Source organism: Chelonia mydas, chromosome 6 (assembly GCF_015237465.2).
Source record: "Chelonia mydas isolate rCheMyd1 chromosome 6, rCheMyd1.pri.v2, whole genome shotgun sequence".
NCBI classification, from domain to species: domain Eukaryota; kingdom Metazoa; phylum Chordata; order Testudines; family Cheloniidae; genus Chelonia; species Chelonia mydas.
Genome location: NC_051246.2, coordinates 115,712,619 through 116,000,976, shown reverse-complemented (window position 1 = coordinate 116,000,976; position 288,358 = coordinate 115,712,619). Strand labels below are relative to the sequence as shown.

Sequence of the window (288,358 nt, the reverse complement as noted above, 5' to 3'; positions counted from 1 at the left end):
AGGTCTCAGCAGAGAGAACTTCTGGAATGCACTTAAACATTCATGGTAGATGATGAATGATAGCTTTAGCTCATTATACATCCATGGGTTCTGGCAAAATTAAGGGTCCCCCCCTCGCCCCCCCCCCGTGTCTGATTTACATAATACACAGCACATGCTACACCATTGGCATTGAGTATAAAGTGATAATGCTATTTTCTCTAAGTGATAATAGTACCATCAAAGGCTACATCCTCATGTCCTTCCTAAGGACTGGATCATTCTCTCTAGGGGTGAAACCTACCTTTTTAGGGAAACTTAAACTCTGTGAGGCTGCTTTCATGGAGTTTCCTCCAGGATCTCCCATTCTCGAGGTGGGGTTTGCCTTCCTCATGGAAGAAGCAACATAGCTGGCTCCCAAGCCTTGCTGATTACCCCACCAAAGTCCAAACAGATGTCAGAGTGTCTATCCAAGGTTAGGGTCTTCCGTGTGCATACCCTATACCACTGCGCTAGTTCCCAGATGTACTGCAGCTCCTCCAAACCCCTGGCTGGCTTCCAGGCCTTTTTCCATGAGTGGATGTCCCTTGAACCACACTCCCTCCAAAGGATGTTTTCATTGCATGTAGGTCTGGTGTATCACCTCAGTGGTTAAGTTCTCACTGGGTGGTGCTGTTGGTGAGAAATATGCATCCTCCTCGGTCTCGTCTCCATTTCTGACCTTTCCCTGGACCTGCAGAGGGAGCTCATTTCTGGAGTTTGGGGAAAGGGAGAGCTACAATCCCATAGCAGCACCCTTCTATGCAGGAGTGATGGCATTCAGGCATGGAGGGTCCTCTCCATGAACAGATGTACAGGACTGATTTTCCTCCCTTAGCTTGTACACAGGCCAAAGTCCCACTGACAACAAGTAGTGGCTTACTAGAGTAAGGGCTGAGTACAATCCATGTAAGGACTTCAGCTTTTGGCCCAACCTCTGTTATACAATGAACACTAAGAAGAACACTACCCATTCACTACCCATTATGAAAGGGGTTTTCCAAATAGTCAAGAAGTGGCAGCTTCTTCCCCAAAAGAGCTCATAGGTTAAGAACAATATTTCAGTTCCCAAGTCAAAAAACTAAGGGACCAGTCTGGCAATATATTAAAGCTCTAGATAGAAAATATGTAGAAGTCAATGGCAAAACTATTTTCCAAATAAAATTCTGGATTTAGGAATGCAAAAGGGGTCCAGTGATTTGAATATCTGATCTCAAATGAGTCAGATTTCTCCCCATTATGATGCAGAGCACATGCATGGGTTCAAACACGGGCATACTGCCTCCCCCCACACCCAGTTCAGTCCTATGCTAAGGAAATGACTAACAAAATGAACTAGCAACTAAGCCTTAGGTAACTGCATATAATAAGACCCATAAGCAGCTTTTCTCTTTCTCTTAGCCCCAAAGAGTAATAAAGACTGGGCACTACTGTACAATGCAATAATTCCCAGGCTTTGGCTGGAGATAAACACTTTGTGTAACTTGAGCTCTTGAAGATAGCTAATTAAAACAGCGTCTGCCTGTGCCTTTGGAAAGCGTAGATGCATTTCTTGGCAGCATTTAACATGTTTTTCAAGACAGATTTCCTGCACAGATTCAGGCATTGGCGGTCTGCCATGAATATAGCAGATATAAACTTACCTGTTCAGGAATCTATAAAAGGACAAAGCAAATGATTTTGTTTTTCAAACAGAGTAGCTGTAAAATCTGATCAAACAATTTGGGAGTTGTCACTGTGTGATAAGGAGAGGTGTGAAAATCATAACGGGACAGACTGATGCTGGGCATGCAGTGGTTATGCAAAATTATGTGGCTTACATACCAAAGAGCAGAGGTGTAGCAGCAGCAACTCAGAAGAGACTAGGATAATACAGTCGCACCTCCACCTTCTTCGTGGGACTAAATTAAGTGCTGGTCTAGAGGGGATCATTGACTTTAGTGGGAGATATACCTTCTTACCAGGGATCTATCCCTGCAGGAGAGTCATAGAATCATAGAATATCAGGGTTGGAAGGGACCTCAGAAAGTCATCTAGTCTAATCCCCCGTGCTCAAAGCAGGACCAATCCCCAACTAAATCATCCCAGCCAGGGCTTTGTCAAGCCTGACCTTAAAAACCTCAAAGGAAGGAGATTCTACCACCTCCCTAGATAACACATTCCAGTGCTTCACCACCCTCCTTGTGAAGAAGTTTTTCCTAATATCCAAACTAAACCTCCCGCACTGCAACTTGAAACCATTACTCCTTGTTCTGTCATCTGCTACCACTGGAACGGTCTAGATCCATCCCCTTTGAAACCCCCTTTCAGGTATTTGAAAGCAGCTATCAAATCCCCCCTCATTCTTCGCTTCTGCAGACTAAACAATCCCAGTTCCCTCAGCTTCTCCTCATAAGTCATGTGTTCTAGTCCCCTAATCATTTTTGTTGCCCTCCACTGGATGCTTTCCAATTTTTTCACATCCTTCTTGTACTCCATCAGATGATTTTTGTCCTCTAAACTTTTTTCAGTTTTTCTCCAAACCAATCCAATTTTCCCCTTGATTTATACCTCCTCAACTAAGGCTTGAATTCCCAACATATAGGGCCTTGTAGAAGAACTCCCCTAACCCAATGTGACATAACAGGGCACGATCCAGACTAATGAGTAGCTATGTCTACTCTAACCTGGTATGCCCTTTACTATGGCCTCCAGCCTGAATGGTTCACAAACAGCCTCCAGCATGTAAGTCACTCTCAGCTATTTCTGTGTGCTGGCTGCGGCCAGCCAGCCATGGCTTGGCTCTTACCAGCCTGGGTTATACCCCAGGGTGACCCCAACACACCCCAGTCCCAGATCTTTCCTCAGAAATGTGTGTCGTGTCCTGTGCTGCCCAGCCCTCTCCTGGACAGTACAAATATGCTAAAGCCATTATTCCTTTAAGGGAATAATATGCATAGAATTTGTCACTCCAAATGCAGCTACCCAGACACTCCAACTTAAACACACTAGATTAGATAAAACAATAAAACAAGTCTATTAACTACAGTAACTCCTCACTTAAAGTCATCCTGGTTAATGTTGTTTTGTTGTTAAGTCATTGATCAATTAGGGAACATGTTCGTTTAAAGTTGTGCAATGCTCCCTTATAACATTGTTTGGCAGCCGCCTGCTTTGTCCACTGCTTGTAGGAAGAGCAGCCCGTTGGAGCGAGCTGGGGGGGGCTTGGAACCAGGGTTGACCAGCAGCCCCCCCATCAGCTCTCCTCTCCTTTAAGTTCCCTGTGCGGCTGCAACCCGGAGGCTATCAATTGTCCAGCAGTTCAGCTGTTCCTCCCACCATTGCCATGTGCTGCTCCTGCTCTCTGACTTGGTTTTCTCACCACATGCTTCAGCAGATTACTGGCTGAACTCTTTAGGTCAGGACCCTGAGGCCCGCCGACAGAAATTCTGGGCCTCAGGGCCAGGGCTGTCCCTGCAGGGGGTGGGGCCCAGGGCAGAAGCGATGAATCTGTCACCTCCAGGACTGCTGGGCCCTTTTAAATCTCTCGGGCCTCTGGACAATTGTCCCCTTTGCCCCTCCCTGTTGGCAGGCCTGAGGACCTTCCCCCAGAGTCCAATAGCTGCTTCCTTTGTCTCTTCAGGTGCAGTGAATGCGATGGGCAGGAAGAGAGAGAGGCATGTTTTGGGGTGTCTGCCCCTTCTCTTTATAGCCCCCCCCCTTTAAGAACATTTCCAGCTGGGAGCAAGGTGAGTGCGGCAGGAAACTTCATACTGTTTCTTTGCTCAGATGTAGATTTTTGCCCCTGCCCCCTGTCCTGCCAAAGAATGGCCACTTTATGGGTAACGGTCCATCAGCCTTCTTTACACCTGGATGAGGCATCAGCTTGCGCTTTGCCTCTGAGAAACTGGTTTGGCCACTCTCCAGACTTATCTGGAAAACATATTTTTAGTCATGATCTCAGCTCATGTTTATAACTTTACATATAACACTGCTACATGCATTTTGCCATGATATTACTGAACAGCAAATTATGAGTTTTAAATGATGCCTCACAAGGCATACCTTATACCAGTGGTTCCCAAACTTGTTCTGCCGCTTGTGCAGGGAAAGCCCCTGCCGGGCATGGTTTGTTTACCTGCTGCATCCGCAGGTTCAGCTGATCGCGGCTCCCAGTGGCCGCGGTTCGCTGCTCCCGACCAATGGCAGCTGCTGGAATATATATATTGGCAATTGACCAATCAATACAGAGCCATGTGAGGGAGCTGTCGTTAGGTAACTGTTCTTAGGTAAACTAGTCAATCAATCAATCAATCAAGAACTGCTGTTTGGTGAACAGGTAAAGATTCTGAATTCTGTATATCTCAGGCCAGGTGTCTCTTCTGCACATATGCAGACCCACAATGGTCACAAAATGGATACCTTCACTGACAGCTCTAGGCTGCACTTTCTCTACTGCCCACATCCTGTTAGCACAACCTACACTGGAGTGTTCAAGTGCTTGGAAAACAAGACATGGGAGAGGAGCATGCACTTAAAAAAAAATTTTAAAAAGGGCCATTGTAGGAACTATTTTGAGCTGTGCTCCTTAATTGCAACCACGAGTTAGTGCATCCATTTTTGCATCCAGATTTGCATGCACCATTAGCAGTTGTGCATGCCTGTAAATATTTTCAGAGGGCTGTTGAAAACTTCCTTCTCCATTCTGTTCTTGCAGTATTGCTTAAAGCAGTGAGAGCTACAATATGACTAAAATGAATGATGCATCCATTTGGCTCTAATGCACTTAGTTGCGTTTATATTCAAATGGCAGTTATGCCAGAACAGGTTGGTACATATGCAATTCAGAACAGCCCTCTAAGCAGCTTTTACCTGGTGAATGCTACAGGGCTAATATTACCTAGGCAGGAAAATGTGCATGGTAGCAAATGCCATCAGAGAAGAAAATGAACCTTTCTGTGACACACGCAAAATAGGATACAAAACAGCTAATATCTCATGTCTCCCCCTCCCGAGACAACCAAAACCAAAAAAACCCAGAGATGCAGCAGAGTAATGCCCCAATTCAGTCAGTAATGCAGTGGACGTCACTCTATCCATTATATTGCCTCCTAATATTTCTGGCCTGGAGTTGCTAGAGTCTTAATATTAGCCAGAACACAAGTCTAACCAAAAAATAAGGATATTGACCATACAGGCAAAGATTCTGTCACTATAAGAAAGTTATCGGCAAAGTGAAGGGAAATCAGAGAAGGGCAAGAAATATTATTAGGGACTGGAGAGGCTTGGCTGATACGAGGAAAATGAAAGCACTAAACACTGTGGGCCATATTGTGCCTGGCCCTTTGTGGTGGTGCAAAGGGTGAAGGAAGGTACAAGGAGTTCCCGGCTACTTTACCTCCACTGAGCAGGGGCCAGGCACAGTTGTCTCTGGATTACAAGGATTGCTCCTTCTCTCTTGCCCAGCTTTCAAGCCACCACAAAGGGAACACAGAAAAGGTGAGGTCACCATAGCAGAGTTGGTAGGTTGAGGCGGCGATGCACATTGCACCTTCCTAAGGGCATGGGGCAGTGGATGAGTTCCACACTGCCCCTAGTCGGCCTTAATGGCACATTCTAGTCCTGGGCAGACAGCTTGGCTATGCGTTGACTAAAGGAGTGTCATCACTAAGAGGAGAGAAAAGGAGTACTTGTGGCACCTTAGAGACTAACCAATTTATTTGAGCATGAGCTTTCGTGAGCTACAGCTCACTTCATCAGATGCATACTGTGGAAACTGCAGAAGACATTATATACACAGAGACCATGAAACAATACCTCCTCCCACCCCACTCTCCTGCTGGTAATAGCTTATCTAAAGTGATCATCAAGTTGGGCCATTTCCAGCACAAATCCAGGTTTTCTCACCCTCCGCCCCCCCCCACACAAACTCACTCTCCTGCTGGTAATAGCCCATTCAAAGTGACCACTCTCTTCACAATGTGTATGATAATCAAGGTGGGCCATCTCCTGCACAAATCCAGGTTCTCTCACCCCCTCACCCCCCTCCAAAAACCACACACACAAACTCACTCTCCTGCTGGTAATAGCCTATCCAAAGTGACCACTCTCCTTACAACGTGCATGAAAATCAAGGTGGGCCATTTCCAGCACAAATACAGGTTTTCTCACCCCCTTTTTCCAAAAAAAGGTAATAGCCTATCCAAAGTGACCACTCTCCTTACAACGTGCATGAAAATCAAGGTGGGCCATTTCCAGCACAAATACAGGTTTTCTCACCCCCCCCCCCCTTTTTCCAAAAAACACACACACACAAACTCACTCTCCTGCTGGTAATAGCTCATCCAAAGTGACCACTCTCCCTACAATGTGCATGATAATCAAGGTGGGCCATTTCCAGCACAAATCCAGGTTCTCTCACCCCCCACCCCCCTAACACACACACAAACTCACTCTCCTGCTGGTAATAGCTCATCCAAAGTGACCACTCTCCCCACAATGTGCATGACAATCAAGGTGGGCCATTTCCAGCATAAATCCAAGTTTAACCAGAACGTCTGGGGGGTGAGGGGGTAGGAAAAAACAAGGGGAAATAGGCTACCTTGCATAACGACTTAGCCACTCCCAGTCTCTATTTAAGCCTAAATTAATAGTATCCAATTTGCAAATGAATTCCAATTCAGCAGTTTCTCGCTGGAGTCTGGATTTGAAGTTTTTTTGTTGTAAGATAGCGACCTTCATGTCTGTGATTGCGTGACCAGAGAGATTGAAGTGTTCTCCGACTGGTTTATGAATGTTATAATTCTTGACATCTGATTTGCGTCCATTTCTTCTTTTATGTAGAGACTGTCCAGTTTGACCAATGTACATGGCAGAGGGGCATTGCTGGCACATGATGGCATATATCACATTCGTGGATGTGCAGGTGAACGAGCCTCTGATAGTGTGGCTGATGTGATTAGGCCCTGTGATGGTGTCCCCTGAATAGATATGTGGGCACAGTTGGCAACGGGCTTTGTTGCAAGGATAGGTTCCTGGGTTAGTGGTTCTGATGTGTGTTATGTGGTTGTTGGTGAGTATTTGCTTCAGGTTGGGGGGCTGTCTGTAGGCAAGGACTGGCCTGTCTCCCAAGATCTGTGAGAGTGTTGGGTCATCCTTCAGGATAGGTTGTAGATCCTTAATAATGCGTTGGAGGGGTTTTAGTTGGGGGCTGAAGGTGACGGCTAGTGGCGTTCTGTTATTTTCTTTGTTAGGCCTGTCCTGTAGTAGGTGACTTCTGGGAACTCTTCTGGCTCTATCAATCTGTTTCTTCACTTCCGCAGGTGGGTATTGTAGTTGTAAGAATGCTTGATAGAGATCTTGTAGGTGTTTGTCTCTGTCTGAGGGGTTGGAGCAAATGAGGTTGTATCGCAGAGCTTGGCTGTAGACGATGATCGTGTGGTGTGGTCAGGGTGAAAGGTGGAGGCATGTAGGTAGGAATAGCGGTCAGTAGGTTTCCGGTATGGGGTGGTGTTTATGTGACCATTGTTTATTAGCACTGTAGTGTCCAGGAAGTGGATCTCTTGTGTGGACTGGTCCAGGCTGAGGTTGATGGTGGGATGGAAATTGTTGAAATCATGGTGGAATTCCTCAAGGGTTTCTTTTCCATGGGTCCAGATGATGAAGATGTCATCAATATAGCTCAAGTAGAGTAGGGGCGTTAGGGGACGAGAGCTGAGGAAGCGTTGTGCTAAATCTAAATCTGCTATGGGTACCCGCATGGCCCCACAGTATGCCAACATTTTTATGGCTGATTTAGAACAACGCTTCCTCAGCTCTCGTCCCCTAACGCCCCTACTCTACTTGTGCTATATTGATGACATCTTCATCATCTGGACCCATGGAAAAGAAGCCCTTGAGGAATTCCACCATGATTTCAACAATTTCCATCCCACCATCAACCTCAGCCTGGTCCAGTCCACACAAGAGATCCACTTCCTGGACACTACAGTGCTAATAAACAATGGTCACATAAACACCACCCTATACCGGAAACCTACTGACCGCTATTCCTACCTACATGCCTCCAGCTTTCACCCTGACCACACCACACGATCCATCGTCTACAGCCAAGCTCTGCGATACAACCACATTTGCTCCAACCCCTCAGACAGAGACAAACACCTACAAGATCTCTATCAAGCATTCTTACAACTACAATACCCACCTGCGGAAGTGAAGAAACAGATTGATAGAGCCAGAAGAGTTCCCAGAAGTCACCTACTACAGGACAGGCCTAAGAAAGAAAACAACAGAACGCCACTAGCCATCACCTTCAGCCCCCAACTAAAACCCCTCCAACGCATTATTAAGGATCTACAACTTATCCTGAAGGATGACCCAACACTCTCACAAATCTTGGGAGACAGGCCAGTCCTTGCCTACAGACAGCCCCCCAACCTGAAGCAAATACTCACCAACAACCACATAACACACATCAGAACCACTAACCCAGGAACCTATCCTTGCAACAAAGCCCGTTGCCAACTGTGCCCACATATCTATTCAGGGGACACCATCACAGGGCCTAATAACATCAGCCACACTATCAGAGGCTCGTTCACCTGCACATCCACGAATGTGATATATGCCATCATGTGCCAGCAATGCCCCTCTGCCATGTACATTGGTCAAACTGGACAGTCTCTACATAAAAGAAGAAATGGACGCAAATCAGATGTCAAGAATTATAACATTCATAAACCAGTCGGAGAACACTTCAATCTCTCTGGTCACGCAATCACAGACATGAAGGTCGCTATCTTACAACAAAAAAACTTCAAATCCAGACTCCAGCGAGAAACTGCTGAATTGGAATTCATTTGCAAATTGGATACTATTAATTTAGGCTTAAATAGAGACTGGGAGTGGCTAAGTCGTTATGCAAGGTAGCCTATTTCCCCTTGTTTTTTCCTACCCCCTCACCCCCCAGACGTTCTGGTTAAACTTGGATTTATGCTGGAAATGGCCCACCTTGATTGTCATGCACATTGTGGGGAGAGTGGTCACTTTGGATGAGCTATTGCCAGCAGGAGAGTGAGTTTGTGTGTGTGTTAGGGGGGTGGGGGGTGAGAAAACCTGGATTTGTGCTGGAAATGGCCCACCTTGATTATCATGCACATTGTAGGGAGAGTGGTCACTTTGGATGAGCTATTACCAGCAGGAGAGTGAGTTTGTGTGTGTGTGTTTTTTGGAAAAAGGGGCGGGGGGTGAGAAAACCTGTATTTGTGCTGGAAATGGCCCACCTTGATTTTCATGCACGTTGTAAGGAGAGTGGTCACTTTGGATAGGCTATTACCAGCAGGAGAGTGAGTTTGTGTGTGTGGTTTTTGAAGGGGGGTGAGAGAACCTGCATTTGTGCAGGAAATGGCCCACCTTGATTATCCTACACATTGTGAAGAGAGTGGTCACTTTGAATGGGCTATTACCAGCAGGAGAGTGAGTTTGTGTGTGGGGGGGGGGGCGGAGGGTGAGAAAACCTGGATTTGTGCTGGAAATGGCCCAACTTGATGATCACTTTAGATAAGCTATTACCAGCAGGAGAGTGGGGTGGGAGGAGGTATTGTTTCATGGTCTCTGTGTATATAATGCCTTCTGCAGTTTCCACAGTATGCATCCGATGAAGTGAGCTGTAGCTCACGAAAGCTCATGCTCAAATAAATTGGTTAGTCTCTAAGGTGCCACAAGTACTCCTTTTCTTTTTGCGAATACAGACTAACACGGCTGTTACTCTGAAACCTAAGAGGAGAGAGGAATTGTTTAGGGTATTAAAAAGTATGACTGGGAGAAAGGGGTGGAAACAAGAAAAGGAAGATATAAAGTGACTGAGGACAAAGTTGCTAAGACTGAGATTGTAGAAAGGGAAGCCCTTTCACTTAAGAAATTAAAATCTAGAGCAGCTAAAGTGCTGGAAAATATATAGTAAGGATCAATTTTGCACAGCCCCTTTGGAGATGGAGGAGAATGGCCTGTCAGTTCTCCTCCACTTTAGATTCAAAGGGCTAAAAATATTCCCAGTGTAATTCCAGTGACTGCAATGAAATTACATCTGGGAGAAATTTATCTCTGTGAGTCTTTCAGTAGTTTGAAAGTGACAAGGGTAAGAAGAGTGCTGGAATACTTTCTCCCTCTAACATGGTTCAAGTGTTGTGCCATGGGAAAGATACCATTCAAACACAGTCATCAGTCCATGTAAATTCTGTTGGGACACAGTGAGGCCTAAACCAGCTGAAATCACAACCCATGGAGAGGTCACTTATAACAATTCCAGAAAGCTGGTTTCTAGTGTGCCAACTCTACCCTGGTAGTCTTATTTTAAATGGGAGTTTGGTGTCGCCATTAAGCTTTGTGTCCACTGGCTTCGCTGTGAAATGGTTTTACATCCGCTCATAACTAATCTGCCATTCTTTGCTGTGACCTCACCTGGCCATTGTGCTGCTGCATATGGTGCCCTGTGCACACAATACAGAGGGAACTCAGCGTGCAGGGACAAAACTATAAATCAGACTGGAGGCGTCCTACCTTGCACATGAAATGACAGCTTCTTGGCTAAATTGATTTGGAAATAGGTGTTTAGCAACTAAGTATAATTACTGTCACCAGCCACTAAGGAGATCCAAGAATAGACACAAAACAAAACAAGGGGAGAGGCTGATCTTTGTTTTAGTTTAGCTTTTCGCTATTAAACACATTATCTGGTAACCGTTTTCTGGTAACTATGGCTTGAGCCCCCACCCACAGCTGGACTCCTACTTCTGGTTCTGGGAAATTAAAATATAACCTCCCTGATCATCTCTGCAGGTCCCCACTCTCAGTTACTCGGAGTCTGTGGGAACATGGGACCGCAAGTACCTTTTATTTGGGGGAAAGGGAAAAACCAAATAAAAGAACCATTATAACCATACATATAGTTACAAATGAGCAAATGACCAAAACCCAGTCAGTGTATTATGAGTGTGGCCAACCCCAGAGGTCTAATGTAGTAACTGGCTGGCTTATTGAGGGCCAGAGCTCTTAGTCACAAACAATCCTCACCCTACTAACACCTCACTCACAAATCCATTCAGACCAGTGGTTCTCAACCTGCAACCCAAGTAGCACACAGCTGTGACCCAGCTGTGTGCTTAAAAAAAAAAAAATTCCAAATTTGCGGTGCTAGTCTGGCAGGGGGCAGGGCTGGCTGAGCGGGAGAGAGAGAGGAAGGCAGCCTGCAGGAGTGCGCTTGCCAGCAGGGGGCTCTGGTGGGTGCGGCAGGGGCGAGAGAATGGGTCTGCGGGTAGGTTTGTGGGGGGAGGGGGCTCTGGGCAGTGAGGGGGTGGGGGGAGCTGGGATCTAGAGTTTTGCAGCACTCCAGGTTTTAAGTGGGGCTCCGCTCCAGGGGTTGGGTCTGTCTGCCCGGCCCCATGCTGGGGCAGGGTCCCAGTTCAGCTGCCAGCTGCCTGGCCCCTCGTGGTGGGGTCCCAGGGTCTGGCACGGTGGGGTCCTGGGGTCTGGCTGCCTGTCTCTACACGGAGGGTATCTGGTGGGGTACCAGGGTCCGGCCGCCCAGCTCTGTGTGGGGGTGTCCCACAGTCCGGCTGCCTGGCCTCACGTGCGGGGGTCAGGGGGACCAGCTGCCAGGCCCTGTGCCAGGGGAGGGGTCTCGTGGTATGGCACAGAGGGTCCAGCATCTGGCCCCGCTGCAGGATCCAGGGTCTAGCTGCCTGGTCCCAGGCTGGGGTCCAGGTCCCGGCCCAGCGCTCTGCTCCTGGCGGGGGTGCTAGTTATAGGGGATTGTGAAGGGGTTGGGGGGGATGCCATGGTTCTCAGCCTGCAGCACACATAACACCTTGATAAACATGTTGAGAACCACTGATTTAGACACAGAGGTAGTTAGGGAGCGACTCTCTACTACTTGGTTCAATTCTATGATATCTGCTACTGGTCCAGTCAGGCTTCACTGCGAAGTTAGCTCTGTGCTACCACTGCCAAGTCAGCCTGATCTACTCCTATAGAATTGCTCCAGACCAGGTTCAGAAGAATCTCCCGCTGAGGAACTCAAAACATGGTCATTGGACAAAGTCCCTAGAATAGAGCTCCTAGTCTTTAGCACAGATCCTGCTAGCTGTTCCTTGAATCTTGTTCTCAAACCAGAGTCCATTCCTGTAAGGTCAGGGTGAACCACTCACTCTCGGGCATATCTTGCACAACTCATATGCCTTTTTGAAAGCAGAGTCACAGTAACAATCTATTCTCATTTACACAATCAGAACTTAGACAAATTCTAACTAAAGCAACAACACACATAAGGTGGAACTATGGGTAAGCAATGTTGTAATTTATGTAAATAAGGTCCAGGATGGATTTTCCCCTATAGAAGGAGCAGAGAGTTCTGTCCTTCTCAACCTTTTAGCTCTGGGGCTTCCAGTATCATGAGGAAGGGTTGTTTCCTTGTCTATTCTTGTTTTCAGTCTCAAAGGGAGCTTTACCACACAGAAATTGCTTTCTCTGTTCTTTTGTTATCTGTCAGTTTTTCCATGATGCATATGTCCTGAAGCCTGAAGAACCAAGCTGTTAAGAGAGGGCGTTCTTTTGGTTCTGAACACCTGTCTGAGGTTAACAGGTCAGACACTAACATGATGTTTCCAGAGGTATGGCAACACAAACAGAGGGTGCATGTATTATTATAAAAGTAATGTTGTATCTTTATTTACAGGTAAAATAATCTCCTGGTTGTACAGAAAGGTAGAAGAGCTGGGAATAGGCTAGAAAGTAGTAGCTCAGATTTTGAACCTGTGGAAATTGGATAGTGGATTTCTCTCTCTTGTTCTATAGCAACTGAAGGTAGATTACTAAAAAACTCACTGCATCTGGCTGGCAAATACAAATTTCACTCCCAGGTGGCCAGTAAGAGCAACTGTATGTGTGCAATACAGTTTCCAAGGCTTGTTCTCCTTCACCATTACCTCAGACAAATGCACGTGCCCACAATGGTGAAGTTTTGATAAGATGTAACAATGTCCTGTACATCAGAGGAGTAGAAGAAGAAGAAGATGGAGAAATGAGAGAATAAGTTTGTATATTTCTGGAGAATAAAGATCAGTTTTTCACACAAAAAAAAAAGAAAAAAGAAAATGCTGCTCCTCCCCCATGCAGTGACACTGCAAACTGGCTCAAAGGGGAAGGAATTGCTGATTTTTCACCAGGTCCTCTCTAAAGGGACAGTCACTTCCCCTGTACATATACAAGATCAGGCCTGTCGGAAAGGGCTTTACCAGCAATGCAACAAGAACTCCCATCATCCTGCCAACAGCTGCAACTTCCGGTGAAGCACGTAAGATGGCTGGTTTCCTAAAACCCATCTGCGTTATTCTATAGTCAGCTAGCAGAGGGATGTGTTCAGTATCTATTGCGCTAGCTTAAGGTGGTCATTCATTTCAAATGATGTAACAGGTATGTAGCTCAGTGTCCCAACTGATGCAGATTTTACAGATAGTTTTGGGTAACCTCATTTAACTAATGATTTAGGGACATTAGACCAAATTAGCTACATAGCAGATATATCTAGAGCTGGATCAAAATCTCCAAGTTATGACAATGCTTCTGTTCCTCCCTATACAATTTATCAAGTGGAACAGTTATAGCCCAAGCATATGCAGCTTCTGCTGACTTCAGAAGGAGGTTTTGGTATATGATACATCAGAAAATCAGGCCAATGAAGCCAGATTTTCACAAGACCTCAGGTCCACTTTAGGCATCTAAAAAAGGGCCAGATTGTCAAAGTGCTCAACACCAAGCAGCTCCCATTGACGCTTACAGCCAGAGTTTCAAGAGCTCAGTATCCACTGTGCTGAATCTGTTTGAGATTTTGGCCACTTGTTTAGATGCTTAAATGGAGAAATCAGGATCTTTTGAAAATCTGGCTGTAGTTGTCAGTGTGGAGCCCTTCCAGTTAGTGATATCTCTTAGAGCTTGGCCTAAGCCACAGCTGTAAATCCCAACAGCTCTGAACTCAGGGAAGTTTGTACCCAGATACAGCTCTGCACTTTGACTCAGGAGGTCCAGAATTGTGATCCCAGTGTGACAAAGTGGGAATTTTCTGTAAAATTTGTATGAAGCCCATATATTCCTCAGTTTCTCCTCTATGCTGAATTGTTACCCAGTGGGTGGAAAAGGACTGATTGCTCTTAGTGCAGGCTAAGGACATAGGTATGAATGTCACTTAGTTGTCTGAGGGCTTGGCTACACTTGCGAGTTACAGCACAATAAAGGAGCCCCGGGCGCACTAGCTCACCACCCGTCCACACTGGCAAGGCACGTAGAGCGCTCTGACTCTGCAGCTACAGCATTGCTGATACTCCACCTCAGGGAAAGAAATAATGTTTGCTGCGCCCCCGCTGGAGCGCTGCAGTACCAGTGTGTACGAGGTGTTGCATTACTGCGCTCTGATTGACCTCCAGAAATGTCCCATAATCCCCTTAAGTCAAGTGGCCACTCTCGTCATTGTTTTTGAATCGCCGCAGGAATGCGGATATACCCTTTGAAAGCTCTGTTTCTGACAGCCAGCTGCTTATCTGCTCCGAGACAAAGCAACCATTACTGTGGAATGCTGTGTCTGAGAGAGAGAGGTGCGAGTGGGGAGGGGTGTCTGCTGCTGTCTGAACTTACAAGACAGCATTCTGACATGCTTTCAGCCCCCCAAAAACCCACTCTCTCTCCCCCCACATACACACAACACACTCCCTGTCACACTCCACCCCACCCCATTTGAAAAGCACGTTGCAGCCACTTGCATGCTGGGACAGCTGCCCATAATGCACCGCTCCCAATGCCGCTGCAAGTGCCGCAAATATGGCCACGCCAGTGCGCTTGAAGCTGTCAGTGTGGACAGATTGCAGCGCTTTCGCTACTGCGCTCTCTGAAGGCGGGTTTAACTCAAAGTGCTCTGCATCTGCAAGTGTAGCCATGCCCTGAGGCAGGTTGGGTCATTAAAAAGGACTGGCCAACGTTGATGCCATATCCATGGAGAGTCTGAGAGGACAATGGCAAATCCAATCACCAGGACACTAGCAACCAAAGACCCAGAGGCAGATAGATTTCCCCACCTAACAGCTGGGAAGCTGAGCAACATGCTTCAGCCGAAGAACAAAGGGCTGGAGAGGTGTGTGGTGGGGGATGAGAGTTGGCTGCTGAAGAAGTCAGGGTTCTCCTCTGGAGTCTGACACTGATGTTATATGATTAAAATATGACCATGTAGATCATTGTTGCTATCGCTGTTATACAATTACAACTATGCTTGTACAAAGTGTGTCATGTAAGGTGTCAATGGAAAAGTTATGGTTTGCTGAATGATTATCCTATTTGTATGCATGTATCATTTTTGTATATGAAGTTATGAATATTGACTACGTATCTGTATTTCAAATGTGTTTGCTCCTGTGGTAACATGCACAAGGTAGTTTGCATCCAGTCTAGCCAGTACATTGTGAATTGACTAGTCAAGTTGATGGCCCATTAACGAACACAATGGGCCATGGAAGAAGTTTATCCCAACCTGATGGACTACTCTGTGGACGCTTCAGCCAGAATATGGGTAATGGCTGCCATGACTCATCGAAGCATGCAAGGGCATGTGACTAGATCATGTGACTCTAAACTGAATCTTTTCCACTGACTGTAGCGGCCCATCACATGGAAGAAGGTATAAAAGGCGCTGGAAGCATCTCCATTTTGCCTCTTTCTGGCTCTGATCTCTGGACTATGGACTTATACTAACAGGAGCATTACAACCAAAGGACTGAGGACCTTCCAGTCTTTTGGATGTTACCTGAGACATTATAAACCATCAGTTTATTCCATCGCTGCTACAAACCTGAAACAAGAACTTTGCAGTGAGTGTATGTATTTGATTCCTTTGACCATTTTAATGCTCTCCTCTTTATTTTCTCTTATAAATAAACCTTTAGATATTAGATACTAAAGGATTGGCAACAGCATGATTATTGGGTAAGATCTGAGTTATATATTGACCTGGTATGTGGCTGGTTCTTTGGGATCAGAAGAACTCTTTGATGAAGTTGCTTTTAAATAACCACTCATCATTAAGTCTAGTGTCTGGGTGTTGAAAGGACTGGGATACCTAAGGAGGCTGCATTTCTGACTTCTTGTTAGCCAGTGTGGTGAGACAGAAGTTTACTTTTGTAACTGGTATGGTATAGTTTATGGAAGAGTAACCACCAGTTTGGGGTGAGTCTGCCCCATTTCTCAGCAATTTGTCCTGGATCTGGTATTCTCAGTTGTGACCTACTGAGGCACGGTGACACTGACCAAGGAGGTCAGACTGAGAGACACACAGAGCTTGAACAGTGGGGTTCCAACAGCTTGGCTGGGTTTTGGGCTATGCTTTAATCTTCAGTTCTCTATGCTAACCTAAGAACTTCCTAGGCTGTGTTTCAGTTGAGTAATAAGCCCAACTGTTCTGACAACGCTGTTGGAGTGTCACTGCAAATGTTTGGTGCGGTGCATTAATCCCTAAAGAGTGTACAAGTCCCTAGCTTGGGTCTATCTTAGTTGGACTCACTCAATAGAGCTCATGGTGCGAAGCAGGAGTGGAGTAAACCCAAAGGTTCAGTCTAAGGAGATGGTTACTCTGGAGGAAGAGTGAGATCCCTAGGGAACACTGAAGGGGTTTCTCAAAGAGACTGTTTCAAAGCTGGGGGCTAGCATCAGTCCTGTGGCTCCATGACACCCAGTTCTGTCACTGACATGCTTCATAGCCTTGGGCAGATCACGTCACCTCTCCATCTCTAAAATGGTTCCCTCCCCATGAGCTTGTTGTCCAGCTCAATGCTTTGAGCACATCACATGTTGTGAAAGTTTTGTTATTATCTAAACACCCCCAAGCTTTGAAGAAGTTTGGATCTGGATTAGAACATTATAGCTCTTGCCCATCCAGAATACTTATTTGGAAATATTTATATATTTACAAGTAATACATATTTATTCATCCTGATCTTAGAATCATTGAAGTCCTTGCCTCATTTGCTTTCTGTATTGGATGGATGACAAAGAGGGGAACTGCACAAAAATGAGGAAGCTAGTTAAATGGAAATTAAAGGGAACAATCAGAAGAGTGAAATGCCTGGAAGCTGGATGGAAGCTTTTAAAATATCATATTGAGTCTATATAAATCCATAGTACATCCACATTTTGAATACTGCGTGCAGTTCTGGTTGCCCCAGCTCAAAAAAGTTATATTAGAATTGGAAAAAGTACAGAAAAGGGCAACAAAAATTATTAGGGGTATGGAACAGCTTCCATATGAGGAGAGATTAATAAGACTGGGACTTTTCAGCTTGGAAAAGCGACAACTACGGGGGGAGGGGAAGGGATAGGATAGAGGTCTATAAAATCAGGACTGGTGTGGAGGAAGTAAATAAAGACGTGTTATTTACTCCTTCTCATAACACAAGAACTAGGGGTCACCAAATGAAATTAATAGGCAGCAGGTTTAAAACAAACAAAAGGAAGTATTTCTTCACACAATGCAAAGCCAGCCTGAGGAACTCTTTGCCAGAGGATGTTGTGAAGACCAAGACTATACTAGGGTTCAAAAGAGAATTAGATAAGTTCATGGAGGGTGGGTTAATCAATGGCTATTAGCCAGGATGGGCAAGGGTGCAAAACCATGCTCTGAAGTTTCCCTAGCCTATTTGCCAGAAGCTGGGAATGGGCGACAGGGGATGGATGGCTTGATGATTCCCTGTTCTGTTCATTCCCTCTGGGGCACCTGGCATTGGCCACTGTCGGAAGACAGGACACTGGGCTAGATGGACCATTGGTCTGACCCAGTGTGGCTGTTACAATAGATGCTCAAATTAAATGTATACCCCAAATTTTAAAAAATAATAAGAGGACCAAAAAAAAAAAAAAAAAGCTAAACAACAGAGTAACAGAGGCAGTCAAAGACACAAAGGAACCCTTTAACAATTGGAAGTTAAATCCCAGTGAGGAATATTGACAGGAGCATAAACACTGGCAAGTCAAGTGTAAAAATATACTAGGCAGGCCAAAAAAAGAATTTGAAGAGCAACTAGCAAAAGACTCAAAAACTATCAACCCCCAGCAGCTCCCATTGATGCTGATGGTCAGAAAATATCATAATGCAACAATATGAATCCATGGTATGCCCACAACTTGAACACTGTGTGCCCCATCTCAGAAAAGATATATTAGAAATGGAAAAGGTACAGGGAAGGGCAACAAAAATGATTAAGGGTATAGAACAGCTTCCATGTGAGGAGAGATTAAAAGGATTGGGACTTCAGCGTGGAAAAGAGACAACTAGGGGGACTCTGATAGAGATCTACAACATCATGAATGGTGTGGAGAAAGTGACTAAGGAAGTGTTATTTACCCCTTCACAGAACACAAGAACCAGGGGTCACCCAAGGAAATTAATAGGCAGCAGGTTTAAATCAAACAAAAGGAAGTACTTCTTCAGACAACGCACAATCAATCTGTGGAACTCATTGCCAAGGGATGTTGTGAAGGGCAAAAGTATAACTGTGTTCAAAAAAGGATTAGATAAATTCCTGGCGGATAGGTTAATCAACTGCTCTTAGCAATGAGTCAGGGATGCAACCCTCATGCTCTGGGTGTCTCTAAGCCTCTGACTGCCAGATGCTGGGAATGGATGAGAGGGGATGGATCACTTGCTGATTTCCTGTTCTGTTCATTCCTTTGAAGCCTCTGGCATTGGCCACTGTTGGAAGACAGGATACTGAGCTAGATGGACAACTGGGCTGACCCCGTATGGCTGTTCTTATGTTTTTATGATATAGTAGAACCTCAGAGTTACAGACAGCTCAGGAATGGAGTTTGTCCGTAACTCTGAAATGGTCCGTAACTCTGAACAAGATGTTAGGGACTTTAGCCATGGGGGAGTTGGGTCTGCAGCCACAGGGTGGGGTTGGGGTGTCAGGGCTCTGGGCATGGGGGTGAGGGCCTCTGTCCCTAGGGGCTGCCAGGGCTCCTGGTGGGGGGGCTCAGGGCTTCTGCCACCTGGGAGCACCAGGACTCAGGACTTTAGACCTGGGGGGAGCACTGGGGCTTCAGCCCACGACTCCATTCCTGGCTTCAGCCCCACAGGGGGTTGCCAGGGATCAGGGCTTCAGCCCCACAGCTCCATTCCTGGCTTCAGCCCCCACAGGGGGTTGCCAGGGATTGGGGCTTCAGTCCTGCCACTCCATACCAGGCTTCAGCCACACAGAGGGCGCCGGAGCTCAGGACTTTAGCTACAGGGGTGCGCTGGGGCTAAAACCGACGCTCCCCTTTTAGCGAATGCCCCAAATCCCGGAACCGCCCACTGGGCTGAAGCTGGGAATGGAGCCGCAGGGCTAATGCCCTGAGCCCCAGTACTCCCCCTAGTCTAAAGCTCTGAGCCCTGGTGCTCCCAAGGGTCAGAAGCCCCCAGACCCACCCCTGCCCGGAGCCCTGAACCCTCCCCACAGGTGCAGCCCCAAACCCACCATGGCTGAAGCCAAGAGTCCCAGGGCTAAAGCCCAGAGGCAGTACAATATTTGCTGGGTTCTAGGTTTTTTTTTATCTCTGCTGCTGCCTGATTGATGACTTCTAGTTTCACATGGTGTCCGGTTGACCGGTAAGTCTGTAACTCTGGTGTTTGTATCTTTGAAGTTCTACTGTATATATTATGCTGTTATATCTCAAACTTCTCATGCTGCACATATATATTGGCAGGCAAAAATCAACTGAACCAACAGGAACTTTCAACAAGCAAATATTTCAGGGTTGTGACTGAAACATGGTTGAAGTGAGTAAATAAACAGAGGGTTCCAGCTGAGCTGCCTTCCTGGGTTTGTTCTGCAACAGTTGTCGTCTTAAACTCAATGTTAAGCTCAAAAGCAAAGTCTGTGAATGATTGTTAACAGGGACTGTCATGGTTCTGTGTTTGTGTAGTGTCTACCACAAGGAGGCCGTGGTCTCTGTAGTAGTGCAAATAATACATAATAATAATTAATAAATAGGAAATAGCACTTGGATTTTTCTTTCCCTTCTCCACTAACAATAACCCATTTGTTGCATGCCACGTGCCTGCTGCTCATACTCTCCAATCAGCTGTCTCTGCAAATATAGAGGATTCACATCAGATGCAACTGGAAAATCCGTGTGAGTCACTTCACCGTATTTTCTGATTCATATTTATAGTATTCAGGCTGTGAGGCTCAGAGCTTGGAATGGCCTGCCACTACAGGGCTGTGTTCAGTAAGGCTTTTGAGACAGAGAATCTTCTTGCCTCCTAATGGGTCAGATGCATCACTGGGTTAGGGTTCTGGAATCTCTTGTGCAACATAAAGTTGTGCAAATATAATACACTGGCAAAGAGTACGTTATCTCCTCATCTAGTGGCTGGATCTCTAAAAGCTAGGAGCCTACTACTGCTCTCAGCTAAAGGAGCGACCCTTTTAGCTCAAGTGGTAGAGTTCTAGGCTATGGTGTTCAGGCCCTGCTGATGACGCATGTGGATGTAGAGGAGGCATTGCAAAAACAGTTTGACTAGAACCTTACAACCACTCCCATATTAAGGTAAGTTCAGATTCTGGTCCTCTCACGATCATCAGTCCAGAACCATGAATGTTTGTGAATCTGGGTTGATGTATTTCACATAACCTCTGGCCCCACAGTTCTGGACCTTTACTTGGCCTCCTCAGTCTCACTTTACCCTCGACATTTGGAGCCCCACAGACTTTGTAAAGAGAGCAAAGGAATGATCCCACACATCCCATTTCGGTCAGTGAGCCCTCCCTGGAATCTTTGAGGGGTATCAAGTCTCCACTCTCCCATCTGGGTACTTCTATGTACTTTAAGTTGACTACAGTCTTCTTCACTTCCTGTCCTCTACTGTTGTCTATCACAGGTCTATCTGTTGTCATCCATCTTTAGTATGAGACTCCATAGCAATGTTCCCAAGCAAGCAGCAGGGGTGACTTGGCTTGCACTCTGATTTGGATAACTACAATCTTCCTTCCTAAATTACCCACATGTATATATTGTTCACATTTTGTGATACACTGTTTATTGCTCTTGGGCTCAATCCAGATCACACTGAGATCAGTGGAAAGACTTCCACTGATTTCAGTGGGTGTCAGATCAGACATTTTGCATTGCTGTTAAACAGCTGCCATGTTCTGCCACAGAGGTGGCTGCATTTGTGGTGAGCAATGTCATTCCTCTGGATCTTCTATAAACAATTAGTAAAGATTGTAAAGGGCTTTGGGATCCATCTGGCTGAAATGCACTGCATAAATCTGGCTGAAATGCACTGCATTATTATTATTCCATAGAACCAGCACTGTCATGTAATTCACACCCCACTGTATTTCACCCTTGATGGCTGTTAAAAGGGCCACATGTGAAATTAGTTCTCCTAATGCATTTCTCCTTCTTTTGTTAAGATACAGATGTTTAAACACGTCAAACAGGTTTTAATCAGTCGAATGGCCCAATCGACAGGCCTACTGAAATCAATGAGAGTCTTTCCACTGACTTCAATGGGCTTTGGATGGTGCCCTAAATATCAAGGAGCACAAAGGCAGAACACTGGGGTGTCCATTCCCCTGCAATAATGTTTTTTTCAAGCTCCTGCTTCCCTACATCGAGACTCGTGGGACCTTGACACTTTTAGATACACGACATGCACCATCTCACTTTCAGGCTGTTCCTGAGCTCTCACTACCTCACAAAAGCTGCTGCACTCCCTGTGTCAGTTTGCTCTCTCAGTTTCAGCTACAGGAAAGCAGTAGCGAATCAGGTGAGTGAAGCAGACTGGGTCTCTTCAATCAATTTCCCTAAGCCTCTTTGGTCCCTGAGAGGAGTATCTACATCACTCTCTTTTCTTTCTCTGCAATGACCTGAGGCTCCAGCACTGCAAGCTGTGATCACTCAGGCACAATGCAAAGCAGGCCAGCCTGGAATAATTTGGTTGTTATCCAAGGAAATACATTTAGGGATGAGTAGGGAGTGTGTCAGCATTTAGTTTCAGTCTAGCTGCACTTTTCCTGCATCGCAGAATCACAAAGTCTCCGTCTCCTCATCTGGAGTGGGATTGATTCAACACTCGGACCCTCTGAAAAGACAAGTTTTCCTCTCTTACTATTGCTGTGCCACTGCAATCTGCCAAGATGTGTGACTGCTTTCATCTAGTTCTTCCTAACTGGCAAGGATCTCCAGCCAGTGGTGGGCTTACTTTTTCTATTCTTTGCTGTATTCTGCTTCTGCTTTACTGTGCTCTGCTAGCTGCAATTCCTCCTCCTTTGAAGCAAAGCCTGCAGCTCCTAGGGTGTGGCTTTCTCTGATGCGGCATGAATCAGATAAGAAGGAATAGAATTAAGAGACTCCTGTAGTTATTCAGTCTAAACTTTCCTCAGTTATGCTGGAGCCAAGTTTAAGGAACCCTCCAACATTGTGTATGATTAAATGAAATGCTTTCTAAATTAGTTGTTTTCAGACTGCATGCCTTAAATGAAAGTTTGCCCTTCATTTCTCATAGCTCTTAGAAAGTAAACAGCAGGATGCAGTGCATGATGCAAACAAGCTGGCTTTTATTGTAGCTAAAATCCATGTTGTATATTGTGATTTTTAACATTTCAAAGTGTCCTGTGCTTCGTATTTGATCCGATGAGTGAACCGTATGGCATTCCAGAAGGTTTTTCTCTCTGTTTCTCTACAACAGAGTAGAGTGGAGAGAAATCAGAAATTTCTTTTGAAAGAAAGTATTGTACAAACTTTAGTGTAAAATATTTCTGAAACAGCACATCAGTGACTGGATTTAGTCCAAAGACATTAAAAACTATATAAAATATCAAAAACCAAATTCTAAACTGGCAGAAGCATGTTGATCTATTAGAATTTTGTCCTCTAGTGTGTAGTTAGGTCAGTACTCTGATAAGCAACTAGTAGTCTTAAAGTTGTGCCTTCGTTTCTTCCCAGGATCTGAGAGTCCTGTAGTACCTCCTTTTATCCTAAAGCATAAATAAACTGCATTTATCTATATGCTGCATTAAACTGACCTTTATTCATTCTGGGGGGAAGGCCATTTAAAGACTGTGTGAAACGTTTTAAACAGATATAAAAGGGAGTGGGTTTTTTTTAATTAACATGCTTGAATATTTCCGCTTTCTGTTTTGTACATATTTTAGTATTCTATTTTCCATAGCACAAGATATTAAGGAGTAGCTTGTCTTACCCTTATTTGTTGAACAAAGTAATACATTACACCTTGAGTAGTCCCATTGAAATCACTGGGATGGCTCAAGATGTAAATTATTCCTCAGCATGAGTGAGGTAATTACAATGTAGTCCTCTATTAACTCATTGATGTTTTGTTTAGACTGTTGAGTCAATAATTTAAGATTCTCTTTTAGAACTATGCACAAGCACTCATTTCATTTGGTTTACTTAAAATATACCGTACTTATGCTTCCAGAACATTGTTTGATGGCCTTTAAGGGAAGATTTTCCTTTCTAAATGTGACTTTTTCAAACAACAACATTCTGTTGGTATTTGCTAATATGTTTATCTCCTTAAACAGAGTCACTTATTTAACAAAGTCACCACCTTTGCGGGTATTAATATTTCCCACTGTCCAGAGAGTATTGATTGCGGTCTCTAGGTGCTATGTAATACAGCTAAATAGGAAAAAAAAATACTAACACACCGCTCTCACTTCACCGTTTGGGCCTCACCCATAACTGATACTTCTCACAGCCATTACCCTAAGAGATTTTGTGTTAGCAAAACAATCATTCTGTTATTCCAATGGTGTCGTTTCCATAAAATTGCTATTCATGTTCCTTAAAATGACTGATCATCCATACATGTAGAGGGGTCTCAGATTTGTATGGATTTCTTAGACAAGCTATGTAATGTCATCTTTCCTGTCTAGGATATGACATGCATCTGAGAACCTTTGCCAGATAAGGAAGGGAGGGGGAAGATAAATGTGATTAGGGGTAGGCACATGTTGACCAGAGGGCAGGGAATTTCAGTACAAATAAGGAACTTCTCAAGAAGAGCACACAACACATATTCCTTCCTTTTAAAAAAAAATGTTGAAAATAGATAAGGTTCATAGTTTTTAGTCTAGTTCACTGCATTTAGCTTCGCTGTGTCTCATGATGATACCTAACCCAGGTGGCAAAAAGATAAACAATATTTTGCATGTTTCCTGTATCAGAAAGGCAAGGACACATTTGTGACCAGAGGTGGGGAAGGATAGCTCAGTGGTTTGAGTATTGGCCTGCTAAACCCAGGGTTGTGAGTTCAATCCTTGAGGGGGCCATTTAGGGATCTGGGGCAAAAATTGGGGATTAGTCCTGCTTTGAACAGGGGGTTGGACTAGATGACCTCTTGAGGTCCCTTCCAACTCTGATATTCTATGATTCTATGATCAGATATCTGGGGAGGGGTTGGGACACATGCATGCTGCACATTTTGGAATTGTTAATGAAATATTTTTCATGGATTAATTTTTTTTAAGTTTAAAAAATAATAGAAGAGAAATGCTGTCTCAGCAAAGCCGGGAAATCACCGAATCCCCAAATAACAACCATTAAAGGGCTACCCAGCACAATGTTCTTTTAACTTTCCATCTGCTGGAACTTCTTTTGGGGCCTGAACCAAAGCCCACTGAAGTCAATGGGAGTCTTTCTAGGCCGTGATTCAACAAAGCATTTAGGCACATGCTTAACTTTGAGCGCGTGCATTTCAATGGGATTTAACAAAGTGCTTACTGTTATGCACGTTCCGAACTTCAAGTGCTTTGCTTAACGGAGGCTTCGGTTCTCAGTGTTGCTGCCTCTCAACGGCCAGCTTCATCTTTGCCCTGTATGGGAGGAACACACAACTGGGTGTGCCAGTACACATGTGGCTGATGTCCACAGCAGCTATGAACGGGGCCAGAGACAGAATTCTAATGCAAGTAATAAAAAACGAGGAATGACAAATAAAAACAGAATTTCCTTTCCCCTTTAGCCAGATTGTCTTCTCTGTTATATGATACCATTGGCCCACTGAATTTTTGGATGTCCAGTATGAGTAAGAAGCTGCTGAATACGGGCATCAACTTTGCAGATCTAAAGTAAAATAATAAATACAGCTGATGGAATGCCCCTTTTCTCTGAAATGCCCTCTGCTTATGTTTGTCTATTAGAAGCAATGATTTAACATCATGTTTTCCAGTATAGTTAGGAGGCAATGATAAGGAAAACGTTTTATGCTATTGTAAACTGGCATAACTCCATTGACTTCAACCAGCTGAGGGTCTGTCCTTCTATGCCATATTTCCCTTTTCCTTATTTAATTCATTCAAAGTGAGTATACCTGTGAAAACAACACTGATCCTTTACATTTTCAGCAGAAACATTATCGAATCTCAACTCCCCATTTCTCCAATAACCCACCACAAATCCATGCACACTTGTATTCATGCTGACACCAAAACAACTGAGTGTCAGCATTGTCTGCAAAATAATCGGATTCATTTTGGCTTCTGGTATGGTGATGGTTGCCAGCTCAGTGGGGCAGGCTATTAAGTTATCTCCCTGTGGGTTCTTTCCCCCTCCTTCCAGGGTCATCTCACCACCTTGTATTTTTTGCTAATGATTTTATGTCTGTGTTTCCACTGGACACCCTCACGTTCTTTTGTACATTGGTAAATATATTAAGTAACATGTGGAATGGAAACCTCAACACCACAGAGGCTCATAATCAACGAGACTTTGTTTGTCTGTCATCGCTGTGCAGTAAACACTATTACTATTTTGTACTTAATTGGGCAAAAAAGGGATGGTATGTTCTAGTTAGTGGAATAATAGGTTGCCACTGCCAAGATTTCTGATTCATAAGGGAAATGAGCCTGATGTAGGAATCATTCCAAGCTGAATGAAAACGGGGATTCTCCTTAGCATGTTGTTTAGAAACTTCAAGAAAGGGGGACAATTTCTAGAGGATCCGCAAGCAGTCTTCGTAGCAAATTTCCTCCGGGACAATTTGTCTTTGAGGTGGTAAATGTTCAGGCCTCATCCGCATCTCTCCAACCTGCTCATTATGGGACACTACCCTTTTAAATATTGTTGTTACTGCGCAAGAAGTCTGCGAATGCAGGGCCAGGGCAAGAGTTAGGGTTTGCCAGCTAGAGCCGCTGGGGCTGTTGTGATTGCTACTTGTAATGGTGAAGGCTGTTGCTGAGTGAGATAACTGCCGCCCTTGATTCCCGTGACTATCTGCTGTCAATGGAAATAATCACATTTGAAGTTCTTAGGGCCTGATCTCCAGCCCACTGAAGTGACAAGATTTCTTTGTGTTGACTTCAGTGGGTTCTGGATCAGGCCCTTAAAACAGTGGTGCCCAAACTTTTCCTGTTGCACCTCCTCCACGTTTACCAGTAATGGAATCCGTCCTCCCCTCCCCCAATGCCACAGAGCCACGACTTCCTCAGCAGAGGAGTTTGGGCAGAAGGCAGAGCTGGGGAAAGATCCGGGGATAGGGAAGGAGCCCAGGGCTGGAGATGGAGCTGGCCCGTGGGCGGAGAGGGAATGAGGGCAGAGCTGGACTGGGGGTGGAGCAGGGGGCAGAATAGAGCTGGGCTGGAGGTGGAGCAGGGCTTGGTGGCACTCCCTTCCTGCCCCCCCCCGGGGGGGGGGGCTGGCCCGGGCCCCACTGCACGCCCCACCCCGAACTTTTCTCTGCGCCCCCTTTGAGGGGGCATGCCTCTCAGTTTGGGAACCATTGCCTAAGTGAATGCTGCAGCTTTAACCCATGCCACAGAAAAAGTGACATCTTAAGAACACACCTTTGTTTCCCCCTTTAACGTGGATGTTTATGTCATCTGATTTGGTTACTAGACACTGGCAGGTCTTGAAATACCCCTTTTGTCCTGATTTGATATTCTTACCCCTAGAATACCAGGTAACAGAATAAACTGGCTTATGGGTACTGAACTATGTCTGAGACAGAAAGTAACTGATCAAATTACTGTGTCTGAGGGCTTGCTTCCATGGGGAAATTTACTGGCAGAACTATAGTGATACAGCAATACGAGAATAAATCCCCATCTGGATGCTCTTATTCTGGAGTTATACCACTACTGCTGTAGCAGCATAAATAATTATAACGGTATGGTTCTGTTGGTAAATTTCCCTGGGGAGACAAGCAATAAGATATATTTGGGGTCGGGAAGGAATTTTCCTCCAGGGCAGATTGGAAGAGACCCTGGAGGTTTTTCGCTGTAGCATGGGCACGGGTCACTTGCTGGAGGATTCTCTGCTCCTTGAAGTCTTTAAACCACGATTTGAGGACTTCAATAGCTCAGACATAGGTGAGAGGTTTTTCGCAGGAGTGGGTGGGTGAGATTCTGTGGCCTGCGTTGTGCAGGAGGTCAGACTAGATGATCATAATGGTCCCTTCTGACCTTAGTATCTATGAATCTATGAATAAGATATGGGAGCTTAAGGGAAAACAATACGTCTCCTCAGTTGTCCTGTGTTATGGTGGGACTTTGTCTCACCTCTAAATGGATTCTCTCTCTTAAAACATGCAGCTGGCATGTTGGGTGCTGCCCTAATGCCTCAGCCTCAGTGCACTCATATGCAGATGTGCTAATTCGGGATACATTCAGACCACATTAAAAGGAAAAGAGAAAACAGGCCAGTCACCTTCATCATCCTTGGAGGCACAAATCAGCGGTGGCAGGAACTCTGAACAGTCTGGGAAGTTTTCCAGACTCATTTTTTAAAAAGAGAGCTCAACACAAGCAGCCCTAAACCGAGTGCTTGAGTCCAGAGCAGCACCATGAGTCGCATTGGAGATGTGCTCTGCATATGGATGAATGTAGAAGACAGTCTGAGGTGTCCACAGTCAAGATCACAGTTTCCATTACACAAAGGCATTCTCTGACACACGGCGACCTTTCTGCATGAAAATATTCTTCCACTCAGTGCAGGCTTCTTTTATTCCACGAGTATTTGCACTCCATTTTGGAATCAGACTAAATGTATCCCTATGGTCTACAGCATTTACTGTGTCTCAGAAGAGACACCAACAGTTTTGCTGCAGCCATTGTTACAATGGCTGTTGACGTGTGCGAGTCGGTGTTGTATTTGGTTGGAACAGGGGACTGGGAGTAACGACTGCTAAATTCCATTGATTAATCTGCCACAAACCACGAGCCTGGCCTTGCTTCCAGTAAAACCAATGGGAGTTTTACCATTGCCATCAACGAGAGCAGGACTGGATCCTAGATACGTGGCTTTGGCAGTGTTGCCAACTCTTGCAATGTGATCGTGACTCTAACAATTTTGGTTCTTTTTTTCACTTGTCTCATAAAAAAAAAAATGATGAAAGGTGCCAACTCACTCCCTTATTCAAAATGGCCACCATTTCCTGTCTCACCATCTCATGACAGTCTTTGGGGCTGAAGCCAGCAAGAAGGCTACCATTTCCCTATGGTCTAGCTGCATGTGGGAGTTAATAAAGTGGGCTGCCAACTCCCACTGTTTTGAATGAGATTTAAGTCATGCTCACAAGCAAAATGGCTGCCACTGTACAGTTCAGGGGGCTAGATAAGACATTTTCACTGCCATTTTTAGTTGTGCTAGCTACATTAAAGCTGGTGTGGGTATGCCTCCAGAGCTGCAATCACACCTCCGTTTGCAGTGTAGACATACCTTGGGAGAAGAATTTGTCACACAGTGAGATTTAGTGGGTGGGGATGAAGTCAACAACTAGGAAAAAAGACTATTAGTCAAGGTAGCAAGAGCTGTATGTGTAAATTGGAATAAGCTGAAGTCACTGGAGCTAAGTCAATTCACCATAGCTGACGATTTGGTCCAGTTAATTGTAATGGTATCTGTACATTCAGAAGCTGGTCTCTGAGTTACGAAAAAGAACAGAGAATCTTGCTGGGTTGTGAGCAATGTTCCCTTTAATTTTTGACAGGCCGTGTGCGCAAAAAATTTCTTCTGTGCAAATTGTTGTGCTTCTGTGCAAATTTTTGTGTGTGTGGTGTTTTGCCATGTGCGTGGGGTTTAGGATCTGTGTGCGCGCGCGCACGCACTCAGCTTAGAGGGAACGGTGGGTGGGAGAGCAATGGCTTGGTCTGCAAGTTGAATGCAAAGGAAGGAGGGAAGCAAGAGAAAGCTCAAAATTCAGAGCTCTCAGATGATGAGCAGTGCAAATAAGGGAATAGTACTAAAGGAAATAAGAATAAACAAGTCCTAGGAAAGTTCTGTCATGGTCAATCATGCAAATACATGTCAAACCATCTTAATGATTCGGAGTAAAGGGAAAGATGGCAGCTGCACTGACAAAAGACTAAGAACACAGCCTCTCTCCTTGTCTCTCTTCCACCCTCTCCGTGTTGTCTTTCGGCTTTGAGTCACATTAGTATAGCAATACAAGGATGCTCAAGCTCCACCTAGCCAACTCCCAAGGTGACTTACCTTCCCCATTCTATTTTCATGCCTCCACCTCTTCTTTACGTGTGTGGTGTGCGTCTCTGATGCTCTTTTCTACACCTTATGAATGACAGTAGAGAGTAGGGACAGGAAGACACTTCAAACTTTCCCCAGCTGACCTGACCAGTAATGGGGGAGGTCTCGCAATGCCTTTGCTTGATTAATGAATTTATTCGATAATTAGAAGGAAGCCGCCATTTGCACATGAATATGTTGTTAATCAGCAAAGACAGAAGAAAAATGGAAAACACCAGTCCAGCAGTGTTGTAGCAAAATATTTGCTGGGCTAGCTGTATAGCTAAGAAGCAGGACTGCTTGTGAGGGGGTTACAATTTTCACCCCCCGAGAGGGTTTTGGTGTGGAAAGCAAGATGGGCAATGCTCAAAAGGTTCAGAATCAGTCCCACTCAGGTAAACCCTTAAAATACTGGATATGCTTGAAAATCTTCTGGAATCTCTCTAAATTGTTGGTCTCTCCCTCTTCACCCTTCCCTCTGTGCTACCTGTTATTCTTTTCTCTTTCTTCTCACAGTGCTATGGACTGGCTCTGTGGGAACCAGAGGAGGCTAGGCAGTGAGGATGGGGCAAAGAGCTAGAACTCCTGGCTCCACATCTTGCTCGATCATTGACAAACCATGTGACTTAGGCAAATCACTTGACCCCCTCAATGACTCAGTTTCCCCACCTTTCGCCTGTGGACAATACAACTTACCTGTCCCACGGGGAGGATAAGAATTAATTAGTTAATATTTGTGCAGGACTTTAAAATATAAGGTGCTGAGCCTTAATTTGCATTCACTGGAAGCCCGGAAGGATGTTTGAACTCAAGGAACAAGCAAACAAAACCCTGGTTTGTGTTCAGAGACAATACAGACACATCAGTGTTCTGTAGTCTTCTTACAAAAGCAGAAAAGCTCATCAAAGCCAAAATGATATTAAAAAAATCCTAGACAAACTGAAATGGCTTTTGAGAACTCTTTCTTTAAATCTTTAAACTCTTTAACTCTTTAAATCTCAGATAGTTCACATGATGCAGGGTGTGGTTTCAAAACTAAAAGCACCTCACCCCATTGCAGGAAACTGCAGATGAATAGCTAAAACACCTAACCCATGGGGTGGGAACATCTGGCAGACTCTGGCTAGAAAAGTATCTATATCTCCTCAGGTAGATGGTCACTTTTCACCAGGACATGCTTAAACTTTGATGGACTGGTTCAGTCTATTATGCTGTAGTCACTCTTGTAGATAAAAGGGCTAGTCAGTAGTTCTTGAGAGGCTCAGTTTCATGCCTCTCTGAGTGAACTGCATATTGGTTGGAGCACTAGTGATTCTGAGTGTTGGAGAGCTCTTGATTTTTGTAATTCTTAATTCGTCTGCTGTCAGGTTGGCATATTTTGCTGGATATGTGCCCAGATTATGAGATTGTTTTTCTTTTCAATGACATTGCTGCAAGCTGTGGAAAGGATAATCCCACTGTTCTGATAGATAGAATCTACCCATTACTGTGTCATGTAAATGTGCTCTCTGAAAGAAGAGAAAATGGAGAAGAACTTCTTTAATTGATTATGAATCATTGAACCTAACTGGCATCTAGTCCTACTCCAAAATGGGGAAAAGATAGCTATTTTTAAAGACACTTGTACATTCCATTAAAAATACAAAGTACAAGTTATCACTACTTGTCTATTTGTATGGCCCAAATTCAGAGGTGAGTCTAAGCAAGTCTAAGAAAGTCAAGGGGAGTCAAACTTGGAGTAGCTCACACATTCTTTGTCTGTCGACAGTGAGTGTGTTTTATAAATTTATACTCCCTCTGGACTTGCTTAGACAGCCTGTAACTTAATTACTCATTTAGGCTCTCTTCGACTCACAGGGCCAAATGCATGAGTTGGATCCTAGTACACTAATTTGGGGCTGGTCTACACTACAAAGTTAAGTCTGCTTAACTGCATCGCTCAAGGCTATGAAAAATTTCACACCCTGTGTGATGTAATGAAGCCAACATAAGCCCTGGGGTAGACACTGCAAGGTGACTGAAGAATTCTTCGGCGAGGTGGATTTACTACAGTGACAAGAGAACCCCTTCCCTCACTGTAGTCAGTGTCTACACTACCCCGCTGCAGCTGCGCTGCTATAATGTTTCTATTGTAGATGGGCTGGGGATTAATACACTCACAGAGGCAAAATGTGTGAAAAGCCTCTGAGAGAGGAAGTATGGTCTTGAAATTAGCCACATAACTAGAACACAGGAGGCCTAGGTTCTAGTGCTTTGCCACACAATTCCCATATGATGGCACACACTTTGAAACGTGCCCACTAAATTTGGATGCCCTCATTTTTTGAGGTACCTTACCTGCCACAGGTTACGCAAACGAAAATAGAGACACCCAAAGTTAGTGGACAGTTTGGGAAATTCTGGCCCCCGTACTGCAGTCAGGTGTATGTATGTGGACCAGGATCTGGGAAGCACAGGTGCTGTTCGCTTCTGTTTTTCCTCTGGGGGGCAGGTTGCCAAAAGGGGCTTGGGTGGGGCAGGAATAAATTGGGGTCATGGTCCCTCTGAATCAGCCCCAAGAGAGTTTTCTGCTCCATCCCAATGGATCAGCCTTGGAGAGGCTGCACAGTGTGGGGAGGAGGTGAGCAGCCCTCAGTGGTGAAAGAACAAGCGAAGGACTACTTAGAAAAGCTGGACACGCACAAGTCCATGGGGCCAGATCTAATGCATCCGAGGGTTCTGAGGGAGTTGGCTGATGTGATTGCAGAGCCATTGGCCATTATCTTTGAAAACTCGTGGTGACCAGGGAAGGTCCCGGACGATTGGAAAAAGGCAAATATTGGGCCCATCTTTAAAAAGGGAAGAAGGAGAATCCGGGGAACTACAGACTCACCTCAGAAGAAGTGCAACCAGGAATATAACCCTCCTTGCCAGAGCTGGATTGGCTCTGCTGTGCTAGCAGGAGTAAAAACTAGTAAAACCTATCCTTGCCCCTAAACTCATCAGATTGGACTGACGGAGCAGATCTGTTGATTTCATTTGCAAGCAGTGGCCCTGTACCATAATTACCAGGCCCTGTACCATATTTACCAAATTTATATTGTTCAGGTTAGAGCTCAGCTTTAAAGGGAAAGACAGGTATTTCTACGGATGGGGCCAATTGTCAGATGTTGTAAATCAATAGAAATCCACTGAGACCAATGGCACGACATTGACACCTGCTGAGGGTCAGGCACATGATTATCGCCCACAAATTTCTTTTACTCACTAGTTTTACCTTTTAATTTTCCATTCCCCGTGGCTTGCCTTATGCTGATGAGTAACGGACCATTTACAGTGCATCAAAATAGTACAGCTGTGTGATGACAGCTTCGTTCCGTTTAATCTGTTCTGACAGCTCATACAGCAGTACACTTCCTTCGTTCGCCAGATTATACCCCTCTAATGTGAACCCGCTGCCGAAAGCCACATCCTATTTTTGCAAAGAGGACGCCAGCCTGGCAACTTCTTCCCACAAGATCATTTCTAAAAGCGATCCTCTGCCATTTTAACAGCTGGCAGTGGCTGATTAAATAAGAGGAGCCCGGGATAATGAGAGATCCAGTAACTGATGCCCAGCAATCAGCGGTGTTAACAATTGTAGAAGGCTTCAGACACCAGACATCAGTTTATCGTAAGGCGAACTGAGCAGACTCAACAACTGTAAATAATTGTGTGGATAATCTTTATTACATCAGAATAAATAAGCCCCTGCTATACAGCTTTGTTCTCCTGCGTTAGGTTGATACTGCTTTCGCTGACTACTGTATGTAGTTCTGTTGGCTCTCGCGGGGCTACATGCAGAGATGCAGGAGTGAACGCGAACTACTCATGTATCAAACTGAGTGAGACGACTTCAATGGTAGATGTGGGTAGATTTGATGTTTATTTTGTTGTATCTATAATATGCTTCTCCTGATGCTTGTGAGTATTCTTAAGGGCTAAAAGACTGTAGGATCAGATCTTTAATTCTTAAACTCACAGCACAGACTTATTATAGCTGTGCCTATAATGATAGGGTTTTCTTTTCAATCATAAAATTTCCCTCTTCTATATACTGATTATTGCAGAAAAATGAGTATTTGCAAAAGGAAAATGTTTCTGTGAGTATAAGACTATTTCATGTAATGCAGGAAACAAACCCTTTATTTTATTTAATATACTGCATCAAGGACTTTGCTTTTGGAAACATATGGTCTGGTCCTCCAAACTCTTGCAAGAGGTGTTCAACACCTGTTAGAGTAAGGCCATAAATCATACTCACAGATGGCACAAAATGGGAAGAATTAGTTTTTGAATGTTGAGGTGTGTTTATCTCCTGAGTCATTCTGGGTCTCAAAAGCATAAGCTCTGATCCTGCATGTTTCTGCACAGGTGGACCTCTCGTCGCACCCGTGTAGAGCCCCGTGGAAATCAGTGGGCTCTGTGTAAGCGGGCAAGGCTTGTCTGTGTACAGCTCATTGCAGGATGGAGGCCATAAGGAGTACATGTGCACATTGGCTCTAAATTCATAAGTCATTAGAGCTCACTGAAAAGTGGGGAAAAAACCTGAAAATTTTGAAATAATTTGTGTTGTGTTAGTTTATGATCAGAGATGACTTCTCATGTTGTGACATTTTTCACAACATTTGCATTGATATTTTTATTTTTGAAAAAATTATGAATTTCATTTTTAAAACAGGAATTTTTTAAAAAAATGAAAAATATTCACCATGTGCCTAAGATGATTAATCAAAACGTTACACAGCAGTAAAGCAAAAAAAGTGGGGAGGTGGAGGAAAGTGAATTTCTCTCTTCTTTTCTCTGTTCTAGTGTATAATCTTTGATTGATTAGCTTAAACGCAAGGTTGAATTTTTAATAAATAAACATTTCTGAAAATTTCCTGTTTTGAAAATAATTAAAACATCAGAAAGATTTTAAAAATGATAAACACTACTAAGTTTTTTGAATAATTTTTTTTGCAAAAATTTGATTACAATATTTGGAAAAAATCATTATTTCCCTCTCGAAATGTTTTTTTTTTTTTTTTGACAAAAAACAAAAAAGTTTGAAAAACTTCAACCAGCTCTAAAAGCAATAGATTATAAAAAACAAAATCAGTAGGTATCCTGGATGATGGGCTCTGGTGACTGTATACCAGAAAGGGTTTGTTTCCTCTTTTATGAGCCTCCTCCTTTCACAGTAAGAGCTCCCCTTTGTTTTTGACTTTCAGGCCCTTTCTGTCTGTATGGTCTTTCCATTTAACACCACGTTCATTGAGTTGATGTAAGAGACTGACATCAAACTTTTATGATGGAATACTTCTGAAATGTTTAATGTTTAACCTATTTTCCCGAAACAATATAAAGTCACTGTCTCTTGTGGTTCATTGATTTCTATCTATGAACAACTGCAGACAATGGAAGAGAACAGCATGCACTATAATGATTAAACATTAGCTCAGTGCACCACTTCCCTATATCATCAAATCATGTTCCATTAGTTATTAGCTCAAGAGTTTGTTCTAGGGTGGATAACAATGGCCATTCAAAAGTCACTTACAAGCAGTGGCCAATAGACAAACTGAAATACACCAAATGTAGAGAATTTTAAAACAAAACAGAGGATTTCTTGGGGCTGGCGGGGGGAGGGGGGGAGGCAGAAGGGAAGTGGGGAAGCAATGAGGAAAAGGGATTTCTCAATATGTCAGAATTATGAGCAGTCCCTCCTTTTGGTGAACACTACCTGACACAAGTTGTGCCACTGATAAGCATCCCACTTCAAACAACACGGGTTCAGTTCAATCCACCGGACGCTATGATTGTTCTGTGGCTCTGGCAGATACCCAGTGCATCTTACTTATCACACATAATCATGTCTTTTAACTCTAGTCATAATCACATCCTGGACCTTCTACTTACGCTGTTCGAAATGACTCTCATGGCAAGCAGCATCTAAAATCATTAGAATTTCTGTCCGCATACATAGCAACCAGCTGTGCTTCAGTGCTAATCACAATAAGAATGTTTTACTCTTCTGTGGCACCTTCTTTCTGAGGATCTCAAAGTGCATTAAAAACATGAATGAGATAGATAAGCATTGTACTCCCCATTGTTCAGATGGAGAAGCTGAGGCAAAGAAAGCAGAGGGCTCCACTCTGCTCCCATTGAAGTTAAAGGCAAAACTCCCATTGACTTAAATGGGAGCAGACATGGGACTCTAAGAGCCTGGTCCTACAAGATACTGAGCACATCCTGAGAGACTCAACTTCCATCAATTTCACTGGGACCTGAGGGTACCTTAGAATCTCACAGGATCAAGCCAACATCAGCAAATCTATTGCAGAGCAAGCAATCCTATCTGGACACTTTGTTGCAACTGCCATTTCCCACAGACTGGTCTCTAGGGCCATGTCTTAGCCAGTCCAATCAAACCAACAAACCAAACAAGCAGAAAGCAAGGAAATGTGTAGTTCTGAGCTATCTTGCACGGGATCCTATCACCCTGGCTTCTTCCTCCAAAAGTGAGTTCCTCGCCATCACAGGTCCTAGAGAATTTATTTACAGTATGTCATATTCAGCCCATGAGTGGGCCAGCCCAAGACCCAGAGACGAAGCGTGGGAGGGATATGGGGGGGGGGGTCAGGTGCTCCCCCCAGATTTGCTGCTTGGCTTGTACTGAGCATACTCAGTGACACTGCTGAAGCTGGTTGCCCTCACTCTGCCCCCCCCCCCACTATTTGCAGGCTCGGTGGTGTCTGCCTTGGCCCATGTCAAGTCAAGTCCTATTTTGAGGGCTTAAGTGGGGCATGGGGCTTTGGGATAAATTTCACACCATTTGATTATAAATTTCAGCTCTCAGGAAATCAAGACACCTCCAATCCTCAAATCTAATTAATTAAAATCATATCCACATCCCAGGGATGTCGCATACACAGAGATTTAACACGAGCAGTGAATGCCAGATCTAAAACATCAAGGTTCGCTGACACATGAATCTACCCAGTTCCATGAATACCAGGCGGACACTTGACACCAATGAGGTGACTCATTTTATTAAGGCGTAAATCCTACCTGAACTACTGACTTCAGAATGGGAACAATAAGTCCTATTGTCACTTCCTGAATCTTTCCACCTGCCTAGGCCATGTTCACACTCACACCCAAAAAGCATTGGATACAAAGCCCTTCTACTGGGTGAGCCTAGGGGGAGTCTCACCCTGGACAAGCGAAATGGAGCTGTGTTAAGCTGTTCTCAGTTAGAAGGTGCTCCTTTAATTTCTCTCACTTTCCTTGCTTTCTAGAGCCCCTCTTCACGCAGGCGCTAGTTCCTTCCTTGCCAACAATTGCCAAGTCTACCAACTTATGACTGAAAATCAGAGCAAAACTATGAGCCTTAGTGATCCAGTAATAAGTGACAGGCAAGGGTACCACCTCCTAGGGTCTGTGCTAAAGCTGTCTCCGAAAGTAGTCACTGTGGATGAAATTCACCCCTGGTCAGAGAGCCACCACAAGGGACCACTTAAAAAACCATGTAAGTCCAGTTCTGATTGGGACTTAGTGGTGCATGGGCCGAATCCACGGTGGTGTAATACCACGTGACAAAATCCACTTCAAATAAAATAAAAGGCTGCAGCCTGATGTTCGCCCTCTGCATGGGGATCAACTTCACCCTTGTTGCATTTATAGCACCTATTCCACTGCTAATGCCATATCCAGATGAGACCCCCCCCCCTCTCAGGGTAACCCAATCGTTTTCTCTTTCTTTCCCAATTATTCCTTTGCCTTTCTCATGTCAGCATGTCCTCTATAGATTTCATGGGAACCCCAGTGTTTAGCCCTTCTTTGCTGAGATCTTTTGATTTAGGGAAAGGACTGAAGAAGGATTAATTCGGAATCACTTCCACTTCTGGTTATAGTCTTTGTCATATGAGCTGATTGTAGCCGTACCACTGTCAACAGCTTTACTTGCGCAAGAAGCAAAATGTTTAACTCTTTGTAAAGCCTGCGAAGGACAGGAGAGCTCAATCCCAACATTTGATGCTTACCTTATTCCTGCTCCTCTAGCTACAGCTTCAATGGTTTAGAAAAACAAAAAAGGGGTGGATTTTATTTATCAATTATTTTATTCATTGCATTTCCATAATAGGCTATTCAGACGAAGCTGTAAAATTCCATGGGAATTTGTTACATAAAATACGGTAGTTAATTTACCGTACAAGATGTACCAGTGAGAAAACACAGATACATGGCGATGCAGATGTACAGAGCCCTCCCCTCCAATCACCATACAGCATGGGTTCAGTTCCCCAGCAACTGTTCAGTTCAGCTGAGCTCAGAACTTAGTCAGGGTTTTTGTTTTGGTTGTATAGGTAACACTAGAACTATATCTGTACGTAACAGTGAAATATGGTCAGAGGGCTAATGACAGGTAGTGTTAAGAAGAACACACCAAGTATCAGTAAGGAGGTGGATAGGGGTACGTGCACAGCTGGTAGGTCTGGAAGGCGGTACGCAATAAGAAAAATTTGGCAACCTCTGAACTAGAGCACATCTTTCAGAAGAACATTTAGTGTTGATTGAAGAATCATGGTAAAGCCACCAACATTCAAAATGTGTGTTTATTTAATTTGATTAACTCATTAAATAATTATTTTTGTTTTGTTGAATACATCCATACTCTGGCTCCAGGTGGTTGCACCATGTTAAACATATTTTCAGAAGAAAAGCATCTCTCTCTCCTAGCTATGTACTGTTCTACTTTGATATATGATCAGGGAATACCAGTGACAAAGTCCCTGGAACTGTTGATTCGATAGAAAAAGCCTGTTGGTCAAAAACAGAGCTGGTTGGGGAAAAAGGCGGGAAAACATTTTATGAATTTTTAAAAGAATTCTTACCCTTTTCTTGAAGAATCAAAACATTTCAAACACCCGTGTAGTTGGACAAAAGAACAGAAAAAAATGAGAGTTTTATTTAAAAAATGCCTTGGTTTTCCCCCTCAGATTTCATCAAAATTTCAAAAATATTCACCAGCTCTAGTCAGGAACTTGTCGTAAGAAAAGAGCTGAGGCAGTCAAATGCTATATTGATTAATGACATTGTGCAAAATAGAGAAATCCTTTGTCTTGCACCACTCTTATTTCAGTGGTTTGAACACTGCTGTTTAGGTCACTCTGGGCAGGGACATTTGTAGGGAGCCATCCCATTCTGGTCTGTTTCCTGCAAGAGGATGTTCTTTTTCCTGTGATGCCCTCAGTTCCTCATCAATTTTCTCTTCCCAAGTGCAAGTCTGCTTACATCTTCAGCTTGCCAGGATAGCTTTCAGGTGGGGATTCCAGGCAGCGAATCCTGAACCCAAGTTGCCTGAAGAATTAAGACAGATGGGACAAGTAGGGGAAACAGGAAAAAAATACTATGGAATAAATGATGCCATTTAGTCACAGCCCTTTACTGAGGGCAGTACAGGATCACATCACCACTGGGGGAGCTCCCTATGCTCCCAGGTGAGTATGGGGATTACATTTGGTACCATCTGGTGGTGTTCATGGCCTGCTCTACATTCAGGTGTGGAGAGTCACCACACCATAGCCCCACTTCCTCCTCTCCCTTTCCTGCCCCTTCTGGGGCAATGTGCACCCCATGGGTGCACTGAGAAAGCAGCCCTGGCACTTCCATGAGCAATGGGACTTTGATTTCTTCCCTAATCCCTGTCAGGAGCTTTCAAGGCATTGGGAAGTTTCTTTAAATCAAGAGCTGATCCTCTCGGGCCACTGGGCATCTACATAAGAGCCTGGAACAACTGGGCCATAGGCTGGGGGTTCGTTACTGAGCAGGAGCTTTAATCATAAACCAGAATAGTTTGTTGCCATGGTTGCAATGTCAGTTGATCCAGTTGTCCTCCTTTTTCTGGTTCACTCTGATCTGGTCTTTCTGGTTTCCTGAGGGTCTGTCCTGGTGCTCTAATGTCCAAGAATTCAGGAGAATCAGAGAGCTAGAGTAAAAGAGAGAATCAAGACAGGACAAAGAGAGAGACTGTCCTATGTGAGATCATTTTTTCCTCTCTTCTCTTTCAGGATATTTCTGGATCATTCCAGAAATGTTCACACTTCGTTGTTTCATTTCTAGCTAGCTGCTTTGTATACTCTGTGTTTACATTGCTTAATAATCTGAATATTTGGGTTTTGGTTTTTTACTCATTAGTAAGGATAACACAACCAGCACCAAACATATATTTTGGGTTTAGTTTATGCCAGAAAAGGACTTTTGACTGTCTTATGATACAGGTATGCAGTATAGTCATAACCATGTTGGTCCCAGGAAATGAGAGACAAGGTGGGTGAAGGAACATCTTTTGTTGGACCAACTTCTGTGTAGTTTGAACGCTTGTCTCTCTCACCAACAGAAGTTTGTCCAATAAAATATATCATCTTGTCTCTTTATGATACAGGTGTCTGTTTTTATTGATTTTAATTAAGCTTTTAATGCTTAAAGTTGTGTACTGTGGACATCTTGATGTTAGTTTATCTTTCCCAGAGATCTGAATATCTGTGGCTTTATCTGACTGGCAGAGCAGTGAGTGATTAGGTGAGATTATAGAGATTTTAGTCTCATTTGAGAGACATATATAAAGGAGAGGACATGCAGGAAGATTTGGGACCAGATTCTGATCTCAGTGACACCACTGTCATTGAATTATATACCTATTAATTACACTGGAATTACTCTGAGTTTACCAGCATCAGAATCAGGCCCTTGATCTCCAACAATAAGACTTCTTGAGGGAGACAGCATTGAAACCTAACTTGCTATACACAAACACTCATGGTTTGTGAGATTATATGCCTACATGCCATCTGGTTGATTTTATACAAGAAAGGCTGATATGGAGACATTAGTATTGTAGCAATAAGTACATGTGTTGTATAGTGGTTATTAGTACTAAAATCAATAAGTTTTTTTAATGTAACATGCACAGTAAACTAGGACCGTTCTTGTTCATGGGTAAAATTTTCAAAAGCACCTAAGTGACTTCCTAAGTCCAATTTTCAAAACTGCCTGATGCATTTGGTGTCCTAAATCCCATTGACTTTCAATTAGGGCTTGTCTACATTGCCCACTGGATTGATGGGCAGCAATCGATCCAGCGGGGGTCAATTTATCACGTCTAGTCTAGATGCAATAAATCGACCGCTGAGCGCTCTCCAGTCAACTTTGGTACAGTTTACCTGAAGCCTGAGAATTGTACTCTTGTTAGTCAGTAGCCTTAAAAGTTGTACATGCATTCAATATAGAGACTAATTTCTATTTCCTCAAAGCAGCCTGCAGAATCGCTTCTGGTTTTTCCTTCCTATCTATCTGTGACAGAAGTGGAGTTGCTTTGTAATAGTTCATGAAGACTGTATGTTGACCCAGTATTTGGGATCTTTAGTGTATAGATATATTGATCTAGTTTAATAGAGGGCTGTAAGGAAAAACAAGCAGGAAAAGAATGGCTCAAGATAAGCCACTCCTCAGCAAACACTGAGGGTTGTTAAGGCATAATGGCAGAACCACTGGCTCTGAGGACTGTGATCAATCTTCTGCTGAGCCTACCAGATTAGTTTTGTCTAGAAGGACCAAAGCCAAGGGACACAGAAGAACAAAGGGACTAGAGCATTTTTAAAAGGGGTTCGCTCTCAAGAGAGGGGGAAGTTGTTCAAGGGCAGCTGGTTGAAATAGAGGCATCCGCTGAGACATCTGAAGAAGCTAGGCCTACCTAGATTACCATCAGGGGCTGGTAAGCCTTTAGGTATGATAGACAAGTGTAGACTGTTTTCTAAAATCCTTTTTTCTGTAAATTCTTTGGTCCTACTGTTAAAATGAACAATACACTGGTTGTCTAATCACTGTACACCTCTGGTCCCAGACTCCCAAAGGAAAGAATCTCAGACCTGCTGGCTAAGCACAGTTGATGCATAGGGCACTACAGTCCAGGGCTGGTCTAAGACATTGGAGAATTGTGAAATTCCACTCCAGACAGATAAAGGCATGAGGCCTGATGACTGAGGGTATGCAGAGAGACCAGGAAAGGGACAGAAATGTAGCTAGCCCTGTAAGCGTGACACTGTCTATCTATCTAGGTTTTCAGAGTTTTCTCATCTTTTCCGTCAAAATGTCCAAATGTCCACAATTCTGAAAAGAATGAATCAAACATTCACATACTTCACATGACATTATGTGTACTTAGAAATTGAATGTGGTATATTTTGTTATCTCTCTGACCATGTTGTTTCCATTTTTTTGCAAATATCTAACAGGTTATTTTATTATAATTTCTATTTATTTAGTTAGTTACAGAAAAAGATAATTGGAGAAACTTCCCATTGGGTCTAGTGTAAATCCAGGGGCATCAGTGAAGTTACACACATCTGACACCTGATCAGCCCATGGGGGGTTTGGTATTATAATGAAATTTACATATAGAATGTTCGTCATTCTTTTACATCTTCTAGTCTTCCCATGAAACCTAAGTGAAGACCACAAATCTGTAAGAGTGAGCCATGAAAGTGCTATTGGAGGTGGGGCAGAGAAGGGGAGAGGAAAGATCAGATCATGTAACAAATCTCACTGGCATGTCAATGCAGAAGCCAAGAACTTTCATCATTGCCTCTGCATGCTGCAAAGAGTTTCTCTTAACATTTTCTTGACAGATGTCTCAAAATTAAAGAGACATTTTAAAAGCTTTATCTAGAATCCAACCCTAAATTAGAGCAGCTTGACAGAGTAAACTCAGAATAGGCCACTTCTATAGAATTCACAAAAAGAAAAGGCATACTTGCGGCACCTTAGAGACTAACAAATTTATTTGAGCATAAGCTTTCGTGAGCTACCGCTCACTTCACGAAAGCTTATGCTCAAATAAATTGTTTAGTCTCTAAGGTGCCACTAGTACTCCTTTTCTTTTTGCGAATACAGACTAACACGGCTGCTACTCTGAAACCGTCTGTAGAATTGGAATCATTAAGGGAATTAGTTGTGACCAATTTGGAGTAATCATGACTCAGTAGGGAAGTTATTGATTACATAAACCTGTGCTGCTCAATCACCTGAAGTCTCCTTTTCTTAATGCTCCTATGCGTTAGCGGTAATATAAAATGGTTTAGTACCAATAGAACAATGCAATATAGACTGAGATTCTACTATAGCATAGTCCTGCCTGAAGCCAGAGTTACAAATACTTTGGGAATGGAGGTTGTTCGTAACTCTGAGATGTTTGTAACTGAACAAAACGCTGTGGTTTTCTTTCAAAATTTACAACTGAACATTGGCTTAATACAGCTTTGAAACTTTACTATGCTGAAGAAAAATGTTGCTTTTAACCGTCTTAACTTAAAGGAAACAAGCACAGAAACAGTTTCCCTACCTTGTCAAATCTTTTTTTTAAACTTTCCCTTTATTTTTTAATAGTTTACGTTTAACACAGCACCGTACTGTATTTGCTTTTTTTAGTCTCTGCTGCTGCCTGATTGTGTACTTCCAGTTCCAAATGAGGTGGTGGTTGACTAGTCAATTCGTAACTCTGAGGTTCTACTGTATCTATTAAACCAGTGCAATAAACTAGTTGAAGTAGTGGGATTATCTGTGTAGCACTGATGGCCATCTGTTCAACTCTGATATCAAGTTAGAAACAAGATACTAATTGATGTAAATATATATATATATATATATATATATATATATCCCCAAATATCCTTAATACAGAACATGCTCATTCCCTCCAAGTTCATTTGTGTTTTGGAGAAGCAGCCTGCTTCTGTCAACAGAGCTGTCAATCTCTTTTCCTGTGTTCAGTAGGAAATCTACCCCTGCAACAAAATATTTAGTAAATGTTCTTGGAATAGACTGTTAAAATGGGAAAGCATGCACACTGCTGCTTTTACAAATGCCATCAGGTCCCTGCTAGAATACTGTGAATATATGTGTGTGTATTATGATCTGGGTTAATCCTTGTTATGGGTTGACTTAAAACCATATTGAAACTGATGTGTGAACACGCCCTTCATTTAAGATAGTTGTAAGAGTTAAAGGGCCATACCTAAAACAAGACCTAACAGAGTCCCCAGAAACCAGCATTATGTGAGCAGAGGGTTCAACTCTGTGTGTGTGTGTGTGTGTATGTGTGTCAGAGAGAGAGAGAGAGAGAGAAGCAGCAACCTGTAAGCACATTGTGATCCTGGAAAAAGCTAGAGAAAGAGCTTTTGGGTCTGGCGTTGGCGAAAGAGACTTGGGGCTGTAAGGTAAGAAATGACTTCTTTTGCTTTTGGTTCCTCCGGCACTAAGAGAAGCAGGAATTTTGTACATTCCTTGTTAATAAACAAGACAGCATCAAAGAACATACTAGTCTCCATCCGTTTTTACTCCCACCAGGGAGTAAAACATCCCCAGGGCCTTGAAATTTGACTAGCCAGTCAGGTCAAAAATAGGCAACATATAATGGTTGGCTCCAAAGAGTCAAATGTCTGAATCCAGCTGATCCATCTTTGACTTCTGTCAGTTTGCGGTTCTTAGTTTTGCAGCCTCATGTGAGAAATCTTTGTCACATGCTAACACCCTCCTGACTGGCTAGTCAGAAAGGCTGCACCAGAGGTTACATTTTCATATTCCAGACAGCGAGTGCCAAGGATTGAAATGCCAAGCTCAGCCTGCGATACCAACGAGTAACCATATTATCGGATTCACCCACCCATAAGAAAAGGCTAGGTGCATGGTATCCAGACAAAGGGATATTTCTGTGGGAATTGGGCTGGGCTCGGCTCATGACACAGTACAAATGCTCTTCCTCGGGTATTGGGCATGGAGAGGAAAGAAACTAGCTAGTTATTAAAGAGCCCTTGTTCAATTTCTCATCTTCCAGAGTTCACTCCTGTTATTTCGGCTAACTTCACCAAAACTCTGTTGCCCAGATCTTCAAAGGCATTGGGTGCCTAACTCTTATCGAGTTCACTAGGAGTTAGGCAACTAAATACGGATTCAAATCTGGCTCACTTGGTAAACTGGGTGCAAGCAAACTATCTGTGTTTTAGCACAGCTAAATGTAAATGTGTACATATGGGAACAAAGAATGTAGCCACACTTACAGGATGGGGGACTCTATCCTGGGAAGCAGTGACTCTGAAAAAGATTTGGGGGTGGTAGTGTAGAATCAGAGGAACATGAGCTCCCACTGTGACACTGTGGCCAAAAAAGCTAATGCAATCCTGGTCTGCATAAACAGGGGAATCTCAGGTAGGAGTAAAGAGGTTATTTTACCTCTGTATTTGGCACTGGCTCAACTGCTGCTGGACTCCTGTGTCCAGTTCTGGCATCCACAATTCAAAAAGGATGTTGATAAATTGCAGAGGGTTCAGAGAAGAGCCATGAGAATGATTAAAGGGTTAGAAAACTTGCCTTATAGTAATAGACTCAAGAATCTCCAGCTACTTAGCTTAAGAAAGACTAAGTCAGGGGTGACTTGATTATAGTCTACAAGTACCTACCTGGGGAACAAATATTTAATAATGGGCTTTTCAGTCCAGCAGAGGAAAGGTATAATAGGATCCAGTGGCTGGAAGTTGAAGCTAGACAAATTCAGACAGGAAATAAGGTATACATTTTTAACATTTTTAACATTTTTAGTGAGAGTAATTAATAACTGAAACAATTTACGAAGGGTCATGGAGGATTCTCCATCACTGAAAATTTTTAAATCAAGATTGGATATTTTTCCTCTAGGAATTATTCTGGGGAAGTTCTCTGGCCTGTGTTATACAGGAGGTCAGACTAGATGATCCCAATGGTTCCTTCTGGCCCTGGATTCTATGAATACCTTCGAAGATTTTGGGCCCATGCTCTTTCTCCCCGATGCCTGAGACCATCTTCATGCTGCCTCTGTACCATAGGCCTCACATAAAAACACATTACTTTAGGGAGGCTTATAAATCATAGCAATATACCGTATGTAATAGACAGGTGTGACTGACAGGTGCACTGCTTGCCCAAGCATCCACGTAGGCTCACCCTTGGTCCTCCCCTCCCTTAAACTCTTCCTGCATTTGCTACCTGCACCTTCTGTATTGGTCTTGGCTTCGATGGCAAATTTGTTAGGACAGAGACTCTGGGTCCATAAATACCTTTAACAACCTGGTGCTCTGCCTTTATTTGATCTATAAAGTGCCACTTGCGGTGTTATATAAACAACATAATTGGTTTTATCCTGTTCACATTTCCGTATTTGGGACCGGATTTTTATAAAATAAAATAAAAGCACAAAATAAAGCACAATTATACAGCTGATTTTCATGAGCAAGTACCTGTTTGCCACATGGAGATGCAAGAAATGTGTGTGCAGATTAGGCACACCTCTGTTTTATAAACTCAGGTCCAAAGAATATTTAATGTAGAGAATTCCTCATGTTTAAACATCTTTAAAGCTCTAAAAATGCCAAACTGTACAACATCTGCCCTGATGTGAAATGAAGCAACCCTGCAAACACAGCATTTCCCCCTCGCTAGCATATTTTTCACCTATTCCAGTTCTGCTCTGGCGTGTTGGCAAAGTAGCTGGACACATTGTGGGACACTCCCAACTCTGTCTTTGTTTCCAGTTTGCATTTTGCAGTATCCCCATGGCCTGTACATGTTTTAGAGAATGCAAAAATTAGTACAAATCTTTGGAGGAAACAATGATGCATTGCATTTCTTTTGCCCTGATTTCTGGAAGCGTAATAGTTGCTGTCATGTTATCGAAGACTTCTCTTGGGGAGAGGGGAATTAGAGAACAGGAGGAGTGGGGAGGAACTGTGAACTTGAGCAAAGCAGTTTTTGCCAAGGCTAAACAACTTTCCTCATGTATTAGTATCCGGACACATTGCCAAGACAGCAGTAAGAATATAATGGCACTCCTTAGCTTTAAGTCACAGTACCACATAAGTGGGGTAAGCAAATGATGCAGCCAGATCTGTTCATTTCAGTGCTCAATTTTTAAGAGTAATAAGCTGTTGACAATAAAAGAAAATCAAAAGAATTGTGTGTTTGAACTGAGCTCGTGTGAGAAGCTATATCTAGTACAAATGTATTGTTAATGACGCAGTTATGCCTGGGAACGGATCGTAGGAAAAGAGATGTTTGATTGCTTTCTCTCTCCTAACCAATGTGTTTTCAGTCACAAGGAAGTTGTGCTGTCTCTCCACCCTGTATACATACAAGTGCTTGCAGTCGTAGGCTCACAGTGGTACAAAGACAGAGCATGTATTGAAACCCACACACCACTTTCCTTCTACACCCCAGTGTGAGTTCCTAGCAAGGAACAAGCACAGAGTTCAGTCCTGCCCTAAATGAAGCATTACAGCTGTTGCTTCAGTACAGCGGGTATTGAATTTCACAGGCTGTGTAATCTGCGACTGCACTCTTTGGCTTGGGGTATGGCAACAAGCCTCACCGGGGCTCAGCCACTCCCTTTCTGACTGTAGAGAAACGCCCCAGTCTACATAGAAGGAAAATTGTTTTGCTGGATTTCTGCACTGCCCTTATTCCAAATGCAATAGAGAGACAGGGAGAAAGAGCGAGAGCTTGGGGGAAGGCTCTGGATTGGTGTTCTGGGCTATTTCAACTTCAGGGCAACTTTTGAGAACTTCAGTTATTTTTGGTAAGTTTGTTTAAACATCCCTCTCTCTTTCGATGATGCAGTTTGCTCAAGTTTGCAATAAATGAAGGGGATCTTAAATTAGAATTGTAGCTGTGTGTGTGTGCTTTGATATAATGAGGGTCATAAAGTTGCCATGCTACCAGCTATGCACTTGATCAGTGAAACATACACAGACATGCACGTTACCGACCCTCAGAAATCTGCTGATGCTGAGGGAGGAAAATAGCTGAGACTTAAAATAAGGTGCACCCAAATATAACACATGAGGCTGCATGGAGAGTTAAATGCTTCCACATCTGATTTGTCTTGTTCTTGCATTTGGAGAAGCCGTGCTACAAATTAGCAAGCAAGTTCACAGCACGATTGAGAATGTTCTGATCTGATTTCTTGATACAGGTGACTTTGCACTCATGCATATAGATATCAAAAGCTTTCAGGGCATGATCAGTTTTGAGTCCTGCACACATCTTAAGATTCAACAACTTGTCTATTTCAGTCACATTTCTTTCCCTCCTCCCCACTCTATATACTTTACAGTGAAACCCCTCATAGTGAACTAGGACATAGTGAAACTGTTTATACTGAGTTAAAATCCTACTCCCATATTGTTTCAGTGCACCACAATTTGCAATTTGCTTGCAAGTGAAGTTGTCTTATCATGAAGATGATTCTTCTATGTGTGGTTTCCACTGTATACATACAGTTGAATTTTACAGTAGATAATATGCTCCCACAAGAGGGATACTGTTATATGTGCACTATGTATAATAAATACCATATGCATAGAATCATAATATATGTGCATGGCACTAAGCACCCTATATATTGGTAGTATATGAGGCTAAAATCAACCTCAAAGCTTTTAAAGACAGAGATGCACAACCTTGCTGGTGCAAATGGGATCTCATATATCTTTCCTATGGGAGATTGCTCCAGCAAAACCTGCAAATAAAACCTGCCTAAGAGCTGTCTGTCTACCTATCTAGGTTCTTATATAGTCCCATCAACACAGTTACTGTGCACCTTAAAGATCTTTGATCAGATTAACATAATGCTAAATTCAATGCCAAGGGATTTGAAGTGGGGCAGCATTGCATCTGTGGCTACTGGTAGAAAGATCTGGCAGTTTTAAAATCTTTGATAGAAAAGAGAAAATATTTAAATTAGAAAACACCAGACGGATGGGCCTGTACCACAGAAGTAACAGTTCTTCTCTATGATTTGTGAAACAAGACACTCTGAAGATTTAATTCTACTCCATATAATTATCATGATTGGTGTCATGGTAACTGTAATTATTGTTTTTCTTGTACAGATTGTTATACTAAAGAATAACCGTATATAAATTATTCACAGTCTTAAAGAGAGTTTTCTCCCAAAACTTTATGCTAGCATACTCCTTGTATATACAGGGTTTTAGGAATTTAATCTGCACCACAAAAGTGCATCATGCTTGAGGACTTTTTATTGGGCTGCTGATCTTTTCTTCTTTTTAAACTGACAGGTGGGATTGAAACATTTATTTCAATAACCTTAAAAGTTAAACTATAGAACAGCACTAGTCCTGCTACAGTGTTCATAAATTCTATGCTGGCTTTAGCTTCTCTGTTGGATAGTGTAGAGTTTTAGCTGAAATAGCATAAACAAACTTTCTTTGCTCTCGTCATTTTACTATTTTTGGTGTGGCACTCTCGTAAAGGACACTCAACTACTAGATTTGTGTAAATCTTATTAAAGTCAGTTTGACTGTATACTCTGCACTTAAAAGTAATTCACTGAAGATGGCTAAATTCCAGTCTACTGTACAGCTGTGTTTAGTATGAAAGATGGCAAGGTCTTTCAATCAGAAGGGGTGTCTGTAAGGTTTGCTAGTAATAATTCTCCAGGTTTGGAGACAGTGAATATTTTAGGTTTTTAATCATCTTGGGAGATCAACCTGAATTCCCCCAAATGAGGTCAACATGCCTTTATTCACTTTTGGCTGAACATGGAGCTCAATACTCAATACTGGAGCAATGAAATCCAGCTGTCTGTCTATAATGTAGAGTCAAAAAGAAAAGGAGTACTTGTGGCACCGTAGAGACTAACATTTATTTGAGCATAAGCTTTCGTGAGCTACAGCTCACTTCATCGGATGCATGCAGTGGAAAATACAGTGTGGAGATTTATAAACACAGAGAACATGAAACAATGGGTGTTACCTGATCACTCTTGTTACAGTGTGTATGGTAAGGTGAGCTATTACTAGCCGGAGAGCAGGGGTGGAGGGGGGAACGTTTTGTAGTGAGAATCAAGGTGGGCCATTTCTAGCAGTTGACAAGAACATGTGAGGAACAGTGGGGGCGGGGGGGACACACACAAACATGGGGAAATAGTTTTACTTTGTGTAATGACACATCCACTCCCAGTCTTTATTTAAGCCTAAGTTAATTGTATCCAGTTTGCAAATTAATTCCAATTCAGCAGTCTCTCGCTGGAGTCTGTTTTTGAAGTTTTTTTGTTGAAGAATTGCCACTTTTAGGTCTTCAAAAACAGACTCCAATGAGAGACTGCTGAATTGGAATTAATTGCAAACTGGATACAATTAACTTAGGCTTGAATAGAGACTGGGAGTGGATGGGTCATTACACAAAGTAAAACTATTTCCCCGTGTTTATTTCCCCCTCCCCCCCCCCCGCCCCCACTGTTCCTCAGACGTTCTTGTCAACTGCTGGAAATGGCCCACATTGATTATCACTACAAAAGGTTCCCCCCCACTCCCACTCTCCTGCTGGTAATAGCTCACCTTACCTGATCACTCTTGTTACAGTGTGTATGGTAACACCCATTGTTTCATGTTCTCTGTGTATATAAGTCTCCCCACTGTATTTTCCACTGCATGCATCCGATGAAGTGAGCTGTAGCTCACGAAAGCTTATGCTCAAATAAATTTGCTAGTCTCTAAGGTGCCACAAGTCCTCCTTTTCTTTTTGTGGATATAGATTAACACGGCTGCTACTCTGAAATATAGAGTCAGTGCTTCACTCTGTAAGAGGTGCCATTGTTTATAAAGGCACGATATTACTCAATGTAAATAAGGTTGGCAGAACCTGGCCTTTAATTATTTATTCCAAGAAGTATTCTGCTCTTCACAAAGCAATAAGAATTTCTACTTCTTGGTTTGAGTCTTTAAAGAATCACCAAAGCTCTTGTTCTTGAATGTATTGACTTTGAAAAAAGGGTCTCTGTTGTACTGTAGAACCAAAAAAAAACCCACTAGGGAGTTAAAATAATAACCCATCCGGGAAGAAAGGGGGGCATTTTAAAGGTTGGAAAGTAATCTACAGTGTATCATATATAGGTATATTTCTGTGTGCTATAAAATCAGTCCATGATATATATCCAGCAAAACGCGCTTTGGAAAAGTCAGAGCTGTCACCCTCAGGAAGACCAACCTAGCATGCTGCTGTGGGGTCTAAGGCTGTGGGTTCAGCCTTACAGTACTGGGTCATTTAAAGAATGGCTCCATAATGCTGCAACCTTCCACCAAGAAATCCTCTAGCCAGAAGCATGGATAGCTCTGCCTGAAGGTGGGGACCCGACATTCCCTACAAGCAGGGGTAGCCCCATAGCTCAGGCAGGACCAACCTATGCCGAAGGCAGGAAAACTGGAGCTCCCATGCTTTGCTTCCTCTCTGGGTCCTAGTGCCAGCTCCCCTTCCCTGTCCAGGCCACCCAACAACAGCGGCCCATCCCCCTCCCTGTAGCTCCTAATGCCTGCAACACTTCCTCTCCCTCCAGAAAAGGCCCTAGTACTGAGGGTCTAGCTAGCATCTAGCTCCCTCTGCCTGCTCTGAGGCTAGGTCAGATGGAGATTAGGGTACTCAGCCTGGAGGCCCAGCAGGTTGGAAGAGATCAGGAGGATGCTTCAGCTCCATCTTTGGGACAAGTGAGGAGAGGGATCCCTCCTGTGAACGGCAGCAGTGCCTGGCCCCTGCACAGGAAGAGTGGAGGTGTGAGAGGGGAGGACACCTAAGGCCACTCAATAGCCAGGTACACTTTATCCTCCAGATATTGTAAGGCGGGGCTTTACTACCGCGAGTGGTGGAAACAAAGGACAAGGGAAAGGACGGGGCCCTCCATGTGCTAAATTCTTCTTAATGACCTTCCTATTTCAAAAAAGGGGTCTGGCTCCATTGGAGCTGGGAGGGGCAGGACCAAGCTCACCTGGACGTACCTGAACTAGCTGTGCTCAAGCTAGCACCTAAAAATAGCGTGTCTGTGGCGGCATGGGGCTGCTCAGGCCAGCTAGCCAAGTACATACCCCATGGGTCAGGTGGGCTTGTATTGCGGGGGGGGGGTGGGGGGTGGGGGAGGGACTAGCCCACGCAGCTGCTGGGGCTGCACTATTTTTCTGTGCTAGCTTGAGCACAGCTAGCATGGGTCTGCCTACGCGAGCTGGGGATCACCCCTCCCAGCTCAAATGTAGCTGTACCCACCGAAGGCTGTAGGTGGGCAAATAAAGTCACTGAAGGACAGTGCCTTCTTTCAGAGTAGCAGCCGTGTTAGTCTGTATTCTCAAAAAGAAAAGGAGTACTTGTGGCACCTTAGAGACTAATGCTCAAATAAATTGGTTAATCTCTAAGGTGCCACAAGAAGGGAAGTCAAGGGAATCGACACTTTATTGTCAGAGGGCAAGCAGTGACTAAAGGGTCATTCACAATCTGATCCACAGTGGTGGGCCAAAGAGGGAGATTTCCAACACACCTCTGAACAACATATTAACCCACAGAGACCTTCCTACCAAGACTACAAAAAGAAGGATTCCGGGTGGACTCCTCCTGAAGGTCGAAACAGACCGGACTTCTAAATAGAGTGCTTCCACCGACGTGCACGGGCTGAAATTGTGGAAAAGCAGCATCGCTTGCCCCATAACCTCAGCCGTGCAGAACACAACGCCATCCACAGCCTCAGAAACAACTCTGACATCATAATCAAAAAGGCTGACAAAGGAGGTGCTGTCGTCATCATGAATAGGTCGGAATATGAACAAGAGGCTGCTCGGCAGCTCTCCAACACCACTTTCTACAAGCCATTACCTTCTGATCCCACTGAGGGTTACCAAAAGAAACTACAGCATTTGCTCAAGAAACTCCCTGAAAAAGCACAAAAACAAATCCGCACAGACACACCCCTGGAACCCCGACCTGGGGCATTCTATCTGCTACCCAAGATCCATAAACCTGGAAATCCTGGATGCCCCATCATCTCAGGCATTGGCACCCTAACAGCAGGATTGTCTAGCTATGTAGACTCCCTCCTCAGGCCCTACGCTACCAGCACTCCCAGCTATCTTTGAGACACCACTGACTTCCTGAGGAAACTACAATCCATCAGTGATCTTCCTGAAAACACCATCCTGGCCACTATGGATGTAGAAGCCCTCTACACCAACATTCCACACAAAGATGGACTACAAGCCATCAGGAACAATATCCCCGATAATGTCACGGCAAACCTGGTGGCTGAACTTTGTGACTTTGTTCTCACCCATAACTATTTCACATTTGGGGACAATGTATACCTTCAAACCAGCGGCACTGCTATGGGTACCCGCATGGCCACACAGTATGCCAACATTTTTATGGCTGACTTAGAACAACGCTTCCTCAGCTCTCGTCCCCTAATGCCCCTACTCTACTTGCGCTACATTGATGACATCTTCATCATCGGGACCCATGGAAAAGAAGCTCTTGAGGAATTCCACCATGATTTCAACAATTTCCATCCCATCATCAACCTCAGCCTGGACCAGTCCACACAATAGATCCACTTCCTGGACACTACAGTACTAATAAGCGATGGTCACATAACCACCACCCTATACCGGAAACCTACTGACCGCTATGCCTACCTACATGCCTCCAGCTTTCATCCAGACCACACCACACAATCCATTGTCTACAGCCAAGCTCTACGATACATCCGTATTTGCTCCAATCCCTCAGACAGAGACAAACACCTACAAGATCTCTATCAAGCATTCTTACAACTACAATACCCACCTGCTGAAGTGAAGAAACAGATGGACAGAGCCAGAAGAGTACCCAGAAGTTACCTACTATAGGACAGGCCGAACAAAGAAAATAACAGAACGCCACTAGCCATCACCTTCAGCCCCCAACTAAAACCTCTCCAACGCATCATCAAGGATCTACAGCCTATCCTGAAGGTCGACCCATCCCTCTCACAGATCTTGGGAGACAGGCCAGTCGTTGCTTACAGACAGCCCCCCAACCTGAAGCAAATACTCACCAGCAACCACACACCACACAACAGAATCACTAACCCAGGAACCTATCCTTGAAACAAAGCCCGTTGCCAGCTGTGTCCACATATCTATTCAGGGGACACCATCATAGGGCCTAATCACATCAGCCACACTATCAGAGGCTCGTTCACCTGCACATCTACCAATGTGATATATGCCATCATGTGCCAGCAATGCCCCTCTGCCATGTAAATTGGTCAAACTGGACAGTCTCTACGTAAAAGAATAAATGGACACAAATCAGACGTCAAGAATTATAACATTCAAAAACCAGTCGGAGAACACTTCAGTCTCTTTGGTCACTCGATTACAGACCTAAAAGTGGCAATTCTTCAACAAAAAAACTTCAAAAACAGACTCCAATGAGAGACTGCTAAATTGGAATTAATTTGCAAACTGGATACAATTAACTTAGGCTTAAATAGAGACTGGGAGTGGATGTGTCATTACACAAAGTAAAACTATTTCCCCATGTTTATTTCCCCCCCCCCCCCCACTGTTCCTCAGACGTTCTTGTCAACTGCTGGAAATGGCCCACCTTGATTATCACTACAAGAGGTTCCCCTCCACCCCCGCTCTCCTGCTGGTAATAGCTCACCTTACCTGATCACTCTTGTTACAGTGTGTATGGTAACACCCATTGTTTCATGTTCTCTGTGTATATAAATCTCCCCACTGTATTTTCCACTGCATGCATCCAATGAAGTGAGCTGTAGCTCACAAAAGCTTATGCTCAAATAAATTTGCTAGTCTCTAAGGTGCCACAAGTCCTCCTTTTCTTTTTGCGGATACAGACTAACATGGCTGCTACTCTGAAAAATGGCTTTAATGGTTGCTGAAAATAATCCAGACTGGTTCATATGCAGAAGAAATAAAGGATGGAACTGGTGCAGGGCCTTATCTTGCTCCCCATGGCAAAACTCCCATTGACGATTAGCAGAGCAAGTTCAGGCCCACGATGACAGCGCGTGATCGCAAGCCAAACTTAAGAGAGCAGAAACACAAACACATGACATAGTAGGTGTATCAAAGGGATTGGTTTCATCTGCCAAATAAAGACTTCTCAGTCTCTGTAGAAAGTAAATCTTTTTGCCCAATTGCAAATAAAAGTAATCAGATTAATATCATTGCCAAGCCAACTGAAAAACACTCGGCATTAGAAAATGGTCCAAGGAGATAGTAAATATCCATTCTGCTGTCCACACAGCAGAATGAATATGCCCTCCACTTAACTTGGGTAGCATTAGGCTGTAACTTTTGTATACAAACAGCGTAACTGTAACAGCCATGTCATCACTGCAGCTATCTGGTTTTAAAGTACGGCTTCACCTCGCTTCTGCCTTCGTCCTTGCTCCACATGCTGAGAGCTAAGGACCCTCCTGTTGAGAGGTGAATCCTCTGAGGTGCCTGCTGATTGTGGTTCTAGCTTGGCCTTCCTCTGCTCCAGAGTTAGGGATCAATCTGCTAAACTTTTCTCTCTCCTTGTTTAGTACCAGGAGCCAGGCAATCTGGCCACCTCCCCCTACCTAAATTAGCTTAATGAAGTAATGACAGTTCCCATGGCCATCAGTATTACCTGCTGTACCAGAGCACCTTGCAGGCTGCAGTCACAATTCCAGAAATCTGATGTATTCAACTAGTCCAGCTACCCATTTTCCTGCCCACTCCCTACCCCTGTGGTTCTGCACTAGTCCTGGAAGGGCAGCCTCATTCAGCTTCTCCTTAAGAATCTCCCTGGACCCCTCACATGCTCTCTTTCCAACTGTCATAGAATCATAGAATATCAGGGTTGGAAGAGACCTCAGGAGGTCACCTAATCCAACCCCCTGCTCAAACCAGGACCAATCCCCAACTAAATCCCTTGCTCCCAAACCTTTCACCCTAAGCCAGTGCTGATCTAAAGTTCTTTACCATTCCACCAGTGCCCAGATGCCCAGTCTTTCCTTGCCTCTGCCATGTCTGGATCTCATGCTGCTCCAGCCATCCAGCCCCATCAGAATTATTTGGAGGGCGGTGGTGAAGAATATGAGTCTTAGACTAAAGCGAATTCTCCAAGTACACGTGCAAGAACTGAAATCCTGTGGGAACTGTGATAGTCCCTTACCTGCATTGTGAGGACTATTTAATTAATAGCTGTACAGCATTCTGAAGATGAAAAGTGAATTAGAAGTAGTAGTTAATCATTTTTAAGTATTGGTTCTATCCAACAAATGCGGTTAAAACTAGTTGAAAGTGAACCTCAGAAAGGTTTGAAGTGTCCATTTAGTTCAGATAAGCATCCAAAAATATCTGTATGTGAAATGTACCCAAGTTTATTAGAAAGTCCAAGGTCAGAAAAAAAAAAAAAACCAGTCCAGAAATTTCAAAAGAAGCAGCTCTCTCATGAGATGGCTAACATTTTCTGGTTCTGACTGAGCCTTTCCTGTATTATTTCTGCTTCTAATATCAGCTGTAGGCAGATTAGAGAAGCATGCAAAAATGTTATTAAACATTGTCTGAGCTCAGATTTTGGTGTGGTTCATGCTTTAAGTGAAAGTTTGAGTTGATTATTATTTTATCTGAACTGTGTCTCCTATCACTAGTTAAAGTTGACATCGTGCACATTATGGGCCTGATTATAAAAAAAAAGAGGCATGTAATTGTGCAGGAAAATGTGCATACAATTCTGTGGCTAACTAAAGTAAACAGTTACTCCGCCCCTATTGTATTGGCAGACTGAGTAATTACATGACTATTTACACAGTTGTGGTAGTGGTGTGCAAATTAGGTGTGCAATTGTGAGCCTAACTTTTTATAAATCAGGTTTCATATTGACAGCTATTCATTGCGAGAAAAAATAAGAGTGAGTGGTGACATGTCTCTATTAACCTCGTAACACACGATTGCACTGGGGCATAATATGACCATTAATTAACTATTATAATAGGGTAAGCAGTCGAAAACAAGATGTTTTTTAGAAATATTTCACACAAAATATTCATAGAGGGAGATTTCAGTTACTTTGGTGATTTGCTGAGAACTGGATGGAAACATTGCATGGGACAATTGTGGAAGGCATAAATGTAGGGATACCGCTTAGTAAACCAGTGTTAAGTTAGATCCATATTTGGACTGTATATCCATAATGGATTTAACAACTGCTTCAGTCAGTCTGGCAGGAATTTATGAACAAAATGGATTGGATAAAGTTAACTCAGGAGTGATCAACCTTCACTTTAAAAACTGTCCCTCTTTAGAGGTTTAAGAGAAGCTGATTGGAATAATTGTAATGGCTGATGTAAGGAAATCAGACGTCTCAAATGTTATGACACCAGTTACAAATTAATTGGTAAATTTTATGTTTTATGGGCCAAATATGTAAACCTTGTTTACCCAAAAGAAAACCAAAAAGCCACAAAAGGAAGCCTGGTGCTTGCAGATTTGTTTCAGGGGTGGGTAATCTCCTGCGTATACTGATTTATTTTTAGGAAAGTAAATAGAGACTCTACTATATACAGCTACTAACGATGTGACTCTTGTAAGAGGAGGTTACTGCAGAAAGTGGCTCTGTAGTAGCCAGTTATTTCCAGCAAATATCACTGGGCGTGCCAAGCCTTTTGTTTGCAAAGGAGCTCTCTGCCTTGTTTTTCTCCTCCTCCCGACCTAGGACTATGAATCCCGAGTCAGCAGAATTGCCCACTTCACAGCTGCACAAGTCCATTTTAGTCCACAGGACTCCTCCTGCAGAAGACCGGAGCAATATTTCCATACTGTTACCAGTGAGGAGCACAGTATGGATGGGAGCGTGGACATTCAAAGGGTATTCTTGTTAGAAGGTCCTGTTATACAGGGAATGTTAGAACATAAAAAACCATATAATGGAAATAAGAGAGGTGACATTTAAATATAGGAAGGGGAGGCAGGACAGCAGCCCAGATGGCTGTAGAACAGTAGTGATTTGTAGGTTCCTAAGACTGAATTCTAAGGAGAAGCACGGACACTGGTTTTGGGTAATTAACCACTGAAACGACTTAGTAAGGGCTGTGGTGGATTCTCCATCACTGGCAATCTTTAAATCAAGACTGGATGCTTTTCTAAAAGCTTTACTGCAGTTCAACCACAGCTGTTGCACTTGAAGCAGGAATTAATTCTGGGGAAGTTCTTTGGCCGTTGTTATGCAGGTGGTCAGACTAGATGATCACAATGATCCCTTCTGGCCTTACAGTCTATGACATTTACCATAGCAGCTGCTACCAAATGTGGCTGATGACAGATGCAGTAGCGCGTAGGTACTGTCATTTACTGTAGGTCTGCACAGTGTCTGGCACAATGACACCCCAACTTAGTCAAATCTCCTGGGCACTACTGCAATTTAAATGTGAATGCAGCAAGGTACACATCTGCCGATGAAAAAACAAAACACTCCTTCCTGCTAAAGGGTGGGCCACAAACACTGTGAGAAACAATTTCACAGCAAAGTATCAAGCAGCAGCAGTGAAGGACGCTGGATGGCAGATGTATTTTCAGCTGTGTTACCAACAGGAGGAATTCACTATGTGTGCAAATGTGTGATGGAGGAATCTCATAGAATCTCATAGCAGGATTAGATTATAAGATTAGATGCCTCTGAAATAGATTAAATTAGATAGATAGGGGGGATTTGAGGCGAGGTGGTTTTGGGGGGAGAAGTTGTTCAATTTTTTCAGTTCTGACAATGCTCTTGAAGGAGATTTCAAACTCATGCAACATCTGAAAAGAAGGTTATTATGGGCCCAATCCAGCAAGTTCTGCACACAGAACTCCCGAGTCAAAGACAATTAACTCTGGATACAGAAGAACGTACCAGGAAACCAGAAGAGAATAAGCATTGCAGTAAGAATGCCAAATAGCTACGCCCATTGAAAGTTGGCAAGCATGTTCGCTTTCAAACAGAGAAGCATCTGGCGCCTTGCCAAAGTAGCAGCTATCTCATGCACACCAAAGTCACATGTCATAACTACTTGTGAGGAGCACTCCCAGAAGAACAGAAAACATCTAAACCCAGCCAAAGATAACTCTGTTCTCTCTTTCTTGAGGACGGTGAGAATGCTGACAGGAGCAACACATCCCAGTCAGTGACACTGGAAAAGCCTGCAAGCAGCAGTCTATGGGCAATGGATCCACCTCAGCAGTCAGACAAGCCATTGCAGAAGAAACTGTGTTGAGAGGTGGCCATGTGATCAGAGAGCCTTTGAGGTTCATAGACCATATGTACTAACACATGACCAATAAGAAGCAACATAATTCTCTCATCAGTCAGGAGGTTCAGGTCATTTGCCCTGACATCTCCGTTTGTGTTTGATTAATTGGCCACGTTTGCTGTGCTTGGACTTTTTGGCTGGTTTACAATTTGATTTATTTTTTTAAATGGCAGCTGTAACAGTTATCGCTGGAGCCTGCAGATACTGACCCCTGCCACATGACGGGTGCGTGGTCCTTTTGTAACACTGACCGAGCCATATGACTGGGACAAGGAAACAAAGCTCTGTCTCTTACCAGCACTCCTGTGGGTGGGGAACTGCAAGTAAATTCAGGTGCTTTAAAACACCAACTGACAGCTGTATTGGTGCTTTAAAGCACAGCCTCCGAGTAGGGTGGATAGAGAACTGCAAAGCCCCAGTGAGTGCTCCCAGAGATACACACAGTGCGTCAGATTCTCCCCTGCCCTGCACCTTGCAGGGTAATTTACCCACTGCAAAGTGAGTGCAAAACAGGTGTTAGGTGCCACCAAATCGATCAAAATTTGACTCCCCCACCTTTTTCTCTTTTAAAAGTGTATAATAGTGAACAAACACCACTCCTTCCAAAACTGGGCTACAAATGGCTGTAACAGCCCAGCACCTGGGCTGGCTGACATGCCAACAACAAGCAGGTTGTGCGGACTCTGTTCTTCTGAGATTAGCAGTGATCAGATTTTGATGCACTTGCTTGCTTGGAGACACATATGAGTCTAGTCAGTTTCAAGCACACCAATTTCAAGCACAAAGAAGGGAACCGGGGCATCATGAGTTGGTACTAGGAGAGCCTGCCTATGTGCTAATAATACTACCTACCTCTGACCTAGTGCTCTTCATCAGCCGATCTCAAAGCGCTTCACAAATTAGGTCAGTATCGTATTTTACAGATAGGGAAACTGAGGCACAGAGCAGGCACATAACCTACCCAAGGTTACCGCGCAGGCTAGGGGCAGAGCCAAGACTAGAATTCAGGTCTGCTGACTCCTACCCCAGTCTCAGTCCACTGAGCCAGGACTGTAGCCCTATTTTTGAAGGAAGGACTAATAAAGACTCTTCAAAGGGTTAAAAATCTAAGATAGAAAGTGTCCCTGTGAGGAAGGAGGAGTCAAAACTGGGGTCTAGTAAGCTTGTTATTGTTTACAGAAGAGCAATAGTCAGATTGCTTATAGTCTTATTCCGATTACATCTTTCTACTGATCATTTATATTATGATGGCACCTCTCAGAGCCCCAAACAAGGATCAAGGCCTTCATGCTGTTAGATGCCATACAGACATATAACAAGACAGTGTCTGTCCCACAGAATTTATCATCCCAGTGTCAGAAAGGTGGATAAAACAGACAAATGGGTGAAGGTGGAGGAGGGGAGGGTGAGATATAAAAAAAAAAAAAGCAAATAGAGGTTTAGCAGAAAAAAATCTTTTCTGGAGGTGTTGGGTTTGTTTTACTATCTGTGGGGCTTCCAAGAACGCTCAGTGATTTCTAGTCATCTTTGGCCCCTGCTGCTTGGGGCAAAGCGACAGCTGCACTTATTCAGTAAATCCCTTAGTCCAAGTTTCTCCTCTCAGAGCCACACAGTAGAAGTTAGCATCAGTGTTCTGATCCTGCTACACGTGGGGCTGTCATCTAGAAGAGCAGAATGTCAGACCCGAGGGCTACCTTTGCAGCACTGACTTCTCTGTGCAAGAGAAATCAGGAGTGCAGGATTTTTGTAAAGGAAGCATTTTACGCGATCTGCAGCTTTCAGCGTCAAGTGTTTTTGTCAACACCAGCAAAAAGGTGGGGGTGATAAAATGCCTGTTACCTGCATCTGCCCTTTTAGCTACTGACCAGCTCCTCTGGAATAGCCTTCTGCCAGAGCTACAGGCAATGAACTTACAGCAGCAGCACCACCAAACCTGCCTGTCCAGCATTTCTTGATTCTTACAGTGACTGGCAGTAACAATGAAATGGCATTTGGCCTGAAAGGAAAAAAGGGAGGCAAGTAATAGAATACCCTAGCTGATGATCACCCAGACATCCAGGCTTACCCAGACAGGAATATACTGAGGATCTCGTACGGCGCTGAAGAAGCAGTAGATACCAACACGTCTCAATAGAAATACACATCCGTAGCTCCTAGGAAGGCTGTGAGAGTGACCCCCTAGACAGATACCGTGTCTTATGCTGTATTTTAAAGGGGATGTGAAATTAACACTGATTGGACCATCAGTTTTTAAGGAGAACTCCTCACTGAGGTCAGTGCCAGTGCCCCACTGCTGTGGCCCACCTCCCCTGCCAGTACAACACAAATGCATTGAAGATTTTTTGTTATTGTATATAATAAATCCTAGGGCATAGTTACCAAATCTTGATCCAGTAGGATTTGAAAGAAAGGGAGATAGATCAATCATAACATCATAGAATATCAGGGCTGGAAGGGACCTCAGGAGGTCCTCTAGTCCAGTCCCCTGCTCAAAGCAGGACCAATCCCCAACTAAATCATCCCAACCAGGGCTTTGTCAAGCATGAGCTTAAAAACCTCTAATGAAGGAGATTCCACCACCTCCCCAGGTAACCCATTCCAGTGCTTCACCACCCTCCTAGTGAAGGTTATCATTTATCATTGTTGTTACTACTGTCACACCCGCATCATATTCCAGGACTCCAGCGTACTAGGCGCTGCACAAACTCATCAAATCTCCACAAGAATGTTTTAATAGTAATGGAGACAGTGTGGTCAGCTGGACTGAGCACTATACTAGGACTCAGAATACCCAGGTTCTATACCTGGCTCTACCACTGCTGATACGCCCGTGCCTCAGTTTCCCCATCTCTAAATGGGGATAATGATACTGACCTCCTTTGTAAAGCGCTTTGCGATCTATTCAGGAAAAGTGCTATATAACAATTAGGTATTAATTATTATTTGAGTAAATATATTGTTTTCAGTTTTTTATATATATAATTAGAGGACTCTTTCTATAGCTGGAAAAGAGATGGTTTCCTAGCTCTCTATTAGGGCTGGATTCAATAAAAATGCTAGCTGACTTCCTTGCCAGTGTTGGAAACAATTGTGTTCTCAAGGCTTGGTTGGTACAGTTTCTGTTGACAAAGGGAGAGCGCGGAAGACATGGAAGAGTGAATATGAAGCATTTCCTTTCCCCAATGAGCTGAGGGAGGGAGTGTGGTCCTGTGGAGCTAGCCGTGAGCTCCAACACAGCGGGGTTCTAGTTTTGGCTCTGCCACTGATTTCTTCTGAAACTTTGTGCTAGTCACTTCACTACGTTGCCTCAGTTTCCATCACTGTAAAACTGAGATAGTGATACTTATCTTCCTTTGTAAAGCCCTTTGACAGCTATGAATGAGAAGTGCCCTATAAGATCTAAGGAACAATAATAATAACAGTGATGTTAAGCTAGTTGCTTGCGCTTCTCTCTCCAGGAGGGAACAAGCGTTTGTTCTGCGGACCACCTGTCACCCATTCACAAGTGGACCACCTCTACCCCCTTTTTGATTGCACCGACCATCTCCCCTCCTAGACCTGACTGTATGGCATCCCTCCATCAACCACAGCAGTTGTTGACGTGGATAAATAAATAGCGTTAGGATATTGAGCTATTTTTAATTGTTATGCTGGTGGCTTCAGTCACCTGAAGGTGCTTTCAGATGCTCGGTCACAGCATGGTGCCTGCTGGGCTGGCACTTGTTCAGACATTTAATGAAAAGCCTGGCCTCCTATAGAAGCAGCTGAAAGCGGAGAGGTGGAGCCAGCATCCTATGACCGATCAGCTCTCAACAGACCCCCAGTAAGTGCTCCAGAGTCCTGTCTTTCAGAGTAACAGCCATGTTAGTCTGTATTCGTAAAAAGAAAAGGAGTACTTGTGGCACCTTAGAGACTAACCAATTTATTTGAGCATAAGCTTTCGTGAGCTACAGCTCACTTCATCGGATGCATGCAGTGGAAAATACAGTGGGGAGATTTTATATACACAGAGAACATGAAACAATGGGTGTCACCATACACACTGTCCACAATTCGATAAATCACTGCCTTCTAGCTAGTGGTGTTTGGTCTTTATTTTGTACCTGGCTCAGATGCCTCATGTTAGTTGCCCTATAAATAGGGCCCTACCAAATTCTTGGCTGTGAAAAACGTGTCACAGACTGTGAAATCTGGCATCCCCCGTGAAATCTGGCTATTGTAGGGGGGCCACAGTATTACTACCCTTACTTCTGTGCTGCCGCCAGAGCTGGGCAGCTGGAGAGTGGTGGCTGCTGGCCAGGCACCGAGCCCGGAAAGCAGTGCTGTCACCAGAAGTATGGTATTGCCGCTCTTACTTCTGTACTGCTGCTTTTACGCGAAGCCTCCTACACTACCCAAGGATAGCCTGGCAACCCCCCAATCTCTTTTGGGTTGGGACCCCCACAGTTACAACACTGTGAAATTTAAGATTTAAATATCTGAAACCATGAGAGTCAAGATTTTTTAAAATGCTATTTTTTTAAATGGACAGTGAATTTGGTAGGGCCCTACCTATAAATGAATTCAATTAAGAGTTAAGGAACAAAGTACTTTAACTTTAAATATTTTCACAAAAATTCAACAGATTCAAAAGCTAGCCTTAAACAAATTCAGTAGTTATTACTGGGCACAGGGTGGAAATGATCATGTAGCTTCCCCTTAGTATTTAACGTGTCATAATATCAGTTTCACAGGAGTCCAATGAAGCTTTGCTCGACAGAATGAAATCTGGGTAGTGGAGGATTTGGTCCTATGTAATTAAATGATTAGCAGCTACCACAGAAGCCCCATGAAACGTACATTTCAAATTATAGCGCTACCCTGTATCCCAGCCATTTATCTTGTGTTCACTAGTTAAAAAAAAAAAACAACAACCAGACACTTCCAAATGTCTACAGGGAAGTCAATGGCCGCTTGGGATCAGACTCTGTTGGAATCTCTCTCAACAGAGCTATACATGGAGCTCAGATAATTTTCCACCAAATGATGAGACCCTTTGTTTTGATAATGGAAACATTCTGGACAAAGGGGCAGCATGCAGGCTGGGGTCAGATATCTAACGTCAATAGAAAAATGTTGATTTTTTCTATAGACAATAATACCTCACCCTGACATTTGTATAGCCTGGAAGAAAAGGAAAGGAGTACTTGTGGCACCTTATTTGAACAAATGTATTTGAGCATAAGTTTTCGTGAGCTACAGCTCACTTCATCGGATGCATTCACTGAACTGTGACGCAGGGCACCAGGGTTCTGTCCCTGACTCTACCGCTAAGCTGCTGTGTTGAGCAAGTCACATCAGCTCCGTTTCCTCTTTCGCCATGTGCCTCGTCCATTGCAATGGTAAGCTCTTGGGGGCAGAGACTGTCTTTCACTTTGTGTTTGCACAGCGCCAAGCACAATGGGACTCTGATCTTGGTAGAGGTTTCTCGATGCTACCAAAATACAAATAATAATAACAGAAACTGAGAAAATTAAAACCATTGGCTTATGTGTCATTGAATCAGATAAAAGTGAGTGAGCAGGCTGTGAATGCCTTGGGGTCTGATCCCAAGCAGCCATTGATTTCCAAAGGCTTTGGATCCATCCCGTAATGCCTGGGGAGAGCTCCCCAGTACTACTCCCTGCACAAATAAGACAACTTTCCAGGTTTCATTTTAGACAGAGGCTCTGTTTGGATCACTGTAGGTTAAAGTCAACCCAGCCACACCGTTCCCCATTTCCTAATGGTTTCCACTCTCAGTATTCTTCTTTTTAATGTTGGTGGATCCTGTGCCAAAAAATGTGTTTCCTCCCACAGTCTCCTCAGATTGTTTTGTAATTCCATTTTTCAGCCCCCCAGGGAGCGAAGGTGAGTCATAAGAATGCTTTTGGCTGTCAGATTCATGTGTGGTTCGCTATAGCAACAAACAAAAGCATTAGTCAGAAACTGGCAGGGAGCTATAAACACATATTTTTAGAGATATTACCCAGAGTTTGCTTAATTTATGTGGTACTCTGTTGCCACACAACAGCACCCTCGTAGGGCTTTTTATGCTTTTTGAGTAAAAACCTTAAAGAAAATTTGCAAAAACATTCTACAGTGAAATTAAAGGGGTTTTAATTGATACTGTACTTTAAAGATCACAGGCCAAATTCTGCTGTTATACCCATGTAAATTCAACCCTGTTATACTAAAATCAGTGGAGTTGGTCTGAATTTACACCATAGTACCAGAATGTGGTCCTAGACACATTAAACAACGAGAAGGGCATAACAAATGAAATTAATCCCACTTCTTTGCTGTATTCTCCTCTCTAATTTGACTGCGTCACAGGGATTAGGTATAAAGGAAAGTGGTTTGCAATCGGTGGTTTAATCTCACTGCAGACACGCTTGGAAAAGAGTATCTTCAGCCATACAGTGAGAAGTGAAGAATGATGAGCTGCAGGGGCAGCATGACTTAGCTAGAGACGGTCTCTCTGGTAATGCCACAGCCCAACCATTTATCTTCTCTTTAGCTCCACCACTTCTGGAATCTAAACCTTTCCCTTTTTCTGACAGCTTCACTTAATAAGAAACATATGCATGTCAAATGTATCTTCCAGCATCCCTGGGCTGGAACTGTTCAGCCGGGAGATTCTCATGTTAACTGGAAACCGGATGGGTACATTTTCAGACTGCTCCCTTCATACATGTGGTTGCAAAAGTGTGCATGCATCTACATGGGGAAAACATCTCTGCATGGAATTTCAACAGCTTAACAGCTACCGGTTCCCTTGAGTTAGAATTTGCACTTATAAAACTCATTGAGCCCGCTTGCAGCTGCAGTAGACTATTCAAAGCGTGTGCACAGATGTCAACGTTTTTCAAGCATGTGTGTAGGTCTTGTACATGTATATGTTCAACATGCATTGCACACACACATGAAGGCTGTAGGAAGGCCCACTGGAAAGTTTACTTCTAAGTAAGGTGACCATATTTCCCTATGCTGAATACAGGACAAATGGTAAAATTACTCATATTCAAGTGGGTTCAACGGCAAACAATCAGAATTATGAAGTACAAACATTCAAATTAACATCGAGTTGACTGAGCCCCCGTTAAAAAGAAATACTGCGTAGCTGGATTCTTTTTATTTACCTTCTTATCTTAAGGATTTAGGGTTCACACAGGTAGGGGTGACACACAAATTCCTATTCCCCCGCACACGCACACACAGACAGGGAGAGGTCTCACACACACACACACACCCCCGTACACCTCTCTCACACAGGTGGGGGAGTATGACCGACTGACCTGACCCTCCCTGCCCAGCAATCTCTGCCCTCCATACCTGGCTGGGCCCCCCCTAGAGGACCCACCTCTACCAGTACCTGGTGCTGCATCTTCCTGAGGCAACATGTGGGAGGATGGGGGTGGGGGGAGTATGCAGGGTCACATGCTCCCCCTCCCCAGATTTCTGCTAGAGTTCACACCAGAATGCAGCCAGCAGCAGCCTTTCGGCGCTGTGCAGGAGGGAAAGGATGTGAGCTACTTCCAGCCGCAGGGGAAGTCAGTGGGGGTGCGGGGGGAGAAGATGACCTGGCTCGTGTCTTTGCAGAGCTTATCGCTTCTGTGCACCCCACCCCCATCCCCACCCCGTGGCTGGAAGCAGCTTATCCCTTCCTGCCCACACACTTGCACAGTGTCAAAAGGCAGCCAACACCTCCAGGCTGCTGCTGGCCATCGACACAACCCAACTGCTTCCTGTCTCCCAGCTACAGTGTGGGCAGGAAGGGGTTAAGCACTAAGGATGCATTGTGCACCAGGGAATCTGACTGGGGCGGGTGGCAGGGGCTTCAGTGAACCCGGACAGAGAGGTGGCTCAGCAGCGGAGGGTATCCAGGGTACAGAGCAGCCCCCCTGCTCCCTGGGGGCAGGACCCATAGTGGGGGAGTGGCATGAGGGGGTTAAGAGGGCCCAGGGGGCTGCTGTGGAGCCTGCAGGTTCAGGGGATGAACAGGCTGGAAATCCCCACCCCACCCCTCACCACTCTACAGCTTATCTGAGGGGCAGAAAGGCTTCCTCTTGTCAGCTCTGTGCGGGGTTTTGGCACATGCAGGGCTTGGCTCCTCCTGGCCAGCCCAGCCAGAGGCAGTGGGGGAAAGAAGGAGCCTGCTGGCCAGGCTGTTGGTGAACTGAGTGCTCTGACCAGGGGCTGGTTCTCCTCACAGTGCTGGGAGCAGGACATGCCCTACCAGTGTGGATATGGAGGAGCAGCAGGACTGGGGGGTGAAGGGGCAAAGCAGGGAGAGGACAGCAAGAGGGGGAGCATGTAAAGGGCGGATGAGTGGGCAGCAGAGACAACATGTAACTGGTTGCTGCCTGGCACGTGCCCACACTCACCGGCCACCGCAGCTCACACTGTGCAGCAAGTGCCGGCCAGAAACAGGGGGGGGGGGGGGGGCGGGGGGGAGGGAGATCCGGCTGGCCAAGAGCCGGCACGCAGCAGGGGCTGCGCTGATGATCAGCGGAGGAGTGTCCAGCCCCATGCGCTGCATCTTCGCCCCACCACAGCTTTGCAAACCCACCCCCATCGTTGGCCACTGGACCCCCCACCCCTGCAATCACTGCTGGTGGCAGGGCGGCTGGCAAGCGGGGATCTGGTCAGCAGCAAGACCCACCGGTACTGATGGGGGGGAGACAGAAAATATGGAACAATTTGCCTGTTTTTAAGAAAAAGTCAGGAAGCCTGTAGGAGGGCTTAAATATGGGACTGTCCCTTTAAAAACGGGACATCTGGTCTCACTACTTCTATAAGGGTATGTCTACACTACGAAATTAGGTCAAATTTATAGAAGTCGGTTTATTAGAAATTGTTTTTAAATAGTCGATTGTGTGTGTCCCCACACAAAATGCTTTAAGTGCATTAACTCGGCGGAGTGCTTCCACCGTCCCGCGGCTAGTGTCGACTTCCGGAGTGTTGCACTGTGGGCAGCTATCCCACAGTTCCCGCAGTCTCCGCTGCCCATTGGAATTCTGGGTTGAGATCCCAATGCCTGATGGGGCTAAAACATTGTCGCGGGTGGTTCTGGGTACATGTCATCAGGCCCTCCTTCCCTCCCTCCCTCCGTGAAAGCAACGGCAGACAATCGTTTCGCGCCTTTTTTCCTGAGTTACCTGTGCAGACGCCATACCACGGCAAGCATGGAGCCCGCTCAGCTCACGGTCACCGTATGTCTCTGGGTGCTGGCAGATGTGGTACTGCATTGCGACACAGCAGCAGCAACCCATTGCCTTGTGGCAGCAGATGGTGCAGTAAGACTGGTAGCCGTCATCGTCATGTCCGAGGTGCTCCTGGCCGTGTCGGTCAGGAGCGCCTGGGCAGACATGGGTGCAGGGACTACATTAGGAGTGACTCGGCCAGGTCACTCTCTTTAGTCCTGCAGGCAGTCCTATTGTACCATCTTTTGCCAGGCAGGCAAGAGATGAGGATGGCTAGCAGTCCTATTGTACTATCTTCTGCCGAGCAGCCAAGAGATGTGGATGGCTTGCAGTCCTTCTGCACCATCTGCTGCCAGCCAAAGATGTAAAAGATAGAGGAGTGGATCAAAACAAGAAATAGACCAGATTTGTTTTGTATTCATTTGCTCCCCCCTCCCTCCATGAAGTCCTGCCTGAAATACAAGAGGGAGGGATAGCTTAGTGGGTTAAGCATTGGCCTGCTAAACCCAGGGTTTTGAGCTCAATCCTTGAGGGGGCCATACTGTGTGACAGTTGTTTTTGTTTCTCCTTGATGTAAAGCCACCCCTTTTGTTGATTTTAATTCCCTGTAAGCCAACCCTGTAAGCCATGTCGTCAGTCGCCCCTCCCTCCGTCAGAGCAAGGGCAGACAATCGTTCCGCACCTTTTTTCTGTGCAGACGCCATACCACGGCAAGCATGGAGCCAGCTCAGATCACTTTGGCAATTAGGAGCACGTTAAACACCACACGCATTATCCAGCAGTGTATGCAGCACCAGAACCTGGCAAAGCGATACCGGGCGAGTAGGCGACTTCAGCGCGGTGACGAGAGTGATGAGGACATGGACACAGACTTCTCTCAAAGCACAGGCCCTGGCAATGCGGGCATCATGGTGCTAATGGGGCAGGTTCATGCGGTGGAACGCTGATTCTGGGCCCAGGAAACAAGCACACTCTGGTGGGACCGCATAGTGTTGCAGGTCTGGGACGATTCCCAGTGGCTGCGAAACTTTCGCATGCGTAAGGGCACTTTCATGGAACTTTGTGACTTGCTTTCCCCTGCCCTGAAGCGCAATAATACCAAGATGAGAGCAGCCCTCACAGTTGAGAAGCGAGTGCCAATAGCCCTGTGGAAGCTTGCAACGCCAGACAGCTACCGATCAGTCAGAGACTGCGCCTCCTCTACTTCCTTAAGGGAGCAGCTCAAGGGTGACTTCTGGATGGACTGTTTTTCCCCCTCCATCAGTTGCAGGTTGGAGAACAGAGGAGCAATGCTGGTGACAGGAGGGTGTCAGACCTCTTGCCATCACTGTGCAGCTGGCAGTGAGGACCTCTAGTGCATGTTGCTGCTCCTTTGTGAGGGACCAGCATGTGCCTCGCTTTAGAAAGGAACTGTTCACTGCAGTTAATGAACAGGAAGCTGCGGTCATGGCTATGTTCGCATGCTTGCCGATCATGCCTCCTTGAAGGCAGGGTGGAAGAAGTTAAAGTAGGCCACCCTCTCCTATAACCTACACTTTACAGTTCCTTAGTGAGTATATTACCCACTCTTCCGCTCAAAGGATCTGATTTTCCACTGCCTTGCAGTGAAGTGTAGTCATTACAACTGTGCACAGTGGGTGTAAATCTGTTTTGAACAGGGGTAAATGACTACATAAGGTGCAAGGTAGTGGAGACTCCAGCCCACACACTGTTAAACAGGAGTCTAAAGGAGTCTGAGGCTAAGTGGGTCAGATTCTCCTTTCACTTACATTGGTGTGACCCCATTGACTTCAGTGGAGTCAATCCTGATTGACGACGAGATCAGAATCAGGACAAGGAATCTAATTTACGCTCCTGGTTGAGCTCCCCCTGCTCACCAGGAAGTTGTGTTTGGGTCCCAACACACCAGCCCCCTATTCTTTAAGCTGCCTAAGGGCTTGTCTACACTTAAAAGACGACAGGGGCACAGCTCCGCTGCTGTAGTACTTCAGTGTAGACACTATGAACGCCAACAGGAGGGGTTCTCCTGTCGATGTCGGTAACCCACCTCACTGAGAGGTGGTAGCTAGGTTGATGGAAAAATTCTTCCTGTCTATACCATGGGTTAGGTTGGCTTACTTACGTTGTTCAGGGCACACCCTGAGCGACATAGCTGGGTTGACCTAACTTTTTAGGTGTAAACCAGGCCTGAGGCTGGGTAGGCTCCAGCACTGTCTCTTTCTTTGACTTTTCTAGCACACTCCCTGAGTGCAGGCTCTCTGTCTGTTACCCCTTCAAGGAAATGGGGCCACACAGTCCAGCTGCCCTAGGCTCTCAGGGTGAGTGCTGAGCCCCAGAAGACACCATAGTGGTTTACACACACCCTCTCCCAGAGCACCAAACCTTGTGGACGTGCTAGTTTACCATTTAACTCGTCAGGGACATGCGATAATTGTTCTTATGTTCACATAACCCAACAGGTTTGCAAGGGGGAATCTAAAACAATTACTCTTTACATTAGATAGCCGAAAAAAGATGCAGATTCATGCAAACTGAGAAATGTCCACACATATTTCCCTGCCTCAGTTTCCTTACCACTTTGGAGAGTTCGTTGGGATTAAGGCAGAGTTCTCTAAAGTGTCCAGATACCCACTCCTGCAGCTCATGGCTTCTCTGAATCATGGAGTCTCCCTCTCTTTCTTTTCCGAATCAGTTTCCTTTGGTCTTGCCCTGGGCTGAATCGATCCCTCAGTCAGAAAAGTCCCTCTGCTACAAAAACACATGCCCCTTTGTTCCTCCCTCTTGCCCCAAGCTTCCTTTTTTGATTCTGAGAGTGTTTCTGTGCTTGTAAGTAGGACCCTACCAAATTCACGGCCGTAAAAAATGGATCACGGACCGTGAAATCTGGTCTCCCCCACGAAATCTGGTCTTTTGTCTATTTTTATCCTATACTATAAATATACCCGATAACAGAGGGTAAAAGTACACAGCGTTTCTTAAACTGGGGGTCCTGACCCAAAAGGAGGGGTCTCAAGGTTATTGGGGGGGGGGGGGGAGGGTCACGATATTGCCACCCTTACTTCTGTGCTGCTGCTGGTGGCAGTGCTGCTTTCAAAGCTAGGCCCCCAGCCTGCAGCTGCTGCTCTCCAGCCTCCCAGCTCTGAAAGCAGCCTTGTAACCCCCCTTTTGGGTCAGGACCCCAGATTGAGAAACACTGAGTCTTAAGGGCTTTACATGTTTATATTTTGCCATGTTTAAATACAAATTCATGTTTTGTTACAACACTGTGAAATTTAAGATTTAAATATTTGAAACCATGAAATTAAAGATTTTAAAAATGCTGTGACCATGAAATTTACAAAAATGGACCATGAATTTGATCGGGTCCTATTTACAAGGTCCTACCGCTAACCCTGGTTTCTTTGTTTCCCCTTTTCTGCTCCCAACGCAAACTTCCTTCAGAGAAGCTAGAGAAAACTAGTTCTAGTTGCAGCCACCCTGTTGTCCTAAGGTGCTTCCATCTGAATGGGAGCCATTCAGGTTAACGACTCTCCATTGTCCCTGGTCTGGGAGAGACATGCCACGGCCCTGGTAGCAGAGGGTGTCATTCAGTAATGTAAAATCAACCAGAATTCATGAATTGTACACAGATTCCCCAGATCATCACAGCTCTTGTATATATTACCTCTGAACACGGGACTACATTTTTTTTGTGAAGAATATGTTAACTATGTAGCTCCAGGAAGAATGCACTTTTAATTCACAAAATGTGTTTAACCTTTACATGTGAATAGTCCTCCATGCCAAGCTACATGATAAAAAGACAGCTATGCATTTCGATAAAGATCCCATTATTTTCTACTTAATAGAACTGCTTTGTACAGCTGGAAGTATTATACATCAGTGTTAGGATTAGTAATGCAAGGCAAGACATGATGTTTTTTAGATTTCTGAAACAACTCCACCCCTCTCAGTTCATTCACCGCCTGCTGGAGCTAGAAAGTACAGTGCAATTATGTTCTCTACTATAGGAGACTGAAAAGGAAACCCAAGACACTATCAAGGAGATATTTTTTTTATAGCTTTAAAAATTATTTTCACTATTGTTTATAATAACCCTTGGGAAACATACAACTGAAATCTGATTCCTTAACTAAACCGTATTTTTCTCTGTTGTGTGTGAACTTTCGTTTGTTATTTTTGGGTGCCCCAGCTGTGCTGGATTGATGGTGCTGACATTGTGTCCAGGGAGCAGGGAGGGAGAGGTGCAGGGTGAAGAACATTACATTATTTACAGTACCCACACAATGTTTCACATGGACTTTGCAAAAAACTATAATAAACTGATAAATTAAATTTGTGATCTTTTCAAGCTCCAGCACTGTCTGTCCCTCTGTAACAGCCATGATCTTATGATCCTAAATGTACTTTCTAATCACTTGAAGATAATTATCTAATTTCCAACAATGTAACTGCAAGTTCAGAAAACAGATTATTTAACAAATACATAAAGATGAGTTTGTCACACTATATCCCCGCATGGTTAGAACATACTGGGCCAAGTTTACCCCCTGTGTAACTAGGCCAGATTTTCAAAAGAGATCAGCTCTCATTTAGGAACCAAAATAAATGGTCAAGATTTTTCAGGAGAGCTGTGTTTTGAGTGCTCTCCTCTTTTGACAATCTGTTGCTTATTTAGGTACCTAAATACTAGCTGAGGTTTTTTGAAGATTGGTGTCAATTGAGGGTTCTGAGTATTTGCAAATCTGTCCCCCTTCAGGTCAACCCAACCAAACTTCAATTTTGTTTAAGTCAGCAGAATTGCACCAGGTATGAATCTGGCTGTATCTAGATTTATCTGTAAAGCTGGATTCCCTTTTGTGAACCCAGAGTTTACAGTTTCCGGAAACTTTCTGAATTTAAAAGTGTTTCCTCCCCATTGAAGTGCATACAGATAAAGCAAGGTGTTCTGTGCCAAATATTATGTTGCTACAGCTTTGGTCTCTTGGCAGAAAAGATTTTTATTTAACTTAAATTTAGGAAACTAATAACTTTGTCAGTGACATAAAATATTTTCCCATAGAAAATTTCTGTTACATTCCCCCCCACGCTCAGACTCTCTCATTATTGCTCTTAAATTGAGTAATTTAAGTTACAAGTCTTTTCTTTTGTAATGTTTAAGATCAAAACAAGTTGCTTTCCTCAAATAACAAAGCAGTTTCCAAGGGCAGATATTTATGAGTCTTTACAAATGGTTGTACAAAAGCTACAATGTTTTGATTGCGTTCCTGTTTTGAAAGGGAATATTCCTAGATACCGCAATGGTGTGCAAAGTATCATCACCTGACTAATATGTTCAAATCCAGTTATGGGTGGCAGTGATGGAAAGTCCATATGTGCTACATTTGGTTTTATATGCGATATGAATTGATGCTGTCAGTATTATTCCTACTGGACAAAGTCCACGCCCCAGCAAACACCATTAGAACTGGTGTTAACTGGTGCGGGGGGGGGGGGGGGAGAAGAGAGAGAGAGAGGGTGTTTGCTTGGTTGGGTTTGGTTTGGTTTTATGGCCGGAGAGAGGACAAGAATGAGTTGTATTACCTTGTCGCCTCTCCAGGTCAGTGCTGAATCACATTAAGAGGACAGGTTCTTATTAAGAGGACAGTGGAAGCTTAAAGCCATGCTCATGCTATACTTGTTCTCTAGTTAGACAGAACTACAGCCTCCAGGGCTGCCAATATTCATTTTTTATTTGATCAATATTTAAATTGGAACCAGACTGAGCTTTGACAGTGAAACAGGAAATCTACTGTAGAAGAAAGCTGGGTTCTTTGGCTCAGTGGGTTGGAGATGCAAAACAATGCAGTATAGATAACATGCTTAAGCTTGAGGGATCTTATTTCACATTAGATACCCACCTGCCTGCCTTTCTAGAGGAGTAATGCTGAATTCACGGCTATCTAGAAGGCAGTATATTAGGGAATTATTCCACTACATTGTGAAGGAAAGGCAGAGACTCAGTTTTACCTGGATAGACTGGTTTGTGATACAGATCAAGGATTAGCTTAATGAGAATCAGTTTAACGAAAAAAGGCTGCAACTTGATTAACCAAAATAACTAGACAGTCAGTTGTTCTGACAAGTTATAACTCCCTTGTAATTCCAAAATTCCCAAGCCTGGTAAGACACTAAGCTCCTACACAGGGTACATGGCCCTGAGGGCCTGCCTAAAATACAAAAATGTCAATAGGGCATTGCCACAGAGTTCCACTCACCGTTGGGCACCTCCTTGTGGCCACATCTGGTGATTAGCTCCCCTTGGGTCCCATATCCCTTTCCTCGCCCCATGGTCTCTCTCTCTCTCTAGGACTTGGTGTTCTCCTTCTTTGTGACTCAGTCCTCTGGCCAGGTCACTGTAATCCTCCCTTCCAAGGTATCAAAGTCCCACTGGACAACTGTCCCAGGCAGTCTTTGGCTCCACTGCCCAGTCTGTGCCACTTCTCCAGCAGCTGGTAGGGGATCCTAGGCCTGGCCTGCGCTCTGGGTTCCAGTCCTATGTCCAGCAACTGCAGTCTGCTTGTGCCCTGACCTACTTGCTATTTCCCTGGACTCCTTCCTACTTCTCTGCTCTTATCTTCTGGGCTCCCGCAGGTTTATCAGCCAAAACTCCTCCTCTCAGTGAATAACTGCAGACTACCTAATACCATAGCCCTGGACACATCTCCCTTCTTCCAGGGAGTGACTGCAGACTACTTCCCTGTCATCCCTTTCTGCTGCCAACTTCTGGCTTTATACCAGCCCAGCCTTCACCTGCACAGCTGAGCTTCATCTTCCATCAGTCTTTCAATCCCTGGCTCTCCCTCAGTTGCAGCCAATCAAGTTAATTAACCTAACTTAACCTACTCTGCCTTGTGTGGGATGGATATCCCATCACAGGCATAGATTCCACGGGCAGAAGGGACCATTGTGATCATCTAGTCTGACCTCCTGTATAGCACAAGCCATAAAACTTCTCCAAAATAATTCCTAGAGCAGATCTTTTAGAAGAACCTCCACATCTTGATTTAACAATTGTCAGTGTTGGATAATCCACTACAACCCTTCATAAATTGTTCCAATGATTAATTACTCTCACCATTAAAACTTCACGCTTTATTTCCAGTCTGAATTTGTCTAGCTTCACCTTCCAGCCACTGGATCTTTTTACATCTTTTCTCTGCCAGATTGAAGAGCCCTTTATTAAATATTTGTTCCCCAGGTAGGTATTTACAAACTGTAATCAAGTCACCCCTTAACCTTCTCTTTGTTAAACTAACTAGATTGAGCTCCTTGAGCGTCTTACTAAAGGCAGGTTTTCTAATTCTTTAATAATTCTCGTGGCTCTTCTCTAAATCCTTTCCAATTTAACAACATTCTTCTTGTATTATGGGCACCAGAACTGGACACAGCATTCCAGCAGTGAGCACACGAGTGCCAAATACAGCAGTAAAATACATTCTTCAGTGCTACTTGAGATTCCCTGTTTATGCATCCCAAAATTGCATTAGCTCTTTTGGCCATACTGGGAGCTCATGTTCAACTGATTATCCACTACAACTCCCAAATCTTTTTCAGAGTTACTGTTTCCCAGAATAGAGTCCCTTCTAAGCATGGGCTACAGTCTTTGTTCCCAGATGTATACATTTATATTTAGCTGTATTAAAACGCATATGGTTTGCGTGCACCTAGTTTATTAAGCAATCTAGATTGCTTTGAATCAGAGACCTGTCCTTTTCATTATTTACCACTCCCTCAATTTTTGTGTCATCTGCAAACTTTATCAGTGCTGATTTTATATTTTCTTCTAAGTCATTTATAAAGATCTTAAATAGCGTAGGGCCAAGAACTGATTCCTGCAGGACCCCCACTGGAAGCAGTCCTGCTCAATGACAATTCTCCATTTATAGTTATATTTTGAGACCCATCAGTTAGCCAGTATTTAATCCATTTAATGTGTGACATGTTAATTTTATATTGTTCGAGTTGATATAGGCTTGATTTCCTGCAAGAAATGAGCCATCTCCCAGGTTTGCCCTCACAAGAGCTGGTTCTTGAGTATAACCTGTGGTAAAACTGATTCTGAACATTTTCACGATATGCCTTGTTTGGGAGGTAAGGCTGTAACCCATTTCTGGCCTTCCAAATTTTGGCAATGAATTTTGGACCAGTCATAAGATGGGACATATGATTTGAAACTTGAAACAAATATAAAAGTGCTTTCATGCTGGCAGTGAAAATGGAGAATGGGCGCATCATAATTTTAAAAAGAAGTTACCATAACTGATGGTAACTTGACTCATTAGAAGATCATCCTGACATCCTTATGGTTATCACTATAATTATGGCATACTATAAAACACCGAGAGAATTCATACAGAAAGGAAGACACATTTTAACATCCCATCCTATCTAGGGTGACCAGATAGCAAGTATGAAAAATCGGGACAGACTGTGGGGGGGTAAGAGGCGCCTATATAAGAAAAAGCCCCAAATATTGGGACTGTCCCTATGAAATCGGGACATCTGGTCACCCTAATCCTATCACATACAAAGACTGAGTAATGTCATAGAAAATTCCTGTATGTCCAAGCCAAAAAAACATGAGAGCACAGGATGCCCATTTATCCAGGGAAATTATTCCTAACCCTTCAGGACAAAGCAGAAATCAGAACAAGCCCTAGCATTAATGAGACGTGGCCATTAAAAACACAAAAACATTGGGTAGATTGACTCCATCCTGCCATTCCCAGCTGTATTCAAACCAATGGAGAAGGGGAAGAACCAGAAGGGACATATTCAAAGACTTACTGTGACTGGGTGGTCTTTATGTCTCTTGGGATATCACTCCTCACGCATTGGTTATAGCCTCCTGAAGGTCCTGCAAATGTGGGGATATTCCCTTAATAAACTTTTGCTGAAGGACTTGTTGCCAAAGGCTACATTACCTCTGGAAAACAATTTTAGTTTTGGGTGTTAGCCTGAAAATGTTCTATTAATAACAGAGATTTCATCCTGGCAAACATAAGAGTTTTGTGGGCCCCACCAAACTGCATTTCCTACAGAGATCAGGAGAGAAAGTGTAATCATGCTGCAGTATTCCTCAGCCAAGTGATGAGGAATGGACGTTCTAGAGATTGTTTGATGAAACACTTTAACCCAGGACCTGGGAAACTTCATTTTGACAATAAAGAAAAAAAAGGGGTCAGAAAAAACCCCCACTAGCATACTGTCCTCGTTTAAAATATGACTCATGCTGAGAAAGCCTGTATATAGCCCAGCCTGAGAACATTAATTCTTGTCCTCCAATATGTCCTCTAAGTCTGTTAAGTTTATCTTCCAAAATACAGTATAGATGTGCCACTGTGCCAGGAAACAGCTCGTTCCTGAGTGAGCGTATTAAATTCCTGGTTCCCATTGCAAACGATAGTTCTTTTCATGAGCAATATGCCTTTTCTGGGGATTTTATTTGTGAAGAGGGCATATCAATTAAAACACAATCATTAATAAAATCATCCATCCCTCTTTCCACCCTTGGTTTGTTAGATCTTGTACTTAGAGTAGTGTGAATATCCATCCTGCTTTGACTTCCATGTTTCTATCTCACCTTTCACAGATAGTTGGTTAAGCCCAAAGAAAATGTTTTATAAGCCGCACGTTCTTTGGGATAGGAACTGTCTTTTTGTTCTGTTAAAAGCACCTAGCACAAAGGGGTCCTGACTGGGTGTCCTAGGTGAATTGGTCATAAATAAATAAATAAATAAATAAATAACAATAAAAGATCCTCCAGAGGTCAGTCCAACCCAGTGGTCCCCAAACTGGAGCACAGAGGAATATCCAGGGGAGTGGAAGGGCCCAGGCCAGCTCCCACAGAGGGTGGGAAGGGAGCACCACCTAGCCCAGCTCTGCCCCCTCCCTGCTCCAGCCCTGCCCCCGGCCATGACCCCTACCCCCAGCCATGACCCCTACCCCCGGCCCCGCTTACAGTCCCCACTTTCCATCTCAAGGTCATTAATAATCACTTCTCCCCCCTCCCCCCCCTTTTTTTTTTAAAAAAAAGATCCTATTCTCCAGTCATACAGTACATGGGATGTTCTAGGAAATCTCTGCTGAAAATGAGCCTCACAGTTCTTGGCAGACATTTCCAGAGCTTTCCTAGAGATGCATATTACAATATTTGATTAACCTGTCAGCGTTCAGTTTCAGGCATACACATACCACATGAAAGCCAGGTAAGCATATGTGCCTTACAGCTCATTGTAGTTTTATCAGGAAAAGCCATTTATTGTTGTTTTTTTTTCACAAATACATTTTACCTTCAGCAAGTGAATCTAGAAAGATGTTTCCCTAACAGCTGAGATTGCTGACTGCCTCAGGAGGGGGACCTGACCAACCAAGACACCCCCAACCCAAACGTGTATCCAAACAGCCTAGAACTTTGGGGAAATTCATACTGGAATGTCATAGGCTCATGCCAGTGCATAGCCACGAGCACCGCTAATGAAAATGGGAATGACACCCAGGGTAAGCAGGAAGTTTTCCCCAGTTTCTCTTTCAAGCAAAATATCCCACTGGGAAGAGGAAATACTAACAGGCGGGCGCTGAGTTACTCTGCGGTTACAGATTTTATTGTTCGTGTTCCTGTGTTCAAACAACATTGTCCTTTAAATAAAAAACCCTCTCAGCTGAATGGTAGCTAAGATGTTTTCGTATCAGTTGAATCAGATGCACTAATCAGTCATGTCACGGCCCTTCAAGACTGCAGTTTCATTAAGCGAGTCTACAGGGGTTTTCTTCTATAACAATAGATCTTGAAGCTTATGAAAGTGTTGGCTTTTTTACTCTTCAGTGTAGCAATGGGTCATCATTTCCATTTGTAACTTGAGCAAAAAAAAAAAAAAAAGAAAGAAAACCAGGAGGAATATTGGAATATTTTAGGCAGCTGATTACAATGAGTACAATAACTATTTTTATGCTGTACATACCATTTGCACAGCACATTTAGCAGATGGACTGGCAAATGCTGACTAGTCCAGCCACATGATGCAATTAGGAAAAGAAAGTGGTTCTGCTTATTGATTCATGAATCTTTATTACAGTAGATTCTGGAAAGTGCAGAAAAGGAACCCAAAGAGCTGAGAGTAGTTTAAATACTGCAGATTCATGCTTTTGCTCAGAAAATGGTAGAGTAGGAGAGATGATGAGGTTGGTCTGTTTCACTGTTGTTTTAACATTGGTTTGGTTTGTTTGTGATGCTTTTTAATTAAATTAAAAGTTCCAATTTAGGCAACTTCCAATTATGAGAACTTTAGGGAGACCAAACCCAAGAATTCACTAGTTTAGTAGAGGCTGGTGGTTGACTGACTGTCCAAAGCTCTGTTGTGATTGGCCACATGAACCTTTTGGAGGATGTCTCAGCTATTCACCAACTCCCCAAAGGGCATTCTGTGAGGATCTCATCATTGAAACACAAACAATCCCTAAGCCCATTAAGTTAATGGGGAATAAAGATAATAAGGGCAGCGGAAGGGAATGCTGGAGGAATGGGTGAAAAGATGCAGCTAAGGGTCTGGTGAAGGGCTGAAAGAGAAAAAGTAGCAAGTTTGAACTGCTCTTATCATCACCTCCACCACAAAATGCCCTTTCAGCTACAGTTAACCCTCTTACTATTGTACAAACAAAAAGTCCAGATTCAGGACAACCTGCCTATCCAAGAAGGGCTCTTACGCATGTGTTTAAATCCCATTGACAATAGTGAAACTCAAGCACATGCTTAAAGTTCAGCGTGGGCGCAAGTGTTTTCCTGAATCAGGAGCTAACCTAGGAACTGTTTCATATCCTAAACTTAGAATTCGTCAGAGACAGTGAATTGAAATTGGCCGTTGGGCCACAAACTGCAGCTGCAAGCGCAGCTAGGCTTCTGGGCTTCTAGAAGGAAAAAGGAAGAGTTCACATAGGAAGGACACTTTGAAGAAAGAGAAAACGGGCTGAGAAAAAATAACAAATAGCTCATATACTAAAAATAATGGAGAAAAGGTGTTAAAAACATTTCTTAACTGTTCTTACTTGTGCTTTTAATAGACACTACTCCTCAGAGCGGAGGAACACATTGCACCGATTGCCCCAATATCGTATTTTGAAAAAGGGTTTTCAAATAAAAATACGTAGAATTACAGAGTAGTTCACTGACAGCAACCAGCCCCTCAAGTGTGTGAGTTAATAAGCACACATCTGGGGTGACTAAAGGCATGGAGCCAAATGCATGTGAGGTGCTTGCACCAGGGTACTACTAATGCACATCTTGGAATGGCTTTATTGGTATAAGAGCTTGTTTAAAACCTTCCAAGATGCTAATTATGCAGGTCTTCTGTCACAGGGTCCACTCACCGCTAGTGGCGCCTCCTGCTGGCCATCCTGGGGATTAGCTCCGGCCAGGCATTGCGCCCTGGTAGTGTGTCTCCCACCATCCTCTCACCCTGCAGACCTCTCCCACTCCAGCCTCCTCTTCATGATTCGGCTCTTCAGCCAGGTCACCATATGTGTTCCCCACTTCCGGGGTATCAGAGTACTTCTTGGCAAATGGGCTCAGGCAGTCTTCCTGCTCACTGCCCTGCTGGTGCCACTTCATTAGCTGCTGGTAGGGGGACCTGGGCCCATCCTCTACTCCGGGGCCTGGCTCAGGGACTCTCTCATCAGCAGCCAAGATTTGACCTACCTCATACCTTGCTGTTCTTTCCCCTGAGCCCTGCCTACTTCTCTGGCTTTCCCCCTTCTCTGGGTTTGCAAGTCCAAACTCTCCCCTCCCAGGGAGTAACCTAGGCTACATGCCTCTAGCCCCAGACACACCTCCGTTCTCCCAGGGAGTGACTACAGACACCTTCGCTGCAGCCCCGTTCTGTTGCCAGCTACCTGGCTTTATACAGGCCTCACCTGTTCCTGTTCAGTGGAGCCTTGTGTCTGATTAATCGATTCCTGCTTCCTGTTTTTTCCTCCCGGTGCAACCTGGAAAGTTAATCGGGCCTAGCTGGCCACCTTAACGCCTTCCAGTCCTGGGGGGAATGGACACCCCATCACATCCTCCTTATACTGTGAAATTATTTATGTGCGCTAATTTATATCAGCTGAGGATAAATACATATTATGGCTCCAATCCTGCAAAGGCTTACACAGATGCTTATAATTAAACATGAGAGAAAAGGTGGGGGAGGTAACAGAAGTTGATCCAAAAAAAGCTATTACTTCCCCGACCTTTTCTCTCTAATATCCTGGATCCAACATGGCTACAACAACACTGCATGCATACATTTAAGCATGTGAGTAGATCCAGTGATGTCACTTGACATTTATTTATATTGTACATGATCTGCAAAATTGCTCTGAAAATCCAGCCCAGGCTCAAAAATCTGCTAACTATTATTATTTTCATTATTGTGTTATTATATGCTCAAAATGTGTTAGGCCCTGTACAACATGCAGTATAGGAAAACATAGTCCTTGCCCTAAAGAGATTGCAATTTATGACTGTATCCTGCAAACACAATGCACGAGTACTCCAGCTGAACTCAAAGTTAATCCCATGAGTAAGACTGCATCCACATCATGAAAAAGGGTGTTTTCTTACCGTGTTCCCTAACATATAAAAAAATCACAGTGAAGACAAAGCAGTCTGTCGTTTTCACACATGTTAACAGGTTGAGGTAAACATGAGAGGGGAGCGTAGCATTTATCTGCTAATATGCTTTAAAACTACAACAGCCTTGTCTTTACTTGTGTTAGGTGCCACATGCCAGGGAACACATGGTAAGAACACACTTTTTTTTCCCTGGTGAAGACAAGGCTTGAGTGTTAGCTTGATTCAGGCTAAGGCTACACTAGGAAAAAGGTGAATTTTTACCCCTTGTTAAACTAACCTGTGTTAATCAACCCATATTAAAATCCTAGTGAAGACAAGAGAATTGAAGTTTTAACTCATGGTAGTGAGGTTTTTTACCATGAGTAGCCACAGGCTATGTCTTCACTGCTCAACAAACGTGTGTATTTACCAGGGGATAATTACCATGCATTAGCTATAACGCTGTAAAAACATAGTGGTGACAAGGCACTGTTAAACTAAGGGTATGTCTACACTACGAAATTAGGTCGAATTTATAGAAGTCGGTTTTTTAGAAATCTTTTTTAGATAGTCGATTTGTGTGTGTCTGCACACAAAATGCTCTAAGTGCATTAAGTGCATTAACTCGGCAGAGTGCTTCCACAGTACCGAGGCTAGCGTCGATTTCCGGAGTGTTGCACTGTGGGTAACTATCCCACAGTTCCCACAGTCTCCACTGCCCATTGGAATTCTGGGTTGAGATCCCAATTCCTGATGGGGCAAAAAACATTGTCGCTGGTGGTTCTGGGTACATGTCATCAGGCCCCCCTTCCCTCCCTCCCTCTGTGAAAGCAACGGCAGACAATCGTTTTGCGCCTTTTTTCATGAGTTACCTGTGCAGACGCCATACCACGGCAAGCATGGAGCCCGCTCAGCTCACGGTCACCGTATGTCTCCTGGGTGCTGGCAGACGCGGTACTGCATTGCTACACAGCAGCAGCAACCCATTGCCTTGTGGCAGCAGATGGTACAATAGGACTGGTAGCCGTCATCGTCATGTCCGAGGTGCTCCTGGCCACATCGGCCAGGAGCGCCTGGGCAGACAGGGGTGCAGGGACTACATTAGAAGTGACTCGACCAGGTCACTCTCTTTAGTCCTGCAGCCAGTCCTATTCTACCATCTTTTGGTGAGCAGGCAGGCAATATGGATGGCTAGCAGTCCTATTGTACCATCTTCTGCTGAGCAGCCAAGAGATGTGGATGGCTTGCAGTCCTTCTGCACCATCTGCTGCCAGCCAAAGATGTAAAAGATAGAGGAGTGGATCAAAACAAGAAATAGACCAGATTTGTTTTGTACTCATTTGCTCCCTCCGTGAAGTCCTGCCTGAAATACTCCTTGATGTAAAGCCACCCCCTTTGTTGATTTTAATTCCCTGTAAGCCAACTCTGTAAGCCATGTCGTCAGTCACCCCTCCCTCTGTCAGAGCAACGGCAGACATTCGTTCCACGCCTTTTTTCTATGCGGACGCCATACCACGGCAAGCGTGGAGCCTGCTCAGCTCACTTTGGCAATTAGGAGCACATTAAACACCACACGCATTATCCAGCAGTATATGCAGCATCAGAACCTGGCAGAGCGATACCGGGCGAGTAGGCGACGTCAGCACGGTGACGTGAGTGATGAGGACATGGACACAGGCTTCTCTCAAAGCAGGGGCCCTGGCAATGTGGGCATCATGGTGCTAATGGGGCAGGTTCATGCCGTGGAACGCCAATTCTGGGCCCGGGAAACAAGCATAGGCTGGTGGGACCGCATAGTGTTGCGGGTCTGGGACAATTCCCAGTGGCTGCGAAACTTTCGCATGCGTAAGGACACTTTCATGGAACTTTGTGACTTGCTTTCCCCTGCCCTGAAGCGCATGAATACCAAGATGAGAGCAGCCCTCACAGTTGAGAAGCGAGTGGCAATAGCCCTGTGAAAGCTTGCAACGCCAGACAGCTACCGGGAATCAATTTGGAGCGGGCAAATCTACTGTGGGGGCTGCTGCGATGCAAGTAGCCAAAGCAATCAAAGATCTGCTGATATCAAGGGTAGTGACCCTGGGAAATGTGCAGGTCATAGTGGATGGCTTTGCTGCAATAGGATTCCCTAACTGTGGAGGGGCGATAGACGGAACCCATATCCCTATCTTGGCACCAAGCCAGCGAGTACATAAACCGCAAGGGGTATTTTTCAATAGTGCTGCAAGCACTGGTGGATCACAAGGGACGTGTCACCAAAATCAACGTGGGATGGCCAGGAAAGGTACATGATGCTCACATCTTCAGGAACTCTGGTCTGTTTCAAAAGCTGCAAGAAGGGACTTTATTCCCAGACTAGAAAATAACCATTGGGGATGTTGAAATGCCTATAGTTATCCTTGGGGACCCAGCCTACCCCTTAATGCCATGGCTCATGAAGCCGTACACAGGCAGCCTGGACAGTAGTCAGGAGCTGTTCAACTACAGGCTGAGCAAGTGCAGAATGGTGGTAGAATGTGCATTTGGATGTTTAAAAGTGCTCTGGCGCAGTTTACTGACTCAGATAGACCTCAGCGAAACCAATATTCCCACTGTTATTACTGCTTGCTGTGTGCTCCACAATATCTGTGAGAGTAAGGGGGAGACGTTTATTGCGGGATGCGAGGTTGAGGCAAATCGCCTGGCTGCTGGTTACGCACAGCCAGACACCAGGGCGGTTAGAAGAGCACAGGAGGGTGCAGTGCGCATCAGAGAAGCTTTGAAAACCAGTTTCATGACTGGCCAGGCTACGGTGTGAAAGTTCTGTTTGTTTCTCCTTGATGCAACCCCCCGCCCCTTGGTTCACTCTTCTTCCCTGTAAGCTAACCACCCACCCCACCACCCTTTGATCACCACTTGCAGAGGCAATAAAGTCATTGTTGCTTCACATTCATGCATTCTTTATTAATTCATCAGACAAATAGGGGGATAACTACCAAGGTAGCCCAGGAGGGATGGTGGAGGAGAGAAGCACCAGGAGGGTGCTGAGGGTGGAGGAGGGAAGGACAAGGCCACACAGCACTTTAAAAGTTTACAACTTTAAAACTTATTGAATGCCAGCCTTCTGTTTTTTGGGCAATCCTCTGTGGTGGAGTGGCTGGGTGGCCGGAGGCCCCCACACTGTGTTCTTGGGCGTCTGGGTGAGGAGGCTATGGAACTTGGGGAGGAGGCCGGTTGGTTACACAGGGGCTGTAGCGGCCGTCTGCGCTCCAGCTGCCTTTGCTGCAGCTCAACCATGCACTGCAGCATATTGGTTTGATCCTCCAGCAGCCTCAACATTGAATCCTGCCTCCTCTCATCACGCTGCCGCCACATTTGAGCTTCAGTCCTGTCTTCAGCCCGCCACTTACTCTCTTCAGCCTGCCACCTCTCCTCCCGGTCATTTTATGCTTTCCTGCACTCTGACATTGTCTGCCTCCACGCATTCATCTGTGCTCTGTCAGTGTGGGCGGACAGCATGAGCTCAGAGAACATTTCATCACGAGTGCGTTTTTTTTTCTTTCTAATCTTCACTAGCCTCTGGGAAGGAGTAGATCCTGTGATCATTGAAACACATGCAGCTGGTGGAGAAAAAAAAAGGGGCAGTGGTATTTAAAAAGACACATTTTATAGAACAATGGGTACACTCTTTCATGGTAAACCTTGCTGTTAACATTACATACATAGTACATGTGCTTTCATTACAAGGTCGCATTTTGCCTCCCCCCACCACGTGGCTAACCCCTCCCTCCTCTCCCCTCCCCGTGGCTAACAGCGGGGAACATTTCTGTTCAGCCACAGGCAAACAGCCCAGCAGGAACGGGCACTTCTGAGTGTTCCCTGAAGAAAAGCACCCTATTTCAACCAGGTGACCGTGAATGATATCACTCTCCTGAGGATAACACAGAGAGATAAAGAACGGATGTTGTCTGAACGCCAGGAAACATACACTGCAATGCTTTCTTCTACAATGATTCCCGAGTATGTGCTACTGGCCTGGTGTGGTAAAGTGTCCTACCATGGTGGGTGGAATAAGGCTGCCCTCCCCAGAAACCTTTTGCAAAGGCTTTGGGAGTACATCCAGGAGAGCTGCGAATGCCAGGGCAAATTAATCATTACACATGCTTGCTTTTAAACCATGTATAGTATTTTAAAAGGTACACTCACTAGAGGTCCCTTCTCCATCTGCCGGGTCCAGGAGGCAGCCTTGGGTGGGTTTGGGGGGTACTGGCTCCAGGTCCAGGGTGAGAAACGGTTCCTGGCTGTCGGGAAAACTGGTTTCTCCGCTTGCTTGCTGTGAGCTATCTACAACCTCATCATCATCATCATCTTCCTCATCCCCAAAATCTGCTTCCGTGTTGCCTCCGTCTCCATTGAAGGAGTCAAACAACACAGCTGGGGTAGTGGTGGCTGAACCCCCTAAAATGGCATGCAGCTCATCATAGAAGCGGCATGTTTGGGACTCTGACCTGGAGCGGCCGTTTGCCTCTCTGGTTTTCTGGTAGGCTTGCCTCACCTCCTTAAGTTTCACGCGTCACTGCTTCGGGTCCCTGTTATGGTCTCTGTCCTTCATGCCCTGGGAGATTTTGACAAATGTTTTGGCATTTCGAAAACTGGAATGGAGTTCTGATAGCACGGATTCCTCTCCCCATACAGCAATCAGATCCCATACCTCCCGTTCAGTCCATGCTGGAGCTCTTTTGCGATTCTGGGACTCCATCATGCTCACCTCTGCTGATGAGCTCTGCATGGTCACCTCTGCTGATGAGCTCTGCATGGTCACCTGCAGCCTGCCACGCTGGCCGAACAGGAAATTGAAATTCAAAAGTTCTTGGGCCTTTTCCTGTCTACCTGGCCAGTGCATCTGAGTTGAGAGTGCTGTCCAGAGCGGTCACAATGGAGCACTCTGGGATAGCTCCCGGAGGCCAATACCATCTTATTGTGTCCATAGTACCCCAAGTTCGACCCGGCAAGGCCGATTTAAGCGCTAATCCACTTGTCAGGGGTGGAGTAAGGAAATCGATTTTTAGAGCCCTTTAAGTCAAAAAAAAGGGCTTCATCGTGTGGACGGGGGCAGGTTTACATGGATTTAATGCTGCTAAATTTGACCTAAACTCCTAGTGTAGACAAGGGCTAGGTTAAGTCAGCCACACGCAGGGAGTATAGTGTGGACGTCACCTACCTACCTCATCATAAAAACTACAGATGCCTTGTCTCCATTAGGATTTTACAGTGAGATAACAATCACACATTTGTTATCTTGTGGTAAAAACACCTTTATGTCAGTGAAGACAAAGCCTAAAGAGGCTGATTGTACAAACTTTTATGCACATGTGTAACTTTAACCCTGTGAGTAGACATAAATGGAACTACTTAAATGAGCAAAATTACTCGCATACATAAAGTGTTTTCAGGATCAGGCCCTAAAAAGACAAGAGATACAACATGCAAGCAAAACAGAGAGGATGATGACTGGTACACACGCAATTCATTCAAGTTTTTAAAATATACCTTTAATGACATTTTATATGAATTTTCTTGTTTTTTCTTATTTTCTTTAAAAATACATGCATATTATTGTAAATTAATTTCCCAGTCTCCAAATTAAATCTAGATGTTAATTAAATGTAAATGACAAATTCAAGCATGACTGACTGTTAGATTAGCTGATACTGTCACACTTTAATTTGACATTTAAATGTTGCTTTTTTAGAAATTGTTACATTGGTAGATTTGAACATTGAAATAGTTACCTGGTTTTAAAGTTTTGCTTTTTTTTTGTTTTCCAAACCAGGCAAATTGAGCTGGCCACACTAGGAAGAAATCATCAGAAAAATGTATTTTAAAAAGCTGATGTGATTTGGAGTCATATGATATGAACTTGTTCTGTTCAATATAACTCCTACTCCCTACTTTCAAAAAAATTCCTCTGTTCTGAAATCAGTCCAGTAGCTATTGGAAGTGGTTACAGACATGAATTCCGTTTTGTTTATGAAAACGTTTTGGACAAAGCGTTGATTGTCAAGGATTTATGCAAAGAATTAAAACCTATGAAATGTTGGCATAACAGCTATGTAGAGCATGAAAATGACATACACATGAATCACAGTTTCTTGGCGCAGTTATTTATAGACATAAAAAAAAGAACTTTGCTTAAGACAAAACTAATCAGCATAGTTCTCATTTTTATAAGTTTGCATTTAGTGTCTTGTGAAATAAGAAATATTTGGGCCAATTCTTGGGGCTAGTTTTACTGTGTCAGAAAGGGACGTATTAGCTCCAGATGGCTGCATAAGGAGGCTGGATACAAGGCTAACTGATCTGGAGGGCAACTGGCCTATGAGTAGGCAGAGGGCAGCAAGGACAGATTCATATTCACTCAGTGGCAGGATGTGCAAAGTTTATTGAGAGGTAGGATATTTGTGCAGGAGACCTCCTCTCTCCATCACCCAAGTCATTTCTCTATGGGTGAGATGGGGTTGGGTTTCCTAATTTTTTCATGGAGTAAATAATTTTAGCAGTACTTCAGGAAGAGATGCACAGGGATACTCCTCACTAACCAAAACTGAAGAAAGAGGTCTTTTTACTTTCGGGAATGGATTTGCTCCTTAAAATACATGGCTGCATTTTGGTGTATCTTTTGGTGAATCTCTAAACACCCCTATGTTCAGAAAAAGGTGAGGGTTTTGCCTGTCAGATGCACAATACCCCTGAATGAGTCAGAATGATGAGTGATATCTACCATCTGTAGGTTGGTCAGGTATTTGAAAAATACCTGTGGGTATCAGGTTTCCCCATCCAGTTGATCCATCGCTGGCAAAATGCAGGAACCTCCCTTTGCTCCATCACTGCTACAATCCACCCACCTGTCTGTGCTTGCCCTGGAGAAGAGATGAACTGAGAATTCAGTCACAGACAGTTAAAATCAGAATTAAAAATAGCAGTCAAGGTTGGGAGATAAGTGCCCAACTGTCACTGAAACGCAGTAGGAACGAGGTGCCTAATTCCCTTGGGCCTTTTGAACATCCCAGTCTTAGTGCCTAGTCCTCACAGGGATTAGGCTAGACCTGCAGGTGATAAAGACCTATAGTCATTATAGGTTTCCTTTGTTTAAAGCATGTGGTTTAACATGTTTTGTATAGTTTCATTGTACCTTAGTCAGAACTTCTAGTGTAAATGCATGTAGTCACCTCATAGGACAAAAAAAGGTGTGGCCTTTTGCCCAGCAAAACAAGCCGACCAAGTACAGTTTATAAGGCCATTCTGGTTTTGAAAATGGAGGGCTTGATTCCCTGCTGCATTGATCCTTTTCGATAAAGGGGTAATTTCACTGAAATCACTGATGTCATACCGGGGTAAAACAGGAGGAACAGCAGGGTGAATCAGCCCTACAGACTGTACAGAGAATTTTTTCCTTTCTCTCTTCCAGTAGCAAATGACAACATTATTGCCAGCTACCCACACTCAACACTATAATTAACCTAGCCATGGCAGGACTTCAAGTGCTACATTTGACATGTCTGAGGAGCAAGTGAGCGAACAGACTGAAATGATAGTCTCTTAAGTCACTTTGCTGGGCACCTGTGCTCGTGGGTGCGTTTTTGTTTTTGTTTTCCAGTGAAAACACAATCATACAAAATGTCCAAGAAAACAGTGAAGACTTGGGCTTACGGTAACCGCCATAAGACTAGGCATCTGCAGCTGCATCTTTAGAAAAGCCAACCAAACTAAACGCTCGGGGCTCAGGCCTACAGCCATGGCACACACAAAACTCTAATTGAATTACAGGTGGGTAAAAGCTCCCCCACCCCCGCCCCTCCCAGGCCAAAATTTTCAAACTTCAGTGCCCACATTTAGGCTCCTAAACACACATTTATGTTTTAAACAGAATTGTATTGATGTTCAAAGATGCCGAACCTTTGCAATGCTCATTAACTTTCGCGAGATTGATAATGGCTCAGCAGCTTTGAAAAATCAGGCCCATAGAAATGATGTAGGCTCTTAGGAGCCCAACCTGCATACCCGCCTTCTTTGAAACCTTGAGCCCAGAATTGTTTTGGATATTTACATTTGAAGAACTCTGTTCTCTTCATTTAAGTGACGCTTTTAATCCTTGATCAGATCATTTAGCTGTTTCTGAGTATTATTATTTCATACCAATAATATTATCTAAATAATTTTTCACATGCAAAGAAAAACCAGATTAGGAAAAACGAAACAACAGCAGGAAGAGCCTGATGAAGATGAGCTAGCAACAACAACAAAAAAGTCACCTTAGACAAAGATTAGCAATATAGAGGGTTAAACATACACAAGTAGGGCTGGCCTCTTCACACATCCCGGTTATCATTCATCAGACTGTACATGGGAGATCTGACCTGGAGATTCTTCACTCAGAGGGGTCAGTAAGTTGGACCATTCTGCTTGTGGGTCTCTTTGCCATTGTCTGAACTGCTCATATATTTATTTGACATTAATAGGATTATTTGTGAGTGAGAACTACTCACATGCATGACAATTGGGCCCTAAATGTGGCATAAAAAACACAAAGTAAAAAAAAATAGAGCATGAGGTTTGATGGGGGTGGGGTAAGAGGAGTGACTAGAAAGGACAAGAAGAAAAGGAATATTTGCTCTTGGGGGAGTATTAGTGGAACAATGCGCACATCAGAGAATACGCAATTCTATCACACTATCATCAATTAGACCTACATTTTCAAAAGTGACTAGTGATTTTGGGTATCTCAATTTTTGGGTGTCCAACCCAAGGCACCTAAAAGGGGTCTGGTTTTCAGGAAGTGACAACAACCCAGCCTCTGAAAAATCAAGCTTTTTAGAGATGTTTCAGTTTGGGCACCCAAAACTGAGGGGTTCAAAATCCCTGGTCACTTCTGAACATCTGGTGTCCTTGGATAAGTGATGGAAAGCCTTCAAACATTAGGAAATTTGGTTCCACCAGACAAAGGTTTAGTTTGCTTTTTATTTTGTCTAAATAAGTTCAGCTATCCCTGCCATGGCTACCTGATACTGACCAATAACAGCTGAGTCTTTTTGTTTATCATGGCCCTAAGCACTCTGCACAAAGCTAGACCTATATTCCACAGCAAGGCCCCCTGGTTCTCTGATACATCCCAGTGCTGAATTTGCAGCACTTTGGAAATTCTCTGGCAGCTTCAAGTAAATTCAAACTCTGATGCTTTTGTTGTATCATATTTGAAAAATAAATCTTGCAACCAGCTTAATATTCCATGTGCTAACTATTTCGGTACTAGAGTCACCTGATTTTATACTGCCCTCAAATTTTCCATTCACAGCAGATTTTTGTATCACCAGTGCCTAACTGCATCAGAATGGTGGTGGCTTTGGTAGAAAGAGAGTTTTAACCCTTGAGAAGCTGTAGGCAGCAGTTTCAGATTTCATATCCACAAGGCAGTTGAATCTGTTGTCAGTAAGGAAGTTCTGGACTTCCTCTTTCATTCACCCTGAGAGGACAAGGTTAGAGGTGACTTGAACACCTTGGAAAGTGGAACTCCAAGTTTCCTACTCCAGCAACCAACCCCAACCCCCATCTCCCAGTCTCAATATCCTCCAATGCACCAAACAATTATGAATAAGCACATTAGCTAGATGCTTCAGCTAAAATGATTTGTGTAAAATAGTTAATGTTGATATTTAAAATGCCATCATTAAGCTTCAGCATTAACACCCACGACATGAGGCAATTCCCACATTTCAGGAACTATTATTTCAGGCTACCTGGCTGCTGTATGCTTTCCTGTCTCTTTGAGCGTGCAAGTCAATTGAAAAGCTTGGAATAGAACTCAGAGGTCCTGATGCTTAGTGCCTGTCTCGAGCCATTAGGCCACAATCCTTCCCATTAATTTAAAAGGTTCCTGCCAGCTTGTAATGTATTTTTCCAGGATTGGGACTTCTTTCTTCTTTTCTCTTTACAAAGTTTTCATCAGTGGAGGTGTGACTATTTTTTGTACCTTTGGGAAGACTAGCAGGATGAAATTTGAGAAACCCTGCCACAAAGATTGGATATCAGGCCATTCTGTGACTTTCCATAACCATACTGCTCTGTAAACTTTGTATTTGTAAAACACACTGCCTTGTGCACTGAGTTGATGGAGCAGCACCTAGATTGATGGCTCATATGTTGTTTCCAGGTTCTGGCATACAGCTGAGACCAGGGGAGCCTGAAACTGAGGCTGATGCAGAAGAAGACGATTCTGTGAGTAATGTTACTGTTTACTTCTGAAAGCTTGAGAATTAATATTTTATTTACAATTTTTTTTCACAAAGATGTGTCTATTATTATTTCTGTTAAGGAGACATCGTGACAGCTGGATTGGCCTTCTGATAAACTGACGTTCAGATATACAGAATTTCAAAGGACAGAATTTGGGGCAGTGTAACGTGCATTAGAGTAGGGCTCTTTGCATTAAAGGGAGGGCTTTTCCCTTTCAGAGATTTGTAACATGCCAGTAAAAGTTATATTCTATGATATAGCAAATTCTCGTTTTCACAGTGGTTGAATTTTTGTTTCAAGGATGGTCCAACTTGTCCACTGACATGATCTTCTTCAGAGACCCCAGAAGGAATTTTGCTGAATCAGCCAAAATTTCTCCTAGGAATTCCAACTGCTATGAGGCTCCACTGCACATCTGAGGTTACTGGGGGCATAATTTAGCCCTAAAGAAAGGGGGGGAAAGTTGTCATAACCTCTTGTGATCATTATTTCTATCTAATCTGTCTGGATTTCAAATTATCCTTAGTTCAGAAAGACATTGTGAAAGCATCATTTCTGTTTCCAAGAACTATATCCTCTGTTGTTTACATCAAATTCTTAAACAGGAATTATGTTTGCCCCAAAAGGAAATAACGAATGGCCATTCTGCAGCCACCATCACTGGTATCAGGCTTGCACAGAGAGGAATTTTATATTATATTTATTGCCTCCCTACTGTTGCTAAATGATGACCATTGTTTCCCCTCATTTCTTTCCCGCAGGTCAATGAAGTGACAATAGAAAACATACGGCCAAGGCCACAAGGATCCTCTCCAGTTTATGAGTATTCCATAGAAGAAGAATATTTTAACAAAAAGGCAAGACATAGATAAGGTTTTCATGTTACACTCAATTCATTTTTAGCTAAATTCTCATCTTTTGGGGCTTATTAGCAAAAATCCCATTGACTTCCGTAGGACTAGAATTTGGACTTGTATGGAAAAGTACTTTGAAATCCACACCCTCACCTTGTCAATCCTTTCCTATCCCTTTTAGTTTACCAAATAGTGCGTATTACTTGTATTTATGGGCAGGAGAGTTTCAGGATTCAGCTGACATTTCATTTTGAAGAAAAAGCATGATCAGTAATATATACATTGCATTAAGAAAATATTTGGTTTTCTATATGAAAATGTAAAGCATTAAAGGATTTTTTCCTAATTCTTTCCTGATTGGAGGGGGGGTGGAGAGTATTAGGAAACAACTTTCTGGAAGATATAACCTGTAAAAAAAAAAAAAGCCTAAGATCAAGTTTATATAATATAGTCTTTGGAATTATCTGTATTTCTTGGTTAATTAAAGGGTAAAGATTTAATTAGTGTGATACTGTACGAGTGTGACTCACCACTGAAGCAACCTCTCATGGCCACATGGAATGCCACAGGATCCTCCCTCTCTTGCCTCTGACAAATGGCTATTTAGGTGCGCCACCTCTTCTTGTGACTCAGCCCTCTGGCTGGAGCATAGATAGTCCAACCCTCTTTGGGGTAACCCAAGAGTCCAACAAACAACAGTTCACGAACCTCATGTTGGGTTTTCAACCCAGCTCCAGATTCATTAGCCTGAACCCTGGGGTAAGGGGGCTTTCCACACACCTTCCTCAACCTTCCCTCACCTCTGGGTTCCAGTCCAGGAACCCTTTAATAAGCAGCCAAGGTGTGTCTTCATAGACCCCCTGCTGCCTCCTTGGACCACATCCTTCCTCCACCTGTCTTGAGTCTTTCCCACAGCCTTGTCCAAGGCTCATTGTCTGTCAGCCTCTCTCTCTCTAGACCCCTTTCACAAGCTCACTGCAGAGCTTTAGCACTTTCTGCCACTCATGTGGCTTTGCTGCAGGAGAGTTTCTCTACTCCCCTAGCAGGGCAGTTCCTGACCCTGTGGGAGTTTTCCTGTCCCTCCACCAGCATGCAGAAGCCTGGGAAACTCACTTCCTCCATCTTGCCTTCACAACTGCCTTGTACTCCCAGTTGCAAGCTAGCCTTCCTTCCTTCAGGGAGTCTCTATCTACCAGCAGGCCAACACAACTACCTGGATGCAGACAGTCTTCTGCCCCTGAATCAGAGCCAGATATCTGCTCTCCTTCCTGGTCAGTACCCCACTGAGCTTTTAGCTCCTCCCTCTAAGTTTGACAGCTACTGCAGGTGTAGTGGGGCGGAGCTGATTGAGCCCACAGGCTCTCATTTCATCCTCCTTGCTCATTGTGGGGTTATACACAATGCCCAGGGTTTCCCAGGATTGTCCCTTTTTTGAGGTAGCTGTCCCAGATAAAATAGTTCAGATATCCCCCCCCCTTTTTTTTTTATCTCAGACATGCATGTTTAGACGAGCATGATGGATCCACAGCGTGACTGACATACAGTTTGTTCCGGCAAAAAAATGTGAAATCAAAATATTTGGGAATTCTTGTCGGTTTCACCTAAATGGCTTGGTTGTAAAAATATTCTGTAAAATGATTTCTCATTTTGAAATGCCTTTTAATTTTATTTACAATATTTAAAAATGTTAAAAATGCTCAAAAACAAAATGAAGCATGGCGTGTTTTGACTGAGCTGAAAGGATGATTTTTTTTTTTTTTGCTTTTTAAGTCACCAAAAATTCAAAAAAAATTTGTTTTCAGTTTGAACTGAAACTATTTTTTTTAATTGCCAGCAAACCGAACAAACTGCACAGCTCCTATCATGTGGTTAAATCCACATACACTGAACTGAAAATTAACATTATAGACTCCAATGGAGACATCCGCTCCTGGTTTTTAAAATAGTAATAGACTTCAGTGTGAATTATGAATTTTAGCTCTCACAAAATATAGGCTAAGAGCCCTGTTTTGAGCAAGGCGGAGGCCATATAATCTCTGTGTGAACTTTACAATACTATCTTAGCTGAACACTAAATAATTACAATTGCTTTTCCAGCTACAAGAAGAGACAGAGAACAAAAAATATTCTACAGAAAAACAAAAAATGAGTCATTCACAGGTGAGTTTAAAAGGTTACACAGAAAGCAAATTTCATTAGAAAGTGCAAATATGGCAGGAGTAAATAGAGGAGAAAGAGCAATGGATTCAGATGAGTTTGGGCAACCTGCTTAATAAATAAGATTCCTATTGTATACTTTTGTATATTGTATACTGTGTAAGTCACAAGAAATTACTGCATCATGGGAATGTATGCACCACTGATATTTTCCCCTTCCCAATGGAAAGAACTTCGTTATAATGTAAAGCTCCTGCCTGAATGGGGTGGGGTAAAGAGAGAGTATGATCTTACATACCACACCTCTGTAAAAACCCCAGAGCAATTTTTTACAGTTAGGCTCTTTGTTTTCTACAGTATAAAAGCTTCACAGGTGTGTGTGACACACCAGGGTACAATCCAGACTAATGAGCAGCTGTGTCACCCCTGCCCTGCAACCTTGGGTGCCTTACAATGCCTTGCTAAAGTAGCTCCCACCTGGTTGCTCACAGTCTTCCAGCATGCAAGCCACACCCTGAGTGTATGTAACTGTAGCCTGCTAGCTACATGTGGGTGACACTCTGGTTCGCACCAGCTTTGACTATACTGCAGAGTAACCGCAACACGCCCACCCCCATCTTAGATTTTCCCCAGAAATATATGTCCTGTACTGCCCAGCACTCTCCTGGACAATACAAGTTATATTAAGTCCATTATTCCTTTATTAGACTAATATGCACACAACTTGAACCAAATGGAGTGGGGGTGGAGTGAGGGCAGAAAGAGGCGGGGCCTTGAGGGAAGGGATGAGTGGGGGCAGGGGGCGGGGCCCAGGCAGAGCCAGGGGTCCAGCACCCCCCGGGCACATTGGAAAGTTGGCGCCTGTACAGCTTGGGACTGGGGCAAATGAAATGAACTTTAAAGAGAGGACCCAGCCCTTCCTCCCTGAAGCTCTGTCTTTCTGCTCCCCGAGCAGGACTGAAGCTGAGCAATCTCGCCCCTATCCAACACAACACTTAAGCATCTGCTTAACTTTAAATATTTGCACAGTCCCACTGGAATGGAGTCAAGGTGTTCAGCACTTTGCCCATATTGTACATATAAGTTCCCATTTTTAAGCAATCTTTCTTGAGGGAGATATGGTAAGTATGTCCGAAGGTGCTCATTTTTTGTGTGAGGAAAATTTCAGTATAGTTTCAAGTGGTCGGTGTGAATTAACAATGAATTTTAACATGACATCTTTCTGGGCATCTAGGCGTCTATGGAGGTGACCCTGAAAACAGAAGTGGAATCTGGTGCTAGCGGTTTTAGTGTGACAGGTGGAGGAAGTGAAGGAATATTTGTAAAACAAGTGCTCAAGGAATCCCCTGCTTCGAAAATATTCAGTTTGAGAGAAGGTACAGTCTGATATTCTGGATTTTTTAAAAACACTATTATCTAGAAATTTGATAAAAAATAAAAATCACAAAGTTTGTGTATAAGTACACACACACAATCATATTTTCAGTTACTAGTAAAAATAGGTCCCCGTCCTGCAAACACCAATACACATGTTTAACTTCACTCCCATGAGCAGTTTGCAGGCTCAGTACCTGAAATAATAATGAAATATGGATTTCCTATAAATCATGGAATACACTACTCTTCACTAGAACTAGTAAGTAATTTATATATATATATATACAATTAATTCATTAAATTTCAAGATAAAAGTAACTTGCATCTATGAAGACTGTGGCCCAATATGCAGTAAGCCTTTTATGAACTATTATGTGCATGAATACACAATAATACAATAAATAATACTATTTAAACAAATAAAACTCCAAAGCATACATATTAAAACAAATCATGATATGCTTTATATAATCATCATATGTTTATGACCCTTCATGTTTATATGATCATCAAGAAAAATGTGATTTGAAAAACTGCATGATATAGCAAACTGATATCTTAAAATAAAATGTCTGGTACCATTTGCAGGTGATCAGCTATTAAGTGCCACAATATTTTTTGATAATATCAAATATGAAGATGCACTCAAGATTCTACAATATTCCGAGCCATACAAAGTACAATTCAGCCTCAAAAGAAAACTTAGTGGGAAAGAAGAGCTAGAAAAAATACATTCTACAGTACAACCCAAGAAGGAAAAAATAAGTCAGGTAAAATTATTTCTGTATCATGTTAGAAAGAATAGGAAAATACTACAAACGTCCATTATATAGTACCATTGGAGATGGGAAAATACAGGCCCTTGTCCCGCAAACACACACATGCTTCACTTTACTACCTTTATGATACTGTTGGACAAAACCTGCAGTGCTCACTCAGGGTGAAATCCACTCCTATGCAGAAAGCCAGCACAAAAACTATGCACCTCTTCAGTCCAAATTAAGCCTTGTCTACAAGGGAGTATTTCACTTAAGTCCTTAATCAAGCTAAACTTACATTGAATATGATGGTAGTTTAGTTTTGTTGAAGGGAGGACTCAGAGTCTGACCCAGCTTCCATTACAGTGAATAGAAACAGGAACAGGTCCAGAGTGAGAAAGGGATTTGGTTCTTCGACTATAAACTAGTGATAGAGAAAATATAAAATCATCAAACAGTAAGGACAAATTTTTAGAAGATATTTTTAGTCACAATGTTTTAGAGTTCAACTAGGTATCCTAGGGATCTGAGACTGCTCCAAATGAAGTCAGTATTAGCCATGGTTGGAATATTTCAACATATAAAATGTCAACAAAAAATGGCTGTTCTTTTGAGCACCTATAGTCAATACTGGTTTAGTCACTGACATCTGTCACAACAGAATCTAATCATGGGTTTCCATCTGATTAAAATGTATCTTATTTCTCACTTTGCAAATTGAATAATCTCAGAATAAAATATATTTAGGAGTTGCTGTTGACTACAAGCCAGGATATTTTACATAGAATCTAGACTTCGGTAGCTATATACATCTATTAACTTAATATATTAATTTCATTTCATGTAACTTTTGATTGTATTGCACGCTCAATTTTTAGTATGTTTATATGTCCAAAAAGTAGCTGATTTTAAACAAAACAAGATGAACATTATACACATTTTATATTCATATTTACAAAAAACAACCTCTTCTTCAGGAAAAAGAGCTTAATGAAAAAATTCCTGGAACAACACTGGAAATTTCAGAAAAGATTATTTCAGAAGAAGACAAGGAAAAGGAAATTGTAAAAAAAAGGTTGGGAAGAACAAAACAACCCAGAAAAGAGAGATTGTCATGGCCCAAATTCCAGTCAATGAAAAATAAAAAGATTTTGGGGCACAGAAGATCTCATAGTACATCAGATGCATATGAGCATGCTATACAAGATATTTCCCCAACAAGCACTGACACTGAGTCACAATTACAAGAAGAAGAATTCTGTGCTAAAGAGAAAAAAGGAAGCCAAAAGAAACTGAAGTTCCCTAATATTGGATTCAAAATGCATAGAACAAAAGCAGAAACAGAAGAGAAGCAGAGATTAGAAATAAAAACCTTGCCACCAACAAAAAAGGATAAAATACGAAAAGAAGATATCAGCATGGAAACTCCAGAAATACTAACTGTACAATATACTACGTCTTCTGCATATGAAACAAAAGCAGGTGAAATACAAGAAAATGTCAAAAAAAACTTAAAAGACATGGAAAATGGCTTACAAATCTATACAAAGAAGTGCCCTGAAGTTGAAATTAACATTAAAAAACAAAAGGACCAGGTAGCAATATCTAAAACTACTACTACAACACCACAAATACCACCAATAACAACACAAATATCAAAACCTACATCAGAAATACAAACACCTGGTCTCAAAGCCACACAAAGCAAACAAATACCGCAAGCATTACCAAGGACCAGAAAAAAGAAACAAAAAGGTTCATCAGAACAAAAACCCACCAAAATTCTTCTACAACGTCCTGGAGAAGGAATAACAAATAAAGAAATGAGGGATCACCTAGAACACAGTTCTATTCAAATAAAAGGTCTAGAAATAAAAACAACAAAAGAAACAGGACAAACAAAACAAGAAAAAGAGAAAAATGAAGAATGGGAGCAGGATCAGATGCAAATATCAGATATACAACAAGAAAAGTTTGGAATTGGCATCAATAAGGGAAAGCAGCCAGAAAATGAAATCACATTACACGAACTGGAAACTGACATGCACAAGAAAACAGTAAAAATGGAAGGACTGGAAATTGATAAGGAGGTCACAAAAGCACCAGTGCAAATTGATCCTATGACAGAAGGCTCAGGCTGGAAAATCCAAATGCCATCACTCAAAATGCCCAAAATGCCTAAAGCAGACCTTCAAGCACCAAAGGTGGACATCACCCTCCCATCAGTAGACGTTTCTCTTCCAAAGGCCGAGGTGGACATTCAAGGCCCAGAAGCAACAGCTAAAGCGGTAAAGATAGAAGGTGAAATAAAAGCCACAGATAAAGATGCGAAAGGAAAAGAAAGTAAGTTCAAAATGCCAAAATTCAGTATGCCTTCATTTGGCTGGTCCACCACAAAAGAGACCAGTGGTGGAGTAGCAGATGTTGAAGCAAGCCTCAAAGAGCCCCAGGTGACAGTGCCGTCAGCTGGGGCAGAAGGAGAGATAACACTGTCAGGACCCGCAATCCAGGCTCCAAGTGCTGAAGTGGAAATCGGGACTTCTGCAGGAAAAGATGGTGAGAAGGGGAAACTTAAAATGCCTGATGTTAAGCTGCCGAGTGTGAAGCTTCCCAAAGTCAAGGCTCCCCAGGTACAGGTCAGTCTGCCAAAGGTAGAGGCAGATATTTCCCCTCCCAAATCACAAGCCGAAATGAAAGAGGGGGGATTTGAAGTGAAAGTTCCCGCCATTGAAAGCAGTATTGAAGTTGAGACAGGGAAAGCAGAGGCAACAGGGATGCAAATACACATGCCAAAAGTCAAGATGCCTTCTACGGGATTTTCTATACCTGAAATCAAAGCTCCCAAAGTAGACGTGGATGTTACTTTACCCAAAGTCGATGTCTCACTTCCCACGTGTGATGTCAGTCTTCAAGAAGCTGACCTGAAAGCAGCCTCCGTTCCTGCAGATGTCAAAATCTCAGCACCTGGAGTAAAGATTCCCAAAATAGAAGGTTCCTTTGAGCTGAAGGGTCCAGGAATTGAAGCAAAAGCACCATCAGCTGAAATTGCGGTGGAGGGAGCAGAGGTGAAAACTGCCGGTTTGGAAGGGAAAATTCAAATGCCTAAATTTGAAAAGCCAAAGTTTGGAGTTTCACTTCCAAAAGGCAAAGTGCCAGAAGGCGAGATCAGCTTACCCAAAATGGAAGCTGATATTCCCAAGCCAAAAGTCAAAGGCCAAGTGGGTGCAATCGGCGTGGAAACCCCAACGCTAGCAGTGGAAGCTGATGTTCCTGACCTAGAGACTGAAGCTTCCGGCTGGAAAATACAAATGCCATCACTCAAAATGCCCAAAATGCCTAAAGCAGACCTTCAAGCACCAGAGGTGGACATCACCCTCCCATCAGTAGACGTTTCTCTTCCAAAGGCCGAGGTGGACATTCAAGGCCCAGAAGCAACAGCTAAAGCGGAAAAGATAGAAGGTGAAATAAAAGCCACAGATAAAGATGCGAAGGGAAAAGAAAGGAAGTTCAAAATGCCAAAATTCGGCATGCCTTCATTTGGCTGGTCCACCACAAAAGAGACCAGTGGTGGAGTAGCAGATGTTGAAGCAAGCCTCAAAGAGCCCCAGGTGACAGTGCCGTCAGCTGGGGCAGAAGGAGAGATAACACTGTCAGGACCCGCAATCCAGGCTCCAAGTGCTGAAGTGGAAATCGGGACTTCTGCAGGAAAAGATGGTGAGAAGGGGAAACTTAAAATGCCTGATGTTAAGCTGCCGAGTGTGAAGCTTCCCAAAGTCAAGGCTCCCCAGGTACAGGTCAGTCTGCCAAAGGTAGAGGCAGATATTTCCCTTCCCAAATCACAAGCCGAAATGAAAGAGGGGGGATTTGGAGTGAAAGTTCCCGCCATGGAAAGCAGTATTGAAGTTGAGACAGGGAAAGCAGAGGCAACAGGGATGCAAATACACATGCCAAAAGTCAAGATGCCTTCTACGGGATTTTCTAAACCTGAAATCAAAGCTCCCAAAGTAGGCGTGGATGTTACTTTACCCAAAGTCGATGTCTCACTTCCCACGTGTGATGTCAGTCTTCAAGAAGCTGACCTGAAAGCAGCCTCCGTTCCTGCAGATGTCAAAATCTCAGCACCTGGAGTCAAGATTCCCAAAATAGAAGGTTCCTTTGAGCTGAAGGGTCCAGGAATTGAAGCAAAAGCACCATCAGCTGAAATTGCGGTGGAGGGAGCAGAGGTGAAAACTGCCGGTTTGGAAGGGAAAATTCAAATGCCTAAATTTGAAAAGCCAAAGTTTGGAGTTTCACTTCCAAAAGGCAAAGTGCCAGAAGGCGAGATCAGCTTACCCAAAATGGAAGCTGATATTCCCAAGCCAAAAGTCAAAGGCCAAGTGGGTGCAATCGGCGTGGAAACCCCAACGCTAGCAGTGGAAGCTGATGTTCCTGACCTAGAGACTGAAGCTTCCGGCTGGAAAATACAAATGCCATCACTCAAAATGCCCAAAATGCCTAAAGCAGACCTTCAAGCACCAAAGGTGGACATCACCCTCCCATCAGTAGACGTTTCTCTTCCAAAGGCCGAGGTGGACATTCAAGGCCCAGAAGCAACAGCTAAAGCGGAAAAGATAGAAGGTGAAATAAAAGCCACAGATAAAGATGCGAAGGGAAAAGAAAGGAAGTTCAAAATGCCAAAATTCGGCATGCCTTCATTTGGCTGGTCCACCACAAAAGAGACCGGTGGTGGAGTAGCAGATGTTGAAGCAAGCCTCAAAGAGCCCCAGGTGACAGTGCCGTCAGCTGGGGCAGAAGGAGAGATAACACTGTCAGGACCCGCAATCCAGGCTCCAAGTGCTGAAGTGGAAATCGGGACTTCTGCAGGAAAAGATGGTGAGAAGGGGAAACTTAAAATGCCTGATGTTAAGCTGCCGAGTGTGAAGCTTCCCAAAGTCAAGGCTCCCCAGGTACAGGTCAGTCTGCCAAAGGTAGAGGCAGATATTTCCCTTCCCAAATCACAAGCCGAAATGAAAGAGGGGGGATTTGGAGTGAAAGTTCCCGCCATGGAAAGCAGTATTGAAGTTGAGACAGGGAAAGCAGAGGCAACAGGGATGCAAATACACATGCCAAAAGTCAAGATGCCTTCTACGGGATTTTCTAAACCTGAAATCAAAGCTCCCAAAGTAGGCGTGGATGTTACTTTACCCAAAGTCGATGTCTCACTTCCCACGTGTGATGTCAGTCTTCAAGAAGCTGACCTGAAAGCAGCCTCCGTTCCTGCAGATGTCAAAATCTCAGCACCTGGAGTCAAGATTCCCAAAATAGAAGGTTCCTTTGAGCTGAAGGGTCCAGGAATTGAAGCGAAAGCACCATCAGCTGAAATTGCGGTGGAGGGAGCAGAGGTGAAAACTGCCGGTTTGGAAGGGAAAATTCAAATGCCTAAATTTGAAAAGCCAAAGTTTGGAGTTTCACTTCCAAAAGGCAAAGTGCCAGAAGACGAGATCAGCTTACCCAAAATGGAAGCTGACATTCCCAAGCCAAAAGTCAAAGGCCAAGTGGGTGCAATCGGCGTGGAAACCCCAACGCTTGCAGTGGAAGCTGATGTTCCTGACCTAGAGACTGAAGCTTCCGGCTGGAAAATCCAAATGCCATCACTCAAAATGCCCAAAATGCCTAAAGCAGACCTTCAAGCACCAAAGGTGGACATCACCCTCCCATCAGTAGACGTTTCTCTTCCAAAGGCCGAGGTGGACATTCAAGGCCCAGAAGCAACAGCTAAAGCGGTAAAGATAGAAGGTGAAATAAAAGCCACAGATAAAGATGCGAAGGGAAAAGAAAGGAAGTTCAAAATGCCAAAATTCGGCATGCCTTCATTTGGCTGGTCCACCACAAAAGAGATCAGTGGTGGAGTAGCAGATGTTGAAGCAAGCCTCAAAGAGCCCCAGGTGACAGTGCCGTCAGCTGGGGCAGAAGGAGAGATAACTCTGTCAGGACCAGCTATCCAGGCTCCAAGTGCTGAAGTGGAAATCGGGACTTCTGCAGGAAAAGATGGTGAGAAGGGGAAACTTAAAATGCCTGATGTTAAGCTGCCGAGTGTGAAGCTTCCCAAAGTCAAGGCTCCCCAGGTACAGGTCAGTCTGCCAAAGGTAGAGGCAGATATTTCCCTTCCCAAATCACAAGCCGAAATGAAAGAGGGGGGATTTGAAGTGAAAGTTCCCGCCATGGAAAGCAGTATGGAAGTTGAGACAGGGAAAACAGAGGCAACAGGGATGCAAATACACATGCCAAAAGTCAAGATGCCTTCTACGGGATTTTCTAAACCTGAAATCAAAGCTCCCAAAGTAGACGTGGATGTTACTTTATCCAAAGTTGATGTCTCACTTCCCACGTGTGATGTCAGTCTTCAAGAAGCTGACCTGAAAGCAGCCTCCGTTCCTGCAGATGTCAAAATCTCAGCACCTGGAGTCAAGATTCCCAAAATAGAAGGTTCCTTTGAGCTGAAGGGTCCAGGAATTGAAGCGAAAGCACCATCAGCTGAAATTGCGGTGGAGGGAGCAGAGGTGAAAACTGCCGGTTTGGAAGGGAAAATTCAAATGCCTAAATTTGAAAAGCCAAAGTTTGGAGTTTCACTTCCAAAAGGCAAAGTGCCAGAAGGCGAGATCAGCTTACCCAAAATGGAAGCTGACATTCCCAAGCCAAAAGTCAAAGGCCAAGTGGGTGCAATCGGCGTGGAAACCCCGACGCTAGCAGTGGAAGCTGATGTTCCTGACCTAGAGACTGAAGCTTCCGGCTGGAAGATCCAAATACCATCACTCAAAATGCCCAAAATGCCTAAAGCAGACCTTCAAGCACCAAAGGTGGACATCACCCTCCCATCAGTAGACGTTTCTCTTCCAAAGGCCGAGGTGGACATTCAAGGCCCAGAAGCAACAGCTAAAGCGGTAAAGATAGAAGGTGAAATAAAAGCCACAGATAAAGATGCGAAGGGAAAAGAAAGGAAGTTCAAAATGCCAAAATTCGGCATGCCTTCATTTGGCTGGTCCACCACAAAAGAGACCAGTGGTGGAGTAGCAGATGTTGAAGCAAGCCTCAAAGAGCCCCAGATGACAGTGCCGTCAGCTGGGGCAGAAGGAGAGATAACACTGTCAGGACCAGCTATCCAGGCTCCAAGTGCTGAAGTGGAAATCGGGACTTCTGCAGGAAAAGATGGTGAGAAGGGGAAACTTAAAATGCCTGATGTTAAGCTGCCGAGTGTGAAGCTTCCCAAAGTCAAGGCTCCCCAGGTACAGGTCAGTCTGCCAAAGGTAGAGGCAGATATTTCCCTTCCCAAATCACAAGCCGAAATGAAAGAGGGGGGATTTGAAGTGAAAGTTCCCGCCATGGAAAGCAGTATTGAAGTTGAGACAGGGAAAACAGAGGCAACAGGGATGCAAATACACATGCCAAAAGTCAAGATGCCTTCTACGGGATTTTCTAAACCTGAAATCAAAGCTCCCAAAGTAGACGTGGATGTTACTTTACCCAAAGTCGATGTCTCACTTCCCACGTGTGATGTCAGTCTTCAAGAAGCTGACCTGAAAGCAGCCTCCGTTCCTGCAGATGTCAAAATCTCAGCACCTGGAGTCAAGATTCCCAAAATAGAAGGTTCCTTTGAGCTGAAGGGTCCAGGAATTGAAGCGAAAGCACCATCAGCTGAAATTGCGGTGGAGGGAGCAGAGGTGAAAACTGCCGGTTTGGAAGGGAAAATTCAAATGCCTAAATTTGAAAAGCCAAAGTTTGGAGTTTCACTTCCAAAAGGCAAAGTGCCAGAAGGCGAGATCAGCTTACCCAAAATGGAAGCTGACATTCCCAAGCCAAAAGTCAAAGGCCAAGTGGGTGCAATCGGCGTGGAAACCCCGACGCTAGCAGTGGAAGCTGATGTTCCTGACCTAGAGACTGAAGCTTCCGGCTGGAAGATCCAAATACCATCACTCAAAATGCCCAAAATGCCTAAAGCAGACCTTCAAGCACCAAAGGTGGACATCACCCTCCCATCAGTAGACGTTTCTCTTCCAAAGGCCGAGGTGGACATTCAAGGCCCAGAAGCAACAGCTAAAGCGGTAAAGATAGAAGGTGAAATAAAAGCCACAGATAAAGATGCGAAGGGAAAAGAAAGGAAGTTCAAAATGCCAAAATTCGGCATGCCTTCATTTGGCTGGTCCACCACAAAAGAGACCAGTGGTGGAGTAGCAGATGTTGAAGCAAGCCTCAAAGAGCCCCAGGTGACAGTGCCGTCAGCTGGGGCAGAAGGAGAGATAACACTGTCAGGAACCGCAATCCAGGCTCCAAGTGCTGAAGTGGAAATCGGGACTTCTGCAGGAAAAGATGGTGAGAAGGGGAAACTTAAAATGCCTGATGTTAAGCTGCCGAGTGTGAAGCTTCCCAAAGTCAAGGCTCCCCAGGTACAGGTCAGTCTGCCAAAGGTAGAGGCAGATATTTCCCTTCCCAAATCACAAGCCGAAATGAAAGAGGGGGGATTTGAAGTGAAAGTTCCAGCCATGGAAAGCAGTATTGAAGTTGAGACAGGGAAAACAGAGGCAACAGGGATGCAAATACACATGCCAAAAGTCAAGATGCCTTCTACGGGATTTTCTAAACCTGAAATCAAAGCTCCCAAAGTAGACGTGGATGTTACTTTACCCCAAGTCGATGTCTCACTTCCCACGTGTGATGTCAGTCTTCAAGAAGCTGACCTGAAAGCAGCCTCCGTTCCTGCAGATGTCAAAATCTCAGCACCTGGAGTCAAGATTCCCAAAATAGAAGGTTCCTTTGAGCTGAAGGGTCCAGGAATTGAAGCGAAAGCACCATCAGCTGAAATTGCGGTGGAGGGAGCAGAGGTGAAAACTGCCGGTTTGGAAGGGAAAATTCAAATGCCTAAATTTGAAAAGCCAAAGTTTGGAGTTTCACTTCCAAAAGGCAAAGTGCCAGAAGGCGAGATCAGCTTACCCAAAATGGAAGCTGACATTCCCAAGCCAAAAGTCAAAGGCCAAGTGGGTGCAATCGGCGTGGAAACCCCAACGCTAGCAGTGGAAGCTGATGTTCCTGACCTAGAGACTGAAGCTTCCGGCTGGAAAATCCAAATGCCATCACTCAAAATGCCCAAAATGCCTAAAGCGGACCTTCAAGCACCAAAGGTGGACATCACCCTCCCATCAGTAGACGTTTCTCTTCCAAAGGCCGAGGTGGACATTCAAGGCCCAGAAGCAACAGCTAAAGCGGTAAAGATAGAAGGTGAAATAAAAGCCACAGATAAAGATGCGAAGGGAAAAGAAAGGAAGTTCAAAATGCCAAAATTCGGCATGCCTTCATTTGGCTGGTCCACCACAAAAGAGACCAGTGGTGGAGTAGCAGATGTTGAAGCAAGCCTCACAGAGCCCCAGGTGACAGTGCCGTCAGCTGGGGCAGAAGGAGAGATAACACTGTCAGGACCCGCAATCCAGGCTCCAAGTGCTGAAGTGGAAATCGGGACTTCTGCAGGAAAAGATGGTGAGAAGGGGAAACTTAAAATGCCTGATGTTAAGCTGCCGAGTGTGAAGCTTCCCAAAGTCAAGGCTCCCCAGGTACAGGTCAGTCTGCCAAAGGTAGAGGCAGATATTTCCCTTCCCAAATCACAAGCCGAAATGAAAGAGGGGGGATTTGAAGTGAAAGTTCCCGCCATGGAAAGCAGTATTGAAGTTGAGACAGGGAAAACAGAGGCAACAGGGATGCAAATACACATGCCAAAAGTCAAGATGCCTTCTACGGGATTTTCTAAACCTGAAATCAAAGCTCCCAAAGTAGACGTGGATGTTACTTTATCCAAAGTTGATGTCTCACTTCCCACGTGTGATGTCAGTCTTCAAGAAGCTGACCTGAAAGCAGCCTCCGTTCCTGCAGATGTCAAAATCTCAGCACCTGGAGTCAAGATTCCCAAAATAGAAGGTTCCTTTGAGCTGAAGGGTCCAGGAATTGAAGCGAAAGCACCATCAGCTGAAATTGCGGTGGAGGGAGCAGAGGTGAAAACTGCCGGTTTGGAAGGGAAAATTCAAATGCCTAAATTTGAAAAGCCAAAGTTTGGAGTTTCACTTCCAAAAGGCAAAGTGCCAGAAGGCGAGATCAGCTTACCCAAAATGGAAGCTGATATTCCCAAGCCAAAAGTCAAAGGCCAAGTGGGTGCAATCGGCGTGGAAACCCCGACGCTAGCAGTGGAAGCTGATGTTCCTGACCTAGAGACTGAAGCTTCCGGCTGGAAAATCCAAATGCCATCACTCAAAATGCCCAAAATGCCTAAAGCGGACCTTCAAGCACCAAAGGTGGACATCACCCTCCCATCAGTAGACGTTTCTCTTCCAAAGGCCGAGGTGGACATTCAAGGCCCAGAAGCAACAGCTAAAGCGGTAAAGATAGAAGGTGAAATAAAAGCCACAGATAAAGATGCGAAAGGAAAAGAAAGTAAGTTCAAAATGCCAAAATTCGGCATGCCTTCATTTGGCTGGTCCACCACAAAAGAGATCAGTGGTGGAGTAGCAGATGTTGAAGCAAGCCTCAAAGAGCCCCAGGTGACAGTGCCGTCAGCTGGGGCAGAAGGAGAGATAACACTGTCAGGACCAGCTATCCAGGCTCCAAGTGCTGAAGTGGACATCGGGACTTCTGCAGGAAAAGATGGTGAGAAGGGGAAACTTAAAATGCCTGATGTTAAGCTGCCGAGTGTGAAGCTTCCCAAAGTCAAGGCTCCCCAGGTACAGGTCAGTCTGCCAAAGGTAGAGGCAGATATTTCCCTTCCCAAATCACAAGCCGAAATGAAAGAGGGGGGATTTGGAGTGAAAGTTCCCGCCATGGAAAGCAGTATTGAAGTTGAGACAGGGAAAGCAGAGGCAACAGGGATGCAAATACACATGCCAAAAGTCAAGATGCCTTCTACGGGATTTTCTAAACCTGAAATCAAAGCTCCCAAAGTAGGCGTGGATGTTACTTTACCCAAAGTCGATGTCTCACTTCCCACGTGTGATGTCAGTCTTCAAGAAGCTGACCTGAAAGCAGCCTCCGTTCCTGCAGATGTCAAAATCTCAGCACCTGGAGTCAAGATTCCCAAAATAGAAGGTTCCTTTGAGCTGAAGGGTCCAGGAATTGAAGCGAAAGCACCATCAGCTGAAATTGCGGTGGAGGGAGCAGAGGTGAAAACTGCCGGTTTGGAAGGGAAAATTCAAATGCCTAAATTTGAAAAGCCAAAGTTTGGAGTTTCACTTCCAAAAGGCAAAGTGCCAGAAGGCGAGATCAGCTTACCCAAAATGGAAGCTGACATTCCCAAGCCAAAAGTCAAAGGCCAAGTGGGTGCAATCGGCGTGGAAACCCCAACGCTAGCAGGGGAAGCTGATGTTCCTGACCTAGAGACTGAAGCTTCCGGCTGGAAAATCCAAATGCCATCACTCAAAATGCCCAAAATGCCTAAAGCAGACCTTCAAGCACCAAAGGTGGACATCACCCTCCCATCAGTAGACGTTTCTCTTCCAAAGGCCGAGGTGGACATTCAAGGCCCAGAAGCAACAGCTAAAACGGTAAAGATAGAAGGTGAAATAAAAGCCACAGATAAAGATGCGAAGGGAAAAGAAAGGAAGTTCAAAATGCCAAAATTCGGCATGCCTTCATTTGGCTGGTCCACCACAAAAGAGACCAGTGGTGGAGTAGCAGATGTTGAAGCAAGCCTCACAGAGCCCCAGGTGACAGTGCCGTCAGCTGGGGCAGAAGGAGAGATAACACTGTCAGGACCCGCAATCCAGGCTCCAAGTGCTGAAGTGGAAATCGGGACTTCTGCAGGAAAAGATGGTGAGAAGGGGAAACTTAAAATGCCTGATGTTAAGCTGCCGAGTGTGAAGCTTCCCAAAGTCAAGGCTCCCCAGGTACAGGTCAGTCTGCCAAAGGTAGAGGCAGATATTTCCCTTCCCAAATCACAAGCCGAAATGAAAGAGGGGGGATTTGAAGTGAAAGTTCCCGCCATGGAAAGCAGTATTGAAGTTGAGACAGGGAAAACAGAGGCAACAGGGATGCAAATACACATGCCAAAAGCCAAGATGCCTTCTAAGGGATTTTCTAAACCTGAAATCAAAGCTCCCAAAGTAGACGTGGATGTTACTTTACCCAAAGTCGATGTCTCACTTCCCACGTGTGATGTCAGTCTTCAAGAAGCTGACCTGAAAGCAGCCTCCGTTCCTGCAGATGTCAAAATCTCAGCACCTGGAGTCAAGATTCCCAAAATAGAAGGTTCCTTTGAGCTGAAGGGTCCAGGAATTGAAGCGAAAGCACCATCAGCTGAAATTGCGGTGGAGGGAGCAGAGGTGAAAACTGCCGGTTTGGAAGGGAAAATTCAAATGCCTAAATTTGAAAAGCCAAAGTTTGGAGTTTCACTTCCAAAAGGCAAAGTGCCAGAAGGCGAGATCAGCTTACCCAAAATGGAAGCTGATATTCCCAAGCCAAAAGTCAAAGGCCAAGTGGGTGCAATCGGCGTGGAAACCCCGACGCTAGCAGTGGAAGCTGATGTTCCTGACCTAGAGACTGAAGCTTCCGGCTGGAAAATCCAAATGCCATCACTCAAAATGCCCAAAATGCCTAAAGCAGACCTTCAAGCACCAAAGGTGGACATCACCCTCCCATCAGTAGACGTTTCTCTTCCAAAGGCCGAGGTGGACATTCAAGGCCCAGAAGCAACAGCTAAAGCGGTAAAGATAGAAGGTGAAATAAAAGCCACAGATAAAGATGCGAAGGGAAAAGAAAGGAAGTTCAAAATGCCAAAATTCGGCATGCCTTCATTTGGCTGGTCCACCACAAAAGAGACCAGTGGTGGAGTAGCAGATGTTGAAGCAAGCCTCACAGAGCCCCAGGTGACAGTGCCGTCAGCTGGGGCAGAAGGAGAGATAACACTGTCAGGACCCGCAATCCAGGCTCCAAGTGCTGAAGTGGAAATCGGGACTTCTGCAGGAAAAGATGGTGAGAAGGGGAAACTTAAAATGCCTGATGTTAAGCTGCCGAGTGTGAAGCTTCCCAAAGTCAAGGCTCCCCAGGTACAGGTCAGTCTGCCAAAGGTAGAGGCAGATATTTCCCTTCCCAAATCACAAGCCGAAATGAAAGAGGGGGGATTTGAAGTGAAAGTTCCCGCCATGGAAAGCAGTATTGAAGTTGAGACAGGGAAAACAGAGGCAACAGGGATGCAAATACACATGCCAAAAGCCAAGATGCCTTCTAAGGGATTTTCTAAACCTGAAATCAAAGCTCCCAAAGTAGACGTGGATGTTACTTTACCCAAAGTCGATGTCTCACTTCCCACGTGTGATGTCAGTCTTCAAGAAGCTGACCTGAAAGCAGCCTCCGTTCCTGCAGATGTCAAAATCTCAGCACCTGGAGTCAAGATTCCCAAAATAGAAGGTTCCTTTGAGCTGAAGGGTCCAGGAATTGAAGCGAAAGCACCATCAGCTGAAATTGCGGTGGAGGGAGCAGAGGTGAAAACTGCCGGTTTGGAAGGGAAAATTCAAATGCCTAAATTTGAAAAGCCAAAGTTTGGAGTTTCACTTCCAAAAGGCAAAGTGCCAGAAGGCGAGATCAGCTTACCCAAAATGGAAGCTGATATTCCCAAGCCAAAAGTCAAAGGCCAAGTGGGTGCAATCGGCGTGGAAACCCCGACGCTAGCAGTGGAAGCTGATGTTCCTGACCTAGAGACTGAAGCTTCCGGCTGGAAAATCCAAATGCCATCACTCAAAATGCCCAAAATGCCTAAAGCGGACCTTCAAGCACCAAAGGTGGACATCACCCTCCCATCAGTAGACGTTTCTCTTCCAAAGGCCGAGGTGGACATTCAAGGCCCAGAAGCAACAGCTAAAGCGGTAATGATAGAAGGTGAAATAAAAGCCACAGATAAAGATGCGAAAGGAAAAGAAAGTAAGTTCAAAATGCCAAAATTCGGCATGCCTTCATTTGGCTGGTCCACCACAAAAGAGATCAGTGGTGGAGTAGCAGATGTTGAAGGAAGACTCAAAGAGCCCCAGGTGACAGTGCCGTCAGCTGGGGCAGAAGGAGAGATAACACTGTCAGGACCAGCTATCCAGGCTCCAAGTGCTGAAGTGGAAATCGGGACTTCTGCAGGAAAAGATGGTGAGAAGGGGAAACTTAAAATGCCTGATGTTAAGCTGCCGAGTGTGAAGCTTCCCAAAGTCAAGGCTCCCCAGGTACAGGTCAGTCTGCCAAAGGTAGAGGCAGATATTTCCCTTCCCAAATCACAAGCCGAAATGAAAGAGGGGGGATTTGAAGTGAAAGTTCCCGCCATGGAAAGCAGTATTGAAGTTGAGACAGGGAAAGCAGAGGCAACAGGGATGCAAATACACATGCCAAAAGTCAAGATGCCTTCTACGGGATTTTCGAAACCTGAAATCAAAGCTCCCAAAGTAGACGTGGATGTTACTTTACCCAAAGTCGATGTCTCACTTCCCACGTGTGATGTCAGTCTTCAAGAAGCTGACCTGAAAGCAGCCTCCGTTCCTGCAGATGTCAAAATCTCAGCACCTGGAGTCAAGATTCCCAAAATAGAAGGTTCCTTTGAGCTGAAGGGTCCAGGAATTGAAGCGAAAGCACCATCAGCTGAAATTGCGGTGGAGGGAGCAGAGGTGAAAACTGCCGGTTTGGAAGGGAAAATTCAAATGCCTAAATTTGAAAAGCCAAAGTTTGGAGTTTCACTTCCAAAAGGCAAAGTGCCAGAGGGTGAGATCAGCTTACCCAAAATGGAAGCTGACATTGCCAAGCCAAAAGTCAAAGGCCAAGTGGGTGCAATCGGCGTGGAAACCCCAACGCTAGCAGTGGAAGCTGATGTTCCTGACCTAGAGACTGAAGCTTCCGGCTGGAAAATACAAATGCCATCACTCAAAATACCCAAAATGCCTAAAGCAGACCTTCAAGCACCAAAGGTGGACATCACCCTCCCATCAGTAGACGTTTCTCTTCCAAAGGCCGAGGTGGACATTCAAGGCCCAGAAGCAACAGCTAAAGCGGTAAAGATAGAAGGTGAAATAAAAGCCACAGATAAAGATGCGAAGGGAAAAGAAAGGAAGTTCAAAATGCCAAAATTCGGCATGCCTTCATTTGGCTGGTCCACCACAAAAGAGATCAGTGGAGGAGTAGCAGATGTTGAAGCAAGCCTCAAAGAGCCCCAGGTGACAGTGCCGTCAACTGGGGCAGAAGGAGAGATAACACTGTCAGGACCCGCAATCCAGGCTCCAATTGCTGAAGTGGAAATCGGGACTTCTGCAGGAAAAGATGGTGAGAAGGGGAAACTTAAAATGCCTGATGTTAAGCTGCCGAGTGTGAAGCTTCCCAAAGTCAAGGCTCCCCAGGTACAGGTCAGTCTGCCAAAGGTAGAGGCAGATATTTCCCTTCCCAAATCACAAGCCGAAATGAAAGAGGGGGGATTTGAAGTGAAAGTTCCCGCCATGGAAAGCAGTATTGAAGTTGAGACAGGGAAAGCAGAGGCAACAGGGATGCAAATACACATGCCAAAAGTCAAGATGCCTTCTACGGGATTTTCTAAACCTGAAATCAAAGCTCCCAAAGTAGACGTGGATGTTACTTTATCCAAAGTCGATGTCTCACTTCCCACGTGTGATGTCAGTCTTCAAGAAGCTGACCTGAAAGCAGCCTCCGTTCCTGCAGATGTCAAAATCTCAGCACCTGGAGTCAAGATTCCCAAAATAGAAGGTTCCTTTGAGCTGAAGGGTCCAGGAATTGAAGCGAAAGCACCATCAGCTGAAATTGCGGTGGAGGGAGCAGAGGTGAAAACTGCCGGTTTGGAAGGGAAAATTCAAATGCCTAAATTTGAAAAGCCAAAGTTTGGAGTTTCACTTCCAAAAGGCAAAGTGCCAGAAGGCGAGATCAGCTTACCCAAAATGGAAGCTGATATTCCCAAGCCAAAAGTCAAAGGCCAAGTGGGTGCAATCGGCGTGGAAACCCCAACGCTAGCAGTGGAAGCTGATGTTCCTGACCTAGAGACTGAAGCTTCTGGCTGGAAAATCCAAATGCCATCACTCAAAATGCCCAAAATGCCTAAAGCAGACCTTCAAGCACCAAAGGTGGACATCACCCTCCCATCAGTAGACGTTTCTCTTCCAAAGGCCGAGGTGGACATTCAAGGCCCAGAAGCAACAGCTAAAGCGGTAAAGATAGAAGGTGAAATAAAAGCCACAGATAAAGATGCGAAAGGAAAAGAAAGTAAGTTCAAAATGCCAAAATTCGGCATGCCTTCATTTGGCTGGTCCACCACAAAAGAGACCAGTGGTGGAGTAGCAGATGTTGAAGGAAGACTCAAAGAGCCCCAGATGACAGTGCCGTCAGCTGGGGCAGAAGGAGAGATAACACTGTCAGGACCAGCTAGCCAGGCTCCAAGTGCTGAAGTGGAAATCGGGACTTCTGCAGGAAAAGATGGTGAGAAGGGGAAACTTAAAATGCCTGATGTTAAGCTGCCGAGTGTGAAGCTTCCCAAAGTCAAGGCTCCCCAGGTACAGGTCAGTCTGCCAAAGGTAGAGGCAGATATTTCCCTTCCCAAATCACAAGCCGAAATGAAAGAGGGGGGATTTGAAGTGAAAGTTCCCGCCATGGAAAGCAGTATTGAAGTTGAGACAGGGAAAGCAGAGGCAACAGGGATGCAAATACACATGCCAAAAGTCAAGATGCCTTCTACGGGATTTTCTAAACCTGAAATCAAAGCTCCCAAAGTAGACGTGGATGTTACTTTATCCAAAGTCGATGTCTCACTTCCCACGTGTGATGTCAGTCTTCAAGAAGCTGACCTGAAAGCAGCCTCCGTTCCTGCAGATGTCAAAATCTCAGCACCTGGAGTCAAGATTCCCAAAATAGAAGGTTCCTTTGAGCTGAAGGGTCCAGGAATTGAAGCGAAAGCACCATCAGCTGAAATTGCGGTGGAGGGAGCAGAGGTGAAAACTGCCGGTTTGGAAGGGAAAATTCAAATGCCTAAATTTGAAAAGCCAAAGTTTGGAGTTTCACTTCCAAAAGGCAAAGTGCCAGAAGGCGAGATCAGCTTACCCAAAATGGAAGCTGATATTCCCAAGCCAAAAGTCAAAGGCCAAGTGGGTGCAATCGGCGTGGAAACCCCAACGCTAGCAGTGGAAGCTGATGTTCCTGACCTAGAGACTGAAGCTTCTGGCTGGAAAATCCAAATGCCATCACTCAAAATGCCCAAAATGCCTAAAGCGGACCTTCAAGCACCAAAGGTGGACATCACCCTCCCATCAGTAGACGTTTCTCTTCCAAAGGCCGAGGTGGACATTCAAGGCCCAGAAGCAACAGCTAAAGCGGTAAAGATAGAAGGTGAAATAAAAGCCACAGATAAAGATGCGAAAGGAAAAGAAAGTAAGTTCAAAATGCCAAAATTCGGCATGCCTTCATTTGGCTGGTCCACCACAAAAGAGACCAGTGGTGGAGTAGCAGATGTTGAAGCAAGCCTCACAGAGCCCCAGGTGACAGTGCCGTCAGCTGGGGCAGAAGGAGAGATAACACTGTCAGGACCCGCAATCCAGGCTCCAAGTGCTGAAGTGGAAATCGGGACTTCTGCAGGAAAAGATGGTGAGAAGGGGAAACTTAAAATGCCTGATGTTAAGCTGCCGAGTGTGAAGCTTCCCAAAGTCAAGGCTCCCCAGGTACAGGTCAGTCTGCCAAAGGTAGAGGCAGATATTTCCCTTCCCAAATCACAAGCCGAAATGAAAGAGGGGGGATTTGAAGTGAAAGTTCCCGCCATGGAAAGCAGTATTGAAGTTGAGACAGGGAAAGCAGAGGCAACAGGGATGCAAATACACATGCCAAAAGTCAAGATGCCTTCTACGGGATTTTCTAAACCTGAAATCAAAGCTCCCAAAGTAGACGTGGATGTTACTTTACCCAAAGTCGATGTCTCACTTCCCACGTGTGATGTCAGTCTTCAAGAAGCTGACCTGAAAGCAGCCTCCGTTCCTGCAGATGTCAAAATCTCAGCACCTGGAGTCAAGATTCCCAAAATAGAAGGTTCCTTTGAGCTGAAGGGTCCAGGAATTGAAGCGAAAGCACCATCAGCTGAAATTGCGGTGGAGGGAGCAGAGGTGAAAACTGCCGGTTTGGAAGGGAAAATTCAAATGCCTAAATTTGAAAAGCCAAAGTTTGGAGTTTCACTTCCAAAAGGCAAAGTGCCAGAAGGCGAGATCAGCTTACCCAAAATGGAAGCTGATATTCCCAAGCCAAAAGTCAAAGGCCAAGTGGGTGCAATCGGCGTGGAAACCCCAACGCTAGCAGTGGAAGCTGATGTTCCTGACCTAGAGACTGAAGCTTCTGGCTGGAAAATCCAAATGCCATCACTCAAAATGCCCAAAATGCCTAAAGCGGACCTTCAAGCACCAAAGGTGGACATCACCCTCCCATCAGTAGACGTTTCTCTTCCAAAGGCCGAGGTGGACATTCAAGGCCCAGAAGCAACAGCTAAAGCGGTAAAGATAGAAGGTGAAATAAAAGCCACAGATAAAGATGCGAAAGGAAAAGAAAGTAAGTTCAAAATGCCAAAATTCGGCATGCCTTCATTTGGCTGGTCCACCACAAAAGAGACCAGTGGTGGAGTAGCAGATGTTGAAGCAAGCCTCACAGAGCCCCAGGTGACAGTGCCGTCAGCTGGGGCAGAAGGAGAGATAACACTGTCAGGACCCGCAATCCAGGCTCCAAGTGCTGAAGTGGAAATCGGGACTTCTGCAGGAAAAGATGGTGAGAAGGGGAAACTTAAAATGCCTGATGTTAAGCTGCCGAGTGTGAAGCTTCCCAAAGTCAAGGCTCCCCAGGTACAGGTCAGTCTGCCAAAGGTAGAGGCAGATATTTCCCTTCCCAAATCACAAGCCGAAATGAAAGAGGGGGGATTTGAAGTGAAAGTTCCCGCCATGGAAAGCAGTATTGAAGTTGAGACAGGGAAAGCAGAGGCAACAGGGATGCAAATACACATGCCAAAAGTCAAGATGCCTTCTACGGGATTTTCTAAACCTGAAATCAAAGCTCCCAAAGTAGACGTGGATGTTACTTTATCCAAAGTCGATGTCTCACTTCCCACGTGTGATGTCAGTCTTCAAGAAGCTGACCTGAAAGCAGCCTCCGTTCCTGCAGATGTCAAAATCTCAGCACCTGGAGTCAAGATTCCCAAAATAGAAGGTTCCTTTGAGCTGAAGGGTCCAGGAATTGAAGCGAAAGCACCATCAGCTGAAATTGCGGTGGAGGGAGCAGAGGTGAAAACTGCCGGTTTGGAAGGGAAAATTCAAATGCCTAAATTTGAAAAGCCAAAGTTTGGAGTTTCACTTCCAAAAGGCAAAGTGCCAGAAGGCGAGATCAGCTTACCCAAAATGGAAGCTGATATTCCCAAGCCAAAAGTCAAAGGCCAAGTGGGTGCAATCGGCGTGGAAACCCCAACGCTAGCAGTGGAAGCTGATGTTCCTGACCTAGAGACTGAAGCTTCTGGCTGGAAAATCCAAATGCCATCACTCAAAATGCCCAAAATGCCTAAAGCAGACCTTCAAGCACCAAAGGTGGACATCACCCTCCCATCAGTAGACGTTTCTCTTCCAAAGGCCGAGGTGGACATTCAAGGCCCAGAAGCAACAGCTAAAGCGGTAAAGATAGAAGGTGAAATAAAAGCCACAGATAAAGATGCGAAAGGAAAAGAAAGTAAGTTCAAAATGCCAAAATTCGGCATGCCTTCATTTGGCTGGTCCACCACAAAAGAGACCAGTGGTGGAGTAGCAGATGTTGAAGGAAGACTCAAAGAGCCCCAGATGACAGTGCCGTCAGCTGGGGCAGAAGGAGAGATAACACTGTCAGGACCAGCTATCCAGGCTCCAAGTGCTGAAGTGGAAATCGGGACTTCTGCAGGAAAAGATGGTGAGAAGGGGAAACTTAAAATGCCTGATGTTAAGCTGCCGAGTGTGAAGCTTCCCAAAGTCAAGGCTCCCCAGGTACAGGTCAGTCTGCCAAAGGTAGAGGCAGATATTTCCCTTCCCAAATCACAAGCCGAAATGAAAGAGGGGGGATTTGAAGTGAAAGTTCCCGCCATGGAAAGCAGTATTGAAGTTGAGACAGGGAAAGCAGAGGCAACAGGGATGCAAATACACATGCCAAAAGTCAAGATGCCTTCTACGGGATTTTCTAAACCTGAAATCAAAGCTCCCAAAGTAGACGTGGATGTTACTTTATCCAAAGTCGATGTCTCACTTCCCACGTGTGATGTCAGTCTTCAAGAAGCTGACCTGAAAGCAGCCTCCGTTCCTGCAGATGTCAAAATCTCAGCACCTGGAGTCAAGATTCCCAAAATAGAAGGTTCCTTTGAGCTGAAGGGTCCAGGAATTGAAGCGAAAGCACCATCAGCTGAAATTGCGGTGGAGGGAGCAGAGGTGAAAACTGCCGGTTTGGAAGGGAAAATTCAAATGCCTAAATTTGAAAAGCCAAAGTTTGGAGTTTCACTTCCAAAAGGCAAAGTGCCAGAAGGCGAGATCAGCTTACCCAAAATGGAAGCTGATATTCCCAAGCCAAAAGTCAAAGGCCAAGTGGGTGCAATCGGCGTGGAAACCCCAACGCTAGCAGTGGAAGCTGATGTTCCTGACCTAGAGACTGAAGCTTCTGGCTGGAAAATCCAAATGCCATCACTCAAAATGCCCAAAATGCCTAAAGCAGACCTTCAAGCACCAAAGGTGGACATCACCCTCCCATCAGTAGACGTTTCTCTTCCAAAGGCCGAGGTGGACATTCAAGGCCCAGAAGCAACAGCTAAAGCGGTAAAGATAGAAGGTGAAATAAAAGCCACAGATAAAGATGCGAAAGGAAAAGAAAGTAAGTTCAAAATGCCAAAATTCGGCATGCCTTCATTTGGCTGGTCCACCACAAAAGAGACCAGTGGTGGAGTAGCAGATGTTGAAGGAAGACTCACAGAGCCCCAGATGACAGTGCCGTCAGCTGGGGCAGAAGGAGAGATAACACTGTCAGGACCAGCTATCCAGGCTCCAAGTGCTGAAGTGGAAATCGGGACTTCTGCAGGAAAAGATGGTGAGAAGGGGAAACTTAAAATGCCTGATGTTAAGCTGCCGAGTGTGAAGCTTCCCAAAGTCAAGGCTCCCCAGGTACAGGTCAGTCTGCCAAAGGTAGAGGCAGATATTTCCCTTCCCAAATCACAAGCCGAAATGAAAGAGGGGGGATTTGAAGTGAAAGTTCCCGCCATGGAAAGCAGTATTGAAGTTGAGACAGGGAAAGCAGAGGCAACAGGGATGCAAATACACATGCCAAAAGTCAAGATGCCTTCTACGGGATTTTCTAAACCTGAAATCAAAGCTCCCAAAGTAGACGTGGATGTTACTTTATCCAAAGTCGATGTCTCACTTCCCACGTGTGATGTCAGTCTTCAAGAAGCTGACCTGAAAGCAGCCTCCGTTCCTGCAGATGTCAAAATCTCAGCACCTGGAGTCAAGATTCCCAAAATAGAAGGTTCCTTTGAGCTGAAGGGTCCAGGAATTGAAGCGAAAGCACCATCAGCTGAAATTGCGGTGGAGGGAGCAGAGGTGAAAACTGCCGGTTTGGAAGGGAAAATTCAAATGCCTAAATTTGAAAAGCCAAAGTTTGGAGTTTCACTTCCAAAAGGCAAAGTGCCAGAAGGCGAGATCAGCTTACCCAAAATGGAAGCTGATATTCCCAAGCCAAAAGTCAAAGGCCAAGTGGGTGCAATCGGCGTGGAAACCCCAACGCTAGCAGTGGAAGCTGATGTTCCTGACCTAGAGACTGAAGCTTCTGGCTGGAAAATCCAAATGCCATCACTCAAAATGCCCAAAATGCCTAAAGCGGATCCTTCAAGCACCAAAGGTGGACATCACCCTCCCATCAGTAGACGTTTCTCTTCCAAAGGCCGAGGTGGACATTCAAGGCCCAGAAGCAACAGCTAAAGCGGTAAAGATAGAAGGTGAAATAAAAGCCACAAGATAAGATGCGAAGGGAAAAGAAAGTAAGTTCAAAATGCCAAAATTCGGCATGCCTTCATTTGGCTGGTCCACCACAAAAGAGACCAGTGGTGGAGTAGCAGATGTTGAAGCAAGCCTCACAGAGCCCCAGGTGACAGTGCCGTCAGCTGGGGCAGAAGGAGAGATAACACTGTCAGGACCCGCAATCCAGGCTCCAAGTGCTGAAGTGGAAATCGGGACTTCTGCAGGAAAAGATGGTGAGAAGGGGAAACTTAAAATGCCTGATGTTAAGCTGCCGAGTGTGAAGCTTCCCAAAGTCAAGGCTCCCCAGGTACAGGTCAGTCTGCCAAAGGTAGAGGCAGATATTTCCCTTCCCAAATCACAAGCCGAAATGAAAGAGGGGGGATTTGAAGTGAAAGTTCCCGCCATGGAAAGCAGTACTGAAGTTGAGACAGGGAAAAGCAGAGGCAACAGGGATGCAAATACACATGCCAAAAGTCAAGATGCCTTCTACGGGATTTTCTAAACCTGAAATCAAAGCTCCCAAAGTAGACGTGGATGTTACTTTACCCAAAGTCGATGTCTCACTTCCCACGTGTGATGTCAGTCTTCAAGAAGCTGACCTGAAAGCAGCCTCCGTTCCTGCAGATGTCAAAATCTCAGCACCTGGAGTCAAGATTCCCAAAATAGAAGGTTCCTTTGAGCTGAAGGGTCCAGGAATTGAAGCGAAAGCACCATCAGCTGAAATTGCGGTGGAGGGAGCAGAGGTGAAAACTGCCGGTTTGGAAGGGAAAATTCAAATGCCTAAATTTGAAAAGCCAAAGTTTGGAGTTTCACTTCCAAAAGGCAAAGTGCCAGAAGGCGAGATCAGCTTACCCAAAATGGAAGCTGATATTCCCAAGCCAAAAGTCAAAGGCCAAGTGGGTGCAATCGGCGTGGAAACCCCAACGCTAGCAGTGGAAGCTGATGTTCCTGACCTAGAGACTGAAGCTTCCGGCTGGAAAATCCAAATGCCATCACTCAAAATGCCCAAAATGCCTAAAGTGGACCTTCAAGCACCAGAGGTGGACATCACCCTCCCATCAGTAGACGTTTCTCTTCCAAAGGCCGAGGTGGACATTCAAGGCCCAGAAGCAACAGCTAAAGCGGTAAAGATAGAAGGTGAAATAAAAGCCACAGATAAAGATGCGAAAGGAAAAGAAAGTAAGTTCAAAATGCCAAAATTCGGCATGCCTTCATTTGGCTGGTCCACCACAAAAGAGACCTAGTGGTGGAGTAGCAGATGTTGAAGCAAGCCTCAAAGAGCCCCAGGTGACTATTCCGTCAGCTAAGGCACAAGGAGAGATAACAGTGTCAGCACCTGTAATCCAGGCTCGAAGTGTTGGACTTGAAATTCCAAGTAGTTCTGGAAAAGATAGTGTTAAGGGGACATCTAAAATGCCTCATCTTAAAATTCCAAAGGTTTCTATTTCTAAGATACCAAAATCTGAAATTAGTGATCCCAACTTGCAGGCTGATGTTTTTGACCCTATAACTGAAACTAATGTAATATCTGAAGGAATAGCATTGAGGTTTTCAGGCCCTGAGAGTAGCGTGGACCTTCCTGAGTGTGGAGAAGATGCAAGGGTCAAAAGTGTTAATTTACCAAAATTTTGGATTCCTGATTTGGGTTTTTCCAAAGTTGATATCAGTGCCCGTATAGCTGACCAGGATGCAAACTTACTGAAAGATGATGTCACTCTTACTAAGTATCACATGAGTATTCAAGAACCCAAAGTGGTATCTGGGTCTGCTGTTGATGATATAAGCATTCCAGAGACAGATATTAAAGTTGCAGTGACAGAAAGTTCCACTGAGCTGAAGAGTCCAGAAATAGTTGCTAAAATACCATCTGTTGACGTTGCTATAGATAGAGGAGAAGTGAAGCTTGACGGTTTCGAAGGGAAGACTAAAATGCCTAAATTCCAAAAGATGAAGTTTGGAATTTCACTGCCTAAGGGAAAAATTCCAGAGAGTGAGATCAGCCTACCCCAAATGGAAGCTGACATTTCCAAACCAAAAGCGATAGCTGAGGTTACTGAGATTGCTATTGAAACTTCATCTTTTGATGTTAAATGTGAAGTCTCTGATGGAAGAACAGAAGTGTCAGGCTTAAAAATGCAACTGCCATCGCTCAAAATGCCTCAAATACCTAAAGCTGACGGAGCACCAAAGGTGGACATCAGCCTCCCATCAGTTGATGTTACCATGCCAACAACAAAGGTAGACATTCGAGGCCCAGATTTAGAAAGTAAAGTGGTAAAGACTGAGAGTGAAATAAAATCTGGAGAAAAAGACATTGAAGGGAAAGAAAGCAAGTTCAAAATGCCAAAATTCAAACTCCCATCATTTCGCTGGTCACCAAAGAAAGAAGCAGTTGTTACATGTGATACTGAAGCAACCCTTGAGGAGCCTACTTTGGCCTCTTCATTAGGAGAAACAGAAGCTGAATTAACATTAACTGTTGCTGAGGTTTGGTGCCCAAGTGTGGATCTCGAAAGTGATATGCCTATAGGTGAGAAGGAGAAAATTAAAAAGCCTCAGTTCAGCATGCCAAAGATATCACTTCCTAAAATGAAGGGTCACAAAGCACAGGTCTCGCTGCCAAAATTGGAAAGTGATGTTAGTGGTCCTAAACCAGAAAATGAAGGAGATGTTTCAGTGCAGATATCAGAGAAAGGAAGCAGTGGAGATGGAGAAGGAATTGCCATAAAAATGCCAAAGGTTAATATCTCTACTTCAGAATTTTCAAAACCAGAAATCAAAGCTCCCAAAACGGATGTGGATGTTAGCTTACCTACGGTTGATGTCAAGCTTCCTACATATGATGTGACTATTCAACAAGCTGACTTGAAACTGACGTCTGCTGGTGCTGATGTCAGCCTGTCAGCCCCAGATATTAAGATTCCAACATCGGAAGGGTCCATAGAGTTGCAAAGTCCAGAAACAGGAGTTGAAGGAATATCAGCTGGAATTGTTGTGGATGGAGCAGAGCTGAAAGCTGAAGGTCTTGAAGGGAAGATTAAAGTGCCCAAATTCCAAAAGCCGAAGTTTGGAATTTCACGTCGTAAAGGGAAAGTGCCAGAGAGTGAGATCAGCTTACCCAAAATGGAAGCTGATATTCCCCAGCTAAAAGCGATGACAGATATTATTGACGTTGCTGTGGAAGCACCAACAGTAGAAGTTGAATCTGCCATCCCTAATGCAGAAACAGAATCTTCAGGCTGGAAAATCAAAATGCCCAAAATACCTGAAGCTGATATTAAGACACCCAAAGTTGACATTAACCTCCAATCCAATGTTTCTGTTCCAATGGCAGAGATTGGTATTCAAGATTCAAATCTGGCATCTAAAGCAACAATGGTTGAGGGAGAAATAAAACCTGGAGATACAGATATGGAAGGGAAAGAAGGACATTTCAAGTTGCCAAAATTCAAATTGCCATCATTTAGTTGGTCACCAAAAAAAGAAGCAAGCATTAAAGCCGATTTTGAAGAACTTCTGGAAGAGCCTAAAATTACTGTATCATCAGGCAAAACAGACACAAAACTAGCAGAAATTGTAACTGAGGATCAGGGTCCAAGCATGGATCTTGCTATTGAAATATCTACAGGAAAAAAAGAACAAAAAAGCCAAATTAAAAAGCCTCAATTTATCATACCTAAAATTTCATTCTCCAAAATTAAGGTTCCTAAATCTCAGGTGAATCTGCCAAAAGTGGAAGCTGATGTTACTGTTCCTAAACCAGAAAGAGATGGAGAAGACTTAGTGCAGATACCTGATATAGAAAGCAGTCATACCAAAAGCATAGAAGAGGGAGCACAAATAAGCATAAAAATGCCAAAAGTTCAGATTCCTACTTTGGAATTTTCCAAACCAGAAATCAAAGTTCCCAAATCAGACATGGACATTAGACTACCTAAGGTTGATGCCACCTTTTCTACAGATGATGTGAGTCTTCAACAAGCTGACCTCAAATCAGGGTCTGCTGGTGATGATGTCAGCTTGTCCACGGGTATTAAATTTCCCACAGCAGAAGCTTCCATTGAGCTGAAGAGTCCAGAAACAGGAATCGAAGGACCATTGGCGGTGGATGGAGCAGAAGTGAAAGTTGAAGGTCTTGAAGGGAAGATGACAATGCCTAAATTCCAAAAGCCAAAGTTTGGAATTTCACTTCCAAAAGGAAAAAGACCAGAAAGTGAGATCAGCTTACCCAAAATGGAAGCTGGAGTTCCCCAGCTTACAATGACAACAGATATTGCTGACATTGCTGTGGAAGCTCCAATACTAGAAGTTAAATCTGATGTCTCTGATGTAGAAATAGAGGTTTCAACTGGGAAAATGAAAATGCCTCAAGTTTCTATCACTGACATTAAAGCTCCAGAGATGGATGTTAGTCTCCCATCCATTTCTCTTTCAACCACAGAGGTGGCCTTTCAAAGCCTTGAGGTGGAGGATATGAAAGTGCAAGGAGAACATGAAATGAAGTCTGGAGAAATTCAGACTGAAGAACATCAGAGCTGGTTTAAAATGCCAAAATTTAGAATGCCAACATTTGGTCGGTCATCTTCTAAGGGAAAAAGAGATGACATTGATAGTGAAGGGAGCCTGGAAAAGTCGCAAGTAAGTGCTCCTTCTGCTGAAATGCAAACTGAAATAGAAGCTCCTGAATATGCAACATCATTGCCACATGTGGACACTGAATCTGCTGCTGGAAAGGATGTTTTGGAAGGTAAAATCAAATCTGCTAAAGCAGAGATTCCAAAAGTGGGAGTTTCTCTCCACAAAGGTAAAAGTTCTGATGTTACCTCACCAAAGTTAGAAGCAGAAGTTTCACTACCTCCAGAAAAAGCAGTCATTAAAGTGAGCATTCCTGAAATGGAAACTTATGCTGATGTAGTTAAACGCGGTGCTGAAGGACAACAATTGAAAACGCATACTCCAAAAGTCATGATACCTAAGGTAGAACTCTCTACATCAGAAATTAGTGCTTCAAAAACTGGGGTGGACATCAGCTTACCAAAAGCTGACATTACACTCCCTAAATGTGATCTGACCCTTCAAGAACAAAAAGCCAAATCAGAGTGTGCAGAGGTTCCAACAGCAGAACATTCCATTGAGCTGAAGAGTCCAGAAATAGGAGCCAAAGCACCATCTGTTGAAATTGCTTTGGATGGAACACAGAAGAAATTAGATGTCGTCCCAAAAGTAGAGCTGGACATTCTACACCCAGGTGAAGGAGTTAAAGCTGAAAAGCTAGGGGGTGTGATAAAATCTACAGGAAAGGATGTTCAAGGAAGAGAAAGTAAATTAAAAATGCCAACATTCAGTGTACCCTCATTTGGATGGCCTGCCACAAAGGGAACAGGAGATGTTGCTGATGTTAAAACCAGCCTTGAAGAGACCAAGATAGGTGCTCCGGGAATTAAAATGGATACTGAAATAAGTGTTGTAGACCATGAAATAGAATTTCCAGCTGAAAGTGTTGAAAAGGCTATTTCTGCAGGAGTCAGGGTGAAAGCAGAAGATGGAGATGAAGCAAGCAAAATGAAAACATCTAAATTTAAGATGCCAAAGTTTGGAGTGTTACATTCAAAAGCAAAGGGTTCTGAAGTTGATGTCTTTCTCCCAAAGTTAGAGGCTGATGTTTCGCTGCCTAAAACTGAGCTAGGCATAGTGGAAATCCAGTTTAAAAAAGCAGATAGCTCCATTGACCTGCAAAGTCCAAGTTCAGACATTATGGAATCATCAACCAGGATTTCAGAGGACAAGGCAGACAAACAAACTGAAAGTGTAGAGGTAAATATTAAAATTCCCAAGTTAAAAATACCAGCGTTCACTTACAATGCACCCACAGCTGAAACTGACGTTTCAACATTAAAAGTGGCAACAGACTTGAAAGGTGCTGGTGCTGACATTGAAGCACCAAAACTGGAAGTAAGCACTAAGATCCCTAAAGAAAGACCAGAATTTGCGGGTGGTAATATCCAAAGGCCATCAGTCAAAATTCCAACATTGGCTGAACGTGACATTAAAACCCCACAGGAATACGTTAAGCTCCCATCCACAGACTCTTCGGTTTCAAAAGCAGCACTACAAATTCAGGGACCACTTGCAGAGGGTAAAGAAATAAAGACACAAGGTGAAGTTGAATCTGGACATGTTGATATCGAAACGCATGAGACTTACTCCTCTCAGATAGTGAAAGAATCTGAGATTCCTTCATCAGAAATTAAAACTGCTAGTTTTGGATTTTCACTTCTCAAAGTGAAGATACCTGAGTCACATGTTAAACTAGACATGCCAGTCAAACTGCAGTCTTATTCAGAATATAAACATGAGGTGTCTGAGAGTGAAGTTCACCAACCTAAACTTTCTGATGAAAATTTAGGGGTAGCAATACAAAAGAGTGACACTGCTGAGTTTAAATTATCTGGCAAACCACAAAGTGAAACTGATGAATCTAATGATGTCATATCTTCCAGTGTCAGTTTGCCAAAACTGAAAACATTTACAGTTGAATTACAGCCTTCCAGTAAACTTGGAGACACTCAATCTGATAAGCGACCAGAGGAAATAGCTGTATCTCCTCTCTCTAAAGATGGTGAAATAGCTAAAATACCAGAAAATGAAGAAAAAGATATGAAGGATCAAAAAGAAAAAACTGACAGTAAAAGATCGTCTGGCAGATTCAAATTTTGGCTTCCAAGTATTGGGTTTTCTTCCTCCATTGATGACACAGGCTCAGATTCCAAACCTGAAGTCCAAAAATCAATTCCAGAAGAAACCCAACCTGTTGATTCTTCTGCATCAGATATTGACTCTTCTAAACAAACTGAAAAAACTGGATGGTTTAGATTTCCCAAATTAGGCTTCTCATCCCCATCAAAAAAGGCTAAGAACATTGACAAAGAAGAAGAGACAAATCTAAAAGAAATGAAAACTTCAGATGATGAAAGTCCATCAGAGAAACCTGAAACATTTTTTGATGCAGAAGAAAATTTATCACCTAAAGAAGAAACAATTAAGGGTGAAGAAAATGAAAACACAGGGACCTCATCTAATGTCCAAGTTTCTGGTGCTATAGTGACATCATCAGCAAGAACTGAATTAATCTTGTTGGAGAGGGAAAGAGCTAGCCAGCAAAGTATTCTTGAAAAGACCACCAAATGAGTATTTTTTTTCTGATCTATACATATATGGAAAATCTGAAGGTAGAACAAACTACGAGAAAAACATATGCCGAAAAATGCTGTCTTCCCAGAGAGTTTTCCAGAAGAAATGAAAGTGGAACAGAACTTAAAACTGACATTGATGAAAACAGTCTGTGGATCATTCCTCACGACGCTGGCATTTGCAAGCACATGAACATACTGTAGGTCCCAATGAAACATTTGTTTCATGAGATGTACCCAAGAAGAAACACACAACTACTGAAGAAAAGGAGGCATTCACACTTTTATCAAAGTCTGATAAAATTCTCCTAACCATGCAAAATAAAGTGTTGAATGGAGCAAAGATAGTGAAAAGATTTTATTAAATATAATTCTCTAAAACATGCCGGTTGTGTTTAGGTTATAGATTATTTGCAAAAATGAATATAAAGCTAGTGCTATGAGAACTAGAAATATACATAACTGTTTAGATTTTATTTTATTAAATATATTTCTGCCTTGATGTTGCTTTCTTATAAAAATATATTTTCTTTATCTTAGATAGAGCAATATTTGTATTCCATGATCATTTTAAAATGTAGAACAAACAGAAATAATACTGTAGATATGACAATCCTTCCCCCCCGCCTCACCCCCCAGTTAGTAGCGTGGATAATATTTAGCCTTAAAAAAAAATAAAAACTTCAGGAAATGCTCCAGATTCCTGAAAAATATATACTGCTGATTCACATATTCAAAATACAAAAATGAAATATGGCAACTGTGAGGAAGAATAAAAAAAATTGGGGTAAGAAAGTTCACTATGTATATATTTATCAGAATAGTTAATGCATAGAATGGGGCGCATATGTGAGTGAAATCACTGGAAAGGTTTTTCCAGAGAAATAAGATGTAAATAGTTAGTTATTTACCTTTTGTTTATATCAATGCTTCTCTTAAGTACATGACCAAAAAGGTAATACTATATATGTTAGCCATCACTGTACATGTATTACTAGAATGTTGAATGTATTCTCACTTCACAGTACAGTCACTGTATTGATAATAAATGCAACAACATTATTATTGTAATCATTTTTTGATTATGAAAACTACAATACATTATTGCTTGAAAGGTTGGGGTAAGCCTAACTCTCTGATGAAGCTGATGTAGCTGCAACTTCAGTTAGAGGGGGGAGAACTTTTTTTTTAAGAGACATTGGTACTGGCCAATGACTAATCACCATAGTAATTCTGCATATTGTATTTTCACATATTCACTCACACATCTTTATCCCAGTTTCTTTATATTATTTTTTTGTTCCCACCTATTCAATTTAATAGGGGCTAAGCAAATGCATCAGAAGAAAAAACTGAAATGTACTAGAGTGTATTTGGTGAGTCCAAAGTCATATCTTGCTAAATTAACACATTTTTCATCCCCTCCTCCTCGAGTTCTCAACTGTCCCAAAGGAGAATTCCACACAAACTGCAGTCACCAATACAAAGTCCATCATTTCTCAACAGTTTCCACACAGAGGTACTGGACAACCCATATTATTTCAGGCCAAGCTGAACTTCCTTGGGGCTTCTTTAAGTTGTGTCTGGCTGCTCACACAGCCCCAAAGGACCATTCAAGTTGCTTTCTTCAGTGATCCCTGGCTGATGGAATGGCCGTAGGCAGGGGCGCACAGCTTAGAACAGAACTAAGGAAGAGTATCATGGACAGACCAGAGAATCAGAAATGATGACCACTGTGATGCTGGAAAAAAAGGACATCCTGCTTTACAGCAATTCAAATAGAAGGAGACAATGATCTCAAGGCTTATTTCAAGCTCACAGAGAATTATAGTTAACAATAAATACATTAAAAATACTCCCAGGGTTGTATGCACTCTCTTAGCCCCACAAAATGAAATGCTCTAAGCAGCCCCCATGGGAATTGGATAGCACTACACATGTGAGACTGTTAGAAAGCAGAGAGTGAAATCCTTGAAAATGCAGTATAGAATACAGAATCATAGAATATCAGGGTTGGAAAGGACCTCAGGAGGTCATCTAGTCCAACCCCCTTCTCAAAGCAAGACCAATCCCCAACCAAATCATCCCACCCAGGGCTTTGTCAAGCCTGACCTTAAAAACTTATAAGGAAGGAGATTCCACCACCTCCCTAGGTAACGCATTCCAGTGTTTCACCACTCTCCTAGTGAAAAAGTTTTTCCTAATATGCAACCTAAACCTTCCGCACTGCAACTTGAGACCATTACTCCTCATTCTGTCATCTGCTACCACTGAGAACAGTCTAGAAGATCCATCCTCTTTGGAACCCCCTTTCAGGTAGTTGAAAGCAGCTATCAAATCCCCCCTCATTCTTCTCTTCAGCAGACCAAATAATCCCAGTTCCCTCAGCCTCTCCTCATAAGTCATGTGTTCCAGTCCCCTAATCATTTTTATTGCCCTCCGCTGGACGTTTTCCAATTTTTCCACATCCTTCTTGTAGTGTGGGGCCCAAAACTGGACACAGTACTCCAGATGAGGCCTCACCAATGTCGAATAGAGGGGAACGATCACGTCCCTCGATCTTCTGGCAATGCCCCTACTTATACATCCCAAAATGCCATTGGCCTTCCTGGCAACAAGGGCACACTGTTGACTCATATCCAGCTTCTCATCCACTGTAACCCCTAGGTCCTTTTCTGCAGAACTGCTGCCTAGCCATTCGGTCCCTAGTCTGTAGCAGTGCATTGGATTCTTCCATCCTAAGTGCAGGACTCTGCATTTGTCCTTGTTGAACCTCATCAGATTTCTTTTGGCCCAATCCTCTAATTTGTCTAGGTCCCTCTGTATCCTATCCCTACCCTCCAGCGTATCTACCTCTCCTCCCAGTTTAGTGTCATCTGCAAACTTGCTGAGGGTGCAATCCACACCATCCTCCAGATCATTTATGAAGATATTGAACAAAACCAGCCCGAGGACTGACCCTTGGGGTACTCCACTTGATACCGGCTGCCAACTAGACATGGAGCCATTGATCACTACCCGTTGAGCCCTACGATCTAGCCGGCTTTCTATCCACCTTATCATCCATTCATCCAGCCCATAGTTCTTTAACTTACTGGCAAAAATACTGTGGGAGACCATGTCAAAAGCTTTGCTAAAGTCAAGGAACAACACGTCCACCTCTTTCCCCTCATCCACAAAGCCAGTTATCTCGTCATAGAAGGCAATTAGATTAGTCAGGCATGACTTTCCCTTGGTGAATCCATGCTGACTGTTCCTGATCACTTTCCTCTCCTCTAAGTGCTTCAGAATTGATTCCTTGAGGACATGCTCCATGATATTTCCAGGGACTGAAGTGAGGCTGACTGGCCTGTAGTTCCCAGGATCCTCCTTCTTCCCTTTTTTAAAGATGGGCACTACATTAGCCTTTTTCCAGTCATCTGGGACTTCCCCCGATCACCATGAGTTTTCAGAGATAATGGCCAATGGCTCTGCAATCACATCTGCCAACTCCTTTAGCACTCTCGGATGCCGCACATCTGGCCCCATGGACTTGTGCTTGTCCAGCTTTTCTAAACAGTCCCAAACCACTTCTTTCTTCCCAGAGGGCTGGTCACCTCCTCCCCATGCTATGCTGCCCAGTGCAGCAGTCTGGGAGCTGACCTTGTTCGTGAAGACAGGCAAAAAAAGCATTGAGTACATTAGCTTTTTCCACATCCTCTGTCATTAGGTTGCCTCCCTCATTCAGTAAGGGGCCCACAGTTTCATTGTCTTTCTTCTTGTTGCTAACATACCTGAAGAAACCCTTCTTGTTACTCTTAACATCTCTTGCTAGCTGCACCTCCAGGTGTGATTTGGCCTTCCTGATTTCACTCCTGCATGCCCAAGCAATATTTTTATACTCTTCCCTAGTCAGTTGTCCAATCTTCCACTTCTTGTAAGCTTCTTTTTTGTGTTTAAGATCAGCAAGGATTTCACTGTTAAGCCAAGCTGGTCGCCTGCCATATTTACTATTCTTTCTATACATCGAGATGGTTTGTCCCTGTAACCTCAATAAGGATTCTTTAAAATACAGCCAGCTCTCCTGGACTCCTTTTCCCCTCATGTTATTCTCCCAGGGGATCTTGCCCATCAGATCCCTGAGGTTGTCAAAGTCTGCTTTTCTGAAGTCCAGGGTCCGTATTCTGCTGCTCTCCTTTCTTCCCTGTGTCAGGATCCTGAACTCGACCATCTCATGGTCACTGCCTCCCAGGTTCCCATCCACTTTTGCTTCCCCTACTAATTCTTCCTGGTTTGTGAGCAGCAGGTCAAGAAGAGCTCTGCCCCTAGTTGATTCCTCCAGCACTTGCACCAGGAAATTGTCCCCTACATTTTCCAAAAACTTCCTAGATTGTCTGTGCACCGCTGTATTGCTCTCCCAGCAGATATTGGGGTGATTGAAGTCTCCCATGAGAACCAGGGCCTGCGATCTAGTAACTTCCATTAGTTGCCGGAAGAAAGCCTCGTCCACCTCATCCCCCTGGTCCGGTGGTCTATAGCAGACTCCCACCACGACATCACCCTTGTTGCTCACGCTTCTAAACTTAATCCAGAGACACTCAGGTTTTTCTGCAGTTTCATACTTGAGCTCTGAGCACTCATACTGCTCTCTTACATACAATGCAACTCCCCCACCTTTTCTGCCCTGCCCGTTCTTCCTGAACAGTTTATATCTATCCATGACAGTACTCCAGTCATGTGAGTTATCCCACCAAGTCTCTGTTATTCCAATCATATCATAATTCCTTGACTGTGCCAGTTCTCCCTGCTTGTTGCCCAGGCTTCTTGCATTTGTACATAGGCACTCGAGATAACTTGCTGTTTGTCCTGCTTTCTTAGTGTGAGGCAGGAGCCGTCCCCTTTCGCGTTCTCCTGCTCGTGCTTCCTCCCGGTATCCCACGTCCCCACTTACCTCAGGGCTTTGGTCTCCTTCCCCCCAGTGAATCTAGTTTAAAGCCCTCATCACTAGGTTAGCCAGCCTGCTTCCGAAGATGCTCTTCTGTCTCTTCGTTAGGTAGAGCCCATCTTTCTGCCTAGCACTCCTCCTTCTTGGAACACCATCCCATGGTCCCATCGTGAATCCTAGCTCCTGGCAAGCAGCAGACTTCTCGGTTTTTCCGGTCAGGGCGGCAGATAGATGACTCAGTCCCCCTGAGAAGAGAGTCCCCGACCACCACCACCCGCCTCCTTCTCTTGGGAGCAGTGGTCGTGGAACCCCCATCCCTAGGACAGTGCATCTCATGCTTTCCAATCGGCGGAGTCTCCTTCTGTTCCCTTCCCTCAGATGTATCATCTAGTCCACTCTCCGCATTAGTACCTGTGGAGAGAACATGAAAACGGTTGCTTACCTGTATCTGCGCTGCTGGTACATGGATGCTCTCCTTTCTTCTTCTGGAGGTCACATGCTGCCAAATTTCTTCACCGTCCTCCTGTCCCCACTGCGCAGCCTGCTCTGAATCTTCAGAACATTGTGTCCATAGAAGCATATCCTAATGTCTGTCCAGGAAATCTTCAGTTTCTCTTACACAACGCAGGGTCGATACTTGTTTCTCCAGACCTTGAACCGTCTCTTCCAATATGAGGCAGTACTGGCTGCAGAGCAAAAATGAATATATTGGATTGGAGAAGAACAGTCGTGAAGAGTAAAGAAAAGAAAAGCCCACAGAGAGTCTCGCCAAAAAGTCTACTGTCAATACTGGGAAAATGGAGGATTTGAGAGAAAGCAGTTAGATTAATGTGATAGTCTAAAGGAGACTGAAAATGGGAATGGCCAGCATAAGAGTTCATTAGGCAGTGTACAGAAGAGGGGCACAAACCTAGAGAACACAAAGATACTGTCTAAACAATAAAGAGGCAAAAGAGATTGTCCTTCCCATCAGGAAGTTTTGAGAAGGCTGTTTCAGCTCCAGTGCAAGCTGCGTACTGATTCCAACTCTACAGTTGTTATTAAAATCATGGTCTTTTTCAGTTATTATCAGAAAGACCCCAAAAAGTTCTCGGCAAAACAAGAGAAAATGCAATCTGCCCTGAAGAACGTACAATCTTGATTTGACACCCCACAGTGAATGAGAGTCATAAACACACAGAAAAGCGAAGAGAGAGGAAATGGGTGTCTCTCCCAAAAGATCACACAGTCACTCAGTAAGACATGCACACATCTGTATGGTTTGATTATTTGTGCTATTTTAATGGTTTAACCTTACCCTCCGACTTCTCGTAGGCGAGGCAGCAGAAATTAATATTTAGGTGGGCTTTGAATGAGGCCATGAAGAGGTTTGGGGCAGGTATCCCAGCCCTCAGGGGCTGCCTGCAGGAAAACATGGAGATATTTGGAATGTCGAGGCTGGCATTATTGACAGGTGGGAAGCTTTCACAACACCAGTGCAAAATCAACACCTGCATGAATTATTATTTATAGTAGAGGCCCTCGAAGCGCCAGCTGCAATAATGGTGGTGGCCCCACTGTTCCAAGCACTGCACATACACATCGTGAGTGACACTTCCTGCCCTGAGGAGATCACGGTCTAAATGGAGAGGACAGGCAAAGGGTGGGAGAAAGGATTATTATCCTCACCTCCATCTCACCAATGGGGGACTCAGGCAGAGATTAAGGGCCCAATTTTCTTTTTACACCAAGGTCACTCTACCCTGCTTTCGCATGGCAAAGGAGCCTTAGTGTAAACGAGATCCAGGCCCGATGTGATGTGTCAAAGATCACATAGGGAGTACATGGCAGAGCTGCAAAACCAACCCAGATCCACTGAGACCCAAGCCACTGCCTTAATCACAAAACCGTCTTTCCTCTTGGCTAAAAAGCAGAGTACAGAAGCTAAACCCTGGTAAGGCACTGGCAATGCTGGCAGAGAAAAGGGTAGTGCCTTCTCTAGAACATCCGCCGTTATCACTGGCACTTCCGTCATTAAATGAATCTGCAGCCTCAGCAGCCTTTGGGAGCCCTCGCCGCAAAATAGCTGTGCTGGCAAAAGACTCTCACTTCTTTCTGGGAGTTGCTGAACGGTTGTGCCCCATCCCACTACACACAGTTCTGGCAAGAGTGAGATATGCAGTTGTGGCCTTCAAGCTTGAGTAGTACGGCTACTTCTGTCTAGAAATGAAGCAACACCCTTAAAAAGCTTGGGTACAACGCGCAGGAACTTTTCTAGTTAGCAACGCCGGTGGCTGTGAACACATCATCCTGGTGACTCTGCTTTCTGCACTGGTTCCCCAGTGAAGAGAATCCAGTTCAAGGTCTGCCCTGATATTTCAAATCATCCAGAGATTGGCCCAAGAGATCTCTTCTTTCTTTGTGACTGTGACTTCCTACAACAGTTCGATTCAGCTGGCACAATAAAACTGATAACCAATAGGGGCAGGTTCACAAGTAAAAGAGACAGTTTTCCTGTTCTTATTTCTGCTAATCCAATAAAAATAATGTATTTCAAGGAATTAAAATTTAGTTTTGGGTGCCACCTAGTGGAGCAAATACAGGGGATACAATACTCTTGTCTGTTAAACCTATGGCCCAGGGGGTGGGCAAACTTTTTGGCCCGAGGGCCACATCGGGGAAAAGAAATTGTATGGCAGGCTACGAATACTCACAAAATTGGGGTTGGGGTTATGGTGCTCGAGGGGGTGCAGGCTCTGGGGTGGGACTCGGGATGAGGAGTTTGGGGTGTAGGAGGGTGCTCTGGGCTGGGACCGAGGGGTTTGGAGGGAGGGAAGGAAGGGGGATCAGGACTGGGGCAGGGGTGTGGGAAGGGGTGCAGGTTTTGGCTGGGGGTGTGGACTCTGGGGTGGGGCTGGGGATGAGAGGTTTGGGATGCAGGAGGGTGCTCCAGGCTGCGATCAAGGGGTTTGTAGAATGGGAGGGGGATCAGGGCTGGGGCAGAGGGTTGGGGCGTGTGGAGAGGCTCAGGGCTGCAGGCTTCGGGTGGCGCTTACCTCAAGCAGCTCCCGGAAGCAGTGGCATGTCCCTTCTCCGGCTCCTATGCGGCGGCGCGGCCAGGCATCTCTGCACGCTGCCCCAGCCACAGGCACTGCCCCTGCAGCTCCCATTGGCGCGCTGGAGGGGACCATTGGAGCACATAGGAGCTGGATCAGTGCCATGCTGCGGCTTCTGGGAGCCGCATGGTGCATCCCCCGACCCAGCGCCCTGGCCAGAGCGGGGCCAAGCCACTGGTGCAGTCTCTGACCCAGCGCCCCAGCTGGAGCGGGCCTGAGCCATGCGGTGCATCCCCCGACCCAATCCCCCCGCCAAAGCGGGGTCGAGCCGCATGGTGCAGCTTCTGGGCCAGCTTAAAACAGCTTGCGGGCTGTATTTTGCCCACCCCTGCTATGGACCCACATCTTCAAAGGAGCTCTTCTCCTTTTTAGGGAAGTTCAGTAAAAAAACCCTCAGCACCCAGAAGCTCCCATTCAGAAAGCTGGTGCTGAGCACTTTTGAAAACCAGGCCAATAGAGAATTCAGCATAGTTGCTCCTACACGCGCCAGACCTGAGCCTGTCCCATGGTCAAATGCAGTGATTGGCTAGGGAAAACAAAACACATGTGCAATGTGACAGCATTTGAGAGTTAGAGCTCGGGGAAGCCAATGAAGTCTGCTGTCTGCTTTGTGAGAAACGTATGACCCAGATTTAAATGAAATGCAGTTTCAGGGGTTAAAACGAACAAACAGAAAAGAAGAGTGTGTGGTTCAGCAAAATTTAAAAGGAAATGGAGGAACGCAAGCCCAAATATGAAATATATTACATCAAAACCAGAGCAGGTGCAGCTTCAACAGCCATGCTTTACTCCCCCAAACTGTTAAATCTAGAAGAAACTGCATCCCTTCCCTTCCACATGTTAAAACTGGTGTATTCCAGTACAATTGTGTAGCTCAGAAGATAGGTTTACAGGCAGACAATGCCCTAGAAATATTTTAAAATAGAGTAAGAAACAGCAGCGAGAGGTGATGTATAAGTCACTTCAATAGTGACCATTCCAGCAAGAGGCAAAGAAAAGCATCTTTTCAGTATAGTGAAGATTTCCCCAGAATTGTTAAGATGACTGTTCGCAATATGCTCATAGATAACTGCAGCAGTAGTAGCAGCAAAAGTTGGAGTGAAACCTGGTTGAAGTCGTTTATCTGTTTGTCTCTTATTTTCTAAGGAATCTACATAAATTTTTACATGACACTAAAGCTTCCTCACATTTATTAAACACAACCCTGTATTTCAAAATAAAGTTGTATAGAAAAATGAGTGCCTTCAAGGTTACTCGATGGCCCAGAGGGTTGGGTAATGAGTTATGGAGCGCTTCACCTTCAAGCATCTGATTGAAAGTGACTGGAAAATGTACCACGCAATGCTGTTTGGTAGCTTATCTGAAATGAGTTAGGGGTCTCATTCTTGTGCAAGTGGAAAAGCGTTTACACAAAAACCACCATCATAACTGGTCCCTTTGTTGGCATTATCAGCAGAGGCCAAGGCCTGAATAGCAATGGAAAATGAACTACCTTGCGAACTCTCCAGGGCTTTTTGGGGAAGCCTCTCATTGTCCCTGTCCAGGCAGTGCCTTGTCTGTGGATAGAGGACTTCAGTTTCCTGGGCTCTCAATCAGCACAAACACTAAAATGCTGTTTTAAAGGACTTGAGCATTTTCCATTGGTGCCCTTTCAGCCTTGCTGAAAGCTGGACTCACGTGTGACACTGACAGTACTGTCATCTAGCAGACCAGTTTCCCTCATTTCACAATATGAAAAGTTTGACTGCAGTTTGGCAAGGAAAGTGAACTTTTATGGACTCAGCACCATTACCTATAGGCTTATATGAAGCTGCTGTATAGTGTGTGTGACGACAGACAGTGCTGGAATTTTGCCGAGTTCAAGGAGCTTTCATGTTGGGAGGGGAAGCTAAATTAAATTGGAGCCTTCTCAGTTTCTGACAGGTGGATCCCAAAAGCTATAGACAAGTTAAATTCTTGATTCAACCCACACTTATTTGAACAACAAATCTTTCATCACATCTTCACTCTCTGTGTTGTATCACCATTAACCTCACCATAAATCCCTTACGAACAAAGCTCTGACAGCATAACCATAAACATGTAGCCTTCTGAGGGCAGAATTATTATTCTCAAACACTGTCACCTTGTGGTACGTTGGAGCTACAACATAATCCTTTACTACAGCGGCGGAATTAGCTTTGGGATCTATGGCCAGCCATACAGGGCAAAATTCTGCAGTCGCTTTCACCTGTGCAATGCCCGTGATACGTAATGAAGGGTAGAACTCAGCCCATAGATTCCACTGCAAAAATAGAACCTCAGCTGGAGTTAATTCCCTTGTCTCTTGTCCCTTGTCTCTGAAATCACCTACCTTACCTGTATATAAGACACTTCAGAGAATTTATGTCATATCATTCAAGTCGTTTAAAACCGAGCTTAAACAAGATGTTCTGGGATGACATCAGTCTAGCCCTAAAGGAACCCTTATTCATGTGACGTGGGATGGTCCAATCACAGAGCTGCCAAGTTTTGTGCTGTTCCACGTGTGGCATTACCAAACAGTAGGGAAAAGCCACTGGGGACCCCTTCAGGGTCCCCTGAAAGGTGTCAGTCAGAGCGAGAAGGCAGGGTCCTATTCCCTGAACAGGGCCGGATTAACCTTTTCTGGGCCCAGCTCCAAACATATTCATGGGCATGGCGCTGTTTACAAACTGGCAGTTGCCAGACGCACACTGGCCTGCCCGGCCCTGTATTGCCAGCGTGCCCCTTCCCCTTGGGGGTGGGCCCATGCCGCGCCACACAGCCCCCACGCCCAACACCCCCTGACTCCCTATACCAGTGCCACCCCGGACCCACTATGCCCCGCGCTCCCGTGACAGCCCCCCACCACAAATGCACAGCGCCCTGCACACCACCATCCCTGCCCAGTGCCCCTGGAGCCACAGCCCCACCACAAGTGCCCATCACCCCACCCAGACCCCCCACTGCCCAGCACCCCAACTCACACAGACCTCCCCCATCGGCCAGCTCCTCCCCAACAGACCTCACACTGCCTAGCACCCCAAAACACAAAAACGTCCCTCACTGCCCAGCACACACACACACACAGAAGCCCCAGACACCCGCTCCCCCACGCCCTGTCCCTACCTCCACCCCACTGCACTCACCAGCCTGCTGAGCCAGTGCAGAGCAAGGACCCAGCACAGTGCTAGGGGGCAGGACAGCTGAAGCTTGGGAGCACAGAGTGGCCTCGTCTCCCAGCCAACTCTGCCTGCCTGGCGCTGGTGGTGCCCAGGGTGGAGGAGCCGTTTCCTTGCAAGGGCTGTGGGGGCAGCGCACCGACTTCCCCAGCCCCCTGCTTCTGCAAAGCGGCAGGGACAGGCGGGCCCCGCGCCCGGGGAGCCTGAAGTGTACGGTCATTGGCTTGGAGCAGCAGCGGCTGAGGGCTCTTCTCTGCCCCCATCTGGCCAGGCCACCAGTCGAGAGGAGCGAGCAGTGGGTGGGAGAGGGGGCAGGAAGCGGAGAGGAGCCAGAGGCTCGGGGCGCAGTGCAAGTGGAGTGGGCCGGGCCGAGCCTCCTTTTGAGCATGGGCCCGGCCCCATGGCACCACTGGCACCATTGTTAACCCAGTATCTACTGTCCCTGAATGCCCCAGATGCAAGGAGGGCTTGGAGGAGCCTGGAGCACAAGGGGCGCTGGGGAACTCAGGGGAATCGGAAGCCATGAGAGAGCTGGGCAGTGGAGGGAGTCAGAGGCCGACAGCAGTGGTGGCTGGTGTGGGAAGGAGCCTGGTGGAGGGACTGGTGGCGTGGAGAGGGCTTGGTGGGCAGAGGGGGAATACAGCCTGGGGTGGGGGCTGTTGTGGGGCAGTAGGAGCCAGGAGCCTGGGGAGTGATTTGGGGCAGGCTTCCTCACTCTGCCCCACACCTCATTAACCTCCCCAGCTCTACCCCTACTGTGCTCCACCCTAGCACCTGCCCCCTTGTGTCCTCCTCTGCCCTGTCCCCTCCAGCCCCCCACTTCTCCCCTCACCTCCCATCCACCAACTCCTCCACTGGCTGGCCTCTGGCCTAGCTTCCGTGAGCCGGGCATCACTGCACCCCTCAGTGTCCTGAGGGAGCAAGTGCAGTTGCCTCACTACAATTCGTCTGGCAGATGGTAGCTTGGATGCAGGCAAGCACATGTTAGGGTGACACTTGGCCACGCTACTGCATGGCTGAGTGAGAATCTGCCAACCAAATTATTAATAATCCAGTTATTAAATTCCAGCTAATGATTAAGTTTTCAAACAACCAGACTCTAAACAAACAAAAGCATCCTCCCCAGTTTTAACACTCTTTTCTATCAAAGGAACCACTGGGCAGCTGATTTTTATACGACTGTCTAATGGCAGTCTTGAGACTTTACACCCCATAACTGGAAATATTTTGCTTGTCAGAAAGTTACTGATGTGCTCCTTGATTGTGTTGTATGTGTGAACAGTTGTGATTCAAACAAACGGTGAATTGATATTCCTTTTCAAGGCTTCAGTCTAGAAGGTGCAGGGCACCCACAATCCCTGTTGATTCCCACCTCTTGACATCAGTGGGAACTGAGAGTACCCAGAACCCTGCAGGATTAGGCCCTGAAATAGGTTCTTTGGAGAGAGTCTAGCGGAGGGCAACAAACATGATTAGGGGGCTGGGGCACATGATTTATGAGGACAGGCTGAGGGAATTGGGCTTATTTAGTCTGCAGAAGAGAAGAGTGAGGGGGGATTTGATAGCTGCCTTCAACTACCTGAAGGGGGGTTCCAAAGAGGATGGAGCTCGGCTGTTCTCAGTGGTGGTAGATGACAGAACAAGGAGCAATGGTCTCAAGTTGCAGTGGGGGAGGTCTAGGTTGGATATTAGGAAACACTATTTCACTAGGAGGGTGGTGAAGCACTGGAATGGGTTACCTAGGGAGGTGGTGGAATCTCCATCCTTAGAGGTTTTTAAGGCCCGGCTTGACAAAGCCTTGGCTGGGACGATTTAGTTGGTATTGGTCCTTCTTTGAGCAGGGGATTGGACTAGATGACCTCCTGAGGTCTCTTCCAACCCTAATCTTCTATGATTCTATGATTCTTTGGGCCAGATCCAGAGCTCACTTACACTCAGACAAAACAGGAGTAGATCCAGATTTCAGCTGAGTTACTAATTTTTCCACTAGTTTTACTAAGATCTGAATCTGCTTCTCTGAGTCCTTATCACTCCTGGGTACGATGTATCAGTTCCCAACACTAATTCAAGGCAAAAGATGGCTCTTTAATGCAACATGCTTTAGTAAACAAATGTAGCTGTCAATGTTTCATTGTAAATGTGGTCTTACTTTAATCAGGGCCAGCACAACAAATATTGGCTGTTTAGGTCTCTGCTGCCGGACAGTGTAGTAAAGGGGATCTTCTTAAAGGGATAAGCTTCCCCACATCCCATAGCTGTGTTCAGAGCTGGAAGTGGGGCAGCTGTGCCATACCTGCATCAACTCCTGGCCTGAGCCGCCCTCCTAATGGTATGAAGGGTGCCCTGAAAAGCGCAGACCGCTCCAAGCTGTCCTAACTGCTGAGGTGCAAGGAGTAGCTGGACTGAAGCCAGCTCTAAAAATGTAGGGCCAGATTTGTAAAGGTATTTAGGTGCTCAAAGATGCAAATAGGCACCTAGTGGGATTTTCAAATGCCTCTAGGTGCCTATCTGGTATAGACTGAAAACTTCTATCTATCTGGTGGTCGGTCACAGCCTGCCTATCCTCATCTGTCTCCAGCTGTGAGGAACGCCAATGTGACCGATTGCTACTAGTGGTTATGAACTGCCAGGCCTCCTCTCTTTGATTTCCTGTCTCTCTGACTCCTTCATAGCCAGCTCCTTTCTTTCCTGAAGCTGGGGTGCTGATGTTTCCTGAATCTTGCTGTCTTTGAACTCCTCAGAAGCATCTCTACATGCCCCACCCATCCAAGACTCTTTTCCTCCAGCACAGCAACCACTACTTGTGTCCCTTCTGGCTTCCAGCAGGAAAGAACCCATGACACATCCATTGCAGATCATCACCAGTGTTCCATCACTGGCAATTTTGAAATCACAGTTGCAGAAAATTGTTAAGGAAGGCAAAGGGCTACAAGCAGAAATCTATGGCCGGCAGAGTTAAGGACAATAGGAAAGAGTTTTAAAAGTATATTGGGAACAAAAAATATCCTGACAATGGTACTAGTCCAGTACTAGATGGAAATGGTAGAATTATCAGTAATAATGCAGAAAAGGCAGAAGTAATCAATACATATTTCTGTTCTATATTTGGGGGTAAAAGAGATGATATAGTCATCCCACAGGATGATGATGATGATGATGATGATGAAATATCTTCCATTCCAACTGTAACTCAGGAAGATGTTAAAAAGCACCTACAAGAGTTAGACATTTTTAAATCAGCAGGTCCAGATAACTTGCATCCAAGAGTTTTAAAAGAACTGCCTGAGAAGCTTGCAGGACCATTAATGTGGGTGTAAGCAAACAATATGTATTTTAATATGCCTAAATCTAGGAACTAAGAATGAAGTCCATACTTACACAATAGAGCACTCTGTCCTGGGAAGCAGTGACTGCAAAAAAGATTTGAGGATCATGGTGGATAATCAGCTGAACATGAGCTCCCAGTGTGACACTGAAGCTAAAGAGCTAATGTGAGCCTGGGATGCATAAACAGGAGAAGCTAAAGTAGGAGTAGAGAGGTTATTTTACCTCTATGTTTGGCACCAGTGTGACTGCTGCTGGAATACTGTGTTCAGATCTGGTGCCCACAATTGAAGATAAATTGATAAAGATTCACAAAAGAGCCAGGAGAATGATTAAAGGATTAGAAAACATGCCTTATAGTGAGTGAGACTCAAAGTGCTCAATCTATTTAACATAAGAAAGAGAAGCTGAATGGGTGATTTGATTACAATCTGTAAGTACTTACATGGGGAACAAATATTTAATAATGGGCTCTTCAAACTAGCAGAGAAAAGGTATAACAGGATCCAGTGGCTGGAAGTTGAAGCTAGACAAATTCAGATTGGAAATACAGTGTAAAATTTTAATGGTAAGAGTAATTAATCATTGCAACAATTTATGAAGGGTCGTGGGGGATTCTCCATCAATGACAATTTTAAAATAAAGATTGGATATTTTTCTAAAACATCTACTCTGTGAATTATTCTGGCGAAGCTCTGTGGCCTGTGTGATACAGGAGCTCAGACTAGATGATCACAATCGTCCCTTCTGACCTTGTAATCTATGAATCTGCATCTTTAGGTGATTAAATCTGGTCCTTATTGTGCCCTGGGTTGCTGCTTGTGTGGCCCATGCCTAATGCTGTCCAGACTTTAATACAAATATTTAAACACATACAAGAAAACCATATATTAGTGGAACATTAATGTTCATGTGTAAAACCTCCAACAGTCAGGCAACTCAGAGTTAAAGATCCCATGGAAACATAACTGTCTCCCTTTGCATCTCTACTATTAGAATCAGGTTATTTCTTTCACAATCGCTCACAATACTGGACAGTCTCACATAAAACTGGGTAAATATTTATTTGACAAAGATGGATTAACCATGTGCAGCATACACATAATTCACATATTAACTGCCACAAATTATTTGATTATACAGGTACATTGAACTATGCTCCCAGAACATTAAGTAGTGGGCCATACTAGTAGGAAATGATTTCTTTAACAAATAATAAAAAATAAACTATGTATTCGTGTATATTACATTTCAAACAGAAAGAAAAATGTTGAACTTTATAAGTAACTTAATCCCTCTTCCCAGGAACAGTCTTTCTGCCCATGCAGATCTTCCATATTTACTGAATATTTGGAATTCCAATCTCGTTCAAAAAGCTTTTTTAATTGTTCCTGTATAACTGGCTTCTTTCTTTGAGGATCTGTTGAAGTCTGGTTGACAATCAACCCAACTCCAGCTGTATTACTAAAGTAATCTTTTGACCAGTTGGAAGTCCCTACAGGATAGAAACATTGATGGTTAACAAGGAAACACCAATTTTATGTCAAATATTTTGTTGGGCAGAGAGGCAAATGGGAAATGTGACATTGGATGAATTTTCAAGCCTGGGGCCTAATGTTAGACTCTTCAACACATATTTAAGGCACCTAAATATAAGTGGACTGATTTTCAGAAACGTGGTACAACCACAAATGCCATTAAACTCAATGGGAGCTGCAAGTCGTCAGCATCTTTGAAAATCAGGCCAGCTGTTTCTCATCTGAGGGCTCCAATATAGACAAGCAACTTTAAGTGGCAACTGGAGGCTCTTTAGGAATCTAATACAATGGAGGTTGTGGCACAGATGCACTGAATGTACCCATTATAGAAATAGGAGCAAGCCACAAAGTTTGGATTGGGGGGGAGGGGTTTCCAGGTCTGATATTTTGGTTCAGGTCCATATCTAGTAAATTTATTTCACTCCGCACTCTCTCTCTCTCTCAGTTTTCAGGGTGGCAGTGCCTTAGCTACCTCAGTGACAATGCAAACTCTGCAAAGCTTTTAAACTATCAGAAGAAAAAGACTAAACAAAAATAAGGTTTGAAGCTGAACTTTACTTGTTACAAGAAAACAGGGTCTAGCTGAATACAACACCTACAACCACTGTGTCCTATACTTGCAAGTGTCAATGCTATTAACTAGATGTCCCACATCAAGGTAGGGATCTAGCTGAATGTGATTTCTGAAGCTCTGTCAACAGCTACCATAACACAAAGCATTGAGCACTGTGAATAAATCCAAATTTTAGCACGTAGGGTTTCTGTGGCAGGTGGTCTGACTCAGACAAATCTCCCATTCATTCCAATGGGTGCTTTGGGTAGAAAATAAATTATCTTTGTAACTAACTGCACCTCTATCTTCTGAAGATAATTCAACAGGACACAAACCCACACTGACAGGGTGGTGAACTTGGTGACCTCTTCCATCACTTACTCTCATCTAGGATTCTAATACGAGAATGAGACATCAATGCCAACATGGTGGTTAATAATTTAGGGTGTCTGAGGCCCCTATATCCTCCACTCCACTCCTGAAATACTGCTTAACAAACAACTGGTCAATGGATTTCTCACATTAAGCTTTTGTTAAAGCAAAATAACGTTTTTTTCCCCTGGAATACTAAGTGTCATTGCATGAATCTAAACACACAATTTATGAGATTACTGCGAGTGCTTGACAATAATACTAATCTCCGCTCATTCAGGGCCATGCACTTCATTCTTAATGGTTCACAATCCAACAAAATAATCTCTTGCTGAATTTGCCCTACATTATTTCCCCCTGTCATGTCTTTACTCTTCTATCCAGTGCAAATATTTTGCTAAAGCTATCCACTATATGTTTCTGCCCTCTTCATGGTAAATTTAGCCAGCATTTGATATGACACCCAATCCCATTTCAGCTCTGTCCCAACCCTGTAGTCCTGATCATGTCTTAAACTATACATATTCAAAATAGGACACTTACCAATATACGCCACTTTATCAGTGACCATATATTTGTTGTGGTTCACTCTCCCGAAAGGGATGTTTGTGTGATTCAGAACTGGAACAATGAAGATTTTCTGGATGGAAAATAATTACAAAGCATACATAGAATTACTGGAGTGAAGCATAGATTATATTATTGGATGCTGCAAACTTTCTTTGTTTTCAAATAAAAGTCTATATAGAATAGAATAGGACAATGTTTTCAAAAGCTCCAGCTTTAGATGGTTTATAAGACAGATTTTGCTATTAGTCAAGAAATCTAACTTGGACAAACTGGTGATTCCACTGGGAGCAAAACTGGATTAAGACAGTGCGATCAGGAAAGGATAATATGTACTTCACAATGTTCCATCTGTGAAAGAGCTATCATATTACAGTAAAGACAACTAAATACAGTTTTAGACAGATGTTTAATAGTCTTACTATTCTGCATTCATCATTGATTGCTGAGCATTACTGCACAATTGAATGGGATGATCCCAGACAGGGAGTTGTATTGCAAAGAGCAACAGTGCCTTACAATTTTTTTACTTTAATTAAAAATTACATTTCAAATAATTATTTGTTATCTTCCCTGCTAAAAATCCATCCATCTTGATTCTGTTATTCTCCTCTATCCATCTATCTGCACTAAGATGGGCACCCCCCACCCAGCCAGGACTTTCACCCTACTAACCACCTTGGTGTATTTGCAGAGAGGTCACTAGCAAGGAGTCCCATTCATAAAAGTAAAGGAGGACTTGTGGCACCTTAGAGACTAACAAATTTATGTGAGCATAAGCTTTTGTGAGCTACAGCTCACTTAGAATAGAATCATAGAATAACAGAGTTGGAAGGGACCTCTGGAGGCCATCTAGTCCGACCCCCTGCCCAGAGCAGGACCAATCCCAACTAAATCATCCTAGCCAGGGCTTTGTCAAGCCTGACCTTAAAAACTTCTAAGGAAGGGGATTCCACCACCTCCCTAGGTAACGCATTCCACTGTTTCACCACCCTCCTTGTGAAAAAGTTTTTCCTAATATCCAACCTAAACCTCCCCCACTGCAACTTGAGACCATTACTCCTTGTCCTGTCATCTGCTATCACTGAGACTAGTCTAGATCCATCCTCTTTGGATCCACCTTTCAGGTAGTTAAAAGCAGCTATCAAATCCCTCCTCATTCTTCTCTTCCGTAGATTAAACAATCCCAGTTCCCTCAGCCTCTCCTCATAACTCATGTGTTCCAGTCCCCTAATCATTTTTGTTGCCCTTCGCTGGACTCTCTCCAATTTATCCACATCCTTCTTGTAGTGTGGGGCCCAAAACTGGACACAGTACTCCAGATGAGGCCTAACCAATGTCGAATAGAGGGGAACGATCACGTCCCTCGATCTGCTGGCAATGCCCCTACTTATACATCCCAAAATGCCATTGGCCTTCCTGGCAACAAGGGCACACTGTTGACTCATATCCAGCTTCTCGTCCACTGTCACCCCTAGGTCCTTCTCTGCAGAACTGCTGCCTAGCCATTCGGTCCCTAGTCTGTAGCGGTGCATTGGATTCTTCCATCCTAAGTGCAGGACTCTGCACTTGTCCTTGTTGAACCTCATCAGATTTCTTTTGGCCCAATCCTCCAATTTGTCTAGATCCCTCTGTATCCTATCCCTCCCCTCCAGCGTATCTACCACTCCTCCCAGTTTAGTGTCATCTGCAAACTTGCTGAGGGTGCAATCCACACCATCCTCCAGATCATTAATGAAGATATTGAACAAAACCAGCCCCAGGACCGACCCTTGGGGCACTCCGCTAGATGCCGGCTGCCAACTAGACATGGAGCCATTGATCACTACCCGTTGAGCCAGACAATCTAGCCAGCTTTCTACCCACCTTGTAGTGCATCCATCCAGCCCATACTTCTTTAACTTGCTGACAAGAATGCTGTGGGATACCGTGTCAAAAGCTTTGCTAAAGTCGAGGAATAACACGTCCACTGCTTTCCCTTCATCCACAGAACCAGTTATCTCATAATAGAAGGCAATTAGATTAATCAGGAATGACTTTCCCTTGGTGAATCCATGCTGACTGTTCCTGATCACTTTCCTCTCCTCTAAGTGCTTCAGAATTGATTCCTTGAGGACATGCTCCATGATTTTTCTGGGGACTGAGGTGAGGCTGACCGGCCTGTAGTTCCCAGGATCCTCCTTCTTCCCTTTTTTAAAGATGGGCACTACATTAGCCTTTTTCCAGTCTTCCGGGACTTCCCCCGATCACCATGAGTTTTCAAAGATAATGGCCAAAGACTCTGCAATCACATCCGCCAATTCCTTTAGCACTCTCGGATGCAACACATCCAGCCCCATGGACTTGTTCACGTCCAGTTTTTCTAAATAGTCCCGAACCACTTCTTCCTTCACAGAGGGCTGCCCACCTCCTCCCCATGCTGTGCTGCCCAGTGCAGCAGTCTGGGAGCTGACCTTGTTCGTGAAGACAGAGGCAAAAAAAGCATTGAGTACATTAGCTTTTTCCACATCCTCTGTCACTAGGTTGCCTCCCTCATTTAGTAAGGGGCCCACACTTTCCTTGGCTTTCTTCTTGTTGCCAACATACCTGAAGAAACCCTTCTTGTTACTCTTAACATCCCTCGCTAGCTGCAACTCCAGGTGTGATTTAGCCTTCCTGATTCCATTCCTACATGCCTGAGCAATATTTATATACTCATCCCTGGTCATTTGTCCAGTCTTCCACTTCTTGTAAGCCTCTTTTTTGTGTTTAAGATCAGCAAGGATTTCACTGTTAAGCCAAGCTGGTCGCCTGCCGTATTTACTATTCTTTCTACACATCGGGATGGTTTGTCCCTGTAACCTCAATAAGGATTCTTTAAGATACAGCCAGCTCTCCTGGACTCCTTTTCCCCTCATGTTATTCTCCCAGGGGATCTTGCCCATCAGTTCCCTGAGGGAGTCAAAGTCTGCTTTTCTGAAGTCCAGGGTCCGTATTCTGCTGCTCTCCTTTCTTCCTTGTGTCAGGATCCTGAACTCGACCGTCTCATGGTCACTGCCTCCCAGGTTCCCATCCACTTTTGCTTCCCCTACTAATTCTTCCCGGTTTGTGAGCAGCAGGCCAAGAAGAGCTCCATCCTTAGTTGGTTCCTCCAGCACTTGCACCAGGAAATTGTCCCCTACAGTTTCCAAAAACTTCCTGGATTGTCTGTGCATGGCTGTATTGCTCTCCCAGCAGATATCAGGATGATTGAAGTCGCCCATGAGAACCAGGGCGTGCGATCTAGTAGCTTCTGCGACTTGCCGGAAGAAAGCCTCGTCCACCTCATCCCCCTGGTCCGGTGGTCTATAGCAGACTCCCACCACGACATCACCCTTGTTGCTCACGCTTCTAAACTTAATACAGAGACTCTCAGGTTTTTCTGCAGTTTCATACTTGAGCTCTGAGCAGTCATACTGCTCCCTTACATATAGTGCAACTCCCCCACCTTTTCTGGCCTCCCTGTCCTTCCTGAACAGTTTATATCCATCCATGACAGTACTCCAGTCATGCGAGTTATCCCACCAAATCTCCGTTATTCCAATCATATCATAATTCCCTGACTTTGCCAGGACCTCCAGTTCTCCCTGCTTGTTTCCCAGGCTTTGTGCATTTGTATATAGGCACTTGAGATAACCAGCTGCTCGCCCCTTGTTCTCAGTATGAGGCAGGAGCCCTCCCCTTTCGCGTTCTCCTGCTCGTGCTTCCTCCCGGTATCCCAATTCCCCACTTATCTCAGGGCTTTGGTCTCCTTCCCCCGGTGAACCTAGTTTAAAGGCCTCCTCACTAGGTTAGCCAGCCTGCTCGCGAAGATGCTCTTCCCTCTCTTCACTAAGTGGAGCCCGTCTCTGCCTAGCACTCCTCCTTCTTGGAACACCTTCTTAGAACACTTCATCGGATGCATAAATTTGTTAGTCTCTAAGGTGCCACAAGTCCTCCTTTTCTTTTTATGGATACAGACTAACACGGCTGCTACTCTGAAACCATTCATAAAAGTGTAAGTGGTGCTACTAATCAGACAAAGTGTAATTTCTTAACCATGCCACACCAGAAAGATGATGCTGTGAAAGTTGTTAGAAGGTGTGAAGTTGAGCTTGTCAATTAAATTACCACAACAATTGTAATGAGTCAGCTATCCTCTTTGTAGATTCCTTTGCTTCTGCACTAATATTGCAAACTGCTTGAGATAAGTACAGCCATTGCTTTCTAGAAGAATATCATCATCATCATCATGAGAAATCCCACAGGGAAGTAGATTCCTTGCAGATCAAGTGCCAGCTGGCTCAGTCTTGAGCTAGGTCCTTAAGATGGTCCAGCTGTATATTCAGTTTACATCTATCACTGGCAATCACATCGCACCACCAAAGCTTTTGGCAACTACGTAATCACTATTCATATAGTGGCATTAGTAAATATGCTTCATAATTCACTGGTTTTCCACCCTAATAATATGTCCAAGAAAGCTGCTGAAATCAAACCAGTGGAAGAGGTTGCTGGGTTCAGTTAAGAATAATGTTGAATAACATCACCTAGGCCCAAATTTCAAAGGGACATTGCTTCAAGGTCTGTAATAAAAGTTGTATGCACATGCAATTGCGTATACAGGTCTACATTTATACACACAAGTAGTTGTGCTGCCTGCTTGAAAGCTGCCTTTTTTTAAAGGATGGCCCATTCTGTCAAAAGAGTTTTCTTATCTTACCACATCGATGGTGATGTTGGTATGTGGATCACTGAGATCACGAAGTGACTGCAAGTAATGGAACATGGACGGGTCAGTGTGGAGCCAGCAGCTGATCAAAAGCCTGATATGTACGTTGCGGCTGAATGCCACACCTCTCAGAGCATTGTCAATGTCTGGCCAGTATCTATTGGAATGAAAGTAAATGAAAAGAAAAATACATTCCGAGAAAATTGAGACAAGAAATATCTACCACCACATTGATAACAAAATAACCATAGCAATAATAATGTAGGGCTGGATCATTCCTTTGAAGGTACTACCTGGAGTCAAAGGCAATGGGAAGCCCTGGGGAAAACCAGGAAACATTTTGCAGAATGACTCCTGGATGTGTCACGTGCACAGAGGCTGCTCCCACTCTATACATTGGTCCCACTCCATCAGCCAGCGGAGATGGAGGAAAGGGCACGGCACCACCTTCTCTCCACCCCTGCCTGTCCCTGTTAGTATGCTGTAAGACCACAAAGGAGTAGAGACCCTGCTCTGAGTGCAGGGACTGCTGTTCTTTCTGGCACTTGTATGAGCCACGCTGTGGGGGAAGGCTGATGACAACTTCCATGGAGGGCAGAATATGGCCCATAATTACTAACTCTTAACACCTGTGTAGCACTTTCATCCCCTATATTATAAAGCACTTTACAGAGGAGAGGGAGCATTATTAGCCCTGTTATACCAATGGGGAAACTGACACACAGAAACTTGCCCAAGTTTCCCCAGCAAGACTGTGGTAGGTTAATTTCCTTAACCTATTCCCCTGCCACTGAGAGATATCTGAGTGCTTCCAAAGGGAATTATTAACCAAGAAAACAAAGACCTAGGGCTTGTTTCCTCAGACCTACACACACACACACACACACACACACACACACACACGTCATCCCACTGACGGCAACAGAGCTACTCATGTGTTTTCAGAATCACGTCCATGAGCCATAATAGACTTGGAAGTCATTGAAAAACACTCTGTTTAGGGACCATTCTCCATTGTTTTACCAGTTTTTAATTAATTAACCCCTGGGTATGAAAACAGAAGCTTTGCTCCTTCCGAGTTCAGCTGCTTCTTTCTGCCCAACCTGATCTAATCAGCAGGTTGCTGTGGAGATGTCCAAGGGCTCAATCCTGCATTCCCTGGACCCCCCTCAAACGTCCATTTGCATCAGATCGAGCCCTCGAGAACATAAACGGGGGATTAAGGCTTCAAATGGAGAATGCACAACATTAATAAATGGACCCCTAAGGGGAAAAAGAGCCTGTTTTCATGCAAATATTCTTAGTGAAAAAGAATGGGAGAAGAGAAAGACAGAAAATCAAATATGTGACATAGAAACAGAATTTCCTCCGAACTGTCTGATTTGCAAAATTATCCATCAGGTGGCAGCTGGTCGGTGAGTGATTACATAATACTTTGATATTGGGGGAAGCTTTCTAAATGAAAGGATAGTTAAGCACTGGAATAAGCTTCCAAGGGAGGTTGTGGACTCCCCGTCATTATTGGTTTTAAGAATAAGTTAGACAAACATGTGTCAGAAATGGTCCAGGTTTACTTGGTCCTGCTTCAGTGCTGGGGGGCTGGGCTAGATGACCTCTCAAGATCCTTTTCAGCCCTACATTTCTATGATTCTATAACCCATCTCTCTATATAGATGCCTAGGGCTGCAGGTAATACACACTGTCATGTGTTCATTGTGGAACAATGATCACTCCTGAGCACATGTAGCGTGATATGACTGTTGATAGATGCATAAACTAAATGGCAACACAGGGCTCAATCTCTTCCTCCCAGGAGACTTGAAGCAACACACACATTATTACATATGATCTCTCATCATTACATATGATCTCTATCAAAGATAACCCAGGAGTGCTAGATACAGATATAATTTAAAATACTCAGAGAGGTTGGCTGCATATAAACTTCCTAATTCAAGTGCAGCTGAGGGTTTTTGAGGTTTTTTAAAAAACACCTAATGACTCAACAGATTTCTGTGTTACTCAGAGTGAAGCTCATGGTCATTATATAATTCTAAACACAGAGAGAATTTGCTAGTGGTCCACAGAGCACTAGCTGACCATAATAGTGTCGACTACTTCCCTTCTTTTATCGCTCCTTCTGCAGGCGTTCACAGCTTCAGTGAAGAGTCTGAATGCCCATAGAAGTACTCGTAAAGTAGGAGGAAAAAAGCAAAGAATCTTCAGCTAATACTGCAACCATAATGGGAGGAAGTAGGGGAGACCAGAGACCATTGAAAGATGCCAAGAGGAGCAACGTTTTCTTTTGAAAATTTTACCCCAAACATATTTCTGCTAATCTACTCTCCCTAGGTTCTTGTAACTGCTATGCTTTTGCCTTGAGTAAGGTTTGGAGGGAAAGGGCCTGATCCTTCATTGCCCTGCAGCCTGTGTAATTACTTACAGTAAACTTTCTAACAATAAGTGTAGTTTAGCACAACTAGGCTTCCACCGGAGACTGTGGAATCCCCATGACTGAGAACAGGTTGAATGAACACCTGTCAGGGAGGGTCTATGTTTAGTTGGTCCTGCCTAAGCACAGGGGACTGGACTTCATGACTCTTTGAGCTCCCTTCCAGCCCTACATACATTTCTATGAAGCTATGAAGTGAGAGCAAAGTCAATGTGAAATGCTACCAAAACAGAAGGGTAGTGTTTTACACACACTTTGCAATGGCATAACTGCAGAATGTCCAAAGTCTCAGTTCACTCCATGGGTGAAAAAATAATATTAATATATCTGACGGGGGGAAATGCTGCATTTTTGGTAAGAACAAATTTCTGCAAAAGCAAAGGACATTTAGTTATGAATACAGTTGACTGACTGATCCAGGTTTAACCTCCTACTTTGTTGGGTGTCTGAAGCGGGTTGTAGGAAAATACTCCATGACTGAGACATACACATATTCTTCTGCATCATTTATAACATCAATAATAGAAATGAGATCGCGAGTACGACCCTTTGGGCAAAACGCAGGAGGAGAGGCCTGTAAAGGAGGGAAACAAAGTCTGATGATCATCGTACATTTCTCTGTTCCTGTCCTACTATTTAAATTTTCTTTCAACAAACTTTGATTGATTTATATTAACCTCTACTCAGTTTTCATTACACATACAGAATTTCCTGAGTTGTATTCATTTACAGGTTCAGGAACGGTGTAAACAATTTTTAGGTTTGAAAACTGGACCCAAAATCCCAGAATATACTCAATGTGTCCATCAGATAGCTAATATAATGAGGAATTTCAAATCTACTAGCCATTACAAGGTAGTAAAAGAAAGATTAAAAAACCATCATGGGCTAGAATTGCAACACACTATTTACTACAGGCCAGATTTTGCCACTCTTATTCACACTGAGTAATGCATTAATCCTAAAGTAGTCTCATTCAAATGAATGGGAAGACCTGAGCAGTAAGTTATTACATAATGTGAGTGACCTATGGCAAGATCTGTCCCTATGTTTCCATCTGAAGATACAAGGCCTGGTTCTATATCTCTTACTCATGTTGCATCGAACCTTCTTCCATGAGTAGGCTCACGGAAACTTGTGGAATAAGGTGGCTACTCAACCTGAGTAGGGTGTAACTGAGCCCGAGTAAAGAGAAAAAATACAGAATAAGACATTTCCAGCAAATAGTTTTACCATAGTTTACCAAAAAATATTTTAAACTGCTTACAGAAAAATAGGCAGTTGTCAAGGTTCCATTAAACTGCACTTCCAGAGGCCTATACTTGTTAATTTTGGTGGAATAATTGCTCGGCCATGGGGAGGGAATGGTGGCTTTAGCGTGCCCAAGATCCCAGTATGTTCTAAACGTTTTCCATAGATCGCTGGCTAAGCAGCTGCAGTTGTATATCACGGCACCAACTTCTTTCACCTGCAGAGAGAGTAAACATATGTCAAAACCCGCTCTCTTACACCTCATAGGCTTTCTTCATCCCACATTGTTTTTCTGATGTGCCCATATTTTATATTACTGTCATGTGCTTGCATTGAGAAATATAATAAAATATGTGAATGATAAATATGTTTCTCGCACGCCACTGAAATGTATCCCATGGATATCATCTCTACCATGTGTATCGAGGTGAGTTTATGTTTAGCAGTATAAAGTACATCTGACCTGAGAAAATGACCTCCAGTCCATATTTGCACTGCCAATATACATGTGTTTCATGTCTACAATCCAGAATTTGGAATGCAGCACACCTTTGGTCAAATGTCCAAAATTGACCCTTCTCACATGAGCCCCTAAGGAAAGATATTGAGTAAGTGGGGCGGGAAACAAATATGATTTAGCTAAAGTAATTCCCAACACAGTTTTTAATTTTAATATTAACATGAAAATGGAGCATAATCTGTATCATTCTTGTTGTGACCAGAACCTGTATGGATTTCTAGTACTTGTATAATATGGATTTCTAGTATTTGTATAATATATGTATACTTGCTAAAGCTTAACTTTCAGAAAAGTACCTTAAATGTATATCAATATACACAAAGGATCCAATCCAGCAAAGCACTTAAACTCATGCTTACCTTTAACCTTGTGAGTCATCTCATTGATTGCAAATTAAACATGAGCTGGATTGGATCCTTGGGTCCTTGTTTACAACATTGTTTACTTGGGTCCGTGTTTACAACACTGCAGAACTGTAGAGGCCTTGTGAATTACATAGTTACCTTTTTTCTTCAAAACCTTAAGATCAGTTGAATTTACAGCTAAAGTTGGCAGGCTTGTTGCAATATACACTGAGACATTCTCCATAAGTAAACTTTCAAACTTCTTCAGAATATCTTCACCCTATGACAATAAACAGCATGGACCTTCTAAATATAGGTACTTCATTTGAAAGAAACACACACAATACAAGGATGGGAATGTTTTATCTTTAAGTGAGTTTCAGCTAGAGATGGACTAAAGACACAAAATAAAGATCTTGAACCAATTTATAAATACAACTTTGCTTCCTATCAATTAATATCATTTGCTGTAAGATCATTACAGCCAAACACAGAAAACACTAGAACTGAAATATTTCTGGAGTTCAAAGATGAAATGCAAACAGCAACAAAATCTATTGGCTGCTGATACATCAAATTGATTTTCTGAATCATTTCTATTTGACGATGAAAGTAGTAGGGATTATAACAGGATGAGCTGGCCCTTTAAGAGGGTAGGGGCTCAGCTGCACCTCTGCCCCACTTGTCTCTTCTCCCAGGTGAAGGAAATGAGCAAAATCATATGACAGGAAGGTCATAGGAGGGAGGGAGGGAGGGATAAGAGCAGCCTGTGGGTCATGAGGAGAGAGAGAGAAGTACTGGGATGTCAGATAGTATAGGAAGAGGACATGGGAAGGAGTGGCAGGGCAGCCGGGATAGTGGAAAACCCTATTGTGTCAGGTTCTGAAGGCTGGAAACCCATAGAAGAGGGTGAGCAAGGGTTTCTCCTACACTGCCACCTAGTGAGGTGAAGCAGTGATCCCTGCAAACAAGGGCAAGCACATAAAGACTGAATAGAGCAGTCCTACTCAAAGTGGTGGTCCGCAGACCAGTGCCGGTCTGCGAGCCATTGGCTGCCGGTCTGTGTGCACATTGGGAAAAAAAATTGCCGGTCCCCCACATCAGATAGCTTGAGAAGCACTGGAATAGAGGACAGGAGAGGGCAGAGCTGAGCCCAGGGGAAGGGCAGCTTTGGAAGAGAAGAGAGACTCTTGGAAAGGAAAATCAGGGTGGAAGACTCTTTTGGTTTTGTGTTTGCTTGGACTTTGGTACCCCAGAAGGCGTGGCTTTCTTGTGATTTGGCTGGTGGGCTAAGCCGCCTCTGTCATGTCAACCTCCAAAGGCCAAGAGAATGGTATGAGATGAGGGTAAACTGTGGCAATGGAGAGTCCTGGAGCCAGACTGGGTAGGTATACTGCTCTATTGATCATATGTGAGCTTATTCCTGTTTTTCTCTTACCAGTTCAGATGATGAGTCATTTACATTTATATCTTCTCCTGTGAGAGACCAGTAGTAAGAAGCCACATGAATTCTTTCCTGTGCCATGTTGAGGAGACCCATCCAGGCTTGGTATAAGGGTTTCACAGTGGTGCTATTTTTCTCATAAGGCATGTCATAAGGAATACTTTCCACAAGTTCAAAACTGCAATGGCAATTGCATATCATGAGGCAAACATTCGTGAACTGAGAGTCATTCATGCAGGACACTGAAGAATATGCCTCTCTACATGCTGTAATGGACAATTCTAAATTAGAACCCCAAGGGCTGGGCAAGATGACCGGAGAGTGTTTGCTGGCTCTAGCTTCTGTAATCCTATGAGATGTGTAATCAGAAGATTTAATTATCTTCCCAAAATAGTGATGCTTTATAAATGGTTCCAGTATGTTGCTTTGCTATCTTCCTCCTTTTGAGGTTGTTAACATCATGACTATTTCTCTATCAGTTAATTAACTCTGCCCTGGTCTACACTAGGAGTTTAGGTCGAATTTAGCAGCGTTAAATCGATGTAAACCTGCACCCGTCCACACGATGAAGCCCTTTTTTTCGACTTAAAGGGCTCTTAAAATAGATTTCTTTAATCCTCCTCTGACAAGTGGATTAGCACTTAAATCGGCCTTGCCGGGTCGAATTTGGGGTACTGTGGACGCAATTAGACGGTATTGGCCTCCGGGAGCTATCCCAGAGTGCTCTATTGTGACTGCTCTGGACAGCACTCTCAACTCAGATGCACTGGCCAGGTAGACAGGAAAAGGCCCGTGAACTTTTGAATTTCAATTTCCTGTTTGCATGGTCACCTGCAGCTTGCCACACTGGCCAGAGCTCATCAGCAGAGGTGACCATGCAGAGCTCATCAGCAGAGGTGACCATGATGGAGTCCCAGAATCGCAAAAGAGCTCCAGCATGGACCGAACAGGAGGTACGGGATCTGATCGCTGTATGGGGAGAGGAATCCGTGCTATCAGAACTCCGTTCCAGTTTTCGAAATGCCAAAACATTTGTCAAAATCTCCCAGGGCATGAAGGACAGAGGCCATAACAGGGACCCAAAGCAATGCCGCGTGAAACTTAAGGAGCTGAGGCAAGCCTACCAGAAAGGCGAACGGCCACTCCGGGTCAGAGCCAAAACATGCCGCTTCTATGATGAGCTGCATGCCATTTTAGGGGGTTCAGCCACCACTACCCCAGCCGTGTTGTTTGACTCCTTCAATGGAGATGGAGGCAACATGGAAGCAGGTTTTGGGGATGAGGAAGATGATGATGATGAGGTTGTAGATAGCTCACAACAAGCAAGCAGAGAAACCGGTTTTCCTGACAGCCAGGAACTGTTTCTCACCCTGGACCTGGAGGCAGTCCCCCCCGACCCACCCAAGGCTGTCTCCTGGACCTGCCAGGTGGAGAAGGGACCTCTGGTAAGCGTACCTTTTAAAATACTATCCATGGTTTAAAAGCAAGCATGTTTAATGATTAATTTGCCCTGGCATTTCCGGCTCTCCTGGATGTACTCCCAAAGCCTTTGCAAAAGGTTTCTGGGGAGGGCAGTCTTATTGCATCCTCCATGGTAGGACACTTTACCACTCCAGGCCAGTAGCACGTACTCGGGAATCATTGTAGAACAAAGCATTGCAGTGTATGTTTGCTGGCATTCAAACAACATCCGTTCTTTATCTCTCTGTGTTAACCGCAGGAGAGTGATATCATTCATGGTCACCTGGTTGAAATAGGGTGCTTTTCTTAAGGGGACATGCAGAGGTGCCCGTTCCTGCTGGGCTGTTTGCCTGTGGCTGAACAGAAATGTTCCCCGCTGTTAGCCGGGGGTGGGGGGGTGAGGGGTTAGCCACGTGGTGGGGGGAGGCAAAATGCGACCTTGGAACGAAAGCACATGTGCTATGTATGTAATGTTAACAGCAAGGTTTACCCTGAAAGAGTGTAGCTACTGTTTTATAAAATGTGTCTTTTTAAATACCACTGTCCCTTTTTTTTTCTCCACCAGCTGCATGTGTTTCAATGATCACAGGATCTTCTCCTTCCCAGAGGCTAGTGAAGATCAGAAGGCAAAAAAAAAGCGCACTCGTGATGAAATGTTCTCTGAGCTCATGGTGTCCTCCCACACTGACATAGCACAGACAACTGCGTGGAGTCAGACAATTTCTGAGTGCAGGAAAGCACAATATGCCCGGGAGGAGAGGTGGCGGGCTGAAGAGAGTAAGTGGCAGGCTGAAGAGAGGGCTGAAGCTCAAATGTGGCGGCAGCGTGATGAGAGGAAGCAGGATTCAATGCTGAGGCTGCTGGAGGATCAAACCAATATGCTCCAGCATATGGTTGAGCTGCAGAAAAGGCAGCAGGAGCACAAACTGCCACTACAGCCCCTGTGTAACCAACCGGCCTCCTCCCCAAGTTCCATAGCCTCCTCACCCAGACGCCCAAGAACTCGGTGGGGGGGCCTCCGGCCACCCAGCCACTCCACCCCAGAGGATTGCCCAAGCAACAGAAGGCTGGCATTCAATAAGTTTTTAGTTTTAAACTTTTAAAGTGCTGTGTGGCCTTGTCCTTCCCTCCTCCACCACCCCTCCTGGTGCTTCTCTCCTCCACCACCCCTCCTGGGCTACCTTGGTAGTCATCCCCCTATTTGTGTGATGAATGAATAAAGAATGCATGAATGTGAAGCAACAATGACTTTATTGCCTCTGACAGCGGTGATCGAAGGGAGGAGGGGAGGGTGGTTAGCTTACAGGGAAGTAGAGTGAACCAAGGGGCGGTGGGTTTCATCATGGAGAAACAAACAGAACTTTCACACCGTAGCCTGTCCAGTCATGAAACTGGTTTTCAAAGCTTCTCTGATGTGCACCGCGCCCTCCTGTGCTCTTCTAACTGCCCTGGTGTCTGGCTGTGCGAAACCAGCAGCCAGGCGATTTGCCTCAACCTCCCACCCCGCCATAGTCGTCTCCCCCTTACTCTCACAGATATTATGGAGCGCACAGCAAGCAGTAATAACAGTGGGAATATTGGTTTCGCTGAGGTCTAACCGAGTCAGTAAACTTTGCCAGCATGCTTTTAAACGTCCAAATGCACATTCTACCACCATTCTGCACTTGCTCAGCTTGTAGTTGAACAACTCCTGACTACTGTCCAGGCTGCCTGTGTACGGCTTCATGAGCCATGGCATTAAGGGGTAGGCTGGGTCTCCAAGGATACATATAGGCATTTCAACGTCCCCAACGGTTATTTTCTGGTCTGGGAATAAAGTCCCTTCTTGCAGCTTTTGAAACAGACCAGAGTTCCTGAAGATGCGAGCGTCATGTACTTTTTCCAGCCATCCCACGTTGATGTTGGTGAAACGTCCCTTGTGATCCACCAGTGCTTGCAGCACTATTGACAAGTTCCCCTTGCGGTTTATGTACTCGCCGGCTTGGTGCTCTGGTGCCAAGATAGGGATATGGGTTCTGTCTATCGCCCCACCACAGTTAGGGAATCCCATTGCAGCAAAGCCATCCACTATGACATGCACATTTCCCAGGGTCACTACCCTTTATATCAGCAGATCTTTGATTGCGTTGGCTACTTGCATCACAGCAGCCCCCACAGTAAATTTGCCCACTCCAAATTGATGGGTAGCTGTCTGGCGTTGCAAGCTTCCACAGGGCTATTGCCACTCACTTCTCAACTGTGAGGGCTGCTCTCATCTTGGTATTCTTGCACTTCAGGGCAGGGGAAAGCAAGTCACAAAGTTCCATGAAAGTGCCCTTACACATGCGAAAGTTTCGCAACCACTGGGAATCGTCCCAGACCTGCAACACTATGCGGTCCCACCAGACTGTGCTTGTTTCCCAAGCCCAGAATCGGCGTTCCACCGCATGAACCTGGCCCATTAGCACCATGATGCCCACATTGCCAGGGCCCCTGCTTTGAGAGAAGTTGTGTCCATGTCCTCATCACTCACGTCACCGTGCTGACATCGCCTACTCACCCGGTATCGCTTTGCCAGGTTCCGGTGCTGCATTTACTGCTGGATAATGCAAGTGGTTTTTAATGTGCTCCTAATTGCCAAAGTGATCTGAGCTGGCTCCATGCTTGCCGTGGTATGGCGTCTGCACAGAAAAAAGGCACGGAACAATTGTCTGCTGTTGCCCTGACGGAGGGAGGGGCGACTGATGACATGGCTTACAGGGTTGGCTTACAGGGAATTAAAATCAACAAAGGGGGTGGCTTTGCGAGAAACTGAATGGCCCCCTCAAGGATAGAACTCAAAACTGGGTTTGGCAGGCCGTTGATTTCACAGAGGAAGGGAGGGAGGGAGGAGAAAATGAATACAAAACAAATCTGGTCTATTTCTTGTTTTGAGCCACTTCATCTATCTTTATACATCTTGCTGGCAGCAGACTGTGCAGTACGACCGCTAGCCATCGTCATCTCCTGGGTGCTCGGCAGAAGACGGTGCAGTATGACGACTAGCCATCATCTTCTGATAGCTGGAGGTTAAAAGACAGTGCACTGCCGGTAGGACTGAATCGCCACGAGATGAAACTTAAAAGGGAAATGACCTGGCTGAGTCACTCCCATGTTTCCCAGGCGCCCAGTTAAAAGAGCACCCAGGACTATGTCGATGACGGCTACCAGTCATACTGCACTGTCTGCTGCCAAAAGGCAATTAACTGCTGCTGTGTAGCAATGCAGTACCGCGTCTGCCAGCACCCAGGAGACATACGGTGACAGTGAGCTGAGCGGTCTCCATGCTTGCCGTGGTATGGCGTCTGCACAGCTAACTCAAGAAAAAAGGCGCAAAACGATTGTCTGCCCTTGCTTTCACGGAGGGAGGGAGGGAACGGGGGCCTGACAAAATGTACCCAGAACCACCCACGACAATATTTTAGCCCCATCAGGCACTGGGATTTCTACCTAGAATTCAGATGGTCGGCGGAGACTGCGGGAACTGTGGGATAGCTATCCACAGTGCACCGCTCCGGAAGTCGACTGTTGCCTCGGTACTGAAGACACACTCCGCCGACTACATGCACTTAGAGCACTTGTGTGGGGACACACACAATCAACTGAATAAAACCGCTTTCTACAAAACCGACTTCTATAAATTCGACCTAATTTCGTAGTGTAGACATACCCTCTCTCTCTTTCTACAAACCATCAGATCTGGCTTACTTGCATGAATCATTACATCTATTGACATTGTCTTCAGTAATCATCTTGTCTTCCAAGATATCTCCAAAGAGTCCTTGCTCCTCCATCTGCTGGTAACTGCTGATAATGGTTTCTTTGTCCTCTGGAAAATCTATGGTGACTGGTTTTATGATGTAAATAGCCATCAGGACAACAAACCCAACTACTGAAATCACCAGTACAGACTGAAACTAGAAGAGAGTTCATGTTAGAGATGGTTTGTCATAGCTGAAAAGCTTTCCAAGAGCCATTAATACTGTACCGGGTACCTATCACTTTACAAACAAGTACCTGAATGTTAATTCTGCTTTCAGCTACTATCAAACAGTTCATTTGCACCACATATGTCATTCAGATCAAGAACCCTGAGCTTGGGGCTGATTTTACTTTTTAAATTTTATTTTATACCAATACACTAAAAATCCTCTCTTTACCCAAACTTTATTTGACATGTTTCATTTTTCTTTAATTAACACAAGAATAGCAGATATTCATCTGTAACGCAGCCTGAAATATGGAGTCATAATCATAATTTGTATATTTACAAACTTGGAAAAAAAACAACAGGCAGTTTTGCAGTTATATAAATACAAGTCAGAAACATAAAGCTATTTTTTGGTTTCAGGCCGTTGTTTGTTTTTAGACTTCTATAGCTCAAATGTCACTTTGGAAAGTGGAACTTAGCAAACCATTAGTACATGACATCGATAGTGTTCCTCTTTATGGTTTCATTTTGGTCTAACAGCTTGGTGTTTCCCGTTTTCTGTGTCTTTCATAACCAGAATGTCTGGAGAACTTATTTATATACAGGTACTGTCCATGCACTCATTATGAAACTTACAACATAATACTGACCTCTATATGACTTTCCTATATTAAGGAGATCGAGCAATGGAGCAATAATTATAAATGTTAGGATCATTTTTACCTAGTCATGCCCAGACCCTCAAAGGTATTTAGGCACCTAACTCCCACTGATTTCAACTCTAGAGAGTACCTCTTGCAACTCTTAGGAGCTGGGAGTGTTTGGCACCTTGTGGAAGGCACTCAACATCTCTGGGCTCTAAACCTCCAGGGTGTGGACCTTCCTTTCTTATTCATTTGAAAATGCCTGATAAGCCCTAGGTGTAAATGTGAACAAACAAAAATAATTGTAAATAATAGAAATAAGCACAATTACTAAACTTCCATCTTAGATTTTAAACACTCTAAGAAAACAGCTAAAAATACCACTTGTAGTGTAAATATCTGTTTGGTTTTAATTTTTGTGTAAATTCTCTAATGTTTGCAATGCTACCATCAGTTGAAGGGTGAACCTCTGTATAAAACAAACCCACCTAAAATGAGCATTTTGACCTGTAACAATGCTAACAGATTAGAGACGGATCATCTAATTAAGGAATGGTGTGACTCACAGTCCATTCCCACTCTCATTGAAGGCAGTTGCAAAATTCCCATTGATTTGAACAGGGTGAGGATTCCACCCTATGAATGTGAATGGCATGGGTTATATTGCAATATGGGTTTGCCAGGGAAGAAATCCATGTTGAAGACAACCTGGGCTTAGCACCCCTATGCCACAGTACTGGGAGCAAGTTTGGGTGGATAAAATAATTCTAATGGATTGTTACTTGGAGACAGTGGGGACATAAATCAGGGGGAACATTCACCCGCGTACATTCACCCCAGTATAGATAATATTTAGTCCTGCCATGAGTGCAGGGGACTGGACTATGATTCTAAGACACATATACACACAAGGCTCTACGAATTGCTTAATCCCTTAAAATAGTATCCAAGCCTTGCGGATGAATTTCATCCGCTGTATTACGTAGGCCATTTTAAAGGGTAAATCCACAGTAATTTCACTGAAGTCAGTGGCCCAAATCCTCAGCTGGTGAGTAAACTGACAGGGCTCCATTGACTTCAGTGGAGCTGGGCTGATATACACCAGCTGGAGATTTGGCCCACTAAATTTGTCTGTTTATCTATTTGCCTCCTGTCACTGTCGGACCTGAGCACCAATGAAGTACATGGCACTGCTTGCATGAGTGGGCGTTACTCTCACAAGCAAAGGCTGCAGGACTGGTCTCTATATTGTCACACACTGTGGGGCCAATCAGGGCCCCGGTTAAGTTAATGAGGATTTTGGCCACTGACTTTGCTGCAAACAGGCTCAAAGCCAACTGGTAATTCTAACCCATATAATAAAAATATTAAATTGCTATTTTTTTCCCAGTGATCTTGATACAATGCTATGTATTCTCAGTTCTCATTCACTACACCACAGTGTGTTTGAATACCTACCGTTTTGATGCCTTTTTGGTCATTTGAGTTTAATTTCACATAGGAATACTCATTTAACAGCAGGGATTTTTTAAAAGCATTTTTTCCAATCTGCAAAACAAAAACATATGTACAGGGGGGAAAATAAGAAACTGAATTAAGTACTGTGGCAACATTTGTATAAAGCCTGTTACGCACAGAAAACCAGATTACTGCAGTTGTATTTTATGGAGTTCTGGAAATGACAAGTGTACAGAACAATCATCGTATTATGGAACTTTGGTGACATTACCAAAATGACATGGCCCAGTCTTTGCACATGGAATGCATTCCCTGTAACTAATTTGCAAGGAAATGACTCTCTCATTCTTCAGATCTCTCCTCAAGACCCACTTCTACCATGGTGCCTACAAATAAATTGGCCAACTAATAATGCCAAAGTACAGAAGCTAGAGGGGACAGTGGATCTTTTTCAAATCTAAATTGTCTAACATTTTGACTGTATATTTTGTCCTTCTTCCCTACCTTGTGCACCGGGGTTGTCTTCTTAGATTGTAAACTCTTCAAGTCAGAGACTAGGACATGGACCAAGTAGGTCTGCTGAAATCTGCAAGTCTCTTCTCTCCATTGCAGCCATGCTCCAGGAAACTAGCTAACCCCACAGCTCAGGCTATGCTGTCCCCAGATGCAAGCGTCATCAAGGTCTCTAGCCACAGAGTGTCCCTGCTGTAGTGCTGTTCCCAGCCTAGCAGAGGCAACCCCCAGGAGTCACGGAAAGGAGTGGAAACATGGTTGGGTACCTGATGCTTTAAAACAGAGCCACATCCCCTAGACTCACTGAAGCTCACACCCGAGGGCAGGGTAAGAATCGTTAGTGGCTACACTGGGCGTTGCCTGTCCACCTAGGTGCTTTAGCATGGGCTCAGCTGCATCCACAGAACATATAGTGCTGCGTAGGTTTGGTCTGGCAGTGGCTGGCATGCAATCTGGTTGCAGCGCCACTCAGGTTTGGAGCCCACTGTCAGTAGTGTGGGGAGTGACTCACCCGCCCCAACCGGGGCCAGCTCCAACCGTTGCTGCAGTTGGCATCATCGTGCTGGGGCTGGAGCTCAGGAAGAGACAGGACAGGGAACAGTGCCCTGTCTGCACTCAGGGCAGAGCCCTCCCCATCCCTGCAGAAGGGCAGTGACCCCAGAGGCTTGAGCCCTCTGTGAGCCCCCATCCCATTCCCAGCTCCTCATCCTCATGAGGAAGGCAGCAAGCCCACAGGCCTGGGCCCTCTTTGCCCTCCCCACTCTCTATAGTGCACCCATGGAGTCGGGAGGCCACATCCACCCCTGCCTTTCCAATCACTTCACATGCCTAAGGGTCAAACTCACTCCCGAGGTCACTGTAGTTACCTCAGGGAGGAATTTGGCCTTCACGAGGATATTAGGTATTTGTATGTATTCAGAAGCAAAGAGCACATTCTGAGGAAGGGCAGATTCAGCTCTGATAGTGGCAAGAGGGGCCAGTATGGCATGAGCACCTATCCTGTATCTCCTTTCTACACCTCTGCCTCTGTCCCTGAGCCATAATGTATCTGCAACACTGATTGCCTGTAGGGACTGATTCACAAGAGCTGGATGGAGTGAAGGAAAGAGGAGGAGAAGATCTCAGGAAGCAGTGGGAAATCAAGGAGCAATGATGCTGAAATGTAGATTTGGGGAAGGGAAGAGACTCAGATGAAAGAAGAGAATGCAAGAGGAAAGGGTAGAGAAGCTAGAGCAAGAAACACAGAAGAGGAAGAAAAGATGACAGGATAAAATGAGTGAATACAACCACGCATAATAAACAACACCCCACACATGCACAGGAGAGAAAGCTGTGATTCCATCTATGGGACTGGTTATTATTATTTTTAATCATGTTTATTACAGTAGCAGCTAAAGACCAACCAAGAATGGGGCCCCTTTGGGCTAGGCACTGTACAAACACAGAGTATTGAGCAATTTCTGCCCTGAAGAGCTTACGGTCTAAATAGACAAGACAGACACCACGTCGGGGAAGGGATATAGAGTGACCAATGTGATGGTGGCAAACGCCATCTTAGTTCCACCACATTGTTTGGGACGTGGGTTTAGTTAGGAGGCGGTCACCGAAATGGAAAGAAAAGAGGAAGGGGCCATTGAAAGGAAGGGTGGTGTGGGGGACAGGCCAGATGAAAAGAGGGAAAGCAGGCCGGTGTGGAGTGAGGCTGAAGGGAAGAGATTGCGAGGCATACGCTGCGAAGCTGGGAGAGGGGCACTGCCCAGGCTACGGCCTCACCATTTGTAAGCAGGTACACGGAAAAAAAGGCGGCCACCTGGCTGATTTTCTATTCTCGTGCCGGTTGCCAGTCAAGAGATGTAATCTGCTGGGGGTTTGGCTGCGCGCACGGGCAGCCACGTGCGTGGAGGCTCTCGTGATGAGTGGCTGTGCACGTCACGGCTGGGAGCGCGTTGCAGCTCGCACCTACGTCCCAATCTGCATGCACAGTGGGCAGTGTGCCGCATGCCTGGCCCTCCCCTGCCAGCTGCTGAAACCATGCCGGTCCGCCTAGTACTGGGCACGGGACTGGAAGAGGGAGGGACCAGTTACCCGAAGGTGAGGATCGCCATCAGGGAGGGGTAAAGTAAGGAGTGGAGTGGGGGTGGCAGGGGCTCTGGGGAGGGGACAGTTGGGAGAGTCTCCCAAGGGCTCAGCCTCCGGCTCCTGGTAGGTGATGGTTGTAGGGGCTCATTGGCCTGGGGGAAGGGATGGGCAGGCTGATGGTGGGGTAGGTGATGTACCTGAGAGGGGAAGAAGAGGTTCAGGTGGGGGAGGGAGGGAGAAAGGGCAATGTCTCCCCCCTCTTTAAATGGCACTCTGTAGCCCCTGCTGGAGCAGAGGAGGAGCCCTGGAGCAAGCAGCCAGTCAGCACAGGGTAAAGAAAGTCCAGTCAAGCGTGTAGAAAGTTCTCTGAATGTCCAGAGGTCCCTGCTGGGGCAGCTTTTGCAGCTGCACATACGGGAGGCACCACCTGGGTCTTAGTCCCTCCAAAATGGGGGGGTCTCCCCTGCACAGTTCTGGGTCTGGGATGGGGTACTGGGGAGAGGGGCTGCCCTGGCTAGGCTCCATTTTCCCCCCTCCACCCAGTGCAGCAATCCGAGCAGCTGCTGCTTCTGGCTAGAGCGCTTGGTGAGAAACCTTCCATTCTGAGTGGACTTGGTGGAATCAGAGAACTCAGATATAGGAAAGCCCTGTGAGGTGCCATCTAACACATCCCACTTCCCCACGTTAAATGCTTCTTTGCCGCATGTTGTCTGATGCCGGCAGGATGCCTTGAAAGAACTGCAGCCCTGTTATATGCGCCTACAGATACATTATGCCTTAGCATCTAGAACTTGCAAAAGCAGTAATTATCATGTTTCACTTCTCTTTTCCAGTAACAGTTACAAGATGGGTTTGGACAGCAGCATTTCTCTTTTACATATTATCTGAACAGCCTCCCACTCGCCATAAAAAGCACATGGAATAAAACCCCCATTTTGTTCAAATTAGGGAATTCTATGTACCACTGACTCAGATGCATTGAAGTCAATCGAACTATACCTACTTACACAAGCTGAGGATGTGGCCCCAAAGTTTAATTAAAAAAAAAAAAAGAATACACTGTGGAATCAAACAGAACTCTTAAAAGAAAAGCAGAAGTCATAGCCCAATAAGGAACCACAACTCGTTAACAGCTTTGTTTGACTTTGGTAGGCTTTAGTCGCTGAAAGTAACTGACAAAGTGCAAAGAACAAAAGTCTTATTTAATTTTGCTCATCAGATTTCAACAGGCAGGCTAATATTAGACTACCTGGATATACATAGGTTGGGGCATTTAATCGTCATATAGAGGTGGGTTGGGTTTTCCCCCTCAAAAATCCCTTTTGATGGTGTTGTATAAAGGGACTGTTAAATAGTAACAGCAACAAAAGAGCAGCAACTTGGGCTTCTGGTGAGTTTTTTTCTCCATGAGAAATGAACTGTTTCAGATTCCGAATTTCAAACATTTACAAAGATGAGTCTCTAGAATAAAACACCCTCCCCAGATAAAACAGATAGAAGCTGTATTATGTGCCTCAAATTAGTAAGGTGCATTCATCTCCCTGTTTCCCAAAAGTACAAGATGACAGCATAATCCTTCAAAGTACTTACCATCTTGGCAAACTGTCTGCCGTGAAAATGCTCTGCCTTCTTTTGATCAGGCTCACAGCTGCTGTTCTGGCAGCCAGCAGACAAAATCTCCTGCAACACATTTGTCCCCCCTGCCCCCTTTCACATTTGCTTTTTGCTGTAGATAACTTCCTCTTCAGGGTGGGAGTGTCACAAAGCTCATAAATAGATAGAGATCCCAAGTCACTGTCTGGCTCTGCCTATCCGAGTGACGCCTCGGGTTCGGGTGCCCAATCCTCAACTGGTGTAAATTAGCATAGCTTCCACTGAAGTTGCTTTCCAAACAGCCCCTGGGACCCTGCTGCTGTTGAACTAAATGGCAAAATTTCCACTGGCTTCAGTGGTGCAGGATCAAATCCTAGATCAGCACTGAAAGGCTACAGAGAAAGGCTATGTTACGGGGAGTAATCGATCTTCAATGCAGTGTCCACGTGAGATGTTCCAGCAGGTTTACTTCAATAATGTCAACTCTTATTGCACTTAGCACAAGCTCTGAGGGCCCAATCCTGCAAGGTGCCAAGTAACAAGGTGTGCTGAGTACCCTGAACTCCCATTGACTTCAGTGGGTGCTGAGGGGGCTTAGTATACCCAGGAATTGCTTGCATCTTGCAGGATTAAGCCCATAATGCATTAAGGTTTTAAAAACACTAGGCAAAATCCTGGCCCCATTGCAGTCAAGGCAGGACTTCCATACCCCATCGTTGGGCCCATCCCCTAGTCCACCACGCCCCTCCCAGATGAGGTGTTTCTATCACAATAGAGGTAACAGAGGCTGAACCAAAGGCTCAGAGTCAGTGCCACACATGGCAGCAGATTTAACAGCCAGCGATGCTGCTTTGACTATATACCAGGGGTCATGCTCTGGCCACACTGAAGTCTATGACTAAACTCCCATTGATTGCGATAGGGTCTGGGATTTCTCCCCAGGTGTAGCACCATGCACTACTGAGTGCTGTATGCAAGGCTTAATTCTGGCCCCCTCTAGCACTACATCATGCCCGTTTATTAGCATCCTCTCATTTATTAAACACGATACGGGAGCCTGTGGCAGCAGCCATTCCTACTGTCTGCATTAGGCTAAAGATTCAGGACTCGGAAATTGCACAAGGCAACAATGAACAGTTTAGTTAAAAGCAAACATTCTTTCAAATCCAGATTGTCCAGGACACCATCCTGTAATTGGGTTGCCCCTTTCGGCAACGAAAAGGAGCGTGATCGGAAAAATCTCTAGTCCAGATTTTAGAGGCACCATTTGAGATGCCTGAAAGGGGCCTGGTTTTCAGAAAGCGCTGAGCCCCCTCACGCCCCTTTGGGGCATTCTCAAGCCGGGGCTTCCAAAAGCGCTAGTCATGTTTGGAAAATCCTCTCCATAATGATCTTACCTGCACATGCACCAACCCTCAGGGAATCCAGAATGTTGCCGCCAGAATCCAGGAAATGGAGACATTTCTCCTCCCCATGGTTGGCTCACTGTCCAGCTGAAATTCTGATGTAAATATGCCCTCCTGCTTTTCAGCCCTCTGTGGTCTAGTTGCCCCCTATTTGTCTGATCTCACATTCACTTCCTCCGCCAGCACTACATTGCTAATCTTAGCCTTCTCTCCATCCCCTCCTCCCTTCGCAGCAAGGGCTCCCTCTAGCATTTGCTCTGTGGGCAGCCAGCTGGGACTCTCTCACCTGCCTCCTACAGAAAGCAAACCCCTCTCACTTAAAAAAACCTTCCTCTTCACTTTGGCCCAGGACTGACACACTCTCTCCCTCTGACAAACGAGTTAGGACCCTATTTTTGGGGGGGAAGGACGATATATTACAAGACATTGCACTGGTAAACATGAGAGGTTTGTTAGAAGCTGCTGGGTTAACATGCTTTCATTGCCAGAGTTAATAATAGATCAGGATGTTGAGGTTATTTTAGATTACCACAGAAAAAATTCAGTTTGGTTTATGGTGGTACCCGAATGACACCACAAGGATCATGGGTGAGAGGGGAAGATCCTGGTTCCAGCCCTCTACTTTCCACTCCCATCAGCGATGGGGCAGGACTCCTCTTGTGCAGTGACCATAATTTATCAAGGGCCAGGTTATGCATGAAGCTCACTAGATGTTGTCGGAAGCCTCCTGCATCTTCTTTCCCACTCTAACAGTGGCTGTTTTAAGTGGGGCATGCTACAGTCTGCCCCTTGAGTTGCCCACGGCCTAACAGCAGAGATAAACAGCAAAAAGGCCTGACCCCTGCTCACTGTAGCCTCCTGAAACAAAGAACAAAGTGTCATTCTTCTCACTTCCTTCAAAAATAACAAAGAAGCTACCCCTCCAAGGTTTGCTCGTCACAAAGCAACATGGTACAGCTCAGCAGAGCAGATTAGGAGCGGGTGTGTGTGAAAGAAAGACCTTTTCTCCATTGGGACCGTACCTCAATTCCCTCAGTCAATGGCCAGCCCCCTACGTGTAGCAGCCCCAGTGCGAGCATAAATAAACAACGCTGCAGTTTGTGCCGGTGAAGCTTTCCCCGGCTTGAAACCAGGGTGTGCTTCACGCGTGCAAACTGCAGCTTTCTTTGTCGACAACCAGGGTTTGGAGAGGGACAACTATCCACTAGTGCATGCCAGAATTGGGACACATTGCCACTGGAAACAAACTTCCACTGGAGTCAGAGCTTGAATACTTCTCCTTCCAACTGCAAGTGTGCAGGTGTGGATGGGTATGTCTACACTAGAAATGCTATGGTGGCACAGCTACGCTGCTGTAGGATAGACCCGTACTACAGTGACTGAGTGGGTTCTTCTGTTGCTCTAGTCACTCCACCCCTCCACGAGGCGGTAGCTAGGTCAACAGAAGAATTCTTCCATCGGCCGAGCGATGTCTACACCAGAGCTGAGCTTCACATTATTACACAGGGCGTGAACTTTTCCCTTGCCCAGAGTTCTGTGGTTGAGTGAGAGAGCACACACCGTTTGGGCTTTTGGTAACAAGGTTGGTGGTTGTTGGTTTTTTTACATACAAATAAAAAAAGGCATTTCTTGTAAGAAAGGAGGGAGCGATGGTGGCTACACACTTGTTTTTGGCTTCCCTTGCTCTTCCTCTGCTATTCAGAAATTGAAGGGATCTCCTTGTTTTACATTAAAAATATCAGGTCTTGCTTTCCCTGTTAGTTCTGGAGGACGTGATCCTGAGACACCAACACTTTGGGTCTCTTGAACAGTCTGAGCTCTCTCACCGACCCCTGCCTTTCATTTCTGAATCCTTCAGCTCCCGCCTAAATCAGGCAACTGGCCATCAGCAGGCAGCTGGGCTTGGTGCTGCTGCCTGTCGTTCTCTCTCTTCCTTCACTCCGAGCGCCAGGTGAGCTCTATCTGACCATGGAACTGGGGTCACAAGGATCCTGCTTTCAGCCATGAATACAATATTTCACTCAAGCTGGTTAAAAAAAAAGAAAAAAAGACAAGACTATGCATTGGCTCCCCTACATCTCCCCACCTTTATTGGCAAGGTCCAGTGTAAGTGATCAGGCCCACGTATAAATTGCATTTCTGTAAGAGAGCGACAGTTCGGAATCGGAGATCAATGATGAGTTTAGGGAGTTATTTTTGCAAATATGGACGGATGCTGCAAACCCTTAGAGATGGGAGTAATCCCCAATCCCACTGGGCTACTCCTGTAAGATTATGGGGGAATCAGGCCATGTATGTGTCTTACACCGGCCGGGAAAGGTTGAAAGAGCACGGCAGGATTTCAACTGACTGCTGTACTCAGTGGTAAGCAGTCGTGATAGCTGCTTCTGCCTTTCCTCGGGTAAGATTTAAAAGTGAACAATAATGGCCTTCATCACTAAGTGAGTAGTTCTGGCAGCAGTTTCACAGCATCTTATTTTTATTCAGCCAAGACTTATTAAAAATGAATGAAATGGCTGCCCCTTTGGTTTCAAAGGGCACTTTGCATGGCATTTAAAACACTCAGAAATATTGCTCAGTGTTGCTAAGTCAGGGTGTGGAGAGTGTCACAATAAGGATACAATCAGTGCCATATTTTAGGGGATGTAAGGGTGTCTCTCTCTGTGTCTCTGTAAAAGATTACACTAGCCAGTGGTGCTGGAACAGAAGTAAGAAAAGGGCCTCAGAACAGAAGGTGCTTTTCAGGTCCCCATTCTGCAACTGAATCCACATGGGTGAATCCATGGGCATTAAATGGACGCTCTACGTAGGCAACAAAATGGTAGTTGTAAGAGACTCCAATCGTGTTTGTTACTAAGTAGCAATATGATCCTTCATGCCCTCATAAGGGGCAGTGTAAGATCAATAGTTTAATTCTCCAAATATTTTTCCATATCATAAAATTTACTCTCAAAAAAACCCCAGAATCATATTCGTCACATGATAAAAGAATGATTTATTAAAGAAATTTTACGATAAAATTATATAAAATAACAATTTATTTTTAAAGACAGCCACAATATCACCTTGGAACAAAATGTACAGATACTGTCTATCATCAAAACAAAATAAATTACCATTCAAAAACCAAGAGAAAGAAATACAGTGGGAGAAATAGGAATCAAAATTATACTCAATATTTCAAGAAAAGGGCGTGGAAAAAAAAGAGAGACAGTCATTAATCAATTCAAGTTATACAAACGTGTTTCAGCTTTAACTCTCATACAGCTTGCATTTGTGTTGCATGCAAATGGAATGATCCAGTGAAGAGTTTAGAACAGCAGAATCGGCAGCATAACAACAGCAGATAGTCAGATAGGCACAATTCAGCACAGGGCACATCCAAAGTAAACAGGTAGTTAACTTTTTTTTTTTTTTTTTTTGCAAAATCATTACACATATTTGCTGAATTTTAAAAATATCTAGTGTGATCTGCAAAAATGAAGAAAAAACTAGTAGAATCTTGCACTTATATATTTTAAACACTTTTTTTTCAGTAGGCTGTATGTAAACATTCTGTAAGGTTTTTCTTTATTAAAATATTCAAGGATGACTTAGGCTTTATTCGCACTCACAGCATGACCACAACACGACAGTACTGCAGACACACTCAGGCTCTTGCTCACAAAGCACTGATGCATTCTCCCAGGAATTTACATTCATTCCATCATCATGAAGTCTCAAGAGTTTAACATTCGAAAACAATCTAAATGAGAGCACAGGTTTCAAGTATAGTAAAAGAACAAGGGCTGGGATTTTCAAAGGTGCCTAAGGGTGTTAGCAACCAGGCCCCGGAGAGGTTTAATCAGAGCTGGGTGCTTAACTCTCTTAGACTTGTTTGAAAATGCCAGTCTAATTTTTTAAATGTAAATAAAACAAATATGAAAAAAATATACAGTATGAATGACTATTGGGTCAGTGGAGCACACATCAAGCTCACTGAAAGTTAACCAACTAAAGGTTGACCCAATGCCCATTAAAGTCAATAGGAATCTTTCCACTGTCTCTAATAGCCATTGGATCAGACCCCAAATGCTTAAGATACTCACATCAGAACTGTACACAGACTTTTTATTGTTGTCACAGAATACTGCTTGTAAGACCAAACCTTGGCTAATGGTTTATAATTATGTGGCTTGCTCTTTGGTTTAATTATAACAGACAAATGCAGAATGAGGTATACTTCAGATTAAGTACCTCAAATATATTCGTTACATTTCAGCACCAAAACGATTATGTAACAGGACTGCAATTAAAATCGTCTTGAAATTTTCTCAACAAGAACTTTATGCTGGGAAACAGGTGGTTTTTTTATATCACACTGAACAAAATGAAACAAAATCATGTTGTGCTTTTCCGCACCCCCAGACTAAAACTTTTAGAGATTCATGACTCCAGCTTTATTTCCAATTGTTTCTTAAAGGTACCATATTTCTGGGTTTACGCAGCTGGCAATGAAGATATTTGGGTACCAAGAGCAGAGGAACAGCAAAGGGAGAAAATTCATCTCTGATGGGTCACTTCATGAAAGTAGAAACTAGTAAGTTCCCAAGTGAAAGTAAATGGAAGTCACATCAAGGGTACATTGTCAAGAAACAAAACCACTAGAGCATAGCCACGAGGATGGGAAAATGTAGTAAAAACAAATAATAAAATCTCATCTTGATGAGTAACTCCAACACACACCTGTCTACTGCAAAACTGTAACTAGTGGACTGATCCCTTATGTTGCTGAAGCCCTTCAACTCCCAATGAGTCGGAGTCAGCACCTTGCTAGATCAGACCCTCACTGAGGAGACTTTTGAAAACGAATTACCATGTGTCCAGAGCCATACCACTATTTATGATATTAACTAAGGACACAGGCAAGTATTTCAAAAGGATACATTGAAACAATCAGACAGCATTAACATAACAGGCAGCCAGAGAAACATAAAGGCCAAGTTCCTAGTTATTCTGCAAAGTAATTTTACTTCCATCATCATAGTGTTCATATGAAGTCCAGTATATTTCTCCAAATCTCCACAGTAGCGGATGAGCCAAGTTCTCTGTTGGATACATTGGCAGCAAAACTGCACTATTTTCCCCCACGCAAAACCCTGCAGGCATGCAAGACACACTAGCATGGCAAACCGGCAAACTCTTCCTTTGGGACTGCTCTTGTTGAAATCAATGGAAAACTCCCACTGGTTGCACCTGAAGCAGAATCCTGCCATTTGCTAGTACACGAAACACTGTGTGAGCAGCCCAGTTATTTAATTATACTTATTTAATTGACATTTCAGCAAAATCCTAGGAGAAAAGGTCAATTAACTGACCCAATTATAAAACCAACCCACCCCAAATATGAAGTCAGCACATAAAGAGCAATTGAGCTTGGGAAGCTATTTTCATTAGCAAAATTTTACATTGTATGAGTCCATAGCAGAATTTAGTTTGCTTACCTCCATCAGTAAGTGTATTTCCCACAACTCTGCCGAAACATTTTCTTTTCCTGATCACTGTTTTTCAATCAAGAGGAATTAATGCAACAGGGACAGATTCCAGTTTGCACATTGCATGCATCAAACAGATTCTCCAAAAAGCCACTCAAATACTTTGTTTAGAATTTGGCAGCTCACTTGACAGATGGGATACAAAAAGCTAATTTTACAGTATCCAGTATACTGCTCAATGATGCTGCTGCAAAATAATCCTTAGCGTTCCTAAGATTATAATGGACCAAAAAGAGTCATACCAACGCTGCATTGTAACACGAGCGGCTTTACACTGTTGGGTAGGTTCTCAAGAATACAACAGGATTGTGTGTATTTGTTCATACCTGGATACGAAAAATCTCATGACAACGCTATCAGTAAAGGCAGAGCCACACTTAAGCCATTATTTTGAGTGCTGTAGAGTGAATATTTGTTCACAATCATTGTGTAATTAAGTTTATTACATGAGCCAACGGAACAGATGTTTTTCTTAGTAACTGGCTGATCACAGACAACTTGCTCTTTAGCCTATTCAGGAGAATTTGCAGCTCAATATGAAAGACTATGATATTATATTAATTATTAATTATTATTAATTATTATTATATTTTCAAAAAAATGTTTCAGACAGCGATTATACTGAAATAATGAGAATTTGGCAAGCTCAACTATAAAAACTGACCTTCTCATTTCTAAGGCTAATCTACATCTGTATACTTGAAGCTCTGTGCCTGAAATGTGTTCAGAATCTACAACTACATTAGAAAGTTTACACTTTCTCAATGGAAAAACAAAGGTTTTGGATTGAAAGCATGATGCCCATAGATTCAAAGTGGTTCCTTCTTTGATTTTATTTTTTTCCCCCTGCAAACACTGAAAACATTTTTCATACAACTAAAACAGAGTTTCTTATAGAAACCCACTGTATTGCACCATTATATGTATGCAAGTTGATTCCAACAGAATTGTAATGCTCTATTTTTCAAATCAGTCCCAAATGTCGTGCCAATCAAAAAAAGTACACTTCTTTTTTAAACAGAGCCTTGTTACAACTGAACTACCAATAACTGAGAATTATAAACAGGCTAATCCAAGAACACTTTAGAGCTTCGGTAGTAGCAAATGGAGGATATGCAAAGCCTGTTTCTTATGGCACATTGGAAGAATTTAAGTGAATCGTATTGTAAAAATCAGAGTTTGCCTCTATGCTGAATATGTGCTGCTCCACAGTGCTAGTTTTGTTCAAAAGGCATACACAGACTTGCCATTCACCCACACAGCATTGTGTGTGTATGTGTGTTTGTGTGTGTGTGTGTGTGTAATGTGTTAGCAATCTAAACAACTGCTCCATACGAACTGTCCACAACCACTCGGACACAAAACTAACGCCACAGTAAATGACAGTATGATAGCAATATAAAATATTGTATCAGATCACATATTTCTCTCCATCTGGAATGAAATTAGCATCTTGTAGGCTAGAAGATCCACAGTTCGATTTCTGGATGTAATTTCTCATCTGTACTGGTGACAAAATCTCCAACGTGGAGCCAGAATGGTTAGCAGTCCTGACTTTAGTGGCTGTAGACTGTGTAGCAGCAGAGGACGCTTTGTTAGTGGCAACTACATCCAAGTTCCCACTGGGGTCAATGATCGCATTTATAACTGGGGAAGGAGAAAAGAGATAGACAGAGGCGTATTAGCTGCACTCAGCAGCATTTCTACACATAAACTCTCTCACCTTCAGAATTCTAGACTGCTCTTGTGCCCAGTTTAGTCACAATTTGTTCCCCCCTCCCCATGACTGCACTCCACCTTCTTTATAATTATCCTTGGGTCCAAGCAATTTTAATAAGCAAAAAAAATAAAAACCCCTCCAAAACTGACCTTTACCATTAGGACTTGACGTTTTCTGTTTAAACTGGAAAAAGAAAAACACCTACCAAACTCCAATCACTCAACAATAAGACATTTTTACATTTTCTTAACTATTAAAATGAAACAAGGGTCAGGCATTGAGCTCATATTGTTATCTCTGTAGCGTGCCACCTTCCATAATGGATTCAAGTCCACACAAACACTTGCTTAAAAGTAGTACGAAAATATGGCATGACTTATTGGCTGAATAGGGCTGTCAGCCATGTGGCGGTCTGAGCAACAGAAGCCTTGGCTTGTCCATCTTGTGGTGAAGTCCTAATTATTGTGAATAAACCATTTCCACAGCAATAACTTCAGCATTTCAGAAGTCAGTAACTTTCTTATATTTGCAACACGAGAAAAATCCATCACTTATATGTCTTCTGTTTGTATATATTGAGGAGCAATGCTCAAATAAATGAATGAGTGCTTTACATTTACAAAGTTTAAATTGACAAAGCAAACCACAACAAGTTACAATGGTACTCTATTTTGTACTAGTCATCTACATTTAGGAGAGAAATTGAGAACATTTTAAAATTACCAACCTTCCAGCTGTTTCTGAACTCTTCTTAGCTCCTTTAGGATAGAGCTGATTTCCTAGAAACAAATACACCAAAAAGATTGGCTAACTAACCAACCAATCAAATGTTCAGCTACTTTGGGAATCAAGCCTACATAGAATATCTTGTTATTCTACCTTTTTCTGATTAGGTAAATTCTGTTCTCGAACATCAAAATAGCATGTTTATCTGGGCAAACACCAGCGGGATTTGGTCTGCCACATCTGGAAAAATACTATCAAGCCACTCAGTAAAAATATGCATTCGACTACACTTTTTATTTGAGATTCTAGCTGTTCGCCAGACATTTATGGCCCAATAATGCAAAGGGGTCTGCAAGTGCAGACACTTAGACCCTGATCCTGTAAATACTTGTGCACATCCTTAGCTTTAAACATGAGTGGTTTCACTGAGCCCAATAATTAAGCATGTTCTTAGATCTTTACATTGCTCCCATTAATGTCTGTGCAGGAGTACAGATAACGTTGGCTGGGGCACCAACATTTTTACCACTGTCTTGTCTAACCCTGATAAATGAAGAGAACACGATGGTGAAAACGCCTATGCCCCATCTATTCTCGTCCTATTATCAATGGAGCTACACTAGTGGGAGACACTGAGAAGAATGGTAATTAGACAAGGATCTGTGTTTGTGCCTCCCTTAGCAAGACTAAGTCCTTGAAGACTAACAAAGGGGAGACATAAGTGAAATTGACATTAAAATAGCAATATGAGAATATATAATAGACGCACCGTAAAATAAAAGGAAGAGGAAGTTCAATAGATACATTTGGACTAAAAAATTTAGAAAATAGGTTTGGTTGGTTCTGAAGCTCACTACTTTGGTTTCTTAATTATTTTTTTACTTACAATGGAAAATTCTTTTACAGTGACAATGTAAACATAAAAGTGACACACACACACAGTTGAGGCTGGGGCTTTCAGAAGAGTCTAAAGAAGTTAGGCAACTAAATCCCATTAAAATTCAATGCTAGCTGGGCATCTAACTGCTCTGAAAGTCTCAGCCTAAGTCCATAAATTGTTAGGCAAAGCCTTGTCTTAAGCAAGCTTCTTGGCACCTTGTTTATTTCTTAAGCACAAACACGTTACCTTGTTTGAGGTCTTTAAAATTGGCACTTCGTTTTCCGAGTTAATTTTGGCCTCCATTTCCTCCCAGGTCCTTTCGCTGTTCTGAAACACAATTCTGAAGCACACAAGATTGGACCTTTTACAAAATATCCACCCAAAATATATCCTTTACATTTGTTTACAGTGTACAATTGACACAAAACATAGCAACAAAAGGGGTTCTGTAGATTAGTGATGAGATAAAAGGCATTTCATCTCCACTTTGAATCTAGCTCACAAGCAACCAAAAGTCATTCCCCACCTGCTGCCTGTTCTAAGGCCTAGGAGCTGACAATCTTGTTCCAAGAGGGCATCACCACAAATACCATCACAAACCGCATATGCGCTGGAATGGCGGGGGGGGGGGGGGGGGGGGGGGGGGGGGAAGAGGGTCCATGGACTGAACGCAATGGAGAATGAGTTCCCCTTCTTCTCATAGGCGAGACTCCTCCAGCAAAGGCTAAGATGCATCAGGAAGGCAATATAGAATAGGCATGTACTCCGAGTTGCCATCATTTATTTGGGCACTGTCCTCCATAACAAAGTTAGTTGTGCCATGTACAGTGAACTTTACATTTTTATGCAAACATACTGACATTGCGCTACAAAGCTGGGTCAAGGCTTCAGTTATCTAGCGACAGACTATGCTACAGGACAAGCCTATGAAACGGAGGTGGGAAGTAAAAACCTTTTTCTAATTTTGCAGTCTGTGCTCTTCCCCTTCTGTGTACCGGCAACTACAGTTTCCAGGGATGACAATCCAGTACCTTTCATGAGTAATAAATTAATCATGCCCTTCCTCGGAATAACTCAAAGGGCAAGAGAACATTCCAGGTCAGAGCTAAAAGCTTACTTCATTTTTTCAGCCAGGTTTTCTGTATTTTCACGGATCGCATGGGATAACTGAGACACTGGGTTCAACATCAGGTTGTCAAAGATGACCTAAAATGTAACAGATCAGATCGTATTGAAAATGTGCCCTCATAGCTACCATTTTTATATTATACTGGTTGAATCAAAATAGTTTATTTCTTCAACTGGAGATGGTAGCATTTCAGTTGAGACTTCCTGAATCTGGATGATGTTTAAAACTCAACAGGATTTTCAGAAGTGACTAGCGGTTGTGGGTGCTGAATTTGACGAACCTTTCAAAAAAGGCCCAATTTTCAGAGAGTGCTGAAAACAAGGCCTCTCTAAGAAGTTTCATATTGGGCACCCAAAAAGTGAGGCACTGGAGTTCTTTGAATTCCCTCAGCGAGCTAGCTAGTTAGGAAGTACCGACACATGGGTTGCAACTAACATTATTATATACAAGCTTATAAAGTACAGGAGAAAAAAACCTGCCTCCTCTCGGTTTCTTGCCCTCGTTTTTCTCGAGAGATCCTCTTCTCTATTGTCGTTCATATTTTGATCAAAATCCTTGATTCCCGTTGACCCAGGAGGCACCTTCTGGTAGTTCAGACTTGCTTCTGGAATGTGCTGCACCAACTTAAAAATAATAAGCAATGAGTCAGTCGCAATTAACTGTGTTACAGATTAAAAAAAAAAAACAACAAGGTGGGCAAATGGGCCCATTTCCAAAGGTACTACAGATTTCGAGGCAAGCCCAAGAAGAGTGCTCCACAGTTCAGGTTCTACTCAAGCAGGAATGGGTTCTGAAACAAATCATTTGGGCCCCAATCCTGCAAATATTTATATATGGGGGCTGTCCCATGAAACTCAATGTAACCACTCATGTGCATGTTTGAAACACTGGTACCACAGCAAGTACTTACAAACTAAATCCCTGCCTAATATGAATTCAGGGTTCAATTCAAAAGAAAAGGGATTGTTTCCAGATAAGACTTGCTCACACATATGCATTTTATGTTTTCATTTATCAAAGTCTGAAAAATTAATGCAATCTTAAAGTGACATTAAAATTAAGCAAAACCAATCTCTATTAATACATGGAAAAGATGAAAAAGCAATTAAAACATGTAAATAATATTGGAAAGAATAAACACAATAAGCAAGACAACTAATCTGTTAGGTTAAAATTGATAACACTCATTTGACAAAACATTAGGAGGATGTAAGGAAAACAACAACATTAAAGAGACAGAAATACAAAACAATGGGATGAAAAGTGCACCTGAGATGGATATGCCGGCCGTAAAGATGTACGAGCAATCTGTGTTAAAACAGAAACAAACGAGATAAAGAGATCAATGCTGCTCACATGACTCAGACTGTAGTTATCAAAGGAAGCACACATACAAGATAAACCATAATGGGTGGCATTCCAAAAAAAGCGCATTCCAGGGAACAATAATTAAAAACACCAAGATACTTCCATGGGAAATTCCCAAACATGGACATGCATAGTGGCATCTCGAGAATTTGTTCACACACCAATTCCTCAGAGATGATTTGTGGCAATTCCATGATGACATTGAAAAGAAACGAACTGCAGTAATATGGACTATCTTTAATGAAATCAGACAAGATGTGCAACAGAGACTGTGGAACTGTTAAGAGAGTGCAGTGGGCTTTTGCTGGATAGCACACAACTCTCATAAGCAAAATGAAGAGAAACTGGGGATCCTGGGGGTAAGGTTTGTATACTCAAGATCGCGCAACAGAGCATGAGTAAAAACAGTCAGAAAGCAAGAGACACTGGGTTACATACACACATCCAAAATGTTCAATCACGGTGGATTATATCCACAATTCTGCCCTCTATTGTTCATTTTTTAAAATGTCTTTCAGAACTTTGGAAATGCTTTTAGTGCATTATGCTGGGAGTGGTGGTGGAAGATTCACTAAAAATCAATGGTAACAAATGAGACATTCCTACCCTGGTGTATATCCAATATTTAGGGACTTATAACCTGTGAAATACTGTCTCATGATAAACTGGCTTATACTCATTCACAGTTCTATCATGTGCCCAAGTCATACCAACGGGCATTCCTAATACCTTGCACACACCATAACAATACCGAAGGAGACTTAAAAGTTTTTCACACGTCATGAGCCTTTTTTTTTTTTTTCCAAAACACAGACCTAAATTTTCAAAAGTGACTAGTGATTCACCAGGCCCCGCTGGAGACACCTTAAACTGGCCTGATTTTCAGAGGGTGGGTGAATACTTTAGAAGATGTCTCAGGTTGGGCATCCAGTAACCGAGGAACTCAAAATCACAAGTCACTTTTGAAAGTGCAAGCCATGTAGTTTGTACTCTTTGCTGTAAACTCACAGTAGTGCGCGAGTCAGCCTTTTGGGGAACTGTACAATCCATACACAACACGGGGGCCACTGAAATCCTCACTAAATGTGCACCTGGAAACTTGAAAAACATCCTGGTTTAGATCCAAGCCAATCCTGTACCGGTAAGGACAAAATATCAGGAGTAAAGCACAAAAACTCAGTTTTATGGCCCCATTTTTATCTTCTAAAAGATAGCTAATTTTAAATTTTTAATCGAGTGCGGTAATAAAAGACATTAAAAAATCAATTTGTTTAGGGCACCAAACTGTTTTGCCAAGTATGAGTCCAGAGTGAATATTTATGGTCATTGTTATAAACCCCTGAAAAGAGCAACATAGGCTGAAAACACAGACGTTGAATTACAGTGAGGTACTTCTAGCTGGGGCCATCTGAATACTACTTTGTATTGTAAAATATTTTTTTCCTTTACCAGACTCCGGATTAGTCCCCACTGACCAAGCTTTAAAAACATCACAGAAGTTGCTACTACTCTTCCTACTGTGCCTGGGGGATCTAGTACAAATTGAGCCCCTGAATTCTTCCCTTCTTAGAAAAGAAATGGATATGCAGCAATGGAAAACCCGGGCACTAGATTAGTGGGGTACAATGTTTTATAGACACACCCTTAGTATAAGCCAGACAGGTCATGTGCAACATACTGCTTTGCTTATTCACAAGAGTGCTCTACCTGTGTCCACTGACCACTTATCAAACAGCCTTCTCTGGCACCTAGTATAATCACAGTAGTTTGCTTATCAAACAGTGTCAGCTCCCCGACTCGGTGCCCGCACATACACATATTTAATAGTGTCAGCATTAGCCTTCCCGCACCATCAGGGGCACAAGGCAAAAGTCTAATGGAGCCAATCATCCCTATCCTGGGCTTGTTTTTCTAGATCTTCTGTATTCAGATGCAATAATGACACTTTGGCCATTATTGTGCGATGGAGTGGGCCTCTAGGTAGACTCCCCATCTCTTGCCTTTGGGTTGCCAAAGAAATGCTCATTTGGGTAGCCTATTATCAGACATCCTTAAAAGTAAGTCCCATCTCTTCTTCCATACTCCTTGCATTGTTGTAGGTAACTGTGCCCATTCTAGGATCTCTTCATTACTTCTTCTATAAGTCCGATTTACTTGGAATATTCTGCACAGACACCTGCACTGAAAGCAGTTCAATTTGTGTTGAATGGCCTTTTATTTTCCCAAAGCTCTGTTTCATCTAGGAGGACACTTAGGACATTTAATATAAAGCTGTTTAATAAACGCTCACTGATTAACATTACTTGGCATCCCTCTCATGATCTTTGAACGTCTCTTGTCTTCTCTGCATTAATCTACAAAAATCATTTAAGCATGGAGTTAGCATATAACGTCACGTTAATGCCTCTGTCTCTGTAGGCACATTGCTATTGATTTTAATCCAATGTCATACAGATTTTATGCACTTTTATCAAATCCCATATCAGTGCATATTTAGTGCCATTAATAACACGGTACAAGGATGTGAAGCTCAGCATCTCAAGCCATTCATCATTAAGGGCTTGACCTAACTCTCAGTGAAGTCATTAGAAAATCTCAAGGACTTAGCCTATTTCCCACTCTTGTTAACACCAGTATGTCTCCACCAGTGTTAGTTATGTTAGGCACCCTAATACAAATGGTCCACCAGCTGCTGAGCATTGTACCATCTAACTGTGTCTGGAGCAAATCTAATCAACATGATTCTTAAAACGGTGTCAGCCATTACTGGCCACACACACTGGAACTAACAGAGCTGGATGAAAGGTGGGAACATGAAAGATGAGGATAAGGGCTGTCGATTAATTACAATTAACTCACGTGATTAACTCAAAAAAATTAATCGTGATTAATTGCACTGTTAAACAATTGAATACCAATTGAAATGTATTAAATATTTTTGCATGTTTTTCTACATTTTCAAATATATTGATTTCTATGACAACACAGAATACAAAGTGTACAGTGCTCACTTTATATTATTTTTATTGCAAATATTTGCACTGTAAAAACGATAAACAAAAGAAATAGTATTTTTCAATTCACCTCATACAAGTACTGTAGTGCAATCTCTTTATCGTGGAAGCGTAACTTACGAATGTAGATTTTTTTTGTTACATAACTGCACTCAAAAACAAAATAATGTAAAACTTTAAAGCCTACAAGTCCACCTAGTCCTGCTTCTTGTTCAGCCAATTTCTAAGACAAACAAGCTTGTTTACATTTATGGGAGATAATACTGCCTGCTTCTTATTTACAATGTCACCAGAAAGTGAGAACAGGCATTTGCATAGCACTTTTGTAGCCGACGGTGCAAGGTATTTACGTGCCAGACATGCTAAACATTTGTATACCCCTTCATGCTTTGGCCACCATTCCAGAGGACATGCTTCCATGCTGCTGATGCTCCTTAAAAAAATAATGCCTTAGTTAAATTTGTGACTGTACTCCTTGGGGGGAGAATTGTATGTCTCCTGTTCTGTTTTTCCTGCATTCTGCTATATATTTCCTGTTATAGCAGTCTCGGATGATGACCCAGCACATGTTCATTTTAAGAAGTTTCACAGCAGATTTGACAAAACGCAAAGAAGGTACCAATGTGAGATTTCTAAAAATAGCTACAGCATCGACCCAAGGTTTAAGAATCTGAAGTGCCGTCCAAAATCTGAGAGGGACAAGGTGTGGAGCATGCTTTCAGAAGTCTTAAAAGAGCAACACTCCGATGTGGAAACTACAGAACCTGAACCACCAAAAAAGAAAATTAACCGTCTGCTGGTGGCATCTGACTCAGTTGATGAAAATGAACATGCGTCGGTCCGCTCTGATTTGAATAGTTATCGAGCAGAACCTGTCATCAGCATGGACACATGTCCTCTGGAATGGTGGTTGAAGAATAAAAGGACACATGAATCTTTAGCACATCTGGCACAAAAATATCTTGCGACACCGGCTACAACAGTGCCATGCGAACACCTGTTCTCACTTTCAGGTGACATTGTAAACAAGAAGCGGGCAGCATTATCTCCTGCAAATTGTAACCAAACTCGTTTGTCTGAGTGATTGGTTGAACAAGGAGTAGGACTGAGTGGACTTGTAGGCTCTAAAGTTTCACTTTGTTTTATTTTTGAATGCAGTTATTTTTTGTACATAATTCTACATTTGTAAGTTCAACTTTCATGATAAAGAGATTGCACTACTGTACTTTTATTAGGTGAAGTGAAAAATACTATGTCTTTTGTTTTTTACAATGCAGGTATTTGTAATAGAAAATAAATATAAAGCGTGCACTGTACACTTTGTATTCCGTGTTGTAATTGAAATCAACATATTTGAAATTGTAGAAAACATCCAATACTCTATTATTGTTTAACAGCGCGATTAATCACGCAGTTAATTTTTTTAATTGCTTGACAGCCCTAGTGGGGATATATCCAAAACTCAAGACTTGGTATTAATGGGGGATTAAACTATCCAGACATCTACTGGAAAAGCAAAACATAAAATGTCTAGTAAGATCTTGGAATGTAATTGGGACAACTTCTGGTTTCAGAAGGAAGTAACCAGGGAGACAGACATTTTAGCCCTGATTCTGACCAACAGGGAGGAATTGGTTGCAAATGTGAAGAATGAAGGCAATCTCGGTGAAAGATTGATAGATTTAATGATTCTAAGGAAAGGAAGTAGTAAGAGCTTCAGAATAAGGACAACAGACTTCAAAAAAGCAGACTTCAACAAACTCAAAGAACTGGTAGGTAAGGTCCCATAGGAAGAAAATCTAAAGGAAACAGAGCTTAAAAGAGCTGGCAGTTTCTCAAAGAGACAATATTAAAAGTACAACAGCAAACTATCCTGATACGAAAGAAAGATAGGAAGAATAGGAAGAGGCCAAGATGGCTCTTCAATGACCTGAAAATCGAGCAGGAATCCTACAAAAAGGCAAAACAAGGACAAATTGCTAAGGAAGAGTACAAAAAACAGCACAGGGATGTAGGGACAAAATCAGAAACGTTAACGCACAAAATGAGTTTCATCTAGCAAGGGACATTAAGGGCACTAAGAAGAGGTTCTAGAAATACATGAACAGCAAGAGAAAGACGAAGGAAAGTGTAGGTCAAGGGCGGAGAACCTGTGGCTCTGGAGCCACATGCGGCTCTTCAGAAGTTAATATGCGCGGTTCCTTGTATAGGCACCAACTCCGGGACTGGAGCTAAAGGTGCCAACTTTCCAATGGACCAGGGGCTATTCACTGCTCAATCCCTGGCTCTGCCATAGGCCCTTCCCCTACTCAAGCCCTTCCCACCCCCTCCACATAGCCTGCCATGCCCTCGCTCCTCCCCCTCCTTCCCAGAGTCTGCTGCACGCCACGAAACAGCTGATCGGGTGGTGCAGGGAGGGAGAGGGAGGCACTGATCGGTGGGGCTGCCGGCGGGCGGGAGGCGCTGGGAGCGGGGAGAGCTGATGGGGGGCTGCTGACGTATTACTGTGGCTCTTTGGCAATGTACATTGGAAAACTCTGGCTCCTTCTCAGGCTCAGGTTGGCCACCCCTGGTGTAGGTCCTCTACTTAATGGGGAAGGTGAACTAAAATCAGAAGACATCAAGAAGACTGAGGTGTTTAATTCCCTTTGTACTTCAGTCTTCATTAAAAAGGATAGTTGGGATCCTTTGCTTAATATAATTAATATTAACAAGGGGGAAGAAACAGAAGCCAGAACAAGGAAAGAACAGAATAAAGAATTTTTAGGTAAGTTAGGCTATGTCTACACTTATGACAGCTTGTAGAGTTTAGGCAACACACGTGTAGCTACATGCAATGAAAGGCTTCAGCACAGGCTCCAGCTCCTCGTCAAAGAAAGGCTCTAGTGTGGGGAGGCAGTGGGGAAAGGCTCTGGCAGCTGTAAGGGGAAGGCTCAGGCAGCAGGACACCACACTGCTAAAAATACAAGTACAGACATGGAGACATAGTTGGTCATGTAGAGAGCCATGTAGGGTATGTACCCTGGGGTTCAGGCATGCAGGGCACTCTGCTTTACTCACCTAAGCCACATCCCACCATCCACACTGCTATTTACACCCATGCTGGCTCATGTTCAGTGTCTGGACTCTAAACCCTGCCATAAGTGTAGATGTAGCGTAAGATGTAGTCAAGTCATCAGGGCCTGACAAAATTCATCCCAAGGGACTTAAGGAAGTAGCTGAAGCAATCTCGGACCCATGAGCAATTATCTTTGAGAACTCATGTCAGACGGATGACGTCCCAGAGAACTGGAGAAGGGAAGACGTAGTACCTATCTTTAAAAAGGGGAACAATGATGACCGGGGAGTTATAGCCTAACTTGGATACCCGGAAAGGAACAAATGATTAAACAATCAGTATGTTAGCATCAAGAGAATAATAATGTGATAAGTAATAGACAACATGGATTCGTCAAGAACAAATCATGCCAAACCAACTTCATTTCCTTCTTTGACAGGGTTATTGTCCTAGTGAATAGGGAGGAAGTAAAATATGTGATATATCTTGATTTTAGTGAGGCTTTTGACATAGTACCACATGACTTTCTCATAAGCAAACTACAGAAATCTGGTCTAGATTAAATTAGCATGAGGTAAATGCATAATTGTTTGAAAGATGTACGCAAAGGGTAGTTAGCAATGGTCCACTGTCAGACAGGGAGGACATATCTAGTAGAGTCCTGCGGGTGTCTGTCCTGGATTCGGTGGCATTCGATATTTTCATTAGTAACTTGGATAGTGGAGTGGAGAGTAGGATTATAAAATCTGTGGATACCACTAAACTGGGAGGGGTTGCTAGCGCTTTGGAGGGCAGGATTAGAATTCAAAACAACCTTGACAAATTGGAGAACTGGTCTGAAATCAACAAGATGAAATTCAATAAAGACAAGTGTAAAGTATTATACTTAGGAAGGAAAAATCCAGTGAACAACTATAAAATGGGGAATAGCTTGCTAGGTAGTCGTACTGCAGAAAAGAATCTGGGGGTTATAGCGGATCACAAATTAAGTATAACGGTAAATCAACAATGTGATGCAGTTGGGAAAATGGCTAATTTCATTCTGGGATGGATTAACCGGAGTGTCACTTTCTGCTCAGCACTGGTAAGGCCTCAGCTGAAGTACTGTGGCCAGTTTTGGGTGCCATGCTTTAGGACAGATGTGGACAAAGTGAAGAGAGCCCAGAGGAGAGCAACAAAAAAGACGAAAGTTTAAGAAACCTGACCTCTGAGGAAAGGTTAAAAAAACTGGGTTTGTTCAGTCCTGAGAAAAAGAAGTTTTGGGGGGGATGGGGACACACACACACTGAAGAAGAGTCTTCAAATAGGTAAGGGCTGTTTTAAATGAGGACAGCAATCAATTGTTCTCCATGTCCCCTGAAGGTAGGACAAGAGGTAATCAGGTTTATCTGCAGCAAGGGCGATTTAGGTTTGACATTAAGAAAAACTTTCTAACTATAAAGATAATTAAGCCCTAGAAAAGGCTTTCAAGGGAGGTTGTGGAATCCCCATCATTGGGATTTGTAACAACAGGTTAGATAAATACCCGTCAGGGATGGTCTAGGTTTACTCAGTCCTGCGTTAGCACAGGGGGTGGGACTAGATGACCTCTTGAGGTCCCTTCCAGCCCTACCTTTTTATGATTCTGTTTTGCGAAATATTTTGTCCTCTTTTTCATTGGGAAATTTTTCAGCCTGCTCTGCTCACACTGTTGTTGACAGTGATGCAGATTAAATGGCGTTAGCAACAGTGGGATGTTTCGGAAAAGATTTGTAGTGTAGTCAAGGCTCCAGAGTTTGACACTCCGTCTTCTTCCAATCACTTCTTATGGCCTCCTGGACCCCTAAAACCTTCTAACTGAACTCACAGTACAGTCCCAAAACCATGACTAAAAACCTTGAGTCTAAGAAGACATCTGCTAAGCGCAGTCATTCAGACACTTTGCTTCTAGGTCAGTGGTCCTCAAACTTTTCCGGGTCATGCCCCCCCTTACGCCCTATCTGCAGGGCCGTGGCTCCTGGGGAGGTCGGGGAGATGCGGACAAGGGTAAGCGTGCTGAGGCTGGGGCCACAGCTGGGGGCAGGTCTGGGGCCGGGAAGGGAGCCAAGTCTGGGAGTGGGGCCGGGGCCAGGTGCGGAGCCATGGCTGGGCCACGGTCGTGCACCAAGGCTGGGGGCGGGGCCAGGGCCACAAGTAGGGGAAGGGCCAGAACAGAGCTGGGAGCAGAGCAGGGTGGATGGTGCTCCCTCCCCGCAGACCCTGCCATGCCCGCACTGAATGTCCCTCTGTGCCTCCCGATAGGGGTGCACCCCACAGTTTGGGGATATAAGAACATAAGAATGGCCCTACTGTGTCAGGCCAAACGTCCATCTAGCCCAGTATCCTGTCTTACGACAGTGGCCAGGGCCAGGTGCCCCAGAGGGAATGAACAGAACAGGTAATCATCAAGCGGCAAAGAATCCTGTGGCACCTTATAGATTAACAGACGTATTGGAGCATAAGCTTCCGTGGGTGAATACCCACTTGGTCGGATGCATGCTTATGCTCCAATACGGCTGTTAGTCTATAAGGTGCCACAGGACTCTTTGCCGCTTTTACAGATCCAGACTAACACGGCTACCCCTCTGATAGGTAATCATCAAATGATCCATCCCCTGACGCTCATTCCCAGCTTCTGGCAAACAAAGAGGCTACGGACACCATTCCTGCCCATCCTGGCTAATAGCCATTGATGGACCTATCCCTCATGAATTTATCTCGGGTTTTTTTTGAGCCCTGTTATGGTCCTGGCCTTCACAACATCCTCTGGCAAGGAGTTCCACAGGTTGTGCGTTGTGTGAAGAAATACTTCCTTTTATTTCTTTTAAACCTGCTGCCTATTAATTTCATTTGGTGACCCCTACTTCTTGTGTTATGAGAACAACACTTCCTTATCTACTTTCTCTACACCAGTCATGATTTTATAGACCTCAATCATATCTCCCCTTAGCCGTCTCTTTTTTTATTTTATTAATCTTTCCTCATACGGAAGCCGTTCCATACCTCTAATCATATTTGTTGTCTTTTTCTGAACCTTTTCTAATTCCAATATATCCTTTTTGAGATAGGGCAACCACATCTGCACACAGTATTCAAGATGTGGGCGTACCATGGATTTATATAGAGGCAACATGATATTTTCTGTCCTATTATCTATCCCTTTCTAAATTATTCCCAACATTCTGTTTGCTTTTTTGATTGTCGCTGCACATTGAGTGGATGTTTTCAGAGAACTATCCACAATGACCCCAAGATCTCTTTCTTGAGTGGTAACAACTAATTTAGACCCCATCATTTTATATGTATAGTTGAGATTATGTTTTCTAAAGTGCATTACTTTGCATTTATCAACATTAAATTTCATCTGCCATTTTGTTGCCCAGTCACCCAGTTTTGTGAGACCATTTTGTAGCTCTTCGCAGTCTGCGTGGGTCTTAACTATCTTGAGTAATTTTGTATCATATGCAAATTTTGCCACCTCACTGTTTACCTCTTTTTCCAGATCTTTTATGAATATGTTGAATAGGACTGGTCCCAGAACAGGCCTCTGGGGGACATCACTATTTACCTCTCTCCATTCTGAAAACTGACCATTTATACCTACCCGTTGTTTCCTATCTTTTAACCAAAAAGAAAAGGAGTACTTGTGGCACCTTAGAGACTAACCAGTTTATTTGAGCATGAGCTTTCGTGAGCTACAGCCGATGAAGTGAGCTGTAGCTCATGAAACCTCATGCTCAAATAAACTGGTTAGTCTCTAAGGTGCCACAAGTACTCCTTTTCTTTTTGCGAATACAGACTAACACGGCTGTTACTCTGAAACCTATCTTTTAACTGTTACCAATCCATGAAAGCACCTTCCCTCTTATCCCATGGCAGCTTACTTTGCTTCAGAGCCTTTGGTGAAAATCTAAGTATACTATATCCACTGGATCCCCTTGGTCCATATGCTTGTTGACCCCCTCAAAGAATTCTAGTAGATTGGTGAGGCATGATTTCCCTTTACTAAAACCATGCTGACTCTTCCGCAACAAATGATGTTCATCTATATGTCTGACAATATTGTTCTTTATTATAGTTTCAACCAGTTTGCCCACTACTGAAGTCAGGTTTACACACCTGTAATTGCCAGGATCACCTCTGGAGCTCTTTTTAAAAATTGGCGTCACATTAGCTATCCTCCAGTCATCTGGTACACAAGTTGATTTAAATGATAGGTTACACACTACAATTAACAGTTCTGCAATTTCACATTTGAGTTCCTTCAGAACTCTTGGGTGAATGCCATCTGGTCCTGGTGTCTTATTGCTGTTTAATTTATCAATTTGTTCCAAAACCTCCTCTAATGATACCTCAATCTGGGACAGTTCCTCAGATCTGTCACCCAAAAAGAATGGCTCAGGTTTGGGAATCTGCCTCACATCCTCAGCCATGAAGACTGATGCAAAGAATTCATTTAGTTTCTCCGCAATGGCCTTATCGTCCTTGAGTGCTCCTTTAGCACTTCGATCGTCCAGTGGCCCAACTGGTTGTTTAGGAGGATTCCTGCTTCTGATGTACTTAAAAAAAAATCTGCTATTACTTTTTGAGTCTTTGGCTAACTGTTCCTCAGATTCTTTTTTGGCCTTCCTAGTTGTATTTTTACACTTTATTTGCAAGTGTTTATGCTCCTTTCTATTTTCCTCACTAGGATTTAACTTCCGCTTTTTAAAGGATGTCTTTTTGCCTCTCACTGCCTCTTTTACTTTGTTGTTTAGCCACGGTGGCTCTTTTTTGGTTCTCTTACTATGTTTTTTTAATTTGGGGTATACATTTAAGTTGAGCCTCTATTATGGTGTCTTTAAAAAGTATCCACCAGCTTGCAGATATTTCACTTTTGGCGCTCTACCCTTTAATTCCTGTTTAATTAACCTCCTCATTTTTGTGTAGTTCCTCTTTCTGAAATTAAATGCTACAGTGTTGGACCACTGAGGTGTTTTTCCTACAACAGAAATATTAAATTTAATTATATTATGGTCACTATTACCAAGCAGTCCAGCTATATTCACCTCTTGGACCAGATCCTGTGCTCCACTTAGGCCTAAATCAAGAATTGCCTCTCCTCTCGTGGGTTCCAGGACCAGCTGTGCCAAGAAACAGTCATTTAAGGTGTCAAGAAACTTTATCTCTGCATCCCATCCTGAGGTGACATGTTCCCAGTCAATATGGGGATAACTGAAATCCCCCATTATTATTATTATTACTGGGTTTTTTATTTTAATAGCTTCTCTAATCTCCCTAAGCATTTCACAGTCACTATCACCATCCTGGTCAGGTGGTCGGTAATATATCCCTACCGTTATATTCTTATTAGTAGAGCATGGAAGAGTTTGATTCAGTTACGATTTTTACTTTATTTGATTCTATGCTTTCTTTCACATATAATGCCACTCCCAGCACGATCTATTCTGTCCTTCCAATATATTTTGTACCCTGGTATTACTGTATTCCATTGATTATCCTCATTCCACCAAGTTTCTGTGATGCCTATTATATCAACATCCTCATTTAATACAAGGCACTCTAGTTCATCCATTTTATTATTTAGACTTCCAGCATTAGTATATAAGCACTTTAAAAACTTGTCTCCTTTTAAGCTGTCTCCCATTAGATGATGTAATTGAATGGGACTCTTATTTATTTGACTGTTTCTGATCAGACCCTGCCTGCATTTTATCATTTTCCATCCTCTCATCCTCACTAGGACATAAAGATTCTCTATTAATAGATCCTTCCCTAAGGGATGTCCGAACCAGGTGCTCCTCTGCCAGCTTTCCCCCAGCCCTTAGTTTAAAAACTGCTCTACGACCTTTTTAATGTTAAAGTGCCAGCAATCTGGTTCCATTGTGGGTTAGGTGGAGCCCATCCTTCCTGTATAGGCTCCCCCTTTCCGAAAAGTTTTCCCAGTTCCTAAGAAATCTAAATCCCTCTTCCCTACACCATCGTCTCATCCACACATTGAGACTCTGCAGTTCTGAATGTCTAACTGGTCCTGCGCGTGGAACTGGGAGCATCTCAGAGAATGCTACCATGGAGGTCCTGGACTTTAATCTCTTACCTAGCAGCCTAAATTTGGCCTCCAGGATCTCTCTCCTATCCTTCCCTATGTCATTGGTACCTACATGTACCACGACCACTGGCTCCTCCCCAGCACTACACATAAGTCTCTCTAGACGTCTCGAGAGATCCGCAACCTTCGCCCCAGTCAGGCAAGTCACCATGTGGTTCTCTTAGTCATCGCAAACCCAGCTATCTATGTTTCTAATGATCAAATTGCCCATTACTAATACCTGTCTCTTTCTAATAGCTAGAGTTCCCTTCCCCAGAGAGGTATCCTCAGTGTGAGAGGATACCACAACATCTGGACGGAGAGTCCCAACTATGGGATTGTTTCCGTCTGCTCCAGTTAGATGCTCTCCTTCCCTGGGACTTTCATCCTCCTCAACAGCACAGAGGCTGTCAGACCGGGGGTGGGACCATTCTACTGTGTCCCAGAAAGTCTCATCTATGTACCTCTCTGTCTCCCTCGGCTCCTCCAGTTCGGCTACTGTGGTCTCCAAAGCCTGTACACAGTCTCTAAGGGCCAGGGGCTCCTTGCACCAAATGCACACATACACCACCTACCCATAGGGCAGGTAATCATACATGCTGCATTGGGTGCAATAAACTGGGTAGCCCCCACCCTGTTGCTGGACTTCTGCCTGCATTCTCTTTTTACTCCTGCAGCTGGTTCCTTTGTTGCTGTTTTGTTCATATCAAGGGGGTGTTTTTGGCTTTTAAGTTTAAAGAATGTTGAGTTCTAGCCCCTGCTCACACTCCCCCTGCAAACTCCCTCACAAAACTCCTCTGGTCGCTTAGGAGAAGGCTTTTTAAAGCCCTAGTCTCCCTGAGTAGCCCTGCCCCCTGGTTAAGGGTTGATGGTACTAAAAGGCTTAGGGATCACAGCCTCATTAAGAAGCTCTCAGCCTTGCCTAGCAGGCCGCTGGGCTCAGCGCACACACGGTCAGCACACGGTCCCCCAAACAAACAAACAAACAAACAAAACAGAGTACATGGTATATTTCAGTCAAGCAGCAAGCACACCACAAACACAGATACACACACTACAGACAACAAACTTACCCCAAAGGTCATGTAATCGCTCCTCCTTCACCTGGAGAACTCCCTCGCAAAACTCCCCTGTTAGCCGCTCCTGTTCGCTAGCTCCTCTGATCGCTTAGGAGCGGGCTTTTTAAAGCCCTGGTCTCCCTGAGTAGCCCCGCCCCCTCGTTAAAGGTTGATGGGTGCCAAAAGGCTTAGGGATCACAGCCTTGTTAAGAAGCTCTCAGCCTTGCCTAGCAAGCCGCTAGGCTCAGCACACACACAGTAAACGGTCCCCCAAACAAACATTTCACCCATGTCCCTCGTATTTCACCTAGATAGGAAGCAGTCTTCTACAGCAGGGAACTTATCTTTCTTGCATGTCTACAAAGTACCACATTCCCAGTGGCACTATATAAATAGAAATAAGTAAGTTTCTCTGTGATTTCTGTTAACAGGCATTAAAAAAAGTCACTGGAAGCTGGGAAGTAAAGGGTAAATTTGTTATCTAGCTGCTCAAAATAGCAGTTTTGAAGGTGTGGCACTCGGATTCAAGGAAAACAATAAAAGAAACTTTACCATCTCACCGCCTGAAGCTATTGTAAATCAACTGTACTTTGCACAATAGAAACACAAGCCCAGTCTGCAGTAGGAAAATACCATTTTCTGACAGGGGTGCAGGTGAACTTGGTTTAACCACAAGTGGAAAGCAGGATAAACTATGTTCAGTATTATTTCAGGAACTCTGTTAAAACTCCATTCTGAGGCTCCAGGAATAAAAACAATGGGTCCCCCTATTGGGGCCTTTAGGTCATAGAATATCAGGGTTGGAAGGGACCTCAGGAGGTCATCTAGTCCAACCCCCTGCTCAAAGCAGCACCAATCCCCAACTAAATCATCCAATTTTTTTTTTTTCCTTTTTGCCCCGATCCTTAAATGGCCCCCTCAAGGACTGAACTCACAACCCTGGGTTTAGCAGGCCAATGCTCAAACCACTGAGCTATCCCTCCCCTCTGCCTAACCTAACCTAACTCAAATAATACATAAAGATCATTAACTTTTCCCATGTCTTTGGATCTATTTTATAGTATGCACAAAATCATATAATTGTACAGCAGGTGGAGACTCATAAACATGTTATATCAAAGGCCCTGTGAGTTACTTCACTTGGAGAGGGCAGGAGAAGCCAATCTGAAGGGGAACATCTAAAACTAGTGTGATGGGTGCTACCAACAGCCAGGCAGGGAAGGAGTTAAGTCCCTTCAAAGGGAACAAATTAGAGGGCCAGACTTGCCCTACAGAATCTGCGCTGCTCAGCTGCTGGCTGGAAAGAGCAGAGTCCTACGTGGGCTCATCTGTGTGAACGTAGCAAACATCTGTAAACACTTTGAGAGCCTCGGAGGAGCGGTGCTGTAGAAGTGCAAAATATGGTGTGCGACATGTGGCCAGAGTGCCCACAGCCAATGTCCTTGCTTTAAAATATAAAGGGTGGAAGAATTCCTTCTCTCTCCTCAACACTCCAGGGCCCAGCGAAGTCACAGAGCCAGGAGACCCCTGAGTTAAGCCCACACCAAGCAGCATATAAACTATGGGAAACTGATTTCCCCAAGAAGACTATACTTCTCCTAATCCAGGGAGACCCCCTGAGCAGGAGGCATGAAGACCTAGGGGAGTTGACTATTGTACCCTCACCATAGAGCTCTACTGCTTACTGAAGACTCCAAATAAAATGAAAAGGAGGACTTGTGGCACCTTAGAGACTAACAAATTTATTAGAGCATAAGCTTTTGTGTAGCTCACAAAAGCTTATGCTCTAATAAATTTGTTAGTCTCTAAGGTGCCACAAGTCCTCCTTTTCTTTTTATGGACATAGACTAACACAGCTGCTACTCTGAAACCTAAATAAAATGATTTATTCCCCACTCCCTGGCTGAGCAAGCCTACTACCATCTGGCAAGGGAAGACTCCTCCCTTTGAACCAAGCTGAGGAAAGTCTTGGTTCCACCTCTGTGTAAGTTGGCCAGAGCTGGCCACAGACAAAAGCTGTGTGCACTAAAGAGACAGTGTTCCTTTGGCTGCATTCCCTGCCCCTCCTGGTAGTAACTGGTGCTGCAGCCCTCCCCTTGCCACGGCTGGGTAGATGAACACTTGCTTCAGTTTTGTGGCCCAGATTTTTGTCACAACAGCAATCTTACCTCTTCCCTTGCTGATATGGTAGAAGCAGGGGTGTTGGGTACGGAGCTGAGGGAGGTGCTTGGTCCGGTTCCTGACGAACTCTGGGAATCCCCATCGCCTGCGACATCATGAATCTCTCGAGCAAGGATGGCTACATCTTTCACCAAGGTTTGGCTTAATCTAGAGCACACAGCACAGCACAAGGCAGATCCATTAGACCGCACTGCCTCTGACAATAAACCTCACACTAATCCTTAAAAGGCTGTTAAAAGTCCCTTGAATACGACAGCAGGAAGAGCCCTGACTGGGACTACTCTTTAATCCCGCTCCACTCTTATGGCAGTGGGCATGATGGGACCCCAGTCCTGCTGCAGGGCTCTAATGTGTCATTGTCCCATGGCCACGAAGGAGTCTTTATTGGGCCAGATGCACTAAAGCTGTATGAATTACACCTCTCTGCAGAGGCTGTAGAAGCCCTGTGGGATTCAGCCTGAGAGAGAGCAGCCACTGCTGCTTTGGGTGTCCCAGGAAACTCTGCCATCAAGAGTTGCTAAGAGAAGGTGCTGATTTAATCAGCACCCCCGCAGATCACACTCCCTCTTCACACTAGATTCCCATGCCTCTAAACTCTGATAAAAGGAAGTTTGCAACTGCTTTGCATCAGCACCACCACCTCTTCTGCTGCCCTTTCCACTGCTAGGGACCTGGGCCATGGTTTTCACTGGGAGAAGCTCACATAAACCTGGGTTGAATCTGGTCCATTTTCTTTAGAGTGGAGCCGGAGTGGTTTCAAAAATTGTGACGTTTTAATTAGAGGCTAATTCTATGGCTCTACCATAACATCAGGAAATGTTATATTATATGGGCAACCCAGAAACAAAATTTGTTTGTTTTTAAAAGAAAAACTTCCTTTAGACTTCAAATTTTAAAATTTCTTTCCCTTAAAAACCACACATAAAAAAGGTCATTGACAAAACCTAACAAGAAAAGAAGTATTTTCATGGATGCTTTTCAGATGTTAATGATTTTTTTTTTTAATCTGACATTCCCTAGCTGCATAGGAAACTCAGTCTCCCGGATACTGTGGTAATGACAGTCCAAAGAACCTACGCAGATAAACAACATTGTTCTTAGGTATGAAAACCGCAAAAGTGAAACTGACCAGTTCAGTTTCACCGTCCAACCCGAGTGAGATGCAAAAATGAAAAGGCTTGCAAAAGTAAGCGCCCAGATTGAGATACTTTAAAGGGATCTAATACCTAAGCCCCTTTAAAGAATCAAGTTAAAACCAAAAATTTCAAGTACCCAAACCAACTAGTCACTTTTAAAAAATCTTGGTCTAGTTTTTTAAAAAGGCTGATGTGATTTCTGCAAAGCTGTCTCTCAGCCAGCTAGTGTTGTCTTAATGTATTTTTTTTACTGGAGTAATCAAGTAATTTATTAAACCATGAAGTCACCAAAATATTTTGAAGTGATTTCCTCAGAAACAAGATGTATAGCTGAACTAATGAAATAATATTTAGATCTGCATGTCTCATGCACCATCTACACTTGTCTGTTTCAGATACAGTTGTCACAGACTGCATCAATTATGTGATTATCCTCTTTGTAAACAAGTGGAATTTTCTCTTTTAACTCTCACTTACTATTCTAAACCACGCCCAGTTAATTCTGGAGCAGGAGCGGAAAAATCAGAGCAGCAATTATGAACCAGACTACTTGACCGAGCTCTGCACAGTGCTCAGTGTGCAATGCTAGACAAATCTGATGTAACCATTTAGTTATAGCTTTTGCAATCTAAAGTGCTCTCTCTTTTAGGGAATCCTACTATGAAGCACAGTTGATAATTATTTCTACTTTGATTGGAGGTTTTAACCTTGAAATTGGAACATTTGTAAAAGAAAAAACCTTTAGGAAATCCATACTGTGGACAATGTGGAAAGATGGACTGACTGTAGGTAAGAGTTGGCTTCTTAAACTGAAAGTATGGAAAGAATGGCAGGCACTACAGAATTCCTATACTCAAGAAAGCTAGTATTTCTTTCCTATCCAACTGTGCTGTGTTACACATGACACCACTTTAAAAACCGATGCACTTCCACAGGGCCAATTGCCAGACTCTTCCGAACATCCAGAATAACCCATTATATAACAGACACTCTGGCTAGAGAACCTACTCCACACGAGCTCATCAGTGGCTTCAAAGCCTGTTTATTGAGATTAAATTTTGAAAGGAAAGGACAATGCTTTAGTGGTTAGAGCAGAGGACTGTGAGAATTCCTAGGTTCTATTCCACGTGTGCCACGGGCTGTGTGAATGTGGGGCAAATCACAGCCTCTCCGTACCTCGGCAGGCCTTCAAAGGAAAGGGACAATCCCACCTGCCTATCCTACATGTGCTGTGAGGCTTAATCAATCACTTCAAACCGGATTTTTTAATTTTCGGGTGTGAAGGGGGGAAAATATTAGCAGGGCAAAAATCAGATAAGTAGCTGCTGGCAGACAGGTCAGGTTGGTAGCTGGAGATGGGAGACTCTGGTGAGAGAGAAGGTAAAGTGCCAGAGAGACAGGGAGCTAACTGGACAGTTTTGCAGTTGGAAAGTAGGTAGCAGGGTGAGTGCATGATACTGGAAACAGGCAATGTACAGCCCACCAAGGGAGGAGGAGTAGAGCTGCCAGGTAGTCACTGGAAAGTGTCCAGATGGTGGGAACTGCTAAGATACCATGGCAAGAACAGGTGCTGAGAGCCAGCCAGAGAGCAAGTGCTCTCATGATGCTGGTGAGAGAGCAAGGGGTTGTTGGGCTCCGGGAGAGCTGTAAACCTTTATGCAGGGCAGCAGTTCTCAAACTTTAGCAACCCGAGGACCCCCATTTTGATTTAAACATTTTCAGGGACCCCACCCCCCACTCAGCAGGGCCGTCCCTAGGGGCATGCGGGGTCCGGGACAAATCAGCATAGGCATGGGAACTAGGGCTGTGGGGGGGTGCTGCAGTGCACCCGGGGTCCCGGCTGGTGGCCCTGTGCGCCCGGAGTCCCAGCTGCCAGTCCCACGCCTGGGGCTTTTCTCCCGGCCTCAGCTTGGGGAGCGGGGTGGACAGGGGTGAGGGGGCTGGCTTTCAGCACCTCCACTATTAAAAATGTTCCAGTGCCACTGCAAATCAGCCCCCGCCAGCTTGGAGCCCCCACTGTGCATCGGTGGCTGGGCCGGCGGGATGGATCCAGCCTGGTGCTGGGCTGCCTGCTGCTGCTGGCAGTTGCCGGCGGCTACCGCGGGGCTATTGTTGGCCATGGCAGCTCAGGGCTCTGGCTGGGGGACTCGCTGCACCAGGTCTTCCGTGACCGACCGCACTGGCCAATCGCACCAGCCCGCGGGCCCCCCCAAAGCGCGGGGCCCAGAGCAGTCGCCCCTACCCAAGGGACGGCTCTGCCGCTCAGCCCCAGGCCCCGCCTCCTCTCCACCCCTTCCTCCAATGCCCCACCCTCACCCCACCTCTTCCTGCCCCCCCGCGGGAAGGAGTGCAGGGTGAGGGCTCTGGGAGGGAGTTTGGGTAGAGGAGGGGGTGAGGGCTGCAGGCTCTGGGAAGGAGTCTGGGTGCGGGCTGTGGGCTCTGGGCCGGGGGCTAGGGTGTGAGAGGGTGTGAGAGGTGCAGGCTCTGGATGGGCGGAACTTACCTCGGGCAGCTCCCGAAAGCAACCGGTACATTGCTCTGGCAGCGGTTCTTAGGCGGGAGGGGGTGGGGGGACTCCGCACGCTGCCCCTGCCCACAGGCACCACCCCCGCAGCTCCCATTGGCCTCAGTTCCTGGCCAATGGGAGCTGCGGAGTTGGCGCTCGGGGCAGGGGCAGCGAGCGGAGACCCCCTGCCCCCTCCAAGGGCCGCAGGGATGTGCCCCCTGCTTCTGGGAGCGGCGCAGAGCCAGGGCAGGCAGGGAGCCAGCCTTAGCCCCGCTGCGCCGCTGGACTTTTAGAGCCTAAAATCGCCCGGTTTGGCGTTAGTAGCCTCCAGGTGATAGAGCCCGATTCCAGGAGACTCCCAGTGAAACCGGGAGGGTTGGCAACCCTACCTGATCAGCGGGGCCGGCTGATCATTCCACCCCCTCTCCTGAGCGCGCCCGTCTCTGCTCCTCCCCATTCATACCAGCACCTCCTGCATGCTGGGGAACGTCCCTGGGAGGGAGTGGGAGGAGTTGATCAGTGGGGCCCGCGGACCCCCCGGAGTTACTAGGGGATCCCCAGGGGTCCACGAACCCCAGTTTGAGAAACGCTGGTGTAGGGGGTTTCATACTGTCACAGTGCAGAACATATCTTAGTAAGGAAATTTCCCTGTGGCTTGCTTAACCTTACAGTCTCAATTGCACAGCCCCCCCCACCCTTCCATTCACACCTCTCCCTCACCTCTGAAGTGCAAACATCCGACAACCCAAAGGCAACTACAGCCAGGGGTGAAAGTAAGTCGAGTGACTTACCGGTACTCTGGGGCCAGCTCTGGCCCCCGGAAGGGGCGGGGCCTAGCGCAGAAGGGGCGGGGTTGAGGGGGTCAGAGCCAGCCCCAGCCCACCCTGTAAGGTAAGTGCCCCCCCCACCGGGGTAGCAGCAGCAGCCCGGGGCTCCAGGGGCTATTGAAAGAGCCCGTGGCTCCCCTGCTTCTACTGCCCCAGTCCTTTAAATAGCCGCCAGAGCCCTGGGGAAGCGGCAGGGCTCCAGCGGCTATTTAAAGGGCCCGGTTGGTAGAAGCAGGGGAGCCCCAGGCCCTTTAAATAGCTGCCGGAGCCCTGCAGCCGCTACCCCAGGGCTCCAGCAGCGGGGCTTGGGAGGCAATTTAAAGGGCCTGGGGCTCCAGCCACTGCTGGGAGCCCCAGGCCCTTTAAATTGCCCCCTAGGGAAGCCGGGCTGCCCCAGTACGGTGCACCAGCTCTTGCAGGTATGCTGTACCAGGGCGTACAGGCTTACTTTCACTTCTGACTACAGAAACTGGTAACAGGGAAGAGGAAGACTATTTATTTATTTGTTGCTCTCTAACTATAATAGGTAACTGTCTTTTAATAAAAGGGAATCACGCTGCCAGCTCCCACTCTTTCCTGAGGAACTTACAATCTAAACAGACAGGTAAGAGAACAGGTGGAAGAAATGAGGTGGTATTATGAGGCACAGCGAGATTAAGTGACTTGGGCAAGGTCACACAAAAAGTCTGTGGCAGAGCCAATAACTGAATTCAGATCTCTTGGGTTTCAGTCCAGTGCCTTTATTACAGGGGCACCCTTTCCTTCCCTCTGCTCCATCAGTCCTCAAATCACTCCTTCAAATGCCCATTGCCCTTTACACATGAAGTCTTGTTAAAGACAAATGTGCCTCTGCATAGATACAATTCATCACAGCACATCTGTCAGTGCAACTGTCGTCCTTATCACCACTCCTGTGTTTTCCTCCCTGACCCTATATGGCCCAATCATTTAAACCAACAGTAACATAAAATAAACTCACAGGCTGGGCCACAGAGAAGTTTTATGACCTATTATAAACCCCTATGAGCCGGGGAGTTACAGGAGTGTAAATGGGACTGCTAAAGTAAACAGGAGGGTACAGACAATCATGTATTTTAGGTTTGCTACTAAAGCAGGAACAGAAGCAGTCAAAACACAATGGACCCTCACTGAAGGCAATAGAAAATGGGAGTTGGATCAGGCCCTAAAACCAGAACTGTGTCTAACTGGGGAAGGGGGAGAATGAACAGATAAAGCAAAAGAACTGATAGAAATTTCAGCTGAAGGAGTAAACATACAACCAGCTCATGACATTATATTACTCAAGGATCCTCCAAGTAAGGAGGAAAGGACTATGTAACTAATACTTGGCAGCATGACAGGCTGTACTGTGTCACTCCACAGCTCACAGGTACCCCTAGAGAGTATCCTTTATTCTCTAACTACATTCTTCGTTACAATGCTGGATTCTCTCTCCCCATGCTCCCTCCTTCCAGCTTGGTTTGAACTCTGAGCTAACACAGGAGATCAGCTTTCCTACAACGGCTTGGCACTGTGATTCCCGCTCACCTGGCTATCTCGGCTATCTCGGCTGTTTGCGCAATGAAGTTGAAGGGGTCAGGTTCATCGTAGTCTTCGTCGTCGTCCGTTTCTCTCCCCCTGTGCTTCTGTCGGCTCAGCCCCGAACCATGCGGCCTAGGTGTCTGTGTGGCTGTTGAAGCATGGGAGCGTTTGTGTTTAGGGGAGCTGTGATTTGAGCCATACTCCTCCTCTGAAGTAGAAGTGTAATCTGAACCCTGCTGTCTCCGCCTTGAAGCTTATAAAAAATGAATTGGTTTCAGATGAAGAAGGAGAGAAGAGATTTAAGTCTAACTACAGTGGGCAAAACAAGGGGTAACACAAACTAGTCCACAAAACACAAAGAAAGGCCTGGAGAGTTTCTGTGCATCTTTTCAGTTAAAGAAAACTTTGGTACGGCTTATTTTAAAATGGCTCACTGTTTTAACGGATCTGCCACAAGCTATATGAATTTGAAGTTATAAATTCCAGTGGAAAAGCATATTGACTGTATTATCAACTAAATATACACAATTATTATTGGCAGACTTGATTTTCCATACACAGAAGCCCCATCTATAAGTAGTACACAAGTTAGATTCCTAGAAGTCCCCAAGGCCCAATTTTCAAATGTGCTGAGCATCTTAAAGGTGAGCTGGAAGTTAAAAATAAAAAAAATTTAAAAAGGGGGGTGATTTAAATGAAGCATAGATTTTCATGCTCCATTTTATTTGTGAAAATCTGCATTCCCTTTTAACAGGATTTCAAACTCCTCAGGAAAGTATTCAAATGAGTACTTTGGGCTTGCTCCAAAGTCTCCTAAAGTCAATGAGAGTCTTTTCCTTCATTTCCCTGTGCTCTGAAGCCGGTCCTTAAGCACTTAGATACCCATTTTTAGGCATCTACGTATCAACATTAGGCCAACTCAGTGCCTACATTTGAAACTTGGGCTCCCAATATTTGTTTAATATCCCATTATATTACTTAATAATTAATGGTTTCACTGCTTACATTCTGCCATGATAATCTATAAAAGACAGAATTAGCCACTTTATTTAAAACTAAAGTATGACCTGAATACACTTAAAAGCTTCACTGTGTCACCAAGGTTATCACAATACTAAACCACAGCAATCAAGTAAAGCAAGTGACAGAAGTAATGGACATAGAAATGACAAATGAAAATATTGCATTTGGCATATAAAATGTGGAGAGCAACTGTCTATAGACATGCAGTTACCCCTTAACTATGAACAGAACACTCCTAGCCACATTACTAGTTTGGTTACAACTTTCTAAGAGCCTTGGCTCATGACAAAGTTACCAGAAAAATGAATCTGTTCGTAATTCAGCTGAGAGGGAGTTTTTTTTAAAAAAAAAAAAAAACTAAAAAGCCATTCAACTTTCAGAATCAAGAGGTTACTCTTGCATTCAGTGGACATTTCAAAATTAAGGGCTTGATCCACCACTCACCTCGGCTAGCGTAAATCAGAATTAAGTCCACTGAAGCCAATGACATTACGCTGCATAAATCCAGCATAAGTGAGAGCTTTCAAAGCATTCTGATAATATCCTGACATCTCAGTACAATTGCTTAAGATAGTCTGACAACATCCTGGCATCTCATGTCCCATGGCCATGTATTCATTCCGTTTCTCTATTGGTAGGATTACGTTTTCACTGGCATGGAAAGAGGTAATGGCTCTTAGCTAACTATTTTAAGAAATCCTTGAATAAGGCAGCCGGATCTCCCTCACTGCTCTCTCCCAGTCCTCACATCACCCAGAATCTCTGGTTCCAGTGTCAAAGCACATCACTTTCAAATTGTTACTGTATCATGTTAAAAAAATGCCTTGATACCACAGTGAAACATTTAAGCTGATTCAAGTTTATTTTTTGCTCTTATAAGGGGGTACTAGCTGTTTGTTCATTAGTGCAGGAACACGTATCAAACACTATCTACAGTACAACAAAGCATATTGAAGTACCCCAGTCTATGTAGAACTTGTGCAAGGTCCAGAATTCTATCAAGGAATTAGAAGATTAGTATCTTAATAGAAAACGATTTAACAGAAAGAATTATAATTCTCTGCTGTAATTCTACACAAGAAACATTGTTAGTGTGTTGCAACAAAGTACTGGAAGCCAAAAACCAATTCATTTAGAAAAAGAACTGGGCATGAATTTCTTTTAACATTCGAAGTCTGTGGTCCAGTGCAAGGGAAGAACCTATTTAGAAAACTCTGAAATGTAAGGCTGGAAGGAACCTCAAGAGGTCATCTAGTCCAATCCCCTGCGCTTTGAATTTGTCAATATTCTAACACAAGAGAATGTAAACAGGAGCACCGTCTCAGAAAACACAAGGGAAATATTGTACATATTCCCTTAGCTTGTTCATACTCTATGCTGATTTCTTTGCATATCAGTGTGTAAAAAAAACCCCAACAAAATAAAAGGAGATTAGATAATTTAAAAAGTCAAAATTAAAACAACAGCAGTGAATAACAATTCCAGCATGCAATAGGAAGCTAAATACCACAACATTTATAAAAGTATAGAAAAGAGGCACTTATCTAGCACTCTAAGAGCTGGTCTTGATCCACGCTGCTGCAATTGATGCAGCAGGGGTCGATTTATTGGGTCTAATGAAGACCCGCTAAATCGACGGCAGAGCACTCTCTGGTTGACCCCAGTAGTCCACCTCCCCAAAAAGAGTAAGGGAAGTCAACCGGAGAGCATCTCCCATCGACGCAGCACAGTGAAGACACCGGGGTAAGTCAACCTATGCTACGTTGACTCCAGCTATGTTATTCATGTAGCTGGAGTAGCGTAATTTAGGTCGACTTACCACGGTAGTGAGGACAAGCCCTAAAGGCCTTTGACGCAAGTTACAAAAAACTGATGGGCTGAAACTAGCCACGGTCCCAACAGCCCCAGTGAAACTCAGCAAGTCACAGAATTCCTCACCCTCTTCATTCCCCTCCTTCTCTAAAAACCCAAGTGAATTGATACGACTTGCTGCATGCCCCGAAGGCCAAGGAACCAGGATATCAGACCAAATGATGTTCAGAACCAACTCTGATTACTGTGCAGTATCTGTCATATCCATCTTCCCCATCTATTAATTTAAGTACAAGGCTCTGCACAGGTAAACAGCAGAATAATCTGCATCATATTCCTCAATGAGAGATTTAAATATGCAGCGACTGTAACTATGGCACATTTTGGAGGCTGCAGGCCAAACAATAAAAAAGGGCAGAGGCAATCTCCCCGCATGGGCTATCAGAGTTCAACACCAATTGTCCAATCATGCAACGTTTTGAAATTGCTGCAAGCAGCAGAGCTGCTTCCAATTTATTTGCTCACTTGCTTATTCCTTGTTTTGCCTTCTCCGATGCCTTCAAATTTACCACTCTGACCTCAAACCATCATTGACACAGTTGTAAATTCTCTGTTGGGCCAACGTGCATGTTCTGTGGCTCTTCAAAACCAAAGACAAGCAGCCAATTTCCACGTGATACTGGAAAGTCAAGAAGTTCTATCTTTGTGAATAGGGCCAAGATCTTCATGTGAGTAGTGATTTTGGGTGCCCAACTCGAGACACTTCAGAAAGGCCTCTGATTTTTAGAAAGTGCTGAATACCCACCCTCTGAAAGTCATCCCCTATTAAAGCATCTCAGGTTGAGCATAGAATAACTGAGGCACTCAAAAATCACTAATAACTTATGAAATCCTTCTGGTTGATCAAACGATCTCAACTGGGTGTGAAAAAATTGGGTGTACGTGCTATTTCTATACCTTGACGTGTCCAGTTGTGTTGTTCCTGAATTGCTCCAACATGCTTATTTGTGCGCACCCCCCCCCCTTTGTTCCTCTTTCTTGTTCCCTTTCCTCTCTTCCTCCTCATTGCACACCCACCGCCGTACTTTTGTTATTCCTAGGAGAACTACACCTGGAGCCCACACAGAGAATCTGTATATTATAGAAGAGTGGAACTAAGGAGAAACATAAAACGTAAGCACTTACTGGAAGTGGATGAATACCTGGCACTGCTAGAACGAGTTCTACTGAAAGGTTGCTTTGTAGTAGCAGCAGCTGCAGTTCTTCTAGCTGCAGTTCTAGCCTCTGACACAGGTGGCTTCCGATTTGCATAATACGACTCCACACTGCGTCCCGAAAACCCAGTTCTTGGCTGCGTAGTTTCAGAGTCGCTTGGCACTGTAAACGAACCTGCCCGTTTCCTTGGCATGGCCAGGATGTCAAGCCTGGACAGCTTTTTAGACTCCGCGGATTGTTTAGAAGATGCAGTTGTGGCTTCGAGGTTGGAGGTTGTTTTCTCTGTGTCGGCACATTCATTATCTGATGCATCTCCCAACCGGGCGCGACGGAGTTTGGAGGCCCTGGTGGGCCTGGGGGTTGATAAACTGTTGGACCTGGTGAGAACCTGCTGGATCTTTTGCATGTTTGCAGTCACTTTGCCGCGCTCCTCTTTCACAGCCTGAGTAAAGGGTTTCCTTCTGGGGACGGATTTTGACACAGAATGCTCGTGATCAGAGGAGGCCGTTTCAGTTACCGGGAAGTAAGGAAGACTAGAGCTTCTTTCGTCATCCGTAAAATCCAGTGACCCACGAGCCCCAGCACTACGCTTGATTTGGAAACGTTTGGCGGTTTCTCCTCTGTTTCCTGCCTCGAGCGGAAGCATCCTGCGTTTTTCAGACAGCCTTTCGCGAGCGCTGGGCTGGCTGCACTGGTCCTGGATAGAGGGAGTGGAGGAGGATTTCTCTTTCTGCAAGCTGCTCGTAACTTGGCGTTTTGGTGTGCTGCTTGGGACGTTTTTACCGCTAACCAAGCTGACAGTGCTTGCCGTGTCCACATCAGAGTCCCCAGATAAGGAGTCTTCTAGCTGCCCGGGAATAGTTTCTGAAGGGTCCAGCTGGTGGTTTTGACAGAGTAATTTGGCTTCCAGTGCTGCCAAAGCAGTTTCAGTGTCTTTAAGGATAAGATGAGTGTCTTGATTATAGTCCATACGGCTTGACCGTGCAACATCTAAATCTTTAAGCAGAGGGTGACTTGAAATATGAGGAAGTTTATTCTGAGGAACAACGCCGCTTGATTTATCTTTGGTAAAACTTTCCTGCCTAATGAAGGAGGATATTTCTTTTGTGGCTATGTTTTCTTGCTCTTGAGAAAGACTCTGATGAAGGGAAATAACCATTTTCCCCGATGCACTAACATAAGTGCTGTTAACGTCTTTGACCACTGGCTTTGCAGAAGCAGCTGCACTAGGTGACTTGACAGCCAACTCTTGATCCTTGCATTCTTTGTCTGCTCGAGATTGAGACGTGCTTAGAGAAAGCTTGGAGGGAACCCCGACCTCATTAGTTTCATCACCAATGTAGAAGGAAGTAGATACTGGCTCACTTACAGCTGCGATACTAGAAATCCCTGGAGCTGCCGGCTGTCGGACCTCAGATTTTAAGTCTTCCCCCCTTTGCCGTTCTTGCTCAGGCATTTTACTGTTTTCTTTGCATTTCTTGCCTTTTTCCAAACCAAAGCCATCATCGGACTTGCTGGCATCACTCAGGCTATCAGGATCCAAGTCCTCTTGGATGAACAACCGGGTGCTGGGATCAGCACAGATTTCTTTACCCTGTTCCTTTACAACGTTTCTCTTGGATACTTCAGGATAGGAGTCTTGACAAGTTAAACCTGCGGGTGTTGGGCTGTCAGATTTATCACTCGGTGGGAGCTGGGGAAGAAGCCTTCTTGTTCTTGAGGGCACAATGGTCTCTGGTTCCCCCAGTTTATGAGCTGTGCCACTTTCTAAGGAAGATTAAAAGACACCCATTAAATGCTGTTTACATGCTGGATTAGAACATTGCATTTATTCACCAGGGGCTTGAACCTGCAAGGCGCAGATCCAGAAAGGCAATTAAGTACATGCTTAATCTTAAGCATGGACATCAATAGGTCCCATACATATGCTTAAAGCTAAGCATTTGCTTAAGTCCCAGGCTGGATCAGGGCCAGAGTGCTCATCACCTGGCAGAATCAAGTCCTAAAGCTGATTTAATAACCTTGACATTCAAACATCCCAGCCGTGTAGCACTCTTGTCACAGTTATATAAATCTAAAAAACCATACAAATATACAAGAGACCCTGAAACTATATCTTCTTCCTGCCAAAGGGAACAGAGAAAAGCTGTCAACCACATAGACATATGTTTGGACCAGAGATGCACCATTGTAAGGAATGTGCTAGATGATGTAGCTTACTTCACTAAAGAGATGTCACTGTCCACTAGTACAGACCTTACCAGATTGTATTCCACATCAAAGTCTCCGTATAGAAATCCTATTGTTTAAACCGGTTTAGGAATTAGCAGCCAATGATATTCTACGTGTTATTAAGGACACGCTTTACTAGAAGAGTTTTATTATTTCACCCCATGTCACAGCTCAGGATTTCATATTTTCCACCATTTTTAGTTTAAATAATAAGTGGCTTGGAACTTGATTGGCATTGTAAAATAAAAAACCCAATTGTCCAGGAGAATTCAAGTACAATGTGCCACATTATGGAAATAATCTTTGGAACAAAGTAATTGCTTTCTGCAGCCTTTTAGCTGCTGAAGAGAGGACATATGGCTCCTTATCTAGAGAGAGGGGGCATGGTTATCTTCTGGATTACAACATTTCCTCCTCTCTCCCACTCCCATTCTCAACATCAGGTCTTAGGGCCCTTTCAGTTTTTTAGCTCCTATCTCTGACATGATTCTAAGACTTCACTTTGTTTTTTCTTCTCTTGTACTTCGTTCTATGCATCAGGCCCCCTACAATCACTTCAAATACTGCTACCTAGCGCTACCAAACCCAAGGACAGTCTGATATGCTCAGCACAGCTTGAGAACATAGGAGAAGTGCAACAAAACCACAGCTAATGAGGGCTGGTCAGTGCTTGCTTTCATAAATGACTTGCAAAGGAAAAATTGGCGTTCTGCCTTTCCTTTTTGCTTCATAATGAAGTACAAACAATTCCTGATGGATGGTTATTTCCAGTCCTGCCCCTGTAAGTGTTATTGTTCCCTATGCCACCTTAAGAAACTTCAGGAATGTCAAGTACGGTCTTCACTTTTCTTGTTGGAGGACTTCTTGGATGACTCATATGTGCACTGGCTGCCTTCGTAACCCTTAACTGAAGGGACGAGGCAGCTAATCCTAAACAAAGAAAGATTTCTTTCCATATACTTTAGTTAAAACAGAAAATAAGCTGTAAGAAAATTTAAGAGCATTTCAAGCTTTCTCTAGGTCCATCAGAAAGCAACAAAAAAGAGCATAAGCACATCTCTCTCCCACCCCTCCCCCCACACACTTTTCATTTCACTTTTAAATAAACTGTCCAGCATCCTGAAGATGGCATCAGCACGGTACTTACCGGTATGGCCCTCTGATACTAATCCCTGCTGTTGAACATCACAAACCCCTGAGTCTGTGTAGCTGTCAGCAAGACTTGCCCACCTAGACACCCACTTCTGACCACCTTGAGATGCTGGAGGCCCCTATAAAGAAACAAATGGAATGTTATAAATTTTTTTAACCAAAGTCACAAAACCCCTCTGTGACACCCTGTACCCACATGACACCTTGTACCCCATGTTCACCCCTTTATACGATTATGATATATTCTCTACCAAGTATGCTTTGTGAGGTATCGTTTGAAAACTCAATCTGCAGAACATCACTGTCCTGTTAAGATGTGTATAACAACACTATGTGTAAAATTGAGATTTTGCTATATGATTGTTACTGAAACATGTTGTAGTTCTGGGTAATGCCAACAAACCCATTTTTCAGAGGCAAAGACACACTGACAACCCCAGACAGGTACCAACAAAGTCAAGTGAGTTATCACTTACTTAAGCAGCCATTCTTCAGCAACAGGAAAGTGTAAAAAAGAAGTTTACATTTCCTTCCAGCCACGGTGCGTATCTCACATACAGAGGAGACTGTTTGTCTACATCCCGGTGGGGCAGTAATCCTCAGAGAGAGGAGGAGGGTATAAAAATAAAGGACAGTGACCTCCACAGGACACCTCTCTCCTCCTTCCATTTCTCTGCTTATGGCAGCAACAAATCTCAAAGAACTGAACAAGGGAAGGAGTGGTCCCAGGCTGGAAAGGGACGCAGCCTGTGAAATGTATTTCAGCTCATGGTGAGACAAACCTTTTGCTTTTAAGCCTACTAGTCTGATAAAGTTTAGGAATTAGCTTGCATGTTTAACCTTTTATTTCTTTGGTAACCAATGCTGACTTTTATGCCTTACCATTTATAATCACTTAAAATCTATCTTTCTCTAGTTGTTAAACTTGTTTTATTGTCTTATCTAAACCAGTGTGTTTGATTGAAGTGTTTAAGAAATCTCTACTATGTCAGCAGGACTGGTGCACATTCATTACCCAGTGCTGGAATGATGGGACTATTTATGAGCTTGTACTGGCCAGTGGGTACTGAACAGTACAAGATGCCCATTTCTAGGGGACAAGGCTGGGATTCAGGGATATGCGGGTATTGACCTGTATGTAATTTATGGATGTCTGGGCATAGCATTCATGTACTCAGCTGGGAGTGACTTTACTTGCTAGGGGCTGTGTGCGAGCAGAGGTTTGCTATTCACCAGCAAAGCAGTGTTAAAGGCATCCCAGTCTGAAGAGCTAAAGGGACACAGCAGTTCACGTTTCACCCTAGGGAATGTCACACCCTCCTGAGAGCCTGTTGCACACACAGACTGGTCTCCCAAAGATGAAATCAATACATTCCCACCTAGGCCAAAAAGCACATAAAACACCCCCGTTCCCTGTACCTGCATCTCAGCCTGGGACCCACTAGTGGGTTTTGAAGGGAATGCCTGGAGCAGAAGTGTCTTCTGACTGGTGCCATTTTCAGTGATTAGATGCTGGTGAGAGCTTGATTCTTCCTTTTCGCCTTTTATAATAGGTCTGTAGGCTGAAGATAATCTGGAAAACTCTGGAGATTCAAACACTCCGAAAACCTAAAAAAGTGTGTGGAGGGGGAAGGGAGGGGAGAGATTAAAACAGTGTAACCATGAAAGCCAAACCCAAAAAATGCTAATCACACTGAAACTGTGGTCCCAAATGGTTACCTATAAACCAATTCTTATATACCATGTAAGTTGTTCTACTCGCCACTCTTCAAAAGTTATTTCTAAGGCTATGTCCACGCTAGCACTTTTGTCGGTAAAACTTTTATCGGTCAAAGGTGTGAAAAAACCACACATCCCCACCCGACAAAAGGGCCAGTGTGGACAACGCTATGTCGGCAGGAGACGCTTTCCCGCTGACATAGACTCGTTGGGGGTGGTTTAATTATGCCGCTGTAAGGTCTGTAGTGTAGACAAAGTCTAAAACACTTTATAGACACATTTCCAAATTGGTACGGTATTCCAGTACATTCCCTATAAAACTAAACATTTGCACTGCTAAATCCTTTTTCATCCAAGTAAAATATAGTATATCAGGAAAAATCTGGATGGTAATGTGAATTAAGCTGTGGAAGAGTCTCTCAAGGGAAGCGATGGAAGATCCATCAGTAGGGACTTTTAAAACCAGACTGGGCAGAGGACTTGATAACGTACTGGTGAGAACAGCCCTCCACCATCAGAGAGATGGACCTGATGACCTAACAGGTCCTCTCCATCTCTCATTGCTATGATTTATCTCAAAGCACTTTACAATTAAGCCACAAAACACCCCTGTGAGGATGAAATCATCATTATCTCTGTTTTACAAAGCGGGAAAACTGCAGCACAGAGCAGTTTAGTGATGTGGCCAAGGCCTCTGGAAGTCGGTGGCAGAGTCAAAATAAGAATCAAGTCACTTGACTCCCAAATTGCAGTGCTCTAACCATGAGAACATCCTTCTCCTTAGTGCAAAGATCTATTAATTGGGGTATTTTTATACTGTCGCATTATGATTGTTTATATATCAGGGTCAAGGCCTCATTGAGCTGCATGCTCTTCAAACATTGACCCAATCTTTGCTCCTAAGAGCTTGCAATCTAGTTTAAGGGCTTATTTTTTACAGGGAAGTAGCCCAGAAGAGATATAGCAGAATAGCTGTTCCGTACTCGCTCTTCATGTGGACACTCTTATTAGTCTTTGGAAGCGGACTAAGCCAATCCCCAAAGAGGCACTCAGTGTGGAATAAGCGTGTCCACGTGGGGCGCTAGTGCAAAATAGCTCCTGCGCTTTATATTCACATCCTCAATTATTTCACACTAGCTTCCCCATGTAGACAAGTCCTAAAACAACTTGCAGCGAGTGGGTGTAACGAACCATTGGAAGGAAGCGAGGAGGAGGATGAATGTGGAGTAGCAGAGACAAAATCACATGGGTACATGGGCCAGCTAGTGCAGAGCTTCAGAGCCTGACTCAATGACAGGATGCTTTTTTCAAACTAGTTACTTTACCCTTTGCCTACATTTCTGTTATTTTTCACGTGCCTGTTTTACTTGAACCTCTGCCTGCTGCCTCTGTTGTTAAACCCGGAAATAGGCCAAGCTTTACAAAATAACTGGTTGTTTGGGGTGGTTGGGTTTTTTTGAGTTATCATTCATTTTACATTTTTTAAATTAAAACAGATACAAGCATTTCCATGACCAACCCCACCCGGACACTCCCTTCCCTACAGCAATTAGTTGCTGTCTGTCCCCTTTAACGAAACCAAACCACCCTCAACTAGGAGTTGGGGATGTCACTGGGACTCCTGAGTTAGAGAAAATCTGTCTTCCATTTCAGCTTCTTTTGGCCTGCCAGGGAGAGCCTGCCAGGCAGAGTATACGTGTCCCATATATTATTAACAGCAGGGCTGGAGGAAGTGGTGTAAAGGGCACGATGCATAATTAGATCCTGAATTTGCAAAGACTTGTGCATTCGAGCAGTCCTGTTCCCTAAAGTTACTCATGTGAACAAATCTTTGCAGAATCGACCCCTTCATTATTTTGAGCATCATGTTGCCCTTTGCTGGTACATTTGCAAGGCCATTCTTGTACCTTTGCATGTAAATCCTCTTTGGACACAAAGATATGAGTTGCTATAAAGTCCCCCTGCCCCTTTTCAGATGGGTTTTTAATGGATATTTTACCCCCATTTACGGTGCCTGTGTAACCCACTGGTGACTGTGTGACAGGATCCTGCCTGTGCCAGCTCCACAGAGGACAGGAATCCCTTAGAGCTCCCATCCAACTCACGCCCTTTAGCTGAAGCCTTCGCAGCTCGTATTTTTGGCTCGAGGGGTATGTCAACACTGCACGCGGCAGCGTCTCAGAGCCCAGTTCTACAGACAAGGCTACAGCACTAAAATGGATGTATAGACATTCAGGCTCAGGGTCTGAAGCCTAGGGAGGGGGGTGGGCTGTTTGACGCTCTAGCATAAGCCCATGGGCCTGAGTCTGTAGACCTGGGCTCTGAGATTAGCAGCCGCAGGCTGCCACTTTGCAGTGTAGATGTACCCTAGAGGTCCCTGGGTCAACCCCTGGTTTGTCAGCCAACAGTGATCACATTTATAAGAGGTGTTCCCTGGAGTGATTTTACCTGATCGATCATTTTCCGAGCTTCTTCTACTTCTTTATCTTGTGACTCCGTCTCAATGGTGTATGTGCCCGTTTCACTTAAACTGTCCTCCTCATCATGCTTCCTAGCCTTGACCAATTTTGGGTCGGTAGGTGATGCGGTGACAGGGTCTGGTGCAGATGATATTACTACCCGTGGAGCCACTGGCATCTGCAGAGGTGCTGGCTTCTCAGCGCTTGGCTTTCCAGCTTGAGAGTTCTGCCTTAGAAACTCAGCAGCAAAATCCTGAGCAATTTTAGACTTCCTCCCAATGCTGCCGTAGTTCTTTGCAGACGGCCTTGAAGCAGAGGATGACGAGGAGCTGATCCGATCTTCTGTCTTCTCTCTCTTAAAGGAGCTGGATCTTTGTGTCCCTGAGAAATTGCTAGCTGGCTTGCCTCCCTGGGCAGCCAGATGAGGAGGTGGCACTGGGCTACCAAGTTTCTCAGCGGGCATGGCAGCTTTGCGCTTTTCCACCTTGGTTTTCGGCACGGGATCCGTGTCGCTCTGAGAGGAGTGTGCGCTGTGCGTGAACGACTGTGACCTCTTTTTACGAGGCGTGTCATCATCAAAGAACTCAATGACGAAGGCCTGCTGGTTATGCAGCATTTCCTGGGGGTCACGCTTGATCTGGCGCTGAAGCCTGGCTTGCTCAGCTGCATGGTCACTGCTCGTGGTCTCCTTTTCTGCTGTGGGTGCAACGGGGTCTTCGGAATCGCTCTGCGTCCCATCTTCATGTCTGTTACCTGCAAATGGTTACAAGCAATTGAGTCCTACACTAACATTTCACTGTAACCCTAATAACCACCTCCCAGCACGGTCAACCCTCGATTTTTCTCTTTGTAAATGAATAGTTCACAGTGGGCACGCTGCAAAAGACAGCTGTTTGATCTGGTGTTTAAAGAGAGCTGACGGTTTGCGTCCCAGAATGATGAAAGAGTGGGAAGTAGGGGAAGGGGTTGTAGGGAGCTGGCTGATGGAGTTCCTTTTTGAATACGGTTGGGGTTTTGCGTTTGTTGTTATTATAAAATTAATTATGCGTCAGAGCATCTAGAGTTTTTTATGTGCATCTTTTTTATTATTTAAATCAAAATAAATACATGTAATTATTTTACCATTCTGTGCAATTTCACTAGTCTCAAAGATTATCTTGTTTATGTATCATTTGTTGCAGGACAAAAATTACCCGGCAGAGCAGGGGAAACAAAACAAGACAAAAGAAAAGCCCTGTGGATTGCATTCCATGGACTCAAACCAAGATGATCAAAGAGCAGCAGGCTGACGGAATTCATAGCTAAAGCGCCTCTGAACTTCTATGCTCTCTCCCCCTTAGGACTTGCAGGATTTTCAGTTTTATCTGAAGAATTAAGGCCGTAACATTCCCAAACATTATGTATATGGCTTCCACATCATTTCTTCACCCTCCTGGCAAGGGTTAACTTGGTTATTTTATGGACGCTTCTTGCTCATTAAGCTATGTTTTGCTCCAATAGTGGTAACATTTTTAGTACAGAATCTCTGTAACGTTTAATATCCCCCCTCTGCATTTAACCAACAGGGAATCCAAGGCATCCAGGGTGTGGGTGACTTGCCCAAGGACTTACAGTCATCAGGAGAACTGGGAAAAGACCTCTGAACTCTAGACCATACCCATGCATGGTGAGAAGAGATAGAGGTTTAACACCATGCAACTGAAAGGAAAACTGCACCTGTTTTGCAAATCCAAGTGGCCCAAGCACACCGGTAAAAAGCATCATGATTTAACACTCAATCCCTGACGTAGCCTTTCAAAGATCTCACTAGCTCCTTCCTCAAGAAAAAGTCTGAGCAAGTAAATGGACCTTGTATTGTGCCCTGAAGGTCAGTAAACTTGGTCTCTGTTGGATCGAGGTGAGCAGCAAGTTCTCAAGTTAAGGGCTGGGAACCCTGCTCTCAAGGTTAAAATCTTGGGGCTGTGAGAAGAAGCTCCCTGGCTGATTTCAGATGTTATGACAGCACAGTAAGAGACTACATCTCTCCTCTGGTGGCCAGGACCCAAACCACAGAGTATTTACATCCTGATGTCAAGACACCTGAACTGTTCCCAGAAACAAAGCAGCAGCCAGTGAAGACCTCAGAAATCTGATGTAATCTGTTCCTTGGGGCCAACAATGCTAATTAAGGAGGTGGCCAACTGTAGCTTCCAAGTGTTCTTCAAAGACAGCCCCACATAGGAACGTGTTACACAGTAAACCAATCTGGAGGTAAAAAAGGCGTGGATAAACGTTGCAAAGTTCTCATCAGAGAATCGTCTGCCTACACACAGATGGACAAAAGACACTAACTAGGTATTTGATGAAAAGGAGACAATTATATGCATCATCCGCATAGTGAAACTTCACATTATCTCTCTCTCTCCCCTAACCTCATTTATACACTGAGCGGGGAGACACACACAGGGAGCTGTACAGAACACCATATGGGAAAATCCTAGGGACAGATGAGCAAATGCCTGCCACCAGCCCCTGGCATCTCTCTGAAAAGGAAGAGCACTATTTCAGTGCATTCCCATACACTACAGCCGGGGTTCACATCCGAATCAACAAAACCCAGTCGCATAGGGTACGTCTACACTGCAGTTAGAAACCCGTGGCTGGCCCATGCCAGCTGACTCGGGCTAAGGGGCTATTTAATCATGGTGTAGACTTTTGGGCTCAGCCTGCAGCCCGATCTCTGGAACCTCCCACCTCTCAAGGTCCCAGAACTCGGCCACAGGCTAAGCCCGAACGTCTACACCACAATTAAACAGCCCCTTAGCCTGAGCCAGCTGCGAGTTTTTAATTGCAGTGTAGACATATCCTTGAAGACACCAGAGCTCCTTTGCTATACAACCTTCTCAAACACTACATAACATGGCAGATTACGCCAAAGGTAAGCGAGACTGTCAACATCAGGAAATGGTTTCTTGGACAAGGGCCTAGCGACTTCTCCTATGAGGGAAGCTGGTGTCTTGCCATCCCGTAAAGGGCCATTAATCTCAGCCACTGGTGGACCTGAGAGCCCCCCTCCTTGACTTTATCAGGCAGGAGGATTACAGACTGTAGCTCCTCCAGCACTTGCAAGGCCTCCATGAGCAAACTGGTGGAAATTCACAAGATGTTGCCTTTTCCCCATCTGACAGTGAATTGGGCTGATAGAGGTGGCCAAACTAGCTCACGTCAAATAGATCGTGGGGGGAATTTTCAAAGACACAGATGGACATTAGATGCCCAACTGTCAGAGACTGCCAGTAGCAGTGGGACACTAAACTATTTCCGGCCTTTGAAAATCTTCCCCTCCTTGTCTGCAAGAGATGACAGAAAACACCTCACGGTGCCAGACTCTTCCCAAAGGCAGGTGACCTGGATTCACCTGGAACAGTTAAACAGTGGGGGAGGGAGGTTTCAGATATGTTTCGGTTAAGGAAAAGAAACCTCTCTCACAGCCATGGCACAGAATTTCAGTAACCTCTGTCCCCACACCTCAGACTCTGCCCCTAGAGCTCTGGCCCCCACCCCATGCCCTTCCACTGTCATGGGATTGTGACTGTCCACTGTATACCAAGGTCAAGGGCGATTAGCTACATTTAGCAATTGCGAACCTAGTGCTAGAAAAGCAAACGTCATTCCTACCACGACAGGAGGCCAAGAGAAGAGATTAACTAACCGTTAAACCTGTTTCTAACCTGCCTTAACGGCATGACGAAAAACTTGAACATCTGAAACGGAAACTCTCTGTTTGAGATGAGTATGTCTGACGACTTGCCATGATAAAGCCGGGTGGAAACCGGGTTAGAACATTCCACTGCCAGAATCCCAAGTGGCATCTATGTCCAGCAGGTGGGCCGTCTGCCAGCTGAACTAGGCTTAGAAGTGTCGATAGTGATTATAAAAATACCTGTCACAGATAAGTGATTCTTACCCTGTGAACTCTGGGCTGAGAAAAAGGGTAACATTTCCTCCCCCCCCCTTACTTATGCTGTACTGGGAAGGCAAGAACATAGACTAGCCAGCATGAAAAACAACAGCTTACCTTTCAGTGTCCTCACATGAACCGGCAGGTCACTCTTCGTACTGAACACATCATCTCCCGGAGACTGCCTTCTCATCAAACTTGGGTCATTCTGAACCAGCCAATCAGCCACCTTGCTCTCCGCTGACATCATCTCTGTGTGACCCGCATCCTTACTGAAGGGTCTTCTCTGTCTGAGTGAAAACTTAGTTACATGATCTTTTATCTTTATTTTACCAGGGGTACAGTCATCAAATTCAATGGTAAAAGAGGCATGGCTTTGCACAACGGGTGGCACCACAGCATCAATGTCCTTCGTCGGGATTTCGTGGACCTGCGTTTCAGGCGATTTTGCCAGCTGTTGGAATTCCTTCGTTGGGATTTCGAAATAACTAGGTTCTCTTCTGAATGCATACACAGACTGTTCCTGGGAATCTCTATAAGCAATAACGTTACCATTGATCTCCCCTTCATGCTGGGATATCTCCTTCGTTCTTTCTACAGATACAAAAATATGGAAGAACACACCTTACTTACAGGCACCACAACACTGTTAGATTAAAAGCCTAAATTACTGGTACTGTAAAAGCCTAAATTACATGGTAACTGTATAGTCTGATTGTTTGTATACCACCCTCATCGCTGTAGTACCTGAGAACCTCAGTAAGCAACGTGACTAACATCTGTTATGTGTAATTTTTTCTCTCTCTCACTCCCCAGAAGAAGAATTGTGTGTGCAGTGGAATATTTATTTGGGTAGGTTTTTTGCTTTATTTTGGGAGGTTGTTGGGTTGGCTCCCCTCTGAATTTGTAGTTTGCTCTGTGTTTATGTTAGAGAAGGCAGGATGATGAAGTGGACCTTGAACATGGAGCACAAGGTGGTGGGGTTTGGGATGGTCCTTAGGTTCCTTTGCGACTTTATCCCACAGTTAATAACTACAGCCAAGTTTATTCTTCAGTGTAATTTCTTAAGCCCAGATCCTGCATGACCACATCAGCCTCTACTTAACTTTAGACACATAAGTGATTGACTACCTGCGGATGTGAGGCGGGGATCAGAGCTTGATTTCATAATGTATTAGTGTCCTCCATGGTGTTAACAGAAATCAAGAGGGCCTGTTGGGGTAGTGTTCTTGGTATTTATTTATCTGGATTTAAAAGTGTATTACCCAGGCAACTTTCATTATTTGTCATTTCACACAATGTCAAGCAAACACACGTTATTTTATATCCCCTTATTCCCATTTTGGGCAAATTTAAAGAGCACACAGAATTTTAGCCACTACAATTCTGAAGGAGGGTGTTGTGCAGCAGGAAATAAAAAGCAACAGTTTTCCCCCAAAAGACCATCTCCATTACCTGAATAATGTTCTTCTTGCCTTCTGTCCTCCTGCCTTTCTAGTTTGTTATTTGCATCATCTTCTCCCCACCATGAAGGCTGACCATAAAGGGGTGTGCGATAAGTAGCTGTCTCTGGGAAGGGAAAGCAAGAAGTTACCATGACAGCAAATATCAGTAGGCATTGGCTATCAGATTCATAAAGGCAACAGAGTACAGAGTCTGCTAACAAGAAGTGGACTGATGGAGTCTCAATGGCCTCTCTTATACTCACGCAGTTTTCCAGCATTTCACTACAAAATATCGTTGGCTCAAACTGCCAGTGTCTCCTCCCAATTTAGTTCAGACCCCAAGTTTTGTTGGGTGAGGGGAGCAGGGAGAAAGAAAGAAGGGGCAAAAAAAAGGAGAGAAGTTGCAATGAACACTGTTTTCTTTTGGATTTTAAGTATTCCCTGCTGAGCTGCAAACACAAACGGAAGCATTATATTATTGCCTAGAAATCAAAGAGTGACTCTACCACAATTCATTGTCCCAACTGAGCAAAACGCAAAAAGCAAAATAAATGTGAAAAAAGTGAAATTTAAATTCTTCCAGATTTTCAATAGACATGGACATCTTAATGGGGGATTTAGCCGTACCCCTTTAAACTTACAGTTCTCAATCCTGCAGTTCTACTGGATGCAAACCTCCAGGTGAAAATCACTGGAGCTTTGTCTTTGACAGATTGCAGGACTGGGCTTAGTATAGAAATACAGAGTAGTAAAGGTGAAGGGAGGTATAAATAAGAGGAGGTCTGCAGTAAAGGCCAAATCCTGCCTACAACCCCAATCCTGAACAACAGGATTGGGCTAGCAATCTCTTATGATGACCTTTCACTGCAAAGTTAGGTGAGCTGCATTCAAGATACTTCTCTTGCATTAGCTCAGCATGAGAGAGAGCAGCCACCCTGTGAAACGACACTCAAGCTGCTGCAAGATCCTACATCTACACCAGTGCTACCAGGGCACATCTCACGGTTCCTAGTGCTGGGAATACGCTGAGTCTCATTACAAATCCTTTCTCAGTGTCCCGTGAGAGACCTTCTCTCCTCGCTAGGCACATGGGTGGAAGTGGCGTTAGCTCGGCAACTCTTTACATTTAAACCAGTTTCGGCTGGGCACGCTCCAGATTTCTGTTAGCGACCTTCATTCCAACCCATGGCAAGCAGGGATCCTACCCTGAGCAATGACCTGTGCTGAATGTTGGCGCTGATCTGAGCCAAGTAATGTTTATATTGGAAAGAGAAGACTGATACAGTGCACAGGTGGGAAGAAATCCTTTCCACCATTACTTTCCCAAGACTAGAAGGATAGAGGCAGAGGATCCTCTGTGCGGCTACCACGCTACCTTCAGCCAACAAAGCCACAGAAAGAAACGTTGCTTGCCAAAGGCAACTCAGACTCATTATGGGCTGAGCACACTATACACCAAACTTCACTCCCTCATTCCCTCTCCAATGAAAAGCTGGACCGATATTTATGAATTACAGAAGATGACTCTCAGGTTGATACATAAATATTATTATGAGCAAATCTGCACAACCTTGTTACGAGCCTGCAGAATGATTGTTTCTATAATCAGGGCCCCATTGCACTGGCCATCTGCCCTCCTGCCACACACACGCACACACAAAACAGAGAGATGGTCCCTGCCCCAAAGAGTGAACAAAACCTAGAGTTCTAGAGTTGCTGGGTAACACCATGTAAACCATATGATGCAAAGTACAACTCACACAATTCATACAGTTACTTGGTAGCCACTTATGTCTACACTACGAAATTAGATTGAATTTATAGAAGTCGGTTTTGTAGAAAGCCTTTTTATACAGTTGATTGTGTGTCCCCACACAAGTGCTCTAAGTGCATGTTGTCGGCGGAGTGTGTCCACAGTACCGAGGCAATCGTCGCCTTCTGGAGCGTTGCACTGTGCGTAGCTATCCCACAGTTCCCGCAGTCTCCGCCGACCATCTGAATTCTGGGTAGAAATCCCAGTGCCTGATGGGGCTAAAACATTGTCCCAGGTGGTTCTAGGTACATATCGTCAGGCCCCCCTTCCCTCCCTCCTTCCATGAAAGCAAGGACAGACAATCGTTTTGCGCCTTTTTTCTTGAGTTACCTGTGCAGACGCCATACCACGGCAAGCATGGAGCCCGCTCAGCTAACCGTCACCGTATGTCTCCTGGGTGCTGGCAGACATGGTACTGCATTGCTACACAGCAGCAGTTTATTGCCTTTTGGCAGCAGACAGTGCAGTATGACTGGTAGCCGTTGCTGACATAGTCCAGGGTGCTCTTTTAACGGACCTCAATGAGGTCAGGGGCGCATGGGCAAACATGGGAGTGACTCAGCCAGGTCATTTCCCTTTTAATTTTCGTCTCGTGGCGATTGAGTCCTACCGGCAGTGCACTGTCTTTTAATCAGCAGCCAGCAGAAGATGATGGCTAGTCGTCATACTGCACCGTCTTCTGCCGAGCACCCAGGAGAGGACGATGGCTAGCGGGCGTACTGCACAGTCTGCTGCCAGCAAGATGTATAAAGATAGATGAAGTGGCTCAAAACAAGAAATAGACCAGATTTGTTTTGTATTCATTTGCTCCCCCCTCCCTCCCTCTATGAAATCAATGGCCTGCTAAACCCAGTTTTGAGTTCCATCCTTGAGGTTTTGAGTTCTATCCTTGAGGGGGCCATTCAGTTTCTCACAAAGCCACCTCCTTTGTTGATTTTAATTCCCTGTAAGCCAACCCTGTAAGCCATGTTGTCAGTCGCCCCTCCCTCCGTCAGAGCAATGGCAGACAATCGTTCCGCGCCTTTTTTCTGCGCAGACGTCATACCACGGCAAGCATGGAGCCCGCTCAGATCACTTTGGCAATTAGGAGCACATTAAACACCACGCGCATTATCCAGCAGTATATGCAGCACCGGAACCTGGCAAAGCGATACCGGGCGAGTAGGCAACGTCAGCGCGGTGACGTGAGTGATGAGGACATGGACACAGACTTCTCTCAAAGCACGGGCCCTGGCAATGTGGGCATCATGGATCTAAAGGGGCAGGTTCATGCTGTGAAACGCTGATTCTGGGCTCGGGAAACAAGCACAGTCTGGTGGGACCGCATAGTGTTGCAGGTCTGGGACGATTCCCAGTGGCTGCGAAACTTTCGCATGCATAAGGGCACTTTTATGGAACTTTGTGACTTGCTTTCCCCTGCCCTGAAGCGCATGAATACCAAGATGAGAGCAGCCCTCACAGTTGAGAAGCGAGTGGCAATTGCCCTGTGGAAGCTTGCAACGCCAGACAGCTACCCGTCAATTTGGAGTGGGCAAATCTACTGTGGGGCTGCTGTGATGCAAGTAGCCAACGCAATCAAAGATCTGCTGATATCAAGGGTAGTGACCCTGGGAAATGTGCAGGTCATACTAGATGGCTTTGCAGCAATGGGATTCCCTATCTGTGGTGGGGCCACAGACAGAACCCATATCCCTATCTTGGCACCGGAGCACCAAGCCGGCGAGTACATAAACCGCAAGGGGTACTTTTCAATAGTGCTGCAAGCACTGGTGAATCACAAGGGACGTTTCACCAACATCAATGTGGGATGGCCGGGAAAGGTACATGACGCTTGCATCTTCAGGAACTCTGGTCTGTTTCAAAAGCTGCAGGAAGGGACTTTATTCCCAGACCAGAAAATAATCGTTGGGGATGTTGAAATGCCTATAGTTATCCTTGGGGACCCAGCCTACCCCTTAATGCCATGGCTCATGAAGCCGTACACAGGCAGCCTGGACAGTAGTCAGGAGTTGTTCAACTACAGGCTGAGCAAGTGCAGAATGGTGGTAGAATGTGCATTTGGACGTTTAAAGGGGCGCTGGCAAAGTTTACTGCATCCGATGAAGTGAGCTGTAGCTCACGAAAGCTTATGCTCAAATAAATTGGTTAGTCTCTAAGGTGCCACAAGTCCTCCTTTTCTTTTTACTGACTCAGTTAGACCTCAGCGAAACCAATATTCCCACTGTTATTACTGCTTGCTGTGTGCTGCACAATATCAGTGAGAGTAAGGGGGAGACGTTTATGGCGGGGTGGGAGGTTAAGGCAAATCGCCTGGCTGCTGGTTACGCACAGCCAGACACCAGGGCGGTTAGAAGAGCACAGGAGGCTGCGGTGCGCATCAGAGAAGCTTTGAAGACCAGTTTCATGACTGGCCAGGCTACGGTGTGAAAGTTCTGTTTGTTTCTCCTTGATGAAACCCCCCGCCCCTTGGTTCAATCTACTTCCCTGTAAGCTAACCACCCTCCCCTCCTCCCTTCGATCACCGCTGTCAGAGGCAATAAAGTCATTGTTGCTTCACATTCATGCATTCTTTATTCATTCATCACACAAATAGAGGGATAACTACCAAGGTAGCCCAGGAGGGATGGTGGAGGAGGGAAGGACAAGGCCACACAGCATTTTAAAAGTTTAAAACTTTAAAACTTATTGAATGCTAGCCTTCTCTTGCTTGGGCAATCCTCTGGGGTGGAGTGGCTGGGTGGCCGGAGGCCCCCGCTACCTCGTTCTTGGGTGTCTGGGTGAGGAAGCTATGGAACTTGGGGAGGAGGGCAGTTGGTTACACAGGGGCTGTAGCAGCTGTCTGTGCTCCTGCTGCCTTTCCTGCAGCTCAACCATACACTGGAGCACATTAGTTTGATCCTCCAGCAGCCTCAGCATTGAGTCCTGCCTCCTCTCATCACGCTGCCGCCACATTTGAGCTTCAGCCCTCTCTTCAGCCTGCCACTTACTCTCTTCAGCCCGCCACCTCTCCTCCCGGTCATTTTGTGCTTTCCTGCACTCTGACATTGTCTGCCTCCACGCATTCGTCTGTGCTATGTCAGTGTGGGAGGACACCATGAGCTCAGAGAACATTTCATCGCGAGTGCGGTTTTTTCGCTTTCTGATCTTCGCTAGCCTCTGTGAAGGAGAAGATCCTGTGATCCTTGAAGCACATGCAGCTGGTAGAGAAAAAAAAAAGGGACAGTGGTATTTAAAAAGACACATTTTATAGAACAATGGGTACACTCTTTCACGGTAAACCTTGCTGTTAACATTACATACATAGCACATGTGCTTTCGTTACAAGGTCGCATTTTGCCTCCCCCCACCACGTGGCTAGCCCCTCCACCCTCCCACCCCCGGCTAACAGCGGGGAACATTTCTGTTCAGCCACAGGCAAACAGCCCAGCAGGAACGGGAACCTCTGAATGTCCCCTTAAGAAAAGCACCCTATTTCAACCAGGTGACCATGAATGACATCACTCTCCTGAGGGTAAGACAGAGAGATAAAGAACGGATGTTGTTTGAACGCCAGCAAACATACACTGCAATGCTTTGTTCTACAATGATTCCTGAGTACGTGCTACTGGCCTGGAGTGGTAAAGTGTCCCACCATGGTGGGTGGAATAAGGCTGCCCTCCCCAGAAACCTTTTGCAAAGACTTTGGGAGTACATCCAGGAGAGCCGCGAATGCCAGGGCAAATTAATCATTAAACATGCTTGCTTTTAAACCATGTATAGTATTTTAAAAGGTACACTCACCAGAGGTCCCTTCTCCGCCTGCCGGGTCCGGGAGGCAGCCTTGGGTTCGGGGGGTACTGGCTCCAGGTCCAGGGTGAGAAACAGTTCCTGGCTGTCAGGAAAACCGGTTTCTCCGCTTGCTTGTTGTGAGCTATCTTCTTCGTCCCCAAAACCTGCTTCCGTGTTGCCTCCATCTCCATTGAAGGAGTCAAACAACACGGCTGGGGTAGTGGTGACTGAACCCCCTAAAATGGCATGCAGCTCATCCTTGAAGCGGTATGTTTGGGGCTCAGACCCGGAGCGGCCGTTCGCCTCTCTGGTTTTCTGGTAGGCTTGCCTCAGCTCCTTAAGTTTCACGCGGCACTGCTTCGGGTCCCTATTATGGCCTCTGTCCTTCATGCCCTGGGAGATTTTGACAAATGTTTTGGCATTTCGAAAACTGGAACGGAGTTCTGATAGCACGGATTCCTCTCCCCATATAGCGATCAGATCCCGTACCTCCTGTTCGGTCCATGCTGGAGTTCTTTTGCAATTCTGGGACCCATCATGGTCACCTCTGCTGATGAGCTCTGCATGGTCACCTGCAGCTTGCCATGCTGGTCAAACAGGAAATTGAAATTCAAAAGTTCGCGGGCCTTTTCCTGTCTACCTGGCCAGTGCATCTGAGTTGAGAGTGCTGTCCAGAGCGGTCACAATGGAGCACTCTGGGATAGCTCACGGAGGCCAATACCATCTAATTGTGTCCACAGTACCCCAAATTCGACCCAGCAAGGCCGATTTCAGCGCTAATCCCCTTGTCAGGGGTGGAGTAAGAAAATCGATTTTAAGAGCCTTTTAAGTCGAAAAAAAGGGCTTCATCATGTGGACGGGTGCAGGGTTAAATCAATTTAATGCTGCTAAATTCAACCTCAACTCCTAGCACACACCAGGGCTTAGCCTTTACCGGGCAGTAACCTCTACTCAGGCAGACGTCTCCTGTGCTGGGATTCAATGAAGTGCTATGCAACTTCAGGGATTCACTCAAATCGATCTCAGTGCAATATCAGGTCTTTGTTATGAGAAAATGATGGCTAATGGAACTGATCAAAAAGTTTAATTCAAAAACGCTGCCCCCATGAAATCTGGTACGCGGGGAAAAAGCCCAAACATTTTCATGAACATAACCAGACTTTTCTAGAAATGTTCTCTATTCCATTGCCCCGGGAAACGGTTACTATTTATTATCATTCATTTTCCAGACGGTGGCTTGGCAATGCCAGTTTTGATTGGTCAGCTGAGTCACATGGTGCAAATTCCCCACTAAAGTTAATTGAGATCAGGGTCCTACGATGGGTCCTAGGTATTCAGGGCATTTCTTCACATATGTTTGCAAAACATTTAGCTGATCCTGATTAGGGCCTCTGGATGCTACTGTAGTGTAAAGAGTAAAGATTATACCCCCCAGCTTGCCCGAGACAAGGTTTTTATTGCTTATTTAAAGAGGCACGTAAAATAACTTTCATTTGTCATTCTCAGCATGGTGAGGGACCAAGAGCGGATGGCACACTTGGGCTAGCAGATGTTCATAGCAATTTTGCAAGGATGCATATCTGTACTCTTTAGCACCTCATACCTATGCATTAGATGTTTCCAGCAATGACAGCTATCAGCATGTCTATTGGACATATTTTAAATCATGTCTTCTTCTGTTGCATCATATTCAAGTTATAGCTGCTTAGACAGCCGTTACTTGACTTGTGCTTTAAAACCACACACTGAGCTGCCTGAAAGGAATCGTCGGATTGCCCCTGCACTGATCTATCCTGCCAGCTTCGTGTGGAAAGGGTGGGAATTAGTTTTTATTGCTATGGCAGCAACAGGATATACAGTTAAAAAGTACGCCTGAAGTAAGAGTTAACCCTCCTCTCCCCACAAACCTAACAACCACCACTTGGAATATTTTAGAAGAAATCTGACTGCGAAACTAATAAATCCAGAATGCTGGCTTTGAAAATGACAGTCCAAATATAGTCATTTTGTTTTAAAAATACAGCATTTACTGACCACAGCCCCTGCCCAAGGGCTTTTCTTTATGTATGGAAATTATGAACATATGGTCTCTCATAGGACTACAGATCAAGTGAGGTTGAAAACTTATTTTATGTACCTTCTCCCCATAGCATTTAAAAGAAAGCTACATTCACAGTGCTCCTGTGGCCTTTTAAGATTCAAAGGAGAAAGATTTCTCACCAGGAATAAATTGAAAGGTTTCAGAGTAGCAGCCGTGTTAGTCTGTATTCGCAAAAAGAAAAGGAGGACTTGTGGCACCTTAGAGACTAACCAATTTATTTGAGCATATGCATGCATCCGATGAAGTGAGCTGTAGCTCACGAAAGCTTATGCTGAAATAAATGTGTTAGTCTCTAAGGTGCCACAAGTACTCCTTTCCTTTTCATGAATAAATTGTAATTGCTAAGCAATAGGTGTCACAAATAGGGACTGGCAAACCATTTAAAAAAGGAGTAAGAACTGACCAAAACCTTTGAGAACATAAGAACGGCTTACTGGGTTAGAGCAGTGGTCTATCTAGCTCAGTAGCCTGTCTTCCGACAGTAGCCGATGCCAGGTGCTTCAGAGGAAATGAACAAAACAGGTAATCACCAAGTGATCCATCCTGTGTTGCCCATTCTGGCAAACACAGGCTAGGGACACTTCAGAGCATGCTTTTCAATCTCTGCCCATCCTGGCTAATAGCCATTGATGGACCTACCCTCCAGGAACTTATCTAGTTCTTTTTTGAACTCTGTTATAAGTCTTGGCCTTCACAACATCCTCCGGCAAAGAGTTCCACAAGTTGATTGAGCATTCTGTGAAGAAATATTTCCTTTTGTTTGTTTTAAACTTGCCGCCTATTAATTTCATTTGGTGACCCCTAGTTCTTGTGTTATGAGAAGGAATAAATAACATTTCCTTATTTACTTGCTCCACACAGGCATGATTTTATGGATTTCTGTCATATCCCCCTTAGTTGTCTCTTAGTTCTGACAGAATTTCAGGGTCTCAAAGTGTGGATGAGATGATGGTGTAGGGAGCAGGGGTTCAAGTTTATTAGGAACTGGAGAACCTTTTGGGAAAGAGGGAGCCTATACAGGAAGGATGGGTTCCACCCAAACCAAAATGGAACAGGATTGCTGGCATGTAAAAATTAAAAAGGTCATACAGCAGTTTTTAAACTAAGGGCTGAGGGAAGGCCGACAGCTGCAGAGGAGCACATGGTTCAGACGGGGACATCCCTTAGGGGAGGATTTGGTTGAAACTATAGTAAAGAACAGAATCATCAGATGATAGATGAACATGATTTGTTGGGGAAGGGTCAATGTGGCTTTTGTAAAGGGAAATCATGCTTCACCAATCTACTAGAATTCTTTGAGGGGTGAACAAGTATATTGTGACAAAGTTCCTCCTCTGCCTTGGTGGGTGCTGTGCTTATTGGTGGATTTTCTTGCCTCAGAGGTTCACGGCAGCCCTCAGTTTGGCCACTTTCATGGCTCAAATCTGCCGTTCACTCAGTTCAGACTCATCACTGGCCAGCATGGGGAAAGGAAGAAGAACAGTCCCCGCAGTCTCTGCTGATCCATCTAGTGGATCGGGGAACAGGCCAGAGACCTTCGCCTCTGGTGGAACCCACAGTCCAGTTCAACTCCTCCGGTAGCAAGTAGGGAGTTGGAGCGATGGGGGGAACCCGGACCCGCCTTGTATTCTGGGTTCCAGCCCATGGCCCTGCGGATTTCAGCTGTCTATAGTGGCTCCTGGAACAGCTGTGCGACAGCTACAACTCCCTGGGCTACTTCCCCATGGCCTCCTCCCAACACCTTCTTTATCCTCACCATAGGACCTTCCTCCTGGTGTCTGATAATGCTTGTACTCCTCAGTTCTCCAGCAGTATGCCTTCTTACTCTCAGCTCCTAGTGCCTCTTGCTCCCAGCTCCTTACACGCGCACCATAAACTGAAGTGAGCTCCTTTTTAAACCCAGGTGCCCTGATTAGCCTGCCTTAATTGATTCTAGCAGCTTCTTGATTGACTGCAGGTGTCCTAATCAGCCTGTCTGCCTTAATTGTTTCCAGAAAGTTCCTGATTATTCTGGAACCTTCCCTGTTACCTTACCCAGGGAAAAGGGACCTACTTAAGCTGGGGCTAATATATCTGCCTTCTATCACTCTCCTGTAGCCATCTGGCCCGACCCTGTCACAAAAGGGACAAGGGGGATCCAGTGGATATAGATCACTTGGACTTTCAGAAAGCCTTTGACAGCGTCCCTCACGAAAGGCTGTTAAGTAAAGTAAGCAGTCATGGGATAAGAGGATCAGTAACTGGTTAAAAGACAGGAAACAAAGGGTAGGACTAAAGGGTCAGTTTTTAGACTGGAGAGAGGTAAATAGTGGTGTCCCCCCAGGGGTCTGTACAGGGACAAGTACTGTTCAATATATTCATATATGATCTGGAAAAAGGTGTAAACAGTGAGATGGCAAAATTTGCAGATGATACAAAACTACACAAGATAGTTAAGTCCAAAGCAGACTGCAAAGAGTTACAAAGGGATCTCACAAAACTGGGGGACCAGACAACAAAATGGCAGATGAAATTCAGTGTTGATAAATTCAAAGTAATGCACATTAGAAAACATAATCCCAACTATATATACAAAATGATGGGGTCTAATTTAGCAGTTACCACTCAAGAAAGGGATCTAGGAGTCACTGTGGATAGTTCTCTGAAAACATCCAATCAATGTGCAGCAGCAGTCAAAAAAGCTGAAAGAATGTTACGGACCATGAGGAAAGGGATAGATAATAAGACAGAAAATATCGTCATTAGACTATATGTATTTATGGTATGCTCACATCTTGAATACTGCGTGCAGTTCTGGTTGCCCCATCTCAAAAAAGTTATATTAGAATTGGAAAAGGCACAGAGCAGGGCAACAAAAATTATTAAGGGTATGGAACAGCTTGCATGTGAGGAGAGATTAACAAGCCTGGGACTTTTCAGCTTGGAAAAGAGATGACTAATGGGGGATAGGATAGATATCTGAACGGTGTGGAGAAAGTGACTAGGGAAGAGTTATTTACTCTTTCACATAACACAAGAATCAGGGGTCACCCAATGAAATTAATAGGCAGCAGGTTTAAAGCAAACAAAAGGAAGTACTTCCCCACATAACACACAGTCAACCTGTGGAACTCATTGCCAGGGGATGTTGTGAAGGCCAAAACTATAAGAGGGTTCAAAAAAGAATTAGATAAGTTCCTGGAGGATAGGTCCATCAATGGCTATTAGCCGAAGTGTTCAAGAATGCAACCCCATGGTCTGGGCATCACTAAACCTCTGACTGCCAGAAGCTGGGAGTGGACAACAGGGGATGGATCACTTGATATTTGCCTGTTTGATTCATTCCCTTTGAAGCAGCTGGCATTGGCCAGAGTCAGAAGACAGGATATTGGGCTAGATGGACCGTTGGTCTGACCCACTATGGCCATTCTTATGTAACTGTGAAGACAGAATGAAAACTGGGGTGGGGGGAAGCCAAAAAAAAGAAAACAAAACAAAAATTGACTAGCTGGATCCTCAGCTCCTCTTTCCAGCTGCTTTAAGCTGCTCCAGCAGCCTTAGAGGGGCAGCTGGGTATTCCCCTTGTGTAGGAGACCCATGGGTGACAAAGATGGCCCAATGTAAGGAGCACATCAAAGTTGGAAGAGGCATGGTCAGAGTGCACTGCTCTCGGTGACCATTCCAGCCAGCACGCATCAGAGCAGCCTAAAGCCTGCTCTAACTTACACTGCCAGGATTGAAAGCCAATTAATGCCCTCCTCCTCCTCGGGGGCACCGAACAGCACACAGAGTCTGCCCATGTGGCTTTGACAGCAAGATCAGATTGTACATGGTATGTTAAAAAGTATCAGTATTTTAAGATTAAATATTTGCGGGGGGTGGGGGGAGAGAAGAGAACTCCATTTGTTTTGGGGTCATTTTGCTGTCCCTGATCATCCTATAAGGATAAGGGAATAAATTACAACTTCATTCCACTCAACTTCCAAGAAGAATGCAAAGGGCACAGCTAGAAGTGGAGGGGGAGGGGACTGCATTTCTCTCTTTTTATGTCTGGCTAAAATATTTTAGGAACCATTAATTTTCCATCACATTTTAGCTTCTAAATTAAACCTGATTTTAAATAAGCAATTATATTAAGTGAGCAGAACTTGCTAACTTTCAATGCTAACCCAAAGGGCCAGATCTTCAGCTGATGTAAATCTGCATAGGTCCACTGACTTCAGCAGAGCTATACTGGTTTACACCAACTGAGTATCTGGCCCCAAAAGGAGAATTTCTTACATTCTGTGGGGAATTATGGATGATAAGATTTTGCCCGCCCTATTATATAAACCAACCACCTTAGACACAAGTTGCCTTAAATCCACAGCTTTTCTTCCACAGGGCTGTTGGGAACGCACAGAAACATGGAAACTGCCCAAACTGCTGGTGCCACGAGGAGCATAAATGAAAAATAACTACTCAGTCATTTAAATCATATTATGGTCAGCCTGATTGATAGCAGCTCATTACCATCCCTCCCAATGTCATGCCAATCTGTCCAGATGATACCAAATCATTCAAACATATTTCTTGGCTCATCAATTCAGGCAGAAAGTCTGAAAACTATTCTTGTAGATGACAGACCTGAGATCAGCATGAGCATTCAGCTACACAAATATTGAATGATTGGTGACAGTGTCATACAGAGAAGGCTACTGACATACATGCGTTCTGTTCAGCAATTTACTCCTGTAATGGGGGATGGGTAGTCTTCTTTTTTTTAAAACAAAAGTGATAAGGCAACAAGGGTCAGGACCAAAAATGCAGCCCAGCTGCACAAGGAAAAGAGGAAACTACGCATTAATGCAGCCACTCTAACAGCTTCCTTAGAGAAAGCTCTCACTTTACACATGCAGCTTTGATCATGACGGGGTTCCATTTCTTTGATAATATAACTGATGGGGTTCCTGGCAGCCTCCTGGTTTCATGCCAAAGGCTGGTACTTACCCAGTAGCCCAAATTACAAAGGAAAAGAGACAATAATGGTAAATTCCTTTGCTGACGAGAGCATAATCAGGTTTTGAAGCTTGCTATTCACAACAAAAGCATCAGAAATCTACACTGTCTCAATCAAGCATTTTTCGATTAATCATTAATCGTACAACTTCCATCTTCAGAAGATATAGTATAGCAGGCTCATTAAGGAGTAGGCCTGGGGTGGGGGGAGAGGGAAAAGATCCAATTTTAATAGTTTTAAGTCAAGTAATTCCTAAAACCTCTGTCATTTTTTCTAATAGTAGATTACGATATAGCTGGGGGGGTGGGGGGCGGGGACTAAAGAAATCCTTGGCCGTTTTTATCTGTAAGTTGTTGTTTTTTAAAGTGGGGTAAACCTATACCATGGCCTCTTGTGATTGATGGGAGTATACATTAATATTGGAGGTTTTTGCATTGGAATGGCCAAAACTTATTTGTATCAATTATTTAGTCAGTATTTGATGTGCTGTAGGTTCCTTCAAACTGGATCGGATGAGATAGAGATAGCTGCATATCTAAGATGGTGGTTTCTCCTATCCTCTAATGCAGATGTTACCATGACCTCAGGGGAAGTAGCCAAAGGGCTACATCCGCCACTCCAAAAGCAGCAACAGCTCCAACTGACTCCACGTGAGCTGCACCAGCTCACTCCAGTGACGGATTTGGCCCCAAGACTTGAAAGCTGCCCATTTCATTTACAGTACGCCATAATTTAACTACACAGAACTGTTAGAAACAAGGACTCCAGCGAATCAGTTACAAATGTTATAGTTCCTCATCCTTAATAGTAGGTTTGAGCTTTTATCAATATTATTATTTGTATTATGGTAGCGCCTAGAGACCCAGTAGAGATCAGAGCTCCATTGTTCTAGGCGCTGTTCAAACACAGCGTACAAGACAGCCCCTCTCCCGAAGAGCTTCCAATCTAGACAGAGAAGACAGACACAAAGGAAGTATTATCCCCATTTTACAGATGGGAAATGGAGACCCAAATGACTAGTCCAAGGAACTCTTTGGCAGAGGCAGAAACTGAAACCAGATCTCTGGAGTCCCAATCAAGTGCCTCAAGCACAAGACCCTCTGTCCTCTCCAGCACCCAGGAATATAGTTAACCAATGGTCACTTGTATAAAGACTGTTTCACAGAATTCGAAGGGATTTAAATTAAAGGGTGGAAAATCATGGCCCTGTTTACAAAGGTGCCAATTTCAAATGGGAGCTCTGGGCATGCCACGCTTCTGAAAATCAAGCCATCAGTGTTTATTTTGATTTGCCAGCACTGTAAGGTTCTGGATACTAAAGGATTTAAAAAAACAACAACAACGCACCACACTGTTTTTAAGCTACAACAATAGTATGTTCAAATAGCTACACACTAGACTGCACAAGTATTGCAGGATGCTTATATATATACACACACACACACATCACCCCTTGCATGACCAATCTATAATTATGCACAGAGACCGCAGGAGTTGTCATGTCGAAACCTACCTATGGGCCATTTAGCCCAATATGCCATGGCCAATGGCAAGTGCTCCAGAGTCTCAAATCTGCATAATGCAAAGTAATTGTGCAACACCATCTACATGGGGAGTTATGTCTCCCTAATCCAGCCAGTGATCAGCTTATCCCATAAAGCATGAGAACTAATACTGCTTATTTTTAACACTAGCTAGTCAAACTGTGGCTGCTTTTCTTATTCATAAGAATTTCTAATCCTCACTTAGTTTAAGCTACTTGCCTCAATAACATCCTGTAGGAGCAAGCTCCAATGGTTGATTATATGTTGCACTTTAAAGGCAATACACTTAAAAAAGTCACAAGGATTCTTTTTTTAATAGTATAAAGATTTCTTGGGTATTATGGGAAAGAATAAACAGAAAAGCACAGTTGAGACCCCTCTTTCCAATTCATTGTTTTCGATATCATCCCCCATTCCTAACCTGCTCTAGCATTTTTTTTAAACCTGCCCTCCTATAAAAGCCCTGCCTCCTTGCTCCCTTTCCTCCCATTGGAACTATAATAAAGATTTTTAAAGGCCATTGTCACCACAGATCGTGCTTTAAATTGCTACAAGCAAATTACTAAATACCTACAGGCTTAGCAGAACGGTCCTCTCTCCAAAGCCTCTTTCTCACTGCCACTAAGTAAACCTACTTGCTGTAAAGATATTAATGGAAGTCAGAACATAATGATTTTAAACCACTGCCAATCCTCAAAAAACACAGCGTAAAAATGCATGTATAACTGAAGACAAAGTGAATGAGTCAAAACTCTGATGCAGGCTAAGCATGATCTCTGCTAGTTCATCTTCCGAAGGGTTGGGGGTCCTGATCCAAAGCCCATCAAGCTCTTTCCATTGACTTAGGTGGGCTGTGGGTGAGGTCCACAGGGTCCCATCCTGCTGAGTGCCTCCTTCAAAATACTCAGCACTCTCAACACTCACTTCCTTAATGGGATTAACAGGAGCTCAGCACTTTGCAGATGACACTCAACCTCTTGCCTGACTGGACACCGAGCAGTGGGAGCAAGCAACAGAATCCTTAAAATTCACCCCTCCTAGGCACTCTGAATCTTTATGAATTCAACTAAGTTTTGTTCCGGCAAGTGAACATTAAATATGGGTTAGCAGGAGTTACACACCAGGAAAGTAGGTCACCGTGCTTGAGGTATCACATTAGATGCTGCATTTGCAGATATTTCCAAGTATCAACTGCCTACGTTACATGGGTTCAGTTGGAAAACAACAACAACAAAAAGCCCTGCATATTTTGCAAGGTGACAAGTGATGAAAAGAACCAAAGTAGGAAAGCACCCGCATAATCTCTGCACGCTGCCAAGATGTCAGCCAGTGGGTGACAAATGTAAATTAATTACATTTGGAGCTTACAAACTCGATATTTGCAACTCGTTTCAAGAATCTGGCTCATGTCACTCTAGGGCTAGACAGTTTTCCCCAAGGCCAAGATAAAGTTCACTTCCTTTCACTCTCCTCTGTGTCACAGCTAATCACAGCCAAGTCCATCCCTCTAACCGAGCGCTTGTGAATGATTCTCGAGGAGGCAAGACGGAATGTGCCACATCTACTGTATTCATTACAAGTAAGAGTGACACACGGAAAGCGCCAGGGAAAGGGTTTCTGCGGGGCAGGGAATGATAGTCAGGAGCAGGAACACGTGTGCTTTCACACACAGCAGGAGTGAAGAACAGGGGAAAATACAGAAGAGAAATGCTATGCTGCTTTAATACGCTCTCCCAGCTTAGTGGGATTTTCGCAAGGGCAATACACAATTTGGGAGATTAAGGTCACCACATTCAGTCTGGCGAGGACTAGCGACAGATCCACCCATGTATCCAAATAGATAGATGCTTCTACAAAGATTTTGTACCAAATCCACACACCTCTCTCATCCCTCTCCTGCAACCCAGGCCCTGACTTCCCTCCCTTAACCACACAATGATCTTCCCTCTTGCCACCTACCTCTCCTTCCTTTGCTGGTCTACGGGGCCCATTCAGTATGTCTGACAGCCTCTCTGCTAGGCCACAGGTTATTACTTAGTTCAACTTTCCTGGCACTTTGGGGCTTCTAGAATGCATGGCAAGCAACAAGCCACCAGAGTGCATTACAATGATCATTGCTCATCTCACACCTCTGAAGCTCCAAATGTAAGCGATGCCCTTTGGGCACAACTGAAGAGGATGCATCACGATTCTGATGAGCGTAAAGTAAATGAAGAGAGGCTGCTATATCCGTTAACACCATAGAGGTAGGGAAGAAGCAGGAGGCATCTTGGTTGGGATTAGACACGGGGAAGAAGAGCACAGAGGTGCAGGAGGGCAGGAACAACAGACAAAGGGAGTGGGGGAGAAGGTATTGGAAGGGGCTCAGCTGAACTGAAAAGGTTCACCATGGTTCTTATGTTTCCTGCAGCAATCCACCCATCCCGAAATACAACAGAGGTCAATCACCCCATGACGTTAGGAAGCGCAGTTACTTAAGACCACGAAGGGCTTTTGCAGTGAATTCAATGCTGCCGCCATCCCCTGCAGGTTGGCGCCCATCAACGGAAGCCTTGCATTTTCCAAGCTGAGTCACTGGCACCATTCGTACGCCAGTTCCCGGGTAAGAAATTAAAAATAAACTAGACCGGTGCCAAGAACTAGCCAGACCTGCTCTGCCCACATGCCACTGCAAATACCATTGCAATAGCACAGCGCTCTTGTAATGTCAGGCTGGCAAATTTCTTCTGAAGACTGCATCAGAGAAAGCCAGGCTCGTTGTCTGAAACAAGAATCCTTAAATGAGAAGTTTAGAAAGAGGACCTCTGTAACTGCTTCTAAAAGTAGCCTGCCTTACTAGAATTCTATTCTGAATCAGCAAAGAACTCAAGAGGCATTGTAAGTGACTGTTTTGAACCTTGACTAACTGGTTTCTGAGCAAGTACCTGTAATTGCTTTCTTCTCTCCTCTCTCCAGTTTTGCCTGCGGGGATTCGGTATAACCACCATGTTCCACCGGCTGCTCCACCCTTTTCATCACGGTGCCCTTGAAACTCATCTGAAGTTGGCTAGTATACTTTTCGTGCTGCAGACACATAAGCAAAAACGTGGACAAGGCTATGTGGTGCCATACAACAGGCAATGAAAAGGACAAACTATCTCCCCATGTGATCACATAAGAACAAATATCGTGGCTGTGCTCGAGAACAAGAATAAAATACATACCTGAACAAAGGCTATGGAGTCATATAAATGCCAGCTGAGAAGCTTTCAAATACCTCATTTAGAAGGATATTAAGTGACATTGCCCCCCAAGAAATCTCTCATTAGGAGACGCTTTAAAAAATAAACTAAGGACAACTAGAATGAACGCCCCTTCCATTCAGGATTTAAATACTGAACCCCCTCACCGCTCTTTATTCTCTCAACAGCATGATGAAGTCTTCCAAAACCATCCTTTTATCTACCTTCTCTTAAGGCTTCAGTGACACCTCAACATATTTTATCATGAATTGTCTCACCTCTGGACAGAAGGGCCAGAAAGCTATATTGCATAAAATTAGGTTTCCCTTAAAGCTGGGCAGTGCTGAATGATCTAATTGGATCTACAGAAAAGGGCATTTCCACAAAAATCAGGTCTGAGTAAGTTCAATGAAAGAGTCAACCTGTCCTACCCTCCTACACAAGTAGACTTAAATATGGAACCAGGGGCGTGAGACTATAACTGTCAATTGAAGGTGGACATTTGGTATTGGTACTTCTTGTTCTAAATGCTGGGCAGTGTTGCTGTGAGTTGTGAAACACCTGTGGCACTCCACCCCAGAGGGGACTGACTTTCTGTCATGGGTGAAGTGAGTCTGGTATGTCTTGTGCCTGATCCTGCAGCTCATGCTGAGGGGAGCCATTTCACTGAAGTGAAACTGCTCTGTAAGGAAAGTCATAAGGAATATCTAGGATCTTTGGAGAGAAAAAAAGGCTATTGAAATTGAGACTGTTACTGAGAGTAAATTGAGCCAACGTTGGGTCGTTGGAGGAAGTATTAAGGAGCTGACATAAGCCACAGCACCCAGAGAAAGGTACTCACCCTTCATTGCTCACTTTCTAGGAGGACATTGATTTCCTGCTGAAGAAAAGTTTAATGTGCTGAGAGTTCATCTTTATACACTAAAACTTTAGTGCCCTTTGTTTAGCTGGCAGTCATGAAATCATAAATAATTTCAGTTAGATGCTGGTGTTGGGAAGGGAGAGAGTAGATCTGGGCTAGCTGGGAGATACATTTATCCTCAAGGTGAGGTCCTCCCAAGCACATATTGAAGGGAAACCTTAAGTTGTGGTTGTTTCCACAATTCATTATCAAAGCTGTCACCGGTGGGCCGAAAAATGTAGGACGTTGTTTAAGAACACACTGTAGGGTTTTGCTGTTTAATGCTGTCATCGCTTCACAAGTACCAGTATCTCCATACAAAAATAATGTATGTGCTTACCTTTAATGCTTCCTCTGGTACTTTGTGTTGAATTTGTTCCAAGACATACATGTTAGAATGTACGGCATGTGTTAAGGAAGCAGGGAAGGAATGAAAAACACAGCGATAGTGTAACTGAAACAGATGGGATTATACAACTGGAAATGCCTAAAAGGAAAAAACTGATGAAGAAACTGAAAGTAGTCATCACTCTACCAATATAATTATTGCCTTAAAACAACACTGTGCGTATTTTGCAACATTATCTATCAATTTCTATAGGCTGTATTTAGCCTTTAGGCACAGCACTGTGTGATACGCAGCTGGACTGGACCAGGAGGAGCCGTGGGAAGGAATTCAGAGCCATGACTGTTCACTCCCAGCTCCTCCTGCCCTTCCCCCTCAATGCCCAAGCCATAACTGGAATAGTCCCATGTGATTGTGCAAGAGAAGGAAGAGTAGCTTTAGCTCCCTGCATAGCCACATAGGACCAGGACACAATCCTGCTCTGCACTAACAAGTTTTTGGTCAGTATTAGCTTCTTGTGTGGAGAGTAACTCGGGGGGGGGAGAGGGTGAATTGCTATAACCTCTCAAAAAGGGCAATATTCATGTGTTCGGGCTCAGATAATTTCTGCTGCACGGAAAATGTATAAAGGAAGCATTCAGCAATGTTGTCAAAAGCAGCCCTATAAAAGATTACACAGAGCAGAGGGGAAAAAGAAACAGGGTGGGAAAAGTTAAACTAAAAATAGACACAAGTCGCATGAGCATAGCAGGGAAACCTCACTATGCCTGTGAGTGCCACTCTCAATGGAAAAAGAGCTGCACGCCCTTATGCAACAGAGCTCAGCTGACTTATAGCATATAAAAGATGCTGCCTTTGGTAAAGGGCTGAACAAGAGAGGCAAAGAAAGCATTCTTTAAGACGTCATGACAAAGAATGGGCAGAAATCATATTTGGTGCAGTTTGTGCTTAATGGGAACTGACCCTGCAGCCCTCACTCTCGGAAGTCTTCCCACTGAGGGGCAACATAAAGATGCCTAGTCATTTGCAGTATTTCATTTCAACAGGAATATCTACAAGTAACGGCTGCATGATTAGGCCCTTTGACTAAGACGTACAATGCCCAGAGCTACTGGAAAAGTTTAGATCTGTATCACACTCATTAAAATCTACCTGCACTCTAGTCATTGGCTTAACACCTTGGATGCATTCAAGTTTACAACAGTCATCTTCAGGTTTCTGTATATTTCAAATCAGAGATCCCAAGAGGAGATATTGGAGCATTATTAATAATATGCCAACATATTAGCCATATAAGTCACAATTCAGCAAGGCTCTTGAACTTGGGCCTCACCTTAAGTACGCAAGTAGTCCTGTTGTTCCTCGCACGCTCAAGATGGGGCACATGTGTAAGCACCTTGCTGAGTCAGTGCCTTATACTGCAGTGCGGAGAGACCTCCACTAGGTTGGGGCCCCATCATGCCACACACACTGTACAGACATCTAGTAATTGACAGGTCCCTGCAGCAAAGATCTTACGGCCTAAAAGACAAGATGTGACAGATGGATGGAACAAACCAGTAGGCGGGTTGGAAGGGGGATAATGCAGATATCAAAGATCAAAGGATGTTTCAGCACAGGCTGGTTGTCTACACATTTCATAACCAAACAGTAGCCACATGTCCAGTGCCTGGCCTCCTTCACGAAGGTACAGTTTGCAGCTGCAAAATGAATAGATGTGTCCACAGGTTTAGTGCCAGCAGCGATTTGCAGGAGCAAATGAAAAGCTAGACATTTAACTACTAAGGTTTGCATGCACAAGCCACCTGCAGGCAAAGCAACAAAGGCACATTTTTTGCAGACAAGTTTTCCCTTCAAATAATGGGGTTGGCTTCAGTATAGCAGACAATCTGCACTGTGAAGGGGTAAAAAAATAAAATCCTAGGAAGATGTTGTGCGAGCTCTCTCTCTCTCATTCTTCCTCTCTTTCTCACACACACACACAATACATAATTTCATGTCTGCTCCCAGACTGGTGACTAGCGAAGTGTAACATCCAGGGTTCCAGTTAAAAAAACAAACAAACCTAGACTCATAGACTTTAAGGTCAGAAGGGATCATCTAGTCTGACCTCCTGCATATTGCAGGCCAGAGAACCTCACCCATCCACTACTGTAATAGACCCCCTAACCTCTGGCTGAGTTACTGAAGTCCTCAAATCATGATTTAAAGACTTCAAGATACAGAGAATCCACCATTTACTCTAGTTTAAACCTGCAAGTGACCTATGCCCCATGCTGCCAACCTGACCCATGTGAAAATTTCTTCCTGATCCCAAATATAGTGATCAGTTAGACCCTGAACATGTGGGCAAGACCCACCAGCCAGACACCTTGGGAAAGAATTCTCTGTAGTAACTCAGAGCTTTCCCCATCTAGTGGCCCATCACCAGCCACTGGAGATATTTGCTGCTAGCAGTCCCAGATTGCCTACAATGGCATGTAGCCAGTCTCATCATCCCACACCCTCCATAAACTTATCAAACTTAGTCTTTAAGCCAGTTAGGCTTTTTGCCCCACTGCTCCCCTTGGAAGGCAGTTCCAGAACTTCACTCCTCTGATGGTTAGAAACCTTCAAGTAATTCCAAGCATAAACTTGTTGATGGCCAGTTTATATCCATTTGTTCTTGTGGCCACATTGGTGCTAAACTCCTCTCCCTCCCGGGTATTTCCTTTGATATTTTAATAGAGGGCAACCATACCTCCCCTCAGCCTTCATTTGATTCAGCTAAACAAGCCAAGCTCTTTGAGTCTCCTTTCATAAGGTAGGTTTTCCATTCCTCGGATCATCCTAGCAGCCTTTCTCTGCCCCATTGCCAGTTTGAATTCATCTTTCTTAAACATGGGAGATCAGAATTGCACATGGTATTCCAGACGAGGTCTCACCAGTGTCTTCTGTAATGGTATTAACACTACTGGAAATACCTCATCTGACGCATCCTAGGACTATTTCATGGCCACATCACATCGGCAACTCATAGTCATCCTGTGATCAATCAGTACACCCAGGTCTTTCTCCTCCTCCGTCTCTTCCAACTGATAAGTCCCCAGCTTATACAAAAATTCTTGTTGCTAGTCCCTAATTGCACGACCTTGCACTTTCCACTATTAAATTTCATCCCATTTTTATTACTCCAGTTTTCAAGGTCGACCAGATCTTCTTGTATGATATTCCGGTCTTCATCTGTATGGGAGGAACTTTGTGTCATCTGCAAATTTTATTAGCACACTTCCACTTTTTGTGTCAAAGTCAATAATAAAAATGTTAAATAAGATTGATCCCAAGACCAATCCCTGAGGAACTCCACTAGTAACCTCTCTCCAGCCTGACAGTTCTTCTTTCAGTATGACCGTTTGTAGTCGCTTGCCCCTTTTACCAGTTCCTTATCCACTTTTTAGTTCTCATATTAATCCCCATCTTCTCCAATTTAACTAATAATTTCCCCCACAGAACTGTATCAAATGCCTTACTGAAAGCCAGGTAGAGTAGATCTACTGAATTTCCGTTGTCTAAAATATCAGTTATCTTCTCAAAAAAGGAGATCAGGTTGGCCTGGCACGATCTATCTTTTGTAAAATCATGTTGTATTTTATCCCAATTACCATTTACCTCTATGTCCTTAACTACTTTCTCTTCCAAAATTTGTTCCAAGACTTTGCATACAATTGAGGTCATATTTACAGGCCTGTAGTTTCCAAGATCACTTCCCCCACCCCCACTTCTTAAATATAGGAACTATATTAGCAATTCTCCAGTCATAAGGTATGCCCCTCCCTCCCAAGTTTACAGATTCATTAAAAATCCTTGCTATTGGACTTGCAATTTCACGTGTCAGTTTCTTTAATATTCTTGGATGGAGATTATCCGGGACCACTTATTTAGTCCCATTAAGTTGAGAGAGCTAGAGATGGCACCTATGCTGAATGCAGCTACTGCCAACATAAGGCCTGATCCAAAGCCCAGTAAAATCAAAGGGAGTTGACATTTGCATGCTTTGGATCAAGCCCACAGTGCAGAAATTCTAAGCTGATGAGCCATCCAGAGGCTCTGAAAGGAAATATCAATACACTTAGTCATTAGCCATAATTAAGGATATTTAACCCTCAACATAACAAACAGAGAACTTAAAACAAAAACAGTGTGTAATACTGTGCTCAGGCAATAAGGATATCGTAGCCAAAGCGAATCACGTCGTTCAGTTTTAGTGTGATGTATTTCTGGTCAGGAATCCGGACGTCATTCACAAAAGTCTGCAAGACAGAAGCATAGACCCTGTTTTGATGAAAGGCATAATGTTTACATATTTAGCCAGGCAACCCAATGGAACTCATGTTTACAACTCTGAAAACACCTAGCTCCACCTAAAAACCAGTGAAAACAAAATATAGTTCGACAGTCGCTAGAACTATCCATATTCAGTGTACTGGATTTAATTTTCTTTAGCTATTACAGTAACACCCACATGACCCTGTGGAGATCAGTACTACACCATGCTAGGCTCTGCACATGTACAAACTATGAGACAGGTCTGTGCCTCAAAAAGCTTACAATTTAAATAAACTGGAGAGACCGGGGGGGGGGGGGGGGGGGGAGGGAGAGGGAGGGAGGGAGGAAGGGGAGGCAGGGCATGCATGAAAGGAAGCATCATTATTATTTGTACTGAAGTGATACCTAAGGCCACATCATGGTTGGTGCTGTACAAAACACAGAACTAAAAGATGCCCCCCTAGCCCAAAGAGCTTACAAACTAATTATTCCCATTTTACAGAAGGGGATTAAGAGATTTGCCCAAGGTCACAAAAGAAGTGTGCAGCAGAGCTGGAAATTGACTCCAGGCCTCCTAATAGAAAAGAAATCAATCCACTTGTGAGAATCAGGCAGTTGTGTGTACGTGCTTTTTGTATGTCCAGTTCAAAAATAAAAAGAGATCACAAACTTATGCGAACAAATGCTGGCATGCTGCTGGGGGCTAGGCACACAGCTGCACTTAGATCAGGAGATGGACACTGGCAAACATTGGGAATTATCACATGCTCGGAGGTGGAATTCTACACAGATAGGAAATGAGCGGCAGCTGCCAGTTGTCAGGTTTTCAGAGCTGCAGTGCAATTCCTTCCCTGGGTGGATAAGAGCAGAGTCACGGCTTGCGAAACACAACAAAAAAATCACTCTCTCAAAAGTGACTGTGAAGAAACAGGTTTACAAAGGAAAATGAGCAAATATGCCTTCAGTGCTGGGGCATCACTTTCCTCTCCTAATCCTTTCACAATGGCCCAGGTTAAGCATGCATGACAAGACCAAGTATTAAATCCAGTGAAATATATTTCGAACAGGGATTGGCAACCTTTGGCAGGCAGCCCGTCAGGGAAATCCGCTGGTGGGCCGGGACGGTTTGTTTACCTGCAGTGTCCGCAGGTTCAGCCGACCGCAGCTCCCACTGGCTATGGTTCATCGTGCCAGGCTAGTGGGGGCTGCGGGAAGAGGCGTCCAGCACTTCCCTCAGCCCGCGCCGCTTCCTGCGGTCCCCATTGGCCTGGCACGGCAAACTGCGGCCAGTGGGAGCTGTGATTGGCCGAACCTGTGGATGCTGCAGGTAAACAAACCGACCCGGCCTGTCAGCGGATTTCCCTGGCGGGCCCAGTGCCAAAGGTTGCTGATCCCTGGTTTAGAACATAGGGCAAGATGCTCAGCTGGAGTAAAACCAGCAAAACTCCATGGACTTCAGAGCTGCAGTGATTTATACCTGTTAAGGACCTGGCCTGTAGTTTCAGAACAAAACTGAGCCACTTACAGTATTTATGTAACAAAATAATAATACTTAGCACTTCTGAAGAGCTCTCCGTTTTCAAATCACCTCACCAACAATTAGTTACCCTTCATACAACACCTCCGTGAGGTACATAATGACGGATTTCATAGAGGACAACGCTGGCAGAGAGCCCAAGGCTTGGTCTACATACAGTTTTTGTACCAGTATACTATTTAGGGGGGATGATTTTTTTTAAACCAAAATAGTTATAGTAGTACAACCCCTAATGTGGACACAGTTATAAAGGTACATTATACGGATATAGTGTATTCTCCTTTCCCTACAGAAATAGCTATGCCAGTATAAAGCACCTTTATACCAATATAACTGCATCCACAGTAGGGGTCAGTACTGCTTTAACTACACAGCTTTAGCTAAAGCAGTACAACTTGTATGTGCAGATAAACCCTAAGAGACTTGCCTGAGGCCACACAGTGAGTCAGTGCCAGAGCAGAGATTAAAACTCAAGAGTGCCTGTCTCCCAGCTTCATGCTGAATTCATTAAGCTATTCTGCCCCTCAATCTTAACAACAGAAACAGAGCGGGATATTCTCATTATTTAAAAGGCAATTTTTAAATGGTTTGTCTCAGAGAAACTAAATGGCATTCCATACTGTACATCGTTAATTAGCAAGACAGTTGGCTTGTCCCAAGGTCACCCTGCTTAGCAGGAACAGCTGACTGAGGAATCTTTACTAGTTTTGCAGTTTTATAGAGCCAGTCAGAAAATTTCAATGCAAAACAGAGACAAAATTTCAATCCATTTTGGGGGGATTGAATTCTCCTCTTTTCTAACCAGCTCTACAATTTTATTAGCAACTGAAGAGTTCAGCTGGGCTGAGGTTGAGGGGGGTAGAAGGGTGGGGAGAGAAGGAGCACCAAAATAAAGGAAAATAACTTCAATGGATGTGTGTCTAGTTAAACAACTCATTACTCAAACCAGCCATGCAAACACTTATGCAGATGTTAGGCTTCACTCACATGAGTAAGTCCCATTGGCTCAAAATGGGTCTCCTTTCACAAGTAAAGTTAAGCATGCTCATAAATGTTGTACGATTAGCACCTAGACCTACACAGAATATACGTTTTAGCTAGCTGAAGAATTTACAACTTACCCCATTTAAGCTCCCAAGATCCTTCACCCTGTGCTCATCTTTGTCCTTGTCATAGTTGATTACAGCATGCTGCTTATCCACACTGCGGGACTGGGAACAAAGGCATAATGAATTTGAGACTGGCCAGACACAAGAGGCTATGTTAATCAAAACAAAATGGTGATATTACGCTCACCTGGTGCGGGGATGGGTGGAAGATTACACATTATTAATTCTATAAATAGCCAGAGGATAAACTGGAAAAACTGACAAGGTTGTTCTAAATATCCCATTGCAGTCATTACGACTATTCGTGTGCTGAAAGTTTAGCACAAGGGTAAAAGTTTGCAAGGTTGGTACCTACCATCCCACCTCAGTTAAACACACAAACCTACCTATCAATTTTCTTCTAACATTTATTACCAAGTTATTTTTAAAAGGAAAAACTCATTTAAAGCCACAGAGATTTTAAGTCCAGGATTTCAATATATTATAGCAGTACACATTCAAACCAAACTAATCAAACTTAAAGCCTGGCGCAGATTCCAGGTTTTTTGTTTAAACACAGTAAAGAAGACATCATCTTTTGAGGTGGATATGCACATTTTCCACTCAATCCATGTAATACATTTCCATCTAAGTTTCTTCTTGATTAGGAGAAAGGTGCTTGCTTCCTTTTCAATAACAAATGTTACTTTATTATGTAAGAATTCTGTTCTGGAAATACCTACACATGGATAACTTTATTCAAATTAGTAGTCCCAGTGACTTCACATGATGTTACAAGCACTCAGTAAATTTAATCTTCAAAATGCTTGAATTAACTACAGATAAAATAAATTGTTTCTGTGTTCAATTTTTTATATGATCTTTATGGTTTTGAAAAATTTAATGAGGTCACTGATACCCTCTGCTCTATATTTAGGATTATTTTCAATTTCCCAATATGACCTGAATTCTAAATGGAGAAACTAGACCAGTCAATGAAAAGCACATCAATATAAATCTCTGTAGTATCTCTGGGTATCTCTAAAAATGAACAAACCACAAAAGTAAGGAGGCAAAGCTATACTTTTTCTGAATATCTATCAATCAGCTGTTGGAAGAGAGGAGAAGCTCCCCTTCTCCTGGTATATACACACTGACTTCCACAACACTATTCTAAAAATGGCTCTACCAGCTTGCTTGTAGGCAAAGAGAGGCTAGCACTTGTTTCATGAGAATTCCAGGATCAAAAAAAAGAATGGCTTTTTTGTGACAAATATTGTAACAGTTTGCTAGAATTTTTTCTCCCTTGCTGATGTCAAACACGTTGATAATGTTCCTGGCAGTAGATAAATCCTCAGCTTTTTCTTCTTTTTCCAGACTAAGTTTCAATCACTGAAATGTGTCCTCCAGAATGACCCCAACAGGTTGATTGGAAACAAACATGTTTATATATCATGGGACATCCTACATCATTTGCATCCTGCTTCAGAAAGCAGAAGTTACAGCTTAGCTATATTGTGGTATCTCATGAAAAAAAAAACCCTATAAGTAAAGTGGGTCACCATTATATGTAAATACAGTCAGTTCCAAATGAAAAATCATCCCTACTGCTGAGGCAATTCTAACTGCCATGCCATCCAATAGGTGTCATTACTCTAGCAGTCGAGCCAGGAAGTGACCATGATAGTTAAAGCTGTACAACAGTTTCCATGATACGAAAATGTCTTCTGGACAACTGGTACTACACGCAGAGAAGTAACATTCAAGAGTACCCCCCAGACTCCAACACATTTATGGCAACCCCCACCACCACCTTCTAGCTCTCACACAGTGCTTTTTCCATCACTCTATCTCAAAGTACTTCACAATCAGGGTGGATAAAAATCAATGATTTTTTTAAAAAAATAAATCAATCAATCAGATTTTTTTATTTAAATTGGATTTTTTCGATAAAATGCTTTTTGAGGAAAAAAACTATCCAAAGATACTTTTAATTAAGATACATTATAGCTCAAAGATATCTCATCATGGAATAGGGATTATACATTCTAATTCTATAGTATGAGACAATACAGTCATGTAATGTTTAAGAAAAGTTTTGTAAATAAGTTCCAATAGTTTGTGGATTAGGGACCCAATCGTGTGGGGTTCCAGGGGCTTCTGTATAGATTACTTAGGTTAATCTTTCTATCTACCCAATGGGACTCAGTGCTCAGTCTAGAAAATACCATCAGAAATGCTTCGTTTTGCAGTTTGCAAACTGGATTTGTGTCTCCAGAGGTAACATGCTTGTTAACAGCAAAAATGTTTTAAAATAAATAAATAATATATAGAGGTGAGAAATAACAGACCTCAACTCTATTGTCCCTCTGCAAATTTGTGTACACAGAGTCAATCCCTCACCTCTCTCTAAATGTGCAAAGTTTCAAAAAGTTCAATAGAAGATTTTTGGAGGTGGAATAGATCTGGACAAGGAGAAGAAGTCTGGAGGTAAATGTGAGAAGCGAGGGACATATGCTTGTTTTGTTAAAATAGTATATGTTTGCTGTTGAAGAAAAAAAATCCAGAATACTTAACGTTGTTGTTTTAGTTAAATAAAACAATTTAAACGTCTGTCTGGTGATGTTCTCCTCCTCATACAGCATGGCAAGAAAATCCTCCAAATATTAATGATTAACCTGTTGAATTAGAGATAGTTCACCTCCCAATGACTTCATAAATATCTGCTTCAATTACCTTTGGTAAATGAAATAACCAAACAATCATTCATTTTCTGATATAGCTGTAAAACTAATTAGAAAAGTTTTCAAAATCAATCACTGTTTAAAAATGTATAGTGTGTACCTTCTAAAAATGAAACCTACATCTATCCCTGAGTTGTGAAGAATATGTATTAAGTTTATAACAACCAACAAGAATGCATTTTTATGTAGAAAACCATCATTAAATCGAGTCATCCTGACTAGTGATTTAAATGAATTTGATTTAAATCAAATCCACCCTGTTCACAATCATTAACATATTAATCCTCACAACACCTCTGAGGGAGGGCAGTGCTATTATCCCCATTGTACAGATGAGGCGCAGAGAGGCTAAGTGACTTGCTCAGGGTCATACAGGAAGTCTGTGGCAAAGCAGGGAATTGAACCCCACTCTCAAGTCGTAGGCTTTTGCCCTAGCAATTGGACCACGCAGTGTGTGACGCAGACCCAAGATGAGAAATGGACGGACACAGACATGGACACACAGGGCTACTCACACAGGAAGTGAAATATGTTCATTTTTATTTTTTATTTGTCTTGCAGTAGCACCTAGCAGCCCCAGTCATTGGCCAGGATCCCATCTTGCTGGGTGTTGTACAAAGAGAACAACAACAAAAAATGGTCCCGGCCTCAAAGAGGTTGCGGGCTTCATCCCTTTATTGTAAGTAATTTTTTCTGTAACCTCGGTTTCATGACTCTACCTCTGATGTAAATAACTTGAAATGACAGAAGAAAGTCCTGCCAAATGTGTATGGAATGTGGCCAAGTTTGGGCCTAAAACAAGGGACCATCTGAGAGGGTTGCATGTGCCTCAGGACTATGAGTGTTTTTGATACAGACATCATCTCCCTCCACAAGCTGTCACTCAAGCCGTCCTGCCCTGCCCCACAGGATAATACAATCTCTTATGTGGTTTCACAACGCCAAAAGATGGCCCAACGATGCAAGCAGGATATACCCCTGTCGTAATGGGAGACGACCAAGGAACCTGCCCTTCAAGGTGTCAAGTGCTCACTACCCTTTAGATTACCTCCACTAGGATTTAAAGGTTTGTTGCTGTTGGAAGGCATTGACTAACAGGTCCTCCTATTCTCATGTGGCAAAGGAGGGAAGCAGTTGCTAAGCTAGTCCAGTTTAAGCCTAGCGGCAACTCAATCTTCTTAGCACTGTGCAGAACTGGACCAGGAAGGAGAATGATGGGCCAAAATCAAGACGCAGGTAAAAGCTGTACTACTGCTCTGAGTTATTGCCCCTTTGATAGAGGTTCTTAGCTGGACCATTCATACTGAAAGGTCTCGTACCACCCATGGGACACAGAGAAGCAGATCAGCAATGTTCTGACTGGATGACCCAGCAGCTAACACTACCAGGGACTCCCTGGTTCCTGGGCCAGCTGACGCTTGGGGCATCAAAGTAATCAGTGGTGTCTGCAGAAATGGAGAACTCTGGGCACAATGCCTGTTAATAAACATTTGTGGTAGAGCCAGCTGGAACTTATGGTGTGCCACACAGAAATTAACACAGCAAACGTGTGATAATTCCCCCGCCCCCACAAAAAAAAAAAAAGATTTATGCAAGACAGACTCTCTGTTGCACCAACTTATAGAGGTCCTGATTCTCTCTTGCACTAAGATACAGTCCGTGTAGAAGGGGGACGTAGGGAGTGTGGACATCAGGGGTTTGGTTATGCTTCCCTGATTCTCAAGCTTCCCTGGTCATGGCCTTGATGTACATTAGTGTAGCCTTGGGGCTACTGGAACTTATGACAGCTGGGTACAGTCCCCTAGGGCCCATGTGCTAGCTGAAAATTGCCATAGGGGGAGCAGAGATCAGCTCCACTCCCATCGCAGCTCCTACACCAAGAGTGGGTAGGTTGGCTTAGGAGCTGACTCTGCTGACTTAGAATCAAAAAGTCTTCTCCATGGAGGAATTTTCAGCTGTAACCAAATTGCATCCTTCTTGCACCACAGTGATGCAATTTGGTTACAGCTGAAAATTCCTCCATGGAGGAATGGTGATTGGTGATGCAGAAGGACCAGAAATAAGGTGAAGAATCTGGCCCACAGTCTTGAAACTACTTGGCAGCATCTCTTTAAAGAAAGCATTAACAAAAGTTCATGTTTTAACCGTTATACAACTAACACGGATGCGAAATGCTGTGCTCCCCAGCAGAAAAGGGGAATTTTATTGCTTTCACTTGTATCAACAAACGCACACCATAAGAATCAGCAACAGGAGCTCCTGAGGGCTTGTCTACTTGGAAACTAGAAGCAAAATAACTAAAATGAGTTGTAATTCACACCTTTACTTATTTCCATGCAAATCTGCCCATGCTCACTCTTATTTGGGAACAGGAGTGGCCTATTATGACATCACTTAAGTTTAAGGGAAATAGCTCTCACTTTCAGTGTAACAGTAACCTCAAGGGCTGGAGGCTGATCAACCTTTGTTCTTCTGGTTTCGAGCAGAATGCTTCATAACCTACTCATGAACAAGACGGACTGTGATCACCTTCAAGATTGTTAGACTAGAGCCTGATCCAACTCTTATTGAAGTCGGAGTCTTCTCACTGACCTCACTGGGAGTTAGTCAGGCCCCTAGTGGATAAAGCCACACAGAGTAAGAACAGCCACATTTACTTCAGGATTTTAGGAACCATCAGCTTATTAAGCATTTTGACTCGATCAGGCTGATGAAGGTGCTAGAGTAAGAAACATGTTCAATTGCATCCTCCATCGCAAAAATACGACAGTGCTCTATGTAACGGGATGGGGCGGGAGACACGGTTAAAATGGAAACGCTGCTATCTGAATTTCTCATGTGCTTCTTTTAAAAAAATCCACAACAGGATGTCTAAAACAATAATAATTATAAAGCAAAAAACAAGTGAAACAAGCTGACAGCTGTAAGTATTTTACAGGAGGAGCAAAATCAGAGATAAACAGAGCACTAAGCATTCCAGCACTAATACAAGTATCATTTCTATTCCACTTGGAAACACCAAAAACAGGGTTTCATCTTCTCAAATGAGGGGGGTAGGGGAACAACTGTTTTATGGAAGCCTAGAGCTAGAAAGAGCCAGACAGAAGGTTAAACCCCGGGGGGGGGGCAGAAGGAGAAATTGGAAGTTTCTCCAGTTCTAGTACAGAGCCTACTATCAGTTCAAATTAACACATCTTGTAGACAAGAAGTGTGCTTTTCCTGAACCCTCAATAACAGCGTTTACTATATTTTCTGAAGGGTAACATGGAACGTGGAACAATACAATATTGCCTTACACAGTATTAATTTTCCGGAAATATAATCACTTCTTAATAATGTTACATTGCTCTGTTTCTCCATCACAGTCTATAATTCACCATGTTTTAAATACCTAGAACTTACCATTTGCTTCAAATTAACAGTTATCCAAAGGGAGGGGTACTGTACACTTTGATAACCCCCCTAAAGCCTACATTAGATAGGGGCATATTTCCAAACACACCTACCCTAAATCTCTGTGTGCCAATCTGAAAACGTCCACCAGCACTCTGCATCAGCCCTTTCATATACTGCGCCTACCCATGCAGCCAAATGGCATGTCTGTGGTCCTTGAAAATACTGTCACCACATTGGTCACATAGCCTCAAATCCTGAGCCTGCTGGGTTAGAACCATAAGCAGCTTAAAAATGTGGCTCTGTAGTGCAGGAATCCAAAGTAGTGGAGTCCTCATGGAGGGAGATCCCATACCACAGAGAACAGATATTGTGTGGCAGGTCTCCATGGCTCTATGTATAGAGAGCAGGGAGAGCTCCAGGAATGATGCAGGGAAGAGAGAGGGAAGAAAACAGTGGGCCGCAGACAGATTCAAAGTGAGATCCACAGCGTCAGAAAGCTGCCTAGAGGGAGAGAGGGGGGAGAATCAAGCAGCCTCTTACATTTCCCCATATGGTTTAGTGGCAGTCAGAGCCCAGGTCTCTAGGCAGATCCAGATTCCGTTTCTCCCCAGGCTCAGCACAGAACCCACGGGCAAAGCCCTTCTGCTCCAGCTTTATGCACAGGATCAAGGCGTGGAACTCAGCCTTGCCAATGTCAGGAGGGATCATGTTACTGGAGATAAATACGGCTGTCAGAAAGTTGTGATTTTAGGCTCAAAGGTTGCAGCCACAGTGCTTTAAAGCTACGGTTTTATCAAAGGAAGTTGCAGCTGGGCCAAATTTAAGTGGCATTGAAGTAAGGGCACGATTTCAGATTTCAGTGATGGAGGCAGCTTACCATGGGCGGTCCAGGGGCCACTTAGGCCCAGTGCAGGCACACAGTGCAGGGACCAAGCCCGCCAGTGTGGGCACCATGTGCTGGGGGAAAGTAATGTAGGGTCTTCCCTCTCTGCCCCACATCCATCCCTGCCCTCCCCCCCTCCCCAGCCCCTGGAGTTCCTAGGAGGGAGTTGCGATCATAGCTCAGAGTGTGCAGGAATGCAGGGACCAGGCCCCCCCATCCCAGTGGCAGCAGAGGCTCCCCACCTCCTCCATGCCGCACCTCCTCCAGCACATACCCCACCTCCTCCATGCCGCAGTTCCCTGCCAGGCCTGGCTTCCAGAGGCTCATTTCAGCACCTCCAGCCCTTGGATGCTACCGCCAGCCGCAGGGGCCAGCCTCTCCACAGCTGGCTCCGTGCACCTCACTCCCTGCCCCAGGATGGGACCACAAACAGCCTCCCCCTGACAAGAAGAACAGCCCAGCTTGAGTTATGTGAAAGCTAAGCAAAGGAGGGTCAGCTCCCTGGCCCACCCTACCTAAATGGTGCCTCTGCATGACTCCCTGAAATTCAGCCCAGCTCCCCCTCCATCATGACAGAGGGCAGGCAGGCCACATTTGCGAGTGGCATTGTGAAAAAGCCGCCGGGAATGCAGAAAGTTGCTGTTTCCACAACAAAGCTGCAGTCCGCAACTTCCGAACAGCCTCTGAGATAAAATAAATACAGGATGGCAGTTGCTGTATTCTGTATGTTAACGATAGTCTGATGTGTGTCACTGGCACGCAGATAACTGCAGCCTTCTGGCAGCAACCTGCAGCAAACATTCATTCTAAGTCAAATACTTTCCATGCCGAGCAGGTTACGCTTCTGTCAGTAACAATTGTTACTAGCACTCTGGGAAATGCTCAGAGCTAGCCACAGTGCAAAACAGTGACTGCCCCAGTAAGGAAATTTAAACCTCCTGGTGCCAGCCTTTTAAAAGGGACCACTGGATCAATTTAAAAACCGCATACTCGGATTTGAAATTTGTTCACTTATTATTGCTACAAGTAACACCCAAAATTCACAACACCAAGAGAGATTACCCAGATGGATTTCTTTTCCCTCGTTTGTCTACTTTGTGCATTTGACAGCACTTTGTGTACAGTCCATCTCACTATTTCTCCAGCACGATCAGTTAAGCCCTGCAACAGATCTGTTACAATGGATATATGTCAAAGTAGGGCATGCCTTGTCTTCAATGGGACTCTGCATAAGTGTAGGGGTATGTGCTAGAGTAGCCCACTGGTGGGTGTGTGTTATGCATCTCCACTTTGTGCCCAATCCACAGGGGATATGAGTTTATTACAGTCCCAGGAATAGAGCCAGGCCTCAAAATGGCAGAGGTTGATGCTTTTAGTCCCATCACAACCAAGATGGTGGACACGAATAGATTCCAGTGCAGGACTGGGGCCCTGGTATAGCAACCGCGAGCAGAAAAATGTTTAAAAACACACACACAACCCAGGAAAATATAAATGCAAACTCTCAGCAGTTGGCCAGGGGATTCAGAGGTGGGTGCAGTGCTGGAGACAGCTTAATCCACTATTTTGAAATAGACTGGATTTGCAGCTGACCAGCATTTTTATGGGTTTATATCTGTGGCGCTCTCGCCACTTGTCAAGAGCTCTAAGGGAAGACTCTAGACAGGGGAAGGAAACAAACCCACAATTCAGCAGGTCAGGATCTAGAATCTTTCAGGAGTATAAGTCTTAACCAGAACATACACTGAATTTTCTCACCCAGTTTGAAATAACATGTCTATAACTCATCGTTAATCCTCTCTCGACCCAGCTACTGCAGCTTCCTCCTCTCTGGCTTCCCTGACTCGTTGTGCCATTCTGCAATCTGTCCAGAAGGCTGCCACAAAAAAGTCTGGCTTGTACGTTTACTAGGAGCAACGAAAGGCTAATGTCCCTTCCCCCAAACACACATACAAACCAAATAGTCCAGTCAGATCCAGCCCTCTTCTGGTCCCCTTTGCTCACTGCCTTGTGTCCTTCAATTCCAGCCCATGCTACATTCTTCAAGGCTCTGCCCAGCTTAGCACCTACGTAACACTCTACTCTTCTTTTTGCTTAAGCCCTCACGACCTTTCGTCTGCTCAAGCTGCCTGAGTATCTGCCCACTTCACGTTACACTATTCATCCCTGTTCCTCCCTCCCCATTGCTTGCTGCACGAGAACCATGTCCGGCCTTTCCCCGCAGGGTCTGCCATGCCTCCAGCCCCCTCAAGACCTGCTTCTTGGGTGAGTTGGATAAGTCTTAACCCACCCCTCCATTAAGTATTAGCAAAATAGACACGTGAAAACACAGAACCAAAATAGCAGGGCTATACTCAGACGTCATGAAACTAGGAGGACTTGTGCTAACCCCACAGCTCATTCACTTGCTTGCTGTTACAGCACAGTCCCCATTTATATGTGGTCTGTAAGGCTGTAGGCGCCTCAGAGCAGGGACCTTTGTCTTCAGACTAGGGCTGCCAAGTGATTAAAAAAATTAATCACAATTAAATCGCATGATTAAAAAATTAATCTCGATTAATCGCGCTGTTAATAGAATACCATTTATTTAAATATTTGTGGATGTTTTCTAAATTTTTAAATATATTGATTTCAATTACAACATGGAATACAAAGTGTACATTGCTCACTTTATATTTATTTTTGATTACAAATATTTCCACTGTAAAAAACAAAAGAAATAGTATTTTTCAATTCACCTAATACAAGTACTGTAGTGCAATCACTTTATCATGAAAGTTGAACTTACAAATGTAGAATTATGTACAAAAAATAACTGCATTCAAAAATAAAACAAGGTAAAACTTTAGAGCTTACAAGTCCACCCATTTCGGTTAAAATCTGCAGGCGATAAAGCTTCCCACTTCTTGTTTACAATGTCATCTGAAAGTGAGAACAGGCATTCACATGGCACTGGTGTAGCCGGCGTCACAAGGTATTTATATGCCAGATGCACTAAAGATTCATGTGTCCCTTCATGCTTCAACCCCCATTCCAGAGGACGTGTCTATGCTGATGACAGGTTCTGCTCAATAATGATCCAAAGCAGAGCGGACCGACACAGGTTCATTTTCATCATCTGAGTCAGATGCCACCAGCAGAAGGTTGATTTTCCTCTTTGACGGTTCGGGTTCTGTAGTTTCCACATCTGAGTGTTGCTCTTTTAGGACTTCTAAAAGCATGCTCCGCACCTCGTCCCTCTCAGATTTTGGACAGCACTTCAGATTCTTAAACCTTGGGTCAAGTGCAGTAGCTATTTTTAGAAATCTCACATGGGTACCTTCTTTGCATTTTGTCATATCTGCAGTGAAAGTGTTCTTAAAACGGACATGTGCTGGGTCATCATCTGAGACTGCCATAACATGAAATATCAGACAGAATGGGGGTAAAACAGAGCAGAAGATATACAATTCTCCCCCAAGGAGTACAGTCACAAATTTAATTAACCGTTATTTTTTTAATGAGCATCATCAGCATGGAAGCATGTCCTCTGGAATGGTGGCAGAAGCATGAAGGGGCATACGAATGTTTAGCATATCTGGCATGTAAATACCTTTTGTAAGGGGACTGTTGCCCCCTTACTAACAGTCAGTGGGGGTGTTTTGGTTGGCTAGCTCCCAGTACTAAAAGGGGAAAGGTCTATGGGAAATCAGGACCCTGAGACTGACAGTCCGCAGGAACAATGGGGAGAGGCCAATGCTCCAGGTCAGCCTGAATGACAGGGCGGGCAGGCTAATCAGGGAGTCAGGAGACCAGGGAGGTCCCATCCTCCGTGTGAGCTGGATTTGCCTGGGTCAAAGCAGGGGCCCAAGCAAAGCTGGGGAGCAGAGCTGTGCCAGATCCAGAGGGACCAGACCCTGTCCTGGGAGCAAAGCTGCAGCCCCAAAGCCAGAGGCACAGCCCAGAGAGAGCAGACTTGCCCTGGGAGCAGAGCTGCAGCAACCAGAGCCAGAGAGGCCAGAAAAACAGGAATCAGGTCAGGGCTGGGAGCAGAGTCACAGAAGCAGCCTGCAGAGCAGACCTGTCCTGGGAGCAGAGCTGCAGCAACCAGAGCCAGAGGGGCCAAAGAAGCAGCTCAGGGAGCTGGAGGCAGAGCAGCAGCAGCAGTGCAGAGACAGAGTGGTGCAGCTGGGGCTGGAGCAGTCTGGAGCTGGGTGCGGTGAGCAGCTGGGGAGGCCAAGGGGGACCCTGGGCAGCAGGCCCAGCACAGGGAGACGCCTCAGCCAAGAGGCTCTGCAGGCCAGGCTTGGATCGTAATCCTGACAGGGCAGGGGAGACACTGGGAAGAAGGGTCCTACCACTTAGAGCCTGAGAGCGTGTGCCCAACACCAGAGCAAGTGTCCAACCCACAGCATCCCTACAGCACAGCCAGGGCCTGAGAAGAAGACCTGGGACTTACAAGGAACAGACTGTGAACGGCCCGGACATTCCAGAGACACCGTTTGTGATGTTCCCTGCCACAGAGCGGGTTGATGTGTTTCCTTTAACCTTTCCCATTTTTCCTTATTCTTTTTAAATTTAATTGTTGATTAAATAACTCGCATTTGCTTTAACTTGTATGTAATGGTCAGTGGGTCAGAGAAGTGCCCAGTGCAGAGAGAGTACCCCAGAGTGGAGATACCCTAGACCCTGTCCTAGGTGACCGCAGCATGGTTGGGGGTCGAGCCCCCCAGGAATCCTGGGCCCAGCCTTGTTGGGGTTACGAGGACTCTGCCAGGAGAGGAGAGTGGAAGGGGAGTCCTCAAGGGCAGGGAGGCCACTGGGTAAAGGAAGTGGGAGTGAGGACTCAGATCCTTTCGCTAGCCCCTTCACCAGGGTAGTGCAGAAGCCAGGAAAGTTCCCCACAAGAGCGGGACTATTCCCCCACTTACACTTGCAACACTGGCTAGAAAAGTGCCATGCGAACACCTGTTCTCACTTTCAGGTGACATTGTAAATAAGCAGCACGCAGCAGTATCTCCTGGAAATGTAAATAAATTTGTCTTAGCAACTGGTTGAACAAGAAGCAGGACTAGGTGGACTTGTAGGCTCTAAAATTTTACATTGTTTTGTTGTTGAGTGAAGTTATGTAACAAAAAAAATCTACAGTTGTAAGAGATTGCACTACAGTACTTGTATGATGTGAATTGAAAAATACTATTTCTTTGATCATATTCACATATTTAAGTGCAAATATTTGTAACAAAAATAATAATATAAAGTGAGCACTGTATACTTTGTATTCTGTGTTGTAATTGAAATCAATATATTTGAAAATGTAGAAAAATATTTGATAAATTTCAGTTGGTATTCGGTTGTTTAACAGTGCAATTAATTGCGATAAATTTTTTTGAGTTAACTGCGATTCATCGATAGGCCTACTTCAGACATGTCTGTGAGGCGACTAGCCCACTTAATGAACAAATAAATAGTTTAGGGTAATCTGAGACCTGAGGTGAGATCTGTCCTTCCAGCACTGGTGCTAAAGTCAGCCCTAAGACAGAGGGGAGGCAGCTTCTGCCTCCTGTAATGAAGGGCTGGTTCAGACCCTATGGGCCCCTGCAATGGTATAGTCAGGCTGGAGCACAGGATTGCCCTGACCTCTCTTGCTTCCACCCCAGACAACGCCAGCACCAATGCCTCCACCAGAGGGGCGGAAGGGCATTAGAACCAGTGGCGCTGGCTCTGCAGAACTCAGAGAGTCTCCAGAGCCCGGGTATTCCGGAAGGGTGCTGCAGCGCAAGATGAATTCACCCAAGAGCAGTGGCGAGAGTGAAAATGTAGCCAAGTAGATTAAAAAGTTCATGGCCATTTCCCTGAAGCCATAGCTCTGTATGTTTAGTATACGCTATACATATGAGACCAAAAAAACAAGAACACTATTAAGGTTGCAAATTCAAACACTCAGAAGTTAGGAAACATCAGAAGTAATGTTGCCTATGCAATCTTAATTCAGACACATTGGACCTATGCGTTATGAGACCGTATTTAATTACATAACCACATCGGGATCTGGTGGGAAAAATGCTCTCTCATTCAGTGCAAAGGGTAGAGAGTGCTCACTTAATGAGCAGCTGTTCAATATTTTGTTTTCTCTTCGTTATTCTCTATGCGGTTCCTTATTTACTGCACGTTGTTCAACCCCTGCTCTGAAGACAAAGTCATTAATTTCCTCATAGGCTTTTCTGTGGTGCTCATCACTACAGAATCATAGAAATGTAGGACAAGAAGGGACCTCAAGAGGTTATCAAGCCCAGTCCCCCGCACTCAGGCAGGCCCAAGTAAACTTGGACCATCCCTGACAGGCGTCTGACTAACCTGTTCTTAAAAACCTCTAATGACGGGGATTCCACAACCTCCCTTGGTAACCTATTTCAGAGCCAATGGCCTAGCAAGGCCCCAGAAGGCCCCTGTGCAAGAATAAATTAGAGGCCCCCTTCCCAATTCTGAAATTCACCCCAATACAGCCCCCCACCCATCCACTTGCTCCTGCCTAGCTCCCCATAGCCCCAGTCCAGCTCTCCCGTCCCACAGCTCCTGCCTAGATTCCCTCCAGCTCCCTCACAGCCTCCCTATAGACCCCCAGCTCTCCCAACCCCAATCCAATCACCTCTCCAGGCCCTTTTAGTTCCCCTTTCTACCCCTCCAACTTTCCTGATCCCCCTCCCAGCCCCATTTCAGGCCCCCACAAGCCCTCTCTCAGCTTCCCCACTCAGTCCCCTCCAGCTCGGCTCCAACCCCAGTCTGCCACACGCTGCAGCTCCCCAGCTGTGATCCAGACCCACCAAGTTGCACTCCAACCCTCTTCCCCCATCCTAAATAGCTGTAATCAAGCACCCCAGCTCCACCCAGTTCTGCTCCATCTCCCTATCTCCTATCTAGCCCCCCAGTTCCCGTCTTCCAATCCTACAGTCCCCCTCCCCCAACCCTTCCTAGTCCCCACCCATACAAAGTGGCTTTTACCTTGCGTGCTCTCTCTAGGAGGGGGCCACATCTCCCATCTTCAGGCAACCCTTGTCCCTGCACATCCCCAAGCACTTTGACCCCCGCCCCCATGCCTTCTCCACGTGTCCTTGTCAGTTGCTCATGCCCAGGGTTACCCCAGCCAGAGGGACCTCCCATTCCAGCCTCACCCAGTGCCCTGTGGGGCCAGTGAGCCTCACTCTTCCATGGTGGTCCAGTTCAGCTTCAGTGATGATTGAACCCCATAACCTCATGGGCCCTGGTACAACTGCACCATTTGCACCACTGTAGCTATGCCACTGTCCAGTGCTTAATTATCCTTATAGTTAGAAAGATTTTCCTAATATCTTAGGCCCAGTCTAAATCGGTCAGTGTCTACACTACAATGTTGCTCCCATCGATGTAAGTTGCCCACTACACCGACCTAATAACTCCACCTCTGCGAGAGGCATAGCACATAGGTCGATGTAGTGGCTGTGGAGACATTGCATTATTTACATCGCCTGTTGGCTGTCAGCCCCGCATGCAGCTGACAGCCAGAGCGCCCCCCCCACCTGGGGCCGACAGCCATAGCCCCATAGTCCTGTGGGGGTGGGCTCCAGCTGTCAGTGTCCAACAATGCCCCATACAGTTAAGTCGACGGAAGCGCTCCTAGTGAGGACATGCACCAGCAACAGAGGGGACATAATGTGGACATGTACATTGACATAACTTTGGTCAACTTAATTTTGTAGTGTAGACAGGGGCTAAACCTAAACCTCCCTTGCTACAGATAAAACCAATTACTTCTTGTGCTACCTTCAGTGGACATAGAGAACAACTGATCGCAGTCCTCTTCATAACAGCCCTTAACATATCTGAAGACTTATCTGGTTCCCATCCACCCCCCTGCAGTTTTCTTTTCTCAAGATTAAACATGCCCAGTTATTTTTAACTCTCTCTCATAGGTCAGGTTTCTAAACATTTTATAATATTGTGTTGCTCTCCTCTGGTCGCTCTCCAATTCCTCACCTTTTTCCTAAAATGTGGCACCCAAAACTGGACACAGTACTCCAGCTGAGTAGAGTGGGACAATTACCTCCCGTATCTTTCATACGACACTTTTGTTAATACATCCCACAATATTAGCCTTTTTTTGCAACTGCAGCACATTGTTGGCTCATATTCAATTTGTGGTCCACTATAACCCCCAGATCCTTTTCTGCAGTACTCTGCCTACCAGTTATTCCCCATTTTGTAGCCATGCATTTGATTTTTAATTCCTAAGTGAAGTACTTTGCACTTGTCTTTATTGAATTTCATCTTGTTGATTTCAGCCTAATTTTCCAATTTGTCAAGGTCACTTTAAATTCTAACCCATCCCCCAAAGTGCTTGCAACCTCTCCCAGCTTGGTGACATCAGCAAATTTTAGAAGCATACTCTCCACTCCATTATCAAAGTCATTAATGAAAATACTGAATAGTACATGGTCTGGAACTGATCCCTACAGGACCTCATTAGATACTTCCCCCCCAACTTGACAGCGAACCATTGACAACTACTCGTTGATAGTCTTTCAAACAGTTGTAAACCCATCTCATAGTAATTTAATCTAGAACACATTTCCCTAGTTTGCTTATGAGAATGTCATGTGGGACTGTGTCAAAAGCCTTCCTAAAATCAACATCCACTGCTTCCCCCATCCACTAGGCCAGTAACCCTTTCAAAGAAGGAAATTAAGTTGGTTTGGCATGATTTGTTCTTGACAAATCCATACTGGCTATTACTCTTTACCCTACTATCTTCTAGGTGCTTACGAACTGAATGCATAATAATTTGTTTCAGTATTTTCAAGGTATTGACGTTAGGCTGACTGCCTCGTCTATTATTCCCCGGGCCCTCTTTGTTTCCTCTCTAAAGGCAGGTACTATGTTTGCCCTTCTCCATTCCTCTGGGACCTCACCCACCCTCCATGAGTTCTCAAAGATAACTGCTAAGGGTTCTGAGATTGCTTCAGCTAGTTCCTTAAGTAGAGCCTTGCATGGATACAACATTTGTATCCGCATCCGATCCATGAGCCGCACAAATGGTCCACGGATATAAAGCAGATCTCCACAGATTTGCAGGGCTCTCAATATAAAATCTGTATCTGCAAAAATGGTCTGCGAATATCCACGGATTTGCAGGGGTCTATCCTCAAGTACCCTAGAATAATTTCATCAGGCCCTGCTGACTTGAATCCTTCTAACTTATCTAAATAGTCTTTAACCTGTTCTTCCCTATTCGGGCTTGTGTTCCTTCCCCCTGGTTAATATTAATTGTGTTAAGCATCTAGTCACAATTAATCTTTTTAGTGAAGACTAAAGCAAAATAGGCATTAAACAACTCAGCCTTATTGATGTCATCCGTTATTAGCTCTCCTTCCCCATTATGTAGAGGGCCTAAACTTTCCTTCATCTTGCTCCTAATATATTTCTAGGACCTCTTCTTACTGCATTTTATGCCCCTTGCTAGGTGTAATGCATGGTGTTAGAAGTTCTGAATTTGTGTCTACATGCAAAACATGAGTACAAAAGAACAACACAAGCAAGTTGTCCATATTTCCACTTTTTGATTTTCAGGTCATTGAAGAGCAAATGATGGAGCCATAATGGCCTCTTACTATTCTTCCTATCTTTTCTTCATATGGGGATAGTTTGCTGTTGTGCGTTTAAAAACTGCCAGCTCTCCTGAACTCCTTTATCCCTTAGATTTTCTTCTCATGAAGAGTTCTGTGAGTTAGTAGCTAAGTGTTTCATAAACATTAATGAATTTATCTTCCCAACACCCCTGCATTTTACAGATGGGGAGCTGAGGCACAAAATGATTTAGGTCAAAAGTTTCCACTAATTTTGGATGCCCAGTTTTAGACACCTTGGACCTGATTTATCAGAGTATTTACCATCCCACACCCAGTCCCCGTGTCCTTCCCCAACCAGCCTCAGTTCCCATTCACAGCCCCTCATGCGATTTGACTCTTCCCTAACCCTCCCCACACATCCCGGTGCCCATTCCTAATGTACCCCTCTTTGGGCTCCTCATCCAATCTCAGTCTACCACCCACACCCTCCCAGGTTCTATCCCAGTCTCCCCCCTTCCTGGCTCCTTTTCCCAGTCTCTTTGCCTGGCCAGTTCCAGCTCTCCCCTGCATCCCAGGGCCTCTCTTCCCCCTTCCCGCATCACATTGGTTCTTAATCCCTGACCCCTTGGCGCCCAACCAATTCCAGCTTTCTCTTCCCTGCTCACTGCTCAGAGTGCCAGTCTTGTTTTTTTAGTGGTTAGTTTTCAGTAAGAATTTTCAGTTTATGAAAATATAATTCTCCTCATTTTTGTTCAAACCCCAAATACAAAAAAGATTAAAAAGAAGGTCAGAGTTGATTAAAAATGCCAATTATATTTTTCAGGGAAGTTTGAAAAAAGTTGTTGTTGTTTTCCCCCTAAGTTCCCCCTGGGGGAAAAAATGGTTTTGACCAAAACCAAAACATCTTAATGGGAAATATTTTTTTAAAATTGATTTTTTCCCTCAAAAGGTCATGCAAAATTGGCATTCTTTACTATGTTATTAAGAGGTGGATCTTGAAACTTTTACTCCTGTTGAATAATACCTTACTCCCTGGATAATCTCATTGGAATCAAGAGGACTGCTTGAAGAGCAAAGTACAACTCAGCGTGAGAATAACAGAACTGAACCCCTAACTATTTATACTAATCCAGGCTGCACTTCAAAATACAAGTTATACCCAGTTTTTCCCTTTTACCAATGTTCAGAACCAAAACATGCCTAAAAAGTGGAAATACTTGCACTAGAAAGACTGACAACACTGCAGAAGTATTTTAAATATTTCTAATCCTCTAAGTAGGTGTAGAAGAGTTCCAGAAAGATTAAGTTCCTGCCTAGCAAACCAATTTAGTTTCAAGCTTTAAGGCTACAATCTTCTTCAACAGTAGATCCAGTCCTTTGGATGAAATAAGCAAACCCGGGTCAAAATAAAGCATACAGCATCCCTTTATAATTCTGTAATGAAACAGTAAAGCATTTTAATTGTTTAGGAATCTATTGTTACCTGGAAGCAGCTCAACTCAAGAAATTTAAAAATAAGAATCTATTCCCTCCTCACCCCACAAAATAATTCCTAGAGCAGCAGAACAACAGATAGTGTGCTCTCTGGGGCAGGGACTGTCTTTTGCATCACATGAGGCCCTGATCAGGCTCTTCGTCATTACCACAGTACAACTACTAAATAATCATAATGGTAGAGACCTATTAGGTTATACATTCCATTCCCCTGACAATAACAGTCTGTTGTATGTGTACTAGGAATAATTTATTGCTAATGGCTCGATCCCCGAAAACACACTTACAAACAAAATAACTTTTCAGTAAGCACGCTGACCCAGAAGTTACAAACAAATGTACTGGTTCCAGTAAACTAGTAGTACGGTCCCCACACAAGAGCTTTGCCAATACACCTCTATGCAATGCAGCGTGCATCGTTCCCACTTCTTATGCCCCTTCAAAGACAAACTGTCATGCCAGTCTGCACAGTGGTTTTGTGATAAAGTCGTTGTAGCAAGAGGTCTATTTTTAGACCCCAACCTCCATCTGCCCACATGCAACTTTGCAAACACATATGTGACGTGAAAATTCTATAATCTGCCTTAGATTACTGTAAACTCATTTCATCTGGAACCTAAGACAGCTCTGAAGAACGTCTCTAGAAGTGAATAGCTAGTACAATAATCCACTATGCTGCTCAAAATGAGAAGTTAAGTATCATCTAAAGCAGTGGCGCCCAACCTTATTACACAAGAGGGCCACACAAACCTAAGCACAGCCTTGTGTGGACCAAACACATTCTCTGCCTGGGGCTGACAGCCCGAGCCCTGCCGCCTCATGAAATGCTCTGGTGGGCTATGTATGTATCCCGCGGGCCATAGGTTGGGCACCCCTGAGCAAGAGTAAGACTTTTTACTGAGGACAGCAAAGAAATGCACTCAGAACATCAACCAACTGGCCTTAAGAAGCAATCCACAGCTTTCAGTCTGGGTGAGCAGTTAAACCCGCCTCCCTTCACTCTCTCTCCCAGACTCCCAACCACAATCACATCCTCCTCACAACTTCTACTGGCGCATACTTCATTTCCCCCGACCTGTGACCCACCAAAAAGAACCAGATTGGAATTTAAAAGGATCCCTGCTGCTCGGCTTTGCTGCTGATGGCATGAGTCTGTTAGTCCAGGAGCAGCACGGCACTGAATCAGCCTCACAGAGCAACTCCTCAGATGGAAATACTGCACCAGAGGAATGGGGAGGGTCCAGTCTGCTAGCTCTGCAATGGGCTAACACTGAAAGAAACAGCGACCAAGGTTTTTAAGAGTGACTATTATTTGGGGTCTCCATTTTTGAGTGCCCAACTAGAGCCATCTGATTTTCAGAAAGTGCCAAGCACCCACCCTATGAAATCAGGTTCCTTTAAAAGGCCTCAAGTTGGTCACTTAAAGACTCAAGCCCTTTGGAACAATCAGGTTGTTTGAACAGTCAGATACAGCCCTACAGAAAATATTAGGACATTTTTTACCTCTGCACGTCTTATTTCCCACTTCCAAACATAGAAATATAAGAAGACAATCCAAGAAAGCATGATCAAGGGAATCCCCAATAAATGAAACAATACGATGCTGGAGTGGCAAACTCTGGAAAATCCAGTCTAGCCATTTCATTCATTGCAAATCAATGCCCCCAAAACATCAAGTATTCCTTCTGAGTAGAGGTTTCTCAAATGTTGTTATAGCTAGACCACATCTTAATAGATTGATTGCTTGTCAACACCTCCCCTCTGATTGGAAACCCAATCTCTCCCCTCCCATCCGTAATCACACAAAGTCCCTGCAGCAGCTACAAAAATGGTGTGCACTGGAAAACAATATTAGAAAAGCATTTATGACATGTCTCTACTCTATTTAGCAGGTGGAAACCGGGAAGAGAGCCCCACTGCACAACAGCCAGCTTTCTGCCAACCACCACTAAATGCTGCAACCAGTGATCTGGGGCTGAGTGTACAGGAAACTCTGCTTTAGACAGCACAAGACAAAGCTCTTTCCCCTCTTTGCAGCCCAGTTCATTTGTAACTAAAAAAACAACCACCCCACAATGAAGATCTCTCTGCATCTAAATATTAATGTTTCTGAGAGGCCAAATCCAAGAATTTTGGACCTGAATTTCCACGAAATCCTAAGGCGAAGGGCTCCTGGTTAATGTTCTTCTCCAGTTTGTACATCTGTATGTTCAACAATATGTAGCATTGTTTAGCTGAAACATCTGACCATCAAGGCCAAGACTGCGAACAAACTGGATTATTCCACAGGGGGGTGGGAGAAAATCATCTTTATGTACAAGTAACACAGTAACTTTTTGGGACAGAAGGATGCCATCTAGTTCACACCACCACATCAGCTAAAGTTTCTGCACTGAACATTAGAGTTTCCTTTAAGTCCCTGGCTTCGATGTTTACTCTGAAAGCACTAACAATGTAATTAAATGTTAAGTTAGCAAAAATCAAAATCACAAGCATCAATGGATGGTATATGCAGTAAAATCTACAGGAAAAAATAGCCTAACCACTCAGCATGACAGGACAGAATCGTGTTTCTTTTGTATAGTGTCTGTATGAGCATCAGTAATGTTACTCCTGAGGGAATTCTGCAGCACTGCACAAGTGCAGAATTAATGTCCCCTGCAGATTTTACTCTTTCCCTGCAGAATAACTGATTCACACGCCCCATGCAGGTCCATTTGGTTTGGCCACTGGGACCAGCCAGGGGAAACGTAAATCACCGCACAGGTGGGCGCGACGGAGCGTGTGTACAAGATGCTGTCCCTCTTGCTTACTATCGTGTTGCGCCTGGAGCCAGAGAGGGGCAGGACTGGGGAGGTCCCAGCCGATGGCTCCTACCGTGTGCTGAGCTCCAGCTGTTAGTCAGGTGCTGAATTATCTGTACATGTTTCAGTGCTGTGCCAGATCAGGGCCTAAATTCACTCCTAAGGATGTCCTGCCCTTTAGGATATGTCTACACAGCAAAGAAAAACCTCTGGCTAGCTTGTGCCAGCCAACTCGGGCTCGCGGTGCGTGGGTTGCGGTGCTGATTCATTGCTGTGTAGACTTCTGGACTGGGGCTGGAGCCCAGGCTCTAGGACGCTTCCGGGTGGGAGGGTCCTAGACCTTTGGTTCTAGTCTGAGCCCGCAATTCTGCACAGCAAGGAAACAGCCCCACAGACCAGCCACAGGGTTTCCTTTGCTGTGTAGACATGCCCTTGAAGTCTTCTGTGCTTGACATACATGGAAATATTAGTATTGCCCTCTGCTCTGTGGAGCCATATAAATGTGCTAATATGTGGAATAAGGAATCTATTTGTCAAAACAAATTTTCTGACTCTTTTTTGTTGTCTGTATTGTTACAGACACACTTGTTGATGGGTATTTTGAAATAAATGATCAAAATAATTGAAAATGGCATAATTATATTGTGTTGACAAATAAAATATGCAGAATTTTAAAATATTGTGCACAGAACTTTTAAAATTTTGGCACAGAATTTTTAATTTTTTGGCTCAGAATTCCCTCAGGAGTAGCACCGTTAATCTGTTCCAGGCTGTTATCTTACAGCTAATGAAGCCCTGACCCTCAGACTAATCACTAGACCATCTGAGAAAGCTCATTGTCACTTTCACAAGTCCATTAAACCTCTGTGGATATGGTAAATTTAGCCTCAAATCAAGTTCTTATGAACTAGGGGATTTATTTAAAAGCAACATTTAGGTCTGCAACAGCATCTAGACCCCTAACTTCACAGTCAAGGCATCTACTACATCTTCAAGGGATATTTACCAGATCAGAAATTTTTTTATGAAAATATATTTACCTGGAGCATTAGTTCACAGTCATCTCTGCCAACAAATATCATCTCCCGAGGGAGCCGGTGGCGAATGCCAGTGCTGCTCACCAGGAACCACGAAGTCACACTCATTTTGGTGTTTGGCACTTAACCTTTAAACATCCTGAACAAATAAAACAACACATATATAGTCTGTTATTACTTATTGGCCAGTAACAGAAGCAAGTTAATTGACAGCACTGAAATTAATCTAAATGAATTAAGCAAGTTTTGTGGGAGTTTATAAACAGATTAAAATACATGGCCACCAGAATCCAATGGCTACAAAGCCGACAGGTGGTATAGAAGCAGAAGTATTTATTCACACAACGCACAGTCAACCTGTGGAACTCTTTGCCAGAGGATGTTGTGAAGGCCAAGACTATAACAAGGTTCAAAAAAGAACTAGATAAATTAATGGAGGATAGGTCAGTCACTGGCTATTAGCCAGGATGGGCAGGAATGGTGTCCCTAGCCTCTGTTTGCCAGAAGCTGGGAATGGGCAACAGAGGATAGATCACTTGATGATTACTTGTTCTGTTCATTGCCTCTGCGCACCTGGCATTGGCCACTGTCAGAAGACAGGATACTGGTCTAGAGCAGTGGTTCCCAAACTTGTTCTGCCACTTGTGCAGGGAAAGCCCCTGGTGGGCCGGGCCGGTTTGTTTACCTGCCGCGTCCGCAGGTTCTGCCAATCGCGGCTCCCAGTGGCTGCGGTTCACTGCTCCAGGCCAATGGGAGGTGTGGGAAGCGGTGTGGGCCGAGGGACATACTGGCCGCCGCTTCCAGCAGCTCCCATTGGCCTGGAGCAGCGAACCGCGGCCACTGGGAGCCACGATCGGCCGAACCTGCGGACGCGGCAGGTAAACAAACCGGCCCGGCCCGCCAGCGGCTTTCCCTGCACAAGCGGCAGAACAAGTCTGGGAACCGCTGCTCTAGATGGACCATTGGTCTGAACCTGTATGGCCGTTTTGTTCTTAAGCAGGGAGGCTCTCTGGACCAGGCATTCTCTGGGCACTGGCAACCTGCTGCATCCTCCAGATTGGCAAGGAGCACAGTGCATGCTTCCTCCACCTCCATATTCAAACAGTCAAGCTGGTTCATAACAACTGGCCATACCAACTCGGGGAGTAAGGAGACATAACGTGCCCTCTTATTCTCCTTTGTGGGGTACCCGCATCGCAGGCACAACACAAGACATGGAGAGGGGAAGAGCAGGTGGGTGGGGAATGGCCATGTAGGGCAGGGAGTGGACAGAGCCTTGCATCCCCCCCATCTCAATGAGCCAGTCACAGGAGCTCAGCTGGTACATGGTGGGGGATGCAACCTGCTACTGTTCATATTAGTAGCTCTTTACTTCCCCACCCCACCCCCGCAGCAAGTGGGAAGAAACAGGGAACAGACTGTGGCTATCAGAGGTGTATCACAGTTTGCTCTCCAGTCTGCTCCAGGACAGTGCAGCTACATACTTCCCATTATACCAGGCTCACTGTTAAATCACAGTCTAACTCTAAGGTAGGAATGGTCAGAGATCAGCAATGCTAATGCATAAAGGAAGAGCATGACTTCTGCAGGCAACTGTTCCAGCAAACCTGTTCGCTGCTTGTACGCTCCCATTAGGTTTCTGATGTTCCTGGGCAAGAGTGGATAGGGAAGAAAACCATTTGCTTTGGGGGGAAGAGGAGCGTTTTTCTCTCTCTCTTCACCTTCCCACCCCCCCCCATCCCCGATGAAAATAAGAATGCATCACTAATTAGACTCCCTTCTTTTTTCTATCCATTTGATTTCCCCCACATCTTCCTCTTCTCAAAGTTTTGTTTCTAGCTATAGGTGAGAGTGTGTGTGATGATCCATCCTGCTTTGTTAGATGGACAACAATACTAATCAGCAAGAAGGGGAAAGAGACCATTTATCATAACACATGCCCCATGATCTCTGCATTACAGAATCTTCCTTTTGAGGATCTCAAAGCAGATTTCAAACATGAAGTAAACTTCATGAGCCCTGAGGCAAGTATTACTATCCCCTTTTTACGGTGTGTAAACAAAGTCACATGACACTAAGTTCACATGAAAAGATACCCCTAGTTTTTGAGCAATTTGGGCTATGCACCTTTGGCTTTACATCCTCTTCTCAGGCAAGTGCCTAACTTGGCTTTTGGGCTGATATGGAACTATTAACTCCTGGGACATGGGCCCGCAACTGCGATAAGACTAACAAACACTATCCTGCATCAGAAATAATGCCATCATCCACCCAAGGGACACTGAAATGAGTTCCAAGATAGTGCTTGCCTTAGGAGGCTCAGAGAGAGGTTCTGGATGTGGTCTGTCTAGGATTATTAACTCCTTGGGGCACGGATTCTGACTTCATCTGTATCCCATACAACACCAAGCAGTCAGTGGTTAGAACACGACTGAGTATCCCTAACACATACTACTGGGCTTCCTTTATTTTCCTTTTTTAGCATCTGTGAGTGCCCCCGAGTTCCTCTGGTTCCTTCCATCCCTTCTTAGGTATTCCTTGTTGGGAACATAAAAGTACCTAGATGTGAACAATCACAGAAAGCCACCTGGCACCAGTGCCCCAGGAACCGACATAAGGGAAGGACTTCTCCTGCAGAAAGGATGCCACTGTAAATCCACTCCCCTGTCACCTCTAGCCTATTCAAAACAGCCTCATCGACTTGTGAGTGGGCACAATGCCATTCAAGCTGTAAGTGCAAGAAGCCGGGAGGCCTTGTGTTCGTACCAAAAACTATTTGTGAAGGGCAGGGACCCAGACAGAAAGGTCTGCACTGTTATGCTGCGAATCCTACAGAAACGCTCGGGGATAAAGCAACTCAGCCCACCTCTTGACACTACATTTTGCTTCTAATGCCATGCAGTGTGTCCATGTTGGCATTTGTTGCTAGGAGGAAGGGAATAAACACTCCATAAAGCGGCTATTGGCCCACAATGCAGAAAGTCAGTGGAGGAATTGAAGCCGCAACCCTTAGCTAGATTCAGTGGAGAGAGGCTGTATCTTTAATCAGCACTCACCCCTAGCAGCAGACACCACTGAAACTAATGCTTATTATGGACATCTCTAGGAGGAGAGGAGGGTTATTTAGACAAGCCAAAAAAAAAAAAAAAAAAAAAGGCAGAACAAAGCCACTTAATCCCATTGAATATACAAGTGTTTTTGTTTTTAAAGGAAGACGGGTGGGGAGGGGGGATTTACCAAGCCGCACACTGGATGTTAACGTGATCAAATCCACCACAATGGAGGGGCAGAGATTGAGAACAAAACCCGCTAGGGGATGTTTAAGATGCTGATTGCATGTTTGGTGGGCCACTGATGCCAATAAACCGGCTAGCTTGCATATTCCTCCATGATCCGCCACCATTAGAAAGCTGCTGCCAGCCATCCACACCCAGGGAAAACACCAACCAAACAAGGTGCGACAACAAACCCTCCAGCCTGCGGGACCAAGGAGCGGGGGGATGGACCCCATTAGTCATGGGGGAGGCAGACCGGGGCTCTTTGTCTCGAGAGGACCGGGCTGAAGAAAGGGGAGGGGGAGGATCAGGGATAAGATGGTTTAAAGCACATTGTCTATTTCCCTGCCCAAAATCATCATGGGGGGGAGGGGGGAGGACGGAACAGAGCCGAGCCGGGGGAGGGGAGCTCTGCCCCCCACCCCCCCAGCCCTAGACTGGAGAACGTACGAACAGTTCCCCGGGCCCCCCTTCCCTGCCCCGGCCCCCCCCCAGCGATCAATCGCCGCCACCAGATCTTGGAAAGGGGCCCAGCCGCCTTCCCCCGGGGCCCCCAGCCTGGCAGATCTGTCTCGGTCCAGGCGCCCTGCGCCTCCGCCCCTGCCCCGCTCTCGACATTGTACCCCAGATCCCCCCCGCGTTTCTCTACCCCGAGCCCCTGCGCCCCCTGCCCGGCGGCAGCCGGCTCCCCACCGCATCTCACAGCCCCCTTGGCAAGGCACCGAGCGGGCAGCGGCGCCGCTTCTCCCCCCTCCGCCCGCGGAGCCCGCACGCAGGCCCGGGCCGGCTGGTGCATTGCAATCCAGCCAGGTGCTGCTGTGGCGGAGGCCGCAGGCCAGAGCCACCGAGGATCAGCTGTTTCCTGTCGGCTGCCGATCCATCCCCCTCGCTCCCCGGCCCGGCCTCCCGGTACCTGCTCCAGCCCGCCGCGGCCGCCTGCCCCTGCCGCTCCGCCAGGTGCGGGTGGCGGCAGGTACCGGCTCAGCGCCTGCCTCTAGCCGGCTCTGCCTGCCCGACTGGCCGCTCCTCTGGCATTGCACATTGTCAGCTGCGGCCGGGCTCCTTCCCTCTCCTGCCAGGGGAAGGCAGCGCCGCCCGCACTCGCAGGGCAGGTTCTAGACGTCAGGAGGCGGCTCCTACCCCTTCCACCACCCCCGATCCCGTCTCGCCTGCAGCCGCCCTCTCCGGAGCAGACAAGGCAGGTTAGGTCAGGTGACAGCCTGGTTTAAACATTAAAGCTGCCTGCAGCCTCAGCTCTGCTGTGACCCCAGTCACGGCGAAGTTGGCTGCAACGCGCTTGGGTGTGTTCTGCAAGGAGCAGACATGTTCCAACCACGAGTTAGGACGTGATAATGGGCAGGGCTTTTTCCTCCAACCCCCGGCGGATTTAGGAGCTACACTCCGATTATTATTTATAGGGCATCGGAGCTGTGCATCAGGCTTTACAGTAAATGCACCTGTTAAATGCACTTTGTCAACGCATCGTCAAAAGCGCGGGTGCAAAAATGGGTGGGCATTTTTGCTTGCAGGCACATTACCCAATGTGCATAAGAAGTTGGCCAGATGCTTATGTGCAACCCCAGCTTCTGCGAGCACGCCCATTCCTTGCATATGCACAGGTCGGAGCATGCCAGGGTGTGCATCTACTTTCACCCATTTATTAATGAAAGTGTTGGCGAAGGCCTTGCCCTTAACAGCTGGCAGGCTAGTAGCTGGTTGTTGTGCCAAATTTAGTTGATGTTCCAGAAAAGATCTATCTAGCGATCACTGGTATTTCAAAGGTGCCTCTCATCCTGGTATCTAAACACCCAACGTAGCGCCACGGTAGGCAGATCCTAATCTGATTGCTGGGTACTTGACTTTCCCATTCATAATGAACACTAATAATAATAGTAATGTATTTCTCTTTTATAGTGTCTTTCATTCAAGGTTCTCAAAGGGCTTTGTAAACATTAATTAAGCTTTGCAACACTTCTGTGGTGTAGACTGCATTATCTCCAGTTCGCAAGGCTATAAAATTAATGCAGCAAATTCAGTGTCAGAAATAAGAATGGAGTTCTGCTCCTGATCCTCCAGGTTTTCCCAAGGAACTCTGGGATACATCCAGAAGACTTCCAGGACCCGAATCAAGCCGGGGCCATATGCACATCGGAAAGCAATAGCGCTCGGACCCTGGGTCCCAGCTTAACACGTGCTTAGATCTTCCAGCCCTGGAAGGGCCTGGGACCTTAAGTCCGAGCCCTAGGTTAACACAATTGGTGTGTGGATGCAAGAGGGGTTAGGCGTGAGCCCAGGCTCAAGCCTGGGCTACATTGCTGTGTAGACATACCCCCTTTGGCTTAGTGGAGTAGGCTGAAATTCCATTCAGCATGCATTTTTAAAGCATGCTTATCCTACTTAATATCCTTAGCTGCTACTCCTTGAAGGAACGTATCTCAGAGCGACAAGGGATTGGAGTAATCTGGAGAGTTTGTGAATGGAATAAGAGATCGTTAAGAGAACAAGTTCAGGAAAACACCTCAGGGATGGTGATATACAAAGGTAACTAGAAAATCGCTGATGCTCACTAGTATGGATAGCAGTCAGCCAGCTTTTCCCTGTTGGAGCCACTGAGTATTATTAGAACGCATCCAGTGCTTAATTTGTAATGTAACTGCCCGGGTTCGAGCAACATTTTTTACTTTTGTAACTGACATGGCAAGCCCAGAGGTGGCAGAGCTATGGACTGCCAAGCCGAGAAGTGCCGGGACTCAGCCCTGGCACAAATGAAGTACTGAATGTGCCCAGCCGTGTGCGAGTCTGGTAGAGAGAAGGGTCTGATTTTTAGAAGTGCTGAGTGCCCAGATGAAGTCAGTGAGAGCTGTGGCTGCTTAGGACCTACCTCAGAAAACCAGGACCAATGTGGTCTCCAGGAACCGACATGGGCATCTTTGTTATGTTTAAGAATTTGGATTAGGGACATAACCAGCTATTTACAGTAGCAGATGGTGGCACAGGCTACAGCGGACGCTCACTTCTACCAGTGTTGTGTCAATATAACTCCATTGACTTCAGTGGAGCTACCCTGATTTACACTGGTCACAACTGAATTCAGAATCCATTCTCATGTCTTTATGTCTAGATAATACAGTGATTAGCACTCTATGAATACTAGTAGGTATCATGGTTACCAGGAGGAAAGGCCATTGATTGTAAGTCCCAGCGTTCAGGAGGGAGAGAGAAGCTACAGCACAACTGGGAGAGGAGATTGCATTTCTTCTCTTCCTCCCCTACTCTAAAAGTCGTAGTTATTAATAGTTTGCATTGTGATTACCCACTTTAATGAATGTTTGAGTTCTTCTCTGGGAAATGCCTTGTGTCCAAATGTAACTCAGTGTATTGATTCTCTTCCGAGACCTAAGTGACCTAAAATCCAGCTGTGCCTGAGACCGCCTCTCCTGCAGGAGTGGTGCTTGGCTAGGATTCTCTTCTTCTTGCCTGCTCCAGCGTTGCGCTCCATGGGACTGACAGTAGGACTTTCTCAGTGGCAAGCCCTTGCCTTTGGTGTCCTTTTGGATCTTGTGCAAGGCACATCTATTTAGTCTAACACTTTAGCCAGCAGTAGATTCTCTGTAGGTGGACAAGGTGGAGAACTGTCTCCTTTCTGGGGCCATTTTCATGGGCCCTTTAGATCTGCTTGTGCATTTTTGGGGATGTTGGTATAATTTATTATAGGGCCTTTATAAATAAATGTGAACTTTACTACATTATTTAGTTTAGTCTTTGGTTGCGTTTGCAGTTATGGTTGATTTCACTATTGCATTGTTTATCTCATAAGTATTTTCACTTCCTGTTGAACTACACTTGAGAAGTTTCTCTATTAGCCTAATCACCCAACAGGACCAGAGTGGTACAATTTATTTCTCTCCATGAGCCTACCATCTTCTAGACACGTCTTTGTTCATAGGTACCTGTAAAAAGGTTTTAGTCACTCTCTCTGTACGCTTAGTACCTTTGAGAGTGATACTATTTTGTGTGGGTGTACACATCCACCAATGTACTGTACAAAATATAGATGGCACCTCAGTCCCTGCTCCTTGGACCTTTCCTTCTAACTTAATACAGTTCAGACAGACACACAGGGCCTAACTATACATTGTGTTACAGCCCCTTTATGCCGCTCCAATGATGTAGTGGGAGCAAAGAGTTAGGAGATACAGACCCTGGAGAATAATTCTAGCAGATTTTTGAATGGTTTAAAAGCTCTGGCACTGCTGCAGTCTGGCTATTTTTGGCTTCCAGAACAGCTCCTCAGGGTTATTGCTGGCAGCCACATTTAAGTTAGAGCAGTCTTAGGGCAGTCTAATTTACACTGGTACAGCTGACGTCCTGAACACAATGTATAAAGCCATAATGGATTTCACTATAACTACCTCAGATTCCCCCCTTCAGGAAAATTGTTCTCTGCAACAATGCTAAGGCCATAGCAACCCAGGCTTTGTCCATCAGGTAGCTAGCTACCTTTTATAAATAAACTAGATAGAAAATGTTACTGTGCACTCTTTAAAGTTTGCCACGATCTACCCCACAGCACGTGGGCTGAGGTGAGCTCCGTGTACACATGCAGTTTGTGAATTTGCTGAGCACTCTGGGACCTTTGGATGAAAAGCACTATATAAATATTAGCCATTCACCAATCCCCCAGGTTCTTTCATTCACTTTTGAATAACTTCCTTTCAGATGCATTAGTAAAGGCTCCCAAGAGGTCATGAAGTCTGACAAGAATTTTAACCCACTCCACACAGCTGCATTCTGCTACCCAGTGGGCACAGTTCTGTTAGGGTAGTCACGTGTCTCTCAGAAAACAAGGATTTCTTAATTGCAGGAGGGCCATTTCTTCAGAGTCTAGCTACCTGCAGCAGCTGCTGCATACAGTCTTGATTAGTGTGTGCCTGGAGCTCTCTCATGTCACCTCAGGCCAGGATTCCCAGACTTCCTGTCAGAGGCAGGAGAAAGAATCTGTGCGTACTTAGAAGATGGCATAAAAGGCCTGATCCGGCATTCCTCATATATCCAAAACATTCATTGTCTTCCAGCAGGGAGTGCACAGCTGAGCCCTACACCAAGGTTTTCATAAGGCTTCCCCCAAAATTACAAGTCAATTGATTTTTTAAAACTTTTTATTAAGGCAAGCTTACAATAAAACGTTAAAAATACTTCATCGTACCTTACTTATTTAGGATCAGGTTAATACTCAAAGAACCTGGCTAAAGATTCTCTCCTCCTCCAAGTACTGTAAAAAAAGGGTGACCAAATTACCTCTTTGGGGCACTTCTCTTGTGTCCATTCTTGATGTAAAGCTTATCCATCACAAGGACAGTCCATACTTTGCCACAATTCTACAGAAGTCACATTTTTCAAGGGATAAGCAATACAAGGCCTTGCTGTTAACAATAAAAGAAGTTAATTTGTTCTGTTTAAAATGTAGACCTTTTACTCACTGGAGCATTAAGTAAGCAGGCCAGGGAATCTCTGGGAAGCTAGCATTTTTTGTTATAAGATTAATCTCTTTAATAATTTCCTTCCCAGATGGTCTAATTCCTGCAGCACAACCACCACGTGTGCCAGTATGTTCCCCACAATCCTGTCAACAGAGTGCCTCCCAAGTAGCAAAAACTTGATGGAGCTTAACTGGAGTCAAATGCCATCGAGACAGTAGTTTATGAAAGTTTTCTTTGTGAACTATGCAAACTGAAGATGTCTATCCCCTTTCCCATGGAGGCACCCACTCATCTAGATCAATTTCTTTGTCCACGTTCCCCTCCCATTTTTTCATGGGGGGTAGTTTTCCTATCAACATCTTTTTCAAACAGAACTGTAGGAGGGCCTTGTTTTTCTGAGGTGTCCAACCGGAGATGCCTTAGAAGGGCCTAATGTTCAAAAACCTGCCCTCTGCAAACCGCAGCCCTTTAAAGGGGTCTCAATTTGCCCCCCACCCCCAAATCACTAGCCACTTTTGAAAGCCTGACCTCTGTCCCTTTAAATGGTTAATAGGGCTTCTTGGTAGTTGTATTTCAATTATAAATCGTTCTACAGCTTATGAGTCTGGTTCTCTTTTCGCTTACTCTGGTTCTATACTGCTGTAACCACATTGCTGGCTCCTGATTTACAGCAGAGGCAATGAGGAGAATCAGGTCCTCCTTTCACACTAAGTATTATCTCCAGCCCTGCAGAATATTCCGGCAGTGTTGTGTGCCAACATTTACATTACATCCCAGTCTATTTTACATCTAGCAAGAGGCCCCAATCCTGCAAACACTTAAGGCACGAGGCATCCCATTGAACTAAAGAGGACAGCTCAGGGCCATAGTTAGTCACTAGCATAAGCGTTTGCAGCATTGGGGCCTGAGGGTGGGATCCACAAAGGTATTTAGGCACTTAAGTCCCAGTTTTGGCTCCCGCTGAGCCCTGTAGCTACCTAAACTCATACAATGCCTAAGCTTTTCAGAGTAAAACTTCCCTGAGCACTTCTGTCTCTGAGCACCCCCACTGCTGTCTCCCTCAAAGCATCCAGGTGTCTATCTCCTGCCTAAGCCCCAGAGCAATCCACAAACTGAGGGAAGACAAGCATTCAGCTGCCCGAGTTGGTAGGTGTGCTCAGAGCCCAACCTCCAAAAGAGGAGCCCATCACATAGCATTTAGCCCAGAGGTTAGAGCACCGAGCTGGGAGTAGGAGACTTCGTATCAGTTCCCCCCTCTCTGCCAGAGAAACAGGATATTCTGATGTGGGACACCCTCTTTGTCTCTGCCCAATGACTATTCTAAGTATGGGGGCGAGGAAGAGAGACTGGGAATGGCTCTGCAGCCCAGTGAGGACCACCTACCAGGGAGAGGGAGACCCTGGCTCCAGTTCCCCCTGCTCTAACCCCTCATTATTTATCAAGAGGGCAACAGCTTCAAAAGGAGAGATTGAAGGAGCCTGGCATCAAAACCTCCCATAGCTCAGTGGTGGGGGCATGATCGCAGCGGGTGGGAAGACCGCTGTTGAAATCCTCCCTCCTCCTCTGGCAGAGCTGCAGAGAAGGGGTGAATTCAACCTGCGTATCTCCCACATCCCAGCTGTGTGCTCTAACCACTGAGCTAAGAGTTATAAGGTGGCCTATTCCTGTGTTGTGTAGAGTAAGGCAGGTGCCCCACTCACACCCCTCTAGTCAGCATCTAGTTTAGGCAGGGAGCCACCTAACATGCTGGCTTGCGTGGACACTTCCTTAGGGGCCTCTCTCTCCCCCTTCTCCTAAGGGTACCTGTAAATGAGTCTACACAGCTAGGCACCCCCGCCCCCAAGTGGATGTGGCCTAGGAACACCTCATGTGGCCAGTGCCCCGTATTGACAGCCCCAAGTTCCTCCATTGCTGTGGTGGTGTCTCTGCCGAATAAGTGGGGGCTGAGTCACTGGATGAGTTAAGTCACAGTTTTTAGTCCACCCTTTCCAGGGTCACAGTCATTTAACCTAGGCGTCAAAACTTGCTTTTAACAGAAACAAAAATCCTTCCCCCCTTTCTGGGGCTCTTCCTCAGTTCAGCCTGTTGCCCCTTGCAGGGCTCAACAGCTGCTGTAGAGGATTTGTATACGCCCTCCTTGGGGTCAGTAGGGGAACCCAAGTCCAACCCTCTACTGAGGGTTCTGGCCCAAACACCCTGTACTGCACAGCTAGGACAGCTCCTTTACCCCATTCAGGTGTTGTGCTGAGTGCCATTAAGCCAAACTGTAAACCCTGCATATGATGGAAGCCATTTCAAGCCAGGGGGTGCAGCAGCACCCTCAGGTCCAGTCTCTATGCCAGTTTCCCTTGGCCACTTCCTGCCTCACCTCTTTACTTCCCCTCTGGGTCTCCCAGTCTCTTCTTTGCTTTATCAGGCTCTCTCTCAGGCCTTCCTACCTGAAGAGCTTTTCTTATTTACTTTCTTCCCAGCAGTTGCCTTTCCTGCTCTGAGCTTTTCTCTACAGCTGCTATAGATTAGATTAGATTGTACTGTACTCTTCTCCTCTCACCCTCTAGTTCTTTCCCACAGCAAGCTTTCTTCAGCCTTACCCCAGCTCCTTTTATACAGAAATCCTAAGTCCTCTCAGGTAGGACTCATCCTGTAATCAGGGTTGGCTTAGCCCACGCTTTCCAGGCCCTGGGGCAAGCCGTCCTGTGCAGCGCCTAAGTCAGCTTTGTGGACTGCATTGTTGTTCCTGTGATTTTCTTGGCACCTGAAAGGTAGGCGTTGTGATGGTCAAGCATTGCAATGCCTAAATCCCTTTGTGAATACCATCCTGTCTAATAGACTGATTGACAAGGCCTGGTAAAAGCCTTTGTATAATTTTGGAGGGTTTAATGAGTGATTTCCACAAGGTTAATATTTTAAGCTCCATGATTTAAAAACTGTAGGGCCAGATCTTCAGCTGGATATTGGCCTATGAAGCAGCATCAGTTTATAGCAACTGAGGCTCTGGCCCTATATCTTCTCACTTTACAATTCATTGTATTTTTATAGTGACTTCATATCCCTATTATACCAGCCTGACATTTAATGTTAGCACTATGAAATTCATAAAATAAAATCTAATTTGCATTAGCAGTTTTTGTGAGGATACACATGCCATTCTTTGTTGAATTCGTTCTCCCAAATATGCCACGAAAGAGTTAGCATAATGATTTTCTTTTTATTATATAGTCTAAATCATAAAGCTATTTTTAATGTAAGCCTTTTATACCCTCAGCAAAATCAAGAAATATCAGGACGAGAGTGGTGACCATTCATTGTTATAATGTTTCACCTAGGATGTGTGCAGTATAAATCTTTGCTGGAAAAGAATTTAAAAGGTGTGTTTTAATTATTGGTGTTGGGTAGCTGTAATTAGTAAGCGCAGTAATGAAGATACCAAGCTGCCTGATGAGATTAGGTCAAGGATATATGGTTGTATCATGTGGTTTGTTAAATAGGAGCCACCTATTGTAAGCTAGAGCTATTTCAATTCTATGTTTAAAGAAATCATTCTTCATGGAAAGTTGATTGGTTTCATAAGGGAAGCAGCAGGGTTTTGCAGTTTCCTACATGGGAGGATGGAAAGGACAGGCAGTCAGCAGCCCAAGTTGTTGCTCTCTCTACTGTGATGAGTTTTCTTTCTGTTTGATTTGTAGGTTTCTCAAGCTTGAGCCTGTAAGTGCACGTAATTGATAAAATTCTCTCACCCATCCTGGATAAGCAGCTGCTGTGTGAAGGGTCACAAGTTAATCTCCAGCCTATGGTTCTGCTGTTCCCCCTCAGATGCAGGACTTCCTGGGTACTGGATTTGAATTAATGCTGCCCAAATAATCTCTCCACTAGTCCAGCACCAATTTTTCTCTCAATTCAGAGCCAACCAGCACAGATCTTGCTTCGGCAGGTTGTGAGTTGTAGAGGTCCCAACACCTAGCCACTCCACCCATATGCTGGGGTAGCAGCGTGGCTAGTATGGATCCATTATCACTTGGTAAATTTCACCAAGCCTTTAGAATATTGGGGGCAAATTGTTTTGCTGTTTAACATTTGTGAGAAAAAACTTGACAATCAACCCATCTAAATGTACTAATGATTATGATTCAGATATAAACCTCAATTTAAGATGAAGGTAAATTCACATTGTTCTTGTTGTTAATACTGTCCCAGCAGGGATTGGGGTCTTGTGTATTAGGTACTGTACAAATAAATAACACAAAGAGTCCTTGTCTAAGAGCTCACATTCCAAGATTTAGACAATGTTTGATAGGTGAACAATACAGGGGGGAGGGCTGTAATTTTTATAAAAACCTTCACCAAAATTTCATCCTGGTTTTTTAATCAAAATCAAAGTTTTGTTAAAATTGTGAAAGTTTTTGCCCAGCTCTTGTTAATAAACTGGCAAATAGGGAGGGTGAGGTGAGGTTAAGGTTATAGCAGAGACAGGTGTTTCCATAAATGAATCATAACTGTGGTCTCACTAGTCGCAAGTTGCTGCCAGTCTGACCGGTGCCAGATGGTAATATTTCTGTTAATGGAAATCTCCAAGTCTCCACTTTTGCTTGGAACTGTATATTTGATTTTTGTTTATTGCATTCTGTTGCACTATAGTGTTGCCTGTAAACTGAAAAACTTCAATGAAATATTTAATAGTTATATAGAAGGAATCACAGGTCCATATAAATTAAAGGGTCTCTCGACTGTATCATCCACAGCGATTAAGACCTGGCAGCAAGAATAAGATAGTGTTTGATAGTTTACAGTGATAGTTTTCACTTTCACTGACACCCATTTTCTGCGCTGTGGAAGTTAAAGTCAGATTCAACTGTATCATCCTTTGGCATTGCTCTTCCTCTGTTATATAATGGGTTGATGGTGTTCTTCTGTTATAATTACCCAGAGGGAAGGAAGATGGCCCTAAATATACATAAAAAGGTCATCCGTGTCAGGACAAGCCGGCCAGCTTATACTGGGTGGAGGGGACTGCATAACTTTAATGATCACGTACGTGCCATCAGTCATAGGTTTATGCGCCTGCCATACTTTTGAAAATAAATCATTAGAGAAATGTTTGTGTTCCTTGAGAGGGACTAGAGGGATTAGAAGCATCAAACAGAAAGGAGGCAGCTAGGAGGAGTCTGATAGAAGAGTGCTCTGAGCAGAGTACATATGGGAGCTGCATTTAGTTTACATGCATTATTTTGAAAGCTTCGGGATATTTGGGGTTAACCTTGTTGCATCAGCAGTGGTTGGGTTCCCATGTGCTACGCAGCAATTCGATCATCTTGTCATACCCTCACTGGAGAGCCCTTGCCTCTCAGCTCATGTGCATCCTGTAAAATACCTCTCTGAATTATGCACGCATACTCAGCACAACCTCCCTTCGCTGCACATTTCACTGATCCAGCTCCCTTTAAAGTCAATGGAAAGATTCCCAGGGGTGAGAATGCCAGGGGAGAGCAGCTGTCGGTGTTTTTATCGCTGTGTCATCCTAGCTCAGCCTTAAGCAGATGCGGATGAGACATTAAAGCTCCTGTGGCCCATCTGCACTTGCACTGTCACCTTTGCTAGCCTCAGTGTACACGCACCAGTACTAGACAAAAGCAGCTCAGTGTAGACAAGCTAACGGGGCTACATTCTCAGACGATGCACTGGACTTTTGCGGGGGGGGCATTTGAACAAGAGGCAAAGAGACTCCGTGTAGCTGAGATGTGATTTGCAGAGGGTGAAATAAATGAGAGAAAAACATCCCTGATTTAATTGTGTAGCAAGTAAAGTCTAATAAGTGTCTCAGCTCTTCGATAAGCTTCATTAAGATGCATTAAGTTTTTTTTAAAAAGAAAAGGAGTACTTGTGGCACCTTAAAGACTAACCAGTTTATCTGAGCATAAGCTTTCGTGAGCTATGAGGCATCCGATGAAGTGAGCTGTAGCTCACGAAAGCTTATGCTCAAATAAATTGGTTAGTCTCTAAGGTGCCACTAGTACTCCTTTTCTTTTTGCGAATACAGACTAACACGGCTGCTACTCTGAAATAAGTTTTTTTTATAGTTTTTTCCCCCCCTAAATAAAACTGTGGCTTCTTTCACACTCCACTGCTGCTGACTGGGAGAGGAGGGAACGGTGGAGGCTGCCGTTGTTAATGTCAGGCTCAGTTTTAGTCTGAACTGCCTTACCCACCTTCTAGCAGGGAATTGCTCTTGCCAGGGCTGCAGAGAGGAAGCACCCATCTGGTACATCCCACTGTAGCCAGAGATTGTGTGATAAGTTCAGTGGCTGGCCATGCTGCTGGAGAGGCTAAGAGCTGCCACAGGGTCTGATGTATTAGCCAGCCAGTCACAGGGGTGAATGGTTTCGCTCTCTGTGCTGGCAGTCGGAAACAATCCCATAGGCAGAGGAGTGCTAGGTGGTTTTTCTCACAACTTCTCATTTCCCTGCAGTGTCCACTGTCTTTGAGTTTCACTGACATACTTGTTAGTGTATATTCTGTGGCAGCCAACCCCTGGCTTAAGAGAGTGCCAGAAATGGTAGGGGAAGGGGGGAAGGGGGAGAGAGTACCAGCCAGCCAGTAATGTATGCGTGGAAGAATAGGCGCTTGAACACTGATTAGAGATGGGCTTGTCCGCCCAATGAGCAAATGCTGAGATATGAGAATGGGCTAAGTTTGGATGCAGCGACTTGAACCATTCACATTATCTGTCCCGTTAAGCCTATTGGGGTCTAGCTATTTTAGGTCCTACTTTTCATATGGGCATCCAGAAGAGATTTCCTGTGTCCTTTTGGCCCAGACGCTAGTAGGTGGCAGGAGCTCTGTATTTATGTACAGATGTGTTCAATCACATTGCATTCTGCCTTCCCATCTCTGTCTTTCAGTGTCTCCTCATTCAGGGCATATTCTCAGTAATCTACATTTTCCCCTTTTCTGCTGTTATTAAAGTCTCAGGATCTGAGTTTACAAAATGATCAGTATAAGGCGATTATGAAGTACAAAGGGAAGTACATAGCACTACTTTACAGCATGACATTGATGTAAAACAGTGTTAGTTAAATAACTGGAATGATGGAAAAATAAGTATGAAGGAGAAGGTAGAATGAAAGAAATATACCATGAAAGCCATAACCACATAAGAGAGACAACATTGTCTAGTGGTTAGGTCGCTTGATTAGGACTCAGAAGAGACAGTGTTTTATTCCTGTAAAAGCAGCAAAGGTGCCATAGGACTCTGCCGCTTTTACAGATCCAGTCTAACACAGCTACCCCTCTGATACTGGTTTTATTCCTAGCACCGAGTGAGAGCAAGTCACTTCATCTCTGTTTCCTCTCCCACCCTTTGTCTGTCTTGTGTGTTTAGATAGTAAGTTTGGGGCAGGGACTATCTCTTGCTCTGTGTGTACAGTGCTCTAGGCCCAATCTGAGTTGGGTCCTCTAGGCATTATTGTCGTAGTAATTCAGTTAAAGCCAGCAGATCTATCGAGACCAATACTAAGTCACTAGGTAACTATTATAGGACACACTGAGTTGTAAATTCACATTAGGATCTCCTGAATGTAAAGATCTAGAAAAGGTTGTTAGATCAGGTCATATGGTCTATAATTTCTTACCTTGATGGCTAGGCTTGGAAAGATTAAATTTTTATTGGTAAATGTCAGTAAACTTCAATTTCACCATATCCATGCAAACAGACAAAAACAAATTTTTATCTATGATAATAGAAATTTATAGATAGGCAAGATAAGAAAAATGCTGCTTGAGAACTTATTAGAGTTTGATTTAAGGAAATAGATTTTGTATATTTTGACATGGGATGTTGACAGTTCATGGTTTAACAATTTTAGCTTTAACTTTTTGAATTTTAGTGTCTGCTGTCATTAAATTGTCTGACCTCCCAGTCATCTGACTCCCCCCATAATTTTCCCTAACTGTGAAAGTTTAAAAAAAAATACAAAAAAGGTTAAAAATTAATATTGACATTATCTATCAAAAATTTTTAAAAAAATCTGCTAAGCCTATTGATGACTAAACAGGTATTAGCTGAGCAAAAAGAAATTTAGTGAATAAAGTCTTTTCCTTAAGAGATCACATTTAGAATCAGAAAAAATACTCTGTTGACATACGCTGAACAGGAAATAGAAATAGCATGGGGGACAACATAGTTTTATGACTCTTGTGTTCCAAGCAGTCAGTCTATAGTCCTGCTCCTGAGCAAGGGGCGAATGAAAGCTCAGCTGAGTTTAACCCCACGTATGCCAGAGATTAAGTCGTGTCCCTGCCCCCTTTCAGTGAGTTTGTCAGACTTTTCGTGTAAATATCCTTCTGAATTACTTGAAGAAAAAGTTATTGTACATGTGACACGGATGACAATTTTAAAACTCAGTCCTCTTCAAACGGATATTTCATAATGCTCGGTGATTTGGCTAGCATATTGGCTAATCATTTGCCAGATTTGTTTGTTTTATCTTGAAGGAAAAGTGAAATGACAATTCAGTTGACAAATTGCTTTTTGCCACCAGATCAGTCTTTGCAAATGGAAAAGAACATGGCTTTAGAAGATATGGATTTTCCTGCTTTTAAGAAATAACAGAGTAAACATTTTCAGAACTATTTTTTAAAATGTCCTTTAATTTCCTCTTTTAAAAAAGCAGCGGGAAAGAATTGGACGTCATTGCTACTATTATTTAACATTTGTATTATGGTAGTGCCTAGAGGACTCAACCAAGTCAGAGCCCCAGCATGCTAAGACACTGTACAAACATACACTAAATGACAGTCAAAGAGCTTACAGCCTATAAAAAGAGCTTAAGAAGGTCCCAATGCTGCAATCAAATCCATGGTGGGCAGACACTTGCACCCTCAGGGATCCAGTTGCAACATCAGAGCCGTAGGATGTACTCAGTAAATTAGATCATCACTGATTATGTTTATTAAGCAATTACCTAATTGCGCAGTTTTATAGTCTTGTATAATGTTCATAAAAGTTTCCCACTGCAATTATGGTGCCTTTTGGAGTCACATAGTTAAGGCATTTAGGCATGTTTGAGCATTAATTTGGTTGAATTCCTGTCTAATGTCATGGGTGCCTAGAATGTATGGATTTATACAAATATAAATAAAGAAGACATTCCATTATAAAAACCTTTAGGAAATTTCAGTGTTTTGTTTTTGGTTCTTTGTTTTTTTAAAGAACTATTCATCCTCTGTAGGCTACTTTAAAACTTAATACCAGCCATTTTTAGGGTTAACAAACTCAATAGGCTCATGTGAAGTAGTAAACTTGCCCAGTTCATCATGTAAGTCATTTTTGATGTTGAATAACAGATGCCAAAAATCTCATTAGGAGCAGAGTCCAATACTGCATGTCCTTTGTGGTTTCACTGGGAGTTTCACATCGCTGCTGTCTTGAAAGATCAGGCCCTAAACAGGTCACAGGTATTTTATACGGAGACAGGAAAATGAGCTGGCATTTGGATCAAGCTTACGTTTGAGCTGGGGTTTGTTTCAAGAGCACTAGCATCACAGAAACATTACTAGATGGAGATGGTAAAAATGTTAATGATGCAGAAAATATAAAAGTGTGCAATAAATGTTTTTGTTCGGTATTTATAAAGAAGTAGGCTGATGTACTCGTATTACATGAGGATGATGGAAGTACTTTCCAGTCCATTAGTAACTAAGAAGGATGTTAACAGCATCTACTAGGAATGAACATGTGAATCAGCAGGCCTGGATAATTTGTACCCAGGAGTGCTAAAAGAGTTGATTAAGGAGAACTCTGGCCTGCTAATGTTAATGTTTAATAAATCTCAAAATACCAGAGTAATTCCAGAAGACTGGAAGAGTATTGTGCCAATATTCAAAAAGGGCAAGTGGGTTGACCTAGGTAATTATTGGCCAGTTAGTCTGACATCAATACCAGGCAAAACAATAGTAAAGCTGATACAGGATTCAATTAATAAAATATTAAAGGATGGGAATATAATTAATTCCCTTCAACATGGTTTTATGAAAACTAGATCCTTTCAAACAAACCTGATTTCATTTTTGATGAGGTTATAAGTTTGGTTATAAATGTAACTATGTAGATGTGGGCATTTGACTTATTACCATGTGACAGTCATTAAAAATTAGTGTTAGACCATATCTATAAAGCACACATTAACTGGATTAAGAACTCGCTAACTGACAGATATCAAAAAGTAGTTGTCAATGGGGAAACATCATCAACTGGAGATGTTGCTAGTAGGATTCTGCAAGGATCAGTTCTAGACTGGATGCTATTTAACATTTCTTTCAATGATCTGGACATAAATATAAAATCACTGCTGATAAAATTGGAGGATGACACACAACTTGACAGAATGGTAAGTAACATTGAGGAGAGGGCCGTCATACAGAGCAATCTGGATTGCTTGTTAAACTGGGCCTGTTCAAATGAAATGCATTTTAATACAGCCAAATGCAAGGTCATATATCTAGGAACAAAGATTGCTGATCATATGTACAGAACAGGGGAGTGACTTGGAAAGCAGTGACTCCTGGGGTCATAGTGGATAAGCAACTGAATTTGAGCTCCCAGTATGATTCTGTGGCCAAAAGGGCAATCCTTGAATGTATAAATGGAGGAGTAGGGAAGTGATTTAGTACACTGCATTGGTGGGACAGATACTAGAATACTGCATACAGTTTGGGTGTTCACATTTTTAAAAGGATATTAAAAATTGGAGAGAGTGCAAAAGAAATGATTCATGGGCTGGAGAAATTTCCTTACTGTAGGAGACATAAAGAGCTCAATCTGTTTAGTTTATCAAAAAAGAAGATTGAGAGGGGACTAGATTACAGTGCTGTACCTTCGTCAGGGAGAAAATACAGGTATTAATGGGCTCTTCAATCTATTGCAGAAAGGCAGAACAAGAACCAATGGCTGGAAGCTGAAGCTAGACAAATTTGAGTTAGAAATTAGGCACTGATTTTTAACAGTGAGGGTGATTAATCACTGGAACAGGCTACCAAGGGAAGTGGTGGATTCTCCATCTCTTGAAATCTTAGTCAAGACAGGCTGCCTTTCTGGACGATATGCTTTAGTCAAACACAAATTATTGGTCTCAATATAGGGGTCACTGGGTGAGGTGCTAAGGCCTGTCAGATACAGAAGTTCAGATTAGGTGATGCAATGATCCCTTCTGGCCTTAAACTCTACGAAAAACTGGTCATGTGAAATGTTAAACCAAAAATGAAAGAAGTCAGACAAAAGCAGCTGTGCTTGCAATAATTTGGCCATCGTAGCCCAAAACGTTGTGAAAATGGCTTTTCTCATGTGATTTTAGGTGGCCCCTAAACCTGAAAATAGGCCCCTTCCACTTTTGGATCCAATCCAAACTAAAACGCCATGGGAAGGTTCGGATCAGTTAATTCCAATCTGAAATCTCTCATCAACACCCATCAGAATGCAAAGAAGTTGAATTTGAGGTTCTGGTTTTGGACTATCAAAACAGCAAAACTGGGAACCGACAGAGAGTGTAGACTGACTCTCTCTGGTACTGCCTTGTCTACTCAGAAGGCTTGCTGGACAGCATAAAAATAAAAGTTAAAGGCAATTAAAACACACACAGAGAGACGTATTCATCCCAATAAGTAGGAGAGTTCTCAGTCCTGAGACCTTACCCTCAGAATTTCTCAGAGGGTTTGTTTTCTCTCCTCTCTTTTTAGTATAATATTTGGGCCGAATCCTGTACTGGTGTAAATAGCTGTCGCTCCATTTAAGTTAATTTACATCAGCAAAGGAGCTGAGCTGACCATCTGAGTATATATTTTTCTACAAAACAGTTAACCTTCATCTTTATGGTAGGACAGAAGAAAACAAATTACAATATAGTTACCACTATTGTTTGGTAATAGTTATTTTACAGTCTGTGAAAGATTGACAGAATATTTGGGGACCAGTAAGCATTGAAATAGTTAAACTAGGAGCAGGGAGAAGGCATAGCAAAGTCACATGAGGACGACCAAATTCATTCACGAATTAAAAACTAAAATACTTGCTATGTTTATGTTTGTGTTGTAGCAAATTGAAAGCAGATTTCAACAGGACCTTTGTTTACTAATAATGGATTTGGTCAAAAGTTTATAAATTCTCTATGTGCTTTAAATGGAGGAATCCACTGACTTTTATGGTTGTTACACAGAACCTTTATCTCTCCCTTATTTGGAATATAATAGGAATGAATGTGGGGAGGTGAAATCCTGCCTCCATTGAAGTCCATAGCTAAACTTCTATTCACTTCAGTGGGGCTAGGATTTCACCATCTGTGTCCTTGCCTAATACAAATACCCACTGTGTTGTGTTTGGAGTGGGGTTTGATCTAGGGCAGGGGTAGCCACCCACATGTGGCTCTTCAGAAGTTATGTGGCTCTTTGTATAGACACTGACTCTGGGGCTGGAGCTAAAGGTGCCAACTTTCCAATGTGCCGGGGGGTGCTCACTGCTCAACCCCTGGCTCTGCCACAGGTCCTACCCCCATTCCAGCCTTTCCTGCCCCCTCCCTTGAGCCTGCCGTGCCCTTGCTCCTCCCCCTCTACCCCCAGAGCCTCCTGCATGCCACGAAACAGCTGATCGGGAAATGCGGGGAGGGAGGGGGAGGCACTGATTGGCAGGGCTGCAGGTGGGCGGGAGGCGCTGGGAGCAGGGGAGTGGGGGGAGCTGATGGGGGGGCTGCTGTTGTATTACTGTGGCTCTTTGGCAATGTACATTGATAAATTCTGGCTACTTCTCAGGCTCAGGTTCGCCACCCCTGATCTAGGGTCTTAGCTATTTAGAAGGAAACATAAGTCAGGGGGACTTAAAATTATGTCTACTAGCTGTGGTTTGGTTTTCGGTCCTATGCTTCACACTATGCCTGTCCTGCGCCATTCTTGACAGCAGGCAGGATATTCAAATGTAGAAAGACTCCTTCACACCTTATGACAGCAGGGAAGCAGGCAAAAGAGGGTGCTTTTAATCACCAGGAAATGCAGCACCTCAAGTATGTTGTGGAGGGCTAGTACTTTCGTGTATATGGGATCCACGTTCCAGCTCTCAGCTTGGACAGCAGGAGATCAGTGAGCTTGGGGGATAAACGTTGGTGGGCCACATGCTGCCTTCAGTTATCCACGTGCAACCCCTTCATGCACTGGTGTTGCCTGGGTGTCAGTGAGGGCAAAATTTACCTATATTTTAAAGGTACACTACACTTAAAAGGCCTGCTTGATTAAAAGATCCTGCTGTAGGTCGACTTGTTCCTCTCTGTCTTTCTTTACAGCTTTTGGATGGTTACGTTGATTTCTTGGCATTCAATGGTGTTGGTGACTCACCTGGGTTAGATGTCATGCAGGTGGTGACGTGGCCCTGGAAAGCTTCCCATAGGTGTCACTGCACTCGGGAGATGGATACAAAAGAAGCTGTAACTGCTAAACCTATACAGGAAGAGGAGAGGCTGCAAAGACGTTTAGCAGCCATGTCTGATTATGGACTTCGGAGTTAGCTTGAGCCCTGCATAATGGCTGGGTCAGAGCAGCTTCAGGCCCTTCAGGGGAATGCTCCAGCTAAAAGCCGGGAATGCAGAGACAAGAGCAATTGCTGAGGGCAGATGGAAACAGAAGAGGCTACTCACAGGGGGATTTCTGGGACAGGGAAGGAAGCAGAAGATCCAACGACTGATACAGAAGTGCCTAATACTGCAAGGTTCAGAGTCTCCACTGCAAGGTGCTGAATGCCCTCAATAGCCAGAGGCCTCAATGAGAGAGGAGGGCACGGAGGTGTCTAACTCCCCTTGAAATCAATAGGAATCAGGGGTCTAAACACCCTTGTGGATCTGGGCCTCAGCACCTTGCAGGATCAGGCACAGCATGATTAGGGTCAGAAACATTAGGTTAGAAAAGGCAGAAATAAGAGAAGGCAGTGGAAGTGGACTGGGAAAGCCTGGCTAGAGAGAGCATCAGAGTGTATTAACTGTGTAGGGATTAGCTAAATCAAGGGGAGAAGACCTTAGAGAAGCTTACTGTAAACACTAAACATGGAATCAATGTGGTAGATGGTATTTTATCAGTAGTGTTAAGCTGGAGAGTTGAAGCACAGTCAGATCATAGAGCAGCTCATTAGTGCTCTGACCCGACTCCCACAGACATCTGTAGCAAAACTCCCATTGACTTAAGTGGTGCTGGATTGAGCCCCAGAACAAGTTCTAACAGCACTGTTGGCTCAATGCTTTTTCTTTTAACCAGGTCAGAATAGGTGCTCACTTTGCCCTTATCCTAACTGTGAGGCTCCATCTAAGAGCATCGTGCCTGGGAGCAAACAGATCTATGCTGAAGACATGCAAGGAAGAAGGATCCAACAACATTGCATTAGTCTGAACAGACGCTGCTGCTGAGAAGTGGGTGATGGTCAGATAGTAAATATAGTTTGAGACTAGCAAGAACACATGGAATGTTCTGTCTTATCCTTATTAAATAAGATTTGATCATATTTACCAGTCTCTGAGTCTAGCCTGGTCCAGGCCTCTGTGCTTCCTGATCAATTCTTACCTGCAGGTGATGATTTAGTACATCCATTCAATACCACCTCCTCCCATCATCATTACATAACGGCTGCTTTAAATTCTAAC

General features: G+C 44.4%; 3 protein-coding genes and 2 long non-coding RNA genes across 9 annotated transcripts; 1 reads left to right on the top strand and 4 right to left on the bottom strand.

Annotated features, from left to right (window-relative positions):
* Positions 1-38,162: 38,162 nt before the first annotated feature.
* On the bottom strand, positions 38,163-45,700 carry LOC119566478. Its single transcript, XR_005225628.1, has 2 exons — positions 45,078-45,700; positions 38,163-39,553 (listed from the first exon to the last, which is right to left on the bottom strand). It is a non-coding gene; the product is annotated as an uncharacterized LOC119566478 (long non-coding RNA).
* Positions 45,701-47,049: 1,349 nt separating this feature from the next.
* On the top strand, positions 47,050-127,284 carry LOC102946883 (protein AHNAK2). The gene is given in 10 exon segments (XM_043549392.1): positions 47,050-47,224; positions 91,794-91,858; positions 92,638-92,733; positions 94,828-94,890; positions 96,122-96,263; positions 96,853-97,034; positions 98,000-118,904; positions 118,939-119,464; positions 119,466-120,246; positions 120,248-127,284. Coding segments are annotated over 7 exon segments (28,524 nt in total). The 5' UTR covers positions 47,050-47,224; positions 91,794-91,858; positions 92,638-92,733; positions 94,828-94,875; the 3' UTR covers positions 126,221-127,284.
* Positions 127,285-141,792: 14,508 nt separating this feature from the next.
* Positions 141,793-166,362, bottom strand: PLD4 (phospholipase D family member 4). 3 transcript variants are annotated; one of them, XM_043550235.1, is made up of 12 exons: positions 166,212-166,348; positions 162,030-162,119; positions 160,720-160,843; positions 159,705-159,913; positions 154,512-154,695; positions 153,233-153,353; positions 152,673-152,800; positions 152,226-152,426; positions 151,393-151,532; positions 148,498-148,663; positions 143,754-143,850; positions 141,793-142,242 (listed from the first exon to the last, which is right to left on the bottom strand). In XM_043550235.1, exons 4-12 carry the CDS (start codon positions 159,866-159,868, stop codon positions 142,025-142,027), a joined length of 1,419 nt encoding a protein of 472 aa, XP_043406170.1. In that variant the 5' UTR covers positions 159,869-159,913; positions 160,720-160,843; positions 162,030-162,119; positions 166,212-166,348; the 3' UTR covers positions 141,793-142,024. The 3 variants fall into 3 exon arrangements, with proteins under 3 accessions (XP_043406170.1, XP_037756996.1, XP_037756997.1); XM_037901068.2 differs by lacking the exon at positions 160,720-160,843 and having other exon boundaries at positions 166,212-166,362; XM_037901069.2 differs by lacking the exon at positions 160,720-160,843 and having other exon boundaries at positions 159,705-159,907; positions 166,212-166,362.
* Positions 166,363-170,595: 4,233 nt separating this feature from the next.
* Positions 170,596-269,605, bottom strand: CEP170B (centrosomal protein 170B). Of its 3 annotated transcripts, none has more exons than XM_037901066.2 (20): positions 269,132-269,605; positions 264,947-265,082; positions 243,038-243,127; positions 240,285-240,363; positions 236,069-236,127; positions 234,531-234,669; positions 217,413-217,526; positions 216,075-216,551; positions 212,007-212,770; positions 209,259-209,447; positions 207,835-207,958; positions 204,426-206,222; positions 200,412-200,658; positions 194,382-194,541; positions 178,879-178,917; positions 178,089-178,232; positions 177,598-177,686; positions 176,727-176,820; positions 175,602-175,653; positions 170,596-174,801 (listed from the first exon to the last, which is right to left on the bottom strand). In XM_037901066.2, exons 2-20 carry the CDS (start codon positions 265,049-265,051, stop codon positions 174,566-174,568), a joined length of 4,998 nt encoding a protein of 1,665 aa, XP_037756994.1. In that variant the 5' UTR covers positions 265,052-265,082; positions 269,132-269,605; the 3' UTR covers positions 170,596-174,565. The 3 variants fall into 3 exon arrangements, with proteins under 3 accessions (XP_037756994.1, XP_043406168.1, XP_037756995.1); XM_043550233.1 differs by lacking the exon at positions 269,132-269,605 and adding an exon at positions 268,912-268,932; XM_037901067.2 differs by lacking the exon at positions 178,879-178,917 and having other exon boundaries at positions 269,132-269,534.
* Positions 269,606-271,961: 2,356 nt separating this feature from the next.
* Positions 271,962-276,275, bottom strand: LOC122466342. The gene is made up of 3 exons (XR_006291761.1): positions 276,067-276,275; positions 273,517-273,641; positions 271,962-273,193 (listed from the first exon to the last, which is right to left on the bottom strand). It is a non-coding gene; the product is annotated as an uncharacterized LOC122466342 (long non-coding RNA).
* Between the last annotated feature and the right edge of the window lie 12,083 nt (positions 276,276-288,358).

Excerpts from the sequence above, each read along its gene's own strand:
- PLD4 (XM_037901068.2), bottom strand. Across the intron at positions 159,914-162,029 it reads ACCAAAAAGGCATCAAAACG|TTTCAGTCTGTACTGGTGAT; the intron begins GTAGGTATTCAA and ends ACTCTCTTCTAG. Across the intron at positions 153,354-154,511 it reads ATGACTCATCATCTGAACTG|GGTGAAGATATTCTGAAGAA; the intron begins GTAAGAGAAAAA and ends TTATTGTCATAG.
- CEP170B (XM_037901066.2), bottom strand. The coding sequence starts at position 265,051 with ATGAGTGTGACTTCGTGGTTCCTGGTGAGCAGCACTGGCATTCGCCAC. Across the intron at positions 236,128-240,284 it reads CGTGATTCGCTTTGGCTACG|ATTCTAACATGTATGTCTTG; the intron begins ATATCCTTATTG and ends CACATGCCGTAC. Across the intron at positions 176,821-177,597 it reads AACCTGGCTGAAAAAATGAA|AATTGTGTTTCAGAACAGCG; the intron begins GTAAGCTTTTAG and ends TGTGTGCTTCAG.